Source organism: Strix uralensis, chromosome 11, assembly GCF_047716275.1.
Source record: "Strix uralensis isolate ZFMK-TIS-50842 chromosome 11, bStrUra1, whole genome shotgun sequence".
Classification (NCBI taxonomy): domain Eukaryota; kingdom Metazoa; phylum Chordata; class Aves; order Strigiformes; family Strigidae; genus Strix; species Strix uralensis.
Window position 1 is genome coordinate 4976897 of NC_133982.1, and position 280046 is coordinate 5256942.

General features: G+C 40.2%; 3 protein-coding genes across 18 annotated transcripts; 2 read left to right on the forward strand and 1 right to left on the reverse strand.

Annotated features, from left to right (window-relative positions):
• Positions 1-28692: 28692 nt before the first annotated feature.
• HMG20A (high mobility group 20A) lies at positions 28693-107018 on the reverse strand. 13 transcript variants are annotated; one of them, XM_074881119.1, is made up of 12 exons: positions 106778-106907; positions 104476-104594; positions 83370-83444; positions 81572-81664; positions 79324-79471; positions 77767-77982; positions 74802-74934; positions 74387-74418; positions 69309-69384; positions 68233-68448; positions 67453-67596; positions 62306-65113 (listed from the first exon to the last, which is right to left on the reverse strand). In XM_074881119.1, exons 4-11 carry the CDS (start codon positions 81658-81660, stop codon positions 67460-67462), a joined length of 1047 nt encoding a protein of 348 aa, XP_074737220.1. In that variant the 5' UTR covers positions 81661-81664; positions 83370-83444; positions 104476-104594; positions 106778-106907; the 3' UTR covers positions 62306-65113; positions 67453-67459. The 13 variants fall into 13 exon arrangements, 12 of the variants coding, with proteins under 12 accessions (XP_074737220.1, XP_074737228.1, XP_074737218.1 ...); XM_074881127.1 differs by lacking the exons at positions 83370-83444; positions 106778-106907 and adding an exon at positions 106960-107018 and having other exon boundaries at positions 81572-81668; XM_074881117.1 differs by lacking the exon at positions 83370-83444.
• Positions 107019-107330: 312 nt separating this feature from the next.
• PEAK1 (pseudopodium enriched atypical kinase 1) lies at positions 107331-230525 on the forward strand. 4 transcript variants are annotated; one of them, XM_074879893.1, is made up of 8 exons: positions 107331-107515; positions 160341-160511; positions 180414-180558; positions 189935-193213; positions 201370-201486; positions 203388-203584; positions 212438-213186; positions 223109-230525. In XM_074879893.1, exons 4-8 carry the CDS (start codon positions 190047-190049, stop codon positions 224264-224266), a joined length of 5388 nt encoding a protein of 1795 aa, XP_074735994.1. In that variant the 5' UTR covers positions 107331-107515; positions 160341-160511; positions 180414-180558; positions 189935-190046; the 3' UTR covers positions 224267-230525. The 4 variants fall into 4 exon arrangements, with proteins under 4 accessions (XP_074735994.1, XP_074735992.1, XP_074735996.1 ...); XM_074879891.1 differs by lacking the exon at positions 180414-180558; XM_074879894.1 differs by lacking the exons at positions 107331-107515; positions 180414-180558 and adding an exon at positions 137273-137300.
• An 18969-nt stretch (positions 230526-249494) lies between these two features.
• TSPAN3 (tetraspanin 3) lies at positions 249495-275375 on the forward strand. The gene is made up of 7 exons (XM_074880158.1): positions 249495-249665; positions 262777-262968; positions 264025-264099; positions 267830-267931; positions 269075-269227; positions 269540-269623; positions 274445-275375. The coding sequence occupies exons 1-7, from the start codon at positions 249603-249605 to the stop codon at positions 274535-274537; spliced, it is 762 nt and encodes a 253-aa protein (XP_074736259.1). The 5' UTR covers positions 249495-249602; the 3' UTR covers positions 274538-275375.
• Positions 275376-280046: the final 4671 nt, after the last annotated feature.

The following is a 280046-nucleotide window of genomic DNA, read 5'->3' on the forward strand; positions in this document are numbered from 1 at the left end:
CAGACACAGTTCAGCCTCACGCTGGAGAAAAAAAAGGGAGGTGCTAAAGGCCAGAGTGTCTCCTTTTTTCCTTGACAGCTCTGAAGCACCAAACATACCACAGCATCTGGCTAAGCAGCCTGGCTCACGCTGTCGCTCCCTTGCCAAGGAGACTGACTGACAGATTAGATCAGACACACAGATGATGGGCTGGGACATCTTGAAGCCCCATCTCAAGCTGCCTGCCGACTTCTGTTGGCAGCGTTAATCTCCAGTGACAGAGGGACCCCCACATGCATAAACCAGATGTGCAGCACTAAGTAGGGCACCATGTCATATATGCTAAGGGGAGCACAAGGGACTTCTAAGGTGCCTTGGTGCATGCTAGGGCAGAACAGCCCAGTGAGAAACTCTGCCACTGATGTGAAGAAAGGCTGAAATTGCTGTTGTGAAGAGGGAAGTAGAATAGAGAAGTTCCAGGATACGGATGGGAGGGTTGAAGCCTCCCTCAAGACAGCCTGTACGTAACTCTTCACAAAGCTTCCTATCAGTAGGAGATCTATAAAGCATTTTTCCTGTCACTAGGAGATCTCTGAAATCTCTAAAACGAATGCCAACGAGCAGTGACAAAATTAAGCCTTGATCACAGAGGGTCATGTTCCGCACCGGCTGTGCTGCACACGCAGTGATCCATCAGCCGTGTCGTTCACTGGCTGGCTGCAGGGACAGCCTCTGCTTCTCCTGCTTCTTCCATGTTCCAGTGTGACCTCTGCCTGATCTCCACTTCAAATGCTCCATCTCCAGCCCCTCTGTCTTCCCTGGCGGCACATATACCCTCTGCTTCCCCCACAAAGCTATGAATCATGATAGAATAATAAGCTCATTTATGAGCTGCACACAAGCCCAAAGGACCAAAGAGCGGAATAAATCGCTACAAAGCTCTCTAAGCCGATTTATTCATTCAACAGTTTTTTGCTTTGACTCTAGCCTCCTCTAACCGGTGTCCAAACAATGTGGTAGTACAACAGGACAAACAGCAACCTTCTTTCAGGAGGTTCATTACTTTTGTCTTTTCAAGATCAAGAGATGAACTGACTTGTAAAGGATTTGAATCCCAGCGCAACAGCTGAATGCATCACTGCTCCGACCAATTCTCAGGCTTGCAGTAAGGCCTGCAGCAGTGTGTAATATGTAAATGAACTACTAACACAGGCTTACAGCACGCAGCTCCGCAGGAGGAAAGATACTGCCTAACCTCCAGGGTCCTCTTGTCCTCAGGATGGTGGACGAGGATTTAATCATGGGCCTCTCTCAGGCTAGGGAGACTTCTGAAGTTGCACACAGCTGTTTGCTGACTGATACAAAAGGACTTTGCCCTTCTTTCACACTAAGGATCACAACACTATGCAGATACCAGTCCTCCCAGGCATAGCTGCATCCATACAATAGCTCAGAGTCACTCACTATATATTACAAATAGGAAACTGGGCAAGGCAGGTTGAAAACACTGATCTGAGTTTGCCTTTCAAGGTAGGTACAGAGCTGGGCTAGAAATCTTCAGATTCCTCCTGCCTGTCCCTCACCATCCCACTTCCCTTTTGCCTTTCCCCCATCCTTCATGCCAAAAGCTCAAGTTTGCATGTTGGTTTTTGCCAGGCCTGTCTGTTCTTCGGGTTTACCCATTCCTGTGCTTTCTCACCTCAGCCTCACAAAGATGCTGGTAGGAAAGTTGTATTCCTGTATCTTTTTCATCACAGGTCAGATGCAGAGAATTAGAACACATGGTCACGCAGAATTTTACCCACAGAAATCCAGGCAAGTATCCAAGCCTGGAGTTTCTCTTCTTCAACCTCACAACAGAAAGTGGGATCTAGTATAGTGCACATGATCGAGCAACTGGAGATCCCAGATCTGCTGCTATATCTGCCCCAAATTATCTGAGGGGCTCAGGTAACAAGGTTTTCTCATCTACAAGAAATGCATAGCAATTGCCCTTTAAGCTCTTGTTACTTGCATTACAGCACATCCTAAGGGGTCATATCTCAGGCCCACACGTACAGGCAGATTTTTTTAGGAGGGCGACAAAAACTGTACAATCATTCAATAACTCAGCCTAGTGGAACATTCATCCTGGAACACAGGAGAGGGTCAGGGTCCCATAGCAGACTACACTGATACTCCCAAAGCCTCTCTGTGACTGTTAGGTGCTATACAGACATGGAAGATTAGTCTCTTATAGATGCTGTGGGTAGGAACGATGAAGGAAAAAGAAGCAGAGCACAGCTAAAAAAGAAGGCACAAGATGGCATCTATTAGCAAGCATTCTATTTAGTGACTATCTGTAAACCAGGCAGTATGAGTAAGAGATATTAATGGATCTCTGACAGGCCCCTGCTATTATTGTTTCACAGGGGCAAAACAGTAAAAAGGAAGTCTTAAGAATGAGCAGGTTGAGTTCCTTGACTCATTACTCCCTGTAAAGTCCTAAAAGCACCATAGTGAGACAGAAAGCACCATATCAAGCTGCAAGCAGTATTTCCCTGATCCGGGGACGGGGGGGGGGGCGGGGTTTAGCCTTTGGGAGGTAGTTGGCTACTTTCACTGATGTCCGCTCTGCCAAATCCACAAGATTTTCCAAAATCACTCTGCAGAACAGTTGGCTTTCCAACTATGTTGCCCTCATGCTGAGAGTATCCCTTATTTATCTCCGTGGGGATGAAAGGAGCTGGGAGGAAGGCATTCAGTTCTTGTTCAAATGAATCCCTCTTTGCTTTCAAAACAGCCCAGGAATCTCTCAGCTGGCATTTTTGTTCATGACTAAACAGTGGTGGAGGGTGTAATACGTGGCTTAAAGGAACAGCTCACTATGAACACATAAACAAACTGCCAGGCTCACGTTGCCTTTGCTTTGCAGCAGGACTCAGAGACATCGGGCTTTGAAGGGCTTTTACAACCCCCTTTCCTTTACATAATTAAAAAGTGATTATTTTTGCAACACAGGATGGAATCATGTTCAACAGCCTGATGACAGCAAGGAGCTAAAGTAGGGGAGGGGGAGGCACACTTTGCAACTAAAGGATAAATGGCCTTCAAAAATTGTGGAGGAGGAACAGAAATTGCAAGGAAAGGAGAGGCTGGAAGTGAAAGGAGGAGGTATTTGATTCCTGTAGGGGTGTAAATTTCGGCAAAGTGCTTGCTTCAAGATCAGGGTTGAGGTCCATTTAGCAGAGCAGTGGGGGAGAATCTGAGAACCATATTAGTAAAGACAATGAATTCTTCCCTGTGCCCTCAGTGCAGGCTCGACTCAGCACCCATTGCAGTTATTGGAAATCTTCCAAATGATTGTACTGACCCTTAAAGGGGTGGACTAGGAACCATTAGCAGGAGACATCCAGGACTGAACAAAATTTGAAGTCTCTGAAGGTATCCCACATGAACTGGAATCTCTTCAGCTCCGTGGGGAACTGGCCAAAGTCTTCTGCTGGAGTGCGAGTGAAGCTGCCAAACAAGATAGGAAACAGTTGGAAAAAGGAAGGCTGACCTCATTGATTGCATGGTTTGTCCATTTGTCTTTAGGAAGGATAATGCCGTATCTTTCTTGCAAAGATGAGGATGAAGAACAATTTGCTTGGCAGTTCAGGGGAGCAGTGGTGGAGGCAGTGATGATGTATCACGTTTGCCCCATGCTGCAACACAGCCAGGCACATGTTAACTCAGCGCCATGCTAATTAAGACTTGACAATGCCTGAGCAGCTCACAAAACAGGCAGAACCCACTTGTGCTGCCTGTGGAGAGCTACCCCAGCAGTACCGCTACTTGCATGCGAAGCAGCCAATTTAAGTTTGGTCTTGTCTACCTTCAATAATGGCAGTCTCACTGTACTTACAGAAAGTTGTTTGGTTGGTGTTTTTTTTTTTTTTTTAAAAAAAAAGCCATTCTGGCACTGATTTCAAAGGCAGGCAGTCGGTTTGGTGCTTTGAAGAATCCCTTGGATTCAAAAATCAAGAACCTACATCCTGAATGCTTTGCGACACTTTTCTTAAGAGGCTACAAAGTGCTTTTGAATAAGGGACTCAGTCTCTTGAAGGCATTTTGCTACCATAGAGGTGCTACTGTGGCTTGTACAGCTGAACAGCTTCAAACTGGTTCCAAATAACCATAATGCAGAGGCTGATCCAAAACTGTATTCATTTTTTCCTCATTTTCACAGGCAAAATAACCACTTAAATTTGGCCTTGCATCAATAAATTGCCCCAGATAATAGGATAGATGAAAAGAAGAGCTGACTAGCAGGAAAATATAATAAAAAGGTGCTTGACTGCATGAGTCAGTACTGGCCTCTGTGTCAGTGGCACAATTAGTCCTCCCCTTGCAGGCCACATGGTTTGGTGTTGTATTTGACAGACAAATCAATCCTCCCCTTTTTCTAAGCACTGTCTAATGAATAAATCAGCAAGGTCACTGGTGTTGCTGCTTCGCCCTTTTCCTGCCAGCCAGCTGGAGCTGGACCTGCTGCCTGGCTCCATCTGCTGTGCTTCCAACAGGATCCAAGTGTCCTGGGGAGCGAGACGAAGCAGTTAAAACACACGACTGGGCAGCAAAAGTCCCTGGGTTTACTCCTGACTAATGTGTTGTCTTGGGCAAGTCACACCACCAACCCTTTAGGCCAAACAATGCATTCACTTAGCACATCTTATCTGCTGAACCAGCTGTGGAGCAAGAGAAGGAAATCAAGGAATACTGCAGAAAGGAAAAAGTACCAAAGGACTTCAGGTCACTGCTGGCTTTGCATTGGTCTAGTTCACCACTGCCATGTGCAATGAAGGTGGAAAACCTGGCACATCCAACGAGGAGTCCTTCAAGGAGGACAGCCCAGCTCCGCAGCGGTTGAGGCAGACTGTTTTATTGCATGCCGAAGCAGAGTGGGAGTTTCCATGCATCAGCCACCACGCACCAGACGAGGGGGCAGGAGGACATGCTGCAGCCAGCCCTTTCCCAGCCTGCCTCAGTCCATACCCTGCTTGCTTGCCCACAGCCTCCAGCACAGCAGGACCAGAGCTTTGCTTGAGAGCCCTAGATTGTTATGCCAAGGCACTATAAACAAATTGCTATAGTGATCTGGTCTTGTGCATGCAAAGGGGCCCTGAGCTAGTTAATGCAATAATAACAACAATAGCAGTAATTTACTCAGCACCAAGTATGTATTAAGTGTTTTCAAAACACACAGGAAGATGAGGCTGCTGTCCCAAAGCACTCATTCTAAATGGAGAGAAAGGGGAGATGGAAAAACAAACATGAGAGGACCAAGTGAGACTGTCAGCATGTCTGAGACCTGCCAGATGAAGCTTATTGCAGACCTGTTGCAAAACTGCCACCTGACCCTAGAGAAAGTTGAGCTGTGCTTGCTTTTGTTGCTTTACCCAAAGCTATTCCCATGGAGGATTTGCCCAGAACTCCACACAAGGCCTCCACCCCCTCCACCACACCCCCAACTATAGAACTTCCCACCTCTCATCTAGTTGTTTCACTCCCACATCTGCCTCCACTTCACTGAGCACCCCTAAAATCGAGGCAGACCAGTGAATAACACGACCTAAACGCTTTTTAGGGGCCCATAGAAAGCACTTCCTTTGGCCTGAGCCGAAGCCTGGTATAAGGAATGAATGTATCTCTTTTGAGAAAAAGAGATGCCTTCTCAAAAAAAGAGTCAGCCAAGAAGGCAGAGGCGAGTGCTGAAGGAAAAGGGATGACACAGTGCTCACTAGGCCTGAAGTCAACTGAGGAGAGTCTCCCCGCTTCTGACCCTATGGACAGCATTCTTTGAGAGAACAGCACATATTCCCCCCTGCAAGCCATGGGCAGCACTCAGTCATACATAGGAGAAGAATGACTGAGCTAGAAAATGACTGAGGACTCCATGTGACAAGACTCCTACCCTCAAAAGGAGGCATTTTCTCACCTCATACCCTTTCCTTCACTGCCCTTCTAACATTGCAGTCAGTTCCCCAGCCCTACCTTCAGCACCCTGCCCAGTGCTGGCTGTCCTCCTTTCTGACCTACTGTCACCCTCCCTTTTCCCTGCCAAGCTGACAGGCTGCTCTCCAGGACCCAGGGAGCTTTGCCCCTTTGCTAGACTGTGAGGTCTCTGGAAAAGGGGCCTGCCTTCCCTTTGTTAGCTCTGAGGGCCTGTGATACACGGGAGCCAGTGGGTGCTCACTCTCCCTAGTTCTCACTCACACATCTGCATGATTTGTGGATGCGATGGCACACAAGCACTTAGGAAAGCTGCAAGAAAGAAACTTGTGCAGGGATAACCCAGCAGCCTGGCACAGCAGGAGTACCCTGAATACAGCCAGACATGAGCAAAAGAAGAAAGCAGAGCAGAAGGGAGAGCAGAGGCAGGAGGAGGGGATAGTATGGACTTGCAGGAGGAATCAGAGGAGTCAAGTGGTGCACCTCAATGCGAGGCAAGCAGTCCAGCAGGAGGAAAACAAGAGGCTGATGAAGCCTTTGGGAAGATGACTGCAAATCAGTCTCTTCTCCTTGATATTACAATGAGTTACCTACCACTAACTATGTTCCTGAAACGGGCCAGGAAACCCTGGTCCTGAGAGAGTATTACAGCCTGGAGAAGCATGTGTGTCTTCACCACACCAACCTTGCCCACCAAGGGGACAGGAGATACTCCTAGGAAAAACACCAGAACAAATCCTTTGCCTTAGCTGGGCTAGCCAGAACATGTCTCTAACATCCTACCTGAGGTGTTGATTGGAAGTTCCACTTAGATATTAAGCAACAAGAGGAACACTGCAATGCCTTTCTTGTCATACAGCACACTTAAACCACTTCTGCTCGAGCCTAAAAGCTATCAGGGCAGTTGACTGCCCCTGACCAGCTGTTAGCCACCACACCAAGGAAAGGCCCAGCCACCCAAGCGGCAGAAGAAGAGAGGATCCCCATACAGTAATGAAAGATGACTAACTGTTAGGCCATTGGTACAGATATTAATTACTAATACAGCTTTCTGCCATGCAGGCATTCTAGTAATTGTATGAACAACAAGTTCAAGTGCCTCGTTCCATCAAATTGATGGAATAAGAAGCAAACGTTCCTCTGAGCGAGTATGAATCACCAAAATGCAGCCACCCCTAGGGTGGGATGCAACTGTGTGCAGTGACAGCACCTAATCTATTAAGGCAGAAATGAGCGTGGCTGTACCAGCCAAAACAGAAGACAGAAGTGAAACAAGGCAGAGAGTGTCAAAATTCCTCCCTGTCACAGCTTTCCTAAAATCAGAGGGGAGAAACCAGAAGCAGATCTCTTGTTATTAACCCTGCAGCTGGCCCTGATGCACAGTGACCCTCTGTCGCGAACACCCTCATTAGTGACTCCAAGGGCTAAAGACACCTCAGAGGCTCACATCTCATCTTGAAAACACCCCCACTACTGATCATTTGCACCTTCCTCGCTGGCATAAATGTGGTAGTGGTTGAGGATGTTGTAAGGACAGAGCCAAGCACTGGGAGGAAGATGAAGAGCCTGTTGGATTTTGTACAAGGCATAGCTCCACGCACTGCAACTTGTAGCACGTCCTCAATCACATCTCCCTCCCACACCACAGAAAACAAAAGCGCTGTGGGAGGAGATGTCTGGCTGCTACTGGCTTGGCTTGGCCTCCCTTCTCTGCCTTCCTCCTTACCCCCAGGATGGAGGAGTTAACCATATGCTGACTTCAGTATGCCAAGATGCACAAAAGCTGCTGCCTTTTTTCCTGTTGGTCTGTTTGAACATGCAACACTTCATCTCTCCCTTCTCCCCTTCACCGTCTTGTATAATAATAGTCTGTATATACAGGTACTCAGTAGACAGTAAGGCTGTAAATCTAGCTCTAAGAGAGTAAATTCAGCTTTCTAAAAAACACACATTCATTGTCAGCGAGTACAGGAACCTGGGGTTTTGCAGACAGCAAGGTTATTAAATGCTGTTGTCAGAACAGCTTTATTTGACTGCATCAGCTTTTGTAGATATAAGTGAAATGGAGTTTAGTCCTGCTTGGGATTGCCACCAGCACTGTGCAGCCTGGGAGCACAGGCAACAGCCACTGCCTTCCAGGACACTCTTGCTTGCTCATATACAGACCACACGGCACATCAACACCAAGCCAATAACACACCACCAACGCAGCAAAACCGGGCCCTATGTCCATGAGTGAGGCTAAGCTTTATAGTGCTTTTTGTCTATATCTTACTTGAAAGACAGAATTCCTCCAAGTTTAAGCTCTCAAGGGAGCATCAGGAAACAGCAGGGTCCAGCTCTCCCATAAACACAGACAAGCCTGGAAGCAGAAAGGTGGCCATGAGCCAGGCTGGGCAGCAACATGATATAGCCCCACAGCACCTGAGCCAGGCAGACAAAAATGGGTCCTACTAACAGATCATCAGGCAAAAGCAAAGTAACAAACCAGGTCTGAGGTCAATCCAGGAAATTCAAACAATTCTCAATTCAGGAAAGGACTGAAGCCCAGGTTTTAAATGGTGCTCCAGGACTGATGGGCAGTGGGGGTGGATAGAGGTCACAGGTGAGGGTGGTCAGGGCAGTTAAAGCCTATTAGTGCACTCACTGCCCTAACAGAGAAATGCTGTGTTCTAGGGGTCAACTCTGCTGTCCCTTTTCATGAGGAAGACTTTTCTGAAGGGAACAGGGCTGCCTGAAGTTGTTCCTTCCTTCTGGACCTGCTGTCAAAGAGTATTGAGCTGAAGAAAATGAGGAAGCTGCAAGAGATAGCAGACACTGAAGGGAGAAGGGAAGGTGACAGAAGGGAAGTAAAGGGAAATGAAGAGAAAGAGAAGGCAGAGGACAAATTATAATCACTTGGAGAGAGGCAAGAAATCCTTCATGCTCACATGAGTCCCTCATGCCAGTCCCTTCAAGTCCCATTGAGATCACTAGCCAGCACTGCCATGACTTGAAAGCAACTTTCCTCTTTGGTGCAGACAGGACAGGCAGCTGCCTGGAGCCCACTCCACACATGTTGCCCATTGACCCCACTTCCTACTTCAGAGAAGTGACAACTTTCAGCAGGCAGCGTAGTGGGAGAATCTATCTTGGGACCACAGAGGCAACATCTCCTCGGCTGAGAATCCCAGGAAGAGATTTTGCTGCAGGACATTGAGAGAGGTGACACAGATCCCACAAGGATTCTGAGTAGAGGCTCTGTTACAATGACCAGCTCTTGCTGCAGACAGTTGAAATTTATTCCTAGCAGCTTCCAGGGTACTTTGAAGGAGATCTTCTTGTTTCAAACACTAACCTAGAAAAAAATTGGCCTTTTTTTGTCCTGGAGCATTCAAAACAAAGCCAACTTCCCCATGTCCCAGAAGACCATCACTTCACCTGCTGATGCACATGCTTAGAGTCCATTTTGGGTTCCCTCTGGAAAAAGGATTTATCTTGCAGAAGCATCCCAGGATCGGTTTCTATCCCAGTGGAAGCCCTACAAAGCCACATCACTGCTTAGTCATATGGTTATCCAGCACCATGAGACTGACTGTCAGGTCCTCCCAAGCTACAGAAGCCAAGAAGTTACATTAGAGATCCAAGTGCAAGAGGACAGTGTAAGACAGCAACACGAACCACTGGACTGAGACAAGTGAGAGAGAATCAGGCTCTGCATATGGAGGTGTCACAACTTTTTAGGATCTCTATAAAGCAATAGAGCTAAAAGCAATAGAGCTGGGCCCAAATGTGGAGAGCACGAGGAAGAAAACAAGGGACAGAGCAAACCACAAGCAACATGGGCAGCCCTTTGTAGTTCACACAGGTGACCACTAGATAGCTCCCTGGCTGAACAGGGCATATTCAGCAAAATTCCTATCTTTCTGTTTTTATGAAGTTTCAAAAGCTGCTTGAGGGAGTATCTAATGTGAATCAAGCATTGAAAGCAACTTGGCAAATCTCTGCTTTAATATAGAGCCTCACTGTAATTAATATCAGATTGTAGAGCTCTGGGATGTACTGCCAGGAGGTCAGTGGAGTGTCTCTGGCATTTTCCTGAGGACCTTTAGGCTGAACAGTAAGGAAATGCATGGGGCAAGCACAGCAGCTTTATGGCTTCAAAAGGACACTGCCTCTCTCTGTAACAGTTTACAGAAGTAGGGTTCAGTCCATGCTCCTCATGTCCCTGGCAGTCCAGGGACTAATTTTGGATCAGATTAGCAGGCCCACTGTCAGAAATCTGAAACTAATTTTGCAGCAATCTGCACCTCACTTACGAAACCTCTCAAGGTGCACAAATAAAAAACGTGAAGATTTTGGCGGAAGACAGCCTCAGTGCATCCTCCTGCTGCATCAGCTCTATTATTAGTACAGGCTATTAGCCCTCTGTCCCATGCATCCCAGATATGCAGAGAGACCTACACACCCATGGGGCCACGTAGAGCAAGGTTTGGCTATTGCAAAGCTGCACCTTCAAAAGCTGAACTACAAAACTTCAGCTTAATGGTTTTTCATTGTTAGTATCCAAGTATGCCCAGCACCTAATGATCTCCCAAGCAACTGTCCATGAAAAAGGCCTGTAACAAACCAACAGCCTCCTGAGCTCTCCAGAGAAGCTGCAATGTCAAGCCCCGAGTTCACAGTTGTCATATTTCTCCAGCTGCCCAAAGGCAAAGGGGGGAGCTCCTCCTTAGGGTACAGTAGCGATCCGAAGGAAAAGCAAAGAGTGACCCTACAATGAATTAAGGACAGAGGGGACTAGACGTGGCAGGACAGATGTGGGTGTCCCCAGCAGCCCTGCAGACTGCGTGGGGCACACACCAGCGTGCAGGGGTATTTCTGGGACCCCAGATGGTTTCTCTGCACCAGCACTGGGCGGGGGAGCGGCAAAGGGCTGCACAGAGCTGGGGCACAGAGCTGCCGCTGCTCGGGAGGCACTACCTGCAGGGCTGCCTCTCCCTGCCTTGGCACCTGGGGGCTGCAGCCTGGAGGCAAAAGGGGAGCCTGGTTTGGGGGCACAGCCTGCACCAAAGTCCTCTCTACTTTAAGAGCTCTTCCAGAGCACAGCTTGGGTGGGAAGAGGATCTAAAGGACCCAAGAGAGCTTCACAGCCACTTCTCTCCAGCAGAACTGGCTTAATTTCTGTCTCTCCAGGCTTATCACAGGCTTTAAATGCCCACACTTAAGTGATTTGTCAAAACAGGGTGCAGGCACCCCAGGTCTTTGCACCCAGAGCATCTCTCTAGAGTGCAGCAGCTCTCTGTGCTGACTCCCGAGGGTAGCTGTCCCCAGGCGCTCGCTGCCCTGCCAGCCACCAGCACTGCCAGGCCGAGGGACCTGGAGAGAGCAAGGTCCCCCACAAAACTGCACACTAAGAGGTAGACAAGTCTTCAGCCACCCAGAGCAAGCCCACCCCAAAAGTATCATGGGACAGGGAAGCAGGGACATCCCCAAGGCATAAGCCTTTCCTATGGGAACCAATCTGAGCACAGAATGCTGAGCAAGGTGCTTTCACGTGTCCTGTGTAACTGCAGGTTACGTTCACCCTAGCCAACGGTTGCCTTAAATCGACAGAAAATAGCATGGTGAGAAGCAGGCAGCAAAACAATGAGAAGAGGATGAGGAGAGACCAGGAAATAGATATTTCTAGCTTCTAAATAAATCTGACAGGGAATATTCGTCTTAAATCAGGGTTGCCACAAAGCCAGTTGGAAATCTGCCTGGCCAGTTTTCCTGTCACCTTGCCAGTTGCTGGGGAGACAGCTGAATTTGCCGAGACTATTTTTTTAATGTCCAAGAACAGGATTTGCTGCACATGCCCAGACACTTTGTACATGCCCAACTGCCCTGACTACCTTGGACTTGCTCATCTTAAACTGCTCTCACAACAGACCCACATGGGTGGTACATCATTTCCCAAACCTATCTAAGTGGAGTCAAGAGAGCTGTGCAAGTAAAGCATGCACACAGTGCACACTGGACTCCTTCTGGCCCAGGATTTAGCATAAAATGCCCCATCATCTACACAGACAGTTCTCAGTCCAAGTCTGGACACATTTTTGTTGTGGGTGTAAGTAAAGATTAGATGGCATATACTGCTTCCACTCAGCAGTCCAAATGGCTCCCATCTTGGTAGCCTTCCAAAGCCTTTTCATAGTTTCCCTTAAGAGACACATTGTCCTACAGTTGGCCACAAAAAGCTCCCACAGCATCTCAGCAGACAGGACTATGCAAAAAGCCCTGAATACATACAGCAAGAGAGCAGACAGGGAAGACTCGGGGATGTAGGTCGAATTTGCAGGCTTGAGGCTGTCACCACAGACATCTTGACCCAACCTGGGTATTTCCCAGGCCAAGTGTGATGGAGACACAAGCACTAGCCTGTGTCTCTCCTCAGAGAATTTTTAACCTACGTCAAGTCAATCTTCTAATCATACATTAAACCTTGAGAAAGCAAGGCAATTGCAGCTTTAAGCCACACGAATGGGACTACCAGCACTTAGAGCTGACCTCAGACAGCTAACCTGGGAGGAAAATTATTTTAACTGGTCAGAAACCCACCTTTCTGGGAGAGCAATGCAATTTTTACAAGGCGCTCCACTCCAGCTCCATTCTGCCACTGTGGAAGCCAACATTATAAGCCAGCTTCAGTGGGAGCAAATCAAGGCAACCTTAACATCTCCAAAAATCCAAGCTGATTTTCCTACCTTTTTCTCTCTGCAGTTTGAGTGTCCTGAACACAGCCCCACCTTCCCACTGTCACCATGTTATACTCCCCAAACACATGCACAGCTCACTGAAAACAAGGGTTAAGAAGAAAACAGCAGTTTTCTGCCTGGCATTCACATTGTTGGATTCTAGCCTGGAAATAAAGGAATATAGAAAAACACTTGTAAAAATATAAACACAATGTGCTCAAATCATGCTTCCATTGACTTTGAACAGTGTTATGCCTGGAGTGAAATGGCTCTGCTGGGCTTAAGCTTGTCCTCAGAAACACGTTCTGGGTTCTCAGCAATGCCATGGGAACTACATGGGTATCTCCAAGGGAAGAATTTGGCCAACTATACTTAACTATTCAAAATTTCAGGGTTATTTGCAGAATATGGGCCAGAGTCCCATAAAAGCAAAACAATCTGAAGAAAAAGATATTCCAGAATGACTGTGAAATAGCAAACTGCACCCTCTGCTCTCATCAAAGCACATCAATTTACAAAGTGATCAGCACGGGTATTGATTCAGACAAGGAAGAGGCAATATTTACCTAAGCACCTGCGCTTATGGTGTGTTAGACTTACCAAACAGCCTGCTACCCCAGCATTCATATACTGTGGGAGAGAATTCTCTATCATTGCAGCCTTAAAAGAGCCATGAAGCAGTACATAGCATACGCAAAATTGTGCTTTTTGGCAGCAGGGGAATAAGTCATTCTGTGTTAGAGCCAGAGCCTTCTGCTTTGGGTCACGTTGACTCAAATGAGCTGCTAAAACCCATTCTCACGTGTTCTCCTCCCTCTTGTTGCTGTACTCTTCCCTAAAAATCCCTGCGCCTGGGACTTTAGCAGGAATTTCTTTCCCAACCTTCTCATAAGGAGGAAAAAGCACAGAGCTTAGCAAAGAAAGCGCAAGAACCATACACTCCTCTTCCCACACTCTTGTCATTTTTCTCCCACAGTCCCCACCTGCTGAATTCAGCCTGGGTGTTGTGAACAGCAGAGGAGGAAGAGCAGTGGTTCATGTTCATCCTGGAAAGTCCCCAGCCCTCCACTCATGTGCTCTTCAGTTCAATCCACTCTTCCTAACCAAATCCCCCTATTCCCATTTCCCAACCCTAGAACTAGTTGTTCAGCAGCTGACTTCAGGCATAAAAGAGTAGTAGATGTAAGGAATGCCACTGGGACTCTCAGCAGAGGAATCTGCAATATCAGGAATCAGTTTAAAAGGCCTGAACCATCTCCCAAAGCAGATATTGATGGGTCCAGAACATGGTTTCCTGGGGTGTATTTAATAGCATTTTCCAGGAAAACGTTGTTGCTATCATGTATGCTTGCCAGCTCCAGTATACTGCATTCACTGCAAACATAGGGAGGCATATTCAACTTAAAATATCATTAACCCAGAATAGGGCTTACTTCTGCAACAGGGCTCTTACTTCTGTGGTGAATGACATTTCCTCACCATTGAGAAAGCAAATCTAAACCCCAAAGAGTTCTCATCCCCAGGCAAGCAGGTCCCAAAAAATGCTCACTGCCTAATGAAGATTATTAGGACCTTTTATGTGTCACTAGGTAATGGTTGTAGGTTGATACCAGAAAATGCACACAGGTAATCCATGACCAGCACCCTCAGAAATGTACCTGTGATGGCAGGGGAGGAAACCCAGAAAAGAAGATACCAAAAGCAGCTTTAAAGTGTTCCCCTTCTAATTTCTTTTCCTTTTGTCAGCTTCTAGAGCAGAAAGGACTTCATCCTGAGCAACAAGCAGCACCTCTTCCTGCTCTTCTCACACATGAGATCAGTGGCACATTTCAGATTCAGTCCTACCCCAATTTTGTCACCATTTCAGGAATTGCACAGACATGTTACAGGACATCCCTAAAGCCACCTAATTCACCACTCTCCTACAACAGAGCTGGCTCTATGCCACACAGCCACACACCAGCAGAACAGGGCAGAATCACCTTGGCTGCAGCTTGCACTCCTTGATACATCCCAGGCAGAGAGCTAGCATGTAGACCATGCAGCACTTTGACTTAGACTTCATCCCCCCCTCTTAGCACACAGTTTTTCTTTCCTGCCAGCCCTCAGCTAAAATGACAAGGCCATATCAGCAAGTGGGACAGCTGGACCCGATATAGTGGCACAGAACTGGTACCATACCAGTATCAAGAGCTAGTAATTTAGGTACCATTTGGTAGCAGGTATATCTGGAATCACAGTACGGCTCTGGCAGCACTACAGTGCCCATTGCTTCCAGGCACCATTTGTAGTAGTAATGCAATTCACATAATGATAAGCTTACTGCAGGTGGAGCTGCCAGCACCCTCAGCAGGTAGAGCTAGGAGACACTTCTCATTCCCAGTCCATTTCAACACACTTTTGAAAAACTACTTCACAATCTAATGTTTTCCCAGAGCTGAAAAGTGGTTTGAATCATCTCAGAAAAAATCACTTCAGCTGCTTGTGAGTTACAGAATGATGAAAAGCACACTTTGGGGGGAAAAAAAAAAAACAACACAACTAAACCCAAAAGCCTTCTAGCCAGAAAGCATGGCTGGTGCTCGAAACCTAGCACATGGAGTCTCAATGAGGAGTCTGTGCTTTCCTAAATTGGAAGAAGTTTGGCTTTGATTTAACAAAGTTATGAGTGTATGAAAATTGCATACTTAGCATGCAATGTAGTAGAAGCCTTTGTGTAGTCTTAACTCTGCATTAGCATATTCTTATTCATTTAATTAAGTGTTGCAAATTGTTTTTCCGTTAATTATTTCAGTTATGGACATTATTATTTTCCCTTTTGGAAGACAGAATCTATTTCAGGAGGGTTAATAATCCTGCTAACTCTCCTTTCCTAAACTGTTCATTGCTGCTGATAAGGTTCCACCTGCTTTTGTTAGACTGTAGGCTTCTAGCTCATTTATAATTGGATACATCCTGTACCAAATATCTCTAGAAGTGCTGATATGATATCCCAGATGGTAATATTCTCTCTTTCCTCTGCGTGTAATTTCACGAAAAGGCCCACTGACAGCTAGTGTTTAAAGAAAATTTCTGTATGCAGACATGGTAGGTGATCAGATCTGTTTTATATTAGGGATGGGTAAAATCCATCCAGATGAAAAAGAAGCAAAGAAGAGTGTATCAGATGGCACCTGGGAGTCCTGGACTTTATTCCCAGCACCGCCACAGATCTGTTACGGAACAGTTAAAGTGCTCCACCTCAGCCTTCCTCATCTAAAACGGGCTTATTATTGACTGTACCTGCCTGGCAGGTGTCTAGTGGGTATTAGTTAATATTTGGAAACACTTTGAGATCCTCTGAGGGAAGGTACAATATAAATGCAAAGTAGTTGCACTGCTACTCTATTAACTGTTGACAGCCTGCTCTGCTCCTGCTTGAACTGTCTGCCCACATATCTGAACCAACGATGAATGCAAAGAATTAAGATGAGTAACAGTCCCAATCAAAAAGCCATCCAGAGGGGAGTCTCCATGAATTTTCTAAGAAGTCTATCTCCCACCTCCTTGCTATTAGTACACAAAAGCAAACCTCTTTATGCAATAAAGGACTGCTCGGCAAAGCATAAAGAGCCGAAGGCATAATCAGGACTAAACACGCATTAAATTCTTTTCCCATAACTTATTCAAACATTTCACATCTGCAAAACTGAGCTGGGAATCTCAGAAGGAGGGTCTCCCCCTCTGTCACATGGTACCATTCTAAACGTCTTCAGGGAAAAAAAAAACAATGAGGACAATATTTTTCAACCTGCAGCTCAGCAATTGGTCTCCTCCTTCTGTAAAATCATCTGCATACCATATACAAAAGCAACAAGGGACAGGACAGTAAAGTAATAATTTTTCAAAAGGTCTATAGGCTGTCCCTGCATTGAGAAAGAATAACAGACACTGGACTACAAGATCTAATGTGTTTTAACCTCAAAGCATCACATAAACATTAAGCTCATGAACCTGATCTCTAGGATGTGATATTATTCTTTTCGTTCTGTAAGATAGACTCTAAAAGATTGAGGAGTGCCTCCCAAAATTCATTTGGCCTCAAACCAGGCAAAAAAGGAAACAGCTGGACACTGTTCGTGGTGCATGACTGCAAAGGCAGCTTTGCACACAATGCTGAAATCCACTCCAAGCACCTTAAAACTGTACTGCCCCTCTTCAGCCTCCTTTCATCTCTCTTCACCCAACGGTGTTTATCTTTCTCTTAAACTCACACACATCCCGAAGTAAATTATAAGGCCAGGGCACTAGGCAGGGTCAAAGGCTAGCATATGAATTTACTGTACTGTCTTCACTCTCCCAGAAGCCTTTCCTGAGTCCTAATAAAGATCTCTGAAACAAGATGCTAATGCTGGATTATCCGGGTAATCTCCCAGAGTCACTTCCCTGGTTTGCCTGGTTATAAATAATGAATTAGGCTTTTACTTATTATTTCTTCTGCCCTTTGGGGTCGCTGCGAGTCTTGGGAAGGAATACAAATTTAAGGATATTAGATCCATTTATTAATATCAATTTCTGCCAATCCTGCATGAGAGATGTTCCTTGCCCAGTGCATGCTATTGATACAATGAAGTGGCTGGGATGTTAATGGCATGGATCTAATAGCTAAGAACTGGCCCTGCCTTACTCACCATTCCCATAAATTGAATTTTAAAAAGGCAGATGGGTGCTTCATAAGTGGAAACAGAATCATGTGCCAGCTTTCATTTCTCTTCCATTCCTGAGCACTGGTGAAATTAAAGTCTCCCCACTGGCTTTGTCCACATAAGCCTGTCATTACAATTTAGTCCCAGTCTTAGGAGTCCCTGCTATTCCCATGCTGGATTTCTAAAGCAGCCTGGCCAATGCATCTTAACCACTTCACTGCTGCCTTCCACTGCATCATGCATTCAGCAGCAGCAACCACAGGGGCTTGCAAAGCTCTTCAAGCTGAGAGCGCCAGATCTGTACCACAGCCCCTCCTCTTTCTCCCTCTTGCCTTATTCCATCTGCTCTTTGACATAAAAGCAATTAATTCCAGTCACAAATATGAGTATGCCTGCAGCACTGACCCGGCTGAGAGTCCCCAGCTGAGCCATACTCAAGGGGCTGGAATTAAGTTCAGCCACAGTTTGAGTGCTGGTAGACTCCTTAGTCCAGACAGCATGCTTTTACAAGCAGGCTCCTCAGCCTGCCCAGGGGTCTTCTGCCAGCAACAGCAAGAGCCAAGTGCAACAACGTGCTGATGAGTGCCAATATTTTTACCAAAAACTCAGATAAAATTACTGCCTCTTGGTTTCTATGTACCAATTGTGATCATAGATAGCCATATGAGCACTCCTGGTAGGCTTCAGTGTGCAGTTCACCCAATTACCTTAAAAAGTCTCATACAAAGTCCCCTCACTAAAAGGATCAGTTACCAACCATCAGCTGAAGGACAGGGAGTAGAAGGCAAGTAAGCTTGATCATACAGATGTTTCTGAGACACCAGGCCTGCTCAGAGGTGGGCTGGGCAGGACAGGGCAGTATCACTGCTGACCACTCTACACCATCTCTTCTACTAGTCAGTAACTCTGTGACTTTAGCAAGCCTTGCATGAGCAAGGCCCTAGCATACAGCACAACCAGTCTCCATCTTCACTGTAGTGATCCCCCTCCAGCTCTTTAGCACCAGGCTCAAAGGCAAGGCCAGAGCCATCACACGCATGTGTAAGGCACAGAGGTCACTCCCTTGGCTGAGGATCTTGAGCTGAGACAGAATTTGAGTGTTAATCAGGGTTTGTTTGATGTTTTAATCCAGTCAACTCTTGAACTCCAGACACATCCTCAATAAAGTCCAGCCATTGTCCCTACCTTTACAGATGCTCCTGAGGGCATCCTTGTGAATACCAACTTTCTCTGTAACCCCCATGCTACATCTCCCTCCTGCAACGCCAAAGTTTGCCCAGTGAACGCAGCAGCTCTGTAATTGCTGTGGCTCCTACACATAGTTCACCACCGTTATCTCCCCAAGCCCCAGCTTGTGGTCATGTTGCAAAAATATTTGGAAATCTCAGCCAAAATGCACATTTCCTGTTGCAAAGAGTTTCTCTAGGTTTCAAAATATTTCTCAAATCTTTTTCACTTTGACGTCATTTCATCTACACCTTTGAAACATGGATCTCCTTTCTGTAAGCATAAACACAGCTCTTTAAAGACCTTTTATGCTTAAAATGCATCTTTTCAATATCAACCACATATCTGAAACAAAATAGGGAGTGTATGAATCACTGGCACTGAAGATTGTTGGCACAGCTAAAGGGACTAGGACTTGTCCTGATTGATATTGCCCATGTAATGGGCAATCACTACTGGAGATCTTCCCCTGGTGCACATTTCAGGGCCCTCAGCATTTGCAGATCCATTCACATTTACTCATGGAGACTCTGGAAGTCATGCTTGTCTCAGCAGCAGCAGATATTAGTGACTTCCTCTCTTAAAAAGTGTTAAGTGTTATCTCATGAGGAAAGGCCAGTCTGCCACTGTGCTTGAATTAGGACTTGACACTCCTTTTTCTCCCTTGAAGCACAGACCATTTGTTCCCCTTCTCTCTCAGGTGGCGTAATTGAGTCCCTTGGGGAATGTTGTTAATTGAATGGGAAGTGAGACTGTCTGAGGCAGCAAAAAAGGCAGATGGTTATGACTGAGGGATAAGTCAGATGTGGCTTTAAGTTCTGCTGCCAACTGAAAGCCCATCCCTTGGAGATTAGGGATTTCAGTGATGGTCTCAGTGTGAAGGTCACAAGAGTAGATACTCTCTCCTTCTACATGCCTTTGCGATGACCACAGAGAAATTGTCTGATCACCACACCTGAGGTATAATACTCTAGGACTGTCTGGAGACATGCTCATCACCCTACCTGAAGGTTTCCTTGCAGTGCTGATGTATATGGGATTTTGTCCCTTTGACTTTGTTATGAGATGGTTATGTTGCAGCCAATGGAATCCTACAGCAAGCTTGGGAAGAAGCAGAGAGTATGAGCAGTGTGGGAGATATGGAGGGGAGAGCACTGTGCTATTCATAGCTCATATCCCAGAAGAAAGGAAAGTCTTCAGATCAGTTCTATATTTCACTGACAGCCAATGCAAACATTTTAAAGCTGGTGTTGATCTGCCAGAGCTGGGAAGGAGTAAAAACACACACACACAATTGCTGCTGCTTCTGCTGAATTTTGTATGCAATGGGGTAATCTCAGAGGCCTATGAACAATGTATTAGAACAGCCTATCCCACAGCTTAGAAATGCACGAGCAAGCAGCTGGCTGCCCATCCACTTGGGAAAACAGGAGCAGGCTGAGCCTTGCCATGCTTTTGAGGCAATTAAAAACAAAACAGGCAGAGAGAGAGATTGAGAGACAGAAAGAGGGAAGGAATTTCCTCATTGCACAGAGGGTTCGGTTTTAAGCCCACACAACACAGTGTCTGACATCGTTCTTTGTGGATCACTTAATATCCCACCAGACACAGCATCTGACATCAGCCTCTGCGGATCAGTCTGTTGCAATACCAGACTTGCTGCCTTCTCACAATCGCAGAGATAAGTACCTGAAAGATCCCAGCCCAGTCCTGGTGGGATGGGCTAAATGGCAGCTGACACACCCCTAATATCACCTGTCTGGAGACAGCTCTCAGGTGCAGAGAAAAACCCTGACTTCAGCACTTTCACAAGGGATGTTTAACTGCATCTTGACTGGTCAAGCTCCTCCTGGAGTAACTACACTCAGCTTACACCCAGCCTCACTGCTTCAAACTGGCTGCAACAGAGGCAGCTGCCGCTGTGATCTGGAGAGCGAGGCAGGCTGTGCAGCCCCACAGCCGCTGCCAGCTCACACCTCCCCGTGCCAGCTGAAGCTAGTGGGATGAGGGAAAGAATTTTCTCCCTCCTCTGCCCTCCAGCTACATTGTTCATGCCCTGCCCAAAAGTGAGTATAATGCAAATTTTCAGGCATGGTTGCAGACTGTGGATGAAGTGATCTGGAGCCCCTTGCAATGCAAGATATCTGTTCATCGTTGTAATACTGTTTCGTGCACACCTCTCACAAGCAGAGGTGAGATTTTAAACAAGGACAGACGAAAAGCAAGTTTAGATGCAGAGGATAAGACTGAGGCAGTAGAGATTAAAGCAGCCAAAGGAAAGCTGAAAGTCGTACTGTGGCATCCCATTGCTTTCTACCCCTGACAGACCTGGCTTTTAAACACCACTCCTGCATCGCTTTGTGCAGTGACTGCTCCATGAAATTATTTACCAAGGCAATCAAAGAAGAAAAAAAAAAAAAAAGATCCAGGAAGTTACTCAGATTACAAGTCTGCACAATTAAAACCTTGATATTTATGGCACTGTAAGACAGAGACACATTAATAAATAATACTTTGCTCTTCTCCAGCACTTTTCCTCTAATGATCTCCAAGCAACTTACAAGTTTTTGCTAGCTGAGCTTCACCAAACCCCTGTGAGGTAAGGATGAGATAAATTGAGCCCCTTTGCTCCCAGCCAAAGTTAAGATCTCTGGGAGGGAAGCAATGTAATACGGCAAAGCAACATTGCCAAATGCATGCGAGCACGAAAATAAGCTAAGTGCATGATTTTTAACTGTTGAGCAATACCTAAAACATCAACTCAAGCTGAGTCTTCACCATGCTGGGCACTACCTGACACACACTAATGATATTCCTTGAGCCAAGGACATGAGACGTGTGAAGCATAAAAGAATATGGGGTCAGGGCAGGTAGGAAGCCACATAAGAAGCGTCTCGCATACATTCTACTCATTGCAGTGCTCTAATCACCACGCAGCATGCCCTGGCTGTTTGAGGCTGGCACTCTATTGCAGGAAGAATATTGTCTGAAGAACACCTGAATTATCAGGGTCTGGGCTTCCCTCAGGAAGGAACTACAGCAGCATCTTTGGCATCCAGGGCCCAGACACAACAGAGGCACAGGGTAGCAGATGGCAGCAGGACTGGTTGGCAGCCAGCTGGCTGGGTTACACAGAGCTGTTTGGGAAGCTGATCAAGGCCTTCAGACCATGGGAATGTCGCCCAGGTGAGCACTGCAAAGCTGAGCAGATTCACATCTAACCAGAGAAGCCTGTAGCTGAAGTGGATGTAGGCTCTAGCCCCTCCATCACTCCAGAGTCCCTCCTTCCACTCCTTTATCCTGGTAGAGTGTGAGATTATCTCATACACTCTGAAAAGGAACAAGTCCTTCTTCCTCCTGGGAGCAGAGAAAGCTGCCAGGTTAGGACATGGGGACCCCAGAGGCTAGAGTGCCTTCAGGCCACAATTCAGTAGCAGATCCCTGTGGGTCTGACACTAACACCATTACCTGCATTAGCTCTTGGGAGCTGAAGAAACCTTCTCAGAGTCTTTTGCCCTCAAAGCTCAAGAGATTCACCTTTGCTTATTCTTTTCAAAGCTGGGTCCTATGTGCACTGACTAATGATGGCAAGATTTAGTGCAGACCAGACTCTGCTGCAGTCAGTACAAAGCCTGATGCTTGCCCCACATGAGGAGGTGTGCAAAAGCAGAGAGATCTTTGTGACCTTTTGCACAGGTTGGCTTCTCCAAGCTCAAACCTGCAGGGCAAGCACAGTGGAGGGGTACTGCACAACTGCTAGGTGGTCTTGCTGCTCACTTTTTGGCCTACTTCCAAAGCCAGCTGATTTACCACACTGTCAAGAAGAGAAATTAGATGCCTTGCTTAAAGGTTTATATTTATTCTAATAAAAAACCCCGCAACCTACCCAGTAACTGCTAGAAATATGTGTAAACCAGTTAAACACACTTTATAAAACCTTACAACAATAATACACTTTTACTGAAACAATCACAGGAGCAATTTCACCCGTACTTACTGTCCAGTCATCTGAGCACAAACAGCCCTGAGATTTATGTGTGAGTAGAAACATAATTTCTATTATCTCCGACATTAAACTTGGCAATGGAAAATCCCATGCCTGGAGTGCAAAATCAATTTCAATAACCAGAATAGCAAGAAGTCAAAGGCAGGACTTGGAAAGGACATGAGTTTCTCAAATAGCCAGCCAGCTTTCTTTATAATGGGGATGCCATTGGGATAGGATGGGATGGGCAATTGGATATTCTGGCTAGATTTTCTCTCTCAGCATGAAATATTGCTGTAGCTACATGAGGCTGGTTCTGGACCACAGTAGTGGCTCTCAAACTTTGTTTTCCCTGTCAAACCCCACACTTGGGGCATATGTGACAGAAGAGAAATGACCAAACTACAGGATTTAAGACTGCTTTTCACTGCATCCAGACCTGAAATACAGCTAGTCCAGAATGCTGCCTCTGAGGCAGGATCAGGTGCATCAGAACAAGATGTGCTAAATCCTACAAGGGGTAATCTGCCCCTCAACCCAATCCTCACTGCAGCAAAAGCACCTGTGTGAGAGGTTTCCTGGATAACAGATTAGGGATACAGGTAGAGCTGATCCTGTCTTGGAGAAAGCAGATGAGTTAGGTAACCTGCCAAGATCCATTCCAGGCTGATTTGGTGCAATTACAAGACATTGCCTTAAACCTGACACACAAGACTTTAAATCTTTCCACTGTTGATGTTTTAGGGTGACAGAGGGGAGTGTTGCCATAACTGTTTGCCAGCAAAATACCAGCTCCCCATGTAAGCTCACCCCGAACAGCAATATTCTACTTTGGAGGCAAAACTCAGGTTTTTTGAGCTCCATAGTTTTCTAAAGTTATAATGCCGTTCCTAGAAGTTATCAGCTGCAGATGGGGAAAGCTGCAAGCATGAGTTCAGAAGCGATGCTTTCATACACTTGTACTCATGCATTCTCTTCTAGGACCTGTTTATTGAGGACTATTTTACAGAAAGCTTTGACAGCACTGCTGAACCATGTACTTAGATCCTCATATGCATCCTTGTGCAGACAGAGCCTCACAGCCTTTGCTTCCCAGGGAGTCATGTCAGGTTTTAATCCATTACTCCAGTCTCTGGGAATAAAGCCAGGCTGGTACTAGGACAACTTTGCCCTGTAAAGGCAAATCTTTCACCCTTCATTATAAACAGGTTCCCCCCTACCCCCACTGTGAATTCAAGATTCAAATCCAAAAGCAGCTATTTCAACATTTATCAGAAAAGACAGACAAGGGATAGACACAAAACCCTTCTAAAAGAGGCACTAAAAAAATTAAATGCCATCTTCAGTGCAAGAATATTCAGAAGTCACAAAGAGCTGAGCCTCTGCCATGAACTACAATCAAGCAGAAATGAACCCAAGGCATGAACCGCTCTTCTAGCTCCCCTCACTCATGTCTGTATGATAACCAACAGCCAGTGCTGCAGAAAAGGAGAGAGACTCCTGAGTGATCCTTCCTAATAGATTCGTCTTTTATCATGTTTTCATGACCTTTGTAAAAGGCAATTTAAATTCTAATTGTCCTGTGAGCACCACAGGAATCAATTAGTGACAAGAGATGTTAATTGTGCAGACTGGGAGGAGGCATTGCTAGGCTGCTCAGCTCCAACACGGGGTTAAGAGCCCAGGGGAATGCTGGGATGGTTGGGGCTTTAATCAGTCCTCCTTTTTTAATAGTTTCCATGTTGTGCTGCAGTTGTCAAGGTCCATTAGTCTTCTGGAGCACTGAATGAAGCAGTGGCATCCTCTCCATTCCTGCACTCCGCAAGCACACACACAAAGGATCAGAACGAACTGCCATTGAGAAAGCAAATCCTAAAACCTCTTTCTCTTTTTGTTCTTGCTTCCCGCTCCCTACAGACCCTGCACAGAAATCAGGCCTTGGGCACTGGCTATTACAAAGCAAATGCTTAATGTTGGTGGGCTGTAGCGGAGGTGAGCCTGGTCCTGTCATCTCAAGATACAGCTTGAGCTGTCTACCGAAAGCAAACGCTCCTATTCTTATACCAGGGCACAGTGCTTCTCTCATGAAGACCCTGGCACTGCTCAGACTGTCCTTTGAAATGCCAGACAAAGGTCAGGCTGAATGCCCAGTATTTAGACTACACAGGCACGGCTGGAGAAAATCTGTCTGAGCCAGAATGAGAATATGTAGCCCAATAGACTGTCCAGCCCATCCTGGCACAGATACTTCTCAATAAAAGAGGACTTGGCACAAGTAATCAGGTGCACTCTGAGATACATTATTTGTTACCTATTTCTCGTCAGGTGAGAGTGGTCCTACCCTGCCAACCATCAACCTTAGAAGCTGCCTTGGGCAGGGGCTGTGCCTGCCCCCGTAGAATCTGGGAATTCACACTTCAAAATCTCACTCCCCAACTCTAAGGCTAAGGCCTTCACAAAGACAGGAGAAAGGCATGCATCCTTCCTTGTAAATGAATATCTGATATAAAGAAAAACTGCAGGATAAAAGATAAACTGGTGTTAGATTTGTCTTTCAAGTCTGTATTTGCACTCTCTCTCATTCTCACAGTCATATATTAGCTCCGGAAACTGAACTGGATCATACCAGAGAGCTGGATTTAACCCCAGATCCGATGCACAGGACTGCAGGCTCAGTCCAGCTGCGTTCCTTCTAAGCCTCTACCTTCAGCCGTCTGCTCCTTCTGTCAAAGCTCTTGGTATTTCTAGGCTCAAACCCCACTGCCATGGCAAATTTCTGGATTTCTGCTGCACCCCGGTCATAGATGTTACACCTCTTCCCCCTCCTCCCAAAATATTTAGCCACACCCCTTCCCCCATCCCATGGCACTGACCTTCCTTTAACCAGCCAGACTGTTGTTCAAACTGGGGACTGTCCAAAGGCTGGGGCAGCTTTTTCCTGCCAATATCACCCTCTTTCCAGATGATGGCTGGTATTTCTCTGACTCCTTAACTCACTCTTTGCTGGTCATCTGAATAACTCACTGCCTTGAGGATCCCACATTCAAGCTTTCTTGCCTGCAAATCCAAGAGGGGGTTAGCACAGCTCCCGTCACACCCAGCACAACCAACCTATGCTACCCACAGCACATTGCTGCAGCACATCACAGCACGCTCTCCAGGTCCCCACAGGGTTCTCAGTGTCCCAGGTAGGCCAGCAATCATGACTGGTGAAGGATCTTAGTGACTCAGAGTCAAAGGACTTTATATTTGGTGCTTCAACCTTCCACAACACATCTGGCCAAAGGCCCAAAGTCATCCCAGCCATACGTAGCTGGGCTGCCAGTGAGGCTGCTAAGAGCTGAATTACTTTTCATCTCTACATCTACAGAAAAAGCTTGAAGGTGCTTTGGTCAGGAAGGAAGAATCCACTCCACCAGTAGCACCAATTCCACTTCTCCCCCGCCTTAAGCCAGTAAGAGAGTAAAACTACCTCCAGTGCCTTCACCTCCATAGCAAAATCTCACCAACCACCTTCTCCTGGAACTGTTTACTCTCAGGTTTGAGATTCTTCTTACCTGAGAGATCAGCCTCTTCCCCAAAGTGTGCCTGCTCCCAGTGCTTCACTAGGATGTTTAATTACTTCTGATTCTGCCTGAAGCAGAGTAAATGCTCTTTCTCAGCAAATGCTTTTCTTGGGAATGCTCTCCCCATGGACACAGAATAATTATTATTATTTTTTTTAAATCTGTGCCACATTCTCTAGCAGCCTCTGGAATAAGAGATAGGGTCCATTTTTGTAAAGAGCACTGAACACAATGGGAATGTCCTGTATGACACCACCATCATATATCCTAGCCAGATTATTGTCATTTTTCAAACTGAGCTTTAGGCACTCAACCCAGAAGAAAGGAGGAGAGAGAGGACCTCAGAGTCTGTGAAAGTCTCAGGGCTTCTGCTCCCTGGTGGTGGCATCAGAACCAACACAGATCCTTCCCTGTTACTCATGAGCATGAAGCTAAGTGTAGCTTTAGCTACCTGTAATTTGGAAGAAATAGTTAACCTACTTACATAGGACAATGCCTCCATACAGATTCGTGTCTGATGGCAAAACTGCTATGCAGCAATTCCTCCCTTAATGCTCTCAGAACAAATGTTATTAATGGTTCAGCTCACGGTTTCCAGAGATCCTATTATTTTTATTGCAAATCCCACATGCAGGAAGTTTTCTGAGGGCAGAAAGCCTCAAGCATACTGGCAGGACGCTAGATGGAGGATGGCCCAGCCCAGAAAAGTTGCTTAGGGACTAAGTAAGCCAGAGAAAACATGTGGTGTGGCCAAGTTTGAGACTCAAGCCAGAAGGGCAGCAAGAAGCCTGGCATTAGCATTGCACTGAAATTTCTGAGACATCTCCTTCCCTCTGCAGGAAACCCAGAGCTTCACACCAGCACAATGAACTTCTGTGGCACAAATGGGAAGAAAAACTGGCAGGTGTGAAGTGCAATCCCCATGTGAGGTTCCTCCCATCCCTTGCCAGATAGTCCTTTCCAGCTGCCACATCCATTTGCCTGAGCAGTGGAACAAAGCCAGTTTCACTCCCACCATCTTTATGAAATAGAATTAGCAGTTTCTCTACTCGTCCTCGGCCCAGTGCATCTACAAAGTCTTTTTTGAATTTCCATTAAAAATAATAATGCATTTCGCTCTGCTTCACAAGGCCCATTGCTCACCTGCCCACATCTCTTTCAGACTCTACTAGTCTTCCTTTCTTCCACCAGCATAATCATTTTATGCTTTCATCTTTTCCTTCCATTGTTTGGGTGAGTGTGGACACATTTTTATTGCTGAGATTTACAAAACAGCTTAGTCAACCGTTACATAGCAGACCTGATACGGCTCTAGAATTAGGAAGGAATGACTGTGTTATTTAGTCCCCACACCACACACGTGGCTCTGTGCTTACAGTCTCACACCTGACGGGAGGTTCACTACTAGAGCCCCACACTGCAGAGCCCAGGTCTGGTATGCAAAGTGCTATACAGACTCCTAGTGAGTTTGTTCTGGTACATCGGTTCCTCTGCAAGGTTTGATGTCCTCATACAAAATTAGTGTACAGTAAACCCAATCCTTTAAAACTAAACAGGATACAAATGCCTTCTGAAGGACCATGGCAGGAAAGAGTAAAATGGTCTCATATGTCAAGAGATTCCCTGAGGCATCAGTTCCCCATGCCTAGAGACCAGCTGAGAAGAGAAACTCCCTCTGGAGGCTGCTAATGCCTTCCTCTGCTTTCTGAAAAGGATGAGAAAGACAGGCTTGCTCTTTCTTCCTTTTCCACTTTATTCATTCACCAGCATCTGCATTGCGTGCTAACACAGTCTGCACTATCCCTGAACATTCAAGGGAAGGCAGGAGGAGCTCCAGTCAAGCCTACGGTCTCGGCGAAGGCTGCATTCACAGCTAGTCACTCAGAGCGACAGAAAAGCCTCATGCATAAGCTGCTCTCATATAGGAGCTGATGTAAAGAGCTGCCAGAGGAAACCTTCGTCTTGGCATAGTAACTTCTAACACTTCCATAAATCCAAGGAATTAGTCTGCATATATTGTAATATCTAACCTGCTAATAATATGTATAATGCACATGATGTGTACATGTAAGAGATATATACACAGGTGCTGTTAACACAAAAGATGATATAGTGTATCATACATATAAACATCATATATCTAATTACTAGACATTACTCCAGACATATCTGCTTTTGCCTATGCCTTTAGCATTCCCTGAATATGCCTTAGAGGTCCTGATTTTCCTAATCCTAAATGTAATCTTTAACCTTCATTTTAACCCCTGCAAAATTGCTGCCGTGAATGCCTCCTGTGATGCTGTTACTTATTCACAGTTAAAGACAGCATTATTTCATCAGCCCATCTACCTCTTGCTCTCCTGATTCTCTCTATTCACAAGCAGCTCTACTTCTTTCCTTTTTCTGTTCACCTGGAATAGCCTGTAATGGCTCCCCCATGGATCCTCACTACCCACCTGTCTCGGTCCAAGCATTATGGTTGGAATCAGGTGCCTCACTGAGAGCGGTGACTGGTGGTTTTCATCAGCTGAACTGTGCTCAAGGCAGGTGCTAAAGTTTCACCAACTTTTGCCTTTTTTTCTCCTCTGCTCCTACAAGAGAGATCCTATAAAAAAGGAGAGAGGTCCAAGCATGGGTACCTTCAAAAACACACCAGGTCCTACACCTCAGCAACCAAACATCTCTTTGACCAGACGCATTAGAAGGAAAGAAAGAGAGTGAAAAAGAAGTAGCAGTTATGAAAACTGGGCTACAAAGAGAGGCCAGCAAGATAGGAACTTCATTTGCCAAGTAGGAATTTAAACCGATTAGCTTCTAGTAGCATGGAGTGTTGACACCAATTTGACTCAAAAGCTGCTATTATTTTTCAAAGGCATTTTCTCCAGCTGTCAGAAAACACAGCCACATTCAAAAGCTACAAGACAACATACCAACTTTCAAACAACTGAGCTGCAGCCAAGTTCCCATGATGTCACCTGGCACTGACCACATCAGAACTGGGTCGTCAGAGCACAACCACTTGCCCTTCCAGTAACAGGTCTTGCACACCCAATCTGGCACCAGTCACGTTCACAGGCATTGCGAACTTTCCCAGCTCCAGTCTGGCACTCAGCATGTGACTTATGAAGTCATGGCACTGAGTACTACCAGCCACTGAGTCCAGTAGCAAAAATGCTTCTTGCATCAGATCTTTGTAGCACCAGCCATGCCCATACCAAGTCCATGCAGCCCTAAGGTAGCATATATAACTGAGCCTCCTGCTGAAAAAAAAAAAAAGAAAATTTGGATCTCTCAGCACCAACTCGGACCATTTCTGTCTGGGACTGACAATGGAGACTGCCACAAAGCAGCCAGTGGAACAGACCCAAATATGTGAGAAAGCCATGCGAACAGACCAAATCCTACTGGACCAAGCACTGGCCACTATTACACTCTCCCAGCTCTCGCTGATGGCAAAGAGAAGGTTACATTAACTTGACCATGACAGATGGTTTAGGATTTGAGGGCTGGTATTGCATTTCTGAAAGGCTGTTTCTGACAGTCACTGTCCAACCTGTTCAAAGGCCATCAGCTTGCATAACAGAGAAAGAGTTCAGACAAGCCCCATGATGCCCAGATACTGTTTGCTGCCCACATTGTCATATTTTCCTTTCAAAACCTCAGTTTCAGGAAACAAAGGGAAAAGCAAGAGAAGGAAATGTGGTGGCCACCATTTTAGCTCTCCATGACCCACATGATAGCTCATAGGGCAAACATGAGTCTCCACAGCTTGATATGAACAGTATAACTCCACAGCTGAGGAGCATGTCTGACTCGCATCCTTGTTGGACTGAAAACAAATACAGAGAATTCCCTATCCTCTTCTGCCCGGCTCAATGATGCAGTGAGTTAAGGAATAAGAGGCAACGGCGACAAGTTCCTGCCCAGCACAGCAGGTGCGTCCCCTCTGTGACTACCCCACCTTCCCAGGTGCCCTTGCATAACAGGCCATACCTGGCTCTGCAAGTGGAACCAAACAATAATGAGGGTGATGGTTCATCTAGCTTGGAGGTGTTGCTGAGGTTAATTTGGCCTACGCCCTGCTTCAAAACTGCTTCCATAAAGAAAAAAAGATGAGTTGTCATAGGAGACTCCCTTCTGAAGGGAACAGAAGGCCAAATAAGCTGACTGGACCCACTTCTTAGGGTAGACTGCTGCCTCCCTGGGGCCCAGGTTAAAGATGTGAAGAGAAAGCTTCCTAATATGGTACAGCCCTCAGATTATTACCCATTATTGATTTTTCATGTAGGCAGCGATGAAGTTGCAACAAAAAATCCGAGGGCAATCAAGAGAGACTTCAGGGCCTTGAGACAACTAGTTAAGGGATCAGGAGCACAATCAGTTTTCTCGTCCATCCTTTCAGTTGCAGGAAATGATGAGGGAAGAAACAAGAAGAGCCAGCAGATCAGTAGCTGTCTTTGAGCCTGGTGTCACTGTCAGAATTTTGGGTCTTTTCATCATGGGTCGGTTTACACAACACCAGCCCTGCTGGCAACAGACAGGGTACACCTGTCTCAAAGGGGGAAAAGGATCTTTGTGCAGGAGTTAGCAGGGCTCACTGAAAGAGCTTTAAACTACATTTGAAGGGAGAGAGGGATAAAATGAGTCTTACTAGAGATAAGCCTGTTTGAGGGATGGTGTGCTAGAGAGGTCCTTTGGTACGCTGTCTCAGTGGAGGTAGGGGGTGGAGGCCATGTTGCAGCAAAGACGCAAGGGTTACTGATGTGTTAGAAACCATGGAAACACCTGAGAATGGTCACATAGGAATTAGGGTTTCTCATCCCCAAAAGGTGGCAGGATCAACGGCCCAACTGAAGAGCATCTACACCAATGCACGCAGCATGGGTAAAAACCAGGAGGAGCTGGAAGCTGTTATGCAGCAGGAAAACTGATACAGTTGCCATCACGGACACATGGTGGGATGACTTGCACAACTGGAGTGCTGCAATGGATGGCTATAAACTTTTCAGAAGGGACAGGCAAGGAAGGAGAGGCAGTGGGGTAGCCCTGCACGTTAGTGTTTTGATTGTCTAGAGCTTAGTGACGGTGATGAGAGGGTTGAGTGTTTATGGGTAAGAATCAGGGGAAAGGCCAACAAGGCAGATACGGTGAGAGTCTGTTATAGACCACCAAACCAGGATGAAGAGGCAGATGAAATATTCTATAAGCAGTTTGGAGAAGTCTCACAATCACTAGCCCTTCTTCTTGTGGGGGACTTCAACTTATCAGATATCTGCTGGAAATATAATACAGCAGAGAGGAAACAGTCTAGAAAGTTCCTGGAGTGTGTGGAAGAGACTTTCCTGATACAGTTATTGAGTGAGCCAACTAGGGAAGGCACACCCCTGGACCTGTTGTTTGTGAACAGAGAAGGACTTGTGGGTGATGTGATGGTTGGAGGTCTGTCTTGCGCATAGTGATCACAAAACAATAGTTTTCAATTCTCAGAAAAGGAGGGGGTTCAGCAGAACTCCTACCTTGGACTTCCAGAGGGCAGACTTTGGCCTGATTAGGGACCTGGTTGACAGAGTCCCTTGGGAGGAAGTCCTGAAGGGCAAAGGGGTCCAGGAAGGCTGGGCATTCTTCAAGAAGGAAATCTTAGACACAGGAGCAGGCTGTCCCCATGTGTGGAAAGACCAGCCATCAGGGAAGACAGGCCTGGCTGAACAGAGAGCTTTGGCTGGAACTCAGAAAAAAAAGGAGTTCATGAGAGAGTTTATGAGAGAGTTTGGAAGAAGGTTATGGAGCTGGTCAGCTTGAGTACCACCATATAGCACATACAGGACAACCAGGCGATCAAGCCCAGTCAGCATGGGTTTATGAAAGGCAGGTCCTGCTTGACTGACCTGATCTCCTTCTATGACAAGGTGACCTGTTTAGCGGATGAGGGAAAAGGCTGTGGTTGTTGTCTACTTAAACTTTGACACTATTTCCCACAGCATTCTCTGGGACAAACTGGGTGCTCGTGGCTGGGATAGGCACACTCTTCGCTGGGTAAAGAACTGGCTGGATGGCTGGGCCCAAAGAGTTGTGGTGAACGGAGTTAAACCCAGTTGGCGGCCAGTCACAAGTGGTGTTCCCAGGACTCAGTACTGGGGCCAGTTCTGTTTAATATCTTTCTCAATGAACTGGGCAAAGGGATCGAGTGCACCCTCAGTCAGTCTGCAGATGACACCAAGTTGGGTGGGAGGCTCCTCAGAGGGGTCTAGGCAGGCTGGAGCGATGGGCTGAGACCAACTCTATGAGGTTCAACAAGGCTGAGTGCCAGGTCCTGCACTTGGGTCACAACAACCCCACGCCAAAGGCTTTGGGGAAGAAGGGCTGGAAAACTGCCCAGCAGAACAGGACCTGGGGGTGTTGGTTGACAGGTGGCTGAGTATGAGCCAGCATTGTGCCCAGGTGGCCAAGAAGGCCATCCACATTCTGGCTTGTATCATCAATAGTGGCCAACAGGACTAGGGAAGGGATTGTTCCCCTTTACTCCATGCTGGTGAGGCCACACCTTGAATACTGTGTTCAGTTTTGGGCCCCTCACTACAAGACAGACATCAAGGCACTGGAGTGCATCTGAAGAAGAGCAACAAATCTGGTGAAGGGGCTGGAGCACAAGTCCTGTGAGGGGCAGCTGAGGGAAGTGGGGGTGTTTAACCTGGAGAAAAGGAAACTCAGGGGAAACCTTATTGGTCTCTACAACTACCTGAAAGGAGGTTGTAGCAAGGTGGGTGTCAGTCTCTTCTAAGTAACACGCAATAGGACAAGAGGAAATGGCCTCAAGTTGCAGCAGGGGAGGTTTAGATTGGATATTAGGAAAAATTTCTTCACCAAAAGGGTTGACAAGCATTGGAACAGGCTGCCCAGGGAAGTGGTGGAGTCAACATCCCTGGAGATATTTAAAAGACATGTAGACGTGGCACTTAGGGACATGGTTAGTGGTGGACTTTGCAGTGCTAGGCTAATGGTTGGACTTGGTCTTAAAGGTCTTTTCCAACCTAAACAATTCTATGACCCTATGAAAAGGAAAAAATAAGATATAGGCCAGCACGCTACATAAAGTCTCTCTGACATAAAGGGAAGGTTGCGGCTGTGTCCTCTGCATCAGGCCATAGTAAAGTAAACACAAAATGGCAGCAGTTTCTAGCAGAGCTCTAGAAGAGATGTTAATGTCTCCCAGTAAGGCAGACGCAGCTCCACCAAAGCATTCTGATGGCTTCACACAGGAGAGAGTCTAGTAGAGCTGGGCAAAGACCTGAACTTGGCAACATCTGAAACGGCCTTTCCAGAAGCTGAGACACCCAACCTTTTTCTGGAAACTCTGGAAACCAAACTGCAAGGAAATTAAAGCAGAGGGTGTTGACATGACCTCCAACAGCAGCTGGCCTTAATGCTTCTTTTACTTGTACATATATACACACAAATGTGAGAGCAGAGGAGCCTTCTGGGTTGCTGTCCCTCCAGTAAGTGGTACATTCTCAATAACGTTCCTAAAACCGACATTCTTTTGCCAGTCTGACAAGGAACCCCACATTTTGCTAGGGACGCACGAGGCCTTGCTGTTTGGGAGGGGAAAAGTGATGGGGCACACAACCCTAGCTTAACCAACTACTTAGAGAGGCACTCAGGGCTGTGTCCCAGGGTGGTGAATACAGCAGACATCTCTATTAGCAAGTCTGTAGCCTTCTGACATTGTGCTGTCATGGTGGAGAAAACTGTTACAGTAATGAGGGATGTAATTAAAATGTAGCTTGTACATGTGTGGGGAAAAACTTACTTGCAGACTGAGAACATGGGAAAATGAGATGTGACTTGAAGCTAATGGAAGGAAACAGCTCACTGAGGAAACAGAAGATTGTTTTAACAGCAACAGCCACTGGGTGGTAGAGTCTGCTACCAAGAGATGTGGTCAAGAAGGCAGTGCTGCAAGGAGCCAGCAGTGGTTTAGGTAGAGTAGTAACCGTGCTAATGCAGGGAAGCCCTAAAAAGCCTGGAGGTCAGTTATATCCCAGTGGTCCCCCTCTGCCTCTCTCCCAGTTTATACAAAAGCAAAGCAGAAAGAGCGTGTGCTTGGTCAAAAGGAACACATGGGGTTACACTGAAACCCCTAATTAAGCTGACGCAAGATGGGTAACACCAAAATCAGTTCCAAGATCAATATTTCTATTCATTTACAAGCATAACAAGGTTAGAGAGGTGAGCAGAGTAAATAATTAACTCATTTACAGGCTTTTTTTAAAAACAGAAAGAGTCATTTTAATCTCCTGGGTACTTAGCTATGCAGTTGACATTAATCACAACTACAGCAATTATTTGAAGTATTTGATTAATCAATCGAGAGGACAAACAGAGCTAGGCCAAACTACCCTTGCTGCATAGCTCTAATGGTCAATCAGTCAATGCATAGGTGTTGGCTTTCAGAAATGTGACATGTTTCCTGCTGGGTATAACATAACAAGTCCTCTGGCTGGATGGATATAACAACGAGATGGATATAACACTTCAAATGGGGAAGATGGAGCCCATGATGCTTTCAAACTAAACTAAAGAGCATTTATTAATGCTAGACTTGCTGAATTGTGATTCTGATCACTTGTGGCTCTCCAGCTACTAAAGCGCAATCACATGCTTGCACAGACCTGATACTACACATGAAAAATGCCATTACATGACAGTGCCAACATTGGCAGAGGGCTAAAACTCCTAACCCTGTCCTTCTCATCTATAATATGAGCAGTTATTTCAATGAAGGAAGAATAATGAACTTAGAAGATGGTCTGAACTTTATTATTATTTAAAAAATCAGGTTAGAAAAGCTCAGGTGTACATAGCAATTTTTTCTTGCTATTTTTCCTTCTAATAATCATGCCATAGTGGAATTCCAGTTTACAACTCCTACTACTGGTAGCAGCGATCTTCAGTTTTGTTCGATTAAGTTTGCAGAGTCTTGGAAAACTACCCAAATCAAATTTCAGCACCTTTTTGAGAATGCTCACACCTACCAGCAGACAGCTGGTAAAGTGCTGTATTAAAGAACATTCTCATCTGGTTTTGCTCTGGATTAGGCTGCTGCTTTCAAAAATGCAAATGTTAACTCCCAGAACAAACTTGGCTTGATGATACTAAGCTTATGTGTAAACTGAAATGCAGCAGACTTTCATTACAAGAGCTCAACCATTTAAAAGGATGAAAATTACAAGAAGGGGCACATTTTTTAAAACAAATATTGGAACACTCAACCTGTATTTTATTGATTATGTTTTCCCCATCTAACACTTCTACTGCTGCATACAAATGAAACTAACATTTCTTTTAATACAAAAACTGGAAATTATCAAAAATCTTTTGGACTAGAACTCTTGCAGGAAATCCATCTGCTTTATGGTCATGGTAACGCAAAGTTCTGATGTGTGGCAACTGATTGCACTCCCTTCTGAGCACGACCCAGGTGAAAAGCAGGCTTTCCTGTGTGTGCACAGGACACCAGACTGCCACACAAGGGAGAAGCACACTCCCAAACCTTTCTATGTAGATCCCTCACATGCAAAGCCAGGAGATTCCCACTCCAGTGTAGAGGACACCCTGCACAAAGAGAAGCAGTGTCTAGAATATGTCAGCACATGTGCTTTCAGTAATATCAACCACTCCAAGTTTTTAGTCTGCTCTTCAAGCAGCATATTTCTTACATCTGGCATGCAAAATACTGTAATGGTGAAGAACGTCCCATTTTGATTTAAATGAATGCATTTATTTCCAAATGGGAGACCGCAAGTTAAACAAACACATTTCTCTCTTTGCACATGAAAGCATTGTTTTGTCACAGATGTACAGTATAATACATTTATTTTCTCAATTGTTTTGTATTTGTAAGGCACTGCCAGTTATTTGGATAGGTTTGTAAGGATGAAGCAAATTGCTCTGTGGGGCTCTATTCAGGGAACATAATATTCCCACAAAAGCACCATAATTCTGCATGCAGCAACACAAACTACCACGACATTGCGGCAGCTGGCAGGGTGGATAGAGTTAGCATTATCAAAACCAGCATGACAACTCTACTCCAAAACCCCCTTACATGCATAAATTAATGATGAATGTACATTGATTAGCCCCCACCCAGATTCCAAGGAACTCTGCCATATAACTTTGAACCTCACCACATTTATTTTGTCAGTTCACAATGCCTGGGGACCACTTCAGATTTTTCTTGAATTGCACTGGCCTTGCCCAAGTCTCATAAGCCCTGCTTGCATAAGCACACTGGGGAAGATTAGGGACTGTGCTACAGCCCCTAAGCCATGGGGATCAGCCAAGAACAGAGAATGGTATTAGTAATGTGCCAGGCAGTGCATTTTGGGAGGTCTGCCACACAGAAAGCTGGGAGGAAGAAGATCCTGGCAGGGATCACATCTATGTTTCAAAAATTAGATATAAATTCATCTGTACCTAATCCTTCTGACCAAATAGCTCCCTTCTCCAGGCATGCAGCACGGCATAACAAGATGTCACAGAAACACTTCACGTGACACTTTTTCATCACAACTACAATAGGCTGGAACTACGCACAGACTCAGTGGACATTGCTGCCCCAATATTCTCAGGCTTCTCCATCCATCTGCCAGCTTCCTACACAGGTCCCTCTAACCAGTTCTCACCTGGCACACTGCAGCTTCCTGAAACTTGACCACAAAGGCCTTCCTACCCATCTTTAAGTCCTTCTGGTTACACAGAAATGGGTTTAAAAAAAAAAGAATAAAGAAAATGTGTTCTTAGTGCAGGCTGACTAAGCCAAGTTAGTTACCTCAGGTTAAAGCAGGAGTGAAGACAAGGCAGCTTGTCCTGGAGGCTCGAGTAGAACATAACGTGGTAATTCACATTTCAAGTCAGCTCTTCTACTGTGATACTGAAACTGAGTGCAATGCCTTTAGCATACATAGGTAGATAGGTAGGTTCATACTGAGTATATAAGACAATGATAATGATACATAGGCAGACTGAACATCTAGATCTGCTAGGAAAGCCTCCTGTTTGGCTGCTACCTCTCCAAAATGTCCCTGCAGTTTCCTATGTCAGTTGATTTGACCTTTAACTAAAGGCACATCTTCACTTAGTGACTAGTTTCTGTGGGTCACCTGTGGAGCTGCTTCAGTCAGGCTTCACTTTGCATACTAATGACTCCTCTCAGCCTATGAATATGCTTTTGGGTGCTGCTTCTGTTATCATATACAAGCTCAGCTTGAGCAAACCCTGTGCAGCCTAGTTTATATGAGCAGGTGCACTGAAATTGAGCAAGAGAGGAAAATCTGTGTCAGCAGGAATATCAAGAGAGGAGCAGTGGAGGGGGGCCTTAAAGAAACAACCACCACCTGCTTTACACACATCGTCTCCTACAGACACAAGAGCTGGAAGTTCTGTGAAGAGGTCTAACAATCAAGACACTAACTTTAAGGTCAGGTATCAACTGGAATTCTTTATCCAGCTACAGAGAAGCTTTTTGGGATCTCATGGTTCTTCTAAGCCCATCTGTCCATCACCTGTTTGTATGCAGCATCATTTGCAGCTTTTCTTGATGCAGTAACAGCTCATGACCTCAGAAAATTTACTACTTATAGCACTGACAGATAATAAAAACAGTGCGGAAGGGAATTTGGGCTGAAAAGAATCTCAGCTTTCTACATTTTTTGCAGGATTAATTTAGTTTTGATCAGTCAGCTCTACTTGTGGAAGCCAGGAAAGAGCTGACTCAGTAAACACACTGAGTGGTGAACACACACAGCAACCTAATGACGGCAATGGTGATTTTGTGGTAACTTGTGTACCACTGCTGAACATCACTGGAAAAGAAGAATAAGGACGAGTCCTGCAATATATTGCTGTGCTCCCTACTAGACCAGTTGAAATCTTGCTGGCAGAGTCCTGAGGGAGGTCTTGAGAGTCTGCCTTTGGTGGAGTTAGGGGGCGGCAAAAAAAGGCAGTGTCACTGTAACAGAGCATAGATAGCTCTTTCAAAACACTTTTCAGCTGAGTTCTCTAAGCTCTTTGCAAAGGTGAGTCAGACCATTATCCTTGTTTTGCACATCTCCATGTGATTTACCCAAAGTGACTTACCAAAAATGAGCCACCCCTCGAGATGTCCAGCCCATCTTTTCCAATTCACAGCCTGTCATTCATCAAGCTACAGCAACAGATCCCCTGGAAGGCAGCAGTCCCTGACCACTGAGATGACATGAAGAGCACAGGGGCTGGGATGATTTTCCTGCTGCTGGTTGTTACCCGAGTAAATTTGAGAGAGGCTGTTCTCACAAACAGCTGTCAGAGGCAAAAGTAGAGGGACAGGAAGGCACATGTGGCAGCATCCCTGCTGGGACAGGAAGGCAGCACTGCTGCAGAGCCAGAACTATCCACTGCACAGGTGGGCTGATCCCACTGCCAGTCACAGCAAAGAGACTAATTACATAGAAATAACTCCTATAGGAGAAAACAGATTATCTGTGCATTTGCTAGCAAGGTGGATGAGGGTGTTGCAGAATCAGGTCAGGTGAAGGTATTCACCAAATTCAGCCACACTTAGACACTGGGCTGGTGGGGAGCAAGGGAGAAGAGGGAGCCAGTGTGGCTGGATGGAAGTACAAAAGCAGGTGAAATAGATTTACAAGACGATCTGAAGTAGTAACTTCTCAGAATAAGGCAGCAATTGCAATGAAATACACCAATATCATATGGCAATCAATACAGATTGAAAATGTGTCAGTTTTACAAAACACCTCCCCATTTCAAAGTGGATCATTAAGAAAAAAAAAAAGTGAAACTATTCACTGCAGTTAACACACTTGAAACCGAAACTTTTTCTGTTTCTGAAGTTATTACATGACTTCATGTCTGAAATGAGCAAATGGAAAAGAAAACATCATTCATACAGCATTGAACTCAGCACCATTGTTTTTCTCCAGGTGACCGCTAAGGGTCTCTCTTGCTTAATATGGGCCACAGTGGAGATTTTTCTCCCTCTGTCACGATGTTTTGTCATCCAAATTCATCCCTTCCCCCATCCATACTACCTAACCATCCCACAGGACACCAAACCACTAACACCTCACATCATCTCCTTCACCAGTTTCAAACCGAGTGGTTAATGACACATCTTTTGGGGTTTTCACGTGCATGCAATGCCACATGCAACCTTTCCTGGGCAAGCAGAACACAGACGGAGCCACAGCAATGAACACTATCCATGATCTCTCTGCATAGTCACAATATCTGTACATGCCTCAGAAGTGTAACCGTGGGCCAAACACGCCTCATTCTAGAGGCAAACACATCCTTGCTTCTCAGAGGCTGCAAGCATCAGTGTGATACCAGATTTCATGGTATGGATTCTAGCCTCGCACGTCTAGATGTGTGGACAGCAAACAAGAAAGCCAGTGGTTACAAAACATGAACTATAAGTAACTAGTAGGTAATTATGGAGGGATGTGTCTGTGTGGCTCAGCTCCAACATCAACAGAGGGAAGAGCTCTGCCTATTGAGTCAGCAGCAGCATTTCCTTCCAGCCCTTGGGTTTTCCCGACAGGTCTCCCCTGTGACTTACTGCCCAGACCCACAGTGGCTGAGCTCATAAAAGCTGCTGAGCTCACACCCCCAGGGAATGGGGCTCCAGTCCCCCCTCACCAGGAGAAGTTTCCTGGCCACAACTGTGGTCCAAGGACACAGTGCCTCATCAGCCTCTCTATTACAGCAACTGAACAGAATACTAATGACATCCCAGTCCCAGCCATATCATGGAAGCTTCAGAAACACCATGCCATCATCAGACAAGGGCTGCTCAAGTCACACAAGAGTTTTATAGTGCCCCAGCCCTTTGATTATCCCTGAGTCCCAAACTGTCTATAGCCCGAGTTCACCCCCATGTAGGAGTGAAGTCAGCACCTCCTCTGCAGGACAAGAATTTGGTCAATGGGAGATTAAATGAGAGGAAGATGTTTCTTAATCAGAGACCAGATACATCTAGAAACCACAGAAGTATGCCAGACCTTCACATTATCACAAGGTGAATGAATACGCAGTTGGGCATTTTCTATTGTGTCTCTTCAGCAGGCAAGGGTATCTGAACTCTTCCATACTTATTTCATGTCTGCTATTTGAATGGACAAATGAAATGGACATTTCATTCATTTTCCTGTTTGTCCTACTGCTTCCTTCTATTTCTGTTTTTCTTCCTTTTCTATTCCTTTCTCAGTCCCACACTCTGTTTCTACTACTGTCCCCATCCCCACCAACAGAGCTAAACAGTGAACACACACTGGTCTGTCTATTCCATGTAATTCCCCGCTATAATTTTCTCTCAGCACATTTGTTAGCCCAATAAATTAGTCACTAAAAGGTTTCCAATGACAAGCAGGACTTGGACCTCTGAAAACCTCACCTCACCGGCTCAGGAGCCAGATCACATGAACAAGTTAAAGCAGCTGGTTTGATGGGGAACAGAGAGTATTTGCCAGTGCTCTGCAGTAAAGCATCTGCTCAGCTGGCCATGGACTTTTCTGTGCTACTGCAGCAGCACCTTTACATCTCTAACAGAGCTAGAGCACCAGCAGAGTAATTCACCAGGTCTGCAGGACATCTGAAGACATTTCTGAAGACCAGATAAGAGGAAGATGAAAAGTTCAGCTTCAGAACTGCATGCATCTCAAACAATAAACGTTTTGAGTGATCAGCATTTCTAGGCAGTGAAACAAATGAGTGTTTCCATTCCCAGGGGAAGTGGGAAGCTAGCAAACTCCACTCCTCTATTCCGTAGCATACAGGAAATCTGAGTGATTGGTGGCAGCAGAATGGGGAAATGCACGTTCAGCTTATATTTCCAATGTAAATGACTTGCCACCTCACCCCTCTGCTTCCTCTTCCTTCACACACTCCCCACACTGCGGCTGGTATCTGTAGTATGTGTGGAACAGGAAGAAAAGAAAAAAGGACAATCCTTGTTAGACTGTTTTCCCCCCAACCCAATTTAAACGAGCAAAGATAACAGGCAAAAACAAAGGTCAAAGAGCTGTTCAGGGCTGAGCTCTTTTTGCCCACACACCCAGTGTGGTGGCATACGGATGGACTAAGGAATCCTGCAGCGCTGCTCCCAGACCCCACTAAAAGACAGCTATCTGTGTCAGGTGCAGACAGCTAGCCCCTGCTCTTGCAGAATTTCACCTTGCATTACAAAGGTCAAAGTGGTAAGGAAAGAGGCTTTTTAAAATGCTGTGCACTGTTTGAGGGGCCTGTCCAATTCACAGGGACGCTGAGACGCAGCAATTGCCAAGGCAAGAGAACAAACCCAGAGGAACGCAGCGAACATCCGCTTGCAGGAGGCATGCCCCTGTCCTTTCCCAGGCAGCTCAGTGAGAGGTGCTTATTTTTACAAAGCAGGCTCTGAGATCTTAAAGAACCGATGTTGTCGCGGTGCCCTAAACCAATGAGTATGTGACCTACTCGTTCCCACTCTGTCCCTTGACCTTTTCCCATAGCATTTTCCAAAAGCATCACATGAAAAATAGCCCTTCTCAGGTCTCCAGAGGCTTTGGAGACAGCATCAAAGCTCTGTGCTTATAAACAATTCCAGCTAGGCCAAAATGCCATTCCAGCATCAGGGGTCCCGGGATTTGTAAGCCTGTCACAAGGAATTGGAGGGAGAGGGGGCAGGGGAGAAGCAGCATATGTTGCCAAGGGAAGCTGCCAGGCAGCTAGGGTGCGAGCTGAGCTCCACGAACACCCTGTAGGCTGAGATAGGGTTTAGCCACACACCTCAGAGGCTACACAGGATCTCTTTTTGCCTCCTTCCTTATTACAGAGAGCTTGCAAGCTCTCTGAGTGTGGAAGTCATTTACTGCATTGATCCTTCAGCCTAATCCTCCTGTTCTCTCCCTCCTCCTCTCACCTTGCACATCCACTAACGCTCCAGCATCCATCCTGGAGGTGAATTTACAGTCCAGATGGAGACAGGGAACTCAACAGACTGCAGAGGGACAGTCCTTGAACATTAGGGCTAGTTATTTGTTGACTCTTCAGGATTTGAAGACAAAATAGCAGCTGGCCAATGAATACCTACAGGAATCCCTGTCAGCTCCCTCTGGTGTCTCACACCATCCCTGGCACACTCCTGCCTTTTGCTAAAGGGCTGAGAAAGCTTCAACTGTTTCCAGTTTTTGTGTTTCTGCATATCTCCAGATCTAGTTTCTCTTGGCAATGGCTGCACACACTCCTTGAGCACCTTCTAAAAAGCGAATGCTGCAGAAGGCACTCCATAATTAAGACTTTTCCTCAACCACCATTTTCTTCCTCTCGCTCCAACCCATTCTTCATTTTCGCTGTATTTGTTCCTTTGTCCTCCTGGCTGTATTCTCCTATTCCTACCGCAGGCTACAGGCAAGGCCTTCAGTTGGGCAATCCACAGCAAAGGCTGTTTGAAGACTAATTACAGTTCAGGGATCATATTCCCTTGTTTCAGTGTACTACTGTTACCATTAGGAGAGAGAGACAGGCAGAAAAAAAGGAGATAAGCCACTAACAACCACCTCCTAGCAATCTCCTAGCATGCCATGACCTCCCCCCAATTGTGCATGGAGCTTCACAGTCACTCAGATTGGTGTGCTGACCCTGCGGGTTGAAGGCACCCCCAAGCGTGGTCTGACACTGCTGCAGCCATCCCAACAGAGCCCTCGAGTGCACCAGCCTTCCCAAGCCCTTCACAGTTCCCTGTTCCCAAGCCGTGCTGTGTCCCTTCTGTCCTTGTCTTCAGGGCATTGTCCTGTCATTTGGCATTGCTTGCCTCCTGCCATCCCCACTCTGCCTGCCTCCTGCTGGGCTCCTCCTCTCCCCAGCCTCGTCAAAGGGTGCAGCCACATACCACCTTCCCTCCAGCTCCACCACTCTAGTCTGGGTCACGTACTCCACAGTACAGCCCAGCAGCCAAGGAAAAACATTTTTGTGTCTGAATATGTGGAATGGTGCTAGTTGCAGCCAGGCAGGTTTGTGTTTGGCTAGCTCTTATGTGGTAATAGGGACATTGCACTCTTGCAGGGCAATAATTTCAGTCCCAACAAGGAAACTGGATAATTACAGAGAAAAGCAGCAGGCGCTTCAATCATTCCTACTCTGTCAGGTCTTTTAAAATGTCATTGAACAGAAATGGTGGGATAATGAAGGCCTTGACTCACTTTCAAAGCACCTGACAGGACAGCCAAGAGGAAGCAACAAGGTTAGGAGGGCTACATCATCCTTCCTGGTTCCTGGGGACTGACCCTAGAGGATGAGAGATCTGGGACAGGATGGTATGATCACAGGATGGCATAAAATAGAAATATAGTCATCTGAATTCTTTTGCTGTAGATGTCTCCAATTTAAGAACAAACCTCCTGACTTTACCTTGGTTGATCTTGTTCATTTTGTATTTTACTTGTGGCTCTTCTTCACCATTTTCCCTTTTATATAGCATCAGAAAAGCATTAACTCATGACTTTGTTCCATTCCACTGACATAACTGCTTAAATATCCTTCCTGATGTTTTGACATATATCACTTGGACAGACACTTAGAAATTTAAACCATGGAAGCTGGAGGACATTTTAAAAAATTAGAAAATATGTGGACAACTCTTCTGTTATTTTAACAATATGAAGACTCAACACTTCTGGAACTCTGCCAGCAAATGCAGGAAAATATGTGCTTACAGTGCACAAATATAAAACTGAGCACACTGATTTTTAGACATAAACCACACTTTACTACACATTGTGCACACATGCTATAACCCCCACCTTCACAAACACATTTATAGCACATAAGGAAGGCACAGGTTATTTTCAGTGCAAAGTACCTCTTGTTTCTATAGACAAGAGCATGTGTACTGAGGATGTATACATACATTGAGCGTGCAAACAAAACACCCATTCATTCTATGTAACAAAGATCTAGATCTACAAAATCAAGAATTGCACCTGTATATCAGTTCAGAATAAATTTGACATTAGCAAATGTACAATTGCTGTGAAAGGAAATAATATATCTGATGCACTCAAAAAACCCACCCTTAATTGTTCAGTCCAGAAAACAGGAAAAAGAACAATCAAATGAAATGACAATATGTATGCACTGTACATGTACAAAACGTACACTGGTGAAAGCACACCACCATAAACAAACGCAGTATTCCCAAAAGACTTATCCATACACTAATGTTGTGCTCAAACGCACACAGGCAGATCCTTAACCATATGTTCACCTGCACAAATATACATCAGAAGAACAAAAGCCCACTGAGCATAAAGGAGCCCAAAATGCACACTTTAGAAATGAGAAACACACTCCACAAATACCCAAATACACAACCCATGCATAAATGTTTTATATGCGCTCCATAGAAATTAATTCATACGTCTTAAATGAAGGCTGCATGTCATAAGCCTAATGTACTGGGGGTTGCTTTTCACCCTGTAGTTCAGAGCACAGCACACAGAGCAGTGGGTTGCAGCTGGCCCCACATAGGTTCAGTATTGATAGTTTATAAAACATGCGTAGAATTTAGTCTTCTGCCACAGCACACACCTGCATTGCTGGGTGGAATTCCCCAGAGCTAGCCTATAACTGTCAGGACTGCCATGCTGCTACACCAGCCAAGAGACATTTGGAGATTCATTTGCAATTCTCCCATTCTTTCCCCCTGACTAGGGGACCCAGGATTGAAGCTTATGTGGGGGCAAACTACTGCAACCTTCACACAGGCATCTTAATCACCACTGTGCCCTCCCACGTTACTACCTATACAACTACAGTGGAGGGCATCACTCACAAATTCCACTGTAGCTCAAGTCACAATGTGAGCAATGAAGCATTTGCAGGAGGTGGAGGATAAAGGCATTTTACTCCCCTATATTGCCCAGATACGACCTCTGATAATTTTACAGTCAGATGATCAAGTATCTAAACAGAAACAAATGCATCTAATCAAACACATCAGTGGGCAATGCCAGACCAACCAGCCAGGCATGACTCCAGTATTAATCAAAAGCATGAGGCAGAATACCCTGCCGCATGCCTGAGCCCCTTAAGGCCTAGAGACAGTCTTCCACTTCAGAAAGATTTGCATACAGTTTTGTGAGGAAGCACCTTATTCACATCAGTTTCTGTCCACTACAGGCTAAATGAGATATCCCAGTGATCCCCTGGGGGCCAGCTAGAGCACTAGACTCAGCTTCAGCTGCTTCACGTTCCAGACCCACTTCAGCTACATACACACAAAGAAATCCTGTGGCAGATGATTAGTTTCATCTATTGCAGACTGTTTAAAAGTGCCTGACCTAAACGCATCATAAGGCTTAGAAACAGCCAGGCACATCCACAGCATGTTTGCTCCTGCTTCCAGAAATGTACATTTCTCTCTGCTGTGATGAAATCTAGACTCGCTCAGATACAGCTGTCCAAGTTAAGTGACACAAAGTGCCATCCTCATCTCTCCCTTGGTCGTTCATCAGGGAAATCAGAATCAACACTGCTCCTTTAGCTCTGCTCTGCCAAAAGTTACAGTCTCTTTAAGACAGGCTCTATAAATGCTATAAACTTGCACGGTACCATGTATGGAGAAGGATCTCTTCCTGCTATCACAGACCAGTCTAACGGTAGAGCGAGGGGGGAGACATCACTCAGGTTCTGCCTCATCCCCTCCCAAGCACCTCTGACCAAGCAAAGGATGTGGAAATCTAGAAAAATGGGGAGTCATCTTTCTTCTCCAGGTACCTATGTGGTGAGCAGAGCTAACCAAAAGAAAAAACAAAACAAAAACCAGGAGAGACTAATGAATAAAAATAACAGACTCTCTGCTTTTCTCCTTGTAATTTCCCCACCCTAGACAGCTGTAATGTGGAAAGTATTGAAATTTAAATCACACCTCAGCCTAACCTCAGCTGACAGGCTGCCGATGCAATAATCTCAGCCTGGCTATCTTCTTTCAGGGAGAACGACAAACCAACTAAAGGAAAGTGATAAATTTTCAATTTTATTTTAAAATATACCAGATGGGAGATTTTATTGGAGTCATAAATATGTCAAAAGCAATGTTAGCATATGATTGGAGATTGGCCCCACCAAGGGAGCAGCTCTCCCTGTTTAGAAGTGCCATCAGATTCTTAATAAGAAGCTCCAGTTAGACTGCAGCAAAACAGTCTGTACATTAAAGCAATTGAATGTCTATTTGCCAGATATCTTTTTCTCTTCTCTGTCTGCCCCCAGGTTACAAAATGCAGGAGAAATGAAGGTGCTGAGGTCAGACTTAAGCATCACCAATTTGGGTTCTCGTTTTGTTGTCAAAACATGGCTCAAGTGTATTTGATTTCTCACCAGTATTTGAAAACTGAATTTCATGTCAGTCAATGAAGCTTCCTTTGATTTCCTAGAATCCCAACCAGTAGATGTCAACTAAATTAAGCTTCAGATTTAAACTAAATCAAATTCAAGCCATGGGTCAACCTCAAATTCCAGAAATAGTGCTTGGCCTCCGTCCCAAAGTTTCATGTGAGCTAAAACCAGTTCTAAATCCCACCAGCCATTTCCAGAAATACGAGTTGCCTTTTGTAGCCTCTACACCTCTCCTCCTTCTACCACTGGTGCTGTGACAGATCACAGTAGTCTAACAGGAAGAAGCCTGATATTTATGCCTTTTCATCATTTCAAAGGTTTTACAGACTGGCTCTACCAGTTATGTCTTCGAGCATGTTTCCAGCCTTCCAGTTCAGTCAGGAAATCCTCATATTCTCATACCATTAAATTCAAATTAATCAACTGTACCACCATTGATTCCCATCACCACAGAATCTAGCTCATTGAACCTTTGACACTAAAAACTGGATGCAGAGCAAGTGAAAAATAACAATAATCTGTTATTTTATAGTTTTTCATATAAATGCTTTGCAGATTTAATCATATAGCCAAGAAACTGTAAAAAGTGTTACAGAATTAATAAGAGATCTGATACATAACATATTACAGAGTAATATGCTGCAGTTATAGCTAATCTAACACAGTAACAGCACAGCAGAGGGGAAGGCAAGAAAGAGGCATAAGCAAAAAGTGACTTTGCATATGTTAGAGGTCTATGGTCTTTTTAGACTTCACTTGTTCCTCAAAGGAATGCTAGATGCTATTTCAGCACTCTCTCTAACAGATTGATCATTTGCTGTAGAAGGCTTTTAAAAAACTTTCTGAACATAAAACACCATCAGATACATTTATCACAAAATATCATCCTCCTACCCACAGCCTCCAGTCCTGGACATGCCATTCATTGGTCATGAGCAGCAGATGCATCAAGACAAGGCGAAGCTTTTAGCAGCTTTTTAATCTGAAGGAGCAGATTGAAATAGAGGAATCATACCCATCAGTCTTAAGCTTAAAATATTTTGACTTAATGTACTACACAGTAAGGTTGGCATTCCTCTGGCTTCTGCAGTTTTCGATGGGGACTTGGACAATTCATCACTGATTGGCGCAAGGTCAAGAGAATCTGGCAAAGTACAAAAAAGCTGGGAAAGAATTCAGCTTGCAATAAAATGCATTTGACAAAACAGAAACCCATGCTGTGGATATGAAAGAACATGGCCTGGCTCTAATCTTCCACCCTCAGGAAGACTCACTGAGAAAGCAGAAGTGACCAGTTCCAAGCACACTTGAAACTATCATTTCCTAAAATTCTGTCTAACAAGCCTCAGCACTGACAATACTGGCAGCATATGGACAAAAGTGAATTCAGGAACACTGCTGCCTTCACAGGTTAAAAGGCCTGCTAGGCCATTTCCACTATGGAACCCATGCAACTATTTTGGGCACTAATGTCTATAAGGGTGCTGTAATGGCCTGTTGTACCACAGTATGGTAAAGCTGTAACCTCTCCAGGACCAAGACTGCAGCTTACTGTATGTCTGTACAATATCTAACACAATGGAGCTCCAGTTCTAATAGCAGCCTGTGTTATTGCACTACAACAATGGGAGATGATAACTTAGGTAATGAAAATAACGCATCAGGAATATCTATGGCATAATTACACAGTTTATTCAAAGCACCTCATCAAATTGTTCAGCAACTTAAACACAGACATAGAGGCAGATACTCCTAGATTAAGAAGCAAATTATGATTAGGGCAGGTATAATTGCCTTGGAAACTCCCCCCATTTTCAGTCAGGCCAAGGACTGGCTAGTAACATGTTCAGGCAAGCACATATTTCTCCTTCTGAAAGATAAGCCCCAAATGCTTGATTAAGAGCAGTCTGAAAACACAGGAATCCGTGAGCACTGCATCTCTGATCCCAGGAGAAACTGACCTTAGGCAGCTTGGTAAGCTTCACACTTACACTTACACATGTCTTTAGGGCATTCTCCAGTTAATGTGTTACACTAATAAAGTCTATTTAATTATTTGAATAAATCTTACTATTTAATAAATCACTTAAAGAAGTGAACTCTTTTAGGTATTGACTAGTTAACCTACCTGGCAAACAAGTAATATCCAGGCAAGTAAGAGCATTACTTCTCCAGGTTCCTCAGTTCCAAATCCCTCCAGTACTGGGTAAACCTGCTGCCTCACTAGAAAGCTGTCCCATTCTATCACTGCAGCACACACTAACTACAAAGGTCTCAGAAGGCTACACTACTCTCGGTTTTGGCAGCCGTATGCCATCAGCCCCCAGAGAAGACCCTACTATAATCTCAAGAGCATATAATGCTGCCATCCAACATTGCAGTATCCCATTCGGTACAGGATGACCTCCTTTCCAGCACATCCTGAACACCCCTCCAGTGTTGTCAGATGTCATGCACGCTCACTTGTGCTCTTGCTATGTGTCTGTCTGCCTTCAGGAAAAACCCAAGCATCAATTCAGATGTAGAGCTGGAGGCCTGACAACACACATTCACCTTTTTCACGAATTCGCAGCACCAGGAACAACCCACAGGGGTGGGCAACCAGTAAAAAATGGTCTGTAACCAGGTCAGTCCTGCTAGGACCCTTCTTTTTTGTTTCCCTGATCCTCTCTTCCCTCCCTAGCACCAAGCCAGAACCTGGACACATGAGCAGACACAGGCTTCCCACTGATGCAGCAGCTACTTATAAATTATACAACAAATTAAAATTACTTTATCACAGTGATAACACCATCATCTGCAGTGTTTATGGGTTAATAAATTGTGTCCATGAATGAATATGTGCTGACTCATTAACTAAGCTGCAAGTGAGAGCTGTTCATCTCTTCTGCAATACCCTGAAAACCAGTGTCCCTCCTCTGCCAGGGAATTCATTTTTATTTTCACTGCTCTGGAGAAGGGAACAGGAGGGGGGAGGAGGGAATTATTTCCTCTTGCTTGCTTCCCGCATTAGTAAAGCCCTGGAGGTTATTTAAATGGTAACTTCAAAGGAGGTATATGATCGCTCTGTTTACTGCTGTAGGAGTCTCATTTTACACTCAGATTTAAAAGCCTCTCTGACTCAGAGGCAAACAGCATCACTTACAGGCTTTGGAGCTTCACAGATACAGCCAGCTCAGGTGCAAGGGACCAGGAGGAAGGAGAGAGACAGAGAAAAGATTATTTTTTTAATTTTTTTTTTTTTTTAAACCACGGAATGTTGGACAGGAAGAATTTTCATGGATATAACTTACTGGGCTCTGCAGGGAGTGATAGGGAATGATTTCCCATGAATAGTGAGCCTAAATGCTCCAAGTAGGGAGTAAGAGGCTGTTTGGTTGTTAGGACAGTAAGGGAAAGGAATTATGAAGAGCTGCTCTGAAGCACAGGGACAGTTACAGAGGGAAGAAAATCAGAGATTCTCATGTACCGAGCCTCCTGCACACTTATCCAACATGTCTTTTCACCAAGTCTTGAGGCTAGTAAGTATTAGCTGCAATGCATTCATTCCATCACCCTCTCCTCCCAGGGATGGCTGTGGGTCAGGCAATGAGTTACCTTGGCAAGGCTTGTTAAGTAGATTCACTAATACAGAAGGAAGTTTTTTTTTTAAAAAAAATGCTCCTGGCACTTGGAGCATAAACTGCATTTGTGATGACTCTTTGTTCTCCTAAGCACTGATTTCTCAGTCTGACATTACAGGTGGATTTGGAAGGGAGATAAGGTTTAGAGAGAAGGTAATTCCCCCTGCCACCCTCCAGATTAGACCCAGACAGTACAATGAGCAGCCCATGTCACATCATGGCAGTACAGGCTCCTTAACAACAGCCTAGACCCCTTCCCACTGTTTTCATGGCTGCATCTAGTTTTGGTCACTGAGAACCTACCACACATGTGAAATTTAATTGGTTAGTTTTAAGAATAATGTTTATAAGTGTGGTTTGGTTTTTTTTTTTTCCTGGAAGCAGAGCTCTACTAGGAAAAGCTCCTCTCCTCCATCCCTGCTTGAGAAACTAAGCACATGGAAGATGCAGGCAAGATCAAAGAAACCATCTCCCTAGAGAACCTCAGGGTAGGATTTGTAAATGCAAGTGCTTCTGCAATTGGGCATATGGACTTGCCCCTAAAACTCAAGCTGGTCAAACCCGAGAACTATGAATTTTCAACAAAATCTATGCATTTTTTCCCATGGGCATAACTAAAATGAATCTTCTGACAGAAACCCATTTTGACAAATTTTCTGACACATTCTCCCTAATACTGCCTACAGCAGGAAGCAGCAAGATTACATGGTAGAAATATCACCTTGTGGGAGAAATAAGCTCCAGGTAGTGCCAGCACTTACATATGGTTGAATATAACTGCTCCAAGCATATTTCAACTTCTGTCTCCATCAGGCTTGCAAATTATTGCATATATATTCATCTGATACAAAGAAAGTGGGCTCTGATACAAAAAAAGTGGGCTTTTAAAAGGATTTTTTTTTCTCCTCGGGAAAAAAAAAAAGGTTGTTTTAATTAGAATCTACTGGCTAAAAGCCTTTTTTTGGAGCAATTGCATCAATTCTGTTCCATTAGCCACTATATGAACCTGGATTAGGAAATAACTTGATACATTGCTGAAAAAAGAAAGTAAATGAGAACAGTATAACAAAGCCCTCTGCCTAGAAGCAATCAAGTATCCAAGAGGATTGTGAGGGGGGTTGTGAAGAATGCATACCCTTATTTGTGTGTTTCATTCTTTTTTGAATAATTGCAGTGTATATGAAAGCACAGGACTGACAGCAATAGCTAATGCTCTCAGAAGAGGTCATGAACCATGCCGAGCAAGTCTAGATAGAGAAGGCAGATATCTCTGCAAGTTCTACTGAAAACCCTCCATCCTAAGACAGTCCTCCCTGTAGTTACAAAGCACTCCAGATGCCAAACAAGCATGTGACTGATGTGTTTGGTCTCTCCCAAGTTCATAAAACCCCTTCTGTACTGAGAACAAGTACCCAAATAATCTTAGACTCTGAAGGTAAAACTGTATTATCAGTTCCACCTGTACCCCCCATCACTTCAGTCAACACATTCAAAGGTGCACAGGAGATCAAAATTCTGCTCAAATCCTAGATTTTTAAAGCTTGCATGTGACAATGGCTGGGTCTTCAAAGTGTTCTGAAAGAAACTAACTGAAGGGTATGGACATATTAAACAACAAGGCACCGTTTTTGCAAAATCTTTACGTCAGAGAGTTTATTCAGACAGATGGGCGGGCTGTCCTCTGTGTAAGGCTCTGTTCTAGAAGCTCAGAGATGAAAAACAAAATGTAAATTCAACAAGTGAATATTCATAAGATGAAAACTTCACAAGACTATTTTATATTTAGAAGTCTTTGCTTGAGAACATACCTTCCGAAACCAGACATTTAAACTAACGAACAAGCCATCCAGACTGACACTAGCTCTGAACCTTCTCATCACAGAAGCCCAGCAATGTCTCCGGGGAGATCTGGAGCTGACAGGAACCCTTCCCTCATGGGCAGCAACTGAGCCAGCTCTAGATCTACCGGTGAAGCCTAAATCTGATCTGTTTTATTCTCTTTTCTCCTCTTCTCCCAACTTCACACCGGCTTAATAAAACAAGATTTCTCACCTGTGACTTCTCCATGTGTAGAAGAGAAAAGGTGGGAAAAGGTCATTTTGACTGACGGGTTTTCTTCTGCTCACATCCTCCAGAATGATGACCAGCTCCTAATCACCATGCCAGCTTCCTGGCAGTGCCACTCTTTCCTGAGCTGAAACAGCACTCAGTATTCATCCCTCTCCAGTTAAACCCCTTGTAGCAGTCTGTCATCTGTCCTAAATCTTCAAAACAAGCAGTGGAAACACAATTCACCCAGAGCAAGGAGCAAGACTGAAATTCAGAAGAGACTAAGTAGTCCAGTGAAGAGAAGATACAGGTTGTGGAGAGTAGTGAATTTAGGATCATGAGAAACAAGTTTTTTGTAATGGTATTATTTACTATGCACTCTCTGTAGACAACAAACCTAAACAGGGCTCATTAGTATGCTAAAAATCAGTTTCTAAACTGATACAGTTAAATTACATAAGACTATGGATACTGATTTTAATACTGGATCATTTCATTTTATTAATGCATCCACACCAAAATTAAGTATTTTGGCATAAATATATGTCCAGGCAGACTACATCTGTATGCTTAAAGATGGTTAAAAATCACACTTTCATTATATTAATAATTTCTAGCTAGGTGAACAAGCCCAGTCAAAAGGTTGTTTCTGGCTCCCACATTCAGTCATGTCATTCATTCTCTTTTATCCACTGTACCTTCCTGATTCATTTTCTGACTACTATGCCATGCAAACAAAAAAGGACTGTCTTCAGAAGACAACACAAGACCTTTGTCACCTCCTTGTATAGATACCATTTCTGTTTGCGTTCTTAAAGGCCAGAGCTTGAGAAAGAATAATGAAAGCAAGATTCAACTGCATTATTTGTGCTATTGTAGGCAGCACATCTCAAACAGAAAAGAGTTATCACAAATCTGCCTTAAATAACAATAAAAAACCTGACAGAAATTATTATTTCTAATCCCTAATCCTCTTAACCATATCCAAAACTATTATTGGAGGTTAACAGAACAATGCCTAGAGATTCCTATTCAGATCACAGTGATATTTCCTGGACGCTGCTGACACACAGGCTAAGACACAGCCCCCTTTTCAGGCAGCTCTCAGTCTAAATGGATGATGTTTACTCTTTTCATTTGCACAATGAAGCACTGAAGCAGAGAAAAAGAAATGACCTGCCCAAGAACTCTCTCTACATCAGTTCTTTTATCATCCTCATCACTGAAGTATCTGAGTATCTTTTGCTAGTATGTTGACCAGACCACAAGACAGAAATAGCATCTGTCACACACAGAAAGTCTATCTCAGAGCCTAGAAACTAAACCTAGATTATCTGGATCCAGGCTCAGTCCTCCCACCTCACCCTGAGGAGACCTTCCTCTCAACAGATCTGTGATGTGAAAAAGCATTGGGCCTGAATAGTCAAATAGTAGATTCGGGGAATTTATTACTAGAGAACTTCCAAATTGAATTGAAATTTCCTGTCATTAAGAAAAAGTAGCAACTGTGTTTCTTTAAGTGACAGGACTGACATTTTTGTGATTTGAAACTCATTGCTAGGATTTTAAAGTGTTGATATTTTATCATCAAATTGGAACCCAGCTGACAAGTATCAACAACACGAGAAGCTCAGCAGAGAAACAGTGACCCCCATTATTTGTGAAAGAGCACTGCTATTTTAGCTGAAGAATTGTATGCTTTTTCAGCCTTGTAATGCAATGCGGGAGTTCCTCTTTGATTTTTCTTAGGAGAAACCCCATGTACATTCCTCTGTGAAGCTGTATTGCAGGATTGGAGATACTGGATAAGTCTAGGAAAAGCCGCAGAGCCAGTTTCAGCTTCCCTACAGATTGATAATCCATAACCACATATATAATGGCTGAAGACTGCAGATGAAGTCCTGGCTCCAGGAAATTCAGTGACCAAATTTTCATTAATTTCAAGGGGGCCAAAACTTTTCTCTGAAGATTTGGCTCTACAGAACAGTTGATCTAATTGTGAAATACCTACTACTAGCTCAAAAGTGTCAAAACCACATGACAACAAACTGAACTGAGACAAACAAACCTGATGCTTCATATTAGTTCAGGGCATAGATGTGCTCCAGAAGAGTTTCTGATGAAGTTACTGCTGTCTGTCCTCTACAACCAGCATGAACACCACATAATGTATTCAGGCTAGCTCAACAGAAGTGACATAGTGTGACTCAAACACATACTGCCTAGTAATTTAGCAACCTCCAAATGGTTTTTAACATTCATGAAACTGTTGTCTGTGGTCTTATCATGAGGCAGTTGTAAGACCACCTATGTAAGATGACTGAACAAGTCAGCTTTGTGTCCTAAGGCATGGATGCTGATCTACATGATTCTCCCTCACAGAACAGCTGTATCTGAGAAAAGTCTTTATAGCAGTCTCTCACACTACAGTCAGTCAATTTTAAGTTGATTTTTGTTCTTCATCTTTGATTTTCTCTCTGTCTTTGTTCTGCTGGTGCTTCAGTGTTAGAGGAAACCATTTCTTTAACATTATCACTGTCTTGGGCTGTAATTCACCGCAGGTTCTGCTACAACATCATTGAACTCAACTACTGACTAATCTTTTTGTTAAAAACTGACTTCAGAATCCACCATTATTCTTATGCTTCTCTGCACTGCCAAGAGCATTTGACACATCTTTTCTTGTATGGGACTGAATTGGGATAAGACAAGATAGGAAAAGCAAACACAGAGTAGGATAAGCCTTGGTAGATGGCAGCCTACAGCATAGTTTAACTAAAAATTGAATGCCTAGACAGCAACTAGGTGTGAAATACCATGTGACACTGAGTAGTGCTGGTTGGTACCAAAGCAAAATTGCATCTGTGTAACAGTCACTCTTAAAGAGGATCTTGGGATTCCTTCTGCCATCACTTATATGAGAAAAGGAAGTTTATACAATGTCAAAAGGATTCAGAGAGATGGAAAAAGCACCAAGTGAATGACTCCATGCAAGCCAGAGAGCAAAGTCCAGCAGTGATGAGTCACAGGGGAGGTCAGGACTGAAGGTGAGAAGGGACAAAGATTAAGTCGGAGTTGGGATATATTGAGAAAGATGTAGAGACCAAATCCTGCCTGCAGTTATGCCCATGAAAACCTGAAGAAATCAAAGGGCTGCATTAGTCCAAGACGGACTACCAGATTTGGAAACAGACCAGATGCAGTACATATAGATCTATTTCCTTAAAGGGTGATAACCCTCAAACTCAAAGCAGCACTACCAGAAAGAGAGATGCAAGAGATGTGATGAGAAAATATAAACACGGGAATAAGGCAAGCATGTCCAGACATCATTGCCAAGCTCAGCAGGTATGTTACAGAGTATACCTAACATTTCATCTGGCTTCAAATTGCTCCTTTTGCAGGCGATAAAATTACTGCACAAATCCCAGAGAATAAACTGAGTTAACACCCCATTAAATACAACAGACTTTCAATTCACGGTAAGGACGTGCCCAGATTAAGCTACCCCTGTACAAACTGGCCCATGGGTAATATACATCAGTTCTGCTGACTTATGGTATAAAAAAAAAAGAAAGAAAGAAAAAGAAAAAGAAAAAAAAAGAAAAACACCAAGGTGCTTGGGAGTGAATTCCATTAGGAGGAATTCCTACAAGGTAAGAAAGGATATGTTCTTTGAAGCATGCTTAAACAGCACAACATATTCTTCCATAAACATTCTTTCTACGGTTGAATGCATACCCCAAGGGAGAAAGCCAGGCATTTGTTATTTTGTATGTTTTCTTTTATCAGTACCATGATCTTGCCCCTCATCCCCCTCCCCCCTAGATTAAGCAGTCTTGATTTTATACTTTCAGTTTGTTTTGTCAGAATCTGGCTTGGAAACTGGTACCAGAGAAAATGGCACTGTTGCTGGGCTGATTTGTTGCCCCCATTTCACAGAAGACAAGATAATTTAGAACACTTACTTCCATAGTGTTGCCTTTTCTAAACACTTCAGTTGCAGTAGTTGTGGGCCCCTTCTAAATCCACTACTCCTCCAGTGACATTGAGAAAAAAAACTTTATAGGAAAAATCTCTGCTGGCAGAGGCACTGACTCGATTTTATCTGGTTTTAAGCTGAAACAGCTTAGCATAAAGGAAGAGGGCAAGAGAGGGAAAGGCAGGCAGGTCAGGAAAACATACAGATAAGGGCAACAGCATGAAGTCAGGAGTTAGATGTGGCTTGTCACATATTTACTGACACTAGATGCTGAAAAGGGGATGGTTCTCTATAGTCTGTGCTCCCACATCATTTCCATGTACAATTTCATGAAATAGTGACCCAAAATGCAAGCAAGATAACTCCAGAAAGGAGTTCCTGCTTCTTCTATCCTCTCTGATCCTCCACTTCCTTTGCACAAACCCTAGCGCTTGCCAGACTCGTGAGCTCAGCCAATTCACAAAATACAGAAAGCTTTCAGCAAGAAAAAAGCTGGGTAGTTTTCTACTATTTTGATGAGTTAGTGAAGCTCACAGTTGGGCAGGGATGCTCTTGGCTGGAGTAAGATCATAGCGAAGCAGCTACCACCATGCTGTATATGCTCTAGCTCCAGAGAGCTGGCAGTGCTGTTTAAGTGTGAAGCTGTTGCGGGCTCCCAGAATGAAAACCAGCTCTGCAAAGACACAGTACTATGTAAATACCAACAGTTGCAAAGCTTCCATTACATGGATTTATGTATTCACAGCTCCTGCTAGTTAGGAAGCTAGAGAAGAAGTCAGCTGTGCTGCTTTTACATATCAGCCAACACACAGAATCAGCTTTAGCCAACTAGAAACCTTTATCACAGCCATTCCATGCTGTCAGAACAAGAACTTCAAAGACATGCAAACTGAGTTCATGTTTTATTTGCCGTACCAGCATTTCCTTGTAACACAAGAATGCTTGCTGTACCACTTCCACCCTGACCAGCCCTCAAAGCATGGTAGGAAAAAGAATAATATATCTGCATGAAACAAAGAAATAAAATAATTAAAAAAAAACCCCACCAAACAAAACAAAACACAAAAACCCCAAGAAACTACCATCTGCTTAGAACAAAACCGGAGAACTCAGAAAAGCAGAAGCTCCCTGGCTCTGGCTCCCACTAACACTAGCTTTTTCACTCTCACTTTGAGATACCAAGATTTATCATTAGAGGGCACTGCTTCTCCCAGTAGAAAATGGGTTCTTTTCCTCATGTGAATAGATACTTCAGACATCTGGAAATGCACATTTACCTCATAAATGTGAAGTCCTGAAACTAGGATGCAGCTGGAATTCTGTTTTCACATTTGCTACTTTTTCTGCTCAAAACCACTTCAAGAATGTATGGAATATGCAGGTCTGAATCTAAACTTACTAAGGCTAAAAGCTTAACCATTTCTGCACTGGCAGTAGGTGAACAGTAACCTCAGGAATAAATGAAAATTCTATTCCTGTATCCTTATTCCTGCTGTCCTTATCCTACAAGATTTTAATGGGGTGAGGGTAGGTGGTAATTCTTATTCACCTTTTTCAGAAAAAAAATGGGTCGTAAACAGAATTTGACTCTGTGCATTTACATATGCCAGGGCCACTCATTAATAAGGCAAGTAAGCAGAAGAAATATTACACCCTTCCCTCCTGCATATCAAGTTCATAGCATATGCTTGAAAGCCACATGCTGGTATACAGCCACATTTCTTCTAAAGGAGCAGATGCTCTACTTCTATAGAAGTGTTTTAAAAGAACTGAAATCTTTTGAGGACAAAGTCAACACCCTCCATAATCCATGCTTAAAGACAAGGAAAACAGCATGTGTACTGCTGTTTCCAAGCATATACAACACTCATGCTAAAAAAGCCACAGTCCTTTCCGGGAAAGGTGTTAGATTAATTTTCCAGAGCTTTTCACACTCCTGGACTCAGCCATCCTGCTGGCTTGCATTCTGATAAACTTCCTGCATCTCTTCCTCCCCCGTCCAAACAGTTTACTTCTCTTCCTCCAATATTAAAGAAACACAAACAACTTGGGCAGGAATTTGAAGTGTCATAGAGGAAAAGAAACTTCCTCTGAGAAGAATTAGAATACTAATACAGTTGTTAACATCCATTTTGAAGGGCAAGTGGTTGAAACAGTATGTTTATATGCCTAAAATTTCAGCTTGGGATTGCTCTGCAAGTGTCCTGGGCTTAAGCAACATTATTTCAAATAAATTAGATGAGGGAATTCTTTCTTAACTAACACTGGAACAGATTTAATAAAACTAAAACTGCCAATGTGAGATTGAAAGAGAAATCCCATGGTACCATTATTCCAGAAAGAAAACTAGACCTCTTTCTGATTCCCAGACAGCCAGGTATTTGGTGGTCGTGAGTATCATTCTTCTACTCAATTCAAGGAAGCCAGATGGATATCTAGCAGCCAAGGATTTGGACAGCCAGAACTCTTTATACATACATATTTAGAATCCAAATTTATGAACAAAAAGATCAGATGGACTTCAACGCATGGACGTTCTTCTGGGGAAAAGTGACAATGCCTTTCACCTTCCAGAGCATGCTTGACCAAAGCTACACACCTGTAAACAGTAGTATTTAACAACTTTAGGAGATGAACCATTTCATCAACAGGAAAAGAGAAAGCAAAGGATCTTAGAATCTTCTTATATCTTAGAATAACTTACATCAATTCAATAATATATACACAATTATGATTTAATATCAACAAAACCAAATTTTTCAACCACGCTGTACTAGCATAAGCGCAGGGACAGCTATGGGGCCAGGGTAAATCAGCACCAGAATCCTCTTGCCAGGTCTGAGCAGATATGCACATAAGGAATGAATTCTAACAAATTGCTTAAATATTTACACTTACAATATTCAAATTAAACATATGCATGTTAGTAAGTCTGGAAGACTATCCTGCTTATGTTCTTCATAATTCCCTTTACTTACTTCCCCTAAAGCTTATACTTTATAAACAGTAGCACTTGTGACCAGCTGGAAACTTCTCCATTTATCAGCAAGAGAATCAAAGCTTTCTGTTTATTAAACTCAGAGAGCTTCTCAAGTCTTTAATCAAAACTTTTCTTTCCACATGCTGCAAGCAAACTGCCTAACAAATTAGCAAAATGTACCGATACCTACACTTTCTTGGAGAACCTTGTATTTCCACCATTTCTAATGTCACCATTTTTCATTTCAATAACAATTAGAAATGTCACCATTTCTAATTTCAGAATCCCACTGTACTATTTATCGTGTTAAAAAGAATATGTTATATTCCCCTAAAACATGAAAGCTAGGACAGTTTCGGTACATAATACAGTTTCTGGTATCAGTGAATTATTTACATATTCTTATAGAGGAGGATGGAGGCTTAATTTCTGATGATATAAACCTGGATATAAAGACAGAGCATGAAGGAGATGAAGAAAAAGAAGCATTCTAAATAGAACAATGTGCATGGTTAGCAACATGCAGTGGCTTCAAATCCCATTGATGGGTTAACTGGGCACACTGTTTCTAGTACCTTCTTAAATGTATTCTCATTAAATAAGTATTTCCAGATATTTTTCAAAGAACACATGCTTCCTCAGGACTGTTTTAAGATGTGCTTCATTTTTTTTTATATATTTCTGATCTATAGCACTGATGTGGCAAGTAATTTGGGAAGTCAATTTTTATAAATTTAAGTCTAGTCAACTCAGTGGAACCACTCACAAGTAGAAAGTTGACCTCATGCTTAAGCACTTCAGGATCAGGACCTAAAACCCTAGTTTAACTGTTTTCACATGATGCAATTCTCCACTCAACTGAACAAGCAATCCCCCTTCTACATAGTTTATCTACCTCTCCATCTCCCTGCAGGTCTTTAAGTGTTACTTCAGCACTTCACAAAGTAATTAACAGAACTGATGGCATTTCAGTACTAAGTTTCCCTTATTAGTATATGCATGCAAAGAAAATCTGGATAGTTTAAAATAAACATTGATTTTTCAAACCTACAGAGCTGTCTGAACACTGTGTTGTGGCTACAAATAGACACAGACACAATAAACCTGTGTTGCATGTGTCCCCATACTGGGGTGAAACATTAAGTCAAAGACAGAAAATGAGAGAATAGCAGATCACTCATCACATCTCCCTCACAATGTACCTTTAAAATAGCGCTCACACAGTAGCCATAGTTCAGTGAAATCTGCCATCAGCATCACACCTCTCTTCTCTAAGGTGTTTCTCTAAGTTAGAAAACTTCATAGAGTAGGAAGCCGTGCATTTTCATGTCTAGCATGATTCATACAGCCACCTTTTCCTCTTGCTGCCCTCCCAAACTGTGCTTGGAAATATCCTAGATGCATTTGCTTGTCATTACTTTGGCACAAATACTCACAACCTTGCACTGCACAGGTCTCCATATAGCAGTAATAATACAGATTTAAGCTTCAAACCTTCACAAACCCCAGTTTTTATATCTTCAAATACACAAACTATCAGTGTCTACATGTTAAATGATAAAAACCAAAAACCCACAGCATAAGAATTACAGGTTTATTAGTATAACCCATAAATCAGTTTATAGAAGTGTTATTCCTTGTATTACGTAATGGATGTGGATACTTTACCACATACCAAAATGGTACAAGACATAAAAAATCCAGAGATTTCATAATTAAGATGGCAAATTATGAATATATTCAAAAAAGTTAAAGAACCCCTCAATACTGTGAGCAATGAGGAAGAAAGAAGCAGCAAACTATTCATGGTTCACAAGGAGAAAAATTCTATGGCAGAAGTAGAGGATAGACCTGAGTGTACTCCTGACTCTGAAGGATACAACTGTATTGAAGCAAAAGATTAAAAAAAAAAAGAGACCTAATCTCAGATTCCAAATACATTAACAACAGGAACCTGCCTGAGGAAAGAGGAAGTGATCTCTTCCTCTTAAAAGAGCCCAAAGCCCTCAAATCCCCCTAACTGCCCTTAGATGATTATTAATCAACAGTCCAACTGACCAGCAGCAGAGTAAACGGGGTAACAAACAGGAAAAAACAGCAGAAATATTACACTACACTGTCTTAAATTGAGCATGATTGACCACCATCTCCTCCTGATGCTATGTAAAGCACTACAGGTTAGAAAGGAACTAGATCTTTGTCTTGTAATAAACTTATTGCTGCTTTGCTCTTAATTTTTTCCTCCAGGTGTGCACCTGTTTTGCTATTACCTTCTCCAACTCTGGACTAGCCAGCATCACACAGTAGCTATTCTCCTACAGGAGATTTACCTATATTCATTCTATTTTTTATATCTTTATCATTTCATAATTGGCTTTACAAAATCTCGAAAGCATTGTAAATCTCAATGTGCAGTCCGTCCCAGATAGCTGAGAGTATCTGAACCAAGTCTGTTGGTACACAGAGAGACAAGGCATTAATTTGGCAATCAAAGTAATGAGATGTGACCACAAAAGTGACATAAAGACATGGTTGCTTACAGCACTGTGACCTCAGAAAGAGCACCAGTGGAGGCACAAATCATCCAAACTCCTCCACAGAGGATCTACACCCAAAGTATAAATTTCACGAGGCTACAGTTTGGCTCCATACTCAGCAAGCAGAAGGGAAGATATATTATAAAAATCTAGTAGGGGAAAAGAAAATCAAGAGGGGGGGGCAATAAGTATAACACAGAAGGGTCTTATAGGAAGAGAAAATAAATAATGGTGGTGGGAAATCAGGAAGGACAAAGGAAGACAAGGATGTCAAAAAGGGCCGAGAGACAGACATGACATTTTTGAAGTTACTCAAGGTAGGGAACAAAGATGACAGGAAGGGTCCTGATAACAATTAGCTATAACCAAAGATCTCTGAAGTTTTAATCACCATAAATAAAAACTACTTCCTTGAGCTTTTTCAGAGGGAGATACACTTACAATGGAGAGAGGGAAGGAGCAAATTGTTTCCTGTCGAAGGTTAACATGGAGTTGCCAAAATCTCTCAGATGAGAGAGCAATGCTAGTAATAATTCTTTCATGAAAATACAGTTAAAATTGAATCAGAATGGATTCAATGTTGAACAATTTTAATGAAGCAAGTGTCAAACAAGCACATCAACTTCTTAAAAACAAAGGAACTCCAAAGTTTAATTACAAAAACATTGTACAGAAAACTTGGCATCTCAACAATTCCAAACACATTAATCCAGCAAATGGATTCCGTTTTCATATATTTCTTTTAACATTTCTGTAAGTGACAAAAGCATTTTATCCCACTCTTCTTGACACCCACTTCATTTTTTACATTTTTTTAATCAGCCAACACTGAAAAATGTAAACTGAAGTGACACTCAGAAAACACTGGAAAGACAAAATCCATTTTTATAGGGTTAATCAATGTAACTAAGAAGCTTCTTAATGAGACAAAACATCATCTGTCACATTGCTAAGCAAGAATTTAGCCTTCTCTCAGATGCTTTAAGATGGGTACACCACCTCCTCTCCTTCCTTGTGGGAAAAAGCAAGAGATTTGTCAGCCCCCAGCTAATAATATCACCTTAAACTTCCTATCCCATAACACTTGCATGCTACTCAAAAGAATGATGTATTAGCAGTACGCCACAAGCTGAGAGCTGCATCAAACTTATGTAAGCAGGAGTAGCCTGCAGCCAGCCATACCTTATTTACGGTATGTGTACGTCACAGCCTGGAATTGCATCCTACTATCATATTACATAGCAATTTCCGGAGTCTTTACGGGATACAACTCCAGGTATTAGGTAAGATGCCATAGACTGAACTTTAGAATTTTGTAAATCAACTTTTGGCTATGCAGTGCATTTTGGCCGCTTCAGTAAAAGTCAAATATCATCAATTCTAAAAAACAAGATACACACAGGAAATGAAGTTGCTTCTTCTGGAGACATTATTAACCTGTAGAATTTTTTCCCCGCACAATACTTGTTACAGAATCCACTAAAAAAGTTCATGCCAACATCAGTTGGTCTCATCCATGCTAAGGAAAATGGAGGTCAATGCAGCAAATAGAGGTTCTTTTTTGTGAAGTCTTGAAAATGAGACCGAAGACAAGAGAAAGGAGTTTCCTCCCCGAAGGAAGACTTGAATTTACATGAAAATCCTTGCTGCCTGGCTACAGCAATAAGCCCATGCGTAAGCAGATACCCAACATACAAGGTGCTGACCTGGAGATGGCTTCAGGCAACGATGAAGTCCATGTGTACACCGTGGGAAAAGAAGAAACTGCTTTTTAATCTTCAAATACTTGTGTTAGAGATACGTTAAAGTGATGCTGACTGCAATTCACTCCAGTAATGAAAGCAATCTCCAATTCATAACAGGGAAATCTTAAAGATTTCTTAAGGAGGAGCAAGAAGATTGTCATGTGGAAGAAAGAGCATTTCAACCACTACCATAAAGCCCAGAGGTGTCCGACAAGCACTCAACCAAAGTCTGAATTAACAATTTGACAGGAAACAAAGGGCAGCAAATGATTTGCATAAGTTAGTGCAGACAGTAGGTGCCTTCATCTTTGACAGGAGATGCAGTGTAGCTCAGCAAGATTACAGACTCTAGCATGCAGTTTTACTTGATATAAGTGAAAGGCCATTTAGGTCACATTGGAACATAATATGTTGAATGCTATAGGCTCCACAGGCTGTACTTTAACTGTACAAAAGGTGAAAGCACTTACAGGCTGTAATGTAGAATTCTGTGGGCTGCTATGTGGATCTAGCTGCTAATAACCTTCTCTGTCCTAATAATTCATGCAAAAATACGTGTGCTGCTTTCAGGCATATTGCTTCCCAGCACTGTGATTTCAGGAAGGCAGAAAAAAGGCAATCCCCCTGCCCATTTCTCTTTTTATAGAATACCACTCTCACCATGAGATCATTCTCTCTAAAACAAGGCAGTAACATTAAATTAGACTGAGCAACATATCAGAGGAAGGACAAGCTTTGTGGTTTTAGTCTAAAATGGAGATTCCGATTTTCCCTGCTGAGAACAACTAACGTCTCATTTTCTATCTTGATTAGCACTGACCTTTGCGGTAGTAAAATGCTCCATCAAACATTTTCAAAAGATAACAGGAGATCTTCACAGAAGAGCAGGATGCTATGTGAAAGAGAGGTGCTTGAAGAGAGGGGGGAGAGAGGAAGTGTGTCTCGTAGTAGAATCAAGTCAAAGCATCAACCACAGCCAGTCTCTAGCAGGGAGCAAGCTCACATTGTAGAAATTGCAGGCCAACACAAAAGAAAACAGGATTCTGCTTAAGAAAAGCTTATATAAACATAGAAGGCAGGGTAGGACAAGACAGTGCACCAAGGAAGACTGCTTGTTCTAGAAGAGAACACAAGCGCTGCTATCCAGTACTGCAAGTATCAGATAACAAGATCAAAAGAACAAAACTAAAGTGGAAGAAGGTAATCCCACAAGATAAACATGAACACAAAATAAAAGACACTAGAAGACATTAGGCAATAGAACACATCAAAGTTATTACTACAACACATAGGCTGACTTCATTTTACGAACTGCGAGATTTCATCTCCACAGTGAGCCAGTCCACAGAAAGTAGGCACCCTCACACCCAGCAAAATTAATAAGAAACTGAAGATTGCACAAAAGTTGCATGCTCTTAAATGTTTACACAGAGGACAGTTCCAAATGTTTAGTGGGTGGTGTCCGTGGCTTCTTAAGACCTTTTAATGCATTGATCTATTTGTCTCACTGACAAACCACAAAGGCAGGGACCAGGACAAACCTGCAATTCTGCCTCCCACCCCTAGTCTTTCCCTCATGGCTTCTTATTCCACACTGGCCAAAAGAATTTTGTAAAGCATCCCTGGGTCACGAGACCTGTAGACAAAACAGAAGAATAAGTGTTAGAAGACTACGATCTGCCAGGATTAAATAGGCACCATGACATTATTGTTTGCATGATTCATCTGAAAACACAGTATTAAGAAGTATAGCAAAGAAGCCTACAGAGACAGAACTGTAACTGAATTCCTGTTTCCATCCAAAGAACAGTGCTAAATAATGAAAAGCTTCCTCTTCTCCCCCATATACTGCTTGAAGTTCTCTTTACCATACAGTACACAAAAACTAAAACATTCACTAGTATAGTCAAATAGTCACTAAACACAATGTACCAAACCAAAACCCACCTCAGTTCTGTGAATTACAGTGGTTGACAAGAGTATCATAATAAATAGTTTTCTACAAACTTGATTTTAATGTGTCTCAACAGGATTATTTGGTTGAAAGACATTACATTTAGGAGAACTAATATACTTCATAGGCATGTTAACAAAGGGACAATGATGATGACAGTTTACTGATACAGTTTATCAGATGCCAGCTGAACCTTTCTATCTGTTGAGGGAAGCTCTACATTCTCCTAGGTTTGGCTCCAATAAAGCCCAACCTTCTACCTTCTAAGATTTTGTCAGAAAATATAATCATTGCCAAGTGAACATCAGTGTAGTTACTAGTCCTATGAATTACTTGATCATTATATCCAGTTACAGGCATGCCTTTATATAATGAAACTAGGTGATTGTTAATCATGTTTTTAACTGCCTCACATTGTTTTGCTGCTAAAAAGGGGGAAGGTATTGGTAGGAGGGGGAAGAAGGGAATGGAGTCCTATTTTTCAACTATAAAGAGAAAGAAAGAATTCTAAAGCAAGAATTATTTTTTCCAAACCTATTACAACTGAATCCAGTTTATTCAAGTAAAAGGTATTTGCATTTTTAACAACACAGAAATTGTCCATCATTTAGGAAATATGAATCTGTCTGACATGAGAACCAAAGTCTTGATTTTAGTAGCCTTGAGATAAGATTTTTCTGGCAAGGTGCTTAAAGGACAAACATGTGTTTCAGGGCCTGGCACGCCCTTCTAATAACTGATTGATGAGAAACTGCTTTTCCTCTTAGACTTTCTGTAAAACCTCCCCATCCCCTGATTCTCTTTTTGAGCTTGAGTGCTAATCGAAAACAGTATACGAAAATGAGGAGGTTGATGAGCTACTGAAAAATCCCAGACCTGGATCGACAAGCTGTTCCCTTCATAAATAGCAGCAGTAAAGGCACTTCTTTATTCTGCTGGGAGCTCAGTCATCTCTTAGAACTATAGTCCGTTCCATCTGGCTACCCTCTGGAAGGACAATGATCTTTTAGCTTAAGCCACACTATAATGGGGAACTGTAATTAACTGTTCTACACAGTATCACAAAAGGTCAGAATCAGAAAGGATGAAAAGCCTGTCTTCATATTGCAGATGGCACAACATTTGCATTTCTAAACACTATTCAACACATGTACAGTAGATCTCTACTCAATAAATGCCTAAAGAATGCAGGTATGTACCCAGTTAAAACAGAAGTAGGCAAACTCCTAATGGCTGTCTAGTGCTGTGCATTATGGGGAAAGTGGGAGAGTAAGCAGTGTGGGAAATGCAAAGCAGCATAGTAATGCAGAAAGACTGAGTAGAAAAACAAATCAGCGAAGAAATACCAGTTCCCTATTACAGTCTTCTAAGCTGTTAAACAGAAGCAAAGATGCAGAATCATGAGCTGAGTAATAATCTATGCACAAACCACACGATCATTAGAGTCTCAGCAAATGCGACATGTAGCCTGAACCACACATCAGCACTTCATTTACACGTGAACCTTCATAACCAGAAGAGCCTGACTACAGGTGCTACGGAGCAGGTAGTTGCAGGATATTTTCAGTTTATAAGAGTTGAGTTCACCTGTAACCTCTTGAGACAAATAATATTCCTCTGTGACCATCCGATTCTACAATTAATGCAGAATTTTTCAGATTTACTTCACTCAAGAAAGGAACCTTCTTCTAAATTAGTCACCCTGTTACTAAAATGTAAATAATTTATCTTTTTACACCATTCTGTCAGTATTCTTATTCACCTTACACAAGTAGGACAGACAATTATTTATGTCTTTATACAAAAGATCTTGGAGCTAAGAGAAATTTCAGAACCCTTTCATGCTGTTGGATATTTTCAACCCCTTTGACTTTGCTTACGTCAGCCTGCTCCTGTGACTTCGAGGAAGAAAACTTTTTTGATTGTACAACATGGTGACCAGCACAAGAATCACTGTCAGAACAAGTGCCAGAGGTACAGAGTAGATGCCAAACAACAGCAGCCTAAGAGCAAACGCTTACCCAGTCACTAGCGTTCAAGTCTGTTTACCACATCTCGGACTGTGGCTATGAGGTTCTCGTTCTCCTGTGGGTTAGCCATAATAATACTGTGCAGCCTATTCATGTAGGAATCAATAGTTTCCATTGTGGGTGTTTCCCCGCTACCTAGAGTTAACACAGGAAAAAGAGCCACAGAATATTTAGATGACAGCAATTCCAAAAAGTTAAGACTATGCTAAGGCAATTTGTGCCAACATGCAAACTGCTATAAGAGGTGATTTGCCATGCACCACCTCTTGTGACAGATTCTGTAAAACGATGTTCTCCTAACTCCACGAAGTGAGTAGTTCCAAGAATATCAGGACTAATGAAGCACGGTTTTCCTGGATTTGGGTCTCATAGTTGACTATAACAAACTCTTTCAACTGGGCATTCATAGTATCTAAATGGCAGTACAGATGCAGCTTTTCTTTTCATCAGGGAACTTGCAGGTCCTGTCTTTCCTATTTAGAAACATTTTCACAAACCAAGTGGAGAGCAAGGACTGAATACATGTCTCACTTTATTAGGAAGAGTAAAAGCAGTAAGGAAAAAAAAGCCATGTTGAAATAAAGCAGTGACACTAAACCTTACCCTGCACGCATTTGAAGATTTCATTACCTAATACAACAAAAGCTCAGAAACAGCCAAGATCACAGAACTACAACAGCAGGCCACGTGCTGGAAATTCACAACATCGCATAAACATTAGAAGTTAAATTTAATATGTCAGACAGTCATAAAGAAAAATAAGTGTCTTACCTGGTAGTGGGACTCCAGCAAAGCTGGTTGTGAGTGCTTGGCGTAAGGTCTCTAGATGCTGTTGCAGCACTGTGTTGCGGCTCCGCTCTTGTATCACATCCACCTCCAATTTCTCCACCGCAGTACGCATACTCTCAACATGTTTCTGCAGAGCAGCATTTCTCTCCTCAAACTCCATGTTGGATTTACGCAGCTGCCGCAGCTCAGCTTCACGTGCTGTGAATATCAACCCATTCCCATGTAGTCAAAAAACTATAAAAACCACCATATCTGTGATTGGTGGGCAATGAAGCAGAATGTTCTAGAGTGCTCAACTGATTATTACAAATAGCTTTGGTTTATAGATGAAAAAGCATCATATCATGGAGCACTGACAGTGCCTAGAGTAGTACTTAGACTTAATTTCTAGAGAGATAGACAAATTAAAAGATATTCAAAGCATCAGAATGGAAGTGAACAGGGGAACTGATTAGGAAGGAAGATGGCAAGACAGATTTCAAATGCATTCAGTATGACATAGCTTAGCAGCAGTGGCGAGAGACCTACAGACAAGACATTAGTTACAAAAAGACATTTCTATTGATCATCAGGAAAAGTATCTGAATCTGAAGTCTGTTCAGTCAAGAAAGTCTCCAAGAAATCTGGTAAAAAATCCTAAACTCTTGGGACATGCAGCTATGAAAAACAAACAGAATAACAGAAAATGTATCAGTGGAATCTTTCCAGGGGAAGAAAAAACAAAATAATGCTAACTAGCTTGAATCATCATCATGCTATATCTTAGGTATTTCTTAATCGTGCAAAACAGCAGACCCATCTTGGACTGGCTGGAATAACAGGCATTAAACATCAGAAACATTCTCCAAAAAGGATAGTTTTGGAAGACAAAGCCAGGAAAAACTGCTGTTGCAGCCGCTGTGTTTGTACAGAGGTAAGGTAATATCGGAAACACTGATCAGCTATACCCAAGTCATTACTTGAGCTGACATGGGTGAGTGCAAGGACTCTTCAGCTGGATAAAACCTGCCAAAAACTTTGGAAAAGCAGAGAGGGGGCCATGCAAAAGTTTAACTTACCTTTACTATGATTCAGAAACTCTTCTGTGAAAATTGGAATATCAAAAACAGATCTCTCCTTAGTATCTGCTTCTTTCTACAAAAGAAAGAGTAACACATAGCTAAATAGTGCTTGTTTTCAGGAATTCCTGAAATTATTTTGATCAACAGAAAGAGAAGGGAGCCCAAAAACTGAGATAAAGAGCTGGGTGGATGGAAGACACTTCCAGCTCCTACCAAGAAAGGCCAAAGGGTAGGTGTCTCAGCTTTTAAAGATACAGGTTTAATAAAGCCAAATATGATTATCAAGAAATACCATATAACATACTAAAATATACCCTTTCACCCTAATGACATTACATATCAGAATAATTCAGTTTTAAAACTATCTGAATTCATTTATATTTTCCACTGGAAAGCATTTCACCATCAACTGACACATTCTGAAATAGTCTATACAGGACTATCAACAAACAGGCAATAAAGTGAGCAAAACACACAGTAAGTTTCATGGTTCATTCCCTTTCACTACAACAGCCAGGAGAAAGAACAGCTAAAGGAAAAACAAGCAACTTTTCCACAGTGTACTAATTCCACGTGCCTGTTCCAAACTGGGAGACATGTGCATTTTGGCTCCGAAAAAGATAGGAGCTGCACAATGCTTCAAGCAAGTCACATCTTTGAAAGATTTAGATGCATGCTGCCACTATTGAAAAGAAAGTATATAGACACAATTTGTAAGAGTCTATGGGGAAAACCTGTTTATAGAATATCCTGGAAGGATAAAGGTGAATATGTCTTGGCATATTTTGCTGTTAGAAAGCAGTCGTTCACCCTGGCTATGGCAGGTATGCATTAATGGCTTCAAGGAACCGGACTGTTGTCTCCTGCATACTGCAAAACCGAACACTGCAACATTTTTTCACTTTAAGACACAAAATAAGTTCGTCATCTTAAGATAAAGCCTGTAGTCAAGGGTTTCCTGTCAACTTTCAGATCTCTTCACCTAATTGCTGATAATGTTGGTAAATTCAACAATGTGAACTTGAGACTATTAAAATCTAAGAGAGAATTGCAGGTGCAGAAGATTTGATGCCACTTTATGGTTTGTGAGAATAATAGGCTTTCTTTAAAAAAACCTTTTCAATCAGGAAATGCTCTATAACTTAGTCAAAAAACCTAAAAAACTTAATTTGACTTAAAGAGAAAAACCTACCATAATATATTTCAGTCACCATTTCTGCACATCAAAATCAACGGGAATTAATGCTTGCTTTAAAGCCTGCATTGCTATTGACAAAGCCAATGCAGATTTGGTTTGATAAACTGCAGCAACTACAATCAACCTGTTACTTAATATAGAAACAAAGTTAAGCATGAGAGAATGTCTGTGGAGAACAAAAGCTTTTCAAACCTCTCAAACACCACGATTGATAATGTACCACAAACTCATCCTCCAAAATTATGCAGTGTCAAACATGATTTGGTGCCCAGCAGAAGACCTAAATGTTTAACGACTGATAAAGGAAATTCTGGCAACTGAGCTCAGAGTATCATATTGGTGTCTGGCACATAAAGGGGCTAGAGGGGCTGAGCTGAATGCCATTTGGCAGTCAGTCAAGATAGACAAGACTAGATGGAACTTCAGATACTCTGTCGTTACCTGAGGAGACTGTCAATTGATTGTTTTTAAAATAAAAGACAAGCTGAGTTTTATTGTCTCTGTAGAACTACAGCTGGGAAACTGTATTTCCTGAGTGAGAACTCAAAGTTCACTTGGCCCGAATCAACTGAAGATGCACTAGAAGCAGGTGGAACTGAAGGGAGGGGGAACAAACCTTCCCAGCTCTGACCCACACAGTAGGGTGTCACTAGGGGTTCATGATTACACGTGCTCTTTGTGACGTTTTGATACTTGCTACTATAGGGAAAAAGTCTCAAGAATATGTATTTAGAAATGAGAAGTCACTTACAGAAGCGTGCATAATGCATTCATTTTGCCTCAACCCTCCCCAGATGGCTAGGAATTCATTTCACCCCAAAACCTAGGATCTCAACATAAGCGTGCACTAAGAAACACTGGCAGTTATGAAGCTTGGTTAAAACACTTGCGGGACATCCATCTTAGATGTTCTAATTCACGCTTACTATTGTTACCTGCGTGCAAAGAGGCACTGGCTTGGATCATCCCTGACTCCTAGAGAATAGATGGTGGAGGAGAGGGTACTGTGAAGAGGAGAGGGTATTCTATTTGCAGCCCTATGATACAGGCTCTTCAGGTAAAACCAAAAAAGATTAGCTGAAAACTGTTCAGCTTCTGAAAGGCAACCAAGAAATTCTACTAAATTGGAGAGTGATAATGAAAACCAGCAGCACTCTTCCATGAGAGGATACATTACCCAGCACATAAAAGATCCTCTTGACAGAGGATCAGTAGTTAAGCCACTGATGTTCACTCAGAATTAAAATCATAAGATTCTGATTACCTCCTATTGAAAAAGCCCGGTCTGTTCAGGTTGCATATCATTTTGTCATCCCTCAAATCAAAAGAGAACCAAAATTATTGTTTCTATCATTTGCCTTAAATAAGATTGAGGTGCTTCTGGAGTGTCAACAAATAATAGCATTCTCATCTGGTTATTAAAACTGAAGTTGCTCTTTGGAGGTTCCAGAACAAATCAGACTTGAAGTTATTAGAAAGATGGTGCAATACAGTAAAGAGAAAACCGAGATTCAGGGCAGGGTTTAAGCTCATCCTTCCTTGTATGGTCAGGTGCAGACAATGTAAGGAACAGATATAATAAATTTACGACTTCATAAAAAGAAAGTTCTCAGAATACACGGTTTTCTTCTTGTGTTTATACTACAGCAGCCATTTCCCTATCTTCAAAGGTTGCACATACTACCAGGCAATGCCCAATCTCCCTGCCATATATGTATAAATCTTTGAAATCTTGCTAGTAAGATGTTATGTACCTGACTGCATGAAGCTAGACCTACTCTGAATCAAACAGCTTGAGGAAAGAAGCAATAACAGAACAGTGGAGAACAATTAACAATGGTTTGGTCACTACTGATGACAATTAACTGTTCTAGTGTATGTTGCTGTATGTCATATTTATGAAACTAGGATTTGGAGGAAGAAAAATGTTCTATTTTGTGCCCACAGATGAGCTCACTGAGACAGTGTCTCCGTGTTTTTCATGGCTATATCTGCCTATTAAAAGTTTCCTCTCACCTTCCCAAGCCTCATCCTTTTGTTATTTTTTTATTATAATTAGTATTTGAATTGTTCATTGCAACACTTTTTGGAAGTCATCTCTATATATAATATTTAAAATCAGTTCTTCAACACTGATTCACAGCAACTAAATCATGAACACCTAAGTAGAGCAAGGGGAGAAGGTTTCTTTGACCTTATGTTCTTATATTCTCTCAAGAAGTAATTTAATGAGATCATACCTACTAATCACAAACACAATAATAATAGTCAATGTGGATAAGAGAAAGCAGCAAGGCAACAAAAGCTTTAGTCTTGCTTCCAAGTAACAGCTTGAGTATACACTTCTAAAAGCAATCTAAACCTTCTTGACTCCCTTGCAGCAAAGATGTGAAAGCATATCAGGTGATAAGCATGTGGAATTTTATAATATAAAGGTGAAAAATGCTAAGAAAAGATGCCTGCCTAACATGTTGCCAGCTCAACTATGTAATAATTATCTGATGAAGCTCAAAAGCTCTACAGGGTATGGAGGACTCCTTTTTAACTGCATTTAATGACATGAGATTTCAGCAACAGTAGCTTGAGTTAGAAGGATGACTAGTAAGACACTGAATTTGTAGTTTGCCACCTGTGTAATTTAAAAGTTATGTGAACCTCAGTCAACCTAGACCTTGAAGCCTTCAGTAATGTGTTTTGGTACAATTAAAGACAAACTCAGATTCAGTGACTAAAGAATCAGAAATCCTGGGGAGCATGTACTTACAAAGATTAATCTTACTGCAAGTACTTCCTTTAAGAGTTAATGAAAAGGCATATTGAAAACATGCTACCAAAGCATTTTCCTGGAAGTGAAACTTATTTTCCTTAAAGTAGACAAGACTGGTAGTTGCCTCTCAGCAGCATGCAGCCTTGTCACTATTGTAATGAACACATTAAAAAGCAACTCGATTGCTTTCCCAAGGCAAAAAAACCTCAAAGAGAAACAGATCTTTCAGAAAGGCCTATTGCTTACAAGTGAAGAGGCTGGGTATAAACAAGATTTTTCATTGCTTTTTGTTTGCAATTTATTGGTAGCCATGAAAGAAGCTCTGTGGCCCTAGGTAATACAACTGGAGAAAGTTTCAGCACTTCAAGGGGAGAGTCAGGATGCACAAGATTTGTGGTATGTCTCAACCAAGACACAGGCATCTTATCTCCAGACATTATTACCTTTTCCAATACTTACATATTCAAGGGGTGGGGGGTGGGGTGGGGTGGGGTGTTGTCAGAAGGAGATTTAAGCCCCAGAGGTCTCCCAATGATTTGGTTACTTCACCCATTTTCTGCTCAAGCAAGTCACAAGCATTCACGTTGCTGCAGAAAATCAGTACCTCAAAATAGCAACCTAAAGGTGCTAACTTGCAAAGTTCATCTAGGTCTCAAGCTATTTGCACATTTTAACTCGGTATCTACTTACCAAATAATAATTAAAATTCTCTGCTTCGATAAATTGCAAACTAAAAATTGTACAAGTTGAACCTCTAACACACCAGATACTTAAAGGCTCTATTATACTGACTTGCACCCATTGATTTACTTAAAACATAAATCTGTTTTGTAATGTGAAGCGTACCCTACACTCACACTTTATCTCAGATCATTTGTACCTGCCCAAGACTTGATAAATTTAGTTTTCACCATACTAATGTGAGCATAAGCGTACTCACTTGTTCCTAACTTTTGATCAAAAACTGCATAGGAAGGGGAAGAACCCATACTCTGAACCTCCGATTAGGGTCTTCATCTGGCATAAACTGGTTTTTATTGATTTCACTAGAAACTTTTATCATCTGAAAATCTACTCACTGATGTACAAGGGTAGAATGAAGAGGTTTACCTCATGATCATGGGCTGGCTGTCTTGCTCCATCTGAAAAAGAAAAAACAAACAAGAAATCCCCCAAAATACACAAGATTTGAGAAAACAAGAACCAAAGAATTAAAGCAGTTACACAACCATAATTACACAACAGTTATAGACAGAAAACTCGTGCAGCTTTCCTAATAAGCCACATAGAAGCTGTGTCTAACTTTAATGCTTTTAATGCACATCCTCCGATACAATCTAGATACAGTTAAATTTACATAAATCTAATCACTTTACACATAGCTGATGCAAATGCCATAGAAAGAAGACATTCACTTTTTAACAAGCCTTTAAATCAAAGGCTTTAAAATGAGTGTCAGGCTACATGACTACCTGGGAATCTTCTGTTGTTCTAGGAAGGCACATATTTTTGTCCCATTCAATACCTTGTCTGTGTGATTTGCCTTTTTGTCTGTCCTGTGCTTTCCTGCTAAAGACTTTGTAGGCTTCAGTCTTCTGATACTGCTCCAGCTCCCGCATATAACGCTCCTTATCTCTATCTGCTTCATCAAGGTATCGCTGAAACAAAAAAGTCCAAGAGTTTCAGGGAGTTTCCTCCCCTTCAGGAGGAAGGGAAGAAAAACAACTTGTCAGTTGAAGTGCTGATCCATTTCACCTATGCAAACAGGAAAGGAGTGAAGAAACAATGAGAATGTATGTGAGATGCAAAGACACAAGATTTCTGGATAAAATTTTTCTGGTGTCCCGTTTTCTCTTTTTAAATTTTTTTTTTTTTTAAGTAATTCAAATCACTTCTGTTAACTCTTCTTTGCTAGACTTGCTACTAAGCTATGCAACTCAGCTGAATATTACCTACACATTATAGACCTAGTACTTAAGGCTTGCCTTTCTGTGGCTGGGATTAAATGCCACCAAACAAGAACGCCTGGACAGATCATGCTTTAATGTTCAGGTCTGTAACAGTGGGGTTGCAATACACTCTTGTTTTCATGCCCCACAGACAAAAAGCACTACCATTCTACAACCACACACTCTGCCCATCTGAGAGGTGAACTCAGGAACACATCATGGCTATTGGAAAAGAGCAGCATAAAGATAAAAGAGCCTAGGCTATATCAATTTAAGCTATCTGCATTTAGGTTAAATCTTTTTTTTTTTTCTGGTCTGAAGCTATTTCACACATCTGCATAACAGAATAAGCTTAACTAGAGAATTCTTTAGGGGAACTCATGAACTGAAAAACATTTAAGGAGTGGTTGCAACACTAATGGGATCCCTTCAAGAAAAAAGTTGCCTTCCCAATTTTTTCCCCCAACTTGAAAATTCAATGGAAGTAAGTATTAAATCATCGTGAACCTTAGACACCTGGTGTGTCTTTTATTTTCATTAAGTCATCATGACAATACATGTAACTGTTACAAATTCCATGCATTTGCAACACTTAATGTTCTGGATTGAGGTGCAAATTTGGTGATGGTGGGTTTGCATTGCTTTTGGACATGGTATTCTTCTGTAAGACATGAATTCTTCTTTTCCATCTCCAGCAATGTGCTGCTGAAAAAGCGCAGTTAAAAACAACACAAGTTCTTCCTCCTTAACTTGTGTTCTGGATGGATTGTTTTGAATCAGTAAGAATGAGTTCTGCTGCATTACCTGTATGTAGATGTCCTAGGTTTTCTAGCATGGATCTATACATCTCATTAGATATTTCCCCATACAGGGGAATAACAAGAAGAATGGTTATTAGGATGCTTGCTTTATGACTTTAGTAATGCTCTTTTTCTGGGGGAGACTCAGTGTTTGGTCAGTCCAGTCAGGTCAACTGACCTGTCCTTATGCTTACCAAATAGGAAGGGAAGTAGCAAGACCACATGGCTGAAACAGGGGAAATGCAAGACTTTCCCTTCAACTTTTCTATCAGACAGCCAGTTTGCTAATTGCTGGAGATCAGCCCCAAGAGCAGAATGTCAAACATGCTTTTCCCCTGGATGATGGGACACTAACCCACAGTCAGTACTCAGCAGTCTTTCCCTGACTCACTATAGGTTAGAGACTCTCAGCTTTACTTAAAAAAGGACAGATTCCCTGGGGATTTAAAAAACAGCACACAGAATAGAGATTTGACCTCAATCTCCTTTTTCTTAGGTTAAAAATCTGTCTCAGACATGGTGAGAATATGTTAAGGGCAGGGGGTAGAGGGGCAGAATGTCTTATTGTCTTCTACCCCTCTCCCAGCAGACAGCAACACCATTCTCACTACAGATGTATTACCAAATGAACCGCTTTGCCTTGACACACATTTTCCATGATGGTTAAAACACTATGCCTATGCACCATTTTACAATATCTCTGTATAATTTGTATTCTACACGCTTAGTAAAAAAGTAACAAAAGGAACTCTTGTTTTTTGCATCATCCCATTTTTCATCCAGTCATCATAAAAACTTTTAAGTGTTATTTTGTCCTGAAAGTATTTTCAAAACCTTAAATGTCCTGATAAATTCATATGATAGCATCAAATTGCACTGTGATTTAACTACTGCTTTGGTGTAATCTCCACTTGGCAGTCAGCATGAATGGCAAGACACTCGTAGCAATAACAAGGTCCGCTCCAGGAGGAGTTAAAAGAACCAGACCCAACACTGACTTGGGCTTCAGTCATGTATCACAGTGCAGGAGGCCACAGTAGTCCCAATTAGAAGACATCACATTCTGACTGAAAAGTGGGAAAAAAACCTTTTCCTGAGGTAATGTGTGTAGAAACTCAAATACGTAACTCTCACTGTCCCATCCATCACACAGATTTCAACTTTCTTTCTAGGGCTAGCAATAATTCAAAACATTGTCTAAAAGTTTATTCATGTTAACCATCTCCTTCAGTAACCTTTCAGGTCTGCTTGTCTTGCTCTAAGACACCAGATGTTTATATACATTGATGAGTTTGTAAAACAAACAGATCTGCAAAACCCTTCAAAGCAGCTCTGAAATCCTGCCAAGTGCTCCTCAGTCACAGTGAGTAAATGCCTGCCTCATCCTTCCAATGGCTTTGGCCTTGGAAACTGGTAGGTCTCAGCTGTATCTGAGGTAGGTACAACTGAGTTACATCCAGATGAATCGCATAAGCCATGGGATGTCTCACTAGAGCAACCCCGCTCTTCTGAATTCTTGCACTATCTAGAGGATACAGTTCTCCTTGAGTCACACCTGGATGAGATGCTATGGCCCTACCAAGGTTCATAACTTGAACTCTGGAGGACCTGTGCTTCTTATTTGAAATATATTCCTAAACACAACTTTAATCAAAAGCCTATCTTAACTTCCTCACTACACAACAATATTCCCATTTAACAGTAATCATAATCCAACAAGGAAAAGGGAGTTTAATGGTACCCGTTTCTCCTCAGGAGGCAGTTTACTCCATTCATTGCCCAGCATCCTGGTGATCTCTGGGAAAGGGACTTCAGGCCTCTTCGCTCGAAGCTGCTCCCTACGCTCATTCATGAATCGCACATACCCTGTGAGGGGGGATTTGGGGGCATTGGTGTCCCTAAGGGGTTTCTTCCTCTTTCTCCCTTTGGCCCAGCCTCCTCGTTTAGTTCTTTGCTGCTGCAAAATGAAAATGGAAGAAAATTCAGATTGAAGGAAAAGAATTACCACCTCTGGAAGGAATAAATATTCATGTCTCAAACATTTTCATCAGGAGTATGTTGCTGCAATACATCCTCTCCATGGATGTAAATTTCAAACCTTACTTTAGAGTAATCCTGACTTTTGTCTAAGCAAAGCCTAGGAAGTCTCCCTGTGAAAAGTTGTTTGTAGTATCTCCTGGTCCACAGGGACAATAAAATATTTGCATCAACTTCTGATTGTAAAACCATGAGAATTGATCACCCATGAAATTATCATCCTAGATAATTGAGGTGGAAATGGTTTTTTGTTTGTGGTTTGATTTTTTTTTTTTAATTATTCTCACCTTCACATACCCTCCTTCCCAGTCATTTGCCTCAATATGGAGGGATCTTGTGTATTAGTTAACAACTGTTAACCAGTTATTTTGCCCCTTCCAAATCTTTCGCCTTCGTGCATTATGTGCCCAAAATGTGGGTGAAAGGACACTATACAGGCTTTTCTAGTCTAATCTATTCTATAGGCTTTCCTTCCCACTAGTCACCTCCAATAGAGAGATGAACAAACTCCAAAGGAGGGAACATTGTAAGATTTGCCTGTGGCACACTGTGAGCTCACAGGAATAATGTTAATCACCACTCATCCTCTTGGTTTCATACTAATATAGCAATCTCTGGAAAACACTGTTTTCTTGTGCTATGTACACACAACTATTTCAGTACCTCTAATCTCTCCCCAGATCAACATGTTTCTGCCATCATGTTAGTTTTAGTTTGCTTCCTGGAATTTTACTGCTTCCTTAATTAAACAAGGACCTCACAGCTGAAGACAAACTACACGGAGGAATATCAAACCCACTTTCTTGCCAAATTTCAGTTCCTTCATGATTTAACCATCAAAAATCAGTATGGGATGGTACACAAGGTATAGTCTAAAGCACTAAGCACAATGCTTTCAAAGACATCAATTACTCCCAGAAGAGTACAATAGTCTCCCTTTCCTGATCACAAGAGAAAATTAGCTGTGGCAGTTGAACATTCACTTTACAGAAAAAGACTGAATGCAGCACCAGTCTGTGGACGCTGCTGGCTAAGCTAGAGACACGCTTGCTGTTCTCTGTACGTTATGACTGCCAGCTTTCCTTGGCTATCTGTGTGCAGTTGTGCAACAGGAGAAAACTAGAGAGAATCAAAAGATGAAAATGGCAAATGGATGAAAATTTGTGAACCTATCCAAAGAAATCTGAGTAGGTAAGACAAACTATAATGACAAGACTCCATGCTTTTGCTTCATTGAGAAGTCACTATTATTTCATCTCACCTCCTCCTCAGGCTTCTGCTCAGTATTTTCAGCAGTATTAGAGGACTCATTTTGCAGCTGCTGAACCTGTGACAAATCCTCCACCAAATCTGGGTTATTCACAGACTGTGAAGTTCCACCACTGAATGAACTCTCAGAATGAGCTAATCTGAAAAAGCACATAACAGCAAAAGAAAAAATTTAATCAACATATTGCTAAATCACCATATTGCTAAATCACTTCCTCCCTAATCTTCTAAAACATGCAAAAATGTTGCAAATATATTCAGTTCTTACACTAGCAAGAAAAAGATTTTAAAGAGTCATTTTTGAAGAAGTGGCTGTTCCATCCAAGCAACTGCTGTAACTACCATACTTACTATGGACTTTCAAAGACAGTTTGATTTTTAAAGTGTTACTTTGTTTCATTTTTAGTGAAGCTTTTGATTATACAAACAACTGTCAAGCAAGTAAACGTTTGGATCAGAAATCAGAAAGCATGAATCTACACTTCTTCAAAAATACTGTAGGGACTCTGAAATTCATCTTCAACCAATACACACCCTTCTGGATGCATTTAAGATATTTCTCCACAAATACACTTAAAGGTTTGTGGTTGTGTATGATTTGGATTGAGTTTCATTCAACATAATCTCCTGTTGATACATGTGGGTATATAAATCACAAACATGACTAGCTCCCAACAGGCTCCTGAATGGCCACTATTTAATTTTTCTGCAAGAGCTGGATCAATCAACCTTACTCTAAGAAAGGGAAAGCTGTCTAGAGGCAAAAAAAAAAGCATGCAGAAATATTTCTGAAGGAAGGTAGACAGAGAGGAGCACATATTTTGGGGCAACAACCCCATAGTCATTCTCACCACTGCACTCAGTGGGAAAATCAATATAAAATTTTAGGACTTATCTCAGATTCTAATCCCTTCTTGAGCCAGACCAAAGATTACTTGGCCTTGCCCAGTCATATTCATGAAAATTACTGTAACAGCAGCATATGCTTCAGATCTACTTTGTTCATTTACTCAGATCTACAGCTACTTACACGCATGCCAAATTTTAAATATTTAAAATAATTGTTCACATTAATGTAGAATACAGCTATAGAAAACTGATATAATTAACAGAATTGTTAGTTGAATGCGTACAGGAAAATCTGTCTTTAAATAGAGAACAGCATATTTTCATTACTCACTATAATCAGCAATTGTGGCATAATTATTGGTAAAGACACAAGGGCTGGAGAGAGCCATGCCTGACTTTCAGATACCAGATTGAGTTCATATTACTAACAATTAGAGAGGGAGAAAGGGAACAAAGCGTACACACTCCTGTAAGTTAACGACATTTGGTATGTGTCAAAAAGAAAATGGAACAATACAGCTTCCTAGAATCACTGTTATGGTTTGAAGAACATTTCAGCTTTCCTATCCGTTAGCCCTTAGCAGAGAAGCTTTCTAAACTACACATACAGGAAAAACTTCAAAGTGATATAGCCATTTGCAGTGAAAGCTGATGAAAGCTCATTCAATACCTCTTAAACACAAACCTCATTTGAACATGTACCTCATTTAGCACCAGCAAGTTTTAAGTCCCAGATATGTACATCCAAATTCAGACCTGCTGGAAGTAAACGTGTCCATATTCATTTTTACAGTGCTTTACCTGCCTGCAAAGTCTGAATGTTATTGCTTGGTGCATTACAAAACAGAAAAGAAACTTCAAGTATCAAAACACAGCAAGAATCCAGTGTATTCCTAAAAGACAACTTCTTTTGTCATTGTGATTTTAAGAGAGGCCATTGTTTCAGTCTGTAAAAGCAAAGGCAGTCTGACAAAAGTGAAAGGCATCAGTTTCTCAGTGATTTTCTGAGATGAGCAATGAATAGTATATCTTTAATAGAAATAATTCATTTAGCAGGGACCACTATAGCCAACAGATACATCCTCCCTCTCCGCCCCCATCATGCTGTCTAAATCTCTCTTAAAGACTAAAATTCTACGGAAGCAAACACTTAAAGACAAGAGATGTAAAAGAAAAGTTTGTGACTATTTGCATCAGTTCAGAAGAGCCCTGGTTTCTCCTAAATAGAGTCCTGCAATGATCTATCAAGGCCAAGGGTGTGTTGTAGGATTTAATTTTGCTGGTTTTGTTTTTTTTTTTAATTACGTAGAATGCCTTCTTCCCACTAAAACAGATTCCCTGTCTAGAGACAGTATCTATCAGCTGAAGGTTAAAAAGAAGTAGTTGCTTACCCAGTTACATTAATTTCACTACCTTCCTTAGATCCATCTTCATCTGTAAAAAGCGGAGGAAGGTTGGAGCCAGCCACCAAGTTCTCCATACCTCTGGCTGAAGAAAAGAAAGCAAAAAGGGTAAGTTAATTAACTCATTGTTTCCCTTCAGCAGCACTTCAGTTTAAACATTACAACATACCACAAATTTTTTCACCCAGTAAACCAACTGGCCAGTGAGTCATAGCTGGCTGGCCCCAGGACAGATCCTATAGGCAGCTGTGCTCAAGGTCAGAGAATAAAGATCAGAAAGGACGCGTCAGTTCAGAGTTCCCCTCTTAACTGAGCCCTGTGTCAATGCCACAGTAATGCTGGAAATCACTGTAGCACTCTATTTTACCCCTTGAGAAAAATTTTCATTCATCATACACAGCACACAGGTATGCAGATCCCACTCTTCCAATGCACCTTCCTGTTCAGCCTCAACCATGCAGCCTCAGCACAGATGTTTCTGTGTTGACCCCAAAAGAAAACTAAGTTCCCCTTAAGTTTCAAATTAAGACTGTAGGTGATAATTCCTTGTCCACATTTTCACAATAGATCTAGGCACATAGTTGCGTGTTATTGCTAAGAGAACACAGCAATGTTTGCTAGATTGTTTTAAGCTTCAACTCCCATAGAACAGTTACAGAAGCAAGCAGTTTAAGGCACAATATACTTCTCATTGAATACAGTTTCCAAGTTAGAATTAGTTTCTTTTGTATCCTTGTAGCCTGCGATGGGAATTTGATGTGAGATAAGAAATCCAATGAATAGTTAAAATCATTCATCCCTTTTCTTACTAAAATATAGAACTGTTGTATCATAGGGAAAAAACATCCCAAAATGAAAAGCCTTAACCACCTCACTCTAGGATTATGGGTTGCAGTTTCAACCCATTTTCAAGGGCCATACTAGTTACCTTTCTCTTGTTTCAGTTTAGAAGTCACCGTTGATGAGCTAGCAGATATTCAGCTTGAGTATTGCTATCCCTTTCAGCTAGTATACTTAGGCTTTAAGCTTGGAGGGACTGGTGTGCATTATAATCTTGTGCTGCTTTCTCCTGGATTGGTATGCTTTCCACTCAGCATTGAAATCAAAGTCATCTGAGACACAAAATCCTGCTCCATGTTTTTAATATTGTATGTGTTTTCCCATACCCCACCCCAGTTGCACAGGCAAAGGTTTTCTACAAAGGTAATGACACCATTTCTTACACCTTATATCACTTCCAGATCCCTATTGCAAGTACTACATCTGACATGGCACAGAACCTGTGTCAACAAACCAGTGAATACAGCAGGCACCCAAAGGGAAGCACTGTGCTCCCACTCAAAGGATTTTGGATGAGACATTTATTCCACAGCTATATTTGGTTAAAATTGGTCAAAGGATTCAAAAGACTATTCTCAGGAACCAAGAGTGTAATCATACATCTCATATTCTGTTTTGAGATCGTGAACTCTGCTCTATTCATTTCATGTCTCCCTTTGAAAACATATGAATATCTGCTCCCTTTAGCAACAGCTCTACACCTTCATAAGTTACTACAGATGTTAGTGATAAATGAGTCTCTGGTAAGCATCCAACTTGCTCAGTTAAGCAAATGTGCAGTTAATGCTCACAGTAGATCAGTTGAGTGATTCCATGAAACAGGCATTGTGTCAATCTAATTTCCACCATTAAGTTCATTTAAGTTTCCAAAGACTATTCTTCCTATACAGAATGAGAGAGCAAGAAAAAAAAAGAGTAGTTATCTCATTTTTCAGATTACATGCACCTTTTTCTCTTCTGCTTTTCCAACTGCTGAGATCCTTAGATCATCCTGAAGAATCCCATAATTTTGATTCCTCATCTAGAAAATAATGAAAGTTAAGCAGACTGCTTCTAGGTGGTACATTGACTTCTAGCAGAGACATCCTTTACACATGTATAGGAAAGACTCAACCAGGAATAAAGAAATCTAATTCCTGCTCTACTATCGTAAACCATGAACTGAGTACCATTTTGAGGTCTCAGCCCCAACAGAGATGTGGGCAAAGCTGGAGACTCCAGCAAAGGGCTGCCAAGACAGTCAGGGGCCTAGAGGCACCTGACCTGATAAGGGACACTGAGGAAACCAGGCTTGCTCAGTCTGACAGAGGCCAAGGGCAAATCTAATTCATGCTGAAAGCTACCTGGTCGAAGTAGCAGAGGTGATTGAACCAAACTCAGCAGTTATATTGGCTCTGCACATTCAGATTGGACACCAGGAGGGTAGCACAACACCTGAACAGGCTGCCAGAGATGGCAGTGGAGTCTATCCTTGTAGATTTTAAATGCTCAGTTACACAAAGCTGTAACTGACCTAAACTAGTGTTGGCAACAGTCCTGCTTTGAGGGGGAGGCTGGACTAAGATGACCTCCAGATGTCCCTTCCAAGCAACATCTGCAGTTCTCTGAACTGGAACTCTACATTATGCTTTCTTTCAAATACTAGCATCTCTGACATAAAAAGGAAGAAACCTCAAATAATACAATGCTTTTAGGAAAAGTGGCAAGATACTCTGGTGGAACACATGGGATTTTAATTCTTGAAGACGGAAGCGCAAACAGTACTTCCTCAGAAATAGAAAAGAATCTACATTGAGGCTAGGGCTTTATGTATTAGAAGAAAATCTGAAAATTCAACTGATTTGAAGAATGAGCCCTTCACTGATGCCCAGAAAGCTGTTTAAGCACAGCTACTAAATATACAACATAAATTGCTTCTTACAGTTGTCAAATAAGAAAGGAGTGAAGTTTTGCTTTATGTCACACAATCTTTTAGTTTTGTCAGAAGTCTTAAATTATCATCTTCAAAAAAGAAAGCTAAAGCAATTAGACTAAAACGTTGTGAATCTATTTTTATGTATATGAAAAGCTTTATACATGTCTGAAAAAATAAAATAGCTTGCTTTGTTGTCAAGGCACCTCCAGCAGCCCTCTCGGGGTCAAGGACCTCTTCTCAGCCTCATCACATCAATCTACTGGCACTTAGCACTCCCACACATGTCTTAAAACAATACATATCCTCTGCATCTGAACATACCATTACCAAGTGTTGCTGTCCCTCATGCCCACTGTGACCTTCCCACCAGGTCCCGCTATGTCTGTTCACATCTGGACCTAGTCAGCAGCAGCAGAGTCTAAGCTTTCTTTCAAACTGTGGGGAGGCAGCCGGACATCAACCTTAACAACATATAAACAGAACACAAACACAGGAAGCTGGGACAACACACACTTCATTCTTGAATTTCTTTTTTATTTAACCCATATGCTTCAGATACTAACTCTTTCAGTTGATACTGAGCCACGTCCTAAATAAAATTTAACATCAGTGAATTTATAATGGCTTCTAATCTATTCCAGAAAGCCAGAAAACAAGACAGTTCCCCAAAAGCTCACTGAGAACAGATGGGAACCTACACAAGTCTTACAGTCACATTTCTCATGAATAACTGTCCCATGCCTCTGCTCTAAAACTACTATCCCCTAGTTTCAGCCCCACCATAGAGCTAGGTGTTCATTTCAGGGATGTGACAAAATGGGCAAAACGAAAACCTGAAGACAAGAACAGTAATGGGGAAGGGAATTGCCGCTTCTCAAACTTAAGCCTTTACAGAATTCACAGGACTTGAAAAGGACAGTCGGCAAGCCCCATCTAGATTTGTTCTGAATATTTGTGCAGCTTCGTCAATTTAAAGTCTGGCTAAAGTGCCTAGCGAGACACACCTAAATTAAAGGCACAAGAAAATATACTTAGTTTTTTAACAGCTAACACTTATATCCTATTTTCATTTTTTAACTATATCTACCCAAATGCAAAAGTAAAACTGAAATTGATGTTAAACTCTAAACCTTTACAAGCACTACAATTCAATGCAAGTAAGCACCACCTCCAAATAAAACTAATTCAAACTAGAGCAGCTCTGAGTTCACTGTACTGCTGCACTACAAGTTGTATCGGCTCACGGAAGCAATCAGCTAAGTGGGAATACGTAAGGACTGATTTAGTTATTAACAGCAACATTTATTAAAGTGCTTGAAGAACCGTGATTTATTTTCAGATATATCAGTTCTGGAAGATCCAGCACATACTCAATTCTATTTCTTTTACAACTTTTGCAGGGTGGAGCAAAGACTCCAGCCAAACCAAAACTGTAATGCTCAATCTTACCAACACTTGGGAGTTTCACAGAGATTCTGCTTTTATTTTAAGCACAATATTGCTCAACCAGAAATGTCTTCTCAGAATGCCACCAGCAGACATCTCTCCCACTCCACTACTGATAAGCCGATACAGTCAGCAAGACTTTTTCTGACTATCTTAGTTCCAAACACTCCAGGCTCTCCTATGCACTGATTTTACTCCCAAGTGCAGACTCCACAGGAACTTGAGATTTAGTTGTTTGTTTTCCCCTTGTATTTCCTACATCCAGCATAAACAGTGGTCAGTTGTGAAACAGCAGTAACAACCTAACCTACAGAGGCTGGGAGAGCTTTTGGATGTCTGGTTTGGGGTGCACGACCAACCACTATTTAAAAAGGATAAAAAAAACAAAAGAAAAAAAGCAAGTACAAGGACCAAGGAGGAAGAGTGCAAGCTTAACCTTCAGACAACAAAGCAGCATTATGTGTGCAAAAAACCACGACAAGACCAAGAAAAACACCAGTGAAGAACAAGTTTCTTAACATTCCATGCTCTCAATGTTTAAACATTGATAAGGTTTCCAAAGATCCATTAGTCACATATACTGACATTAGTTAAACCTCTTTACAAGCCTGAAGAAGATTCTACATTATCCTAAACCATCAAAAATCCGGCTTAATTTATCTTTTTCTCTCCCTTCCTCCCTTCCCTTATCTCTCAGAGAAAACAAAGGCTTCACGGTGCAGAAAATCTACAACAGTATTCTGTAACTTTCAGTTCAAGTTTTCTACCTGGACATTTCAGTCGCATTCAATGTGAGATAATACTACGGTGTACCAACACGGTTTGACAGTATTACTTGGGAAATTAAAGGATTTATACAGCATAAAGATTTAAGTGCTACTACACATATTAACATACAGGGAAGAATCAAACACTAGTTAATCAGATACCTTTCAAAAACAGAAGTATAGTTTAAATAAACGTTATTAATTTCTTCTCACATTAGCTTTTGTAGGCCATGTCATATAATTGTGATGTTATTTTAGTAGGAAAGATAAGAGCTGAGTTGTATTTTGAGTAAGCTGAAAGTTACCATATGATCTAATTTCTAGTCACATCTGTACAGTAGAAAGGAAAAGTTAAAAGAAGGTAGTTTTAAAATCAGGGTGAGAACAAATCCATGGTAGAGGCTGACTTTCCCATAACATCATTACTATGGTTGCACCGTTAACAATGCTATTACAGGGCAGCAGACCTAAACACACAGGTGATGCATCATCTAAAGCCCAAGGTTTTTTAAGAGCCTTTTACACATGCAATAAACAAAGGGTAAAATTTGTCACAGCCAACTTTTTCTTCAAAGAATCTGATCATTTTACTCAAACAGCAGAGAGACTATTTAAAATGTGCAATCAAACCATTTTATCTAGCAGACCACCTCAGTTTAGCACATCTGCATTCTTATTTTTCCAAGGAGATGACTAGAGTCAGAGTAGAACCTGTTCATGGCCAGCCTGTTACAACAATGCAGACTACAAGCAGCCATTCTTCTCTTACACTGTGTACTGTTGTCTCATGGCTCACCTGAGATGAAGTAACAGTCTCTTCCAGACCCAAAGCAGTTACCGTACACTCTCCAAAATGTTCATTGCTTCCACAAAATGTAACTTGCTTTGCTTGTGTAAAGTGATTCACAACATACGTGAAATGAGACTGGACTCACAGTGTCTGCACAAGTCTGGTCATGCACTAAGTCACTGCCAATTGCAGACTGACTTCTTACTCATCCCAAGGCCACATGGAGACTTAAGATGGCTCTGAACACTGGAAAAGGATGAAAAAGAGTCCTTGGCAATGCTACATTTTCAATGACTGCATCGTATCAGATGATGTTAAGCAAAAACCAAATAATAAAAGTCAAGAATTATTATTTAGCCATCCAATTAAAAGGTATGGTTATGAATGCATATTTACTACAGTTAATCATATTTAAATATGAAGTCAGCATCAGAAATCCAATTTACATCCTGATTATAAAACACTGCAGGAGTTCCAATTACCTCATTGCCAGCTCTAGTTTTAGAAATGTTACTGCTGAGTGGAGGCTTTTTCCCCCATACTTCCTATTCCTGAAGTCTCTCATCCTTCTTTGCCAGAACAAATAGCTCCAAACTTTACCACTCAGAGGATAACAGTTTAAAAAAATAACCTTCTGCTACGTCACAGAAGAACCACAGTATTCCTTATCTAAGCATCAGAATTCAAGCACTTCATACTGCAAATACCTTAAATTCAGATGATTTACTGAGAGAAAAATCCGTAGGATCATCACTTCCTCTGTCTGTTCACATGCAGCCAGAATATCAGAAAACTGAAGCAAGTACATCTCCAATTAAAACTACACTGCTTCTGGAGCTGTCAGAGGAAATTCAGATTCTCTCTTGACAGCAGCATTTGCATCCATCAAGCTGGAGCAGAAGCATATTATCCAGCATTCTTGACTGCAAAAATCAGATTTCACTTTTTCCCTATAAGTAACTCATTAAACAAAGGTCTTTGTGACTTTAGGAAAATTGCAAGCCAAACTTAATGGGATGAAGGTTTTTCTGTCAGACCAGAACATATATACCAGAGAACAGGCAACTGCTTTTATTTTTACTTCTTGCCAGTAAAAACAAAGAAACACTAGAGACCAAAATAAAGACTTGTAGGAAAAATTTCCAGAGTTCCACTGCATTTCCAAGCCACTTAAGGAAAGAAGGGAGAGATGTAAAGCTTAGTTTCATGCTTAGTTTATTTGGATCTTTGTGGCAAATGCTAGCAAAGCTATTAATACTCAAACCTTAGTAACAGCTGCCAAACATCTGCAAAAATGTATTTTTAAAAAACACAAGTGTTCAATTCTATATTCTACTCTTATTTATATAAATGCATTAGGATGGAGCATATACAAGACATCTCATGTATATAAAATCCTCCTGTTCCCTGGAATGTAAGCTCTTATTCACACAGGAAAGGTACATACCCAACCCTGCAGACAAAAGCAAGAACAGCTCCACACTGAAATCTCTCTCCCTTCAAATACATGAAAGAAATTTTGCATAAGCAATAAACAAGCTTTTTAGATCACTCAAGGAAAAACGAAACCCCACAATGAGATGACTACAATTAGTTGTGCCATCCACCCCTAGATAACTAAAATCAGTAACTGTGGTGCAGGTACCAGAGGGAAGGTTTTACTATCCAGCCCTTCATTACAGGTATTGAGCACCTATGGATTAGGATAGTTCATTTCATTCTGAATTAACATTCTTAATGATGGTATCAGTTGCCATTTAACATGATACCATTAACATATAGAACTCCGCAAAATTAATGTTAATCTTCATGTTATAGATCTCACATAAGAAAATACAAACCACTCAGATCACAAAAAATAAGTATTGAAATAAATCTTGAGAAGTTTTAATTTTAATTAATCACTCTAAGGTATGGCACTGGCTTTTGAAATTTTTCCATGAAAACCTCCTCTGAACTTCCAGTTACTATAGGCAATTTAGTCTACCTCTTCACCTGCTCTGTCATTTGAAAATTTCTCCAGGATCAGAGGACATCATATTTCACAAGACAAAGTTTTCCAATAGCTATTTTTACATGAACATGGCAAAAGGGTTACCCCATAAAAAAACCCACCGCCAACAACTATGTAACAGACAAACCACAGCTGAAGCACAGACACTTCTCTGAAACCACAGTGATTATAAATCATCCAAGACTTTACCAGATCCTGATAGCTTCCCCATCACTAAGTAAACTGCTACTTTCTTTCAAAATCAAAGTTCAGTTCCTCTGATCATTTATGTCAGTAAGACTCAATCATTTCACTGTTTGTGGAATGCAGCCATAAAAGTGCCATGAGCAAAGCAGTTTATTAAAAAATGTAAATGAACAGACTGAAGTTTTTCATGGTGTTTGTCCAGCTCTAACATTTACCAGCATCACACAAGTAAAACAAAAAACAGTATTAATTAATGCTTGAGGACTGCTTTGATTTAAAATACCAAGCAAGTATTCTGAACTAAAGATAACTCTGAATGTCAGGGAAATCCTGATTGTGACTGGCCAGTGAAATGAAAGGTTACATATTTGAAAATAAAATAACTGAAGAGTGGATACACCTGCCAAGATTGAAAAGTTGTTTTAAAGCTATTTTAGCACTTTTGCTCACTCTCAAAGCCTTACTCATCACAGAAGTTGTCAGAGAAGTACAGTATATACTCCTAGCTCACTTAGATTCTGGGAGAGGAAACTCTTGCTGCTGTCAGAGGAATACAGACTGGAATTTCTCATGCACATATCCACCGAAACAAGTCATTACTGACCATTTTACAGAATATGGGGTTGAATACTTTGGATGTGAGAATATACTGAAAAAGCAATTGAGTATGTACTTGAATGACTCACCACAGGCTTCATGACCCAACACAAAAGAATCTACTCTGACCTCAAGAGCCACAAAGACAGCATGGAACTGGATATTTTAAATGCACTGATATGGGTACAGGGACAAAGGTTAGAGGAAATCAAGTGTGGGAAGAGTCAGTGATTCTCACACAAAACAGGCGACTAATTCTGCCCTTTTTCAGAAAAGGCCCATCTTTAGAAAAAATATGACACTCCAGCTTCCATACATTTTTGTTCTCATTTTCTTGCTGTTGTCTTACACTATTCCAACATAAAACAAATTAGTTTGATCAAAAACCTGTCATTTAGAAGAAATCACAATTTTTAGATAGCCTTGGTTGTGCAAAATACAGGTATATAAACATTTACTCTGATCTGCTATTTCTTACCCTTTAGAAGATCAACAGAACTGATAGTAGCAAATTCTTTCTAATAGCAACGGTGAAGATCTGGATTGGACTGTTTGTTTCTAATCTGTTCTTGAAGCTCTCTGGTAATAGATTAATATGTATCAGAAATGAAAGTTTGGATGTATGCATGAAGCACACCAAAATCCCTTTTCAGCCAAGGCTCTTCTAGCAGTCTTTAATTTGAGACTGTTTCACACACATCATATCATTGACATCATAGGATCAAAATTGTATAGACCTCAGAAACAGACTTATGGAAAAATGAATAAGGAAAACCAGCACAAAAGAACAGACATGAGGTTCAAGCAAGTATCAAGATATCGGTGGACACTGCTTACAAAACCTTGTCTGGATCCATGAAAAGAAAAGAAACAGAAATATAAGTGACAGCATGATCCTGGCAAAGCATCGTCTCTCCTGGAGCAGCAGACAGATCCTTTGACCAGTGCTAGCAAGACTTTAAAGTTGTCTGAGGCCCCCAATGAAATGTGTAAAGATAAATACTATTGGGAAAGACTATACCCAAAACATGAATAAAAAATTTCAGGGATATTTGAAAAGACTGAAACTATATGCTCTTACTAGGCACATACCAGCACTCCCCTCTCACCACCACAAGGGAAAGCACACAGAAATTTTAAAATCATACAAGAACCCAGATACTTCCATGGCTCCATAAAAGAACTAGCTTCTACAAACAGGAGAATGCAGACAAGTTAGAATAAAGCTTCCAAAGGCAACAGGAAATTATGCTGTTTAGCATCATGAATGGAAAACCAGGGAAAAAAACAATGTTTTTGAGTAGCCTGACTGCTCTCTGGTTTTAAGCACTAAATCAGACATCCAGAGATGTGCGTGAGGTATGTGAAGAGGCAGGTAGAGAGCACATGTCTGGAACACTTATGGCATACATAATGAAAATACTTAATTTTGCAGCTGAAGTCGAACTGAAAAGAAAGAAGCCATGCCAGCAGCATGCCTAAATATCCAAGGCTGAGCGCTCAAAACAACAGGTAAACATTTGTAGTATTTCATCTGTTCCCCAAGCCACTTCCAGTAGTCCAAACAAATTGCCATGAGGACAGCGGCTAACTTCTTTCCACTGTCTTCCTTGCCAATGCTGCAATCTCTTCCTTGTGCCTATCCTGTCATATCATAGGCAAGATGTCAAAAGAAGCCAGGGGAAAACAGTGACCAAGAGCAGAGCATCGCTGACTAGACCTTGGAGTCAAACAGCATACAAGAACCTGGGAAAAGTGTGGCTAAGACCTATAACAATGTGCTCTTCCAACCTCTCTTCCACAGCTGCTTCTCAGATGCTGGAAACAAGGAACCAGAGATGGGAGACTGCACAAGCTCTTCAAAATAGAGTTGATCTACATACACAATAAATTTAGTCCTAAAAGAGAATTTAAATCTTTTCAAATAGCCTGAAGACTGAACAGACGCAAAGATCAAGGTCCTGCATGTAACACAGTCTCAAATACTTAAGTCTGAAAGGATTCCTAATTCATGTTTAGTTATAAATGTTCTGAAAGATATTTGGCACTCAGGTTTGAGTATTTACTGTATTTAGCAGACAGCAAAGATTTATACTGCTTTTACATTTCCTTTTGATGATTTAATTTCTATATATATTTGTTAAGTAAATATGGTTCCTCTGAGCTAAAGCATAAATATTATCCCAACACCCCTATATATGGGTAAAGATGCATAGCTGGTTTTATGAAGGTCATATAGGAAATCTCTAAGAGCTAAGAATACAACCAAACTTCAGAAACAGTCTTTAAAATTCTACCAGTCTTAACTCTTATTTTGGACATCTCAACTGTTAGTCCTTAGTTTCTACAAGTCGTCGTGAGAATCTGACTTGAATACACATTATGCAATTCTTACTGCAAAGAGAAATAAGAACTAAAGTCTGCATGATCCTTGACAAAAGGTCAGTAACACTCTGGTTTACACAGCATTACATAGTGGGAAAATGGAAAAATATTTGTATTTTCAGAAGGGCTACAAAATAGATTTCACCTCAGTATAACCTCATAATCCAAAGTTCATTGCCTTGATCAGAAACAAAGCAAACTGGTGGAAAACAAGAGTTTAGGCAATACTCTGCCTTTTTTGATTTGTGGACCCTAAACATTTTACAACGAAGTGCAAGCACAATGCTGCAAATTCAGGAAACTCACTTTCCTTGGTTACCTTTTGCAGCCTGTTAAAAGCAAGTACACTGGTTACCTGAGGATCCATTACCACATTTAATCCTAAAAGTTCTCAGGAGCTTTTCAGTTAGACAACTATCTTTTCAGTCACTAGCACTCCCTTTTCATTTATAAAAAGGTCCTCTGAAAAGGCACTCATCTGTATTTTGCTACTCCCACATCTCCCAGAACAAAGGCAAAAAACCATGACATTGCTTTTTAATCATTATATTTTTAAAAGCAGAAAGCATTCAGCTTCTGTGAAAACTTAAACAATCATATTTGAGCTTACGGACTTCCTGACATAAAACATTTATTACAGTAACGAAAGCTTGGCTTTCCTGGTCTATAACAGTCTCCCAAAAAGCTAATTCCCGCCCTGGAACTGTTTCCTGACCTCTAGAAAGGGTCAACTATGTATAACTGTAGTCAAAATATGCCCATGGCATTCCAAAGGTCCATGGTAAGCTCACTAAAAAGAATCCAGCAGGTTCAGTTCACATCTCAACTGATCTTTGTTTTTCATTATAAAATAGCCACTCCAGAAGAACTTAAGTAACTCTTAAGTAAATCTGTAAGTAACCCTGCCATAAGTAGCACACACAGATTCTTCAGCAATGAGTACACAGTTTTCAAAACAGGCTAGTCACCATCCTGCCAGCAATGAGTAAACCTCCAAGAGCAGGTTGTAATGTGTAAATAGAGAGTCCTGAGACCATAGAGGACTATTGCACCAGACACTACTTAATATCTCCCATCTGCAGCATAATATGCCTATATCTTGGAGTTTAGCATGTAAAAGACAAATAAAAGGCGAAGCCTATTATTTGAAACTATACTAAGTAATCAAGCTCATTAGGAAAGACTGTTCAAAATTTCAGCTTGTAAAAATTGTATTTTTTGGACAAGTATATTTCATTTACAGCTAACAGTTCAGTTAACAAGAAGCAGAAACATTCATCCACTTAATAATGATCTTTTCCTCTACTCAAGTATCCATGTCTTCATCACCATGAACTTGTCTGTATTCCTATCCAAAATGTCTCAGTAACATCACCTGATAATCACACATTTTATACGTAAATATCTTCTAACCGTAGAAAAAATCTGCAGATTCCAACTAGTTTTGCTGACTAAGATCCACCCAACAAAGCATTAATGAGCAAGGAATGTGTCTAGTCACCACGTTTTCTTTGTTGGCTGTTTCTGCCCAGTTGTGGAGGAAGAGAAAGGAAACAATATGAGAAAAGTTCATGTTTTCTGCTAGACTGAATGAATCGCACTTCCAAAAATCAAGAAAATACATCTCTTGTATCATTCACATTTAAAGACTCGAAGACTGCTTTAGACTAGACTGCCTCAAAGCTTCTGGTCAAACAGAAGTAAACCAGCAAACACCCTCACTGCTTTTTTGTATGTGTGTGTTAGGAAGGCTACCAACAGCTGAAGAAATAAGCACTGTTTATCCTCAGGACAGAGGTGGTGATGAATAGAAGACAGGACATAAAAGCAGCTGAAAAGATTCCTTACAATGACCACAGGAATAGAGAAGAGGAGCATCAGACAACACTTCTCCCAGTCCTGACAAATCTTGAGGGGCAGAAAGGACAAGACAATTCTCTCTACCACCAGAACAGAGATGGTAAGTTTTTACTTTATTCATCTATTAAATACAGAAATCCATCGAGAACAACCTTAGCATGGAATCCAGGACCTGCTCTCCAATTACTGAAGCTACAGCTGGACTTCCAATCTTATACTGCTCCTACAAAAAGATTCCCTCACCCTTTGTATTAAGCTCAGATTTACTCTCAACACTGAATACAATAAGCAGTATTTACTCCAAACCATTTCAACAAATTGTAAAAACAAATGTAAGTTGTCATTTCAGAGAGGAGTTGTGTTAGCCTCACTACACAGAATCAAACTTTCAGTGATTTCAAGTAGATTTAATTCAGTAGCAGGTTTAAGTAGGTTTTTTTCTTTTCTTCAAATGAAAAGCTTCGCTCAGGGCTGCTGTGCTTGCCACTCAACTAATTAGTCCTCTTCTTCAATATATTCTGTCCTTCAAGTGGAGGAGACAACATAATGAACTGCATACACTTTCACAAGATTACAGGGACAGAAAACCGAGGGACCAAGAAGATACTGTAACATCAAGCTCTTCATTGGGTATAAGCAAAAGATAAGTTCTCATTTCTAGCCTTAGAGAGGATATACTATTATTTGCTTGACAATAGCTGTTTAAATCTGAAAAGAAATGGAGTCTCTACTATATCAAAAATTGAAGGGACAGTTTGTGCCAAAGTTAGATTAAGGTTCAAAAGTAACACTCATGCCACTAGTAGCATGCAACCATCTTCACAGAGATATGCAAGCCCTACCCAAACAATCAAGTATTTCCTCCTTACTACAAGTATGGCAGTTCAGACTTAAGAGTGACTGCTGCCACGAGTGAGGATGGGAGCTATTATGTTCAAAGGTAGGTCTATCTGCATGAGAGAAAGTTCACAAAAATCAGACGCAGAGACAAGTGAAAAAGTTTCTTGAGAACTCACTGGAAGAAAGAAGTCAGGGAATATTCATGTCTCTTGATTCCTTCAAGAATCAGCTGCTTGACCATACTGTAACCTCAAAGTGGTCATTTAATTCTAAAATGAAGGCTAGAGACATGTTAGTTTCAGTTAGTGATTGCAGAGACACCACTTACAGAGACAAATTTGTTTTTACAATAAGAACTGGCAGCTGATGACTTACTTTCTCACTGGCTTTAAAAATTAGATCTTACAAACCTCTCTGCATGCTCTCATCAATACAATTTATTTCAACTCCATCAGCTTCTTCCCACATGGCACCATCTCCTTATGGGTTCAACAAGCCTCCCATAGTCTGAATTTCTCAATAGCAGTTAGAAATCATGGTTTGTCACTGTAGTATTTAACACCAATACACTTGCAACCCCTCCTACATGTTCAACATCCAAAAAGCAACTGATTTCTCAACTATTTCACTAATTTCTCATTTCTTCTCTATTTCTTCAAATAAATTGCCATTCTAATTCCTTGTCAGCTTTTGCTGATGTACTGTCTAGCTTCTTTGGGGTGATTACTTTGCCTTTCATTTATCTTTTAAGCACTAAGTTATTTAGCAGTAGAAAGCCACAGCAAACACCAGGTAACTTGTCTCACTGATCTGCAAAAACCTCCAATTGCTCAAATTTCTGTATTTTTAATTACAATGGTATACAAATACATCCGCAGTAGTGAGATACTAGCAAGCAAGTTCAGAACCAGAGATGCTTACAAGTCTCAAAAATGGAGGTATGACAGATATATTTCCTATTATAAACCGACAACTCATTTGAGTAAAATTTATCTGCGTACAACAGACTAGTGTACCTTTTCCATGATAACTTTCAGTTAATATATTACTGCAAAGCTGCATTATCACAATCCTGCCTCATCACTTACCCTGAGTCTTCTATTGGTCAGTCACTGATCCACATTCACACAAGCTGGAAGGAAAAAAACCCAACCATGCAATAGAGCTATAGACCAGTAAGTTCCTACCTTTACATAGCATTGTTTAAAGGTCTCCATAAAAAGTCAATTATACACATTTATCTGACAAACATTACTGACCTCAGACTTGAGAATAAACAATTATGCATCAATAAAGAAAAAACATTTCTCTAAACATAATTCCCAGAAGTCTGTAATATAAAGACACTGAGATAAAAGCTCAAGTTCAATTTTTTTTAAAGTTTCTAGCCTTTACTATGCATTTGAAATCTCCTGTCTTCCCACTCTTCCTCGCTATAAAAATTTAAACCCTTTGTGTGTGTTTATCTGTATATCAGTACTTACAATACTCTTCCACGTAACAGCAATGAAAGAACATAAACTTTAGGAACATGCTGGAAAGTTTCTTGTAATCTGTTATTTCCTGCATGCTTTGCAAACCCTTCTGATAAATGTATTTTCTGTAATTCACTTGGGAAATACTTGGTTGAAATGGCATTGGAACAAAAATGTATGTTTTTACAACTGGCAATACAATTATGCAAGGAACTTAGCTAAAAAACCCCAAACATTTAAAGCATTTTCCTATAGAGAAAATGCAAGTAAGCCATATATGATGGAGTTCACATTTTCTCATGCTTGTAATGAATTTTAATATTGTCTTCACCTTATAGAAACTTAGCAGAAAAGGTTTCTCAAGTAAGGAAAATATCTTTGATATTAGGATGATTTTCATATCACTACTCAAAACAGTTCACATAAAGTGAATTGCAGTTATTAATTCTAGTAACATGCAGCTATTAATTCTATATCTTTTTATATCCAAATGTAAACAGATGAACAATCAAACCAAATCTTATGTCAAGACAAAACCCACTTTGATTAGTCTAATAAAAATACTTGGAAGATTTTTGTACTTTCAAGAAAGTTTCCTGGACTAAACCAGCTTATTTCCTGTCCGTAAAGCTGTAGTATACTCACATACACAGGCTAGAGGGGATGATTGTGATCACCCAGACTGACCCATGTAGCACTGGCCACCTACCCTTTGTTAAAAAAAGAACAAAGGGGAATTCAAATCTATATAATGGTCTTGTTTTAAAGACTGACACTAAGAGAAGCATCACTGCATCAGCTATCCCACACCGTAGTTATGCACACAGTAAATTTGCACGACTTTATATTGTAGCAGTCACTTAGACTCTGTTACATTTTCACAGGCTAGACCCTATCAGCTAAAAACTTGTAACAACAAATTCTGATTAAGTTGTTATTTGATAAATGTATCCTTTCAAGAAGTTAAAGGCAGCACCTGCATTCATTTTTAGGACTGAAAATATGTCTTTAACTCCTTTTCAGACTGATTGTGTGCTAGCAACCCCTTCTGAATTCCAAAAGTAGCTGTAGCAGCATCAGCTGCAGAAGACATGTATTACTACCTCACCCGTTAAGACTCCTCTGTTCTCATACCTAAGGCTTAGCTACTCAGAGCTTCACTAAATGCTAATGTTCACAGCTGGATTATCCAGTCACCTCCAACATTTCTTCATGTCACTGCTTCCAAGGAGGCCTTTCCCAGCCCATACTTGTCCTGAGCTATACTAGTTTAAATGTGACCAAATATAAAGTCTGGTTTGCTTGAGTACAGTCTCTAAAAACAAAAACCTAAACCAGGTTGGTTAGTAAACCACAACTACTGAAAAAGCAGTTGTCACATTACCTCTCCCCAAGTAACCAAGAAGTTTCAAATTGATGTCATTTTGTTCAAAGACATCAAATTTCAGAAAGCAGGCTGAAACAGGCACTATTTATGACTTTCAATTGACATTTTAAAAGCCAGGGATCAAACTAATACAATTCAGAAGCTTTTTTCTGCCTTGTTCCTATACTCAGAGCTTAAAAACATATGATTTGTGTTCCCACGTTTCCATTAAGTGTTTGGTGTTAGTGAAAGTTTACAGAATCCTGATAATGTCACACAATGATTTATACATTACTGTCAACTGATGAAGCAGAACAGGAAACTAGCAAAATACTGGCAGCATAAATTGAGCATTAGACAAATATAATTTTCCAGCCTCTTTCTCAAGCTTAGCATATTTTGCTACAACCTAGATTTAAGGATAGGTTACCGAGTAGCAGCTTGGTGACGCAGAGAGGGGAAGGTCTGGATCCCTTCTCCTTTCTCACCTGGTTATGACACGCTCCACAGCTTACTGGACTTGTCACAGAGTTTCTCAAACTCCCCAACTCTTCCCTTTGGGAGAATGGCAGGGAAGCGGGGAAGCTGGGTATCTTCCCCCAGCTCAGATACATAGCTGAAAGGACACAGAGGCCTCAAATAAATATCAGAGCTTATTAAAAAAAGAATGTGTATGGAAACTCCCACTTCCACGGGTGGTAAACCATCATATTAAGCTCCATGAGCCACACCAAATCACTGAAGATAACTTTTTTGACTCATTCTGCTAGTAGCCACTTGTAGTTGTCAGATGACATGGTCATCTGCTCGCAATGAAGATAAGCCAAGTGCTAGAAGGTGCAGACAATAGCTCTCCACTGCCTAAGGCTATAGCTTTATGGCAGCCTAAGCCTATTAAACTACTAACTACTCATATAGCATCATCTTCAGCCTGGCACCTCTTCACTGGACAAGTCAGTGCTTCAGCATGCTAAAGAAACAGAATAGCTTAGTTCATTTATCAAAGTAGTTTATGCCAGATTAAAGGGTGAAATGGCTCAGGAAAGGATCCAACAAGCATTGCAGCTGGCAGAAGAAAAAGGGATGCAAGTAGCACCGCAGAGTTAGTGACTTACATTTCTATCACCCTATAGCCTGAAATTCAGCTCTCACTATAATTCTAGTGGTGTCAGAAATTAAGAACGTTTGAAACTATTCCAGTAACTGAGGGTCCCAAAAGAGTCATAATTGGGAGGAACGATGATTACCAGAAAAAATTAGGATTATCTCAAGATGACTTGACATTTTCAGGTAGGGTTTTTTTTCCAGTCTAAACCTAAACATTTATTCTCCTGATGAAAGCTGAGAATCTTTCCTGTAAGTCTGGAAAAAGAACTTGAATTCCACAAATTCTGATTCACTTGTTCTAACGAGGGATACTTATTACGCTGGCTCGTCATATCTTATATGTATTGCAGCAAATATACTTTCTTATCGTAAACTCAGCAGAAGAGTAGTTGAAGTCTACTCTGTCATGCTTTCCACATAATGAAACAGTGAGGATTTAGTCAAATACCGGTTCTCTCAATTTCATTGCATCAGTAGCATGAGTCATGTGCGATGCCAGCTAAAGCATACTGCAGTAAATTGCACCCCAAGCCAAAACTCGGCTCCAGAGGACTTTAGCATGGTTACCGATGACATTAACTGCCTAGATGTCAGGACTGAAAAAACCTGCTATGCCATGTTTTTTAATGCAACTACACTGCTGACCAGGCACACACAAAACCCATTTTTTTCCCATGGTTACTATTCGATTTTGCATTGGCACAGTTTAAACTCCAACAGAAACAATGAATCTTCTAATGTTACACTGCCTCCGCTAAGTTTTCCAAATTTCTCCCACTTCATCACTGCTTTGGTACTCTGTTTTGAATCACAAATCTCCAGCTCCTGTTTTAGAGCGCTCCTTTGTTGAGACAATCACAATCATTCAGATCCAAGCAGCAAGAACTAACATAAAACCTGCTCATTAGGAAATATATCCTGAAAGTGAAAGAAAAGCATTCTAATACGCCTCTGTAGTTCAGGACTTTTGGAGACTGAAGATTTGATCATCTGCTCTAGAAACTCTATAGAACTTGTAATTAATGAGATATTCCAACAAGATGCTTGTGTATTTGAAGATATGGTAGCTTTAAATGGAATATCTTTATTCAATCTTAAATTTTTTATCCTTTGGGTATCAGAAGATGTCTTTGTCAATGCGCTGGATAAGTGAAATAGCAAACAAGGAAGATTATGCTTAGTCTTAAAGTCAGCTGTGGAGAAGTGGGACATGAGAGGAGCACTGTACCAAGGGAGAAGGTTTAGAATGCCAGTAAAAAAATGCAAACAAACCCTTAGAATTACAACATAACCCAAGCTTTTTTCTTACCTTTGTGTGCCATTTATCCTGCACTGGGAACATTCCCCTCCGCCCCCCAGTCTTCTTGGCAGAAATGTGATGTTAGCGAACTCCAGATTTAAAAGTGTGAAAGAAGATTCACAGTTTACTGTTTTCAGTACTTTGCTTGGTGTTGATCTGTTTTCTCTGATGTTCAGTCTCATACTATTACCAGAACTTGTTTTGCCACAGCTCTCCGCTGTTTTTCCAGCTATGGAGACTGACACTTGCCATATATTGTCAGGCACACCATATTTTGAACACTAACTCCATTACATAAGAAATTCACCCTTCAGTTGATATGATTCAACATATAATTATGGCCCAAGAGTCATGAGCCTGAGATTCTTTCTTAGCCTATTCTTACACAAGTGACAAAGACAGGCCATTCTTAAAAAAAAGTTAATTTGCAATACTGATGTTTTGTCAATTACTAGTTTTCAGCAAACAGCACTCCAAAGTTAGAAAACAGCACACGATCTTATGTCCAAGGCTTTGAAACAGCAACCAAGAGAATTCCAAGAAAAACAGTTTCTTCTTAAGTAACAAGCACAAGAAATTCACAAAAAACTAATTCATGTTATTCCACTTACCTGAAATAAAAGGAACTACAGAATAGACATAGCTAAGTCAGACCTGCTTTAACCACCCTTTGGTTAAGACTGTCTGAGAACCCATCCAACTAAAGCAAGCAACTGTACTGCAGGCTTATGTACATATTTACATCCCACCGTAATAATACAAAATATTCCTTAGTCATCCATTAAGGTTGTTTTTTAAAAATCCCCAAATCTCACTCATTCCCTGCAGTTGCTGTGACATCTATCACATCCAGGGGACAAACCAGGTAACAGTTGCACCATCTGAGTAGCTAGTTACCCAGCGCAGTTTAACTTAACATCACAGGGGATTGTCCTATTCCACAAACCGCGCATCTGTTTCTCTTCAGCCAGAAGTGGTGTACAAAAACGCAGCAAGCTGTTCAGAGGGCTAAAGTGGAAGTCCAGCAATGCTCCTTCCTGACAGTAACATCCCCTGACCTGCTGCATAATCAGATAAGCATCAGGATAAAGAAAAGGAACATAACTGGCCTTTGAGCAACTGTTTACTGTATCAGCATGGGTCCAGAGCAGCTAAGGTTGAGTACCCCCTCGATTTCATAGATCATACAGTTTTATCTTATGGTTAAACCATGGGCCTTACCACTTCCCCATCTTATTGCTCACGGTCTTCTTCACAACCGGTCACGCTCGCCGCCCTCACACATACACTAGCATTCATGCAAACTGTTTGTTTTTCAACTTGTCCAAGTCCTTGAACTAGTTTACCAGCTAGATAAAAAAGTTTTCATCTCAAACGCTTCAAAACAGTTTGTCAAAACCAGACATGACTGCTAGCATCAGAGGACAACAGCAGTGAAGACTCACTGGCTCAAGCTCCTTTAGAATTGCACCACCAAGCAGAAAGCACAAGTCATATATACACCACCACTTAAAGTCCTAGTAAGTTCTATAGATGACAAATATTTTGAAGGGCAATTAATAATGCTTTGTTGAGAGTTTCTTTTGGCTGCAAACAATCCCTCAGACACCACTGTATAAAGCTATGAATTTATCTTTTCATATTTGAACACAACAATAAAACAAAAGCAGACTTTCCCCTGGTAATTCACTAAATTGCCAAGAAATCCTGTGTTCTGCACTAGTTAACGGAAGAAGAAAAAGGAAAAAGCATTCAAAAATAAATTCCGTCAGTCTTAAGTCTCTTGATTTCAATTAATAACTGACACTTCCACTATCTTCATTCTCTTATGTGCTTCACACATGTTTATCACCAGTAACAAAACTTTACGCCACTCAGTCTTTTGACTAAACAACTCTTCCCATTTCCATGCTATAGCAATGTTTTGAACTACAGGCTAAGGGTGTCAGCTGCTCACCTCATTACTTATCCCAGCCACAACACCCAAAAGACACATCCCAAAGTCTTAAGATTCTGTTTTACCTGGAGAAACAGCATGAGCAATCCAAGCCATAAGAATGTCAGAAACAGTGAAGTATAAGATTTATTTTGTTATTCATCGTATGCCATGTAAGATGTATGGTCCCAAAGACTGAAATCAGTCAGCCAAAGTCAGCTATTGCCCTAGTTTCCTGCAAAGGACAGCAGGATCATTTGTTTCTATGATCAAAATTGTTAGTAAGCCTCTTTGAAGACAACTTTGCACAACTTCCATTTAACATATTTACTATTAAAAAGAATAATCTAGTCAGTAGCGTTCATAATGTCATTTCTGAAAGACAAGTTTTCTTCAAAGTGCATCAGCATTTGCGAGAGTAAGGTCAATGAACAGGGAAGATTTCCTAATAAATTTAGAACATGGAAGTATTCAGTTGTTCCACCACAATTGGTTTTGTTTCCCTGTAACACAGAATGAAGATTTCTCCCAGATAAACACAGCCATTCAAAACTAGCTCTAGCTGCAATTCACCAAAAGCTGTCCTTATCCAACTGTTATTAATTAGCCCTTCAGAAACAGAATGTCAGTCTCAGGTTTGTCCCTAATAGATAAGTATAAACAATGCCAATTATTGCTTCAATAAGAATTAACCTTCTGTGGGATTAACTTGCATACAAAAAGCTTTTACAGATACATCCCAACAATCCCATTATGGAAGAAATTATTACAAGACTAGTCTGTTTTAAATTGCTTACCATCTGACCTATCCCACTGGGAATAACACTGGCAGTGCATGTACAAGCCCAGATCCAGCTGTTTTGCCCTCAGAACTCAGTGACCAGCATCAGACTACACAGAGTAAGAACTAATGGCTGTCATCTCAGCTAAGGGCTGCACTACTAACGCCACTGGAGCAGGAACAAGCCAGTTCTGTAGTCAGACAATACAACATGGCCAGCACTGCAGATCTTGCCAGTGGAGGCTGAGCTACATTACTAATAAAAGTTTCAGTCACCCTTGCACTGTATATTTCAAATAGACACCAACTAGCCTTAGCAGCTTTCATGAACAAATCCACTGGGGAAAATAACAGTGGTTTCTGAAAACAAACTGTTCTTAGTAAATTCATACCTAGTGAATACTGAGTGTTGAAGTGTTTTTATTCACAACTCTTCATGTCTTAAAAAGAACTGAAGTTTAACAATTCCCATGAACACAAGAAATATTCCCTCTTTCTTTCCAAGGGAAATCATGGAAGTGAAAAACAAAAAAGCTTAAAAGAATGCAGAAAGCAGCCTAGTTTGGGGAGCTCTCCAAAGCCAATCAAATTATAGACAGAAAGACATTTTATTAGGGTACATGAGCAACTAGCAAAAAGAAAAAAAAAAAGACACCCGTTCTTCATTCACCTACTGTCCTTGAAATAGTACATGCACTTCCCTTGAGCTACCCTTCTCTCTCACAGATCATTATCAGAAGAGTATCCCCATTATTCTAAGTGCAGCCTCTTCACTTGTGCTCTAACATCTAACAGTTTCTCACAGCACATGCCACAACACTCAAAAAAAACAGCACAGCTCTGCACGCACTTCAGTAACCGTGAATGAGAGTACTTCAGTTTTTCAACCACAGCCTGGAGAGGGCAGGAGGTACAGTAAGAATTCAGAAACCTGTATCAGCTTGTGAAACATGCTCTAAATTTGCCTGCAACCTTTGTCCTAGTCAGTGGTAAGCTTGAGGAAAATCTCATCCCAGAACTGGCCCTAAAACAAATCCTATTTAATCAAAGAGAAACACTTACTCTAAAAGGCTGAGCTTGCTTTGGCAGGTGAGGGGGTATACCTTGATAATTTGTCACACCTTGATACTAAGTGACCCTTTATTCAAATACATTGTGAACAGATACACTCATAAAGAAAGCTTACAAAGTTCATTTGAACACATTAGTTTACAGCTTTCTAAATTCCTGTGCTCTGATACCAAGAATAACTTTGTGATGCGGGTACAAAGCAAAAACACAGCTCACAGGCACTGCTTTCATTCAGAAGTCTAGGAGGAGCGAGGAAATCAGCACGTCTCCTCAGTTCTCTGCACAGTCCCTGACCATCGGACACAGAAAGCCTGGACTTGTTGAGGGAAGATGTCCTGCAAGAACAGAAGATGGGAGACAGTAAGAATCTCTCTCCGCTTGGTTGCTTTATTGCAAAGTACTAGAATTTGTTATAGTCATCTCCTAACAGTCAGGTACACACAGAAGAGTTGAACCCTATTCTCAGGTGCTAAAGAAACATGATTCTTTTCTCCCTTCTCCAAGCCACAAAAGGTGAATCTGTGGTGTTACCCTCTGTGTACCACATCATGAACAACCAAAGGAAAAAAATATTCAATTTGCAATGAAGACAGAGAGGTCAGATCACACAATCTACACTTCTCCTATTTTGAAAACTGCTAGTATCCTACACAAAACCTAACTTAAGAATTTTAAGACTAATCAGAATACTCCATTTTTGCCACCATTTCTAAGGCTTGATCTCCTTACAATTAGTAATCTCAACTTCTGTATTGAGACATGCCAGGTTTCTAAGAACAGTAAAACAAATTTAATCACTTTCCCTCAATTTCCTCTGAAGTGACTCTAAAGTTACAGTATTTGCCAGTGACTGGTATAGTTCTAGAAATGCGAGTATCTCATCCCTTCTAACAAGCATATAACGTTAAGTGTGTCAGAAAAAAAAAATAAAACAGCATTTCCCTAATATCTTCAAATACCAGATAGTTAGTGTCCCTACACATGTGGCCTGGATTTAAAAAAACCCCAACATGTCATGAAAATAAATTCTTTGTTTTCAACAGCTGATTATGTTTTAAGAATGATCACTTCAGAATAACAGACATAAACTTGCTAGAGCATGGTTCCCCCAAATTATTGTGCCCACATCTGTCACTACGTGGCCTTAGCCAAGCTTAGTCCACCTACACAAAAGAATTATGTTTTCAAAGATCTAACAAGACTTTACCTGCTGAAAAAGGCATTAACTGTAAACCAGTAAGAAAGTTTCCCCTACAGTGGCACTAGCACTGACATTACCCAGCTTCTATTTGCTTAGAACAGTCCTAACCAGATTTTGAAACTTAAATGTCCTAGAACAGTGGTCTCTAAAGCAGGTCACACATGCAAGACAATTCACTGAGGTGTGGGAAGAAAACATTTTTTGCCACATTAATAAATAATATTTTAAAATATTGTTTATTTCATTTTTATCTTATCCTAATTTCCATTTTTGAGTATGATTTATAATATATCAGTACAGTAATACCTGTACATAGTTGATAAATCAATAAATATGCATATATTGGGGTGCACGCTAAAAAGGTTTTCTGACTGATAGGCACACACAGCCAAAAAAAAATGGGAGGTCACTTCTCTAGAAAGCAGAAGCTCCCTTTCTCTGTGAACAGAATTTTCCTTTTTTCCAGTGAGTAAAAAAAGAGTATTTACATTTGTCTTGCCTACCCTCAATTTTCCTAGATGCTACTAAATTCACAAGTTAGACCAATCTTACTCACTCACAAGATAGTTCTGGGGTTCTTGCCTTAGAATATCTCCAACAGCCAGCTCCATGTCTAGGAGCCCCTAGCTCCCTTCAAAGGGTCCAACACCACGACAACACTAAAGAGCTTTACTTTGCTCCAGGAAGCGAGGACCAGGCCGGTTTAACTCTAGTGCTGGTATTTCAGGGGACTCGAATGAATGGCGCCTCACAAGGCACGTGGCTCCAGTGTTTTCAATTCTAGGGTTGGGGCTTTTTTAGCAACCTCAACAATAAGAAACTGAAGTTCCTCAGGAACAGGCAATGAATGTGAAAACTTCTTACTGGCGACAAATGACCTGCTCGACCCTAAGTGGACATAATGAAAAAATAAATAAACAGAACTAAGGAGTCATTAAATATTATTCTCTCTTATCTCTTTGCAGAAACCGAGGGAAGGGATAAGGGCTATAAGGAAGAACACAGAAAGCCAAGTGCCTAGACCCTCACCCAGCTCTTCCCCCTCACCCAAGGCGAGCCCTGGTGCTTCCCCCCAGCCCCCCTCACCAGCGGGCCACAGCAAACAGGCAGCCCACCGGCAAGCGCGGGGCGGGCGGGAGGCCGGCAGCGAAGCCCGTCAGGCCTGGCCCCGGGCCGCCAGCAGCGCCGCTGGGGGGCCGCTCCCCGCCTCACCACTGCCCACCGCGGCGGGAGAGGGGCGACTACCGACCCCCTTCCCCTGTCCCGGGCAAGGAAAGGAGAGGAGAGGGGGCCGCGGCCGCGGCCCTCCCTACTGACCTGCCGGTGGCGGCTCTCCGCAAGGCCGGGGGTCTCCCGCCGGAGCCCGCTCCCCTCAGCCCGCGCAGTCGCCGTCGCCTCCTTCACGCGCACGGTCGCGTTACCGCCCCCCAGCCCACGCGAATCTCTCCGCCCCCGCCTCCCGCCCCCGGGCGTCCCTCTCGCCTTCCCCGAGAGAACACCTCAGGAGAAGCACCGGCCGGGCTAGGAAAGCACCCGCCGCCACCACCCGCCACCTCGCCCAGCAGCCCGGCACGGGAATGGAAACAACACACCGGGACTACTTTCTCTACACAAGCGGAAGCGCACTATCTCGCTGCGCGCGCAGAAACACGGCGAAAAGATTTTAAAGGGCCGAGCGGAGCGCGCAGTACGCTGGGAGTGGTAGTCCGCGCACGCCGGCCCCGCCCACCGCGCCCCCTCGCCTCTCCCCGGCCAATGGGCGGCCGCGCTGCACGTGATGGGCGGGCGGGGGGGCGTCTCCCCTCCGCTGGGGCGCGCGCGAAGGGCGGTGCGCGGGGGCGGGGCGGGGCCGGGCCGGGCCGGGCCGGCGGCGCCCGGAGTTAGTTGTTGCGCGCGGGCGCGGCGGTCGCAGCCCCGTCCCGGGAGTCGGTTCCTCTGCGGGGCCCGGCGGCTGCGGGGGCCGGCCCTTACCGAGCCTCCTCCGTACAGCTACCGCCGTCTTCTTCTCGCCGCCTGCCTACGGGAGGCGCCGCGCGGCCGGGGAGCCCCTGCCAGGTGAGGGGCCGGTCCGGGTCCAGGGGCGGCGGGGGGGGGGGGGGCGTGAGGGGAGGCCGGGGGGCGGCGGCGGCCCTGCGCCGGCAGCTCGTGTTTCCTCAGCGAGGCCCCGGGCGGGGGGAGCGAGGAGGGGCCCCGGCGCGCTTCGGCGGGGCACGGGGGGAGCGGCGGGCGCAGCCGCTGCCTGCTCACTTCTCCTGGGGGGGTCCCGCCGGCGCCCCCTGCCCCGGCCCCAGCGGGCGGCGCTGGTCCTTGCTGCGCCCGGAGGGTCCGCCTGGCGCCGGCAGCCGCCCCGGGGCCCCCGCGGGGCCGTGCGGCGCCCTCGCTCCCAGCCGCGGCGCTGGGCCCCCGGGTCGCCGCCGACAGCCCCCGGGGCCTGTGGCGGCGAAGGGGGATTCCTGCTGCCTACACCTCGGCTGGAAGTTTTGCGGCGCGATCCTGCGCTCCATATATCGTGTCTGAGCCTGCTCGGGAGCGCTGCGCGGCTTCGCAGCGGACACCTTCTAGGAATTTCACGATGATAAAGCCGCTGTAGGTGCCAGGTGGATGCTGTCCCTGTCGGGACTCTGTCCTTACTCTGTTATTACTGCGAATTCCTCACATAAAAGGCTTTACGTGTTAGTGTGTACGTGTGTAGCTACATTCCATCCTCCTTTCATGCTTTTGGTGCTTGACGGTTGTTTTGGAGTTTTAGGTGGGTCGGTCTGTTTGCCTGTTTTATTGCGGGTGAAGCTGAAACTAGACTGTAAAGGCTGGGATTTGCGTTGGGACAGCAAGTGAAACGATGTAATAAATACGTTGCAGTGGTTAGCTACTTATCAGGCAGCCGATATCTAACACGGAATGGCCAGGCTGCTCTTGGGTGAGCACAAGGAGAAGGAGGAGGGGTAGCGTTGCCTGGTGGATCTCTGACCTCGAATTTAGTAGGGGTCCTTTCTCGGAGAACATAATTTCTGTTTGCTTTAGGTCTTTGCTGTTTTATTTTGTAGAGCTTGGCTTTCATTCTTCCTTAATCACTTCATAAGGGGATCCAAAGTTTTTCCCCTTGCTAGTCACGGCTTGAAGGCTGTTCAGTGTCTGCTAAAGCACTTCATTCTCAGATATTTGGGGCAAAAACAACACACAAGATATATGGGCAGGAAGGAAAGGACACACAGTTGTTTTAGGAGCCAAGACTTCATGGAATTCCAATAATTAAGTTCTATAGTTAGAAAGTTTACATAAACTTGTATAAAATTGCCAGCTGAGCAGCTACGTTTGTTACAAATTAGATACATTTAATTCTAAGTGACTTTTGTTTGACTTACAACCTCATCTACACAGTTTGATTCCAGTGGGGTAGCAGAGCAGGAAATACTTGTGGATGTTTTATTTGGTCGTTTTGACTAGTTAGAACTCTTAATCTAGTTTTACACTGGCTTAAAAGGTTTTGTCTGTAAAGTAGCTAAGATGATTTATCCAGATGAAACATCTTCCTGGCAGAGCTACTGCTCCAGTGTGTTTTCAGGAAAACCTCATTTTGTTCTCTGAAATGTAGAAGTATGCAAGAAGTGAATTACCAATTTTTCCATGAGTAACTTTCCATGGTTAATCTTATGTATTCATTTCATGATGGATTTACCTTATTGTTAGGATATCTCACTTAGATAACTTAACTCACAGACTTCCTAAATTACTTTCTTGGCTTGTTCTGTTTGGCTGGAATGCCTGTTCCTCACCTGGACAGCAGTGGCAGGTAGGGTGTGATTCCCGAGCCTGGGCAGGAGGTACCAGCTGCAGAGCCGGGGGCCAGCAGGCTTTCCTGCCTCGCCTTTCTGCTAGTGGGCACTTGCATCCAGCTACACGCGCGTGGAAACAAGAAGCTGATGAGAGTGAGCTTCACTCATGGACACAACATTTGCATTTCTTTCTACTTCAGAACATACATTAGCCATGTAAATAAATATACAGTTATTTTGAAACAACAGCATTCCCTATGTATCGGTAAGTCTTATGGTTGCTTCAGAGAAAGAGAGAGTGAAGAGACAAAATACCATTTCAACTTCTTAGGTAATTTGTGTTTCTGACTCTTCAGCTCTTTAGAAAATCTACTTGCAAGCATATTTACCAAAATATGTATTCTTTTCTATTTACTTTTCAAATAAAGGAATTGGTTGGAATCAATCATTTAAGAAAAATAAAGGGGGGAATGGTTCCTAAATGTTTTCTTGCCTAAACAGGGTAGTAAAATATTAAGATAACTATTGTAAGTTATTGATGAGGGTCACAGACATTGGTAATCACTGAACCTTCTGTATTGTGCTAGGTGAAATATGTCCGTGAAAAGCTTACTATAAGTTAACAAGTTGTAACATGTTTTCTTTTCTGTACCTTGATCCCGAATTTACACTTCTATGTCTCTACTTCCCTTTTCCTTTTCCTGTTTAGTCTTTGCTCTTAGGTTTCCCCTCTTCCTAGAGCTGCCCTCTAGGGCATTAGGAATTAGACCCTCCTATCCCTGCTAGTTGCCCATGTTTTCTTTCCCCTTTTTTCTGAAGGGATCTGCAGCTTTACTCCTTGTCTCTGCTTTTCTTTTCCTAGTTGTTTTCTGATGAGATTGGATTTCAGGTGGTGTTAACTCAGTAGTCCTTTCTCTTTTTTGGTACGTATGGCTGTTAGCCCTTTTTTTCCCCAGCCCTTGAAAAGAGAGCCCCAAAGGTCTAAACCGGGGGTTGTGAGGTGCGGATCAGAGACGGGCTCTGTCTTCTGCCAGCTTCCACCCTGGTCCTGCTTCCTGTGCTGCAGCCACGCTGCTCCCTCCCATGTAGTCAGTGTGTCACAGCTGAGATGCAGCTGGGGGCACAACAGTGAGATGCAGGTGCCGTGGGTATAATGATGAGATAGTGCTGCACTTGTGAAGAGGACTGTGAACTTTGTGGAGTACGTGTGACATGACAAGGGATCGTAAAGAAAACACCTGACACGGGGAAACTGAAAATAAAACTTTATCTTTCTGCTATTAATATGTGATAACTCCAGATGCTTTTAACCTACTTAGAATATAAAAATCATAATCTGTAAAATATGTTTCAGTTTATTAGTTGGAGCAGAGTTCAAAGAAATAATATCAAGTTATTTGCAAGCCATATGTAGCGTTTACTGGCTGTTAGTGGCAGCCAAAAATCACCAGTGAGGCAAAATCTGTGCTATAGGTATGTAGAGTAACATGGATTTTGGAGGAGGAGATGTGTGGCCCCTGTCCCACAACCAAGGGAAAGAGGCTTCAGGTTCTCCATGCTAATACCCAAAAGGGTTGATGGAGCATGGTGCTGCGTTCTGTGATTGCGTTACCTGTGATAAGCTGGTACAGAGACCTTGTCTGTAGAGTTTTGATCGGTATTACCAGTTCTGCCACCCTTCTGTGCTCCCACACATGACCACTATTTAAGGACTAAGCATTGCACTGGGATTTACATTGGCCTAAGGCTGAAATACTTTCATTGTTTCATATGTAAGCGCACAATAATGTAGAATTCCCATTACCATACAGTTTTAAATTTAGAGTGGAAAAATACAGACTGCAAACTGGAATCAGACTTGCTAGTTGACTTTCACTGTTTTAAAGTAGAGTGAAGTGGAACGAGTAAACAGTATACACTGAGAGGAATATGAGAGCTTTAGTATTTCTGCAGTGTTGGTGACAAGGATAAATTACTTGGGTTTACTTCGTAACAATTCTAATTAGTTATCCAATATTTGAACCGCAGTTTCAATAAGTTGTGGTTTAGTATTGTAGGCTCTGTGTTTCCTTTTGGGTTTTCCAAATCATAAGCAGAAATTATCAACCATGTGAGAAATTTTCAGTCTTCCTTTTTCCTAAGATAGATAAGTGGCTGAGTCACTAAAGCAATTTCTTTCCCCATATCTCCTTAAGTGGACTGAGTTGATTTGAGATTGCCTGACTGTTGAAAATGTGGATAGAGGAAAACTACGCAGTGGGTGTAGCTCTGAGGTCACTTTCTTTAGATTGATTTTCTAATAGAACCCCACCAGCTATTACAAAAGTTACCATGTTAACCCACTGAGTTATGAAACAGCTTTACCACAAATGTTTTTGGGTTTGTCTGTTCAGATGACACCAAGAACAACAGAATTTCAGAACCCCTCTGGAGCCTAGTTCACCATTTTGCTCCTCCTTGTAATCACATACTGCTGTGCAGCACGAGTACAAAATCAGTTTTAAGCTGTGCCACTTGGAGAAGTATTTTGTAATCAATCTGTAACTGTTTGGGGTTTTTTTAAAATCATTAATTTTGGGGAAAATTGTCACCCTGGCTAGTTTCCTTTTTGTGTGAGTATGTGGAAAAAATCTCCAAATAGTAGGTCCCTTATTAGGCTCACTACCCATAACTGCTGTGTATGGGCCTGGCCTTAACTGAGCTGCTTTTGTATGAATTATAGTAGCAGTAACACAAAAGATGACAATGATGTTTATTGAACATCTGCACTTTGATCACCAAATAGTTATGTTTATGTTTAAAAGATGTGTAAATATGGTGTGTAGAAAGTACTTAAGAGCATTAATTTGTTGTCTGTACCTCAAAATGCCTTCAGAATTCATGGTTCTTCTTGCTTAGGAGTCGTCTTCTTAGCTGCTATCCTCTAGAGCAGAGGATGTTTAATTTCCCCATAAAATTAAATCCTCAACATGGGAAAAAATTATTTTATCCTTTTAAAGTGCAAAAAATTATAAATATTGCCTAGGAAAGACGTTTTAAAATCCTTCAGTTTGTAGGCTTTATCCCACATTTTACTTAAGAGTAATAGTTCAGTTAAAAAACCTTACATGCACTTAAACATAAATGCTGAAAAATGCTCAACAGTCTTAATGCAGTCACTGTTGACTGCAGGAGACATTCTTAGCGAAGTTTTTGAAATCACAGTAAACAAATGGATAAAAATCATGCCAGGCTAAACATTGTAGGCTTCTAGCAATAGTTGTTTTAGTAACATCTTGTCTGAGACACCAGTTCAGTGTGGTGCTAAAAAGTAAGATCGCTGACTTCATAAAGTTAGTGCTATTTCAGAAAACATTGCTACTAGCACATGATTTGCCAAATGCAACCTCATTGATGTTTAAGCACATTTGGATTATTATATTATTTGATAGAGGTGCTATAGGAAACTATCTAGTGATACAGTCACAGTTTGACCTTACATGTTTTTGTAAAACCATTAAATAAGTGCAGATCTCCATCCTAAAATGTTCTTTCTTGGATGCATGCCTGTATTTATACAGGCCTCTCTACAAAGCTCACCAGTGGAGGAAAACAGTATATAATACAAAAGATGTAAATTCTGCATGTGTATATTTACATCCAGTCTTCCAGCTCTGAGGCTCTTACTGTCAAAAAAACCTTCATAAGCATTTAAAGGACATTTAAATGTACGTTATAAACATGAACAAATATAGATATCCTTCTACATTGACTTCATGTATATTCCCTTTTACTATAAATTTCTGTACATATCACAGATGCTCTTGCTGTTGTCTCAGCTGCCAAATAGCCTCTTACTGAGTATCATTGTTTTGCTTTTATACTTGTTGGTGTCCTTTCTGTGGGTATTTTAATGCAGCAAGAGGAAGGAAGAATAGTTTAAAAAGTATATCATCTCCCCCCAAATTGGCCAGTAAATTCAGAAACATGCATGTCTGAAGGTAATAGAGACACTTAAAAATCCTATAGCTCTTGAGCTGAAACTGTCCTTGGGTAACTATTAGTCTTTTAGCACCTTTTTTCCTCAGGCAAGTTTTGCCTTTCTCTCTATCTTGTATTAGCCTAATAGTCTTCTGCAGAGTAACCCCGAGCCTGTTTGGAACCCCGCTGAAATCACTGATTCTCTCTGTAAAGGCTCAGAATTACATCAATATTGCTTTAATAAACTTTGACATTTAATGCAAATATATACAAGCTCAGAGAGAATAAATATAGGAGTTTTCCATGGAGGAATAAGTTACATTGCGTAATTGTTTTTCATTTGCTCTAAGACTTGCTAATTGTCTTTCTAGATGGAGTAGTTTTGCTTAAAAACAGGTTGCACAATATTCTCTAGTCTCAGACTTTAAGTCAGTAACTATATGGTTAAGAAGTGTGACTCCTACTGTTTGGAATGATCTTTGGAGAAGACAGTTTATTTAATGACTTTTGTACTGTAAACTCTAGGCATTCTCGGTTTTTAGAAGCTGGGAGATAGCTCATAGTAAAGATGTAGAGAATGTGGGGCACATGAAAACTCTTCAGTATGATCAGTTCTATGTGCTTTGATCGTGCAACCATTTGCAGTCTGTTGTAGTCATTGGAGCAACTCGCTGAACTTGGTGTTAAATATACATCCTAGGCATAAACGTTGACTATTTTAGAGCTTTATCCCTGTAAAACTGTATTTTCATACTGTGGCTTTTTTTTTTTTTAAGTGGTTGTTTGAAGGGATGGAATATCAGATTATTAGCAAGGAAGTCTCAAACCTGCTCTGCTGCTAATGAAGCTGTCAGTAACGTATCTTTTGATCGTAACAACAAAATTTTGGAAGTATTATGGCAGGCCTTCTTAAAATGAGGCAGACTCCTATTTAGAGGTCACTATCTCTGGCTAGAAAAGATTGCTTGGGAAGTGCAGAAAAAGAAGGCATGTTACGACAAAGCTTGCTGAAGCTTGAAGTGCTCCTGTGCCTATGAATTTTGCCTAGTATTTCTTGTATCCCTGTTAGAGAAAATGTCAGTACAAGCAGAGCTTAACATACATTGAATTTACCCTGTGATCTGTATTGGTTCTGGCTGCGGTATCGTAATTGTCATCTTGCTCGGTGAACCTGTTGGCAGGCAGGGTGCTGGGTCATGGTTCCTTACAAGTTAACCCACTTATCTTCTCAGAGTAGGAACGAATCTCTTCCAAAGGTGATTCTTTAAGGACAGTTGTTCAGAAAGTGGTACATCAGAAAGAATGTTGCACTCTGGTATATAAAGTACCTGTTTTTAGCAGTTCATAGATACTGTTAGTAACAGTTGCCATGAAAAACCTCCTGCGACAGCTTTGCAGGTTTAAGGTGAGATTGCAAAGCGGTTAGACCAAGATTCCTCAGCTGCATTGGAGATTTAGTCATGGTGAGTTCTCCTGTGTTCTGTGTAATTATCTCTGTTTTTCTGCTTGTTGGAATGTGAGAAGTGTTTGATTGTTTTGCTTGTTTGTGCAGTTGCTTTCAAAGAGAGGAGCTGAATCGGGTTCCTTTCTGATTGGTATTGCCACTCAGCATCAGCATGGTATTCAGTAAATACATTATTCAAATACAATATTGCAAATCATACTAGATTGTATAATATTGTAAATAGTAAGAAGTGGTGCATTTAAAAAAAAAAAAAAAAAAAAAAAGCCTGGTTCTCAAACTCCCCCCCCCACCCCCCTTTTTTTTTTACTAGCCTGAAATTTTAATTTGTAGTGCATAACAGTGATAACATTGCAGGCTTTTTTCCTACTCTGTCCTATGCAGATTGACTTTATTGCTTATGGTTGTACATTATCTTTGTTTATCAGTGTAAATCAACAGAGCTATTCCTGAACAATGGAGATAGCAATGGACAGACCTTTTGAAGCCAAATTGGCAGACTGAGAAACAGTGTTGTATAGAAACATGTTGAAAAAGATAACCAGCACGGGTTATCAGGGGGTTCTGCTCAACCCCCTACAGAGGAGATTATGGAAAAGGCTGTGTAATAGTATTTTCTAAAATATTACTAGGCAACTGCTGGGGCACTTGATGGAAGGTTCATGCATACACTAATAATTCATACGGGAAATAACAGTAAGCAGATGAAATACCAAAGCAACAGCATTTAAATGTAAGTGGGAATTAGATTCTTAAGATTTCAAATGTTACATAATTGGGTTTTTTTCCCTAGAGTTGAATACCTGCAATTCTTTGCATATTAAGTCATGGTCTGCCTACACAGAAAGCTGATTTTGGGTGTCTTCATATATAAGTTGTTAAACATCCAAACAAAATGAAATCTGTAGAACACAGAAGGAAATATGAATCCATATAATGAATACTGTTGTCTTCAGTGGCAAGCACTGCTTACTGAGAGGGGATTATAAGTTCAGCCAGTAGTCCCTGAAATTGTATTATGTGGATAACACACTGAAATTTTTTTGTATTGTGCTGGCTAAAAGAGTTGGTGTAGTTTTTCCATCAAACAACAATCACCAAAAAAAGGTTGAAAATATATTGGAAGAAGCAGCCGCCAATGTTGGTTCATAGTTGCAGTGATTGTGCTGGATGCAAATAGCTGAACTGCGGATAAAAAGATTATTGAACAAGTGAAACAATTGAAAACTAGTATCAGTTTCTAAACAAATGTATGCTCTGCTTTTCCGAAACTCATAGTATTGTTATGGTTGTAGTGTATACGTTACAGAGGAGCATTCATCAGCACAGCCTCCTATCAAAGGCAGTTTCTCTACAGCAGAATGGCATTTTGGATTTGTCTCTTGTAGGAGATGCTTGTCCATTCAAACTTGTATTTCAAGTGATACGGAAACAGTTTTGATTATAATTTTAAATCTTTCTTTCTTTCCTTTTAGTGAACATGAGGCAATAAAGGGTTTCTTGTAATTTTTGTCTTTCTCCTGCCGGTTTACAAAATGTCTGTAACTTAGGTATTTTAAATCTGTAGATCCCAGCTACTTTTAACTTAGTTGATTTTGCCACATGGTTCAAGGTTTCTTTTCCATCACTGTTCTTCCTTGAGCTCTCCCAGAAGTTTCAGGGGTAATTGTTCTGCAGGGAAGATAGGTGTATATTAGATAAATGTATGTTCATTGGATGATCCACAGTACAATCTCTGCCCTGCCTGCATAATCTGCTTAACAGCTCTGAAAAATTACTTCCAGTGGACAGTTAAAAGCCTGGACAACTCCTGTATCCTTCTAGGACTAATCAGTACAGGGCTTGCTGTCTCGTAGGTGCCTTTGCAGTCATCGGTCTGCACGTCTAACGGTTTTTCTTGAACATGCTTGATTTTTTTCTCGGCAGTAGTTTTATGATCTAGTTTAGAAGGGAGAGCAGTCACACCACAAGAAGGAAACTCTGTTCATTACTTAGATGAATTTGTATTCTGAGGACTTAAAAAGTACAAGGAGAATGGACAATCATATCTTCACAAAGCACCTTTCTGGGGCTGATAAGGAACACATGCTATACATCACATTAACTCACCATTTTCATATCCTTGGATATACATAACAGTGTTATTTAAGAACAGAAAATATGCAGAGAGTAGAAGGGATAGAATTCTTGAAATTGAGTGGTACCTGAAAAATTAGAAACCCAGTCTTTAGTATAAGGGAATAAAAACATGGAAATATAAGTCTGCTGCCTTTTTCCATGAAAGAGAAAAGTGAAGACTTCTCATTATTAAGACAACTATCTTTCTGAAAGCTGCTTTGCTAATTGGTGCAACCCTAATGTGTCTGCACTGGATATGCTAGGACCTGTGATAAGCATTTCCTTTTAGAAAAGCTGTACACAACGTGGAAATAGAGGGAACATCATCTCTTCTGCCTCTTTAAAATGTGTTGGAATAAATGTGTCTTTTTGAAAGGTTTTTTTGCATATTTTTCAGATGAGCAACTCTCTTGAGCTTTGTGCTTTTTATTACATAACATTTATGTTTTTAAAGTTCTGAGCATGACCTCAGGTTTTTATTTTGATTTTAGTGAAGTATTTGCTGCTTGTGGCCATATAAAACCTGAGAGATTTTTCTGTCTTCTAGCTCTAAGACCTGTAGTCCCTCACAGTTCATATGGGAGCCTTAAATGTGTAGTCTTTCAAGTAGAAAATATTTTCTTTAGTACTTTTAGAATTCAAAATCATTGCAATTTGCTCTGTATAAAATTATAACTTTCTGAGAAAATATTGGCACAAACTGTGGAAGCTGTTAGTTTTGGGAACTTTTGTTCAAATTACTCATTTTCTCTGCTTTTATTTCTTCTTTTGCTTCATAGTTAGAGGCTAGTGGACAAAGCAAACAGCACAGAAGGGCCTACTTTGGAATCTGGCAAAAAGGCAATGACTTAGAAAGAGAATATGCCTTCTGAGGGGAAAAAATGTCCTTGAACTGAAGAAACGATTTTAGGAGCTGTGGCTTATTTTGTTGTTTGGCTCTGCAAACTAGTCAGTTTTGGCACTTTCATGCACCAACTCCGCTAATTCATATCTTGCATGTATTCATATAATTCTAGTTTTCTAGAAAAGAGTTATTAACAGATCCATTTTAGTATTTGCGAAAGTTAAGGTATATAATTTCTGTTGATAGTTGAAGAGGACTGTGTGACTGTAAATATCTTTGGCCATGAAGAGTTTGGACAGACATGTTCATTCTACACCACGTTGCTCTGAAACCCACGGGTTAGGAAAAGATTTATATCTCAAAATCAACTTTTTAGTGTTAGTGGGAAGAAATATGTTCTGCAAACTTTAATTCAAAAAGGAGACATTTTTTATTATTTTCACAGAACTGAGCTCAAATTTGTCTGGACATGTATATGTATATCTTACAGACATATCTGTGTCGAAATGGCTATTAATGCTGGTTTAGGAAGTAGTGTTAAATCTCTAGATATACTCATATTTCAGGAAGAGTCCATTTTTATCTGCAGAGTAGCACTGTAGAAGGTAACAGTGACTTAAAAACTCAGAGCAGCATATGAACCCAGCATTTCACTGTCTGGGGGGTGTGACTAAAGTTGCCATCTCTTTCCAGAAATTTGGTCTGACTTTGGTTTTCTAAATTTTTTTTCTTTAAAGTGCTGGTTGAGGAAACATTTAATGAGCATCCCAGCTGACTGTGTGTTGGAAGCAGATAGGCAGCAGTGAAATGGCTTTTTCAGTCATCTCCAATCAAAACCCAGAACTCCATAATTCACTGATTTAACAAATAAGAGAACTAAAAGCTTGCCTGAAGTCAGTTATTCCAGAGTTTAAAAGAGCACTCAGAACACTCTCATAGTTTTACTTTGCTAACTCACCCTTTGAAAGCAACTATGGTAAATATTTATTTAGTTGCCATAATACAGTATGGGTATTTCTTTTGACCTCAGCAGTTAGGCTGAGTTAGGCTACTGCTTTGAAGAGCTTTAAGTCTTTAGTTCAAGTGGTAGAGATTTATGGCTTTATATCACAAAGTGTATTTCTACAGGCTTATCCTGGCACTGTTATATTTTGGTTTTGAAACTCTGTTGTATTGTCATCTTTCTTGTATAACTTGCTGTCAAAGTACATGCCAGGTCATGGGTTATGGTCTGTTCAGAGCAACCGTAGGTTTTGCTAGTTAAATATTTCTCTCTGGGTTGGAAGAGCTACACTGCATATCGGAAGCTTGCAGTCAAACCTACTGATGAGTATTTACTTTTCTCATGGCTGAATACTTAAAGTTAGCATGTGATTTGGGAGAAATCTTTGAAATTAATTTCTGTATTGTTCAGCAACAAGAAAAACTTGGAAATTGGGATGATGATTAGTTTGTTGCTTAGTTTTCAGATTGTTTTAATCAGAAATTTCAATTTTAAGATAGGAGAAGAGCACATAGAGTAAATAGGGTTTTGCTGTTTTTAGAGCATTGAAGATCCTGCCTTTAAACTCCAAGTCATAGACTGCATAAATATGTTTGAAGTAAGGACGCCTCATTTTTGTGTTTCATTGTTCACCTAAAGATCACTTTTTCCATCATTTGTGAGGAGGGATCAAACAGGCTGTGTGCAAAACGGCAAAATGCCTTCAAGTCTCTTGGTGTTGTCAGGTCATGATTAAAGCTTGATAAGATGAGAATGATTGGCAGAATGACATGCACCCATATTTTTTTAACTCTTCTGTAAAATATACTAAAATCTAAAATAGGGCATAGTGTTCTCAACAGAATGCTGACTGTGGCAAAAACTTTGACAATGCAAACATTGTCACTCGTGGAGCTGAAACGGTTGGAAACAACAAAAAGGCAAAGTGGGAATACATTAAGTTGTCTGAAACATTTAGTAGCAATGATCTGCATTAAAATAACTTGATAAAATTAACTGATGCTTTTTGTCACTTCTTTTGCATAGCACTTTTCATATGTGCACCACAGTCTTGCAGCAAGAAAATGAGGCTCTGCACTGAGGTTCTGAAGCGGGCTGATCTGGCTAATACTTTATTGCAAGGATTTATTTCTTAATCTGAGTTGGAGAATTTGAAGTACAGGCTGGTTTTTAGCAGGCTGATTTAGATTTTGTTTGATTTAAGAATATACAGAATAGGACTGCTGTAATTAGAGCTTGGTGGTAGCTTTTGGCAAGTCCTGAATCATTTGTGCAGTAGTATTGTATGGAGAGAACACGATGGATTTTGAGGGAGGGGAAATCAGAACAATGTGCTGATTTGCTTGTGTGGGCTAATATGACTCATTTAGAATGAACTCTTAAGTTTTTTTAGGAAAAACTGACAGGCTAACCTCAGGTTTCAAATCAATTTAAATTGTCTAGCAAGCTGTAAGTCTCCCTTCAATCCACAAGGCCCTAGCAATTCTCCATGGTTTTGGGTCAGCAGTTTACAAACACTGCCTGGGCCAGTGATCTGTGAAATCAATCTTTGAGTCTTCCTGATGCTGCCTTTGAACAGTTTCATTGATGGCAAAGTAGAAATGACTGTCAGGCCTCAGGATTGGATTATAAAAATTCTAAAACTTAAAACATACAGAATACGAAATGTTGGTTAAAACACTTGGAAAGTTTCTCTACTCTTTGAATGGAAAACTTTGGACCAGAAATTTTCTGAAGGTGTGTTGCAAGATACTGAACAGGATCGTTTTGATAATGTGGTGATAATGCATAAATATATTGAAGACATTTTGCCCATCTTAGAAATTGAAAGTACTTATACGAAGCAGCCTGCTGGCTGGCTAGTTGCATGATAAAACTGACAATTTGTGGATTCAGAAATACTTAACTGCTTTTATTCTGTGAATGCATAAGATGGATTATATACAACACTTCCTAGTTAGTGAGAAGTCAGTGGTTTTAAAGATTTAAGTCCGATGTAGTAATGGTTACACCTGCCACATGGTCTGCTCCTCTTGTTGAAAACGTTTGTTTAAAATGGCACTGTGATGTTTTCCTCGCATCTAGTGTCTTACCTATGCTAGTAAAATGTGCTTTCTGTTGTTGCTTCAAACATCTGTGACAACTGACTTATTGTTGCTACCCTGTGCCAAATTGTGTTTCATATTAAGTAATTTTTTTCAAAAACAGTTTTTTTGGGAGAAGTTTCTTATGTACTGACTCCAGCTATCGTGCTTCAGTCTGGCAGTGTGTTTGGATATCCCTGTGAAGGGCCCATATCTTTCTGATGAATCTACCATCTTTTGCCCTTATATTTTCTTTCAACACAGCATTACATGCTCTCTTTAAAATATCTATAGAATATTGTGTGTTCCGTATTGTAGGATTCACTGCATTGTAGGTGAAAACTTAGTGTTGTGGAAATCTTAGTCCTGCCTATGTGTGCTGAAAAATTGATGCAACCCGTTAAAAAATTTGATAGTGTTGGCTTTTACTAATGACAAATCAACTGATGCTTTCAGGTCTAGGAAGGCATATAGGGTGCCTCCCTTAAAACTTAAGCTGTATGTAAGAATAAGAACAGCTGTTTGAAATGTCACAGCAGTCTGGGAACTGGCCATACAAGGAGCACTCTCCTTACAAAGATAGGTCTGTCTGATTCATATGTTGCATATGTGTTAAAGTTCATGGGGCTCTTTGTCTAGATGTTACGTGCATTTAATCTTTTAGGTGTTAGAAAGCTGCTCTACATATTATTAGAATGGTAGAAAGGAAGTGGAAAAGAGGGAAAACAGACTTACTGAATATTTCAGCGGTTGTTTGCCAAATCACATTTTGGGATTCATTTCTATTTTAAATACTACAGTGGCTGCCAAAGCTGGCAAACCGTGATCCCCTTTGGAAGGGGGAGGAGACTTCATTACTTCTCTGCGGAGGAGGGACATCACTTCTTTTTCCTGTTGCTTTGTTTTTCCTTTTGTAGTGAACAAAGAAATTCTGGGGGACAAAAGTAGAAAAAGCCATTTTTTCAAAGTTTTTATAGAAATTTTACAAAACAATGGGTTTGATTTACACTTTAAATGTGGTTTCCTGTCTTCTCTCGCATCATTTGCATACCTTTAAAAATAGTTTGGTTTAACTTTATAGGAATGTGTCCTTTCCTCAGCGCTGGTCAGGGTATTGTTTCTTTGATTATTTCCAAGTGCATATAAGCAAGAAGTGATCAAATTTAATCACCAAACAATTGGCCAGATTTGCAAAAAGGAAAGCTGATTAGAATCACCAAAAAAACCCCAGGCTGCACATAGAATAATGTGTATGCTTAAATAACTAAAGCCTACAGTTTAGAAGAGAAGGTGGCTGACCAGCAAAAAGGAGCAAGGAGGTGGGGGGGGGACACCAAAAAAACCTGGGAGCCAAAAAATATATGGCTTTTCTTCCTGCCTTTGTCATGGCTCACTTGTAGCCTTGGAAACTGAGACAAAGAGGTTAAGAAACTTGCTCACTCTTAAAATGGAGATAAGATAAAATGTACAGCTTATTTTAGTCTCGCATATTGCTCTGCAAAGTGCTCTAAGTGAACTGTGTTGTTTTTTAAATAGTATAGTCTATAAGATGAACTTGTTTATTTAGGACTTGAGACAATGAAGCCACGTTTAGTTGTGTTACTGTGCCTAGCTGCTAGACTGATCCTTTGTTGTAATCCATCAGTCTTTCCGGGTTATTTCATCCTCTCTTCTATCAGGAGGGTGTTGGGTGTTTTGGTCAAACTAGACAATTCTCGAACTTTCATCAGGATGCAAAGTATCTCCAGCACATAAGCACACTGACGAGTCAGAGTACAGAGGAGGTGGTTGGCTGTATGCTTTTCAAACAAGCTCTTGTTTTTCCTCAAGGAGTATAAACCAGGAATTCACGACTGTGGGATCAAAACATTGGAAAGTGTTTTTGGCAAACTGATCAAATGTGAAACAGTTAGGAGCTCTTATTTTTTAAGTCTGAAAGTGACATTTTTAAGTTTAGTTAAGTTCTGTACTTAGGGCTTTTGTTTTATAGGCTCTTTGGTTGTTCATGTGTTGTTTATATTAATGCAGCTCATTTGTAGGCAATGCAGACACTTTTAGAAATTGTAAGACTGTGGAGACATTTAATGGCTAAGGATAAATTGCACAGCTGTGGACACTATTTATACTTTCCTATATAGAAAAGAGCCTGTATCATGAAACAAGCATAGCTCAATGTTGTGTTTCACGGTTTTTTTAATCTTGGTGAGCACTTGCCAGCTTTTAGTTCTACAGGTTAAAAAGTGTTAGCATGCCCATATCCTAAGAAGAAAAAGATCATGCATTACCCATTAAGAAAATAAGAGAACACTGTATATTTAAGAAAGGAGAGAGAAGGTAGATGGGCTGAAGTAAAATATTTAAAAATCTTAGCAAGGAATTCTGGAAACGCTGCGTAAGATTTCTAGGCTGAGAGCATAGTTCCTAAATATGTAAAGGGGACTGTAAGAATTTAAATATGATCAAAAATAGCCAGGATTTGCTAGAATACAAAGTGAACAGTAACTCATGCAACAAGTGAGTTTACAGATTAAGGATCTGAAGCCTCTGCAATGCAATACATCCCTTCCAGAAGAAGGAAATGCCCAAGCCCACAACTTTTTTAAAAGAGCAATTTAAAGCAATTTCCAGCTTTCTAAAATATGTAAGGAAAAATAATTATAATTTTAATAATTATATCTCAACCAAAGGATCCAGAAAGGGAGCAAGCTGTTTGTTCTTGGTAGATGTGTTAATGATGGGAATCTTTTAGAAGTCAACTTTAAAGGACAAAAGGACAAACACAATTATAGGATGTGTAAAATGGAAATTAGGCAGTGAGACAGAAATGGAATTGCTTCAAAGATGAGAGGCTAGGATAAATTAAAAACTACCAGATACTATCTTCGAAATACTGGAATCTAATATCTTTGGCAATTACTTTGAAAAAAGTTCGCTGAGAGAAACCATAGGAAATTGCAGACACTGTATAGTTCTGTGCTCCTAGTTTGTATATCTTACACACAGATTGTGGATATTTTCAAGTTGACCTCCTATTTTATATCTCAAAAATTCCATAAAATTACTTTGTTATTTAAAATATCTCTGAATGCTTCCACATCCTCTAGAGATTGAGTTGCAACATTGTCGTTTGTTCCCTTTTCCCCCTTAGTGCTCTAAAATCCACAAGCTTGTTCTGTCTGAGATTGCTGTCTCTTATGGGAACCAGGGGATAGGTTTAGTGGGTGAATTATGAAGTAATTTGATCAAGGGCTCAGAAGATACAATCTTTCCTCTCTTTTATTCCCTTGTAATGTCAACACTGTGGTTTTTAAAAAATAATAATTTGCACGTATGCTCTGAAATTCCAACTTTGGCTCTGACTTGTCCTAAGCTGTTACCACTTTGTTGGGGTTGATCTGATACGGGTTACTATTTGACAGCTCTTGTCCCTCTAAGAAACTAATTTCCAAATTATATATTACAAAAGTTTGATCAAAAGATAAAGCTTGAACTAATAAGATGAATAACTTACTGACATCAAAGGGAAAATGGAATGGGGCAAAGCTGAGACCCTGGAGCACTGATGTGTTCCCAGAATCTTTCTTGTGGATGACTATTGCGGACCACTGTGTGTGTGTGTGATTACCATTATTATTTCTAAAAATGAGGCCGTTCACTACCAAAAAATAAAATCCGGTTAATAACTATTTTTCAGAATATTTAATACCTTTATACTTTTATTTTTGATTCAGATATTTATGAAGTTCTTAGACCTGCTGGCCACAACCCTTCAATGCGGTTCTGCTGTCTGTCGGTGCAGACTGATAAGTTCTTTCCAGATGAAGTTGGAACCCATGAAGGGGATATTGTCCCTTACCTTTCAGTCATCCCTCAACTCCAGGTTACTGCTCCTGCATTCGAGATGCAGAACAGAGCTGCAACACCTCTTAGTTGATTTCAGTACAGCGTGAAGCAGATGAGTTTACATCACTGTTAGGGTTTTAAACATCTTAAACCTAACTTGCTTTACTTTGCACTGAAATGAGCTTGCACAGTCATTCACCATATTCTCGCTGACAGACAGTAGCTTGATAAATCACTTCATATGACAAGAGCAAGTTTTTACTTCTTGACTGATGTCTTCAGCCCACCCTCGAATGATGTATTTTTTCCATTCTTCAGATGACTGGTAATGTGAAAAAACAATACATGGATGCAGTAAAAAGTTGTGAGTGAACAGCAACTGGCTGCCTCCTCCCTTTGACAGTGTACCTCTACTGCATAAACCAGAAATGTACTTCTGTGGTAGCTTTCTGCAGTTGTTTGTTTTGAGAAGAATCGCTTTAGTGTGTTGCCATTATCTGAATGAGACCTTTTAAGAGAGATTTCTCTTAAGCATTTAGATGGGTTTATACATGTATGCTGTTTTATTGCATATTTAGCTTTTTCCACTTTGTGCATTTTAGTCCAAGAATGTTGCGTTCAAGGAGATCATGGAAGATTGTTAGCTGGCTCAGCAGCCTGATGGGGCCCTGCTGTGGAAAACCTGCATCTTCTAGATTCTTTTTAAATTGCACAGTGTTAAGTGATTTGTGATTCCAGTCTGAAAAGCCCTACCATTACCTTAGAATTCTTGAAAGTGAGACAAACTTAATGTTGTTCTTGTTGCTGCCATGTCAGAGAACCACTGTACGAAATGTGCTGCAAACTTAGCTCCTGACTTCACAGCAACAGCTATTTAAACCTTACTGTCCATCAGACACTTCCACAAAGGCTGCTACATCGTGTCTCAGTACAGTAGCAGTTTGCTTCTGCTTCCTGGGATGATAGGAGAAATAAGGTTCATAAATGGCACAATACAAGCTAATTAAATGTTCTTTAAATGTCTTTTATTACACAAACTGTTAGCATTACCCTGGTGACTATGTACAAATACATCAATAGGATAATCCAGCTGTAGTTGCAAGGTTCTCTGTCTTATCACATTGCAGTCTGGGCAGCTCTGGCATGCAAAAACTTTTGATGATGAGCTCATTAGTGTTTCTCGATTTACTTGCTGTGAAGCAGTAAGTGCGAATAGTTGTTTCAGACTTGTAGGTTTTTGAGACAGCCTTATTTTTTTATCAAATGTATTGAAAATAGCTAACTTTCTGAAAAGATTGTAATATGAAGTGTGCAAGAGCTAAAAGCCTGCACCAAGTGACAGAATTTAACAAAACGTGGAACTTAATAGCAAAGGAAGGGATATCACCTCATATTCTACTGGTTTCCCAACAGTAATGAAACTGTGTGTGATGTAGCACTAGTTAAATGCAGACTGCAATGTTTCAAATGCAACAATAGTATGGGCAGTCAGGCTTTTACATTCAAAACAGACCTCTTCATCAAAGGAACAAAAGGTTTTACAGATGGCTTTGTATAGCCTTGGCTTCTAACAATACCTGATCAATCTCTGTGAAGACAAAATAACTCAAATAGATTTGGGGGACAAATAAGTTCTTCGTAAAAGTATTTCTTTCATAAGTTTTTTTATGAAATTAAGGAAAATAGAAATATAGTTCTAAAGAGTTTTTTAATAGGAATTTTTAAAAGGAATTTGAATTAAGAAAGGATATAACTAATGATATGAAAGTGTAATTAAATATTTATGATACTGTCAAATCATACTTCCCATGTGCTTACACAAAGCCAAACATATTTTTTGTGTTCCTCTTGTGTATTTCTATTCTGAGATTTGGGGTCATGGGTAAATTAATGAGTCTTATGTGCATCCAAGCTCTTAAACCCTCTTGCCTTCTTCCTGTTGTGCAATCAGTTTTCCCAGGAGTTTGTCAGTCACAGTGGAGTAATGTGCATTTGCTCCCTGAACAACCTGCACTAACCAGAACTCTTGGGGTATTTTATGATTCCCTTCTGGAAGGTGCCTGTAGTGTGATTATCCATGATCCATCAGTATTCCTTGGAATCTCTTTTATCCAAGGTAGACAGCATTGCAAGAATCATTCTGAAGAATACATCATGTGGAGAAAACATACTTTTCTCTAGAGGGATTGTGTAGGAGTTAAATACCATCTCAACTTCATGACTTTTGTAGGGAAAAAATGTTAAAGCTGCATATCTGAAGGAATAGAAACTATACTTTGATTATTATAGTAATACTTGGCTTTAAGCAGCCAGACTGGCTAAATCTAGATTAGGAACCAAACCCTTCACTGGTGCTTGATAATCCTAATGCACTGGTGTTCTGTGATACTGTGGTGGTTTTCACTTGGGAATGAAAACCCCCTCTGAAATCTGACCAGCCATTTAATCCATGTTTAAAAAGAATAAATTATATTGGGAGTTATAAACAGATTAAGAAGAGCTTGAGTGTGTTATAGTCTGAAGAATCCTACAGTTATCATAAAAATCAATGTTGCAAGATGGCAGTAAAACTTCCTTACTGCCTTGATGCTGAGCTTCTACAAGCAGACAAGAAATCAAAGAGAATGAGGAGGAGGAGGATTGTTTTATGACATGCAACTGTTGCCAGTGAGATTCTTGGTTGCCATCAGAAAAGCAATTTCACTTAATGGCTATGATAAGCTACAAATTCAGACATACACAAATGTTGCATTAAAATAGCATATCATCAGGTCCTGTGCACCTCTCATCTTTTATCCCAAATAGCTGTTTAGCTATCCAGAGCTTTGGAAGCAAGAAAACAGGTCCTTTCAAGGTTATAGCTCGTCATGCTTGGATAATGCAATTCAGAAAAGCCTAAACACAACAAATCAAAATCTGTGAAATGATGCATGGCTTCATGCTTCTGTAATTTTGAAAAAGTACATATAGATTTCCATTCTTCCATTCCAAAGAGCCCTTGAAGTATGTCAGGTATTTATAGCTTTGGATGTCTCACTTGTACATGCGGGAGTTAATGACTCACACCTTTTCCAAACAATTGAAGTGCTTCCTGAACAGTAGAGAAAACATGCCTTCCTCTGCTCAAGTACTGATTCACATTTGTTTGTTGTCGTGTGGCAAACACCATTTGGCATGTTTACTCCCAGGTCTTAATTACCCTGCAGCAGTACTTTTCTCTTTATAGATCTTATTTCCTTTCCTTCTCTCAGCTGTAGCATGAAACAGCACCTAAATTAATGCAAAAATAATAGCCTAGTTCTTCCTTCCATCTTTCCTCCTCTCCCCAGCTGCATGCTTCTGCTTCTTCCACTGTCACCAGCACCTGTGGGTCCTCCAGTGATCTTGATTCAACTCGTTAAAGCAACAGAAAATTAATCCAGTGAAGAAATGACAGTTTTAGCAATAGGTTTGCAATTCAGATTGGCTCTTTGGGGAGGGTCATCAGCATCAGAACCAGCACCAAGGAGGGAGTCAGATTGGCACCAGGAACATACTAAGGGGGAGGGACCTATGCAATATCCCTATATTGAATATAATGAAATAACAGTAAACTGTTAATTCTGCTCAACCATTGCTTTTGTTAAAGATTTATATTGCCTTTCATTTCTGAAAGAGCTTATCTGTGTCAGGTGAACACAGGACTGAAGCATGTGAGAAGGTAACAGAAGATGCTTCAGGGCCGGAAGAGAAGGAAATGGTGCTATCAGTTCTGGCTGCTAGCCATGTAATCCTTTAATTGTTACCTGAATCTGCACCCTCGGTCTCTGGTTTTGACAGACATGTTGCATAAGCCATCATAAAGAGTTGCCCTACTCCTCATTCCCCTCATCTCTTGGTTTTGTGCTGTGCTAGCACAGGTACTTGTACAGCTGTGTCAAGAAATGGATCCCAGAAAAACTGGGAACAAGCTGAGTGATGCTTATTTAGCTGACTTACTGTTTGCTCAAATCAGTTCAACCTGCAGCCATGCAGAATGTTGTCAGCATCACCGAGAATGAGTTGTGTTATACATTTTTTTCATCTCCTTAGCCATATTGGCGTTCCCATCTGCTTATCATGAATTTGTTGCCCCCTCATTTGTGCTGAAAACAGATTCATAGGGCAACGCTGGAAAGCAGGCCATGGAAACGTTGTGGGCTTAGTACCTGCGATGGGGAGTGTGTCATGGACCCAAGGGAGAAGCAAATCTGCAGAATGGCAGCAGCAGGATTTGGGAGAGCTGGCTGGGGAGATGACAGTGTTCCAAGATGAGTTTGTCACAAAAGAAACTATTATTTACCCATACTTTCAGATTATTTGTGTAGCTTTCTGATGCTTTTATTTGAATTAAAAGAAAATGTTGGAGACATAGTAATTTGTTGTTTAAAAATGCAATGAAACATTTATAGCATTTGTGACAAAATCTCGGATGTGGTTAAAATAAAGTTATTTTCAGTCCTTGGGCTTAGTGAAACAGCATGCTTTGAATTTTAAGTCCTATGTACTGTTGTAAATGTTATCTGTCCTTTGCGGAAGAATTCCTAGCGTGCTAGATCAGATCTCTCCCAAGATGGTCCACTTTGCACGGGTTCTGTTACCCAATCAGTCTTCATTCTGTTCATTCCTCTGCCCTTTATTAATGCCTCTTCCTGCTTTTCATCCTCCTTCTGTATATATTTGAATGCAGCCCATTTCCCTAAACGTAGCTTTTCTATTTAAATGTACCAGTGGTACTTACTCATTATTCTCCCACACCCAAACAACTCGGATTTGTTTCCCCTTTTGATAATTTTTGCTGTTGGCCAATTACATTTATGTCTGTCTTCTGCTTCAGGAATTCCACAAGTTAAATATTTTAACAGGCAATCAATACTATAGGCAGTTTTGCAAAACAATCTAGCAAAAACACTGTTAGGAAACTAGCAATCTTCCTCTGCTCAAAATAAACTAATATACAAACCCAAAATTTCCCCACCACATCCTGCTCAAATGTCTATCTTCATACACAAATAAAAATACTTGAAATATTATGAGATTCCTGTGGGTTCTTTAAATGAAATGACCTTCTCTTGCTATCCCAGGTTTAAAAGAAAATAATAATTCAAAACCCAAAATGCTTTTCCTAAACTAACTAGACCACACAGGTTGCAGTATGCATATTGTAAGGACAGTGAAGGGTTGTGCTGTAATAGAGCTTATTAGAGAAATCTGGAGCAAAGCCATCTATAGACTAGACAGATTAGAAGCATGACAACTGGACGCTGTTTCTTTCTGTCATCCTTCTTTACAGCATTTGAAAAAGAAATTGAACTGATAGCCCTCATACCTCAAAGCTGTGCCTTAAGGGAGCCATTACGTTCACTCCTCTTAGCACAGAGGCTAAATTTATTTTCTAATCAAGTGTTAATGCAAGAAAAAACATCTGCTTTTTAATGCTGGAAAACGTGAGCCGAATTTGTCTTCTGAGTATATTGCAAGTGGTGTTGCAGTTCTGGAAAAATAGTTTTTGTTTAGGCTTTTGGGCTTTAAAACAATGCTCCCCACCATTCAAAATTTTAGAAGTTTCATCTTTATGGAATTACGAATATAACTGAAAATATTTGGGTGTATTTTTATGAACTGAGAAAACTGCTTGTTGGAGTACCTTCTCACTTGTACTCTTCTACTGCATATAACCAAGTGAAACTTGTCAAACTGTAATCCCTATCTTCAAAATGGGTCTTTCTCCTAGGCTGCATTGGCCCTCAGTATTTGGAATGATTCATTTTTCACAAGTATCATTGTAACTTGTTGCAGTTGCTGGTTTTGCATTATTAATGAAAATCAGAATAAAAAAGCCTGTCTGCTTACCAACAGATTCTCATCGAAGGAGTTTTGTCTCAAAAACATTTTGGCAGGAGTATTTAGCTATTTCATTCTGATCCGCCAAATATATTCACTACATATTAACAAATAAATTTGACTATGACAATAAATATCTATTGACATAATGCATTGCAGCAGTTGTATTTTGGTAACTTTCAATTCTTTTTCTTTCCTTCTTGAGTTGTTACATATGCATAAAATACAAATGGGTTGTCCTATATCCATATATTGATAACTTTAGTTACCACCTCCCTCCAGATGCTAGATTTTCCATTTTTCCCACAAGTTTAGCTTAGCTAACATGGGAGATGGACTTGGTGAATTTGTTATCCTATTGACTCAGTCCAAATTCAGCGTCACATAAAACATGACCAGCCTGAAATTCTCTCTCTTTTGTAGTGACGGCATCCTTTTTGTGAGTGTCAAAGAAAAGTACAAAATTTCTCCCCAAAAGAAAATAGTTTCTTTAGGAACTAGCTGCTGCTGTTTTTATTTTGCTCAGAGAACTACTCAAATCTGATCTTCCAAACCAAAAGCCAACTATTAACGTGTATTCAAGAGGCAAGCTTTGCCAGGGTAGGAAAATGACTTCCATTTTTCTAATCAAGCAAAACTGAAGTGACAAATTTAAAACAGTGTGACTTATATGGGGGTGGGGATTAATGAGGTGATTCTGTGATAATTTATTGAACATGTGATCTGTAAATTAAACAATTATTCTTCTACAGATTGTTTGTATTCTAAATAAACTGGGATGATTCAAAACATACCCCAACTTCTTGCAAGAGCTTGGAATAATTCTCGCAAGAAACCTGTCCTTGGACCAACCTGCCTAATGAACTTGATGGTGTTCAATATCTACATGCCAAATGTAAATAAATATTTTATCATTATGGATCAGTTACCTGATAGATTATACAGTAATGGATCTGATAGCTGTTCAGATGGAGCTTTTATGATGTTGATTATCCTTTTGGGACTTATAGGGAAATGGAAGTTCTTGAGGTCACTGGAAAATTTTATGTGTTAGGGTGGAAAGATAAGACTGAAAACACAAATCTATTTGTTCATGTTTGGAAAAGGTGGAGAGAAGTTTTTGCAGTGAAAAATCTCAGTTTTATGACCAAAGTGATTCACAAAAGTGAGTTAATTTTCCTGAGCTACTTTACACTTTTTTTTTTCCCCTAAAGAGTTCAAATATATGTAGTTGAACCTTTTAACTTTGAATTGTTTAGCATGGTGGTATTGCTTGGCATAAGCACAAAACTAAAAAATGCTGTGGAATATCTAATTTCCTTTAAAAGAAGTTTTTACTCCTCTGTGTGGGGCAAACAACATGTTCTTTGAAAACTGGGATTTTTTTTTTTTTAAACATCTCTGAGTAGAGAGCTTAATTTCCAATATGCTTGCCCTTTTGTTCCTCATTTCCCTGTTTTAGTCTGTTCCCACTGCCACCATGCCCTTCTGTCGCACCCATTGCATCCTACGATGGCCTTGTTACCTCACCCAAAGATGAGACGGCAGGGTTGTGGCTAGGCTGGAGCTGTACATGTAAGGCTTGTTTGGCTGGCCAGTCGATTACTGAACTCTATCAAGCCTTTCTCAGCAGTGCACTACCTTGGTTCTTTCTGCCTTTATTAGCTGGTACTTTTTGCAAAATTTACAGATTTTAAGATGCATTTGTAGTCCTAACTCTCCTTTTATTTGCTTGGCAGTTGTTAAGGGAGGACACATAGCAACAAACTTCATTTTCTTAGAATACAAATATGGACATGTGATTTATAGGAAATTAGTACAATGGAGTAAGTCTTAGAATTTTTTGACAATATTTTGTTATACCATGCCCAATTCAAGTTTTTACCTAACAATTATCATAATATTTGGAAGAGTGGTTTCTCTAAACGTGTTTCTATGGTCAGAAATAACTTGCAAAAAAAGATGAAATGACATTCTTGGAAATTAGATTTGCCTCTTCTGTATAATCTTGAAGTGGAACAATATTAAAAGCATGAAGCTGTTTACAAGTGAACATCCCAGAGGTACTTAACTGTGATTCAGCAGATGCAGTTTCTTGATTGTGTTAAGCTGATCTTAGGCAGTACTGCCAAAGAAAGGGGTCTCAGCAGTATTAGCACTTGTGCAGATGTGACCAGAGTCGAATTCCTAATCTGGCTGGAAATTTTCCTGTGTGGGGGATTAGTTTCCAGCCAGATTAGGAGCCACATCTATCTAGCTGATTACACAACCCACAAGCACTTTCATCAGCAACAGCTGGGAACATGCAGCCAAAGTAGTGGAGGGATAGTCCCTTAGACCAAAATTGCAGATTTTTATCTTCTTACACAGATTGTAAATCTGCACCTTAAGAAATGTTTTGTTAACATGCTGATGGGCTCAGAAAGGCTCAGCTGCTAGTGACTGTTGAAAGAGAAAAACAAAGATCCAAAAGCTTGTTGCTTTAAGCATATTTGAGTGTGCAGTAATAGATCATTTTGAAAGTAAATTTATTACTGAATAAGTTCGGGTGTTTTGGAGCAGAAAACCCTGTAAACATGTTTTGTACCTTTGCAAGCTAAAAAAGGCTCTGCCGTTCGTAATGTTTTATACACTGCTGTATTTATACTACATAAATTTCACCCAATTTTTAGCCTCAGATAGAAAGTTTGATACAGATGTCAAGACTTTTAAGATACTAGGAATGAGAGATGTCAGTATAACACAGCTGAAATATGGTGGATTAAACTAATTTTGCTTTCAGGCTGTCTTTTTTTTTTTTTTTTTGTTAGATAATTATACCTTAAGACCTAATATGTCATTCTAGATTCTTCACTTCCATTTCAATTGATTTTTCAGGTTTATCTTGGAGGACTTTACTTAGAGGGCATGGGGGGCAAGAGGTGATGAGATGCTGATCATAGCGGCACCATTCTGAGAGCTATAAGGCTATTTCCTGGTTTGTATATTTTCAAGATCAGTTTTTAAAAATTGTATTGGTTTCTGTTCCTCATGCCTTAGGAAGGTGGTGCTTAGGCTGGATTGGTACAGTATGGTTTTGGCTCAGCTGATTCCACTACTTGGCATTTCATCTTGCCATGGCATACTTGGGGCTCAGCATTCACTTGCTGTATTAAATAATTGAGATTATAAAAGTAGTGAGTACTTGCTCCATCAAACAAATAGTATGTTTTGGGGCGGACCAGTATGCATATTGCTGTGGCTGATAAAAAATGTTTAAGTTTCTACAAAGATAGACAAGGATCATTGGAAGATTGCGTCCTTTTGTTTCTTGTTTAAGTCTTTACTTACTGTTCCTTGTGCAATGAACTTTTATAGTTTCAGTGTGCAAAACATGGTCTTCTCCTGTTAAATGTCATTCAGTGTTTTTCACTGGAAATGTTAAACCTACAACAGGTAATTAATCTTTCCTTAGTAATACTGGTTTTATTCTCCAACCCTTTAAGATATCTCATGGGTCTTGAGTAGATGATAAAGCTGTGATAGTGAATAGTTTGCTTTCAGTGAACCTAATGGTGAAATAGGTTTTGCCCTCTGAAGTCCAGTATGTTTTTTCCCCATAGTTGCTCTTCAGTATGATTTCTTTTTTCCTTGATTGTGATACACTTTTAGTCAAAAGTCTCCTCTGGGCCATGGCCATCTACAGTCTTCACTGCCATCAACTGCTGTCCTCCTCATCCTGCAGGTCACACTTCAGGTAGCACATTTTAGGTAATATCAAACACACAGAAAGTCCAGCCTTTGTTTAGGTAGGAGCTTGAACACAGTAATTACACATTTGTTTTTAGCCTCCAGTGAGCGTTTTCACTAGGAATACCAGTAATGAAAGGAACTGCCTAGCAGGCAGATCAAAACTGAGCATCTTTCATAGATCAAATACTTTTTTAGTTTTTGTATATTACTGGAATAACCACTCAAGTTAAGGTTTAAGCATTGACTGTTTGAGCACTCCGGAAGAGTATGTGGTTTTGGGCTGCATGGAAAGGCAGAGGATGCTAGCCGTGTGCTTTTTCATCCTTCAAAAATACCTGTACAGGATTTCCCTATGAGCTTGTCCAAATACATATCCACAGAGAAATAAGATGCTGCTCTGTGGAGTGGTGAGAATTTAAACAAAACATGGGTAGCTTATGAAAAATCTCCTCTGGAGAGGGTTTTATGTTTCAGTAAGATCTTTAGGTTGTTGATTTCTGCAGTGCTTCTGATTCTTACTCTGAAAGTGTGAAGAGAATTATGTTGAATTGTGACAGTGTACCCCAGTTTTGAAAGGATGTCCTATTTAAGGAAACATTCATAGAGCTTAATAAAGTATTACTTAGCTTTAAGGTTTATTTGTGTAGATTTGAATTCAGGAAATTGCACTGTGATGCAAAAACTGGAGCAGCTAAAAGGAAAGGAGATTAATATACTAAGACTTGGAAGGGGAAGCTGGAGCTTGGAGGATTTTGTTGGGCACTGATTTTCATATTTAACTAAGAAACTTTCTGTAAACCTTTCTTTTTCTTTTTTCCTTTGGAGCAAAATAAGGATTCAGGATCAAAAAGATGTTATTGATACATATAAGCTGAAGATGTTTCTAATCTTTGTGCAGAAATTTTTCTGCTTATTCAGATCTGGGCATGCTTCACTCGGGCATTTCTTTCCAGGGACTCATTAAAATGAATGCACAAGTAGTATCAGATCATTTTTATTCAGCTACGTTATTAACAAAATAGAAAGTTGGAGTGATTAAGCCATGAAACTGTAACTGTCCCTCAGGAACACCTCAGCAATTGTGCCTCAGAGTGTTTCCGATTTGATTTCAATGCTTTCTTCCACAGAGGAAAGAGGTAGCGGTACAAAGATGAGCTTGTGCATGTCTACAGATAGAAAGACTGGCATTTGCAGAAGAGTCTACATTATGTGATATGTTTAAAACTGAGAACTTAACGTTGGAATTTTTTTCATAAAGATGGTATATATTTAATTTTATTGCTGTAGACAGTAACTGCAAATCATAAAAAAAATAGAAAAATGTGAAAGCTTTGTAGGATTTTGTGCCATGAATTATATCACAAAATACCATACAAAATTCCAGTAGAAAACATTAGGTATCTCATGTATCACTTTCTCTTACTATTAAGAAAAGTGTAGCATTACAACTTTGTTATGTTTTTTACTGGGGGGGGAAAAAATCTCTTTGAACAGAAGAATGAGTTATAAAGGAATAAAACTATAGAAAATTAATCTATAGTGATGAGATAACTTAAGATCCTCAAGGAGTATATACCTTCCCCTGTTTGTTTTTTTTTTTTTTAAAAAGGCACACAAAAAGCCCCACCACAACACAAAAAAGCCCCACAGTTTTGGAAAGAAAAATAAAGATTGTCAATAACTTAATGAAGAAAATAGCTAATGAAATGTTAGTGTTTAAAAATACTAGCCTAAAAGTCAGTTGAAAAAGTCATTTGTACATGTAATCTTTCTCACCTGTCTACAAGAAAGCATGGGTCTCCTCAGGGGTAACTTATAGCCTGTATTCTGTATGCACCTTGTAAGTTAATGTCTCTGTGCTGTAACTTCAGGACAACAAATGTGCATGAACTCTATTTTCCACTGCAGTTGAACTGGGGCGTTCTCATGGCAGTTCATCAGGGCGGCTGAAAGCACCATGACCTTTCTAATTTATACAGCAGCATCTTAGCAGCCTTTGAAATACCTGAGCTGAGAAGTTGTGTCTTTTGTGTGTGGTCTGTAATCAAAATGTTCACACCTGTTATGAATGAGAAAGTTGTTCTAAAACTTTCAGTGTCTGAGTTGGGGAGGGGGGTACATGTGAAAAATAAGGTTCGTAACTGCACCAAATCCCTTCTGAGTAATATGCAGGCTGGGAAGGTGAAACACTAGATACTCTGGTGCATACTTGTACTCCATTCTATGTAAATATATATGGTATGTGTATTTATGACTACATACAGCACAAAATAGCTGGTGCGTATGGCACATTAATTACTGCGTTAGGAGGTGCCTGACAGGACTGTGTTGTCTTTAAGATTTTTAAATCAGAAGTTTTATAGAGAGATGTGCAAATAAAAATTACTGAGTGAGACTTCGAGGTAAAAAACACCAAAACTTTTAGAAATCTTGATTTAGAAAATTCAGAATAGCATTCACATGCACAAGTAATCTTTAAAGAGTTAACACAGATCATCTCTGACTTGCAGATAGCAGATCTTTAAAGATAACAATCTGTGGAAAAAACAAATGGGTAAAGGCAGCTCATCTTAGTGGTCTAATTAAAAAAGAGCATTTCTAGGCTAAATCTTTGATAATTATAATTCCAAGAAAAGCAACAATATTTTTCACTCATTCAAACTTCATTGCCATTAAATAATACTCCTTGGTTTTCTACTGTTCCTCTTTTAGAAGAGTGTGTTTCTTTTGGCAGGTAAGTACACTAGAAAGCTCAGGATCATTTGGTTATTTTGGAGGAGCTGGAGCTGTTTGAGAAGATAGGAATTTCTGTTTAGAATGGAAAACTGATCCTAATGATCTCTTTGGAGACAGAATGGTCTTTCAAATTCTTTTACTTCTGGATATTAGAAAAGTACTTCTGTGGAAAAAAGGTTTGTATGTTGAAACTGAAATATGATGTGAGCTGAATACGTGTCCAGATAAATTCCACTAGTTACTGTTTTCACTGTACTACTTCTGATTAAAAGTAACCTTAAAGATTTCTTAGTGTTCACAAAACCAAGGTTTGTTAATCTGGCAATACTTTCTTTTCTTACAGTATCTATACTTCATCCACTGTACACCCTAATTTTGTATGTTCATCTATCCATGAGGAGAGTAACAGGGTGACTATCCCGGGTAAGCACTAGGCAGTACACTTAGGAGACTGGCTTCCAGTTACCGCGAGTCTCTGACACACTGCAAATCATCCAAAGCTATTTGGGGCCGGAGGGCACTTAAGAAGCAACATTTTTGATGAACAAATTTAAGTGTAGCTTCTAGTTTAACAACAATGAGGAATGGAGGTTAGTAACTTCTTAAAAATAGGAATAATGTTTAATTAGCCAGAATTGTGTAGTCAGGGAGTGATATTTATGGGCTGAGACATTCAGTTGTGTTGGACTGACAAGTTGATATATACAAATTTTTATTTTGAAGCATTTAAGTTTTTATACATAATTAACTTGATACAACTTCATAAAAGCTAGAGGAAAAACTGTATTTTTTAACAGGACATCTTTTTATTTTTCCTTCCATAATGAACGTACACTGCTAATATTTAATCTTCAACATGTCCCAGATCATGGACTGAAATAATCAGATCACCTTTATTCTGAGATGTTTTTCTTAACTGCCTGGAATTAATTGGTCTGAGTTCAACTAGGTTAAAGTGAATATACTATAGCTGCAAAAGAAAATTTGGAAAAATACTGCCAATTCATTAATCTTTGTGTCCTGATTCTGATATGCAGTACAAAACCTCCATAAAATCTATGTGTGTACAGGAAGATAACCATTATTCTTTTGATAATCTCTATCAGTACTATTTTAAAGAATTTATAGTTATCCATTCCTTGTTTTATTTCATGTTTCTTCTGTTTTATAACTGACATTTTTTTTCATTGTAGTCCAAAAATATTATCAAATAGCCTGATCAGTTGAACACTTGTGTTATGACATGCTGTTTAAAAGCCTTAAGTGGAAGGTAAATGTTAGTGTGATAAAAGAGAACTTTAAGAAAGAACAAGTGTCATACACATTAGCTTTGAAAAGGCAGTGTAGTGCTGTGTTTCACTGCTTGTAATATAAACTGATGTAAGTAAAGGGGTATTTTATAAAAAGGAAATTGCAATTAAGGAAATAGCATGTTCCTTAATTACTGCCATTTCAGAATGATTGACAGTAAAATGGCGTTCTGTGTCCTGCTCTTTAGAGGAGTATAACAGGCATGAGCTCTAAGGAACATCTGGTTTTTAAGCATTTTTATCCTATACCATATAGTAATTCTGCCCATTGATTTTTGTAGGTGGAAAGGAGACTTTGCCAGTTACATAGATAGGAAGGGAAGGTACAACAGTTACTATACAATGCCTGGAAAAAAATCCCCATCCAAGACCTATGGAATTAGGAGCATATGATTAATCAAAATGGAGTGTGAAATGAGGTGGAGCGCCTACAGCTCCCTAGCTCCTGTTCCTACGCCTGCTTAACAAAGCCAGTGAAAGAACACAGGAGCTCCCTCTTTTCCCACAGAGTATGTCTGGGTGTTCCCACCAGCTGCTCTAGCATTTAGATTATCTCATTTAGGGGACTTCAAAACAGAAGAAAGAGGATCATAAACAAGTATGGGATCAGATCGAAGTAGAGATCTAACTAGATAACTTTACTCCATAGGCAAACCCTCATTACTATTGAGTGTTTGCGCAGAATGAAAAGCAGTTTTATAGAAGTAAGGTGGCAGGAGACACCAAGAAAACTAAGCAACTTGTATCAGGGTTGCTTTTAGACATATACTGCAGTTCTGGCCATAACAAGTAGCTATTACTGCATAATAATAATTCCTTTCCAGATACTCTGTCACCAATGACTGTATTGCCTGTTGTAACTAATACCTGGTGGGAATATGGATCCCCTGTATGGCCACGTACAGAACCTGAGTGCTTAGTCCCAGGATGAGTCTATAGGCTATCTTTTCCCCTCTCATGGTTTTCTATATTGTACTGTCAAAGTGAGTATTTGATGGTGAATGTGAATTCTGTCTCTGGGCATCCTTGACATTTGTAGACTACTGGTATCTTACTCTCTGCACAACCAGACTGGACCTACATGTTGTCTAATTAAAATAGCAGATTTTAAAGATCTTTAGTGTCTGCCATATTGAATGATTTTCAAACCTTTTTGATCTAATTTTCAGCAGTGCAACTTCCTTAAGGTTCCTGATGTTTTGTCTCTAAGAATATGGGCTCTTCAAGGTGGATAATTCTTTGGATGACAAGTTATTCCACAGACCATTTCAAGAGTATTTATTGACTGATAGATCCTAATGGCTTCTGAAATGCTGCATCTTGATTTGGTCTGGAAATCTGAGTAGATAACAAATGCTGTTTGTTTGTCTTTTGGGATAAGATTAATGAGCCTTGTAAATTACTAAGGACTATCCTCTCATCATCCAGACCTGATTTCTCTGAATAGGTGCTGCATGCTAAAAGCTACTCATTAGTAGGTGAACTGATAGCTGAATGTATTTATTATTGATGACTTGGTGGGAATTTCCCTGTCTGAAAAAGGGTGGTAGGCTGACAGAAATACTTTGCATGGAAAGGTGATGTTAAAAGATTAGCCATTTTGTGCATTTATTTCTGAAGATGCGTGTGTTTGGATTCATGCCGTGGGGTTCCCAGCATGAAAAATTATCGCTGGGAAGTAGATTGAATCTTGTCTTGCACCCCTCTCACTGTTCTTACAGACCCATGAGATTTTTATTATAACTGATATAATCTGAAGCACGTTCCTGTAAAAGTAGTACCATTTTATTTAGCTTTTCTTCAACAATATATTGTAATTTCTATCACTGTTTTACCACACCAAAATGGGCTGTTAAGCAAAGCTAAAGCAATGAAGCAGAAGAGAGTCCTGGATTTCAGCATGGCTACTGTAGTATCCTAGATGTTATCAAAACTAGCTTCAAAGCATTACTGCCAGCTATAAGGCACAGAAAGCAGGCATTACTCTGACTGAACTCGTAATCCTTGAAGTTTGAATCTGCTCTTAAAGATCTATTGAGACAAAATTTCATTATTATGTATCCCATTAAGAGAATATATTACTAGTATATGTAGGATAACTTTTCTGCTAATGTACAGATTTAAAATGTTTTATGAAAATAAATCAATACCTTAAAATGAAACCCAAACCTCAGAAGGCCAATTTTCTTTAAGACATGGCTCGTTCAGGAGGATTAATGGCTCCTGGTGGTATATCTCCACTTAAGCCTGTCTAAATCTGGATTGCCACAACCTTATTGTGTGACATGTCCTGCCTGTATCGCTCCCACCCCACTGCCATGTGCCCACTCCCTCTGGCTCCTCATGGTGGCACTTGCACAGTTGCCAGCTGGATCAGCTCCCCGAACTGGCTCACCGTGGGAACATGCGAGTATCCCTGTACCTGCACCAGAAGGGGCAGAAGCTCAGAAGCCAGCAACAAGGGTAGGGCTGTGCCAGCCCGGGTTTAGATTGATTTAAGATGTTGTAGATACACACCCTTTTGAAACGTCACTCATTTGGAATATATTATCTTCAAGTTTCCGCTGAGCCTGAAAGTTTCTAGTTGAAATGGATTTTAGATTAAGCAGAGAATTTGCAAAACAATAGGAGAGAGAAATTGTAGCATGAGTCATAAGCATGGGACCTTCCACCACTGTATGGTTAGAACTGCTGAAATCCTGTGGATTAGTTAACAGAATCACTGTAGTTTCCAGCATGTCATCAGCTACTATGTCCATTGTACTTTCAGTTTGTTGGAATAAAAGAACCAGTTTAGTCATCAAAACTTAGTGTTAGTATAAAACTCTGTAGTTTATGACCACTTTTTTGAACAACATAGCTTAGATGATATCTTAAATTAAATGCTGATGTTTGTTAAATGTTTATTGGGTTTATATGTTGTTTATTTCTCATAACATCTGTGACATGCTAGGCTCATCCCAAAACACAAAAAAGTGTATATTACTTTGGAAATTCACAAAGTAATGACTGATGGAGGAAAGAGAGGACAATACAATGTATCGAGGCGTTTGTATTAAATGCCAAGTTAATAAGTGGAGTAATTGTAATAGAACATTGGCTGGGGTACATGATTTGCAGTTCACCTGCACTGGCTAGAGGGAACTGCCAGGTTAAAACAGTGAGGACTATAAATGGTCTATTCAGAGGTCACTGAAAATCCAGATGGTTTAACTGAGTGTGTAATAATAAAAAAAAATTGAAAAAAGTGGTATGTGGAATCAGTCATAACTCTGACAGAGCTACACTTAGAATAAAATCAGAATCGGGAGAAACAAACTTCTTTTTAGCTGACTGTTGAAGTATATCCCAATCTTTTTATTTCAGTTTGAAACATGAGCTTTCTTAGTCACCATAGCACAACAATAATTACTGTAAAATGGAGTTAAATCTTTATTTTTGCAGTTGTTTGTCTTAACTGCTTTGACATTTAGTGACAGAATCATAGGAAAACAAATACTGCTTAGAGGCAGTTAAAGTGGCAGTCAGTATCTAATAGATGTGGGGCACTTTGGTCTTTCTCTGGTTTTCCTTATCTACCATATTTATCACTGAGAAGCTCAGAAGTCTTCTGCAAAGCTTCTACAAGATTTTGATGATGTCAAAATGTCTCGGAGTAATTTTTAACATTGAACTTTAGATGAGACTGTAAAGGCTTTCTGCCTAGCTTTTATTGTTAAATCGTTTTCTATGCCTTCAGTAACTCATATCTGCTACCAATCAGCATGCAAAGCTCTGTGGCAGTTGGCCACACAGACTTTCTCAGAAGCAGGGATCTATGGAAATGTTAGCCTTCCGAGCCAGCCTGACCTTCTGAACTGGCTGCTGAGGATTGGGAAGGGTTTTCTTACAGTTTGGCTTCCAGGCAGCTAGCTGTCCCCATCAGCCTGCCTGGTGGGCTGCAGCAGTCGTTGGAAACTTTGAAAACCTTCCATTCACAGGACTTGATGCCCGCTGGTGCGTAACGGCATCAGATGACAAGTTCGTTGCTAGCTATAACAACTGCCAGGATGTTTCTTAGGTCTTCTGTAACTCATCAAGCAGGCAGTTTGGCGTCCTTGAGAACATACTTGCAAACTCCAAAGCATATTGTCTTCAGAAACGAAATACTGAATTCCACACCCGTCCCCCTCCTCTTCCAAAACCACTTTTTATTCTAAAATAAGACATTTTCTTAAACTATTCTGTTTAACCAAATTGGTATTTTTTTCATGAATTTTCTGAATAATGCCATTCAGCAATGGCATTATTCACAAAAGATACTTCTTCTTTTTGTACATTTGAGAGGATAATGTAGCCAAACTTGGAATTTAACAAAATCTGGAAATGTTTCTCTGCATTGAGTAGTAAATCATTAGTTTGGGCAAGTTTACATGGCACCGTTCTGAAGACTTTGATATCAAATAGTATATCTGCGTTGGCAAAGTGAAATGCATTTAAATTTCCTATGGAACTTAGAATTTTTGTAACTTGTGGAGTGCTTAAAAGCTCTCATCTCAGTATTTAACCATTTAAATACTTCTGCTCTGAATCTGCTCCCTACTCATCATTGCCATATCTCTCCCTCAGTCTTCTGTTGCTCTTTCCCATCTCTTAATGTTTCTTTAGTTTATCGTGTGTGGAGAACAGAAAGCAAATTAAAGCTAGGATGACATCTATGGTGGCGTTGCAGCCCAGTAAAATCTGACTTCCCATCCTTTTCTGGTCATTCGTTTCCACTTCTGTTCTGCCTCCTGCCTTGTGCCAGCACACGTGTTTGTGCAGCCGCGTGGTGAACCGAATCAGGGAAATGATTCAACTGCCAAAAAAGACCCAACTGCCAGCATAAAGTGATGTTGACTTGGTGGTTAGGCTGGCATAGGAACAAACAGCTGGGGGAGAAAAGGTAGGAATTATTTAAGTTTGTTCTTCTGCTGAAAAAATTATAACTGAGCCACAGCCTAAAAATTAAGGTTTTGCCTAAAAATAAGTGATACGTAAATTCGGGGGGGGAAAAAAAACAATGAACATGAGCAGATTTAATTTAAAATGATTGCCACTTACTAGTGTATACTCTTGTGTTTGTTTCCAATCCTTGTGTTGATTTAGCCCAGGTCAGTTCCTCACTAAGTTAAATTAAATCAATAAAATATCCTTGAGTAGATAATGTGTACCCATACGAGCAGTGCTGATGAGGCTTAGGAAAACTACTTGATTGCTGAAATTTTACGACAAGGTTTTCAGATGCAATTTCTGTAAGCCAGCAGGTTTGCAGGTTGCAGCCTCCTTCAGGAGCACGGTAGAAGCTGATACTTGAAATGCAGGTGTGTCAGGCACTGGCTGAACTCGGTGCAGCCCATGTATACTGGGATCAGCCAGCTGAACCCAACTAGCAGGTTTGCAGTGTTCGTATTTATGAGCACACCGCACCATTGACTCACCTTTGGGTCTGTCGGGGCAAATGAGAAGGATTCTTTACGGATCAAGTATTCACTATCAGTTTTTCCACTTAATTTTCATTTTTCTCTAATGGTAGAGACAAACTTGCACCTACACAGTTGTTTGTGTGCTACTGTATGGCTTGTAGATAATAGTGACAGAGTTAAAATAGATAAAGCAATTTGGGAAGTATTCCCAAAGTGAAGTTATCTGTAAGGACGTAATCCGATCTAGCCATTTGCTGCTGCTAAGGAAGTTCCTGAGCACTCTGCCCTTCCCCTTCCTCCCCACCCACGTTGGTGCTACCACCTCAGATCTTTGTCAGCTGATTTAACTCACTAACTCGGCAGAACGTGAACCTGGCAAAGGTAGCTAGCTTTCTGCTGCGTTGGTGAGTTGATGGGCACAGAAGAGGAAGCAGAACCACGTGGCTGACAGCAAAGGCAGGGAAAGGAGTGAATCCTCAGTCTTTCATCTGTGATGACAGTGTTGTGTAACTTCACTCTTAATGGTAGAGGTAACGCAGATAGGAGCACTGCTTATACCAGTAACGCTGTGTATGTGTAAGGTATCTAACTATAGACCTTTTGTTGCAAAGGCTGCCTTCTGTGATATCACCTCTAATACTGAAACAAAGCTAAGATTTTGTCAGTCCTAAAGGTACTGGAATTAGGTGATTTTTACATGGTAATTAATGGTAATAATTAGGAAAAAGGTATTAAAGAGTATATAACACTAAGGAAGAAGCCAATTAAGGTTGCAGTCAACTTTTCTGAAGTGAGAAGGCAAGCCAAAATGTGTACTGTTATGTTGGCAAACTCTTTGAAGTCCAGAAAACCAGTGAAACCCAAAACAAAGATGCTCAATTTGAGTTTTTGTTGACTAACAGGATAGAGGAAAAGTGGTTATTACAGAGTATATCTTTTACCTTCATTCTGCATGTCAGATAATTCAATTTCCTGTTCAGTATGCTGCTTTAGCATAAGAGAGGAAGAAATCTCCTCCTAGGTACTGTCATCTGCTGTGAAGGAGAGCAAGACAGCTTCTGAATTACAGGCCTGCCCTCTGGAAGCGGGGAGGTTAGACAGCGTACCCCCTCTGGGTGGCAGGGGCTGTTTGGTGCACAGCTTCTTCAGGGCGCTGTTGGCTTTGACCTGTGCCCAAACTGCTGCACAGCAGATGATGGTAGTGTGGTAAACATATGGCCATGTGGTAAACCAGATCAAGAAACCAGTTCAGGTTTAAAATCTTCATAAAACAAATGAAAGAATATTTATGACATGGCTTTTTCCATTGTTTGGCATCTTTTACTGCCCTGTGGTCTCCGTGCATCTGCCTCTCCTTGCTTACAGCCAGTAAGTTAGTGCTCAGATCTCAGCCCAAGAGCTCCTGCCTTGATTTCAAATGATCAGAATATAATTCCAATTTGTGTCTTCCTCCCCTTTGTTTTTCCCTGTCAGTTTTTCCTGAAGTACACTGTGCATAGCCAAGCTGAAACACGACTGTAAGCTAGCACACAGTTCATAACTCAGAGGAAAAAATACTTTCTCTTTAGCTTACAAAACAATAGCTTAAGAACTTTTTGCTAAAGGGAGGAAAGACCTAATGCATGTACTTGATACTTTTTGCAATTGAATTTTACTGTGAAAATGAACCTTTAATTTAAGTGTAACTTCTGAAACTCACAAATAAATGTTTGTGATGAGCAATGAAGTATAGACATCAGACAATTTTAGCTTCGTCACTGTACTCCTAAGGTGGTGTTTTTCTGGGGAGCATGTTGTGACAGCATTAGTTATTATGGCTTCTGTCTTCTGCCTTTATTCTGTAACACACAGATGTAAGCTATATTAAACCTGCAAGCCCTGTTACAGCCAACAATTTTCCATTGTTTTTTGTTCTGCTGGTTTCCTACAAGAGAGGTTCTCACACTGTAGTCGGCAAAAATATATTAAACAGTTTCTTTTTAAATGCAAAGTTTCGAGTATATGCAACAGTCTGTGTGAAACTACTCAGTCTGCATGAAACCCAGTGGCCTGTTAGATCATTTTACAAACAAAGTTTAGGAAACAATCCTATCCAGGTCAAGTTCCCTCTCAGCCCTCTGGCAGAGAGGAAAATGCTGACAAGTATGATGCTTTTATTCACAGTGATATCTTGTAGAGGAAAAAACTTCAATATGCATACAGAGATTTTTAACTCTTAAGTACCGTCTTCCTCAAAGGTCATGGAATAATCAGTTTGTGTCCCTTACATAAGGAAAATTGTCTCAAATTCTTAAATTACAAAGGGAAAGAGGATTCCTCAGTATACATTTCTAAATATTTTTACTTGTTAAGTAGCTATTTTCACAACAGTTTGTGCTTTCCTTTATACATAAATTTTGTGTAATGCTCAAAATTCTGTGTGCAAACAGGTCTGAGCCTAAAAGGAAATAATGGAAATTACTTTCAGCCATACTTCTCGGCACCCAGCAAGCATGTATCTTAGAAAGATAAAGTGAAGGGAGATTGCATGAAACCAATCAGAGCTGTTAAGCTGCAGCAATACAAAGCCATTGGTATTTTAAATAAAAGGTTAAAATAAATTCCTGTGGGTTAGTGCTGGACTATTTGAAATTCCCCTAAGTTTAAAAGAAAAAAGGAGACGGAATTTTAACCAGCTCATTTGATAGAAAATGACCTGCAGATGGGGTTTGAGAGAATAATAGGTGGCAGATTACAGTGGGAAAATTGTGGCAGAGCAGCAGCTCAGACTTTGATACATTTATGCAGAGTGGGCAGCAGAGAGATGTGAAGAATTCCCCACTGCATACGTTGTGGAGCACCAGCATAATACACTCGTTTTATTTCCACTGACTGCTAATGTACTGTAGCTGTTCATAGCAGCAATATGTTTATGAAGTCATATGCTGAAAAGATTTAAAATATTGGAAGTGTTACACAGAGTGCAAATATCAGTGGGTTTTCTACCATTTATGTGCATATTTTCATTGCACAGTCATATGTGGAAACCCTAGTGTTTCTTCCAGTCTGGTCCTGCTTTGTTCTAGGGCAAATACCCCTTCCCTAGTTCCCAGTGTCATGAAATGTATTTAGTAAATACCAAATTTTTTCAACACTTGATGTAGCCTATGGAAAATGCAAAAATAGATATTTTTTTTTTCAGACCTTCATAATTCTGCCAAATTAGAGCGATTTTATGAAGATGGCAAAAATTTTACAGCCACCAGAATTCAATTATATAGTGACTTCCTAAGCAGGAAGGCTCGGTAGCACTGGAATCTTTTTTTCCTTTCCTCTGCCTTACTGCAAGTTTACAACAAAAAAATTGGGACTGCTTGGGCAGTGTACAAAAATTGAAATGTTTTCATGAATGACACATGCAGGCATATTTTTTATTAAATAATGGAAACCAACATTTTTAATGCAACTTATAGCATTTATCAGCACATTTTTGATATGAAGAAATATACTCTAAAATTCTGTGGGCTTCTACAGCCCAGGGATGCAATAATATGGAATACGTTTCATGTGTGTCTCCTGTGGGATTTGTCTTTTTTTTTTTTTTTAATAGACCCTTTGGTACTTGAGATACTGGATGTTAGAAGTGCATGTTTTTTTCAAAGATGTTAATAGATTACATTTTGTAGTAGCAAATGAACAATATTAGTCTCTAGAACTACCAAGACTCTTGCACTTACACTTGAACTTGTGTAGAAGCTTACAAGAGAGGAAAACTGAATATGTGTGTGCAGAGCCTGCTGTGGGTATATTTTGAAGCATTTTCTTAAAACAAGATGTTTACCCCAGGGGGACTGTACTTGTAGTGACCTTACTTGACCCCAGCTGGAACTCATTAAATACTCCTTTAGTGAAGAACAGTTGCAAGAAGCTGTTCCCTCCTGTACCACTAGCGCACCATCAGGTGGTAGTTAGCTGAGAAAAGCAACTTTGCCTGTAACAGTTACTCCGTAGTGTTTCAGTGTGGGTAATAGTGACCTGATAGCCCAAGTCCGAGGGGAGCCGTTTTTTAGAGACTGACGAGTGTACTAGATCAAAATGCATCCTCCAAAGTTTTGGGAATAGTTTGTACTTTTGGAAGTGAATATTAAATATCCCAGTTGGCTTTTAATACTGGAAAAGAAAAGTAAGTTCCAGGTATTACAGTTACAGCTTTAAAAGTATAAGATTACTAGTAATCATTCTTCATCCTCCTTTACCACCACCTACTGTCCATTTATTTGCAAGATGTTTCACTGCCATTATTTCTTTTCTTGCTAAATAGAAATACAGTTAGAATACAGTCTCGTTAGTGTACTGCCTCTAGCATGGCTGTCTCTTTATAGATGGGATAGAAAGTTATAAAAAGCAGTGAAGTGCTCATTTGAGGGGGAAACAGAGCACACAAATTATTTCAGCATTATTTCCGCTCTGTAAAGCATGAAGGCACAGAGAAGTAATCTGATTTCTACTACAAATCTTAAAGGTTTTCACCCTATTTTAAATCATCTAATAATGCTTGAACAGTTCTGTTGCTTGCAAATATGCAGCATCACAGTGAACCTTCATTTATTTTCTATGTTTTTTTCCCCAAAAAACATTTTCTCTACCTTTAAACATGCCTCTCAGTTCTTGCTACTGTAGAATTCTTTCACCCTCTTCCCAAAAGCATCTCAATAGGACGTGTAGTCTCACTTGAAAAGAATGCAAAAGAGGAATGCAGGGTGGAGAGTTGGAGGTATGGAGCAGCACCCAGTCAGAATGATTACATATATCAGGACACTTCAAACTGGAAGATAGGTTAAGGGAGGCCTGCAAAAAAAAAAATCACAAATCATAATGTCATAGGAAAAAGTAAATAGGGGGTGATACAAAGGAACAAGTTTCTTATCTGTGGGTCTGTTTTTTTCCAACAAGAACCTGGCAGCTCAAAACAAATGCACAAAGGTACTTCACACAAAGCTGTTCGCTGTGGAATGTCCTTTCACAGGATGTTGTGGATACAAAATTGTAAATGGGTTCAAAAGGTAATTGGATAAATTTATGAAGGAAAATTCCATGCAAGACTATCAAGTACAAAGATGCCATTTCTTATACAAGAAGACTCTAAGCTGTAAATTGCTGGAGAGTGGGAGAGGGCTTGGAGAAAGTGTTGCTGTTAATGCCTTTATGCTCTGGGCTGCTGCCAGAAGCAGACTAATGGACAAGCTGGGCTTTTGGTCTGATCTGCTCAGCTGCTGTCATCCTGTAAACCATTTTTGTCCTACCTAGGGCTTTCCTTGGGGTATTTATGATCCTTCTGATCTTCTTTTCAACACCTTTTGTATTTGGCAACTTTTGCTTAATCTCCAGTTTACCTCTGTTATTTCAAATGTCATCAGCTGAATAGCATCATCCCTTCTTATATGAAGTCTATTATGGTCAGTTAATATTTACTGTAAGTTAATAATTTATCCTCTGCAGATGGAGCACTCTTACTTTTCCATGACAATCAACTCTTCTGTTCCTAAATTTGCGTTCAGGAGTAAAATGTTTGAAAAAGCAACTTGTTACTTCAGCTTTTCCAATTTGGAGTTTTATTCTGAACTAACATATAATAAATGCTCCTCTAGGAAATGATTTTAAGAGATTTTTCTGTAGCTTTGGTAACTGTTTTATTGAAGTATAACATTCATTGAGGTCACCCTGGATGATTCCTTGAGCTATTTGAGCCACGTTACTTTGGCCCTGTGGTCTGCACCAACCTGCCAAATTGCTCCTGTCCAGCAGCAGTTCTTATTTTTGATTCAGGTTCCCCCCTTATTGCTGTTACCTAGTTCCTCCTTTCTGTGTATTGCCAGTGAAATGTTTCTCATCATGGGTTTTTAGCTATGCATGTTATCACTCCTTTCACTTCCTTACTTCTTTTAACTTTGTCTCTTTTTTTTTTTTTTTGACTGAAGATTTCAAATAAACGTTTTTCTCTGGCAAGAGAGTATAGAATTAAAGCTTCTCAGGTTCTCCCTTTTCGTATGAGTTCCTATATCAACACAAGTGTGTAACTCTTAAGCTTGATGTTAAACTTCAGTATCATCCTTTTAATATGCTTTTTTTTTGAGAAAATGTTCTGCCCTATTTAGAAGCACCAAGTGATGCTGCAGCTAAGCTTAGCGTGGGTCAAGTAAGCCTTACTGCGTATTGTCTGCTGTCCTTGCACGTTTCCGTATTGCACAGGACCTATTGTTTCCAGCTTGCAGCTGTTCTATAGAGCTCAATCTGTGTAGCTGCCAAAACCGCTTCATGGCCAATCTGTCTCTAGTAAGAGAGTTTAAAGAAATTATCTTCCCTTTCTTCAGTGGTTTGAAAGATGGAGATGCTTCAGACTGTGATGCAAAATTTCCCCGGTGTGTTCAATTCCTGTGCTATGGTGAAGTGGTTAAACAGTGGGTTTTAAACAGTGCAATGCGATGTTGTGCATGCTGACAAAATAAGACAACAGGACAGTGCAGGTCACAGGCAAGAGAATTTCGGTTGATTTTGGGGAAAAAACTTGAACCACTGAACACTTGCTGAATTTTGTGTCATTTAAATGGCTAGCACTTAATATTTCAGAAATAGTAAGTGCTACTTTCTGCAGTTCCCTATTACAACTCTAGTTTATTTCCATCAGTATTTTCAAACTGCAGTCAGAACAAGAAAAAGTTCCTTAAAATACTTGAGGGGAGAGAAATCGCAAAGCCTTTCCTGATGTCCTCAGACCTTTGCTGCGGGGTGTTACTCTCATTCCAAGTGCTTTTTGCCTTAAGGTGGCTTTTCAGTAAATACTACTAGTTTTGTAAAATTTGTCAGGGTTCAATTAGATTTTCTATTCAAAGCACTGTAAATTTTGACCTGTCTTCAGGCTCTGCTTATAATGTTGACTGACCCACAGGTCTGGTCATTTTAACTGAACTGATGTTCATTTTCTGGCATCTTACTAATTCAACCAGGAGTATTTGTTGCATTTCTTTGTCTTCTGGCTATTTTGTCCAATTCAGTTTGCTCTCTGCTGTAGTTTTCTCACTTTAGGTTTACATTATTATATTAGTGCCTTTCTCATTCTGAGGTCAAATGGTACTTCAGTGAGAAGTCAGAATGTGAGGATTGGCTCATGTCACAAACTTAATTTAACCATCATTTATGTTCTTGGAAGCACTCAATTTTTTATCCATTTCATTTATCTTAATACCTTCTTCTAAGTAAAACTTTGACAAATTGTCGCAATACATGGAAGATACTTTAGCATAGTCTTTTGAAAATAATTTTCCTAAAGATCAGTGTGAATTCTTGTCCAGAACAGACTTAAAATAATGGTGCTATGAAATGTCAAAGCTGGTAAAACTATTAAAAAGGAATTTTGACTAATGGCCCGTGTATGTGGCTTAACATTTAAGTAAAGATTGCACTTCTGACTTCAGTTATTAGAAAAATTCAGCTAGAGCATTTCTCTACAGCTTCCTGCTGACTTAAGTTTTCTTTGTCTGGCTATAGCTGTGGGAAGAGCTCAGTGCAACACATCTCTGGAATTTTCCAGCTTTGTTCGGGGTGCTGTTCGCGCTCCGCTTGCAGCCACGAGCCCTCTCTCCGGGGGCATGCTGGCTTTCTGGGCTCAAGTGGTGTTTTGTGTTAAAGCCGAGTCAGTTTTCTGGGCTAAATACTTCCGTGGAAGCCCACACTGAGAAAGGTAGTTTCCATGTAAGTGAATCAGGGAACTGTGTGTTGACAAGTCAGGGAGATGGCAGGCTTGAAAAAACAAGATTCCATTCTGACAGAGCCATCGAGGTCATTCCTAAAAATATGTAATTCACAATTGCTTTTTGGGTTTTGTTTTTTGTTGTTTTGTTTATTTTTACTTCCTGGTTTACTAACAAATCATGTACTATTTGTAATCCAGTATCAATCTCAATTTTTTTTTTTTTGCTTTTCAGTTTTTTCACCATATGAATTGTTAGTGATTTTTTTGTTTGTTTGTTGCCATCCAGAATTTTTACAGGAATTTTATAACCAACTAGTGAATGCTCTGACAGTCTAAGGGTCAGTCAAAATACATACCAGTTTCCTGCCCCATTACTTCACATCCTACATGCTGGTGATGTACTCGCATGTCTGCCATTTAGTTCAAGGGACACACAGGAACAACAGAGATGGGTTCCCTGGCTTAGGGAAAGGAAAGGACAAACTGCATAATGAATCACCGGTACCTACACATACAGCATCGCTGACAGGCAGTCCCTACAAGTCAAATGGGTTGCAGAGTGCTGCATTAGCCTGCTGTCCTTTTGGAAGTGATACACCCAAGGTGGTGGTATGATTCATATTGTGTTTATTTTGGTACTCAAATTGCAGCTGTAGGAAAGTTCTTTCAAGTACACTGATGTTGAGGACTTGGTTTGCTTGTGTATGCGGTATTAACCTATTCAGCAGGCTTAAATCAGACTCTTCCTCTTCTCTCAGGAAATGAATTCATTTTATATGTACAGATTTCATAAGGAGAATGCCATGAATGCATTCAATCTGCCAGTTCCTCTTCGTATCACAATTCAGTAAGATTTTCTGATAACCTTTGTTGTACATCCATGAGTGTTTCTTCCTGTGGGGAGGGTGTGTGAAGCTGACAGCTACAGTCTGAGGCAGCATGTTAATGGTAGGCTTGTTTGAGATGCAGCCCTGGAGTTCTATCAGGAAATACACTGCCATTTCACATCTTTGTTGAATTGAAACCAGGGAATCAACATTATGTATTCAAGAGCAAGAAAAATGGCATTTGCAGCAGGGTGTAATTTTATTTTTATGGTCCCAAGCATTCGTTTGTTTGCAATTTTGGCTTTTAATGTATTCACGATATCTTGAAAGAGGGGTATATGTGGAGGTGGGATTTTTTAACATTGCGGGTTTTGTTGTTGTTTCTAGCTTATATAAATGTATATATTCTGTAAAGATCAAAGGTGACCTGAAAAGAGGGTTTGTAAGAGATTTTTCATCCAAATGATATTTTTTGGAATACAAACGATGGGGAAAAAAAGAAGAGAAATTTTAAGATGGTTCTCTCAAACTTTGGTTTTGTTCAAAGTTCTTACTTTCACAAGACATCTTATTTTTAGCAGAATTGCTAATAACGCAGTGAAGTATGTGGTAACAAAAGTAATGGTAAGTATTTTAACAAAAATCTCTCCCACTTGATGACACACACACACTCTGTGGTTATTTCATTCATTCTCCTGAGAGATTCCTGGACACTTTTCAAGAGCAGATAAGCTTTTTTATAATGCTATTTAAAAATATATATGGATTTTCTTTTAAATCTTTTCAGGTGTACTTTATTTTTAAATTTTTATTTGCATATAAAATTTATAAAGTTAGATTATGACAGTACTGTTTCTAGTGCTTCTGAAACCACCTTTAAAGTCTGCCTTGGATGATCTGTCAACTCAAATTATTAAACTTGCATCTTTTTTGTAGACCCTGTGCAATTACAATATCTTTAATTTGTCTACTTTTTATGGTAAAGTTCAAGGGAAAAGACAAGCCAATTTGTTCATGACAATATTGAAATACTGCTTAATACATTTATTTAAAAGCAAAAAAAATTCTGTTATGATTGAAAGGCTGGGAAGAAAATGTGAAATCCCACTGTATGAAGCTATAGAAGTCTTGTCAAAGTCCGAGTACTTGAGAAACTTCAAATGATCTTGCTTATTTAAACAAGGAATTAAGAATGCGCTCAGGGAAAATGTGGGCTATAAGTTGTATAAAACAGAATCAGAAAGTCATGAGAGATGACAACAAGGTGCATGTCTCACATATGATTTATAGAGTTAAATGCAAATCATATGCATATGTGGAGAAAGTTATTTCAGGTAACTCTGGGGAAATTTTTAAAAGTCCAGTTAATTTCTCAGATTCTTCAAATTTACATATGAACATTATTTGATGGCAGTTTAATGTCTACACTTGTTTGTTACCATTTAAATAGCAACTACATGGGAAGAGCAAAGTATTTATTTGCAAGGGGGAAAGAAAGAAAATGTTCATAATATTCTAAACCACATAGTAGTAGTAGTGTTCCTCAAGTACTAAAACCAGCAGTATTTTGTGTTCATACCTAACGTGCATTTTCTTCATTAAAAAAATGTTTTATGAGATGACTTAGAGAAACCTCGAAGAAAAGTCTTTCTCTGTTAATCGCCCAAAAGTTAAGGTTGCGCTATTCTCGTGCAAGTAGGCAAATGCTTCTGTAGAAATGCTTTGGGGGAGAGAAATATAAGAACAAACTAAAGCCACAAGGATTTTTGCCATTTTTCATCAGTGATGATGTGCCCTGCCATATGCTACAGGCAGAGGTTATCCCATCGTGATGAAGTGCACGGTGGTAATATGTATATCTGTCCATGTAAGTGAACAAATATGTTTTAGGAGGATTATATAGAAAGATTTAAGCTTAAGAAGCAGCAGCACACACAGGCTCGTAAAGCTAAGGAGAGAACTGCAAAGTGTGTTGGGCGCTTTTTTTACTGATGAATGGCTCTTGCCTGGCATGACTGGTATGTGTACAAACAATACTGCTATGTTAACCCACTGCTAAAAGATGTAGTGGAGAGAAACAATTTCATGCGTGTAGACGTGTGTATACCCATAATGTTCAGGATTTATGGTGAGGGGTGAGTACAGGATATTGCAGTGGCAGATCCTGAGGTACTTCTAATAAAAAGAAAGTCTGAAGTCCATAACTTGTAATAATTGTATCACGTATAAAGAAAATCACTTAAACTCTGCTACTATCCTAATAGTAGCTAATATCTGCTACTCTGCTACTACTAACACTCCTCTTTCTCTTAGCACTCCCCTTGCTTATCTTTTGCTGACAAGATGCTGTAAGGAAATACTTCTCTGCATTTCTTTCACTTCTGTCAATCATTGATAATGATGATCTTGAAACTACTCTGCAGTGGCAACTCGCGGTACTTCAGTAAATTGTGGCTTTTGTCAGATAAATTGCATTGGTAAAAATTTTCTTGATCCCTAAAACCTTCATTTATCTTCCCATTAAAAGTATATATATTCTCCAACTTCCATTCTTCCCTTTTAATCTGTAAAGCACAGCATATGATGTGGTTTCTTTGTTGATTTTACAGATAATTTTTAGCCTGTCAAAGACCTTCTGTCTCAACAACTTTGAAACAAAGATTTTTAAATAGATGATAAAGTGCAGCTGCCAGATTAACAGACATAAGAAACTGGAAGGGGAGGATCTCACAGATGGTTCTAATAAAACTGGGCAAACAGCAAAGGAGTGTGGTGGGGGTGGGTGGGGGAGTGGATTGAAATTCAAATCGTAATCCCAGTGCAAGTCTTGGGTTTAGTTTGTGAAAGAAAGTTGCATAAACAGCCATTTGAGGGTTTGGGGTTGGGTGGGGTTTTTATTGTTGCTTTCAATTTTTCCTGTTGCTATAGTACTGCTGATTTTTCCTTCTTCCTGTATCCCTATGTCCATATTGCTTCCTGAGGCTTGTATTGCTGGGCCAGGAGTCCTCCTCTAGAAAGCCACATTCAGATATTTGTAAGATTTTTGTGAACGTGAAATACCAGTAAAAGCCTAGATTTTCCGTAAATGTTGAGATAGGAAATTCTTCTTGTTGTTACAGCAAAGAACAGTAAAAGCAATGCAGTACACTTCTGTTGCTTTACTGACAGGTGCTGCCCCTGGTCCTGTGTTCTGTCCCATAGCCTCTGCACAGGCTGTACAGCTCTTTGTGAATTTAGTAAGTTCCTTTTGGCTAAGATTGGAACTCTTCTCCAAGCTTTAATACGCCATGTGTTCCTTTAATCTATAAGAAGTTTGTACTACATGATTCATTCATAAGGATGGATGACTAGTAGTACCTTCTGTCTTCTTTCTGCTTTCTACTCTTATTAAATAATATTAGGTCTGTAATATTAGGCCAAAAATTAATGAATAAACATTGCAGTAGGAAGGATGCAGCTGAGGGAGGGCCTGGATAGTCCCTGGTGGTCTCAGAATTCAATCACTAGTTCTTCTTGATGTGACAGTTTGGGGTTTCTTGGTGGGAAAATGAGCGTAGTTGTGTTGGTTTTAACCATTTCAATTCAGACTTGCTCATACCTTGAGCTTGGTTTTTCATTGTGGTAGCTCATGGCAAGGTATTTTATTTGGTGAAAGAATGTATGTTCCCAGTGAATATACCCACGATGGCACTTCCAGGTTCAATTGATGGGTTTGTGTTCTAGAAAGCCAGTTGAATTAGAGTGAATTGTTTCCAACTTTTTAGGATGGCTACTACAGCTGCAAGATGCAGTCTTTTCTTTTCCATTTAGGGTCAGCTGGATGTGGTCACACCATGGTAGGTAGATGTATAGTCAGAGTTCAGTTTTAACCTGCACCTGGACTATCAGACTACAAGAAAGACAAGCTGGTAGCTCTTCTGAGCAGAGAACTGTATTTTCACCACGTTTCCAGAACCAAAGCAATTAATGCCTTTATTTTTTTTTCCCTCTTGCTAATCTTTCCTTTCTTCGAAGAAAGGAATATTGTTCTGGGACCACACAGACTTTCAACCTACACAGTAGCCCTTTGGGATGTGTTTTCATGTTGCAGTGTCAAAAGCTTTGCAAATCAGTAGTTCAGGAGTGGCAAATCCTTCAAATGCATGAGTAACAGATACTTGTTTTTAAGAGTCCTTAAGCATGAGCAAGTCATTAAGTACTTCATTTCTCTCCATGAATCAGTTCTATTTAAATAGTATATTCATGTTATATTTAATATTTTTAAAAGTAAAAAAAGTTTTGACTTTAAAACTCCCTTTTTCAGAGTCTCTTCTCCTGTACATCTATGAATTTGTATTAAAAACATAAGTATATCTGGAAAGGAAAGGACATTCCCTGTACTGCTTCATTCCCTTTGTCGGTCTCCTTTGAGTGAATGGAGTCTGTCTACAGCATTTCTTCACCCAAGGAGACAATTTTGAAGTGAAGAAGTTATTACACTGTGAAAACAGAATGCATCCCTCTTTATCACCTGGTCAACGGTTAGGTAATGCCACTTTAAAATGCCATCACCCGAGCAGCCTGTCTGTGTGTACAGTAATAAATAACAGCAATATCCCCTCACGCTTCAGGGGGAGCTCTGGAAATTCTGGTCTTCAGATGGGTATTTTCTGTGCCAGGTGACTCGCAGCCTCTTTGGCAAAGCTGTCACGCATCCATTGTGTGCGGGAAGCCTGTGAAATTTCATTGAAGGAAATCCCACAGTTTATTGAAATGCTTTGGGGGTTGATATTGACCCAGTGATGTTGTGTTGTGTTTTGCTGGTACAGTCAATTTGGAAATAGTCTATTCCCCTCTCTTTACTGAATGATGCAAAAAGGATAACCTAACATGCATATTCATAATTACGTATTTTTACAGGTTTTTGTGTCCCAAGATACCAACATGCTGATACATTAAACAGCATAAATCTTGCCAGAATCCTACTAGCTTGGCAAATCTGATAGCTAGCTGAAAGCGAAGAGTAGTTCTTATGATAAAAATTGGGCAATGTACAGAATGCTGAAGTATCACCATTCATTCACAGCCCATGAAGAGTTCACTTGCTGTCAACATTAACAGGAAAAAAATTTCCCAAATCATGCCTTTGCTTCCTTGGGGACTTTCTTCAGTTTTTGCCTCCTTACATAGTCAGCAATCATAACTTGTATGGTGGTTTTTGAAATGTAGACTTCCTGTTACTAATCTTGTAATTAGGTGCCCTTTTATTCATGGGCTGTCACTCAGATTGACAGGACAGATAGCTCCCAGCCTTGGCAGTTGCTAGAAACTAGGGGATGTTTTGCAGAAATGGCTTGTGATTCATTTGTTTAGCATTCCTCGCTCTTTGTTTGGTGAGGACAGCTTGTATGGGACTGAGTCACATGGCAGCTCTTTTCATACTGAGTTTCTACTGCCTGCAGCCTCTGTGGAAAGCCAAGGGGAAAAAAGGAGAGGGGGATTTATCTACATCTTCACTTACTCCATCCATGTCAATTGTCTAATAAGAGCAGCAGCTTAAAAGGAAGGATTTCATGTCATCTTTATCAATTAGCTTAAAATGTTGTAAATTAATCTACAGTACCAAGCACTGAAACATAAGTAAATAGAGAGTGGTCAGGGTTTGTGCCAGGATTTGATTCTTTGTGAGTGGTAAATTGCATTTTTTTAAGTCAGTGTGCTGTTTGGGAGTACAATAACAACTTTATATATGATATTCATACCACTTGTTGACTTAGCTACCTTTTAATATGTAATATGCTTATGTTGGAGATGAAATGTTTTCTGTGGCACCTATAAAATATAATGAAACAGCAGCTTTAAAAAACACCTAAATGTTCCTCACGAGCCACAGGAACACCTGATTTATATAAAGCAGTGGTAGTGAATCTGTGCCATCTCCAGCTGTGCCAGAGCTGTTGGAGGGCGATTCTGCAAGGCAAGGCAAATGGCAAGCAAAGCCCTTTGCTACTGCTGTGCAAAGTCTGCAGAATTTTAGGACAGAGGTGAAAATGTCTGTATGCAACTGAAATTAGAAAATGGATGTAAATGTTGGTGTTTTACTATAGTACTCCACCTTATCTATATTTAAAGTAGCGGCACAGGTCAAAATGTAACCGCATTTGGTTTTCTTAATATTTTGTTAGTTTTGCTTTTAGTTTAGGTAAGTTCCTGGGATAACAGTCCTGGGAATTGTGAGGATGTTACATACATTAGTTGCCCTCGGTGAATTTTAGTATTGCCAAACATTAAGTACTATTTCTACTGTTATTCTATCTATCTTAAGTTAGACACAGCTATGGCTATGGCAGTGTTTTTCTTGGTGTTTCCTATAGAGATGTACCCAGAGGTACCTACAATTTGAGAACCTGTGCTGCAGGCTGGTGGAGCTGTGGCCACCTCAAGCACTAAAGGAGGAGAAATCCAGGCTCCTCCTCCTTTAGCCAGCTTCTTTAATTGAGCCTGCTGCCTTAATCCACATAGTTCCCAGTCCTTGCTCTTCTAGCCAGAAGAAAAAAAACTCTGGAAGGGGTTAAAATTTTACACAAACACATTGCTTGATTGAGAAACTTTAAATATGTGTTCAATGTAGCTGTTCCATGCCATGAAGCATTTGCCGATTTCTTTGTTCTTCAGGGCTGTTTTTTAATTAATTCAAAGAACTCGGTAATATGCAAAAAGTTTTGCTGCTGAGTGAGGTTCTCAAACAACTAAGGACTGTGGTATTCTCTCACTACTCCTTCTGGAGGCTTTGCAGGGCTCTGTTCTCCTACACCATATTTCTGGCTAATCCCATCTGCAAAAGGGAATTGGTTGGTACATCTCAGACAGGTTGGGAGGAGAACATTAAATTTTCTCTGCCTGGAGTAAACTCTCAACTTCTCTCTAATATCTCCATTTAGAAGGATGAACCACAAGTTGAAGTTTAAGACTAAATTAGTGGCTATTCCTTTATCTGTCTTCAGTAGGAGGTTATTCATCCCTCTCATTAATTACATTTTTAGGCACATAATGTGTGGTTTTGGTTATGATGGCTCTTGCTCATCTCACCTGTTGCTGCTCATCTGCAAAGCTATTTCAGTATCTTCCTTTCAAATGTTCTAAAAAACTGTTTTTGTAGTGATAACTGTTGTCAAGGCATTTTGCTTCTGCTGCTCAGCAGTTGATGGTTTGAGCTTGTCGTGCTCATCGGTGCTGTCTTGCTATTGTACAGTCTGTGTATGCTCACCAGACTGTAATTTCTTTTCACTGAAGTTATAAAGTGCTTTGTTCCATGCTATCTGTGGCTTTCATAATACAGATAATTTCTTTGGGCATTTGAGTTTACTTTCTTTCCACCAACTTTGCCGTCCACAAATGTGTTCATATTTGAAGTCACCATAGCAGAATACGGGGAGGGGGGCAGCAGGGGGAAGGGGGGAAAAAAACACCCAGAAACAAAACCCCAAAAGAACCAGCAAGTACTGTCTCCTTGAGTAACTCAAAAGACCTCTGGGAGTGTCAGAGGCACGGCCTGAACACGGTCAGAAAACCAACAAATAACTTCTGGGCTGCTCTAGTAGGGGATGAGCATGCCTGTAAATGTGTCTGACTGTGATTAAGGTGAGGGTTATTTAACTTACTCGAACGAAGGTGTAACCATCGTGAACTGCTTATATGCAAACATAAGTGCTGTTAAAGCTGTGTGCTTCCATTCTGTTCAAAGATGCAATATCTGTAGCTAGTTTTCTTCACATTTTTCCTAGCTTGTTCTTCATATTTTGTTTGGAAATTGGAATTAAAAATAAGGAAACTGCTAAGATGGCCTTTTCCTTTTACTAGGAGAAGTTCTCAATTATACTGGCTAGCTTCTGCAGTTCTTCAGTGCGTGTGCTTTTATTGCAAAGCTAGTAGTGTGACTATACGGCAGATAAAATTAAAAGGAGAGTGCAGCAGTATGCTCCTGGGGTTTAGAAAAGAAATTTGAATGCTAAGGAGGAGGAAAAGTCTGGTGTGCAGCTATGTAGCCAGAATTCTGAAAAGAATTCAGGTGTCTTTTTATGTGGGTCTTGTAGCATTTAAGTGATAAGGAGATCACTGAAGAAGGAAAATTACATTTGAAATTTGTTTGAAACATCATTGTCTCTCTTTTACAGAAAATGTTGCTGTCCTGACCAGTAATCATGAAGAGAAGGGGATGAAGCGAATTTGTCTGGAGAAGTAGGAAGTTTTGAAATTTTCAGCAGGATTTATTGCCAGTAGCTGCAGAAGGTTTTGCAAAGCCAACTGTTGGTGTTAGAATGGATGAAATTCCTCAAACTTAAGCGGTAACTAATTTTTCAGACATCTTTTTATTTCCCTAGTACAGTATCCTAAGATAATTTGTGTGGATTATAGAGGATATTGTTTTAATACTACCAGAGTTTAAGAGTTTAAACAGAGTAATCTTATAAGAGCCAAACATTGGATGAATCTGTAATTTTGTGAGTTTCATTTATTAACAAGGAGTTGGAGTTTTACTATCTGATGGTTTACTTGACAGTTGAAATTTCTTCCTGAGGGTTCATCCCATCTCTTCATCATTGAAAAACTAAATCAGATTTGGCTGTTACTCTATTAGTGACTGTCTTCCTAGCAAAACTGCAATTTGGAACAAGCTGTAGAAGCATCTCTGTACCTGGTTTTAGTTTTATGGTAAGTAATTTGTGTGACTTCTGAAACTTAAGAAAAGACACATTTACGTAGTACACTATGATTCTCTTTTTCCATTTTCTTTTCTTTGCTCTTCTTACTCACTTATCCTGTTCTCTGCCCTTCATCCGTTTGTAATCAGGTATGAAACATCTAAAATACTTTTATCTTATACTTGAAACCTGTACTATGTCTTGACCAGGTCAGTGTACTAGTCAGGAATACAAAACTGTGCTACTTCTGAAGTGGGAGCAGAAGGACCCTAGCTTCTCCTACCTATCCATTTGTAGGCTTTGTCCCTTTGTAAAAGTGGGTGAAGTGTAGCCAATCAGTAAAAACAGAAGGGGGGGAGGAATTACCACACCTTTAGTAGACCAGGATGATGTTTCGATGTCTTTTGAGAGAAGAGAGTAAAAGGTCTTCATGCACTTCTCAAAGCCTCGCTGAACAAGAGAATTTTCCTTAGTTTGGTTACACTGATGGAAAACAGTAAAATCGCTACATGTCTTCCATTTGGCATGCATAACAAAAGGGTATGTATGTGTTTTTGATAGCTACAATTTCAAAAATGTTAGGAATTCAGATTTTCAGACATTTATAATTGTTCCTCCTACCCTCTGTTCTTGAGAGGGAGAGGGAACAACTCTGACAGCATATATGTGACTTTTGGTAGAAAAATTAGTACTACACTTAACGAACCTTACAAGTATAGCTGTTCTCCTTTACCAGTCCAGGTAAGGTATTTCTTCCACCCATGTACCATAGCCTGTTTTAAAACTTTAATGGGAGAAGTGTTAGTGCCCTAGAATAATTCTATCCTAATTTCTGTGAGGGTAAAGGCAGGCTTTTAGAAAATGTTCAGCATTAACATAACTGTTGCTATCTGAAATCAAGATTAAGGCTCCTTAGGTCACATGAAAGCACAGTCAGACCAGCTCTGAGGAGCCTCCCAGCAACTTGGCCAATGCATCAGCTGGTCAATAGACTGGTGGGGTTTTTCTCTAATTGTTTTCCTATCTTTACCAGTTGTCTGGTTTGTTGCCAGAGTTGCTTGTATATTGTCTTTATTGCTGCTGCTGTATTGGCAAGAAGGGAGGGCTTGCAGATTCCATTCATCTGCACTGGTAACAAATGAAGCTCAGAAAGGACTTAAAAGAAAAATGTTTTTCTTCTTTTAAGTTTTCAAATTTACTGTGCTCATAATGTTTTGTCTCTGTTCTTCTCCTTACCTCTTCGAATGTGTGCACATATAGATCTCTTAATTCATTGATGTGTCTAAAGAGAAGAGGAGAGAATCACAGTTCCAGTTCTCATGTGTTCATTTTGCAAAAGCTGTGGAGCTGGGGCACTTCAGTGCGCTTTCACATTTCTGTGAGACACTTTAGAGCCCAGAAATATTAGCAGCATGAGTTAAAAAGCAATACTAACCACAAACTCATTTTTACTAAGGAAAATGTACCACCTTGGCATGTCTTAATTCAGCAGATTAGGAAAAGATACAAATAGTTTAGAACCATCATCATTTTAGAGGAAGGAGTCTTAGAGGACTGGAAAGTGATGTTTTGTTTGTACATTGCCCTCTGGCAGAGCAACTTTTTCTTTATGCATCCAGCCTTTGTCAAAACAGCACTAACTGAGAATCTCCCAGGGACAATGGCTTCAGCTGAGGAAACAGGTTCCTGCAATTGTTGCTGTATTGAAATTACTATTATTTAGCTGATAAAAGTGACAATCAGAGGCCCTGGAACAGGAATAACAATGCTATGTGATAGATTTCTCTCCTGCCACAGGAAGATTTTCATAGGCTGAACATCAAGAGGTTTGTGTAGTTCTCGGAAGTGCTGGACGAGCCGAGCGGGAGGAGGCCCAGCAAGAGCCAGGGGTTGCTGTTTTGGGCAGATCTCCCTGCTGGAGATGCTCCGGAGTGGCCTAGGTGGGAACGGCTTGAGGATGCCAGGGGAACAGATCCTTTCTGGCTCTGACAACAGCTGGAGGATGTTGCATGGGAGGTGCTCTTGGCTCGGGGATTTTAAATGGGAGGGGTTTCTCTCAGCTTGAGAACACATTTTTTCCGCTTGACTCACTGAGTGAAATCTAAATGAATGATAAAATTTCTAAAAGTAACATTGAATTGGTCAGAATAATAAAAAATGCATTTATCATCAGGAAGGAAGAGCAAAATAAGGGGCAAGATTCAACGAAGAGGAAGTCACCACCTTCTCAATAACAATGGAAGGTTGTAGGCAGCTGAACACACCTTTGTTCAACAGCCTGCCTAGTTCTCCAGCCACACAGTAATTTACAATCAGAGAGAATTTTTCTGAAACTATTATCAGCCTCCTCTCCCACATGCAGTACCCACACACGTTTCTGTAGGGACACTTTCCACTGAAAAGACATTACACTACGAACGTTGTTTGTGTAGGTGAACTCATCATATAGAATGCAAGCCTATATGTGCATGAAAGGAAACTGCCCACTAATTCCTGCAGAACCCATTTTTTTCCAGGAACAACACCAGCCTTTGTTTCTTCTCTTTGGCTTGGCACACAGAGCAAAGAAGGGACATAAAATACTGGCACTGAAGCGGAGCCTGGTGTGACTGATGTATACTGTAGATAAAGCTAGGTACCTGCAGAAGACAGGGAGGGGCTACTGGGGTAAATGTATGTTTAAGATAATAACAATTAAAATTATCTTGTAATGATTTTCTATTTCTACACTGTATTTCCTTTGTTCGCTCCTGAGCAGTTTGCCAAACTTCAGCTGCTGTATCAATTACTTTGTACTTAACAGTTTGAAAAAGCGTTGGGAGCAGAGGCACGATGCTCTGTGTGCTTCTTGTCCAGAGCAGGCCAGCTGCCTTCCCCATCAGTGCTGCAGGAATCGCAGAATTACATCGCTAAACCAGGGAAGGGCTAGGGGAGCATTTTAACTTCAGTTACACATGAACAAAAGAAAGATTCAAAACCCAAGATTTTTAGCTCTGTCTCAAAAGTAGCTAAAAAATACTAAAATCGGGATATGTTTGGGTTCAGAGGGTTAAGAAGAGACTTTGTTCTTCCCCTGAGACCTGGCTTGCTAGCTTCTTGGGTCCAGCCAGGCCTTTCGGTTGAGGTTTAAATGTCTGAAGGTGATGATTCAAAATGGAAACATTGACAGAGTAAGCAGCAGTAACATAAAAATATTTATTAAATGTCCCTATATGCCGTTCTTTCCAAAGAGCAAATGTCATTTTTCATGAGCTTGCATTAGTCTCCATTTTCACTTATGCTTATCTGTGAAATCTGTCCCATCACAGGTATGTTAAAAATACTGTCCTTGTCAGTTCATCTGATAAAAGGAGACTGATGCTTGTGTTTGTTAAATTCATGCTGGTATGATGGCTGTCCCTGGAAACTTCAAATAAGCAGGACAGGCAAAATGGAAAAATCATCTCATAAATTTGTAAAGCTCCAAGCCAGCACTGCTCTTTATTTTGAACAGACTCCTGTATTTTACATCAAAACAACTCTGCTGCTGGGTATCGGATCTTCTAGCTCTTTTTGTGATGGGATGGCAGATTGCTTACTGCAGGAGCAGTGAATTTTCAGTGATGGCGAGATAAGAGACCTTGCTTACACGGTGAGGTCTCCAGTTTTCATTTGTTCAATATTTGTAACAGATTCACCCTCCCTTAATTTCCATCATGTGAAACTAGTGTATTTTACTTTGTCATTTCATTTATCAGCTGTTCAGGTGGTGATAATTAGATTGTATTTTTCATGCTGGGTCCTTTCATTCTTCTCTAGCCTGTTATTATGTGATGTGGTCTTGGCAAGAAACACATTCCTATTCTTAAAAAAAAAAAAAAAAACTGAACACATCTCAGATCCTGCTAATTAAGAAAATTATCAACTTCTAGAGTTGAAAAAGATAATCAGCACTTGAGCCTGCTGCAAACAAGAATCTTGTATTAACAAGAAGAACTTTCTTACTGAGTTGGAAAAGATTATGTATGTAGTTCCCATAAAAAGAATTTTTTTTAAGTGCTGTCCAGATACTGAAGAGTTATAGCCTATGGTATTGGTGCTATTTTTTTGCTACAACCTGTAAATCAAAGTTGTTACATCAGCTCCGTACTCTCCCTATTAGGAAGTGGCATGTAGGTGATTATGTAAATACCATACTTCTGGCCTGTCTGTTAACATTAAGAGTGGAATGAGGGAATGAGAGAACAGAAAGCAGCCACATATAAAAATATACCTGAGAAAGAGAGCTAAGCTAGCAGCGCCACATGCTATGGTAGGAGAGGATGTCGTCTTACAGCACAGCCATTTCCTAACGCAGTCCCCTAGGCATGTGTGCCAGACGTGCGTGGAGCGCGGGGGGTCCCGCCGGCCCCGGTTCTGGCAGTCACGTTCCCCCCGTACACTACAGCACCCACCCCATGCAGTGGGGTGCTTCAGCAACATCTCTTATCTCACCTTTCAACACAAAATAATCAGAATGTTGCAGGCCCATCAGATTCAAAGCTTTTCTTAGCAATTTATGCGGAATGCAACTTTTTCTTTCAGACATGGATTTCTTTAACCCTCCAAGTATAACTCTGAAAATGCTTTCAGAAACAATCGCTTATAATGCATAGTCTTTTTTCCTTTGTTCTTACAAAGCAGGATTTTTTCAGCCCAACCATCACTACCTTAAATATGAACATTAGCATACATCTATTCTAAGCAAAAATGCTTCCTAGTTGAATAGGTAGGGGTTTTAACAGACTTCAAAATCATTCCAAAAATACCTGGCTTGCTTTCTTTTTCAGCCGTGTCTTATACGTCATTCTTTATATGAGTTAACCTATTTTTTTGCCAAGCTTTTATTTTTATTTCATTACTTTCCATTTCTGGTAATAAAAATTCTCCAAAGAAAAACTGCAGGTTACACTTTAACTCGCACTGTTATGATGATGCTTTGTGATTTGCGTTACAGTGGCATTCCAAAGATATTTAACAAAATTCAGACTTTTCCTACTGAAGGAGTATGTTAGGCAGTGTGCAAACATAATTGGGATGGTTTATTTTTCAATACTAGATAAGAAGGTGCAAGGACAAATAAATCACAAAATGAAAAGAATCCCTATTCCAGATTCTTTACATTCTTGCCTCCCCACCCAGATTTTTTGAGAACACTGCAAGTATGCTACTGAGATGCATGAAGATTTTCATCTTTATAGCCCTACCCAAGATCTAACCATTATTGATCAGTTATCTTTCTCATTGCACCATGTCTTTGCCAACATATTCTGTGGTGTATTGCTGTTTTTACAAACATGTCCACCTGGTTAAAATATTTCAAATTTTTCACAGTAGATTTTTTGAATTAGTAATTAGAAATGAAAGTTGCAGGAGCTACCACTTGATAAAAAGCAGTGATAAAATGTTTTCCCCTGATCAGCGCAGCACTAACTAACTGTATAACCAGTCAGAGGGATTGAATCTTTCTAAAAATTCATATTTTCAGGGAAAGAACTGCTGAAAATAGAATTGGGGAAGACAACTTTCTCTTGTTTGTACTTACTTCCTCTTTTGGATTTTTTTTTTGCTGCAGATACAATTCAGGTGCCCAACAATATAAAAATGTATTTCATTACAAGCAGAAGGGGGGATGCATTAGCAGTTTTGCCTTCCAAACATCTCAGACTTCTTGAGCACTGTATGTGCCATCCTCTTTTGTAATAGTTTCAGAGTACATGCATCAGCAGTCAAATCAGTATATTTGACTTGTGGCATAGTACTATTTGGTTTCAATGCCCATATACAGCTTACTCAGGAAGAAACACAAACCCACAAATTTAAAGATGGCATACCGTGAGAAATAAATGTGCATTAGTACAATAATGCCTATCAGAACATTTTGGGGTTTATTTTATTACATCAATGTTGTGGCTTCGGTGTATTTAAATTTAGAGCTTAAACTGAGTGGATTTACAGGTATTAAATTAATCAGAATTTATGACTTTGACTTCTTAATGGAAAAGACATTTTTTCTGCAGCTAAAGAAAGACAGCACCAAGCTTACTGAAGGAAGAATAATCTTTGCCTAATTGTATGACTGTGTCTTAACTGATTTTCAAGATTTTAGCTGATAATATCCATTAAGCTTGATTTCAGTGATGGATGCAAAAGTTATCTGAGTGGTAGTGACACGCTTGAGTCTTGCATCAGTCAGTATTTGGTTAATTATCCAAGTATCACTGCAAAGAGAGCAGGCTCCAGCTGGCTGTAATTAGGGCTGAATTGTTCCATGCCTTCAAGACAATTTTTACATTCATGGAATCGGCAGCTTTCTGTTGTCCTCATTTCCTGTAGCATAAAAGTCCTTGTATCTCAAAGAACTAAAGAGGGGCAAATAGTGAGAGAGACTGTGTGGAAAAATCTTATTAACATCCTTAAAGGTCTGACTGGGAAATATACATGGCAAATTAAAAAAAAAATAAAAATATCAGGAGTCATAGCCTAAAAGTGTTTTTTCAGTTGATTAGAAGAAAAGGTGGATCTTTAGAAAGCACAGTGGGTTCTATAAAATCTGAAATCTGTGCTCTGTAAATCTTGGTCTTAATGAGAGACCACCAGCCTGTGTAGGAAGAAACTTGGATAGCAAATCAGGAGTGCATGTGACATAAAACAGTCAATGAAGATTCAGTAATTCAGTAGCCATGGGATACAGCACTAAAAGTGCGATATATCACATCCAATTTGTTGAAGTAAGTCTCCCTTTTTTTGTCCTTATGCCGCTGAATTACTAGCACTGCAGTACTGGCATCTGCTCTTCTGGATGTCCTAGCTTCAGGAAACACGCCTCATCTTGCTTTCTCTCTTCACTACTCAGGTCATCGTGACCTGTGCTCTGTGCAGCCTGTTGTTATCAGCCTTTATTTCAAGTCATGATCAAGACTAGTAAGTTTTCAAATTATTACTCTCTTTGGGGAAGAAATGGCCTTTTGTTTAGTTTGCATGTAAAATTACACATTGGTATTTCAGTAGCATCCAGTGTGGAAGTTATATGCCAGGAACTGTGCAAAAAAAAAAAAAAAAGGCAATTAACATGATTCTTTGAAGAGCATCTGTAAATAGATAATACAGGTCTGTAGCCCCACGTGAAGATACACACTAGTATGTACTTTAGAACAGGTAAAACAAGGTCATATCTTCTGTGATTTACCTAAGCCACTCGCTGTTCCCAAGGAAAACATTTGGCCCTGGGGAATCTGTTGGACAGAACAATGGTGCTAAGGTGGCCCTCGAAGCAGAGGTTGGGACAGGCTGCTCCCCAGACTGCTCCCCTAATTTGAAATGACTGAAGTACTCTACGGGAAGGAGGAATACTTGAGCAGAATGGAATGTTTTTATGTAACATGGTAAGTCAGGCAGTGTGAGCCCAAGAGCTTCAGAACAGTATCTGTCTGTAGGCCATGATGCCTACACAAAACTTGCTGCTCTTCATCTGCTGAAGTCTCTGTGGAAAACTACTTCTTGGGGTGCAGAGGGTAACGGCTCCAACAGCGACCTCACTGCTGCTCCCAGCCACACAGTGTTGTCCCCTCTGTGGCTGAATGTTTGGTGCTTATTGCTTATCTCCATGAGCCCATTCAAGGTGCTCACCTGACAGAAAAGGACTCTTCCTCCCCATCCACAGGTTGATTTGCTGCAGTTTGAAAGCTGAGTCTGTTCTGAGGTGTCACAAGAGCAGCAGAGCCAGTACAAGAGAAGGGGTGAGGGTACCTGAAGGCGAACATCTCCCAACTCAGTTTACAGATGTCTAATAAGCATAAAGGCCTAAAGGAAGTTAACAAAACCAGCAGTTGATACAGAAAGATTACAAGTTAAATTCCTCCTTCTTTATTAAATGCAAATTAAATATTTTCATAGGTAGTAACAGCATATGTCTCACAGATTACCTTCATATCTGTCTGTATTTTCAGATCCAGATCTACTCAGACAGGCATCTCCAGCAGTGGCTGTGCAGATGTCTCTGAGCTGCATTTCGAAAATGTTTTTGCGGTGTGGTCATGTAACTGTTATGACTCAACTTTCTGCATGTGAGCGATCATTCTTCAGTGCCATGGCATTGTTCACTAGACAAACATAGGTACTTTGTGCATAAGAGCACTTTTAGTGTTGCAAATCTGAAGTGTAGAATATACACACACACACACAAATTTATTTTGTGTGCTGAAATAAACTTTTTCAATTTTCTCTTCTGTACTTGATTACATTATTAATAGAGAATTAATACATGTTTTGCTATTTGGACAAGAATGGTTTATTTACTGAGCTGCTGCTGTGAAAGTTTATATTCTCTAAGCATAGAATTTAGAATCACAGATTTTGTTTGTTGACTGAAAGTAAGTCTCAATCCTTAGTATCTAGAAAATTTCCTTGAAACTTTACTATGATGACTATGGAAAAACAGCTGAACAGGCAAGTAACTGATATCCAAATCTGTATGTACATAACTGTTTCAGCTCTAGCTATACACTAATGAATCACTTATACACGGTTTGATATTACTTAAGTCAATCTAGTAACTAGCTGCAAGCAAAGGGAATGGATGAACTATGTCGTGTGTCGTCATCCCCCCATTATAGAGTCATATGATCGTTTAGGTTGGAAAAGACCTTTAAGATCGAGTCCATCCATTAACCTAGCACTGCAAATTCCACCACTAAACCATGTCCCTGAGTGCCACGTCTGCATGTCTTTTAAATATCTCCAGGGATGGTGATTCAACCACTTCCCTGGGCAGCCTGTTCCAATGCTTGACAACCCTTTCAGTGAAGAAATTTTTCCTAATATCCAATCTAAACCTCCCCTGCTGCAACTTGAGGCTGTTTCTTCTTGTCCTATTGCTGTTACTCGGGAAAAGACACAGACACCCACCTTGCTACAACCTTCTTTCAGGTAGTTGTAGAGGGCGATGAGGTCTTCTCTCGGCCTCCTTTTCTCCAGGCTAAACAACCCCAGTTCCCTCAATCGCTCCTCACAGGACTTGTGCTCCAGACCCTGCACCAGCTCCGTTGCCCTTCTCTGGACACGCTCGAGTCATTCAATGGCCTTTTTGGAGTGAGAGGCCCAAAACTGAACCCAGTCATCGAGGTGCGGCCTCATCAGCGCCGAGTACAGGGGCAAGATCCCTTCCCTGTCCCTGCTGGCCACTATTGATATGACACAAGCTAGGATGCCATTGGCCTTCATGGCCACCTGGGCACAATGCTGGCTCATATTCAGCCGCCTGTCAACCAACACCCCCAGGAACTTTTCTGCTGGGCAGCTTTCCAGCCGCTCTTCCCTAAAGCCTTTGCTGTGGGGTTGTTGTGACCCAACTGCAGGACCCGACACTCAGCCTTGTTGAACCTCATACAGTTGGCCTCAGCCCATTGCTCCAGCCTACGCAGACCCCTCTGTAGAGCCTCCCTACCCTCCAGGAGATCAACACTCCCACCCAATGTGGTGTCATCTGCAAACTGACTGAGGGTGCACTCGATCCCCTTGCCCAGATCATTCCCACAGGCCAACCCTTCTCATTCCCTTTAGCCTGGGCTAGCACTTAGCCAAAGGAAAGGGGAGCGGGGGCTGTAATTAAATTCCTTCCCTCCCCACTTAAGTTCCCTTTCTTCAGTGTTGGTTTCCAGCAGGGGAATTTGCTGTAGGGTCCCATAAGCACCAATACTGGAGCACAGCTGCACAGTGGCTGATAACATTAAACACATAAAATGGGACTATAACAGGTTTCATTGTGTTTGTAGACCACATAGCCACAGTCTCCATTTAGCATGTTTATTTTTCAGTGGTTTTCAGCAGTCTAAAGATGATATGTTTTCCAAGCACATTAAAAGAGTATTCAATTGTTATGACAAAATGTTAAAGGTACAACTTGCAACAAAATCCAGGAGCTCCTCAAAATTTGCCTCTACCTTGTGGTTCATGAGGTGATTAATCCTACGGTGACCCTGCATTCCCAACTGCCTCACCTCATGCAGAAGTTTAAGCATGTATCTCGCAGTTTGTGGTACAAAGATCAATATAACTTCCAGCATGAGGGATAATGTTTCATAATTGTTCATAGCTGGACACTGACTGCAATAACTGCTAACCTCTTTCTGCTGCAGTGTGGCTTTTGTGATGAAACGTGATTGGAGTACACTGGAATGTTTAATGCATCATTTTAACAGTACTCTCAAACCCCAGTATCTTGGTATGTTATTATCTCAGACTCTGCAGTTGTTGTTTCTTATTTAAATGTCCTATCTCACTTGAGATTTAATGTAATTAGAACCAGCCTGTGGAAAAATCTTTTTCTATTATGTCTTAGCTATTGTTCCAGTCAAGATGGTAAAGCAAATCAAACAGGATATAATGAAAATGATAAAAACATTTGCAAGAGGCAGTTTTCCTGAGGGAAGTAAAAGACAGCACCACTTTTCATTTTGCTTCATATTTTTAAACATGGTATGTGCCTGGAATAACTCCACAGAGACTTGTCCAATACACCTGAGAGCAGAGTCAGGTACAGCTGACAGCAATCTGACTTGATTGATACCAGAGGGAACCAACAGTACCACAGCAATAAGCCTCTTCTGCTATTAGTGTTGCTTCACTGCCCCGTTCAGCTAACACTAGGTGTGCTTGCCAGCTAAGGTATGTGTGAAGGAGTTGGGTCTGTGTCACTAAGCATCTCCTTAGGTTATCGGTGTTTTCCTCTAGCTATAGTAGCTTGAATGGGGAGGTACGTCTGGAGTGTAGTATCTGAAAAGATACTGCAGAGACAGTCATACCCAAAGCTATAGTGTAATGTGTTTCTCGGGCAAGAAGTGATGTTCCTGGTACAAAGGGGCAGGTAAAAGAATGCCAAAGGCAGAGAGTTAGTTATCTTGGGCTGGCTTGGGGGCAGGATCACGGCAAGGCAGTCTAAGCTGCTCCCTCGCTGCTGTCTCTGCTTAGGTGGATTCTGAGGCATTCCAGTGTTGTTATTCTACATCTTTTGGCTTTTCTATTAGGTTCATAATTCTGTCAAAGCTGTTTTGCAATATCTTTTTCTTTTTTGTGCACAAGCCACTTGTGAAGAGGCTTTTGTGTTGCCAGCATGTATTACAGTAATCTATATTAATTCACAGTAATATTGATAAACTTTAAGTCAGAGAGGCTTAATCAAGCGGCTGCATGCCATAGAATATAGTTAGAAATGCAGTGCTTTCAAGGGGTTTCCAGTCTTGCTATTTTAGCTCACAACAGCTGTGTATCGATGGATCGCGTTTCCGAGTCGCACAATGCCTCGCCGTGGCAGAGCAGCCATATTTATCTGGTGCTGTGACGTTAGGTTCGTCTTTGACAATGGGGTTTTGAAAATGCAGAGGAGTACAGCCAACTAAATCTGTCTTCATACAAATGTCAGAAGCAACAGATCAATCTCATTCTTCAAAAGCTAGTGACATAGAAATTCAAATGATCAAAATTCAAATTCAAGTAATTCAGATGATCAAAAACTCATTAGTACCTGCAAACTATTTTAAAACTTCAGTTGTAATTAAAAAAAAAAAAAAATTTACCTGAAAAAATTATATTGTTCATAAGTTTCTGGGTTTGGTGCTGTCTAATTTATAGAGCACTTCTGCACAAGTTTGTCTTTTCTGTTGCCTTGAACTCTTTGGAAATGAGGAAACAGTAATTTCTTCCTCTCCCCTTCCCCCCATTCCTTCTTTGTAAAGAAATGATTAAATGCTTAGAGTACAAATGCTGCACATGAATATTTATAAGAACTTTTATAACATTTAGCAAGGCAATGTTTCATGGCTGTCTCTTTCTGAATGCACATAATAAAGTACCCATAATTTCTCTGAAGCTGCACTTGCTCTTTATTAATTTGATTGCAGATTGGTAGGAACTGTAGGCTCCTCGGGGCTGTAGGGCTGCTGTTGTTAGTGATGACAAAACACATTGCTGTGTTCCCTACTTTTCTCTTAAAATGCTTGAGTTTAACATTTAGTAAGAATACATTTTTCGTGCATCTTTTACATTTCAGTTACAGAAAATTGCTAGGTAGAAATCTTGTTACGTGCATTGGATAAATACCTGATTGCCTGCATTTATACTTTGGTCCTGGAAGAAACAGAGGTAAATGTTTTCTGCTTGAAATACTAACACTGTAGAACAATTGAATGGCCCTGGAGTACACTCTGCAAACCACTTGCAGGATCCTCCTGTTAATACAAAAAATGTTTTAGTCTCCGCTTCTACCTCTGCATATTGTCTCTTGGTAACAGTGCATCCTGGGAACACCTAGTGGTGTACATAATGCCTCAAAGTGTAATGCACCCATTTCGAAAAAGCAGATGGAAACTAGTAGCTGTTAATAGCTGTATTTATCCCATCGACAGAATTTTGACCAGATAAAGCACATGAGTAGTCTAATGAGAGGAGAAGGAAGACTTTAGAAGTGGGCAAAAGGGAGGGCAGAATAGAGTTTGTTGACGTATCAAAGCTGAAGATGATTTTAGAACTGTGTTTGGAAGTTCCATGCTCATAAGGTTATGTATTATAACCTCTCCCCTCCTCTTTATTTTAAAGAAATTGCTATAAATTGCATGTGCTCATGTCCACAAAGTACTATATTAATGGAAGATTTACAGTGCTTATTTAAAAGCTGGATTGTATTTTCTGTATTGGAAGTTCTTTATTGGAACTTTATAAATGATGTGTAGGTCTGTATGAATGCACGTATTTCAGTAAATACTCCACAAAAAAGAACCTCTTTCAACCACCCATGCCAGCTGAAGTCCTATGGCAAACAGCCGTCACTGCTCATGTTCACCATGGGCTAACATTTTGCTTTGAACATTTCAGGTGGTGTGGTGGTGAAATGTTCCCAGTGTGAGTGCTGGTGCAGCAGCGGGCATGGTTCCCAAAAGCACTGCTGTGGGCAAAGCTGTATAATCTCACATGGAGTCAGCTACAACAGGTAGCCAGAAGTGTCTGGCTGGGGTTTAGGATCTCAGTGCTAGCTATGTTCTGGTAGGCTGGTTTCTATAGAGATATGTTTTAAACATTCAGTGGGTTTACATCTTCCACTGGGATAAGCTGGCTGTCTCATTTTTCCTGGGATTCATCACTAGTATAGTTTTTCTTTTACCATATCTTCTCAGTGTTAAGTTCTCTTTCATCTGGTCACACTGAGTTTAGCTTCCTGCCTGTGATGTGTATGTCTTACATAGATCTCAGTCTGAAGATCTCAGAAATATACCACCATATTTCATACTTGTGAATGTCTTCCTTTTTGTGCGTTTATAAATATGTATAATATATACTTCTCTGCCACTACAGTATACAAACTATACAGGTGTGTTTCTAAAGAAGGCACTATTTATGTGACTTCAACTCCTAAACTACTACTACACTTTCAGAGAGTGATTTCAATCTTTCCCAAATGTTATGGGCACAGCAATTTTTAGAATAATTTTCAAGATTAGAAAAGGAGAACTGAAAGAAACAATATCAACAAGCAGTTTATATTCCAATTAAAGCTGTATACTTGCAGTATGACATTTATTCCCATATATTACAATAATAATATTGAAGGAAAATACTACTCTCAGTTGTGTTTTATTTGTGCAAAACTTTTAAGCCAGCCACCTGATGCATAACCTTTGAACGTGTAAGATTCACAACTTGGTTACCACCGTAAGAAAAGTATGTACTTACCTGAGATCTGTTTGAGTATGTTTAGCAGCAGTAGTAATGCTGCAGCGTGGTATAACGATCCCATGTTTGCATCTACAAGAAAACAAAGGTATTGTGGACATTGTTGTGGGATAACTTATCATATCCATTCAAATGTCTTAAAAAAATTGGACAATAATAACTACACGAGTTTTTTGAATCACATTCTTCATAGGGAAGATTGAAATTGGACTTTTAAAAAACGGTTTGACAGCTCTTCCTAATTTCTTTCTTAACGTTTTATTTTTAGAGTGTAAAAATAAAGTGTGTGCCAGGAAATGAATAGGCATACCAAGCAGTAAGATTCCAGAGACCTTTTGAGATTTTCATTTGTCTATGGATCCTGGCGTATTAAAGGTTTGCAGAGATTTGAGGCAGAATTTATTTTATTACTTTTACATAGCCTCAAACTAGTTCTTCCATCACACCCTATAAAATAAAAACCCTCACTCGAGTAGTGAACTTGCTGCTGGAGTTTCATATCTCACTTAAAACTAGTTACTGCAGAAGGCTCTGTGGCTAAAAGGGCATTGGGCAGTCTGAGGAATCTGCTTTTTTCCTTCTTTACCTCAGCACTGCAGACATTAAAGATGATGCTGCCTAATTTCAGCAAGCAGCCACCTCATTATCTCTGTGAAGTCTCTCTTCTGCTCTCTTCCTTTCCAGTTCTTATTTCTCCAAGTTTTAGCATGCAATTAAGAGTGCAGTGGCTGAAGAGTGAAAACTGAATTTTTCCCAATGCTGTTACTTATAAAATGTAATACATCGCCCACACATCCCAAGGCAGTGATTGAAGATCTCGTCTAATTTGTCTTACTTGAGATTTAAGCAAAATCATCTGCTGAGTGTTTCAGACTATCTGTGTGCATTACAATTCATCCAGGCTTCTCCAAAAAGAAAAATGTGAAAGAAGGACATGGTTAATGTACCAGTCTTTTATGTCTAGAGAACAAATTTAACATAGGACATTAGAGATATAGGCCTAGAGTCTATCTTCTGACTACACAATGCTAATTAGCATTATGAAACCATCCTTTTGTTAATCATGTTGAATTATATCAGACTTGGAAGAATTCTCTGCTGGAACAGAAGTACAGTATGTTGGTACTGAATTGCATTTGGCAAACCGCAGCGGGGTTGGCAGCGGAATAGCAGTCAACTGGAGCAAAGCAGCAGCACCACGAGAATGGTGCGAGTGTGACTGGCTGTGCACCTGCTTCCTGGCACAGCCAGAGCACCGCCTCTATCGCAGTGGGGTCTGCGGACACGGCCCGGCTTTAGAAGGCAAGATCTTGCTTTGGCAGAACTAGAGGTGAACGTCAATGAGAGGGTGTATGAAGCAGCTCTTTATAACCAGTGCATTCTGAGAAATGCTCTTAGCTTTTTTTGTGTCTTTCTGCTTTTCTCTTTAGACTTCCTCTCCCTGCAATACCATATGAAAGTAAGGAAATTATTTTGCTCTCTACAGAAAAAAGGAGAACAGATACTCTTACGTAGCAAAAATTTTTGTATAAATATGTATTCTGAGAACCTGCACAGTGCAGAGCACATCTGCTTCAGTTTCTCGGCACAGTTGTGTGAAGCGACGCAGAGGCCAAGTCCTACAACTGCATACAGACATGATAAGCAGCTGATAAATATCCTATTATTGAATTTCATAATTTTTTTTTTTTAACATACTGCATTCTGGTATCTGAACATAGTTCTCCTGCCTTCATTGAGTTTGACATATTGCAATTTCTATCAAAATTAAGGTTTTGGGATCACTGTTAACATACTGTGTTTTAACAAGAGGCTTTTTAAAACAGCTGACTTAAAAAACCTGACACTTTTCAGAGTGATTTTTATATGAAAAATTATTTGAGTAGAGGGTACTTAAAACATCCACAGAAGGTGAAGTTACTAGTGATTAATGTTTTGGTTATGCCAAAAAATATTTCTGCAAATTTCTGTGGAAATCTGAAATATTAAACCTTGAATCTTTATGCAAATTACTCAGATTGTTTTTTCTGCTGAATAGCTGCCTGATACTATTCCAAACCAAAAGGTTTGTGCTTTAAAATAGCTTTAAAAAAAATTAATTATTTGCAAGACCACGTGTCCCTCCTTCCTCGTGCCTCCATATGTCTTCTTTCCAGATGCCGAATTTTAGTGAGCTATGAATAGGTATCTTCATTAACGAGTATACAAAAGGCTACATTTACTTTTAAATATAGTATGTTTTAATTGAATTTCATATTTTGCTTTGTTGTTAAGAAACTAAAATGGTGCAAGTGCAGTATATATTATGTGGATTAGACCTGGCTATAGGTGATAGGTCTGAAACTGATTGGAAGTAGGAGGTGGTTACCACGTTGGCATGGGATGCTATGTATTAATCTTTGTCCTAAAATTAGTCAAGTGTTTTTTTATGAGAAGTCTGAAAGAAAATGTAAATACGGAGAGCAGGAAATCTGAACGCAGAGATACTCACTGATTACACTGAAAAAAGGCTCGAGCAAATCATTTGTATTTATGATGTGCAATTATAAACTAGGAATAAAGAGTCTAGGCCAGGCTTGCCTGGCTTGGCTGAGAGAAGTGAAGGTCCTCAAAGGCTTGTGGAAGTCACGATCACCCTGTTATCATGAGTTCTGGATAACAGTCTGGACTTAAAAGGACAGTGCCTGGGCTCCACATGCAGGGGAATCTATTTCAAGAGTCGGAAGGGTTTGTTTCCATTGTGTTTGTCACCGATGTGAGGCTCCAGGAATGCTGTGTTGTCTTTTGGAGAGCAACAGTCCGAGGGCGCTAATAACAATTCACAAGAGTCACTAGTGAGTAAAGGTTTGAGCAGCTTGTTTTACAGAGAAGAGCTCAATTACTTCATTTTGGTATTTAAAAAAGGGCAAAGTAGAACCAGTAGTACTTAAGTGTGGGGGCAAAAGAAATGAGTAACACTGTGTTGCATAACTGTTGCAATTACCATCACAGTTCACCATTTGACTAACAGTTGGGATCCCATATACTGTTTATATAACCGTAACATATGCCACCATGTGTTATTCAGCCCAGTTCGAGCCCATAACCTTGAAATCTGCTGTACAGATATTTTTTTCTGTATAAATTGCAAGATTAAGTCCTACAGAGAGCATGTAGTCTCTTCTATGGACCGTACTTGGGAGACCTGGCATACACATCCCCTTGTGCACAGTGTTGATGAAGCAGTATTGGGGAAGCACAATTTAGATTCCTGAGCAATTTTCCTCAGTCAGTGGAGTATTGACATTGTCGACGGAGCCCCAGACCTCAGCAGGGAGTAGCAGGAAGAGTATTGCTACTGCCTTGCAACTTGATGCTGCTTACGTGGACAGAGGAGTAGGTCTTGGTCTCCCAGCTTCTCTTAGACTGGTTCTTAGTATTGTTAACAATTTAATTCCAAATGGCATAGTGTTTCATATGGCAGGAATAAAACCTCCCTCAAGACCCTCCAAGAGGGCAGGTAATAGTAGCCTTTCATATTTTACTCAGGTTGGCAGTGACAGAATGTAATTGCCCTGGGCTTAGTGTGGTTTCCATGAAATCCATTCCTGCACAATGGTGGACTCACAGCGGTCCTGTGTGCTAATAAAGTACACTGTCACAAAAACTTTGTCTGAAAGGTAAAAAATTCAGATGAGTGTGATTCTGCTTTTACCTTCAGATCCCGGTAGATTAGTATTGAGTCATCTCAGCAGTACAAGACTAGAAAATTCACATTGTGTTTTTTCTGGATAGAAAAAGCTTTGTATTTTTAGGATTCTGTCAAGCACAAGTACGAAAATTTATGTTTGGCAATCAACTCCTTTAGGAAAACATTTATATCTGTAAAGGAGAACTAAAGAAAAAGAATTTGAGTGCCATTTCTGCAAACAAATGTTTGTGTTGATTTTCTTTCTCTTTCCTTTGCTAGAGCTTGTTTACAGTGCTTCAGTTCTGTTGTTTCATACTGTGTCCTGACCCATGAATGAGCACTGGCCAGGTTTCAAGCTTGTGATTTTCAAGTATGATCAGCAGCCTCTTAATTAGTGTCTGAGCGCTCTGACAGCATGGCTGTTCATAGGTGGCAGGAACAGCTTCAGGCTGGGCTCGCAGGAACACGTGAAGCAGAAGGGGCTGTGGGAGCAGTGGGGCGTTTGCCAGGCTCCACTCTGGATGCAGTTGCTCTTTGTGATAAGCCACCTCTGGTTTTTAGGGGGCTGGATGCTCCTGCTGCCCACAAGGCAGATTGGTTCTTAGGGCAGGTTTTGCCTGCGTGAAGTCAGCCTTCTCAGAAGCAGTAAGCGATTCCTTCTTTTCCTTTCCTTGTCTTACAGCATTGGCTAAAAATTATAGTGACTTACATACCTGATAGGTTTAAACATCTATCTGTGAAAATGAAGGCCATTTTTTCTCTCATGAAGTAACTTGAGCAAATTCCCTAGCTGCAGAAAACAGTCACTGAATATAAAGATAAAAAACTAATACAGAATTTCTATTACACTTCCTTCCTGATTCTGTCCTTGATTATATTTAATGATGCCTTCACTGCATAGCTCTTTCATGTATGGATTATTTTTAAGTACGGAATCAGATTTTGTGGACTAAAATAAATTACTCTGGTTTGTTTGGTTTGGTTTTTCTCCCCTGCCCTACATCATGTCTTTTTTGGTAGCCTAAAAAGATGATTACTGACTGTTAGATCCTAGTGTTTTGCTGTTAGTCCTTTTCTGTCACCATGGAAGGATACAGCTGCATCACGGAGCCCTTTCCAGGGTGCCTGGAACACTGGTGTGTTGTGGACTTGAAGATTCTCCAGGGGCTGTGATACTGCTAACTTGATAATCGGGCAAAAGAATATGAAGACTACTGGGTTGTTCTCAGTGGTCTGCAACACAATGTTTTAAATGAAGTAAGGTATTGACTTCTTGGCTTTGGGGTCTGTTTCCACACTGCTGTTACAAGCATACCTGGGTTTTCTATTTGGTGAATCATTTTTAAGGTAGGTAGTTGTAGCTGATACCATTATGGCAAATCCCCTTTGGTACCAAATGGTAAAAAGAAGCAGGAGGGTCTATATTAGCAGCAGCCTTGTTTTGTCTGCACAGCTGAGTTCTCTGAGAACCTGTGCACGCAGTTACACAATAGCATCTTTTCCTCCCTCTGACTGATGTGCTTTGCAAGGAGCATCGTATAGTGGAAATCTGTGCGAAAACTACAGAAAACACAATCCTGGTGTTTGGGGGGGTGTTATCCTAAAAGGACAGTCAGACACAACACTTAGTCATCAGAATAAGTAAAAAAATCAATTCTTGTTTACTGTGAATGCTAAAAGCATATGATTTCAGTATCTGCTAATTCTTTTTCTGAATTTCACCTATGATGGTGCTTTTTATCCCCAACAGCATTGTCTTCAGTGGTGGCTTCCCATTGTACAGGGATGGAGTGTAGGCAAAACATAAGGAGTACCTAAAGAATATCTCTTGTAAAATGTTGTTGTTTTCTCTTTTAACTTCAACACTAGTAGACAATAATATCTTTAACCTTCTGACTTACAGCTCATCACTCATTTCATTGCTGTGGCTTATGGCTGCAGATTAAAATTTCTGGCATTCATCATGCCTGGTAAAGTAGCTTATTGGGATGAATAAATGACATACTAATTAGAAGAGTAGCCTGAATGAGAATAAGCTGCTTGAACTAGCTTTGATGGCCAAAAAATTACCTGTAGCTAGTTTCTCAAGATTATCAAAGAGAACCTCAAATTAGAATGTCTGTCTTTGATCATAGATGCAAGGAACAAGGCAAAACGACTGCACCAAGTGGAAGGCAGTGGGCGGAGGTGGCTGCCGTGGAACGGGAAACTGAAGCAGTTTTTACAAAGATTCAAGCCCTTTCTAAGCACCTGCTCCATCAAGTACTGAATGAGATATCAGTATGTGACTTATTTATGTTTTCCACTATAAACTAGTAATGTATGTGTCTTCAAAAGTTAAATTGTTTAGGTTAGTTGTATGACAACATTCAAACAGTACTAATCTTTTGTAAGACTTGCAGTTGGCTTCCTTACCTTAGCAATTACCATCATCTTACTTATGCATTGCTATGGATTTGTATGGATTGTTGTACGTTGCAAGACACGTGCTAGTGAACACAGTCACCTGGCCCAAGCAGCTTATAGCCTGAGGTCTCAGTTGCTCAATATCAAGCCCAATTGTGTAGTCATAAAAAGTAGACAAGAACACAAAGAATTTTTTTAGGGCTGAGGTATAAGCCTGGCACCAGAGTGACAAAACGAAGCGTGGGAGGAGAAGAGAAAGGCCTTACCACTGGGAGATAATGGATATTAGCATTATTTCACCATTTAGTTATTTTGCCATATTAAACTATAAAAACACTGAAAGTAAAGAGTAGGATCTGATAAAAAGGAAAATGCAGAATCATGTTGTTATTGAAGAGATTAATTTTGAGAAGGATTTTGCCAAAGGAAGGCTTATATAGGTAAAATCCCAAACAAAAGGGACATGCCGTACAGAGGTGGAAGGGGTACGTAGTGCGGGTTGACTGGAAGAGTATAGACCAGGAATCTTTAAGACAACATCTTGTATTCTGTGGTTCTTTGGTGCATCAGATCTGGTGAAGTGGGAGAATGGGATCTGTGAGCACGAAGAGACTTGACAGCTGGTGCTGGGTTTCATGAGCCAGGCCTTGCGTGCTGCCGGTGCTCGGGCACCTGGACTCCCGCAGCGGGCCTGTCCCTCACGCTGCCCAAACTTCCTAAATGGACAATAAGGGAATAATCTGCTAATGAGTGCATTTTCTTCTCAACTCAAATAGTTAATGTTCTGTTTAAGCACTGGAATTGGAAACTTTGCGTTTACCCCACCTAATACAACTGTCAGTGTCTTATCCTATGTACAAATGTCTAATTGTTTTTTCTGAATCCAGCTGACCTCTTGATCTCAGTGCCAGCTTGTTTCAGGAAGCATTTTATATAGAATCATTTTCTTTCTACTGATTTAAATATGCTGCACTGGGTTTCTTGCTCTTTTTTTGAGACAAACACTAAGTGGGAACACCCAGTCTACCTTCTTTATGTGACGGATCATTTAATATATTATTTTATTTGTCTCAATTCTGAACTAAACTATCCTAAATCTTTTTGTTTCACTTCATATGGAAAGCTTTTCATCCCTTAAAGTATTTTTGTGGTTGTTTTATGCTGCATTTCTTCCTGAGATGTCATAAATAGAACTGAACACAATACTCAGTAAATCATGTCATTGATTTTCTTACACTGAAAGCACGTAATCTGCTGGTTGCCTTGTGTTTTCTCTTGCACCATTTGTGTGTCTTGCAGTTAGTAATTTGTGGGAACTTCTTAAAAACTTAAAATAAAATTGTGCTGATTCTCTTTTGCTCATCATTTCATTGTTTGGTAGGAAGAAGAGCGAGTTTCCTTCGCAGAAGTCATGACAAAAGGCATGTCCCCCTCACACCGTGCTTAGCTCCTTGCTGAACAGATGCCCGGTTCCAACAAGGGACCACGTAATTCTGTGTGTAGCTCAGCCACCCCGTTCTCAAGTTTCTCCACAGTTCTTGGCTTTACACAGCCCAGCCCTACTGTGCTGTTGCTTTTAATTTATCAGTTATTTTTAATATCTCATTTTTTATAATGGCTGATAGTGTTTTATTTTTAAACTTAATTCTCTCAAGTCTTTATTTAATAACTCATAAGGCTCTTGCAGAGGGGGATGAGACTGATGGAGAGTACTCATCTGGCTTCTCAGCAGTGTGTTCTATCTTCTCTGTTGTAGGTGACCTCTTATACTGGCTGCAATCCACTAATTCTCTCATAAGTTACCTGCTCCCAATACTGCAGTGGTTTGTTTATCTTTGGCTACTTTTTAGTAAGATCCTTCATATCCTTTCTTAATACTATTTTGTAGTTTATTACACACAAGTTACTTTGCTAAACTGAAATTGATATATTGGTTTTTGCTGCATCAGGGCTTCAGCATAAAGATCTTTGGAGCAGAGGTTGCAGTAGTCCAAGGGAGAAGTTTTAAGTAAATTGAAGCTGCAGAATTGATGGATTCAATAATGCAGTGATGATATACACTGTTTTCTTACTCAAGCAGTGCTCAGCAGAAGGATAACCACAACCCTTACTGGGGTTTGTAACTATGGAAGCAGAATAATGGTTTTCAGGTATTTCATTTTTGTTTGTTGTGAATACATTCTGGAGAGGTTTGGTAAAGTTTATTCTTCTAGATGTTTTCATGTGCTTAAACAACGGGCAAAAAAAGATCAAAGGGCAGGATTTCAAGTGAGCCTGGGAAAGGTAAATCAAAGATAATTAGATTGGTCAAGGTATAGTCATACCGGTGCATTTTTAATATGCTGTGAAGGGCTTAATTCTCATAATTTTGCTTAAATAGAGTTGGGACAAACTTAAATGCACTGAAATTGATTCTTTTTTTTTAATTATCGTTATCATGCTTGTTGCTGTTTTAGCTGATGTGCTTACCCTTAATTTGCTGCTAGATCTTGGAACGTTGTAAACAGGCCTTTTTAGGAAGCAAGGTAAACTAACTATGTGTAAGTCTGGCATATCTTACTGGGGTTTTCTTTTAAAAAAGTAAAAAATGAAACCTAAACTTTTGTGCAAGTAAAAAGTATCCCTAAAGAATATACTGTGCAACACTGAATGATCATTGTAATCCAATCATATATATATGTATGTCTGAATGGTCTTTATAAATTTAAGTTTTGTTAATGCTAAATGATGATTTTTTCAAAAAGGGAAAACAATATTTTTAATAGTTTTCTCCAGTTAAGAATCTCTTATTATTTGAACTCATAAGAGTTCATATTCAAATACATTCCTTGGCTGGTCTACTGGGCCTCAACACCAAATGTGAGAGCTTGTCCTTCTTATTGTTTTTTGTGTTCTCAGTGTGATGATGCAGAATGTAATCGGATTACCTGGGCAGATCCTGAGGATATTTCGTGCCTTTTCCCTGCTCTGTGGCATTTATCTGTTTGGGTTAGGTAAATTGTAAAGAAATGCCTGTTTTCTTGTGAAGCATTACAGATTGTCTAGCCCTAGGCAGGTTTTTGCTCCAGTTCGTTGGTTATTTCTATCATGGTTTAATCTTACAAGTTTTAGGTAGAAAAAAGATATTCAAGGGTTTCCTTCACTTAGTTTTATGAAATATTTATGTAATGTAAACTCTCTTTAAAAGAGAGAAAATATAGTTTGAGAGGTTAAAAACAGAAATAGTTTGAAGCTGCTTTCCTGATTGTTTCATACTGTCTTGCAGTAAGTTTGTAACTAGGGGGTTATTTTTCACTAGTTTGGATAGAAGTGATTCTGTTGTCCTCTCCATCCATCATACCCCCTGCATCTCAGCAGTGTAGTACCATGGTGCTGAAGAGTGGTTCTGAAGTAAATTGGCAACTTTTTAGTCTAGGTCATTGCCTCCTCAATATCCACTGCAGATTTGTTGCATTTTCTGCAGAACTGTCATTTTATGGCCTTGGACAGTTACCAGGGCAGTCAGTTCTGACCGGAAAGAGAAAAAAGAAAGAAAAAAAAAAAACAAACAAAAACCTACAACTATCTCCAACAAGATAGAACTTTTCTTTTTTAACAGAAATGATAATGCTGAGCACTTAAGGACATTTCCATCTCTGCTATCTGCCATACTCACAGTTCTGGGTTGTTACAACAATGATCCAATATTTAGTGAATATTAGTTCACTTTGGGAATAAAATTGTGGCAGTCCATAATGCCATTTGCCTTATTTAGTTTCATATTTTTTCCTGACATACCTCATGTGAAGTAAGTGAAGTAAGACTGAACTTAGCATCACACTTAAGAGTCAGGGCCTATTTCTTGATCTTTCACCAAAGTCACTGTTCCTCTCTACAGAAATCTGTATTATAAAATGCTCGTTCACCTTTGTGAAGTGCTGTGAGATCCGTGACTGCACTACTCACATTTTTTAATATTGATACTTTAGATTTCATTTCCAAACTCTGCTGTGGGACTATAGAGTATCTTTTCTTTTTTTCTTGATTTACATTTCACTAATAAGTGCTGCAAGATTGCTCCAAGCACAGTGCTTCTGGGTACTGAACGTAACCAAGTGTGTTTCTCAACGTGCCTTCAAACTGGGACTGTAACTCCTGGCTGTGAAGCTCTTCTCTCTGCGTTGTATTTCATGTATGTAACAGATGTTGCGGTTAGCGTCACTTGGGGTTTTGCTTTCCTTTTAAGTTGGACAAATGATGTCAAATTGAAGAAGAAATTTTTTTTATGGCATGAAGGACAAAAAAACCCCACCTAATTAGCATATGTCACATTTGTTTGTGGTCCCAGTTATCTGTGCTGGATGCTTCAGTGGCCCTGAGTCAGTCAGTCTCAACACTCTGGGAGATAGAGTGTTTCTACAGCCCATTGCCACCCAAGCAGGACTGTATGTGTGAAGTTGGAGTGTTTCAGTTTTTCCAAAAAGTCTCTTAAAATGATTACAATTATATTAAAGTTTAAAAGAAACAGAAATCAGATACTGGCAAAGAATAACCATCACTTTATTCTTGTTATGTTAGACTTATACTAGTGTTTATGATGACCAGCGACTGTCCAGACCCTTATGGGTGGTTCAGACAAAACCAGAAAGCCGGAGTGGTTTCATGGTGTTTGGGCACTCCTGTACAGGAAGCCTAGGATGGATTCCCATTGCTGATTTCTTCAGTCCGAGGACATGCCTGTCAATGGTGAGAGGTTCATGGGTTGTTCAGTAGCAATTCATTGGACTGTTGCCTGGTAAGAAGGCTGATCAGTGCCATTTTTTCTGCAGCATAAAAATTTCAGGCCCATTTTCATGGATAGCAATGCTAGAGCTAAATGCCTTTTCCCTGGAGGAGGACAAACAAAAGGAAATCTGTACCAAGTATCTAGTGTTCTAAGAAGAGATCAAAGAGTGATAGTGTTACAATTACCAATGATGAAATGCACACTTGTGCGCATTGCTCAGTACTATAGCAGGCATTCATTTAAGGGGAGTTTTTTTGCAGCATACAGCATTGAAAACACATGTCTAATAGGTGCATTCATTTTAATATGCTCATTCATTGAGCAGGCCTGATTAATTAGTGCGTGTCACCATCTGGTACTTACTGAGACTATTCATTTTTAAAATGTTGAAATTGTAGGGAATGTTGCACACCAATTAAGTTCCTTTTAATTGGATTATGTTAGTATAAAGTATTACTGGAGAAGGCCTTCATTGTGATTCAGCCAGCATCCATCTAAAGGAGACCCGCCAGCCTGAAATTACTTAGAACAAAGGGAAAATGCCTGAAATGCGTGTTTATTACTATCTTTGTGCACTCCCCAAAGATGATGTCAACAAATAAGAGCCACAAAAATACTTCTGCATTTCAATGCAAAGTTCAGCTCCCCGACATGAGGAGATCTCAGCTGATTACTTCATTTTTGCACTGCAACTCTGAATCTGTCATCGTCTCCCTCTGACCTGGAAGATGAAATATGCTTTTGTGTCTGTTTGTTTGATGGCAACTTAACAGGGTCAGACTGAGCCCTCCTGTGTGCAGTTGTGTATCTGCTGAAATGAGGACTATTATTGTCATTTACACAGAGTGATTCGGCCTTTAAAGCTGATAAACCATCTGAGCTGACTCAACCATTTAGTGAAGTATCACGATCTGCTGGCTGCAGCACCACAGTAGAAGCAGAACTTGTCTGTCTGTACTTGTTCCTGTCACTGACTCACTTGGTGAATTTTAGTTACTTAACGTCACTGCACTGCAGTGTTTCCGTGTATAAATTGTGAATAGGTAAGTTTACCAACTTACACAAAAAGGCTTTGAGATTAAATGCACAGTGGTGATACCACGTATTTACTGTTAATGCTTTCTTTAGAAGCCTAATGCTGGTTTGTAGTTAACATCTGAGGTTGTTATTGCCTTGATTTTTGTGGAGATTGAGTATTTTCAAGTAACTTCTGTCATCTGAACTACTCATTTCAGAAGATCCAAGAGTTGTGCAGAGTAGACATTCCCTCCCATTCCTCAGCAGTTACATGGGCTGTCAGGGAAGCAGGGAAGTTATGGAAGAAAAGATATGTAATTGCTAGCAGCTTAAGAGATCTGATGTGTGACTGCCTGGATCTCTTGCTGACCTTGTTTTGGAGAGTAGGGTAAAAATCTAGAAATGAACAATGGCAGGATATTTTTTTCTTGTTGTATTTGTGTACGTTTTCATTACTTTCACTGGACTCTGCTGCCCCCTACCAAGTTGCAGCCGCTGTTAGCAGCAATGGAAGCAATAGCCTGAACATGTGAGGAATGTTTTACATTTTTTTAATACTGAAAGAAAATTTCATTTCTGTTATCACTCATAATCACTCTCACGATAATTATCACTCATAATAGGGTATCTGTAGTTGAAACAGTCAATGTATTTTCTTTAAAGGGAGAGGAAAACATCAGAAAAATCACTATTAGTTGTACAGCAGTGAGGAAACTGCCTGAATTTTTTTTAGAATGCAGATACTTCTTTAGACGTATAAAGGTCACTATGAATTTAATTTGTAATAGAATAGGAGTGCTTCTGATTTCAAAGTATGGAAGTAGCACAATGTTGGAATTCTTTTGGTTGTTATCTTAAGATATATTTCCTCTTGTTTGAAGGTGCGTGTTTCCTTTGTTCTAGCTGCAGGCAGTGTCAAAGCATGCTCCGGGGACTGTCATCCTGCAGGAGCCCAAGCCCACTGGAAACCCAGATGTAGTTCATAAACCAGAGAAGTCAGTGGCTCTTGTCCATTCCACAGACTGTGTCAAAAATCGTATTAGAGAGTGTGGTTGTGTTTAAACCATTTCTGTTAGGTGTTGAAGAGCAAAAGATCTAAAATATCTATGCATGTCTTAGGTATTTTCTGTGGACAAGCTGTGTGTCTGCATTTACACGGACACATCAACATGTATTTTATTTTTAAGCTGAATTGCTGCAGGTGGTACTCCTGGGACGTGGGGTGTATGTTTGCACAGAGCTATGACCATGCTGTAGTTTTTACTCTGACTGGAGTGCTGTGTTGTGGTTCTGCTATGTTTCTGGTAGTTTGCATTCATATGTTGAGTGTAGTGCTCATTTGGGTTAGAGGAAAACTGACTAGTATCAGTGTATCAGAGTGAGTGCAGCCTGTGGTAAAACGTAAAACTGTGGGCATATGAAGGTGTGCAGTGGAGTGCTTTCCCATGTGTACCCCAACGTTCTTGGCAGAAAATGCTTAGCCTGGAAGGCCATAAAGCTGTCTGGTTTGTGATAGGATTCTAGAGCAAGTGCAGTTTACGCAGTTTCAGAGAAATAATATCACCCAGTTAAATCTTAAAAACCACACGCGTATGCACTAACCCTTTTGTTTAAATTATTTGGTCAGAGGTTTTATGTAATGGAGAAATATATTTTCCAAGAAAACATTTAGTTTAGATTCCCATTAGTGTAACTTTACTCCTTTTATTTGTTAAATACATGAAAAGGAGCTAACCAGAGTATAAAACTCTAGTGTGTGCGCGCTCTCTCTCTCTCTGATTTTAGGAGAATTATTTCTTAATGCAATTTTTCTGCTTACAATATATGGGCTTGCAAAGTGTTTAAACAACAAATCTTGGCAGAGATCAAAAACACACAAAGACATTTTACTCTGTATATAGAAAACAAAGGCTGAAAGTTTGGGCAGATCTCTATCTGGCAGACATTCTATCTCTTAGGTCATACAGAGAAAGCTTTTGGCACTGACTGTTTGGCAAAAAGCTTTGTCTGGAAACATATTTAGTCAGCGTATGAAATATGATAGCCCTGGTACCATGAATGTGTCTGAAGATACTCTAATAGAGTTAGACTTCAGCCCCATCTGGTGTTGGAACAGGATTGTTATATTAGAGTTTTCCAGCATACTACAGCCCTTTGCCAAAACACAGAGCAGTACGTGAGGAGACTGACAAATTCATACAAGTGTCAGTTTTACTAATGGTTTCTATTGTTTGCTGCACGGATGAAAACCAGTTGTGCCTGTGGTGAATTCCAGCATAGCAGTCCTGCTGCTGAGTTACTAACCATGGGCTCTAGAGAGCTGCATCTTTAACTGAATGGCTTTATTAATACCATTTCAGTGTACCTCTGTGATCAGCAAGTATACTTCCACCTGAAACCTGTAAGAATATAAAATTATTGATTTTCAGTGCCTGTGGTTGCAGAAGTTGTGGTGGACATACAGATTTTTTTACCTCAGTAAAATGTCTCCAATAATTTAAGTTATGTAACAGTGATGAAGAGACCAGACTTGTGGATTTGGCTTAGAAGGCTTAAGATCTTCAGGCAGTAATTCATGAAACTCTCAAATCGTGGATACTCCGATGATGACTGTAAAGCCCAGGAGATTCATGTTTGGTTTTTACTTAGGGCTGATCATTTAAGGAAATAAAAAGGTTTACTCTGAAAGAGATTTTTCAATTGTTATTTTTGGAGGGGTTAGGTAGAAAAGCAACATGTGAAACAAAACAGGGACTAAAAATCCATAGCTTTGTTTTGAGTCAAGAAGAATGGTTTATTGCCACTATTGTAAGCTAAAGCAGAAGGAACAGTGACTTTCTGGAAAGGTTTCCCCAGCATTTTTATCTGACTTTTCCAGGATAACAGTCCAGCCTGTCCTTTCAACCAAAATACCTGTCCAGTTATACTTTGATGAAAAAAATGCTAAAATGGCAGAGTTTGGAATTGCTTGAACATATTTTGTCACTTAAGCTGAGCTCATTCACATTCAAAGCTGAAACAAATTACCTCAATTGCATTTAGGAGAGTAAACATACTCTTACTTTCCTGTCTCATGTTTAAGTAGTTATGTTGAAAGCAATGTGTGCTAATCTTCGGTTTTATATCCTCTTCCTAGCATTTGTTTTATTGGGCAAAATTAAAGGTCAATGGTCCTGAACTAGTCAAGAGAATTACTCTAAATTCTCAGTCATTGCCATTACTCTCTCTTTCTCTGCTTTCAGTAATACAGGGCTTAGCTGCCAAAGTTTTTATTCTTTATGTATGAGAAGAATGATAGTTGCAACTTTTTTTGCATTTCAGTTACACAGGTTTGTAAATTTAGGTAAAAAGAGCTAAGACATCAGCAAAAGGCTACTTATTCCAAGTTGTTCATAGAATGGAAAATGTAAGTATAATGATCAACCCGGTTTTTCCCCATTCTTATCCTCATTCTTTTTTGTGTTTCAGAATGATCACTGCTCAAAACAGTAGCCATACTAAGTGAACGGAGTGGAAACATATGGATGACATTCTTACCATGCACTGAACAGCACAGCATCAAGCGCAAAGCTCTGGGAAAATGTCTGCTTGCAACACTTTCACTGAACACGTCTGGAAACCTGGTGAATGTAAGAACTGCTTCAAGCCCAAAAGCTTGCATCAGTTACCCCCAGTATCGGAAAAAAAAAACCTCTCACACGGAAATCTGAAATCCAATGCAAACCAAAGTAACAGCCATCGTGGGAGAAATACAGGAAACTTCCGACCACCTGTGGCAAAGAAACCCACTATAGCTGTGAAACCCACCATGATGGTAGTAGATGGGCAGGGTGTATGTGGTGAAATCAGCACACCGGATCATTGTGAGAATAAATCAGTGCCTGCAGGTTGGAACCGAAACAAAGCTGTCTTGAACAAAAAACCACTGAACAATAATAATGAAGATGAAATTGAAGGTTATAGCCATGTTCATAGGCCTTATGGCAACAATGATGGTGTAGGTAAGATACCAAATAACAATAATAATGGACTGACAGAAGTTTTGAAGGAGATTGCGGGTTTGGATGCCACACCTCAGCTAACTGGAAATGAAATGAACTCAAGAGAAACTTTCCTGGGAAGAATAAATAATTGTTATAAGAGGTCATTAGAAAGAAAGATCCCTCCAAGCTGCATGATGGGTGGAATGAAGGATTCACACAGTAAGCATGTTATTCTGAGTGGAAGCACTGAAGTAATAAGTAATGAAGGTGGACGTTTCTGTTATCCGGAGTTCTCTAGCGGAGATGAGAGTGAGGATGACGCGTTTTTTGGCAGCATGCAAGAAGAGCATGAGAGCTGGGATGAAAGTGATGAAGAGTTGCTAGCGATGGAAATTCGTATGAGGGGCCAACCTCGCTTTGCTAATTTTAGAGCTAACACCCTATCTCCTGTTCAGTTCTGTGTTGACAAAAAATGGAATACTGTACCCCTTAGAAACAAGTCTCTCCAGCGGATCTGTGCAGTAGATTATGATGACAGTTACGATGAAATTTTAAATGGTTATGGGGAAGAGACTGTGATTCTTTATGGGCAAGAGAGCATGCAGAGCATGGCATCTTCTGATTCTACATCTCCTGATTCGTCTTTGACAGAAGAGTCTCGCTCTGGAACAACTAGCAGTTCTTCACAGAAGCTCTGTAATGGAGGGTTATCTCCTAGTACTCCTCAGGACCTCAAATTGATTGAACCAGAATATGAAAGTCTTTGTGATAATCAACAAGTGAAGGATGTGTCAAAAACTCCCAGAAATGTTCCAAAAAGTCTGGAAACTCACAAGGCAGTCCTTGCGCTTCGGTTAGAAGAGAAGGATGGCAAAATTGCTGTGCAGACCGATAAGCAAGAGAATAAAAGTTCTTCAGATGTTGCTGGTCAAGCTGTAACTATTAATTTGGTGCCTGTGGAAGAGCAAGCTAAACCTTACAGGGTGGTGAATATGGAACAACCAGTTTGCAAGCCATATACCATAGTAGATGTATCAGCTGCCATGACCAATGAATGTAAGGAGAACCAGACTGAAACCTCAGAAACCAAAAATACATCATCTAACCCGAGCTCACCAGTAACTCCCGGCACGCCTGTTACATCCTCTGCAGCATCACCTGTACGAGTAAATGCTAATCTGAAAAAATCCAGTGCAATCAGATATCAAGAAGTGTGGACTTCTAGTACTAGCCCAAGACAGAAGATACCAAAGGTGGAGTTAATTGCTAACAGCTCTGGACCTTCTGTTCCTCCCAGGAAGACAAGCCACAAGTCAGCTCCTACTTCACCTACAGCTACAAACATTTCTTCAAAAACTATCCCAGTTAAGTCTCCCAATTTATCTGAGATAAAATTCAACAGCTACAATAATGCTGGCATGCCACCTTTTCCTATTATCATTCATGATGAGCCCACTTACGCTAAGAGTTCCAAAAATGCTATTAAAGTTCCTATCGTAATCAATCCAAATGCATATGATAACCTGGCTATCTATAAAAGTTTTCTAGGGACCAGCGGAGAGCTATCCATCAAAGATAAAACTACTAGTGTAATAAGCCACACATATGAAGAAATAGAAACAGAAAGCAAAATGACTGAAGCCATAGGAAGTAAACCCACTGAATGTTCCCAAGCGAAGGGGGTGACTAATAGCTCTGAATGCAGGCTGGGTTCTGTGGCTCAAAAGGTCCAAGAGTTTAATAGCTGTCTCAGTAAAAGTCAGATATCACCACAGAGAAGTCATAGTTCTGACCACAGCTCCCCATCGAGAGTTCAAAAGACAACACAAGAGCCTGCAGCAAAAATAGACATAACACCAGAGGCTTCTGTTGGCGGCAGCAGCAGTGGTAGAGAGAACGCAAGCACGGTGCTTTCACAGATTGTGGCTTCTATCCAGCCTCCGCAGTCTCCTCCAGAAACGCCTCAGTCTGGGCCCAAGTCTTGTAGCGTAGAGGAACTGTATTCCTTACCCCCTGATGCAGATGCTACTAAAAACACCCTGGTACGACCCAAATCTCTGTTTACATCCCAGTCTGAAATAGAGTCATCCAAGACGGTGGAAAACACTGCCGTTAAAATGCAGAAAGACTCACTTTCACAGCCAGTTACCACTCACTCTCCAAAGCCAGTGAGAGCCACGCCAAATACCACAAGTCCCAAAACAGAGCAAGCGCCGCCGTTTCCTCCTCCACGGTCCACTTCGTCACCCTATCATGCAAGTAACTTGTTGCAAAGACATTTCAGCAATTGGACCAAACCAAACAGTCCCACCAGGTCGACAGAGGCTGAGTCAATCCTTCATTCAGAAGGTCGGCGAGCTGCTGATGCGAAACCCAAACGCTGGATATCATTTAAGAGCTTCTTCCGCCGCAGGAAAACCGATGATGAGGAAGACAAAGAGAAAGAAAAAGAGAAAGGAAAATTGGTGGGTCTTGATGGAACTGTCATACATATGCTCCCCCCTCCTCCAGTTCAACGTCATCACTGGTTCAGTGAGGCCAAGTCAGACTCCAGTGAGAAGCCGTCGATTGTTTTCATGTATAGATGTGAACCGGCACAACCTGAACCAAAGGCTGATCTTCAGAACAAGAGTGGAGTGGAGTCTGCCATCGCAGATGCACTAGCAAAAGACAAAGGAGAAACCCAGGAAAAGTCTCCAGAGAGCTCTGAACAGAAAATAGCGAGTCATTCATCACCAGCTCCGATTCCCAAGAAAATCCCCAGGTATTATAATCAGCTTATCTTTTTTAGTCACTTAGTTGTGAACTATCCTGTACGTACTGCTGAAAAGGGGAGAAATTAAGGAGTTTTATTACATTAAGTGTAATTTTTTCAAAGTATATTTGCTTTAGGTAACTTAAAGCATATTTTTAAAACCTTTGTGTTATATTGGATATCAGAAAAGACTAAAAAAAAATTACTAGAAACAGTACCTGATATTTGGAGTTTGCATTGCAGGTTCACTAATATGTCGTAATAGACAAGTTACATTGAATCAGATACATTTTCTGGAATTTCTAGTTTATGCTATACATGACTAAAGAATTTCTCCACAGAAACAGAAGGAAACTATCGAAAAGTATAATAGAAATTAAAAGATCTGTGACTGATAAAAGGTGGTATGCTAACTTTGTCTCACATACCTAAGAATACAAAGGATGCTGATTAACTTGGTGCTACACTGCAACATCACTGCAGCACTCCCAAAATAAACCATGTAAAAAAGTAAAAATAGAATTAGATTATCTATAAAATAATCTATCTTTAGCGATGAATATACTTTGTCCCCTAACAGTATTGGATTCTGTAGAGCTGGTCACTCCATTTCTGCCTGACAATTTTGTTCAGTGATTTCATTTTTAATTTTTTAAAATCAGAGTTTACTAAAATGATTCATTGTTTCAATTTCTGTGAAAGTATTTGGCCGGTAGTTCATGGTAGTTGAACATTTTAGGTCTGTCTCTTGGTTTAAAGGTTACACGTGCTTTCTTGGTTGTCTCTGAACACAAAGAACCATGTTTAGTTCCAGATAGGCATTGTTTTCAACATACCACTGAGTTCCTACAGCTCATGACAGTGCATAACCTAAGAGGGCTGCAGACATTCGTTGCAGTTGGTCACGTGGGCATAGTATGCATTTCAGTGAGTACAGACCACAGCGCTGGATGTATTAGAATATGTCTTCCAATGTTGTTATACAAACCAATTCCAAAATAGCTTCAAACTTGCATTATTTAGTTCATTATAACAATAATCTAGTGGTAGGAAATGAAAAATTTTGTAATGTTTGAGCTATGTGTGAGCCTCAAAAAAATGTATCATGGCAGTGTTCTTTGTTTTTCTTTCTCCATTGTCTATACAAGAAAGTTGCAGTGATTTTTAGTTAAATGGTTTTAAAGTTGACTTAAACTAACAGAAATCTGTGTGAGCATAGTTTGAGTTTACCATAAACTGATTGCTGTTTGTCTTAAAGTAAAATAACTATGTCTTAAACTAACCAAGAGTGACCATTTGCATCAAATGTAATTAAATCACTTTTATATCTTATCTTGGGAACACTGATACAGCATTTTCATGAAGCTCAGGACTACTTTTCAGACTGTTTGCCTTTTGTCAGATGTGGACAGCTTTGGGTTTTGTAATGTAAGGTGGTGATAGGGTTTGTCATAGTATGATATAAAGCTGGTTTCTGTAGATTTCCATTCAAACTAATTGCCCCAAATACAAGATAGGATGGTCTCCAAAACCTTAGTGTACTATCTGTTTCTGGAGAGGTGGATGAATTGCAATCTCAGGGTCAGGAATTTTATTTCGAAAAAGAACAAAGTACATGAAAAATAAAAAATAGTATTTAAAAAAAAGTCCCAGTACCAATTGTGGGTGTGAGTTTCAGAAACATTAAGCACTTTCACAAAGTATTAAAGTCAGTAGGAGCTGTAAGCACTCAGCATCTCTGTAAGATGTACAGTACCACAATAATACAGGGGTGGGGGCAGTGACAAAAGGGGGTGTCCCTGCATTTACAGTGCATATTGCAGTTTAAGGCTGAAGACAGTGGGGAATGTACCCAGGGCTAGAATAACCCTTGATACGAGTCTAGTCTCTCTAGACTTACCCTAAATGAAATGGGGAGAAGTAGGCAGCTTTAGAGAGCAAGTTAAAGAACTGGAGAAGTCTGTGCTCTCCACCCCCTTTTAGAGGAACCCATTTGTTCTGTTATCTCTTGGGGAACCTAGAGAAAATTAGGTTGTACCAACATTATTTGGGTTTTTAGCAGCATTGCCATCATCAGCAGATTCACTTGATCCCACCTCCTTAGTGCCCCACTCTGGTGCTGGCAAAGCAGTTCATGTGGTCGCCTGCGGTGAACCAGACTGGGGAAGTGATCCAAGTGTAAAACAACTTTGCAGTTAATTTTCAGCCAGATCAATTCGCTGATCTGACAGGGGGACCAGTCAGGAAGGAGCAGCTGCTTATCTCGGTGGTAAAAGGGCAATTAATGGCTGCAGTCATAGGTGGCACTTGTTCTTAGACTACCCTAGAGATGGTGCTATTAAAATGTTTTTGATTTTTGCACTGTTACTGGAATACCTTCTGCCATTACTGTTGAAGGCAATTGGTTATTCTGTTCTGTCTCATTCACTTATTCCAAAAAGTATGTTTACTCTTTATTTTTCTGCAAGTCATGATGATATCAGCTAAAACTATATCTTGCAATTTTCCTTGGTGAAAATTGGCATTTTCCAAATGTTAGAATTGGAATTTCTTCTTTCTAACAATATTGTTCTATGGTTTCTACAAATTTCAAAGAAAATACACTGAGGTGCTGAGAAACACATTGTGGGAACACTGGACAGTGGATATCTTTATCCTTCAGGAGTTACATTTAGTTACCTTGATGCAATTTGATGCCTTAAGTTATTTTGGTTTTTACTCAGTTTTTGTTAAAGAGACGAAGTGAAACCTTATAATGCCAAAAAATGAAGTGGGTTTTTTTTGTTTGTTTAAGGATTTTAGCTTTTGTTTTTAATATCTCAGTAGGTGAGAATCAGGATTGTCAACTTCCATTTTTGCACAAGCAGGAGACATAACAGACAAGAGGCTATATTTGTTTTGTGTTAACTCTTCAGGTATTAGTAAGAGATTAGTGTTAATTCAGGCTAAAATATGTGCATGGAAAAGATGTTTAAAAACTTCAGTTAAGCTTGCAAAGACTTAACTTTCCTAACTCAAAATGCCAGCGACAGTAAGCTCACTGAAAAACCAAACTGATGACCTGGAAAATAAACAAGTTTTTAAAATGTCAGATTACTTGGCGGGGAGGGTGGTGTCTGGAAATCAAATTAAATTAAGCTAGAATATTTCCTTACTTTGCAATGGATTACAAAGCTGCTAAAGATGATAACATAACTACAAAACAGGGCTGAAAGTATTTAGTTATCACTAGAAAGGTCAGTTTTTCCCTTTGAACAGCACTTGCAAAATACTCAGTTCTTTGCAAAGCTGAAAACTATCTCTGTTATACAAAAGAACTTGCTTTTGTTTTATCCATGTGATTGTTTCTTTCTGTTTGATGCCAGGATGGTGGTTCAAAAGGAGCTAGCAAATACTCACGTATTAAATTTACCAAAAATTTGTAGATAACTTTTTGCTAAAAAGCAGCACTCACATCAGCTTTTATCATTAACTGGAATGAAAATCAGGTGTTCTTAGAACACCTGTAGTTCATGATGCAGCAGTTGTTCTCAGGCAAAACCTAAAATTGACCTCTAAAAAGAGAACATGATGATATTTTTGGCCCAAGTCACTGTAATTGATGAAGGTGGTACAGCACAGTGTGGAGTCCACTCAGAAGTTTAAAAAAGATATTCTTCAAAGGCTTTGTTATCTAGTGGATCAAACTGTGGCTGTTGGAGTTTCAGAAGATAAAGGTTTCTCTTCTTCATTGAAAGATCACTGCTTATACCCAGTAGCAGCTTTTTAAATTGAGACGTTTCCTGAAAGAAAACTGCAGCACGGCCTTCTGATTCTTCCTTTCCTATCTTCATAAACCACATCAGAGCTGAACTACAACCTCATTCAGCACTGTTTTAGATGGCAGTGCCTTTGTAAATCAAGGTACAACTGATTTGTGCACAGCTATTTCCATTTCAGTTATGTATTAAACTGAATAGTTTCCTTTCATAGCTACAAGTCAGCCATAACTTTCCTTTATAGGATCTTTGGGCCAGTCTTGGATGAACTAAAGATAAAACTGTATGTTTACTGAAATACTTCCTTCAAGTAGTGAGGTCTAGATATTCATTCCATTCTGCTTTAGATAAGATAGCATTGCTTCATAGCTAAAATTGGGATTACCAATCTAATTCCTAAAATGATGTTAGTCAAAGGGATTTGAGTTCATAGTGGACAGATATGAGTTCCATTGTTCACACCTACAGAACATCACTATCCTGTTGTATCTTGCTTCCAAAAGGAGTGAAATTCTTACACATATTTTAAAGTTTTGTTTTGAACGTTTTTCTTAAAAGCCATGCTTCTCCATTGCAGTTACACACTACATCATCAACTGGTGTTCTTTTAAGGCTATTTTTTGTTAAAATAGCCCCTCAGCATTTCACTGGACACTTTCATGGGCTCTGTACTTACCAGAGGACATAGATATCAAAGCTTTTGGAAATGTCTTGTTATCCTTTAAATCTTACCCCAGTGCCATACTCATAGTACAAATAGTTCACCTTGAGTAACTTCCAGCCAGATTGTTGCTCCTTAAATTAACATAAATGTCAGTGACAGATGAGAATCTTTTAGAAAACTGGCCAAAAACTTGCACAGTTCTGTCCTGCCATGGAAGTGCTTCAGTAGTGTAAGTGATCCTCAAATGCTTTTTGTTGTGCTGATTGCCTTGAGGTTGCTGATGACTGTTCAACACTGTTTGCTTTAAGTTACAGTAAGCCAAATGTGACCTCAAAAATCTGAGTTAGGCATTGAATTTCCACAATACAGGCAATGGAGAAAGACAATTCCAGTGAGGTGAGTTAGAGCACCAAGACTTAAAAGGCCCCGAATGGGTTATTTCTTCAACGGGTTTTTTTAGTATTTTCTGTTATGCCACTAACTGTTATTTAAGGAAAAAAATAGAGGTGACTCTGGGGCTAGGGGTGTGCCACAGTGCACATCGTCTGTGGCGTGGACCTCGAGAACCTGGACAGTGTAGGGAATGGAGCTTACATGTAGGCTTTCTTGATTCTGTGGGACAGGAGCCATGAAATTACTCGGAGTGCTCTGTATATCTAGAGGGATAAGAATGCTCTAACAGGTTACGCAGTAAAAACAACTGGAATCATTGTTCCTCAAAAATGTAGTCATATATTAAGATCAGGATCACATCCAGAGACAGGCAGGAATAACCACCACTGCCACATTCCACCTTCTCATTGTCATTGATCCAATCCTGCAGATTCCACAGCTGCTTCAGGAACTACTTGAGAAGAGAACAAAATCTTTTAAATCACAGGAGGGCTCTGTTTAAAACAAAGTCCTTCCCAGTTTAAAGGACCTCTTGTGTAAGTCTTAAGGTGAGGTTCTCACCTGAATCCAAAACCTTTTAAGCGTAGCTTGCGTAAATTGGTGAGGAGAATTCAAGCTGAAAAGAAAATTCTTGCTTGAGCAAGTCTATTGAAATGGGAGAAATCCTCACCTTGAAAAGTTCAGGTGGAACTATCAACTTCCCCTTCTCCCCAAATCTATCTTGATTTGCTTTTTTCTAGATATCAGCAAGGTTTACTTACCTTAACAATGTCCAACAGTGCTTTTAAGAGCATTAACCATCTGTCTTACCCTGTTTCATCAATGAAAAACTTTTGTGAGATTTTTCTCTAGAACATCTCTATGCTAACAGAATTGGAAATGATACATGTTCATTAAGCAAGAAGTTTGGTAACATTTTATGTGAAGATTTGTAAACACCAAGGGCTGTTAAAGAACAAAGTAGAAGGGATTTTACCATTTATTACTTTATAAATCTAGTTTAAGAAATGGTACATCGTGTATAATTGTCCTTAACTCCTCTAATACAGTCTGTAAAATGGAAAGACTGAGAACTTAAGATGGATAAAGAAAAATGTCTTTTTTATAATGCACAGTCTATCTGTGGAACTCATTGCCATTAAGTTTCGCTGACACTAAAGAGCTTAGCAGGATGTCTTTACTGGATTATCAAATGTATTCCCTTTATCCATGCAAGCATCACATTATACAAGATTTTAAAAGAAAAAGGAATATAAATTTTTATGCTTCAGGACTAAGCCAACTTCTAAATAATAAGAATTAGTAATAAACTTTATAGCTTAGTTATTTCAGATTGTCATTTGAGAAGTTTCTTTCACTTTCCTCTTAAGTGATTATTTGTGGCTAATGGTGATAATAAGGAACTGAACTGCATGAGCCCCACTGCAATGGGTTTTCTGTACCCATAATCTACTCTGAAACCTGGGCATTGATCATCTTTGCTCAGTGTTTTGCAGAAATAAAGTGGTCTGTGTTCTGAGTAGAAGTTCCTGTGTAAGGTGGCCTTTGACCGCCCTCAAGCCATTAACCTCTCTGCATTTTTCCTCAAGGATTATTCGGTCAATTTAGGCTTTATATTAGCTTTATTAGCTTAAAAGTGTAGGGCCTGAGGGGATCTCAAAGGGATCTCTTTGAAACTAAATATATCTACAAGTTACACAGATATTTATTTTTTTGTGTAAAACTAAGTCATCTTCCTTGTTGGACTCTCTTCTCAAACTGTATGACTACCACTGATTATTGCTTTGCTGATGTCCACTCAGGGAGATCAGAGTCTCAGCTGGGTCTAAGGCCACATCCAGCTTCTCTCTGAGTTTCTGTCACTGATTTCCACCACTTGGATTTATGTGCTGTCTTACACAGAACTGTACTCCCTCAGCTTGACCTCTAGATCTGACCCTAATTCAGGAATGCTCTCTCAGAATCACTTCTTGTAAGTGACTTACAATCGTTTCCACTTTATCTCCCTCATATTCATTGCTGTTTATTAATCACTCTGAGAAGGCATGCTCTGAATAGAGGAAAATACAGGTCACACAATAGCTGATTCCACTGTCCTTACAAAAATGAACACTGCACAGGCTGCTCTCTGGATTCTTACTGTTCCCAAAAGACCGAGGCAAGTTAGACCGCATCATCTTTTGGCTATCCTCCAAAAACTGTGAAGAAGAGCCTGAGGGAAGGAGTTAGGGGCATTCGTCCCTGCAGGAAAAACACTTTTTAAACAATTTTGAGTTTGTGCACATATGAATGACAAGTATGTGAATTCAGTGGGATGTTATCTGAAGGACAGTCATTTTTATGGCAAGTTTTTTTGCTGCACATAATCTCAGCTTCTTAGGAAAACAAACGTGTTCTCTGTGTGCAAAGAGCTGCTCCCTCCATTAACTGAGTAGTTGTTTCAGCCACATGTGCCCGAGGAGCAGTTCTCAGGTAGTTCATTTCTTATGAAGTTTGTTTTTGAAATAAAAAAGTGGAAAGAATAAGGCTTGGACAGAGGAGGCTGCGCCCACTATGGTAAAAGCTAAATCTGTGCTCTTATGCAAGGCATCAAAGAATCCATCCTGGCAAAATATGTATAAATATCCCAAATAAGGAGATAGCTTTAAGTATCACTTGCTATCAACAAGTAGATACAAAGTTACCAGGCTTTAATGGTTCTAATTTCAGAGCTGTTTATCAGCTGCTCTACTTTTCTCAAAAACTAGTTGTTTTAACTCTTTAGACTATTTCATGAAGCAAAAGCAACTGGGAATTTGGTTCTTGTAGCTTACAGAGTGAGGATGTTTTCGCCTTTTGTTCCTTCTGTGTTCTGTCGGGTTGGCATTTTGCTCGTTGAGTCACTGCACTGCGTACATATGCTTGATCTCTCCGTCTTCACTGTTAAGATACAGGGAGCATTTCCTCACAGATTTCATGGCCTGACATCTAATTGCTGTGCTTTCAAATGTATTAGATTCAGACTCTAAAACTGGTTGGAGTACAGATTTGAGATATTCACTTACTTTTAACAGTAGGTCAGTCTAAGTTCCTAAAACTCCTCTTGAAATTTGAACCTGCTTTTCCTTAACTAATTAACATGACTAAGACCATAGTTGTCATACCAAAACAGTGATGTAGTAGACAGTGAACTGTTTTTCATCCACGAAGGCACTGGAAGAGTTAAGAAGGCAGGGCTGTAACTGACTGGTTGCCTGGGGCGCTTTGGCAAGTCCCTGGGACCAACCCCCTAAGGTAAACATTAAGGTGCAGTAGGTGTATCACTCTGTGCAGAGTTCAGCCCTGTTGCTTACAGCTTGCACAACTTGTAGCACATCAGAACACTGTGGAATCAATGGCTCGCCAGAGTTTCAAGACATGATTAAAAGACTCAAGAAGGCCCTGAAAGAATTTCCTTTAATGGGGAATTGTGTGAGTGAGTACAGTGGGTGAGTTGGTATTTTTTTCTTTCTTCCCTTCTAGCTGTTGGTTTACTTTGGCAAAATGCTTCTGAGCTGAGGTTTAGTGTATGAGCTTGCATGTGTCTGGTTTGGAGAATGAGTCTGTCCTGTACCTCACCAGTCGATACTAAAAAATTACTTTGAGATATGATAATTCCTGGTTTGTGGCAATGACAGACTGTAAAGCTGTTAGAACCTATTTCTTCTTAAAGAAAACATTCTTATTGAGGAATGCAGGTATGTATATGATTTACAGCAACTACAAGTCTTTAGTTTAATTTCTCATCATCTTGAGAGCCTTGTTACTGCTTTAATTTTATGTATGCTTTACTCTGAAATTAGGTTAACTTTTTAATGTTAATATATTTATGACACATGGAATGTTCTTCACACCATTCCTATGCATGGTACTAAAAATGAACAAAAAATTTTATGCTGATTAAAGATTACATCTTTTTGAACTTATGCCATTTTTTCTCTTTTACTAACAAGTTCTAATGAGTTTTGTTTGTATCGGCCTGCAGTTAAAATTCATGAGTCTGAGTAGAAACAGCATGTGCGTGCTGCACCGTATATGGGGTCTTGTGTTATGCAAAGTATTGGCATGTTTTAATCTTTGTAGTCTGGGATTGCTAGGAGATTGTGTATCATGATTTTCAGTATTTTGGCTTTGGCATAGAGAGACACATGCCTATAATTTATGTTAACTCTTTGAGGATATAATCTCTCCACTACAAGGATTTGTATTACAGAAACTCAGCTGCTCTATTTGAAAATGCATAATTTTTGTTTCTGTTCATCAGAAGTTATATTAGGTTTTAAATCTTTACCACAAAAATTAAGTATCTGTACAAATATATGATGTGATCATCTTCTGAAGGAAGTGCATTACTCCTATCCCTTTTGGAAGTCACAAGTACTTAAAATTCCTGCTGTTCTATTTGATCAGGCTGTAATAATGAGAACTAGTGAACAGGACATGGGCTCTTGAGATTTGGCCTATAATGAGTATTTGTTTCTGTGAGTGAGAGAGCATAAAGGCACAGAAATATTTTTGCTCTGACATGTTTTAATGTGGCATATTATTGATAATTGCTGCTACATTTTCAGTAGGATTTGGGGTTTTTTTAATAAACCCGAATATTTTTTAATATATATATATAAAATAATTTTTAAATCATACTGCAATAAATATATCCATGGAAAATGATTGAATCCATGATTTTCACAGTTTTGTGCTGTAAGTCATCACAGTTTGATTAAAACTTCATAGTTAATACCAAGCACAGAAGAATGTCTTTATGGCCTTCTGCAACTGGCCTAATGCAGGTGGATTTTAATCCTGGAGAATTTTATATGGGAAATAGATTACTGGCTTAGATGAGCTGCTAGTCTGTTTCCCAAAGTGTCAGTTCCCACAACCCTACTAGTATATGAAAATGTATCATTAAAGTTTTATTCATTTATTAAGACTTAACAGCCCCCTTGCTATGCCCGGGTATTGTTGATTAAAGCAAAATTGTTCTGATTGGCAAAAAGCACCTTAAACTCTGCTGCTGTCCTATGAGTCCTCCATGTTTTATGCAGAATCATCCCCGCATATATATGCATACATACATTCCCTGTAGTCAGCTGTAAAATATTTTATTATCCCTTTTGTATGAAAGGCATGAACTACTACATGTTACTATTTCAGTCAAAAGTTGTTGTTTCTCATTAAGGAAAATAAATATTGCAGAGATTTCTTACAAAAAGGAGGGTGAAAGGAGCTTATTTCTTTACCAGTTCATTCCCTTTCCTGAAGGTATTTAATGCCTAATCTGGTATTTTGCCAGTAGGATCTAGTACCCAGCTTTGGTCTCCAGGTGATTTTGTTTTATTTGTTTCAGTCAAGTGCCCGATGATACGACACTGGAGGATTTGTCCCCTCGTGTTCCTAGAGCTGTGTTTGTGAAGCAGGACAATGGTGGCAGTGCCTCGGTCATCCCAGTATCATCTGTCCGTGTCCCACAAGGGGAGGAAGAAAAGGAAGAAGCTTCAAATTCTCCTGACTTAAATCCCTGCAGTGCTACATACAGCAATTTAGGTAAGTGTATTCTCATAGAAGAAAATTTAAATTAGATAAGATTTTGGATCCCTTTCCAGGCTGTGAAGAACCTGAACGACTGAATGTCCTGAAGGTACTGCACAGTCTATTCAACTATCACTGAATTCCTGACCCATATTAAAAAGATACATAGATGCAAGGCTTCTCTGGAAGATAAGCGAGCCAGACAAATAAGCATTTCCCAATATATAGTATCAATATTATCAGCCTAATTTTCTAAAGCATTTTGATTTGAAGTGCTGCGAATTTAGGATACCTACAGCCAGATTTTCTAGAAGAACGAAAATCCCATCTTTATTTATGTTCAAGAATATCTGAATGCATGTTTTTAAGTAACGCTCCAATCCTGTAAGCACACCAACATACTAAGCATTTGGACAAGAGTAAACTGACTGCATTGAGATGGCTCACAAATACAGAGGTTTGACATGTCCACACAGGTTTGAGGGATCAAGGACTAAATTTTAAACCCTCAGGTGCATACATTTCTTAGACATTTAATGATATTGTTGCATTTTTTGGCTTAAAGGTGAATCAGTTGTGAACTTATTAGCATGTTCTGCTAATGAAACATTAATTAGGTATTGATTATAAAGCATAAAGAGGAGAAACATCCTGCCCAAGAGTGAAACTAACATCTACCAAGGAATTATAACTTCAAGGAGGAAAACTAAAATTTTTTTTTATGGTGGAATTATTCAGAGATCTAATGAATTATTTTCAGTTCACTGAGGTATATGTATGTATCTGTATCTACATATTTTCTGTATTTAGGACATAGCTACATTACAAATAGAATCCAGGCAGTAGATCTAGCTACATCAAAATATTTATAGCATGGCTAGCCCATGTTCCTAACCAGACTGACATATAAAAGGATCAAGCTACGGTATCATTTAATGTATGAAATATCACTTACTCCTCATGGTGAGATAGCTATTTTTCAGCCAGAGTGCTCAAGCAGTCAAGGGATTACTTGTATTTCATAGCCAAAGTAATGATATTGTGAATCTTCTGTTTAAACCTTTACTCAATTTAGCTCAATTTTCTTATGTAAGATATTACACCTGATGGCAGCTGCTTCATCATACAGTTAGATGCGCTGCTGAGATCTATGGATCTCTGTCCTTTCCACAGCATCTCACAAACTGGGAGTAGTAAACTCATGGGAAACATAATGAAATACCATTGAACACTGGAACAGGTTGCCCAGAGAAGTGGAGTCTCCATCTGTGGAGATATACAAAACCTGCTGGACATGGTCCTGGACAACCTGCTCCAGCTGACCCTGCCAGAGCAGGGAAGGTTGGACTTGATCGTCTCAGGAGGTCCCTTCCAACCTCAATGCTTCTGTGATTGTGCAATCACTTCCCTCAGTCATTGTTTTTGTCAGTGTTGTTCCTGTGTGTGAATGCTCCTTTGTAAAACCGTATAAAACTGAACCCCTTAGCATTTTATTCAAAATCTTCTCGTCATCCTTGGGTCATTTTCAGATTTGTTGTCACCAAAGTAAATTTTAGGTATGAAAGAGTTAAATTAACTTTTAGGCTTGACTTGGTCTGGTTTGGCAAGCTTGCTGCTTGTTGTTAAAAGCAATGCTACCCTAAATGGCACTCAGTTCTCTGGCTGCTGCTCAAACTTTTTTCTGGTTTATTCGAGCTACCTCACTTTCTAATTCAGATAGCCATCAAGAGATGACTAGGTTGGGATATAGAACAATTCCTACTTGTTTTCACATCTTAAATCACCTAAGCACCAAAATCATATATTTTGTAGAATTAACAATTACTGATGTGCGTGAATGAAAGGCTAAACACGAGACTATATAATTGTTACATCACATTTGACTCCTGCTTCAACTGCAGTTGTATCTACAGTTACATTTTACAGCTACATACTATAGTTTGTACTTTGTAAAATATATCATGTAAACATCACAATCTGCAGCATAATGCACAATGTTAACTTTTTTAAAATAATCTAATACACTTTCTGGTTTTTTGTTGAAAAGCAGATAATACTATGTCCTTACTTTGATAAATGTCTAATCTCCAGTTGTGACATGTCACATGAAATTTTATGAAGAGAAATAATGGCAAGCTTTGGTAAATTTCCATCTGTAGTCAGCAGTAGTTTATAATCAGGTACTGTTCTCAAATATATTTGGTTTTGGCCTTCTGCTCCCACAGGAGTTGTCCCATCATCAGTTTACAGTCCTGCCCACAAAAACTGCAAGTGTGCCAGTAAGTATTTGTCAGGGTCTAAGTTGCACATGCAACATTTGAGAATAGCTCATCTATAAAATAGGGGCTGTATCTGTTAGTTGATCTAACATGTGAAATCATACATCTAGGAATTTAAAAACAAAAAATGCAGGCAAACAAGATGGAGGATTCCCCTCTGGAAATCAGATACAACATAAAAGACTTGGGGTTTTTAGGAATCCTGAGGTCCCACCATGATGATAGGCTAAAAGAGTGCAGTATGTTCCTGGGTGTATAAACAGCAGGAAACTTCAGCAGGAGTTGAGAGGTTATGTGTATCTCATTTTCACCCTGCAACTGCCATGGCCACAGTCAAGCCCTGATGATCACAGTTTAAGAAGAACATTTTAAAAAAATTGTACAGGCTCTAAAGAAGGGCTTTGAAAATGCCTATTTTGACAGGCACGTTATAGTGACTAATTCAAGAAGCTGAATCTGTTTAGCTTATCAAAGAAGCAGAGTCTGACTTGATCAGGGTGTGGATGCTCATGTGTTGTTCATGCAGAACTGTGATGAGGGATACCTTTGGTATCAACTATCAAAAGATTTAACAAAATTCAGTGGCTGCCAGATGAATCTAGATGCAGAAACAAATGTTCAAATGTGTAAGGTAAGGCCTGGATGTTTTTTTTTTAAGGTGTGACCTTATTCTAACAGAATTTAATTCAGGTAAGCCCTGTAGTTTATGATAAGGAAGACAATAGAGTAGATTATTAAAATCCTTGCCTTTACAAATATTTAAATTTTTCTATTGTTGTCTGAATTTGTTGGGAAAATTGACTTGATTGAATTTGTATTGCTCTAAGTAAATTAAGACAGTCTCAATATACTCAGGATTGTATTTCTATCATTTAAAAAAGAATTGGTTATTTTAGTATGAGCTATTTTCTCCTTACACCCAAAGAAAAGGTGAAAAAAGGAGGCTAAGTTTCTAGGTTTTGTGATTGCTGACACTGGAATAAATCCCAGATCACAGCATCTGCCATGGAGTATCGCCTCAGTAAGCTAGATCAGGGCAGTGTGCTTTAGCCAGGCTGTAAATAAGGTAATGATATCGTTGTTGACTAAAACCGACAGTTCAGTGACAAACAGTGATTATAGTATCAGTCTGATACATTTTTGTATCTTATATAATTAGTACAGGTAATATCTTTAACATGGTGTAATGGAGGATGGGTAGCAAGACCTGACAAGTCACCAAGGCAGACAACCTGATGCATCTGAAGTTTTTATTTATTTAGCACCTGCAGCCCATCTCACTATATTTCTGTGCACAGTCTCAAACTACTGGTGAGAAACTGGAGGTGCATCATGAGTGTTACTTAACCAGTGTTAGCTTTCCTTTCTGTTACATGTATGATCATTCTGGTAAGATTTTTATCTATTAAACTAACAGTAAATGTGTAAACAGCTGAGTAGAATACAGGACTAACAATCATGTTCGTGTAAACCTGTACTGAATAATTTTATAGAATAGTGTTGTACACGTACTGCGTTTGTTGGAATTGGGGCTGTGAAGCATGCTGGTTGCTTTTGCAGTGGCTGCAAGATACATTTATGCATTTGTGGGTTTTTTCATGGTTTGGTTATTTTTATCAGTCAGGGTAAGAGTTTTATTAAGGAGTCATGTATTTTGTACTGGTATTAAAGCTCAGTATAATTGATCTGCTACTTAAACAGAGAAATCTTTTCCAGGCTCTGTATTATAATAAAAATGCAGATTGCAAAGGATGATCAATATCCAAGTACAAGGGGGGAAAAAAGTACTAGGACAAGGATAGAGAAGGGGAATTTGTATAGTGGAGGTGGCCAACCTATGGACTTAGTGAATACTTTAATCAGCCTTTATAACTTTGTAATGTGAAATGGAGATGTACAGACATGAGAATTACTGGGGCATCTGACTCCATTCCTGGCTGTGGGGAGAAACAGATCAGCAGAGGGTGGACTGCTCCGAGATCCAGCTAGGTGATCAGCCCAGCCCTGTCTTACAGCGGGTTTCCTGCAGACACGTAAAAACAGCTCGAAATTCCTCTTTCTCGCTGGTCTCCACTGTAGAGAGTCCACAGTTTTGATTTTAGATCTGTTGGGGTTTTGATGGATGTGGTCTTGGAAGATTGGTCGCCCATGTTGTACATGCATTATTATTAATTTTTGCTGTTCTTAGCAATGCAAAACATGGAATTCTTGTCAAACTGATGTGATAAGTTGGAGAATGGCAGAGGTGAGAGTCATTTTGGCCATTTTAGCCCTCTGGGTCCTGTTCATTCATCTAAATCCCTGCACTAGGGGATTAGGGATTAAGGAGTACTATAATGGTCACTGAAATTGAGAACAGAGTTAATGGTCATGACAAAAGCCTAGTTACTGCTGTTTTCAGCTCTTGTTTTCAAACTCGCATCTTCCCACAAGGGATGTTATCTTTGGATAAGAGATGGTAATGGCATATAATCAGAAAAATGCTTTCAAGAATAAAGGAGAATGTAGGATAGATTACCATGTCAAGAGTAAAATTAGTTTGGAGAAAGTACAGAAGCAGCCTGCTCTCACTGGTGTATTGGAGCAATATATGTCTCAGGAATAGTTCTGTTCAAGGAAGGATGGAAGCATGCAGTGTGTCACCCACTTGACTTGCCTAATTCACAATTAGTTGCTTTGCCAATTAAAGAAGTGTTTTCCTTCACAGTTCTGACATACTGCTGATCTGGTCTAAGCAAAAAAGAAAGATGCGTGGATTATGAAGAAATATAAGCAATAATTTTGCATGTCATTGCAAAAAACATGCTTATGGAATATAAATTTGAATTAAATCTGAGCTCAGTGTGTCACATTTGATAGTTTCATGAGCTAACATAAACATGTTGCAGTGCAAAGTGTGATGGTAAATCAGTTACCTGGAAAAAATAAAATTTACATGCTTTTTTTAGGGCTGATTTAGAGTTTCAGACCTCTGCATGGTGTCTGGAGACTTAAGTACTAATAATTAAGTAGTGTAGTGAGATTCTATAATGGAACTGTATTGAACTGTAGAATTCCTTAAAGCTCTCTGGAAAGCTGCTGTCTATAAAGAGTTAATTTTTTTCTGTCTTTGAACAGTCTGGAAGCCACTTCAAAGATCTCTAAGTGGTAGCCTAGTATTGTGCCTGTTCCTCCTTTACATCTGCTTCCCAAGAGTATAGCTCAGGCTGAACCTTTTAATGTTGGAGAGTCTGTGCAGTAGGTAAGAAAATGGTGGGTTTTAAGCAGGCAAGGGGAGAAGGAAATGATAAGCAAGAAAAAGAAGCAAATGCCAAAGAACATTTTTGTGCCTTTGACAGGGACAAAATTTAAGACAACCTTTTTCTTGCTAGACAATTAAAAAAAATGTGGGACATGCAGTATTACACCATGCTTGGGGACAGCTGAGCTGGAAAGACTGGCCCAATGGCCATGAAATAAATGTACACAGTGTTAAGAACTTGACATAAAAACAGTCCAGATATGAAGCTTTTCAAACGTAATACAGATGGATAGATTTCAGTATGGAAAATTTGTTCTTGTGGGGAGAAACTATACTGTGACATGACATGTTTTACAAACTCATTTTCCTCAGCTGAGAATACTTGAAAAAGTAACTACATAATGACTTGTACATGCAGTTCTCTGGATCCTGCCACCCCCACCAGACATCTGCAAAGACAACTTCTGGTTATGAAAACCTTCTTCAATTATGTTTTGATGTCACACTTCCAATAGCTATGAAAAGCAGCGAAAGTCACTGGTTGCAGTCACAACACTCTTCTGTATGAATGGCTTTTGGAGGGCAGGGCCATTAAAGCAGACAGAAAATAGAAGAATCAAGAAGAAATGCTGTTATAAATCTCACCTTTCTTGGAGAGCGCTTCTGCTGCTACTGCTTGAGATATGCATCTTGTGCTAATTTGTTTTCTTGCTGTTTCCCTCCAGCATCTGTGCAGTCCTTGGATTAGCAAGTCACACAAGCAGTGCATGTTAGAAAACTGCCTCCTGAAATAGTAGCCTTTCTCAAAACCCCGGCAGTTAGGCTATTCTAGCGTAGTGGGGAAGAGGGTAAGAATGAGAAAACAGGCAAGTGATCTTTAACACACAATGTTGCTGGGGAAAAAGTACATAGGTCACAGATTTTGTAAGAGTAAGCGATTGTGGAAGATGACACGTTTGGATGAGTAAGAAAATTGGATACGAAGTAGAAATGAACTTGTCTCAGGATTATGCAAACGACTGTGGCATCTGGATGCGTGTGTCTGGCATGCAGATGTCAATTCTGCTTTTCACTCTAAATCATGCTACTCTTTGTCTCTGCAAAAGGTACCTGATAGAATTCCTCTACTGCTCAACTGGCACCAGTGTTACATGCTGCAGCATATCAAATGGTGAGAGGAAGAGCTGCTACTGTAGAGCACACTTGCTGCAATACCAAGATCAGAAAGGAGCAGTAGAGGGTCCCCTGAGTGTTAAATTGTTTTAGGCAACCTTGATAACGATTTGAGAGAGATATGCAGGGATTCTCCAATATTTCTAGCCTTTGAGCATTTTTGTTTTGTGGTAGCTAAAAAGTGATGACCCAGGGGAGTTAGTCCTGTACAATCTTCCCTAACAATCAGGCATGTACAGAGCTAAGAGAATTTCCTGCTCAAAATTCAGGTTTTTAAACACTGGAATATCCAGGCTTATCACAAAATCCATAAGGATCTTCTGAGGGTTTCTTGAGCTTAAACAAAAGATAGAGATATAACTTTCATTTGTGATGTCGTCTCCTTGGAATGACTGAAAAGAGAATGATTGTTAAGAAGAGCCAAGGCTATTCTGTTTGTAGATACATCTAAAAATACAGTTCTCTGATCTTCTGAAATTAGGAGTCCTTTTCAGCATTCTAACCCAGCGTTCCAGGTTTTTGTGCATTCAGGCTAAGAGGATCTTAGATTCTGTAGTATTCATAAAAACTGTAACAACGTATCTTAAAGCGTAAAGGAAGCTATCTTTTTTCTTTTCATAGACTGCAAAGTCATTTATTATTAATTATGGACCAAAGTTATGTAATTTCAATCTGAATCTGAGATCCCCCAGTTTGGTTCAGTGTTCCAGTTCAGTCCTCTCTTTACAAGGATTCAGCACATACTATAAATATTCAAATAGTCGTAGTGTCTTTCTACTTGCTGTTCCCTTCTTAAGTGCTCAGCTGCAATTATACAGAGCATCCAGTTCATGTTTGCTGTGTTGCAACTATAAAAATTGGCTTCCTACCTTACCATGCTGGTCAATGAACCTCGCAGGAGTAGTAGAAAACTTAGAAAATAATTTCTCTGAAAATAGTAGTTGATTATTAAGAGTGGAAAAATCTCATTTTGATATGAGGAACAACTGTTTAATTGTCCCAGAGCAGCAAGTTGGTCATTTGTATTGTCTGTGTATTGTTTTTTACTCTCTCTTATATTATTGTCATTTATTTATTCTTCATTTCCAAGGACTCTGGCAGTTATAAAACATAATTGTCCTCTCTAAAAGCTATCCAAAACACATGACAGGAAGTTTATCATCCTAGAAGCACACAAATGTTTGAAACCAGTCAGTCAGTGGAAATCCCGTGCTTTCATGCATGTAACCTGCTGTTTGGAATCTCTCGACTGAGTCTAGGTCAGATTATCTATGAACATAATATTGCCAACAAGGTTACCTATGGCAAGTGAGTAAGGGAAATGCACTAGAGAAAGGGGCGGGGGGGGGGAGTTTTACATTGCAGCTTAAAAAATATTTCTGTTTTTGTAATCTCAAAATATGATCATACTCTTACTGAAAGCAGTGGCAACACATTTGTCAGCTTGAGCGAAAGTAGATTTAACTTCCTTGATGTCACCTCATGAATCTAGTAGGGCACTTTCCAATGTGACTGCCTAAGTATCTAAATTACGTTATTTGTGTCTGAAGTTTTCTGGTTTCCATTCTGAAGTAATGCTTTCAGGCTCTTTAGCACATTTCAAATCCAAGCGATGCCAAGTGCTTTACAGACTACTATGAGGATATATAGAAAAAGATCAGCTCACCTGCCAGTGAAATGCCCCTCTCAGAGAAATAGTATTCAAAGCCACTTAGCAACATCCACCCATAGTTTTTGCACATTCGAATAGGCAGTAAGGAATAATATTATAGTCAGTTGACTGCAGAAGGAATTATGGGAGACTGGGTATAATTACTGAAACAGGAATTTGGCTGGAGTGCCAAAGCTGATGTTCGGGTTTTGCTTGTGCTTTCTGTCATTAATCCCCTGTGATGTAAAATGCCAGCATTGCTAGCACTGAAACTGATTTTAATATATAGGCCAAGGTCAAATAAAGACTGGCTGTGTCTGACAATACATATGTGATGCTGATTTGGTCATTTTGCTTTCGAATTAGCTCTTTTCAGATAAGTATTTAGGTTTGCTTCAAATATTGGGGGGGTCCTAGTCAGGTTTGGGAGGTTTTTTGCCTTAAACTTCTTTGCAGAGTGCAAGTATGAGCAGCAGATGCAAAGTACTTTAATCTTCTATTACTATTATCTTTTTATTACGCAGGACAGTCCAGAGCAGCCATGATACCCCCAAAACAGCCAAGGCAACCAAAGGGAGCTTTGGATGATGCCATTGCCTTTGGAGGACTAGTAGACCAGGAGACAATGAACAACTTACAGCCAACACCACCTCCACTGCCAAAGAAAACCATTTTGAGAGCTAACACAGAGCCGACTCCCAGAGATCTCCAGAAGCAGGCTCTGGAGAACAACCTGTGCATTGTGGCCAATCCTACCTACGATATTGACACCAACTGGGAAGCAAGCAGCGCCTGCTCTTCGGTCAGCCTGGAGCTCAAGGTACTGGACAATGAGTCAGGAGATTCCTTGGACAGGCCTACAGAAAAACTAAGGGCAACAACCTCAGCAACTAACAGTGTTTCCAGCCTAACCACTATCAGTATTAAGGAGCGGTGTTCCAATAGCATGGAGTCTCTAACAGGGAGACGCATCTCGCAGACTAAGCAGGGCAAAGGTGTCCAGAAGCCACAAAGGCAAGCACTTTATCGAGGAATTGAAAACCGAGAAGAGGTGGTAGGTAAAATCCGAAGCCTTCACGCTGATTCACTGAAGAAGCTGGCACTTAAATGTGAAGATTTGTTCATGGCTGGACAAAAAGACCAGTTGCGATTCGGGGTGGACAGCTGGTCAGATTTCAGGCTAACCAGTGACAAGCCATGCTGTGAGGCAGGCGATGCGGTTTACTACCCAGCTTCTTACGCAAAAGATCCTCTCAACAATTACGCAGTCAAGGTAAGAGGGGCTTGAAAAACGGTAACCGTGACAATCAGTGTCAAAACATAACAACAATAACCACAATCTGCCACATGCCCAGTACTGATAAGTCCTACAAATAGAAGTGTGTGCTGCTTGCAGTAGAACTGTGTGAAAAGTAAGATTCCCAGGAATACAGGCTCTTCCTTCTATCAAGAACCATGTATGGCATTGGTATCTGCTGTTTAAGTTTCATCTGTTTTTATTGCAGCTCCAGAATTATTAAAATCAACACAACTTTTTATTTAATTAATGAAATATTGAAGGAAGAGATGTATTATTTTAACTGTGTGGGCAGTTTTTTGGAAACTTCCATTAACAAAATCCTTAGGTCATCTGCATGCAGATGATTCTAAATCATCACTCTTAGGAAAGATTTCAAAGTTTTCCATGTTCAGAGTCATGTAATTTTAAATGTAAAATCTAGGCTAATATATCTTTATGTTCCCATACAAGGTCTTATATTTTCATCAGCATTCATTACTGCCTTTCAAAAGCTCTGTTTAGCCATCAGTGTTGCCTTATGACCTATACTTAAAAAAAGTAGAACTTGTCAGTGTTAGTTTTGTGGCCTTTTTCTAAAGAAACAATTGATTTGTGTCTAGTTTATTCTCCAGCTAACACATAAAAGAAATAAGATTTACTAGATTTACTGCTAATGTACTAATGACTAGTTGGCAGCTATCTCATTAAATGTTGTTACTTTATGGACTTTTGTATAGGTAATTCTTTCTGACTGCTGTATCTCCACGGTTCTGAATGCTTATCTGGTAGGATGATAGTGAGACAGCTGAGACTCATAGCCCTGCCAGGCTTCCTGTGTGACCTTGAGCAAATCATTGAACTTCTGACGACTCCTTGTTGAAACTGAGATAAAACATTTATTACCCAACACAGGTGTGGGAGACTTAATCGATTATTCCTTATAGAGCATGTTGACATTCTCAGGAGGGTGGTGCAAAATGTTGTTACCACTCCTGCATGATTGTTTACAAGAAAGATACAAAAAAATAAAAGGTAAGATTGGTGCAACTGATAGGTTCTTCTGAAACTTGAAAAGGCATCTTTTTACGGCAGATCAGTGGGCATAACCATTTATATTTCTTTAGTTATCAAGAACCTCTTTTTGAAAAGATGTGAAATGAAATATGGATACCTTGTGGATGCCACATGCAGTGGTATGAAACAGCCAAGAACCAGACCATGAATATAGCTGGCAATCTACGCTGGTTGCAGAATCAACAGTCTGGCATTACTCAGTTTGGGGGGTTTTTTTAGTTTTAATACAATGATGCAAAAATGGTTGCGTCTAGGACCCGAAGTGGTATTTTTCTATACAGGCAGGTTTATCACTAAGGGAATTGTTCTTTGCACAGTATAGATGTGCCCTTAAAGTACTCCCTGACAGGCAAGACCTATGTAGTTGTTTTCTTATCTGCTGTCCTCCAAAATAAGTTTGTCTTGTAGAAAGCCAGTGAGCAGAACAGCAATGTAGCATGGTCAAATATGTGCTTTTTTTTTTGCTCTCATAATTCTGATGTATTAAAAATAGTTCTCAGACTAACAAAATTTATTGCAGTGTAATAGGTGTGATGGTCTTGAGAGTGAGTTGAAGTATCCACAAAATATCCTTGAGCTGGAGGTCACCATGAGTAGTTCTGTTAGGATGAGAGGAAAAGTTACTCTTGAAAATACTCTCCCTAGCACTTAACGTGATACAGGAAGATACTCTCACTACAAATGTTCTTTGCTTTCTTTATAAGCCAAGCAGGGCCAGCATAAAGGACTACTGCTGTCCTTTTGTTTTCTCTTTTACGTATCTTAAGTATTATGCGTTCAGCTAAGCTGGGTTTTCTTCAGTTGTGTGTTTCTTTGGTGTATATTTTTATTACTTCATTCTCTATGCTAATACATTGAATTTATATAGCGTTGTTTAAGCTGTGGTTACTGGACTTCTTTCCTCTAAAATCAGTTCTGGTACATTTCAACTTTGTCTTAACATTTGCCCCAAGTTGAACTTTGACTTATAAGTCATGAGTCCAGGATCAGATCTGTACAAAATCTCCTAACAACAGATTGCTATTACATTACGCAGAGATTTGGGGAATTTAGCTTCAACAAATATATCAGTTTTACTATAATGAGTATTTTTTGTGTGAGCCAAATTACAGAGTCATCTACCTCCAACAAATAAGCTATGTATTCCTGCCATTTTAAATCCCTTGTCCCCAAAACAGGACAGCAAAAATAGTGAGATTAAAATTACTGGTGTGCCTAGTGAATCCAAAATATAGTCTTCCTGTTATTTTTGATCAAGTCTTAGAAATAGACTTTGAAAGTGTATATGGAGCCACATCTTCGGACAGTGTAAATTTATGTAGCTCTTTTGAGTTTTGTAGAACTCTCTAAGCAACACTGGCTTAATTCAGACACTTCTTGAGTTCTATGATGTTAATATTACATTTGAGAAAAAATGTGATAATGGGTTTAATTATTATTTTCTTTGTAGAAAACAAGAGATTCACCCCCAAATGGTGATAAGAGTCTTAATGCATGTCAAAAACAAAAATTACATTTTAATATTATAGCTCCAAAAGTAGAATTCCAAAACTTAAAATTAAGTTTTAACCATTTGACTACCGCTGAATTAAATTTAGAAGAATGAATCTTTTGTCCAGATGAATGTACTCATGCACCTTTACAATCTGGTGGTATCACCAGCAAAAGATGCTTTGCTAAATTTGGTGGGGAATGAGCTCAACTTGTTCTGTTGGTGTGGATATTAGAGGAAACATTGTTTATAGGGGTGTGTTGTTTCAAAGGATTGTATTGTGCTTTTTGCTTCACTCTCACCTGATCTGCTAGTAAACATCCTGTGCAAAAAAAGTTGCAGGAAGCCATGTGGAAATTGTTTTGACTGAAACATTATAACTAAAAACAGTAAATAAGTGGTGATCAGAAAACTACTTTTCCAAATGGAAAAAACAAGTTCCCTTACAAGAAAGGTTTCCATAAAATTTCAGTCCCTGAGGTATTTTTCCTTCACTAAGTGGAGTACCACCTTCTAAGTAGTTGGTAGATCTGGGACAGTATGGATAAACATTCCCCTGAAACCACAGTCTTATCAGTAATTCCAAATATGTAGTGGAAAGGTTACACTAAAGTAAAAGCAGCAGAGAGCACCAGGTTTTTGTACAAAGAGAATTGGACGAGTTCAATTCTTAGTATTCCTTCACAGACTGAAGTAAGGCAGTGATATGACATGGATCTTTTTTATTTAAAAAAAATAAAATTATTACTCAGAATGAATAATAATTAGATAATTACTGTGTCAGTGATGTAAACTACTTCCACTTTCAGTATTAAACTCTCAAGGAAATTACTGTACAATATCATAGACACATAGCAATCATGATTCAGAGTCCACACGGAGCACTATAGACATAAAACCCCAGCAGGGTTATGGCCTGCAGCATGTGTGTTCTGGCTACGGGCACATGGTGCAATGCAGTTCAGGTAGGATAACAGGAATTGCAAAGGTGCAAACAGCTCAAAAGGAGCAGTCACAATTTATTGCTTTTATTGCTGCAGGGCAGCAGAAGTTCTAGCAGTAAAAGCTTAGGCTTCCTGCTAAGGTTCCTGTCCCAAGTATAAAATAGAGCAATGCACAAGTAAATAGTATTCGGCTGAGTCTGGCTGACAAGTTTCCTAGTTGCAGCTGACAATTATTTTCTAGTTATGTTTAGTTTGTCACAGTAAGCTAAGGTAGTTTTTTGGTAACTGTTTTCTAGTGGAGCTTCTTGGCAGAAGTGTTATTAAAGGGCATCCCAGAACTTCATGCTTCAGATCAAAATAAAGCTATATATGTTAAACTTTTAGCCCATTCCCAGTTCAGTCACAGCAGCATAGAATTCTGTATTTTGGCACATTGTTAAAAAGTCAAAGCTCTATTCCAAGGCCAGATCAAGAAAATGAGGTCAATCAGAGATCAAACTGGCCTCCTTGAAAAACGAGGTTGTGCCAAGAACAAGCTATCAATTTGGGATTAGCAAAATTTCATTCTACACAGAATTTCATTTGCAGTTGTCCCTCTGTGCAATACAACCAAGTAGCACAGATGGTGCAGTCTTTGCGATCTTCTGTGTTTCTCATTTTCAGCACTTGTAAATTCATTTTCTACAATATTCATCGTACTTTAAGTTCACTGACGCCCTGTAAAACGCATAGGACAGAGTAGAAATGAGATTCCCTGCTGGTAAAGTGGAAGTCAGCTGATGGCACAGTAGGCTACTGGACTCATAAAGGAAAAATAAGAGCTAATGCAGAACAGTTTTTAGAAGCTCTGAAACATTAAAATCTTGCTTCTGAGGGATGGGGGCAGGGGGAGAAAATTGAAATGCTAAGATATAAAGAAACCTGTCCTGTCCCTATAAACGTGATAGAAGTTTAGTTCATATGGATGCACTAAAGAAAAACTACATGATGACAGGGCATTCCAGTGAAAAGGAAGATGGAAACTTTCCATTCCTTCCTACTCATATCTCTCTTTTTTCTCATTGCTTTCTTGCATCATATGGAAGAGCTTTTTCCCAGCAATGCTTCATCTTTTGAACAACCAGCTCTTTATCAGCATTAGTAATAAGACTTGCCAAGCCCTTATCAACACCTTTCTTTCAGCTGTAATCACATACCGTATCTTCATAGCTCAGCTGATTGTATTTCATTAAAGCAAATTGTAAATGACTGATTGATCCCACTTTCTGTTGGTGTTGTAGTCAAAGTATTTTCACCTTTTTCTTCTGTGCCCAAAAACAGGAATTCAACATACTATATGTGTAAAAGGCAACAGGATTTCCTTTTTTTTTTTTTTTTGTAGACTAGATGACTGGAACAGAGAAAAGCTTTAAATATCATGCAAAGAAAACTGGACCGTATATTGACTCACAGTTTTGACATAGCATTAACTGTCACAAACAGAAAAGCAGCTCTGTATCCACTCCTTTAGCAATTTATCACAAGCAGTGTAAAACACCTGCTAATGAGGCCATCCAATTTCATAATTTGTTCCCTAAATCTTTTCAAATGTAAATATAGACTTTGGTTGCATAACTTACTATAACTCAAACATTTTGAAAACTTTAAATATTGGTCATTCAGATGATAGTTTTAGGTGATAGTGGAGTTATTCCAATACAAAACGCTAGGGTGAGCATTATTACCCATTAAAAGTATTAAACACTAGCATTCACTACTCTACTGCAAAATGGTAATATAAAATAGAGTTCTGGGTAGAAGCTGCAACTCAGAAAATGTAAAATATTGTAAGTTTGTCCATAATTAAAATTTACACTCTATGAACTGTCTTTGAACAGATCAGTAAGAAAACTTAGTTTGTCTCCACTGCTTACAGCACATCTTCCCCATTCTAGTAAGATACTGTTAAATCAGAATCTGAACTCCGCAATCCAAAACCCCGGGACTTCTTTGGACTCATGCAGCTGTATTTCACAGCAAAAGTCTGAAGAGCAGCCAGACGCTTACAGGAATATATACTACTGCAGGTCTGTCTTTTAGAAACTCTTTAATGAATTTAATGAATTTAGTCGGGTGTCCAATTTGTTGTCATACTCCAGTTTCCGGGTGCTGCTTCTAGACAGTCTAGCTTTCCATTCCCCTTGTCAATGACAGTTTTAGTGTTTGTGTAGTCAGCAATTTAATCAGCCTTAAATAACCCAGCTGCTTCTTGCACTTCTCACTTCAGGTTGTTTGTAAACAAAAAGTGAGAAGCAGAAAATGCATGTCTAATCAGATCTCAGCCCTCTTGTCTTTGTACATATTGCATGCATGTTCATGTACCCATATAACTTCCCTGTATTAAACAAGAGAAGTTAAAGTGTCCAAAAGTCATCACTGTTGGGCATTTGTGGGATTAGAGGGCTTTTCTTCTTTTTTGGTTATCTTACAGCAGAATAAGGAGGGAAAAGCTGTTTTCATGAATGCAGTCATCCTAGTATTGATTTTAATCATAATACTATTTAGTCTTTAATTTCTCTTTTGTTAATATAAAGAGAGGAGTCTGAAACAAAAACTTGTGTTTAAAACCGACATTGGGGAAAGTTTGGCTCTGTTGTGGATTCAGACTTTAGAGTGGACACTGCTCTGAAGGTTTTCGTGAACCACAGTAACAATCAAGTTCATAATGTGACTTGTTCACCCTGGGAAGTGTTAAAAGGATCATTATATATAAAGCTCTGTTCTTCTTGATGCTGGAGAGATCTTAAACTTGGAATACTGTATTCGTCATAGGGTACCACTCTTCAGAAAGATGTAATAAATGAGGAGAATCTAGAAAAGAGCAATAAGAATCAGAGGGTTAGGAATAAAGATAAGAGGAATGAGGGTTGGTTATTTTCAAAAAGAAAATATTTTCCCAAGTGTAAAGGTGTAATGTTTAAAGGATGGGAATTAATATTTTTTAATATCAGCTAGAAGAAGGGCTATGGCTTTAAACTGAAGTAAAATAGACTTAGGATTGAATAGCAGGAAGAAAGAGAAAGGAGAAGATCGAGAAGGACAACTCTCTCTTGGGGTGTTTTTAGTAGGTTGGAAAGGCAGTTCTTAGGAATGGTTCAGCTGGCAACATACAGATCAGATTTGCCTTGCAGGCCAGTTCTGCTGGATCAGAGGAAAAGGGAATGGGTGCAAAGGCAGCGTACTCTGCCCTAATAGCTGAATGCCTTTTGGTGCAGATGTGCGTGGCCAGTCATTTGTACATTAGAAGGAAGCATTACCACATCCACAGAAGCCTACGAAAGTGTGCTTTTGTACTATCACAATTCTAGGATTGACAATATTTTCTAAAAGGAGTGAACCAAGGCTGATTTTGAGAGGTGCAAAATCTATCTCCTATTATTTTAGCTTAAATTCCAGTAATAAATGAGAGCCCTTTTCTGAAGTAAGTAGAAAAAAGAGGCTGCCTAGGAGTAAAATCAGAAACTACCCTTGTAAAGAGTCCCTCCCCATCTTTCCTGTAGGCCCCTTTTACTTCTCCAGGCTGGACAACCCCAACTCTCTCAGCCTGTCCCCATAAGGGAGGGGAGAAGCTCCAGCCCCTGATCATCTTCGTGGCCTCCTCTGGATCTGCTTGAGCAGGTCCATGTCCTTCTTATATTGGAGGGCCCAGAGCTGGACCCAGCACTGCAGGGGGGGTCTCATGAGAGTGGAGTAGAGGGGGAGAATCCCCTCCCCATACCTGCTGGCCACACTTCTCTGGATGCAGCCCAGGTTACCTTTGGCTTTCCGGGCTGTGAGTACACGTTGCTGGCTCACAGTCAGTTTTCCATCCACAAATCCTCCCCAAGTCCTTCTCCTTGGGGCTGCTCTCAATCCACTCATGGCCCAGCCTGGATTTGTGCTTGGGATTGCCCCGACCCATGGGCAGGACCTTGCCCTTGGCCTTGCTGAACTCCATGAGGTTTGCACGTCCCACCTCTCCAGCCTGTCCAGGTCCCTCTGGATGGATCCCTTCCCTCCAGCGTGTGACCGCACCACACAGCTCGGTGTCGTTGTTGAACTTGCTGAGGGTGCACTCGATCCCACTGTCCATGTCGCCAACAAAGATGTTAAACAGCGCCGGTCCCAACCCCGACCCCTGAGGATGCCACTTGTCACTCCTCTCCACTTGGACATCGAGCCACTGACCACAACTCTTTGAGTGCGACCATCCAGCCAATTCCTTATCCACCAAGTGCTGCATCCATCAAATCCATGTCTCTCCAATTTAAATTGAGACAAAAATGTCATGTGGGACAGTGTCAAATGCTTTGCACACGTCCAGGTAGATGACATCAGTTGCTCTTCCCTCGTCCACTAGCGTTGGATAAGGTTATTTCCTTAACAGCTGTTCTCCCCATCAGATTTGACACGCGCTGGTAGGGTCTATACACCACTTTTCTAGTTCTGTCTTCTGTGCAGTATTAAGTATTTAATAAATCTGGGGACTTCAGTCTCCAAGACAATCAGCTGACATTTTCTTTTCATATATAATTCAAAGGCTAATGCTGTGTTTTTACTGTATTTGTTTAAAATTTTGTAACTCTTGAGAGAAGGGGGGGACAACTTTCCATGATAACTCACTTCACCTCTAACAGCATGAAATACAGTTGAAAATTTAAATTGGCAAGAGCCACTGTACAAAGAGGATAACTACCAACATTTCCAGAAAATTATGAGGTTTGTCTCTTAAAATTAACTAGAAACTGCATTTTTCAAATTTGTTTTGTTTGTGCATGGCAGTTATAAACAGGCAGTTTAAGCTGCCTACATAATATGTAGGGAAATTTAAATGCTTGTGAAGTATGGAAATATGCACAGTATCAAAGACAGGAAGACAATCCAAATACTGTTACTACCTGTGTCTACTTCCATATGATTATCTGACAATGCACGTTTCCAATCCCATTAAACTATATGTTTCTTAACCCCACAAGCACATAAAAGCTGAAAAACTTTTTTTTTTTTTTTTGGTAGTGAAAGCTAAGTTTATAACTTACCCTACATAAGTTCCTGAGAAGGGGAAAACTGAGGAATGGGGAGAAAAGTCACCTTATGCTTATATTTAGGGCTAGTGTGAGATCTGGGCTCCTTGGTGGTTGTAACTGTGTAGAACTAGTGCTGACTTTTACTAAGCTTATTTATCTGGCTTTCCTTGGTTTTCAGAGATGAGCTCAGGGAAGCTGTAATTTCATGTGAAGAGAGATGTCTTCCTATTTTGTCTTCCTCTGAGCTCTGCAGTTAAGACCTGTTGGTGCATTATACCAACTGAATACTTGGGCTCTAACCTTGTAAAGATTAAAACATACACTTAACCTTACACACTTTGGACAATCTCACTGAAGTCAGTAGAACTAAGGTTAATATGCAAAGGTCAACATGCCAGAGTCTTTGTAGGGCTGTAATTTTAATCAGTAAATGCCTTAGAACAGAGGCCCTGATAGAGGTTGTCCAGTGACTGTTATAAGGGGTTGGAGCTGCCAGTTGTTATGGCAGTGCAAACAATTAATAAGGCTAATTATTATGGTGATAATGTATATATCAACAAGATATTTCTGGACAGAAATTAAATACAGCTGTACATGGCAAAATAAAAACATATACTTAGGATCTTAACAAATAATTTAAAGCAATTAAGGTACCATGTTCTAATGAATTTCCGTTCATCACCTGAGCCACAGCAAGTATGCTTGCCAGCAGCCCTGCCATGCACATGTACACCCCTTGCTGCAGACATGATGTGTTGGCTTGACACAGCTGCAGCGAAGAGATTTCAGTTTCCAATTACAGTGGGCAAGGAGCATGCAACCAGTCACTTAACTCAGCTGACAGGTGGTAACTTGTTATGCCATGCTAACGCAGTCATCTGCAATCCTGTGATCATATCCTCAAATATTCTATGGGTGTTTCTTTGTATTTCCTATTGCTATTGATTATTTTTAGCTTGTTCAAGCTTCACACAAAGCTGAGAGAACACAAAATAAAATCATATGGATAAATAAGTAACTGTAAAGTAAGCTTCACTGTGCATTTACCATATATATCAGCTGCTCTTCTGACCAAAAGCGTGACCTGCCTGAACTCTATTTTCCATTGAATAATGTATGCAGAGGGAGAGCTGCTGGCACATATTGGTCTGCAGCTGCTTACTATCCAATGGAAACTGTTCGTGTGCCTTAAGATGTGCCTTCACTGTTCATGTGCCAAGGTCAGTTCAGTGACCTCTTCAGTGCTTGTGTTTAGGATTACTGTGGCTACCCATCAACAAAGTACAAATTTAAAAAAATAAAAGGATATCAAATTTAGAAATTTAAAAGTTTTATCTGTTCTGTTTATTTCCTTCCCCCAGATTTGTAAGAGCAAAGCTAAGGAATCCCAGCAGTATTATCACAGCCTATCTATCCGGCAGAGTCTGGCTATCAACTTTAACATCCAACAGGACTGTGGCCATTTCCTTGCTGAAGTACCAGTTCGTCTCCTTCCATGGGAGGATGCCAATGCACCAGAGGTGGAAGAAGAAGAGCAGGAAGAAGAGGAGAAGGAGCCTGAGCAAAAGAACAGAGATGCTCCTTCCAACACAGAGGCTTCACAGAAAGACAGCTCAAGCAACCAGGGGACCATCAGCAAGCCACGCAGCCGTGTTGTGGTCATCACGCGGGAGGTCCCATACCTAACTGTGGCCGACTTTGTGCGAGAATCTGCGCCCCGCCATGCAAAAAGCCCAGATTTATATGAGAGGCAGGTCTGTCTACTGCTTTTACAGCTGTGTTTGGGCCTGGAGCACCTGAAACCCTATCATATCACACACTGTGATCTGCGGTTAGAGAACCTGCTGCTGGTTCATTCCAGGCCAGGAGGCAGCCCTCTGAGCTCTGAGTCCATGGAACCCAGTCCTAACACTGCCTGCCCAGCCAGACTAATAGTAAGCAATTTCTCCCAGGCCAAGCAGAAGAGTCATATGGTGGATCCTGAGGTCCTACGGGATCAGTCCCGCCTGGCTCCAGAAATCATCACTGCAACACAGTACAAAAAGTGTGATGAGTTCCAGACTGGCATCCTCATCTACGAAATGCTGCACTTACCCAACCCCTTTGATGAGAATCCAGAGCTGAAGGAGAAGGAGTATACTCGTGCTGATCTCCCCAAGATTCCTTGCCGTTCCCTCTACTCTCAAGGGCTTCAGCAACTTGCCAGCTGCCTGCTGAATCCCAACCCTTCAGAGAGGATCCTGATATCAGAAGCCAAGGGAATCCTTCAGTGTTTGCTTTGGGGTCCACGTGAGGACTTGTTCCATGCTCTAAGTACATCTTCCAACCCCTCACGGAGAGATGCTGTACTTCAGAACTGGCTGGATATAAAAAGGACGCTGCTGATGATCAAGTTTGCAGAGAAGTCCTTGGACAGGGACTGTGGAGTTATTCTGGAAGACTGGCTTTGTTGTCAGTATCTGGCTTTTGCCACTATAGACTCACTTCACCGCATTGTGAGAATCATGCAGCAGCACTAGTTTGTAGAGCCTGTTGCTTTTCATGAAGCACCCCACACCTACACCCCAGCCCTCACTCCAGCCTGCCCTAGGGCTCACACTTTGTATAAGTGTTAAAAAATAGCCTAGATGTCAAAGCCAGCAACTCTGAGCAAATAGGTTCCAACTGGAGAAATTGCATCCTGTACCAAATATGACAGAAACTTTACTTTTTTGCCAGGCCTGTTGGGGATTGATTATATATACATGACTCCATTTAGTTCAGACAGTATGTAACTTGATTAGTATCTGGCTGAAAAGGAGAGCAAACTTTGATACCACTATTTCTACCACTGCAGTAAACAAATTGCCCTCCTCTTCTGGGTAGTTTCTGTCATTTCCGTATGTAGCATTGGTTAATGAATAGCAGTGACTATAAGCAGAGATGGATTAGTTGTAAATGTGAGATGAATGATCCACCACGCCACAAAACACTCATTTGCTTCCATTCCACATACCACACTAAATTTTCTCTCAGCTTAGTCCCTCACAAGCAGGCTGAACTCCTTTTTCCTTTGGTCTCAACCAAACAGATTCTGTTTTTTCTCTTATGCTTTACACCTTCTTTTTTTTCCTCCCCAGATGTGGTTATCCTGCTGACTGCGACAAGTGTCAGTGGGCAGTAAGCATCTGTGTTCAGTCCTCTTCCCTCCTTCTCTGACTCACTGCCTACCCATATAACCACGGATCCATGATTTCAACAATGCTGCCTTAATCAGACCATTACCCTTAGCTTAAGACCTCTGCGTTAAAAAGCAGAATATGCGTGCTTTGTCTATCCCATTTCCTACATGACATTCACCAGTCTGGACTGTTGATGTACTGTAGCTATAATCACATTTATACAAGAACAATACAACACATGGTGGGCAATTGAAATTCCCCTTCCATTGCAAAGGCACTAAAGCCTGACTTGAAATGGATGGGATGTACATAACCTTCTCTGACAATCACTGCTATGAATCGGGGATGAAAATAACAGCCACCTCTTCTGTTTTATTTTGGTCTGCTCTTGTCACTTGTGCCATATTGCAAAGTGGGACAGAAATTGGCTCTGCTGGTGTCTTGGCAGGAGATAGAAATGTTTAGAGCTTGTCTGTGTGTAGCTAACAGGCCACATGGAGACACTTTTACTGCAGACACAGTTCTCTGAAGGGTAAAAACAAGGGGGCAAAAACACTGTTGTTTAATTATTGAGGGAGCTGTTAAGTTTGGCAGCCACAACTAACAGTATCATGATCCATTTTTCCCACAGCGGTGTTTGGCTGCGTATCTCGTCTGTCGTAACTAGTGTTTTCTAATGTTGCTATAGACAACACCCTAAAAATGGAATGTTGTCAGAATAGCTCTGAGCATTGCAGACAGAGTTTAGGACTAGAACAGGAATTAGTGAGTATTAAAGAGGCGGAATTTTTAAAAACTCAACCTGAAGGAGCTTTCCACTTTTAGAGGCCGCTGCTGACTTCCTTCCCTGACTTCATGGCTGTTTCCTATGGAACCTCTGCAGTTGTACCCAACGGTATCTTTGCTCAGTATTGCTAGGCTCTGAATTGTTTCCTGAATTGAATTGCTCTGAAGAATTGATCTGGATGCAGGGGAAAAAGTGATACCGAATGTTCTGACCTGGGTGATGGAAAGCAGACAGCCCTAGTTATGAGCCTGTGCTTCTCTCCTATGGATGTATGTGCAATTCTTGTATGTATTTTTTAAAGCTGTACGTTACAGTGTTCACTTTACAAACCAGCCTTTACCTGATGCTAGATCTGCAGCCCCTTCCTTTACTTTCCTGGCACATAAATGCACAGATACCCGTGTGTTCTTTTTATGGATTGATGTTTCATTTTAATTGTTAAAACTGTGAGGAATCAATTCACTTCAGCCTTGAAACAAATAGCCACTTTATACAGCATATGCATGCTTGGACCAGATGCATGGAAACTGAACAAACAGTCCTGCAGGCTTAAAGTCAGCGAAACTAGCTCTGGATCCACACCGTACATTTGGAGGGGTTGAAATGTCTATCTTGTTCTTCTCTGGCATCTATCAGAGCTAAGCTGAATTGTGTGTGGAAGCCTACATCGATTGTGCCGTAGTATAGACTGTCTTTGTGACCTTTCTAAAGATTTTTTTGAAACTTCTGATTATTGTTCTTTTGTTTGATTCACCTGTATCAGTGAAGGATCAGGCAAGGATAAGGATCATATATTTTAATGTGATTTTTTTTTTTTTCTTTCTCTTTTGGCAAAAAGGTTAGGATGGCGGCATTGATGCAGAAAAAGAGGACAGTGCATTAAAAGCCCAAGTGCAATGTATGTAGTTGAGGTACTTCCACTACATCAGGAAAGAAAGTTTCTATACTACTGCTGAGCAGCTCGTAGAAGAACCTTTACAAAGAATCACACACACGTTCAATGCAGCCCTGCTTTATCTGGACACAGGAGGGCAATGCTCTCATAGCTTAAATACACCAAGCATGACAAGACACTCGCTTACTATCTACTAGCTATTAGTCACAATGTGTTGAGCTATGAGTAGGGCTTCTTGTTCTCTGTGGTCTGGTTTTGTGTTTGTTTTGTAGTGCATGTGCGCACATAACTTCTCACCCAACTCATATAGGCCGTACAAGCAACTCTTGGACCACTTGCCATTGCAGTGGGCTCGTTCCTTGAAGCTGGTAGGTGTTTCCGTGTTTAAGGACACATGTTCTCAGTGTCACTTTCACGTCAACACGCACATGCAGAGTTGAATTTTGAATGTTTTACAACATACGTATTTAATGCAGCTGGTCCGAAGCCTTTGTATCTCTTGCTATCTAATTTCAGTTTGTACCTTTTGTGATGAACCAATACTCATTTTAGCTCTGCAGTATAATCAAGCATGGATAGATGTTCACTACCCATCTCCTTCTTGTGCAGCACTGGGTAAACTTTAGCAATTTGTGATGTTGTGTGTTTTTTTTTTTTTTCTTTAAAAAAGAAAGAATGGTCAAAGTAGTCGAACACAATCAGGCCTGAGCTATCCTTGGAGAGCTTGAGGCTGACTTTGCAGATACGCCCATAACCGATGATTGTAACTGTGTTTGTGGTAGTTCTCCATTCTGGGAACAGATTGTGCCACATAAATATACGAGAATGTATGCATTAAACTGATTGTAAACAAATCCTAAGAATGCTACAGCATAATTGCTAAGCAAAAGGAAAAAAACCCGCTCTGTTTGTAACTGGGATCCTGTGTATGACAGGAACAAAAGCCCTGGCTGTGCATGTTATAACTTACTTGAATACGTGCACAGATCTTGAATTTTCTTTTAGCAATGTCGCACTTTCAGTTGAGCTCATGAAATAGGAAGAGCTGCAAATCTAAGATAACAGTATTGCCTGTAAATATATATTTTTCTATGAATAAAAGCTGTCATTCAAATATTTTTAACATGAACTCTAAAGATTTTTCCACTGGAAACTAATTTCTGGAAAAATCAAACACTTGTTTGAAGAATTATGATGAGTGGTTTCTGATCCTATTAGAGCCATTAAAAACCTCTCTAACGTTACAGAGAGAGCACAGTGATTGGATTCACAATGTTTAGTGCCTTGTCAAAAACCTAAAATGTAGCTGGTCAGTTGGTGGAAATCTTACTCTTTCATAATAGCCCTAGAAATGATACTGCCCATATTAGGATGCAAACAACTTTACAAAACTAAATGCTGTACTTCATATGATACTGAGTTGATCTATTCAATGAGATTTGGTTTTGGAGTTTATGTGAACAAGTTCCTTTAAGTTGCTTGAGGTACAGCATAAACCTGCAGTAACAAAATCGTGGGCTTTCAAATTTGGGATCTGCACAGGGAGAGTAATAGTGGATAACAAGTCAATTGGTCTAGACTGACCACAGGATCAGAAGAAGCCTATTGCTTTGACAATCTACTGCAGACACTCAGCTTCTAGGACGTGAGGAATCTGATTCGTCTGGAAGAAGCAGTGAAGGTAAGATGTGCTGCTCCTGCTGTAGGTAGTGGATGTGCTGCACACCATACCCTGGTGTGAAATGGAAAACGCTGTTAAAACAGGAGTTCTAAAAAACTACTCCTGAGATGTTATGAGAAATGGTTTTGGTTTGTATTTCTCAAATGGGAATTACTTATTCACTAATTATCTTTCAAACCTCAGATCTGATCCAGTCAATACGCATAACCAGGTGAATATAAAAAGAACCTACTAGTGAAAACTTGTCTACAAATTTTCAGAAATGAAGGAATCCAGAATTTTATTTTGGAGCCTCTGAAATGTCCAAATATAGAAGCCTGGTCTCACTTCAATATTCAGACACAATGAAATCAATAACGCAAGGTAGGATATCATGTTGCTGGCCCACAGACAAGAATGCATGTAGCATTTACAGAAATGTTCCACCTTAAATCTGTTACGCTCCACACATCCAGGCAGCACCCCCAGGGTGTGAATGGATCATCTTGACATTTTAACACAGGGGAATTCCCACATATTGGAAAGAAAAATACATTATTTAAATAAATCACATGTGTGTTAGGGTTCAGCTACTTGGAGAATCTATTCAGCAGCTTCACTCTGTAGGTCCTTAACTTTAGCATGTAAAAATAGTATTTGCTGCTGAAATAAAAGGTATCTGTTTCTCAATTCTTGTGCTGAGATGCCCCACCTAATTTTCTTTTGTTTGTAATAGCAATTAAATTCATATGTAAATATAAATTAAATAGTCTTGGTTTTATTTAAATCAATTGTAACTTTTCTGAGGGATACAATGGAAACTGAATCAGACCCTTTAATGCACTTTCCTTTCCTCCTCTCTCCAAATAGGAATTCAGCTGTTTCTCTGCAGAAGCAGTACATGACCATTATTCCCTGCATGACTAGGTCATCTATTTCACTCTGATTTTGCAGAGGTAGTGTTGGTTCTGCTCAAACTCCTGTAAAACCTAGAGCACAATCCGAGCCCTTCAGCCCATGTAGAGAGAGATGTGATGATGATTTAGTCATGCAGTAAGATAACATCAAAGAAGAGCAGAATTGAATTTTAAATACCTCTATAAAAATACACCTGTGGAAATATTCTGTAAACAACCACCTGGATTCCAAACACTTCAAGGGAGGAATACACAAAAAATACTTTTCAAAAGAAATACTGGGGAGAAATTTCTTTAGGGCACCCTAAAAGGAGGAGCAAGTCTTTCCCACTGCGATGTTGCAGAGAATTTCTAGTAGATGTTTGTTTGGATTTTATTATTCACCTGGATGCAGTATTAGAAGGATGGTAACTTTGAATAGGTGTAGAATGTAATTTAAATAATTTCCTGTAAGTCTCCTTGCATTGGTACTCCACTCAGCATTTAGTTGGAAACCACAGAATGCTTTCAGATCAGAGTTGCCAGTGAGAAATGAAATACTGAACTTACCTGTACATAAGCATTTTTCCACTCTACAGAATTTGAGCATTTGGTTTGTACTTCGGACTATATTTTTTTTTTCCATAAATCCAAGGGGAAGATTTCAGGGATTTAGAAGAGTTTGGAACTTTTTTTATATGGAGGAAATATTTGTTCATATATATATACATACATATATATATGTGTGTGTGGGCATGTTGTAATATATATATGTATGTATATAAATTTTTGTATCCCAAAAGTATTCTTTGCCCCTTTTTGCTTGAAAATATATATATTATATATTGTATATATAATATATATTTAAGAGTGTGTAAATTTGAATATAGTCATTTCATAAATAACACCTCTTCAAAAACGACTTGAAACTACTGTTTCTTTGTCCTTTGGCTTGGTGGTATTAGAAGGTTTTGCAGTTGAAATCCTTGGGTTTTTTTCTTTTAAAACTTAATTATGCTGAGCATTTAAGAATATGTTATTGTTTTTAATAAAAGGGGGAAATTTATTTTTCAATTAGGGATTCCAAAATCAATGGACTTTTATAAACGGAATTTCTTTAAATCCCTTGAATAAGGGATATTTTTTTTTTCAACTCCATTCTTGTGGGTAATTTGTATTTGGAATTCCTGGTTGCATTGCTTTATCTGGTGCTTCATATTGATATTTACACGTTTTTATATAAGTAAGTATATAAAATTCAAGCCTTCCTTTGTGATCAGGGGCAGTTACACTCTGGTTTGCTGTGGTACTTTGCTGTGTACTCTGTGGCATTCATGTTACTGTGTAAATAAACTAGTTTTATTACACTCAAAATCAAACTTGCTGTTGTCTCATTCTTCTCTCTTCCTAGGCAATTAGATGAAAATGTGTATTTCTGAGGAAAATGCATGTGGCAAGTCCAGCAAAAGATTGTCCTACAAGAATAGCTGGCTAGTTTGCAGCAGCAGCTGGTGTGCAAGTGTGGCAGATACAAACTTCGGTTGAAGAGTCTGATGCTCTGCACCTCCAGACATGGCGCCACATTGGCCGGGCATCCCAGCTGCCGGAATTGCCAGTGCTTGGGACATTGTGCCACCTCCCGCCTCTGGCATTTTCCCCAGAAGTCTCACCATGGCTGGCACTATTTCAGCTCTATCTGGACAAGTGGCAGTGGCAGGCCAAAAATAAACTGGCCACCAGCAGCTGCTGTTGACTGAACCAGTGTCTGTCTTGTAAGGCCTTCTTGGAGAGAAGTGACTTGACACGTGAATGAACTGGAGACAGCCACATGTCCACACTGGGGCAGCCATTATCACTGAAGGAGCTGAGCCGAAGGTAGCAATTTCCCTAGTGTGGACAGGGCTTACATGACCTGCTCTGAAGGAATAAAATGACTTTTAAGTCAAATGTCTATATGCTGAGACAAAGCAGGATGCCTCTGAGGCAGTCGTGTGCGGTGGAATTCATTTTGTGTCTGATCTGTTACCTTGAAGCATACAGCCTGATGGAGGGTCTGTGAAAAACAGGTGGGATAATATGCATCTTCCATGATCATGCAGACACACTTCAGTGGCAGTGAGATCAAACAGCTCAATTTCGTACCCAGATTTGATAGGCAGCAATGGTGGCTGCAGATGCTAATTTATTAGCACAGAGCAGATGACACCATATACTTCGGAGCAATGCTGTGCTTCTGCGTGACAATCACACTGCTCACAAATACTTTAAAAAAAAAAAACTCAAACAAAAAAAGCACCCTGAGGGCTTTATTCTTCCACAGTTACAGTGGCTTTGCACAGGTATGCTATCAATTTCAATGTGATCAGAATTAGTGTAACTACTACAGGCCTTTCACATTTATTCCTTAGACACTGTTTCAAAGCCTTTCAAAACCAGTTTAAGCTATTGTCCTCATCCTTTTTAAAAATACAAAGCTAACTGACTCCAGAGGTATCAGTAAATACGCAACACGTTTAACAGCCTGACAGATATTTTGTCTTTGCTAGCGTAATCCCTGTTCACTTCAACAAAGTGCCATGGATTTAGCTAAACAGAGTTAGATTATTCCATTTGGCAGTGGCAATCACCACTCTGTAGGGAAAAGATATGCAAAAATAGACTGAAACCTTGTCAAGACATGATAATTATACTAGTTCAACTAAAATCTGTTTGAAATTAACTTAGTTATGTCAGTGCAAACTCTCTTGTGGGTGTCCTTAAGCGGTCACAGTCTGGCATTCTCATTTCAGCTTGTGCCAGACATGAATGCAAGCAAAGCCAACAGATGCCTGGTTTCGACTGATGCAAGAATGTATCAGGTTTTTCACCAACTCAGAAATTCACCTTATGGTATACAGGCCCTAAGGATCTATGTTCCTCTACATGATAAACCTTTACTTTCTAGAAAATATCCATGCATCACTTGAGTTCTGCAAGCTACTGCTTTTGCCCAAGTTAGTGAGTTTCTGTGCTGCCATATATGAATCACACCATCCTCCTTACCCAGCAGTGGTTTTAACTGGAGTCAGACAGAAGCAGCTAGCTCCCAAGGCAAACTGCTCAAGTTAAACATTTACCACATCTATCCTGCAGAGAAAAGCTGTAGTTTCCTTTCAACTCTGAGCTAAGACTCCTAGTTCTCTGGAGAAAGATACGCATTAAAACACCACATTGGCCCTTCAAATCTACCACACTTCACTCGGTGGTGCTGCTGCTATCTCAGGAGGCAACACTGGATCCTGGTGCTTAGCCCACCCACCCACTTGGAAGATGGAGGCTGGCTTCTTGCTATCAGCTCAACGCTTTCAAATGAGCACAAAAGTCTTTGGCAAACAGACACTGTGGGAACCACTGGGAGGGCAGCTTGGAGACTCTAAAGCAGATTTGCATATATCAGATCTGAGAACTCAAAATTATATCTATTGAACGTGCATTTTCTATTAGCATCTCCTGCTCTCACTCCCTTGTTTTGCAGTCATTAAGGTGTTATTTTTGTCACATTGCAGCAGACTCAGGACATGAACAGAAGCAGACACTGGAAGTAACTGACAGTCATTTAAGGTAAAGCCACAAAACCCCCTACTACATCTTATACTCCAAAAGGTAAAGGAAGGGGAATGGGGGGGTTATTGTAAAGGTATTTACCAATGTCTGTTCTTTTTGGTATCAGCCAGTAGCCCCTGTCCAACAAGCATGTAGAAAGCTGCCTTCTCAAGCTGTTGTGTGTTTTTTTCCAGGTGCTGGGATGTGCCATGTCACTGGTATCACCCAAAGCACCTGGCTTGGCACCCTGGGGTGGGGGAGAGCCCCTACCCCCCTGCGCAGTACCATGCTGCCATTTAGAGACAGAACAGCCCCAGGGATAGCACCTGTGTGCAGGGGGGCAGGGGGCAGTTACAGATCTAATGTCAGATGCTAGGTTTTGCCTGATTTCATTGGAGTCTTAATGGTCCAGATTAAGTGCAGTGAACAGCAGAAGATTAACCTTAAAAACATGAAATCCCTGCAGTTTATCTATAAGAAGCAAGCTATTAACTTTGCACCTCTCCAAAGTGCAAAAGAACATAAATGTTCCTCTAAAGAAAATGGAGAATTAAATCAAGATAATAAAATTCTCCTGGTTCCTACATGGGTACTAAATTTAAATCAAGTTACTGTTGGAAATGGGCCAGTAGTCTGCCCACGTACAGCCACTACCTCAATCATCAAAAGAAAAAGAAGACCCCATAACCTGCAAGACAGTCATGCAGCCTCTCTTGTCCAGGAAAGAAAGTCTTCCAAACTTTTTCCATTTATTTTACTGCAAAAGAGGTTTATGCTCTTTCATATTAATACTTCATCTTATGTATTTGTGTTTGCACAGGAATTACTGCTAAAGCTGCGATCAGAGGACACAAGGGTGTGCTTTGGCTTCAAACAAGAAGGAACAACAGGATGTCAGATGATGTTGTGGGATACCGCATGACAAATTTTTTAATGGCATTAGTTTATAAATGTTTTAATACCATCCGCTGCTTCATAAAACCCAGACCCAGAGCTTTGCCATCACTAACGCTTTTGCAGCAGTGAACCACTCATTTCCCTATGGCATGAAGCATTTCTCCCTGTGCGTATCACCACCTTGAAGGCTTCAACATGTCCTTCTATAGAAACTTCAGCACACAATCCTACTCTCTTCATTGCTGTGAGTGAGACATTTTTTGTCTGTATGTTTTTGAAGTGATGTGGCTCAAACTGAACGACTCGGAGTAAGGGTATCAGTATTCTGTAGAATGTATTTCATCTCCGGCCTACCAGCACTCTATTTCCTTGTTCTGGGCAGACATCTTCATGCATAGAGCCTTGACTTTTGAAAATTATGGATGTTCACATCAGACTATTTAGTCTATTTTTTTGTTAGGAATTAGTCCATGTTCATCCAACTCAAAATTTCCTTTTCTGTTTTTGTCTGCTTTTTCAAATAATTCAAATCCATTTGGAGTCTTCTACAAGCTTCTGCAATTTATGCTAATCTTGAACAGATTTTAATTTGTGATTAATCACTTCTTCTTCCAAATCAGCAGTCAGAAACGTTGAACTAAGACTAGTTCTTGGACACAGTTGTCTGTCTTCCCTAAAGAATTTTTACTTGTTATAGAATTTTTGTTCTCTATCCACAATTGGAAGGGTTTTCTTTTTCTCCACTCACCAAAAGTAAAATAAAAATACAATGTGAGTTTTGTCCTGATCCTAAAGCACTTTACAAGAAGGGCACAATTCCTGTGTCACAGATTCAGCAACTGATGCACAGCATGGCAAAGGAACGTGTTCAAGGACACAGCAAGCCATTTGAGGGGAAAAGTATGCAAGAATCCAGGGCCCATTCAATTAAACCATCTCCTACAGTATTTCTACTTACATGTTATTGACCACTCACTCACAACTGTCTGCTATGGCTTGGGAGCCTCCATCAATTAAATCTATCACAGAATGATTTTTATGTAAATACAAATTCATTTTGTTAATTTTAATAATATTTGCTCAAACAAGAAAGTAACAAGCTTACACAGCCTTTAAAAAGAAAGGAATCCAATACTATACCACTGGAGTAGCAGATCAAGCTCCTCTGACATCCATTTCAGGTCCAATATGCATCTAGAATGAGTCCTCTGCCACTTCATCATCCTCTTCTGTCTCCCAGCACGGTGTCAATATCTCTGCTTTGCAGGAGACAACTCTGCCTCGGAGCAACTCTCCCGCTTGGACCAGCCCTGCTCCTGGCATTGCTGAGCAGCCTTTCTTACAAGGAGGGCATGGGGAATGAGCTTCATTAACATGAATAGGAGTCCAGTGGTCCACTGCCTTGGCACACCATCAGAAATGTGTGTATCAGTCTGTGGGTTTCTTAAGTCCCAAATCTGCTACATTATTATGCTGATGACTTCAGGCAGTCTCTACTGCAAGCTTCAAAGGCCCTCATGTGATGAGCACACACAGTTCATATTACTGCCCAAAAAGAGCGCAGTCTCTTCTGAGACGGTGTATGATACCTTTCATCACCATATTAGCGTAAAATACACTGCATGGAGCTGCAATGAGAGCGCTGGGAACTTAGGCAGAGAGTAAGGGCATATTGGACATGTCAGGACGCTGTGTAAACCTTTTTGCTATTGGGCAACTTGCAAAACAGCAAACTGTCAAGGCTCTTTCTTCTGCTTTAGTCAAAAGGCAGACTCCTTAGCAGCTTGGGATCCCTCATACTGTGCTGGGTATCGTTCCAACACCAATGTACTGGAAAAATGCCATCTGCTGAGCAGCAGACCATGGGCTCCATTCAGCCTGATCACTCAGGCATTGGGAGCAGTCACAGTGGAGGCAGCTGGAAAACAGCCAGTCCAAGTCTCCTCTGGAGCTACTGGCTGCCCACAAGGGCTGTCATTACAGCAGTATTGCAAATTTGCCGAGAAAAGGTAGTGGACAATAAAAAATAAAATACTTCAGGTGCATTCTCAAGATGGTATTTGTAAGAAAACAAGAGAGATGCAACACGGTCTCTTCAAAGTCCCTGTCAGCCTCTGTCAAGCACTGCCACATCTGGCAGCTCTCAGTCTCTGGAGAACTGGGGACCTTGTGACATAAGTCAGCTGGGGATGATCAGAGAACCGGCCAGTGAGACTGACTGGTGACTTTCCCACGAGCTGGTATGAAGCAATTGCAGAGCTGCTCTACACTGCTCCATGTACAACCTGGATTTAGCTGCACATCAGAAGTTTTCTTGCCAGCTCTGACTCCTGCCCTGGCCCAGGACTCTGCCAGGTAGTGCATTTTTCCCAGACGACACACTGGACAACAAGGGGAGTGGCTTGCCCATAAAAAGGCTACTGGGCAGGCAAATGGTGTCTACCTGCAATCAGAAAGAGAAGGTTGCAAATGATGCAGCCAGAGTTCAGTGGAGCTATACAAGCTTACAGCACGAAGCATCTAATGTATAAATCCCATTAGCATGTTTTAATAAGTCTAAGAGGAAATTATGTTAGATTCACCATAGACCTCATTCTTTTTTGGAATTCTGTCAATACTCTCCCTACTGGGCTGAGCCTATCACCCATGGCTGACACCACTGGCTGTGCATCTTAGAGGCTTGTGCCAGTAACAGTCACTGGCAAAAATAACTTTTCCATAATATTTTCTTTAATGTTGTGTGTCTTTGTAAGGCTCTTTTCTCTTTTCCCTCTTTCTATTTTTTCTCCTTTGATTCTTTTCCAAATTTTCCCTGTTAGTTATTAACTAAATGCCAACTCACTGTGTATTTGGTAATCAGATTATCTGCTAATACCTGCCTAAAGCAGTCAACATTGATTAAAAGAAAGGGTGGCCATTATGTTATTTTTAATACAAATGATTTAAGTCCTGAGGCTAAGATTGAATTAAAGGAAAGATCAAATTAATGAGGTACTGAATTAAATTAGAAACATCTGATTGCAATATTTCCTACATCTCCAAACTGCCAAAAGAAGACAGTAATATGTCTATGAATTTACATTTTCCCATGAAAAAGTACAAAGAACAGTTTGTTTTAACCGCATCTGGGAAGTGGGCCTTATCATGGATATAGTTAGATAAGCACTCAAAATCTTGAATTTTGAAAGGGGATAGAATGTAATAGCAAAAGATTCTATCTGAATACTAGCCATGAGGTCACTGCTAATTTCTTATTTCACACAATGTAGGCTAGATTTCCGAAGTGCTATCTGTTCACCCACGCCCTCCCACATACACATGTGTACACAATTGCTACGATAGAGAGTTGGAGACGTGGGTGCACACAATCCCTGAAAGCAAAGCTGTGTGCCACATTTTGGATGCAGGCAAATTTAATACAGTCATCCAGTTATTAAGATTGCTTTTTAATAATTTTATTTTTTTCCACACTTCCCAAAGTGTCTTAATGAGGGGTTTGATGTGAAAACACTTCACTAGTTTCTAATTTGGATGCATTTATCAGTTCTAAATAGCTCAGGGCATGAAGATTTCAAGCTTGCTCTCTGCAGGGAGCAATCAGTGGGCTCAGGACACTGCCTGACTGAACTGAGCTCCTCGGTTTTAAAAGTGCTCTTTCTAATCTGACTTCTTATCCTACTGATCATCAGCAATCCCATTGCTATTCCTGCCTTGAATCTGACTTCATCACAGAAGTGCTGGTGTTGCACTGCATTTCTGTCATTTTAGTGAAATTCTAAACTGCTTTTGAGAAATGCTTTAACTGACTTCGATTGATTGTTTATTATCTCCCGATCATAAATGCTAATTACATAGCTGAGAAGATTGGTTTGTCTTTATTGCCATACGTTCACATAGAAATGTAGAAAATTAAATTTTTTATGATTTCAATGAATTTCTTTAGTACTTTGATCCAGTGAGTGAAGAGAAAAGATTACTCCTTCCAGTGTGGTTAAATGTGAGAACCTGCTTTACAAAAGCAATAAGCAAAGCAAGAGAACAATCTTGGCATCCTGAAGTTGTGACCTAATTCTATCCTTCACTGTACTTCTTCCTCTCTCCAAAACATCGTAAGTTCAAAATAGCTGCCCTTATATAGGGCAATTCTTCTCTCTACTCAGATAGGTCATTTAAAGAATAAAGGCCATAACTACACATAACCCTCTGAAACACAAAACAGCCATAGTGCTTACTGGGGCAGAGCATGGCTGGGCTCTGGAATGCTTTACATCTCTGGAAAAGGCCTTCCTTGTGGTAAATGCAGCTGTGTTTTACATCAAAGACAGAATGAGTTTTCCCTGTTGATTTGAATAATCAATTGCAATTAGAGTCAGGAAAAATGCCCAAGTTCAGTGTGCAACTCACTGGATTCGGAGAATCCCCCTGCATATGGCAGATCTCTGGCTTGGCAGGAGTTTGCACGCCCAAGGAGGCTCCATTTTGGATGTAGATGTATGTTTGACAAAGGTGCATCTTTTGTCTGTGGAGATCTGAAAGTAAATTAAGATAGCTCCACTGAAGGCCACAGAATTATGCTGATTCAAAACATCTCAGAGCCCAGTTTATGGCATGCAGATGAAAGATATGAAAGGAGCGGCTGTAACGTATTCTTACGTATGCACTGAGTGTGTCAGATGGTAAAACAGCATAGCCATGAGCCTAGGAACCCCTAGACAGTTAAACGGCTTAACTATAAAACCTCATGAGTTAGAAGCTCTTAATAAAAAGCTATCCTGTGGTGGGACCCACGGTTGGAGGTACCAAGGTTCAGTGGCTGGCCACCCTGCAACCATGTGCCTCAGCAACTATTCCACACAAAGTGAGGTGAGCAAAGGATGTGCAGTGAGCAGGATGCTTGCTGTGAACAGAAAACTTCACGTGCCCCACATCAATATTGCCTTGTCCCAGTGTTCTGGTTGTTCAGAATAGGAAAAGGTAAGAAATGCAACCTGACCAGGCTGGCACTGCGCTCCTTACAGGGTTGGTAAACTGCATCTGTCCTCAACACTGACCTGCCACTTTCCATTAGGTGTGGGTAAAAGGAGGTGCTTATTACCCTCCAGAAAAGAGCAACAGGATTCCTGTCCCTCCGTACCGCTCGGGTTATTGGGAGCATCAGTACTCCAACTGTCAACAAGAGAAAAGAGACCAAAGGTTTATCGGACAAATCCAGCATGGTCAGGACTGTCCTTGTAAGTAGGGAGGGACTGTGTTATTACAGTTAGGAATTTCCAAATTTGATCTTTTGCCTCTGTTTTCACTGGGTTTTATTGTTGCTTTCTTAACCAAAATTAATCAATAACAGTTGTATAGCACATGTTCTCCCTATTGCTTATTTATAAATATATTTTAAAAGCCTACACTAATATATGCCATGTCTTTCACTACAGAGAAGTTCCCAAGGGATTAAACCAACAAAAAATGAAGATGAAAATATGAGCTTTCACATGATGAAATATAGATTTCCTCAATGGTTTACAGAGCTACTGGTTTCTGTATTTACAGTGGGGTTCATCCCTTATCAAATTTAATCTCAGTATAAAGCTATATTTTAACATTCAGCAAGTTCTCTACCCTCCCAAAATTTCCTCACAGCCTCCTTGCAGGCTTCACAGCCCTGCAGGTTGACATATATGTCATGCTAGGATGTTTCATCAGAAAGCAAAAGACTTTGGACACTGTGGGAGGAAGATTTTATACAACACAGTATCATTGGCAAATGCTTGATCCTCATCCTTCCCATACTGCTAAAATAGATACACCTGTCTGCTTCAGCAGAACAAGTCATCAGATAAACTGCTGGCACTCTACTGTTTCTCACCTACAATACTGACTGATTTTTATAACCAGCTCAGTCCACTCTGTCAAATTATCAGAAACTTTTCTATAATGAATTAAGAAAGCTGCTACATGAAAAAAATGAAACGAGCCTTAGTAACAGCATTTCATTCCTGCAGCATTTGTGTGATTACCGCTGGAGGAAGAACTTCATATGCTGTATCTAGACATAGACACATGATATTTTTGCTAAGTCCATGGGCTATTCTACCAAAACAAAGGAGATGTATTTTCTCCAGTGGTAAGGAAACTCATGTAAGTGATTCAGAGATCCACAGCTGCTGAGGTGATTGCCTGAGATGTGTGGGATACAGAGGATTTATGAGTTAAAAACATGATATTCCAGTCAATTACCTTGGGTTTAAGATGAAATAGAACTGTACTGAAATCAGTGGTACTATGGTGTAATGCATTGGAGAATTAAGCTCCGAATCTTTTTACCTGCTCTTTGCTTACAGGAAAACTAAAACTTCTTGGACTCTCTTTCTGTGATAAGACTGCTCAAAGTCCATGTATCCATGAATAGTTAAGGCACCCAAGGATGATGCTTACAAATGGATCACCCAGTTGAGTGGTTTTGTGGAAGTAAACACCAGCAAAAACCGCCCTACACCATCCACACCCTACAGCAAATTGTTGATCTAGACAGATTTCTCCTGTGTGTTCTGTAGCAAAGTGAATGTGGCATTATATGGGACAGCTACAAAACAGAGGACAGACTGGAACAGTGGGCAGCAGAAGTGAAAGGCACAGACTGAACTGCTGCCTCAGGCAGGCAGGAAGACTAGGTGCCAGATAATGATCGATGTGCTTGCTGACTACTACAAGACTGGGACTAACCAGTGAGCTTTGCCTGTGGAGCCCTTCCCGGGTAAAAGGAAAGCACGCCTATGTAGTAAGACATGAGGAGGCCACAAGCACCAGCGAATCCTCCTGCTCCTCAGCACAAATAACAATGGTAACAGCCAAAGACTGGAAAAAGGAATAAAAACATATTTCTGCATTTGTGAGGAAGCTGTATCTGGCAGTGAGAACACAAGGAGCAGGTCTGCTGGGGGATATCAACTGACTCACTGTCTGCGATGTGCAAGGTACATAAATCCCTGCTTTGGGATCCTGCTGTGCAGAAGTCACCAGATGGTGCTGTACATACAGACTTGGAAGTTATCTTAATGTGGCAACATGTATGGTCTTTGAGGAAATACACTGTTCTTGTTATTTCTGTGAAACCCTTCCTTTAAAGTTTAATTTGCATCTTACTCTTTCCATCTCAAATCACGTTTTGGTTAAGCTGTTTATTCAGAACAGTCTTGGCGTTGGAATTTTTGAAAAGGAATTTATAAGCATGACATTTGCAGCCAGGTCTGCAGAAAGTATGGGAAATATGGGAGAAATGCATAAGCTGCACTGAGAAAATATTTCGTCATATAATTTTTATATCACTTATTTTTCCTGCAATGGGAAATACATATGCAAAGCCTGAAAATCTTCTGCCTCACAGTGGATATGTGACATCAGTCCATAAAACCGGTACGAGGTAATAAAAGAAATCTTGTGAGGATGTGGTGAGGATTAAATAGTACTAGTAAAATAGTGGGCTCTTCAGATTAAAATAACTACAGCATAGCAAAGCATTCTTATCTGTTATCAACATAATGCCAGTTGTATCCATCTCCTACTCATCTTCCCTCTAAAATGCTATAACCATCCTGCTTCAATGAAACAATGATTTTAAGACAATCAGCAGAAATATTCAGAATGTGGATTCCTCTTTTTCTCTTTCATCACCCTTTAAGAAAGGATTCATCTCATTAAAACGGGTATGAGAATTTACACCAGCTTTGAGTAGCGGGACGCAGCTCGAGCACGGCGGTGAGCGTCCCCCGAAGCGCTGCGCAGTGTCCGGCAGATGGCGGCCAACGGCGCCCCGGGGAGCCGGGGGACCCCGGGCTGAACGCTGCCGCGACACTCCGGGAGGGCACTGACCGGGGGGTTTATCTTCCACCCGTTATGAACGAAACTCATTTATCGTGTTCTTTGCAGAGAGAACAAAGCCACATGAGACTTTCACAATGTTGCACTCAACCGGTGTGTAACATGCTAAAAATATAGTAGCACTTGTCGTTTTCATAAAATTTATAATCATTTGAACCATTTATTTCCCCAAATGAAGGCTATCGCTATAGGGCCCTTTGCATAAATCAAGAAGGCCATTAAAAATAGTTTCAGAAGGAGAGCAATTTGTTATGAAATGAAGGTCAATCTCATTAGATCACTGTAGCAGGTATCCTAATAACATCCTGGCAGAAACGAGGTATCTCATTACAGAAGTTGTATTTTGTTTGAAATATTAGGTCGTCATTAAGTGATCTCTGAAATACAAGTAATATTGGCTGTCGTACATTATTCCCCTGACAAACTGGCCTACGCAGAGGTGCTAAAACAATGGTGAGGGTACTGCACAAAGCATAATATTTTCTGGTTTTTTTAGCTGGATTCACCTACTTGATACCTGTTTGCTTTGTTGCTACTTGTGGATACTGAGCCACAGTTGGCTTGCTAAAATTATAGAGAGTGCTGATTTCAGACTGCAACTCAACAGACTACAACTGGTAAGGAAGGTGTTTAATTTTCCTTGTAACAGTTGAGGAGGACTAAGTATCTGCCAGCTGGGAAACACCAAAATTTAGAAGGGAAAAGAGACATTTACGGAGTACAGATGTAAACATTGCTTTTATAAATACATGAGGAGTTACTTTCCCTTTAATTATCCTCACCCATTTGGAAAGTACCAAGTGTTTCTTTCCAGACCTTTCACTCTACTGGAACCACAGCTGAATCTATGGACGTGTTTAAACACTTCTCTGGAGCTATGTCACGGCACTTAACACCTGGCAGGATTATGCTGAGCATCTGCTCCAAGCCAGTCAATAAAAACCATAAAGATATCACCCTCATCACTCCTAACAGGACAGGCAGAATATCCATGGGAGGGAGCTCAACAGCTACAGGAGTCCTGCTTTCCAGAAACTCCAGACCTCCTAGGTATCAACTAAAGACTCACAAAACACCGGTGAGGTACAACAGCAGCCTCGGGAAATTGTGAGGAAATCAGAAAAAGAGGTTACATGAATTTCCTAGTACCATAAAGTTAATCCAGGCAAGGTTCTCCATCCATGGAGCATGTGCTTTAACTGCAATACCCTCTTTCCTCTCAGTATAATAGGTTTAACCATTAGTAAACTGCAAAGATTGTTGTTAAAAGGTGTGTGTACAAACCCAGATGCTAAATCCTGGAGTAGCTCGTAGCAGATGGCACCAAGAGAACAGTTTGGTAGTGCTGTTTTGTAGAAGCAAAGGCAGCCCTGCTAACTCATTGGTGACTATAGCTTGGTTTTTTTAGGGAGTTTGGGATTTCCTTTAAAAGATTCATCAGTTTTCCAAACAAGTTAGAGAAATACCAGTTACAAGAATGAAATATTTTAATGGAATTTTCTTCAAAAGCACTTCAGCTGCAGATTATGTAATGAACTCTGACAACGGTACTTAGCGGCTGGGGCAGGGAGGCCCCACAACACCTTACAGAGACACCCCAAGGCCCTGTGTCCCCCAAGCCATGCCCCCATGTAACCAGACTGAAGCCAGACCCATCATGTAATGGGGACGCAGGGACATGCATGTTGGATGAGGTGCCCATGCAGTGCTTATACAGGCCAAAGTGTAAGGAAGCCTATTTATTTTACTTGTCTTTCTGCCTGTCACTGACTTACTGTTTTATCTTTACATCAGCTTTAAAATGCTATGTTTTCTTTGTGAAACACTTTCTTAGTAGGTAAAACACAAACTTAAATAGCTAGGGTGAGAGAGTTGTGAATTGACAGGGTGGATGCTGTAAAAGGGAAAAGGCAATACAGACATACAAAATATGCGCAAGGGACAGGCATGGCACAGTACAAAGCGCACAAAAGCTTTGTGCTTTTTGAACAAAAACCAAACAGCAAGTAGTGATGGTTTACACAGTATCTGTTTACAGCATGGTAAATTCATACTAGTGGAAATGGTTTGAAAGACTGCATGTCTTTCGTCATTCATGAGAGATGTGGCTTTAGTTAATAGCAATAACTGCACTGGAAATCTTTAAGAAATCATGCACACCTTTGGCTGAGAGCTGCAGGGGACAGTAACAGTCTAGATTCAGGAGAGCTCATCTGGCCAAACACCTAAGCTGCTCATTTAGGGTCCTCTATGTTTAATGGATTGAGATGTGTCCCTCCAGGATGTGATCCATTTTATCTTAAACACCTTCTTTAGGATGGGATGAACCATCCTTTCACTTTCTATTGATTACAGAGGCAACCTGGGGGAAGTACCTTACATTGCCTGTCAAGACTAGACAGAAACTGGTGAATATCAGGTAAGGTGAAACACATTCCAGGTTCTTGGAGGGTGAAGTCTGAGGAGCATTTCTGCCAAAAGCAAATAAATAACCCACACTTGCCCACTGTTCATTTCTGCCTATGCATGGCCCTGACAGGTGGGTTGGTGCACATTCTCTTGGGGACCATCCAGTGAACAGACTGGGGAAAAATCCAGGTTAAAAATACAACTTTTTTCCCCTGAGTTATTTTTTACCGTAATCTGCTCCCTCCTCTTGGTTTCCATGGTTACACAAATACTTATACTGGTACCTTTGTTACTGCTGTGTGAAGAAGGGTTAGGGAGAATGGAGAATCCAGCGGAAGGCTGCTGAAGCCGACACTGCTGCAGAAAGGGAAATCTCATCAAACTAGGCTCTGAGATTTCACAAACCTTTCCTTTACAGCAGGTCTGATTTAAGAAGTTCCCATCCCCCAAGCTCTTCCTCAGCAGTGCCCAGCTATTCATGAATAAAAAAGCATCACCCTCTCTTCAAATAGTTGCACTGGCCCAGCTGGAAAGGGAGTGGGGCAGTGCAAGGACAGGAGTGTATGCCTGCAGGTGTGAAGACAGAAGGGCTTTGTTAGCAGGCTCTGCTGCCACAGGAAAAGTAATGTTACACTGAAGCCATTTTCCAGGATATAGATCCTGAAAAACGAGACGATTGGGGCTGGCAGAGAGCTCACACAGAAAACGAAATCACGGGGGAGTGAGAAGGAAGAAGGTGCTATTTGTAGTTGTAAAAGACTCCAAAGAACAGAATGGACAGTGCCATGATTTCTCCCTTTTTCTCACAGCATCAAATGGATTCAGTTATTCTCCAGCATCAGAGTGGACTTGGAGGCCAACCTACACCTAGTTCTTAATAAAAACAGTGTTAATGTACCTCTGGGGAAGCTGCCAATAGCAGTGACATGTTTCTAAAAGGAATTTTCTCCTATCTTGCTTTTGAACTATTATATCAGTCCTTTGGATCTATATGCAGAATTGGCTGTATATAGAGGCTTCTAGCTTTAAATTGGTTTTCTGTGATGCTTCTCAAATCTGAAAGGTCTCCCTCCAGCATGCCAACACTTACCATGACACCACAATGACTGGTATCAAATGTGTGTTAGAATAAATCAGATTAGAGCACACAAACATCCTGCATGCCATCCAAAGTATTTGAACAAGGACATATCATTATGTAATTAGTTCATTAAAATTGTATTTAAATGCAGTGTATATGTATGTCATTACTGAAAATTGTATTTCATGTGGGTTGTCGGATGATAGATGCTATAAAGAAAAGATAATAAATATTCTCAACCTTTTTTTTTTTCCACTTCCCTCAGTTGTGAACATTGTTCCTGGTTCCTTCTACATCCCTTCTGTGGCAATAAAATGGACCTTGCTTCCAACATTTGATCATTACCTGAAAGCTCACAGTGTGAGTCCATCAAAAAGTGAAAAAATGCATGGAGTGACTCCTGTGAGATCATTTACTACCAGTGAAGGGCAATTAATGGATTGAAAGTCATGACTGGCATTACTGGGAACTACAAAATCACACGGGTGGGAATCAAAGTGGTAAGAGATCTCTCCTGCTCCAAAACATGATAGACTGATTTTCACCATTGCTCCCCTCCCTACTTAACACTGACAGTCACAGTTTCCACCTCTAGTCACTGGTTTACAATACTCTTTGCTGGTTTTGGCTGGGATAGAGTTGCTTTTCTTCACAGTAGCTAGTACAGGGCTATGTTTTGGATTTGTGCTGGAAACAGTGTTGGTAACATGGGGATGTTTTCGTTACTGCTGAGCAGGGCTTACACAGAGTCAAGGCCTTTTCAGCTTCTCACCCCACCCCACCAGCGAGGAGCTGGGAGGGGACAGAGCCGGGACAGCTGACCCCACCTGACCCAACAGATGTCCCAGACACTCTTCAATGTTCATGGACCTTTCCAGGCTATTACACACTTTGAAGAAGCTTACAATTACCTCCTCAGGAGCTGGTGAAGAGCATGAGATTATTCTTTACTACCTAATTCATTCAAATGGAATTAACTCATTTCTATTACATTTACTACAATGTTTGTCCCAAAAGCAAGAATACAGTTTTACTTTTCTAATGCATACCTGCAAATGGAAAATATCACTGCTGTGGAATTGTCCACAGGCCTGTCTAGATGAGCAATTTGTAACAGTCTAGACTCAACTGCATCAATGCAAAATGCACTGTGCCCACAGAGTTTAACTCCCAGTTTTATATAAAAGAATAGAGAGTTGAATCAGGCATAATTAAACTGAAGGGCAAGCTACATCATAATTGTATCTGCTTGCACACTTGTTTCTGCACTTCCAAGTCTGCAAAACAACTTCTCAAGCCACTTACCTTAACCAGCCATTCAGCCAACCTGTCCGGTCTGTACCACCATGGCATCTTTGATTAAATGCTAGAGTGAGCTTCTGCAAGTGCACAAATTATGCAGTTAGTATCTTGCTAGGACACTTACATTCTGTATTTGAGAATTTTGGGCCACCCTTGCGCTGCACTCATCCTTAGTCTTTGATCCTCTCACTCTCTTGAAAGAAGTGGAAGTGCAGGATATCCCTGTATACATTTCTGGTGCACATTTCTGAAAATATTGCCATGATGATAGCTCAAGCTGAATGTTGTGAAATGCTGAATAAACATTCTTTGAAGAATTTCAAAGAGGCTTAAACTGTATTAAAGACAAAAGCACATCTCGGCAGTCAAGCTACCTGTCCACATGAAGAAAGGTGGAGAAGATCTAAGCAGTAAAGCTGTGCTGGAGACAGTTCAGTTCAATTCAGTCAAGCCAGCTATTGAAATTGCAGCCAGTTTTCAAACTACTTGTTACAACCTGCTTCGAGCATGCCTTGCTCCCCGCTCTGCTGGTAACTGCATTGCCTACCCGGAGTTCAGCGAGGCATCCCTCTTCCTCTACCTGCACAGGCAGAGACCTAGAATTTCCTGTCTATGTCCCCATGTAGAGAGGAGGGGCAATTTCTGATGGCATCTTACTATCTGTCCCACCTTTCCCCTAAATGTCACTTGACTGGCATGCCATGCTTGGCATCTTATAGATGCCAGCACAGGCCCACACCTTATTCCAGAGAGAGTCAGTGGATTTGAAGTTATAGAGACTAGTGATACCCAAAAGTTTTGCATGTGTTCTCCAAAGAACCAAGAGTATTTCGCTGCACAAGAGCCTGACAACACTGTTACCCACTATCAGCCAGCTTTCTCTGCATGAGAGCAGCGAGACAGCACTGCAAAGAATGCCAGGCACCGTTACATGTACTTTTCTTCAGGAGCCATGCTTAGAGGAACACTTGGCATTTTTCTTTTTCCTGGTGCTTGATGTTGCCATCTCAGGCAGTGTGAGTCCAGCCCACACAACCCCTCTGCCAATTCAAAAGACTGACTGCAGTCTCTCCATTCCTCCTCTCTCCCCAGCGCTCTTTGCCATCCTCCCCACGAGCCCCTTTTGTTCCCTGCACACGTAACACTGCAAACCCATCGCAGGCCCTTGTGTAACCACACTTGTCTCTTTTCCAAGCATGAAGACCTAGCCCTTTCTTGTATGCTCTTCATCATTCTCAGTTATCAAAGCTAGATGCAAAAAAGAAACCAAAGAGTGTTTACTGAACACCAGTTCCTATGAATCTGTATCAAAATAGGTATTGTGTTGTGAAAGTAGAGAAAATCCATACAGAAAATCAGAGCAGGCTGTTATGTTTGTTAAGTTCAACACTGAAATTGCATAACAGCATTGTTGTACTAAAATTTTTGTAAGAGTTTTTAAATATCATTAATCCGTCTTCTATCAAACTCTTCTTAGAAAGCCTTTTTTTCCTATCAACTCTTAATGGCATTTTTGATAGTATGATCTATATACGCTTTAAAAAATACCATATGTCACAGAATTGTAATATATAAAGCACAGACAGCACATTAAAAAGCAAAAATTACGAGACAATCACACTCTAAATGCCATAAATTCAATGCAAAGCCGTACTAATAATGCAACCAACTTTGAGCATATCTTCTGGGTATATAAATTAATTTTTAGTGACAGAAAATGGTCTGATAACGCTTGCAAGATTGGGAAGTTTCATCCATGAGCATATAAGGACTTGAAAAGAAAGCTGAAAAAAGACTTGGTATCTCCATGGTATCCAGGAACTGGTTCTGGATATAACTTCCCAAAATTGTAGGCGGTAAAAAACCTAACTTTGCTACCATGGAAACAGAACAGTGGAATATAACTGATTGTTAGTTTTCTGCTTTTACAGGACTGATCCCTAAAATGCCTTCAATAACATGGGTAGTTTCATTTTCACCCAAGAAGTAAATCTGCTATAAAAGGAACAAGGAGAAGCTATTGAGCAAGCTCACCAAGCAGGGGAGAGCAGCTCAGGAACACGAGATATTTCTAGGAAGAGTGGAGGATTAGAGAGGAGAAAGAGAATAAAAGAAAGATCAAGAAGAAAGATACCATGATGCCAGAAGAAATAGGGGAGGAGGGGTTTGGTTGGACTAGCAAGACAGCAAACAGGGCCTTCACAATTAAGGGCTAGATCCTGGCCATGCTACCTTATGAATAAATAGGGCAGCAAATAAGGGATAAATACCGTTACCTTGCCCTTGCTTCCAGAGCATACATGCAGTTTCAGCAAAAGCACAGCTTGTCGAAACCATGCACATCTTCCCATCATTTCTTAAGTTACTTTTCCTTTGTTCTTCACTGGCAAATCCCACCCTCTTTGGATGCGTCCAAAATGTTCTAACTATTACCAACACTTGCACTTTCCTCACAGTATGTTGGGTTGTGCCATGTTCTTTTACTTCACTGGAAGGGTTCCTTCTTCCCACTAGACAAATGTCCTCATTGTAAAATGCATTTGCTCTCCCTGCCTGCCATGCTGATTGTACAAATAACGTAGTCACGGGTAGCCAGGTTCAGTTTCTCCTTTAAAATCCATCAGTGCACCAAGAGATCTCCCCACAGTCCAACACCGTGCACCTTTATACCCTTTGCTGGTAGTGAGTTAGCAAGGCAACCCAGCTAGCAAGATCCTCATTGCTGTCGTTTCAGGTGTCTCATAGGCAGCTGCTCTTTTGTGGACTTGCCTCAGCTCTTGCCCCCAGCACTCCTGCCCTTCACCCTTCAGCCTCCTGAAGGCACAGTCTTACCATCAAACCACTCCTCAGACGGCAGTTGAGTGGAGTTTCTTTTTCCCTCATGATCTAAAGCTCTACTGTGAGATGACATTCGCTGTGGTATGGGGGATCTCTAAGGACAAGAGGAGTGCTGACCTCTCCAGGCTAAGCTGCCATCGAGGCAGACGAACGGCGTCCCTCTCCTGAGGGAGGGGAAGGAATAGCCGCCACAGCGCGCGCGGCCTCGCTGTCACCCCTCAGCGCCGCGGGCCCGGGCCGCGCGCCGAGCGCCACCGCGGGCACGCGGCGGCTCCTTTAAGGGGGAGCGGTTCGCCATCTTAGGTTCCTCCGCCCCCTCCTGCCACGTGACGCAAACGGCCGCCATCTTAGGCTCCCCGCGCCGTCGTCTCGGCTTGTCTGGGTCACGTGGGGCGGGGCCGGCGGCGGAACGGAGCTGAGGGGAGCGGAGCGGAGCCGCGCGGCTGGAGACTGAGGGGCGGCAGTGGCAGGCGCCATGGGGCAATGCGGCATCACCTCCTCCAAAACCGTCCTGGTCTTCCTTAACCTTATCTTCTGGGTGAGCGCGGGGGCGGCTGGGGAGGGTCGGGGGTCTTCGGCCGTGGGGCTGCCTCTCCCTCAGCGGTGCGTAGGGGGGGCCCGAGCCGGCTGTGGCGCGGGGCCCAGCCCTGAGGGCGCTGCGGGCCGGGCCCGGCCCGGGCCGCCTCGCCGTTATCGGTCCTCGCTCACGTACAACAGTAGTTGGGAGCACCCCCGCGCCGCCTCGCCGGTTCAGTTCGTATTTAAACGGTTTCTGTTTAACGGGTGTCTTGTGCTCCTTCGCGGGGCCCCGTGTTTTAGCGGTGAGCGCAGTCCCTTCCCTCCCAGTCCACCCCCCCAGAGTCCGGAGGTGGATGAAGCTGAATCTGTTGCCTCAGTAGCCTGGCAATAAAGGTTTAACGAGCATTAGAGATCTTGAGGCAGAGACGCTTGTGTAATTGAATACAGCTTGAGTTGCATTTTTGAGATTTTCAGGTCTCTGATGGTCTAGTTTTTGTAGAGCTGTTACGGCCATCTAGTTTTAGGCCTTTTACTTTAAGGACGTTTGTCCCAAATACTTAGTGGTAAGTATAGAGCACCGTTTTCTTCCTCCTGTTATTAACGCAAAGTTAAGATATATGTAAAACTTCATAGTCCAAAAGCAAATCTTACGTTTTCCTTCTTCCAGCAACCACAGTTGCATCGTAGTATTTATGCATCGCTTAAACCTCCCACAACTACAGTCGTGCTGACAGACAAAAGCTTACCCGGGTTGGTGGAACAGTAGGTTGCTCTAAACGACCTTTCTCAGGATGGGCATACAGGCTGTAGCTTGGCATTTATAGTCACTGTAATAATTGGCTTGTCAGAATAACATAACTCTAAATAAATGAAATCAAATTAAAGAATATTCTGTAGACTTCTAAGAATTACTTTTCTGCATTTAGCTACTGCATTTCTCAACATCTAATCCCAGCTCCAGGAACAGAAGATGTGTTGTCCCAGCTGTTCAAAGATTTCAGCTTTGAAAAAGTAATAGTGGGTAATGAGATATTAGAACATTAAAATGTGGCTATATATAGCTACATCATTTAATATTGAAAGTCATATGAAATCTAACAAGTGTTATAGGATAAATGATCTTGTCTAAATTTTTATAAGGGAATGCCTTTCATGGGTGCCTAAAAATGAATCGTGGTCAGGGAAAATGCATATCTGTGCAGTCTCACCAGCACTTGTGTATACAGCTGTTCAGAGGGATGAGCAGTAAATGTGAGGCATATTTGACTTTAGTGCATATTAGAAGTCTATAATTTTGACTGAAGTGTATAGGCTCCATTCTTTATCTTTGAAGTTTAAGGTGGTTACATCAACCTTTTTAGTGGAGCCGTTTGTTTGGAATCTACTTAGTTGGGTGTGGCTTTTTGTTACATGCATAGTTGCAAATGGCATTTAAAAAGCTATTTAATAGCTGCTACGTCATACTTAAAGTTTTTGACTGGAGGTGTGGTTGTGAGTTGTGTTCTTGAAGGCATTTTGTAGTAGATTTTTCTCTAGTTGCTGATACAAATTAGGTTCTGTTTTGAATAAATGAACATGAGTTCTGTATGCAATTTCTCCCCACCCCAGAAGCTTAGTGATAGTTTTCATGTTTTATGTATTTGAAAGGTATTGTTTGTTATTTGCTCATTTAGTAATTTAATGCATATTGAAGTTTGCAGTTACTCAGCTTAAACAGTGGTGGGTACAAAGTTATTTTGTGTAATTGTGAACCTAGTACTTCACAATTTTTGATAACTTTTTTTCAAAGACAAACTTGTCTTAATTTAAAATGGACAGATAGTATTTAGATAGGATGTACTTTATGTCAAATTAAAAATGTCACCAATCTGGTATTCTGTAAACTGTCTCCAGCCTAAGAAGTCAACTTGTGGTGATAGCTTTTTGGTGGATCGGTAACTGGGTTGCTTGTGCTGGAACACAAGCTGCATGTGGAATGAGGCAGGCTTTCTAAAAGTGAGAATTACAAAAGTCAGTGGTTTTCTTCTCTTTAGCAAGGTATAGGCTAAAAATAGGAAAGAACAAAAGTAGTACATCTTCATTTTTAAATGGCATAAGAGAAAGAAGAATTCCAACTCTTGATCTAGCACGTTTCATTTGTTGACTGAGCTGTGTGCGTTAACGTTTGGTGCCCATCTAGTTGACAGTGTAATTGCTTCTGTGCTGTTACAGAAATCTTTTGCATGTCATTCGTATGTAGTTCCAATTTTGATAATTAGATCATTCAGATTTCCACTGAGACTTGACGATAGAAAACTGCCTATAATTGGTTGAGTAACTATGAAACCTCCTTTAATTGCTTTTATAAATGTAATGTGTCTCTGTAGGGTAGTGTATATAAATCTTATATATTATCATCATCATCTTGCACAACCTGGTCTAGGGGAAGGTATCCCTGCCCATGGCAGGAGGGTTGGAACTAGATGCCTTCCAACCCAAACCATTCTATGATTCTATGATCTTCACGGTCATCTGTAGTAATAGCAAGTTGCTTCTGCGTAGTTTGCTATCGAAACTTATGCAACAGTAGCTGATCAAAGTGAATTAGAATTTCCCCGACACCCCACACCTGCCATGGGTCTCATATTTGTGGGAGGACATGAATGTTCAGAGTGCTTTGGTAGCTGTGTTGCGAATGTGAGATGTTCAGAAAATTATCACTTCTGCTGCCGAAGAAAAAGCAGAGATGTTTTTGTTATACTCTGTAGTCTAGGATGTAACTTACTTTTTTAAGAACTTCTTTCAAGCCTTCTATAAAAGGCAGATGTGGCTGGCTGACAGGTCATAGCCATACCCACCCACTCATTCATTATCTATGACTGCTGACTTTAATAACCCAAACTCCACTCGGTTTGCCAGTGATTGTACAAGTTCATCTCCTTTTGAAAAGTCTTGTGCTACTTACTGAATTTTCTATTTGGCACTATAAAAAAGTCATCTTGTTTCTGTGTAGTCTTGTGTGAACTTTTTTCACATCCTGTTAAATTCTTACATTAACTGTACATTCCTACACGTTAATTACTACAGGATTTTTTTTAAAAGAAAATGGGCTAGTTTATCATATAGAAAGCTGCATGGGCTTCTTGCACCTCTCAAAGTTTTTGGTGTGGTACTTTGACAGTTTAGCTGAGGTGTTTGCAGGGATGTCGGACATCGGGTACATCCTAGTGTAGACACACGTATTGCATTAAAAACACAATACTGCAGGAAAACAAAATCATGAGGAACGGTCATCAAGAGTAGCATAAGATGTTGCATGAAACATTTGAATTTTGGATAATTCAGCGAAGAGTGCTTAAGCTCAAAGGTACTTTACAAAGAAATGCATTGATAGGAAGCATAAATTAAAGCTTGCAGTTAATAGAAAGATCAGAGGAATACGGAGTACAGATCAGATTAATGTATTTACTAGTGTTTTGTTGTTATTAATTAGTTTTGGAGTATATATGATAAATAGCAAAGGAAGAACAGTGCTTCAGTTGACCTTTATTTTGTGTTAAGTTTGCACAAGATCTATTTGGTCAACTAGTGACTTCAGTTTCATTTAGATGATGCTAAGTCTTTTTCTTTAAGGAAAGGTATTACATAGGAAATAATTGTGATGTAAAGGACAATACATCTTAGAAATAAAATAACGAAACTTTTGGTACTTATATTCTCAGAAATACTTTTGGTGGAGTGGAAATCCCAACGTTGATCAATCTGTCAAGACTTAGGATGCGATATGTGGAGTTTTTTTCAGTGGAGAAAGATTATAATGACTGGTATGACAGGAAGACATTAAGCTGTAGTCTTTAAAAAATACATAGTTGATAATCAGAAGATATTTTTTGATGAAGATGAAATGTTGAATATGACCAATTACAAGTAAAAGATGATCATAAAGTATTTGAGAATAGCATGTTTTTCATAAAAACCTTTTGTTACAGTACAAGTCTGCATAGATTTGAAAGAGGAAGAAATAAATCTACCTGGAACAAATATGTAAAGACTACCGTAAAATGTGTTTATTTTGTGAACTCTTAATTTAAGGCTTCATCGGGTGATATGCATAATTCAGTTGAAAGCAGTTTGAAGAAATGAGATGAAGACAAAAGTGCTAGGGAAATGTGTTTACAATATAGGATAGAAGGATAAAATACTTGGAGATGCTTGTAGTCTTGCTTCAGAATAGGGAGTCTGTCTATTTTATATTTCCGAAGAATATATGTGCTCTGACAGCCTGCTCTGCTAAAACGGTACCTAATGTCCTGCGCTTGCTTTGAGGTTTTTTTTCACCTGTGTCCTCCTCCTTGAGAAAAGGAATTAACTCTGCTTCTGCAATGCTTTCAATTCAGTAGTTGTGAACTAACTTTTTAAGTTGCTCTTGCAATTATTTAACTGACTTGAAATCATTAATTTTACAGTTCATTTGACTAAGCTATTATAAAACATTCTTTGGTATGATTGTTTAGAGAAGTCTCAAGGTTTCAGTTCTGTCCAGCAAGAATGCTTTCTACAGTTCTGTGCTCACTTTGCAACATATACATGCTCACCACAGTACAGTAACCATAGTATTACAAATTATGTAGTATTATCTTAGAGGAACTATCTGTGCTATCTTTTAAAAGGAGCTGTAGCTATCAGTGTGTATGTAGTGTGTTTTGGGTTTCTGGTAGAAGAGAAGAAAGAAAATGGAGCAAAGGGAAAATTCATTGAAATTTGGCAGTAGAAAGAATAAGTAGAAAGTAGAGCTCACTTCCCCTTACATGTAGGAATAAGCCAAGTAATTTTTCTGTTTTACTGGGAGCTTGAGAATTGTTTCTGATCTGGACTTTAAAAGCTGGGGTAATGAAGAAACTTCTTGAGAGTTTTTTGGTGATCAAAGACTATAATTGACAGATGATCCCAAAGGCTACCTGTTGGGGATTACTTGACTGAAGCCTTTTTTGTCTTGGAGGACAGTCACTTGTGGATGTGCAAGTTGAATGTTTTGTGCTTCTGCTGCTATGGTAGTGGAGTGTAATTGCAGGATTGTGTAATGGTTTGGAATCCCATGCATTAATGAAATTAATTTTTTATTTTAAAAATTAATATTTAAGACTCAGTGTTGTGCCTTCTCTGATTGATTTTTCTTAGAATATTTGGATATGAATTTTCAGGTAGCAAACGTGGGCCAGGCCCTCCCTGATTTAGGTAAGGTTTCAATTTGCTTTTAAGTAACATAGTAGTATCGTTTAAGTTTCTTTACAAGGTGAGTTTCAAGTATTTGCCTGAGATTTTTCAGGATTTTTTTTGCATCTGGTCTCGTGCTTAAAAATAGAACAGAAGCAAAAACAACTTGCAAAGCTAAATGTGTTATCTTTTGAGTAGTATGTGGAATTTGAAATATCTCTTTACCTGGCAAAATTTTGTAGCATGGAGTAATCATTATTGTTCTTGTGCAGGGCAAGGAATCTGAAAACAGTGGGGCGCCAGGTCAAGTTACAACCCTGATGACCAAATAGGTGTAAAAGAATGGCTATATTGTTGACATCTCTTCTAGTTTGAAAAAAAAAAAAATAGTCTGCTGGTGCACTGCCTTTGCAATCAGTGATACTTAAAATAGGTAATGCCAAATGCAAAAGCTGCCTTTTGCTTTAGCTGCAAAAGCATTTGAATTTGAGATTTTTATGCATAGTGTTACAGAATTGAATTTGGCTAGTATAGACAAAGCAGTCTGGCTTACTTGAATTTTACATGGCATGTTTTATAAGCCTTTAAAATATTTCTGTGTTACAAAGTTGAATGAAATTGCTGGTTTTCTTCTAAAGGATTTTTTAAGGCAGTGTTCCAGTTAAGATATTATTGATGAGAACAAAGTAGAATAGTGTCAGGAAACCATTGGGTTCTAAGGTGGATGGGGACCAATTCAAGCAAGTAGTGAAAATAACGTCAAATATGGGTGTGTATTTGTTTTGGAGGGGAGTGGAGAAGGAGATATGGAGTAGTGAAGTGCTGAAAAGAGTGTCAGACAAAGATATAGCAGAGATACCCTGTAGGGCCTTTGAAGTTAAAACTGGGAAACTAGAGTTTCAAAGACAGAAAGCTAAAAAGAAAAACTTTAGCTGATCAGGAAAACTTTTTATCTGATGTGGTTTGAGCCCAGAGGGCAACTGAGTGCCTCTCAGCAGTTCACTCACCCCTTCCCTGCCCAGCTGGGAAGGAGAAAATGAATCAAAAGGCTCAGAAATGTAAGGACAGGGAGGGATAGCTCAGCCATTATGGACATCGGCAAAAGGCAGGCTTGTTAGGGGAAGAAAAAGGACATCACTTTAATTCAAGACATTAACAACAATGACGCTTAACAGACAGAAAGGGACAGTGAGAAGCGTTACCATATCTTAAAAACACCTCCCCTCACCCCTCCCTTCGGCTCAGCTTTGTTCCTGGTATCTCTACGTTCTGCCCCAGGGGCAGGGGATGGGGGAGTACAGTCAGTCTGCTGCTTCTTCCTGCAAGGTGGTGGGAGGAAAGCACTCTTTCGCATTCTTCCCCCAGCTCCAGGTGGCATCCCTCTCACGGGAGACAGTCCTCCACAAACTGTCTCTGCCGTGAGTCCCCCCCACGGGATGCATTCTTCTCGAGATGTTCCAGCGTGGGTCACCTCCACGTGTTGCAGTCTTCCCAGTGCTAGACTACAACAGCGGGGGCTGCTGCTTCCCACAGAGTCCTGGGGCTCTCCACAGACGGATCTCTGCTCCTCTAGTGACCTCCATGGGTGGCAGGGGGGTGGCCCTGCCGTCTCTCCACGGGATATGGGGGGGAGGGGGTCCTCTACTCCAGTTCACCTCCCCCTCTTCCTCAGCCTTCTTTCCACTGACCTCAGTGTTCACATAAGTGTCCTTGTAATGCCTCCTCACAAGTCCCCCCAACCCCCTCTCAGGTTCGCCTTCTGAAATACGTTATCACAGACACAGCCGCCATCACTAACTGTCTTGGCCTTGCACAGACGTGGATCTGACTTGGAGTCGGGGGAGCTTTGAGAAGTTTCTCACAGAGGCCACCGCTGTAACCCCCTCCCGCACTACCGAAAACCCTGCCACACAAAGTGCACTCCAGTGCACCTCCCCCTCTTCCTCCACTACACAAACCCCAGTAATCAGGCTGTGTTGGAGAGAACTGAAAATGTCAGAGCAATACAGTAGAAGTCAAATAATGGAGTACTGTAAAAAAACGCTTTTTAAGATACTGCTCTGAGAAGCCCAAAAAATGGGTGTCAAACTACAATACCAGTGTCCCTACTTAATGGGTAGGAAATGGTCAGGTGCTGGTATGTGTGGGGGAGTAACTGTTACAAAGAATGAAACTGGTGTAACTGTAAACCCTCAAAAATCTCACCTGAATTGTATGGGGATTTTTTTTAAGAAAAGAAAAAGGATGTTTGCAGACTAGAAGAGGCAGTAAGTGAGATCAAAGATATGCTGAAGTTTAACATAAGGAGGGCAATGCATAGGTTGGGATCCTTGGACAAGATCCAGGCAGAAAAGGTGAGGGACTGTTAGTGTGGAAGACTTTTTTTCTTTCTTTTTTTGCTTCTTTCTATCAAAGACAATGTAGATGGTCTATTGCAGTATGCCATAGGTGTACTTTACAATCCCAGTCTTGAAAGATGTTTTAGTAGTGGAATGAACAATAATTGGGTTTAGGGTGGTATCTGTATTAATACCAAAATTTACCAGTCAGCAATGGTAAAGTTGGCAGTAGTAGGAATTTATAAGTAGGTGTACTTACCAAAAAGGTAAAATATTCCTTTATCTAACTGGACATCAGGTGTATGTGTTTTCTCCTGACATATACTTCACTACCTCCTTCATTTTCTTGTTCAGAGAGTATGTGTTTTTCTTCAAACAGTGAATGAAATGAAGATTCTTAAGGGACAAATACTTTTCTTTGGCCTAATTAATTAAGAGTACCAAAAGAAATTCAGAAACTTTTTGTGTGTGTTCTGTTGTGGTCCCAAAGTGAAGAAAATTCAGTAGCAAAGTAAACAGCAAAAGTAACATGAAGAACAATGCTTTGGAAAGATACAAAATCATTGGACAAGTTTTCATTGGATCTGTTAAGAGCAACATTAGTAGGGTAGTATAAGGAAACAGTAGTTGTAAATGGAGTTGCAGTGTCCATGGTTGATAAATAAATGATCAACAAAACAACTAGTTTAAATATCTTAGCAGTTGTCATCTTAGCTAGCCAAAATTTTAGCTTTCAAACTGCTGCAGTGTGTGAGCGTTACCGAAAACATGAAAACAGTTCTTGGTGTGTTTGCAGCATACTTATTAAAAAACAAACAAAAACTGCAAACAAAAAACCCCACCCACCATCACAACAACAAAACAAACCTGAAACTCTTTCAGGGTGCATCTAGACAGTGTGTAGCCTTGAATACACCTCAATGCGTGTGAAAGGTGAAAGCTGACTTTGTGAAAATAGGTATGGGCTTAAGAGGCTGTTTTATACCAGCCCAAAGATGGGGGGAAGTTTACTCACTATAAGAACCCCAGATTGTAAATATGCTTTCCTATAATGCTTTGAGTGATGTTTGTCATTGCATGTGTCATTAGATTTTTCCCGTTCTCCCTCCAGTTCTTTGTATACTTCTTTGGCTTTTAATAACTCCTTAGAGGCCCATGCTAAAGCAATAATATCAAGCTTTTTCTGAACTACAAGAGGTCTCTGTATCTTTTAAATTTTCCTCTGATGAAAAAGATGTCTGATTGTTCAAGCCTTTTGCAACAAACTGGCTTCATTGACTATACTTGCCTTGTCAGTCTTTTTAAAGGTTAATTCATCCTGAAATAGGAGTATGCCACTTCAGGTTCAGTACTACAAGTCAGATGCAAACAACTCTGAAAGGATGTGTGAATGCTGAATAACCAGTCATCTCCCTAGAGCATGCATGTGACCTGGCACACATTCTGAAGCTGCTGCCATCTCTATTCAGAGCCTTGAGCAGATCAAGTTCTAGAATTCTGCCTTCAAGCCCTGTTTATCAAAGACTTGTTTGAACTGTGTGCAGTTCATGTATTTGGCTTCCATTTAATGATAGGAAATGCATGATTGTAAATATGGTAGCTTTTTAGTCAAATATCTTTTGACTTGAGTGAGTTCAGACTTCTGCAGATTTACTGTTTACTCTGCAGGATAGTAAGCACTGAGATTTGGATTTTTTTAATTATCCTTGTTTCTTTACTTGCGATACGTCAGTTTCTCTAGATGATTCCCTTTTTGAGAAGTAAATTATTTAAGTGCATGGTACTGTTTTGGGGTTTAATTTTGTTTTTTTCTTTTTAAAAGCATGCTTTATTCTTGGGTTCTACTTTATTCTTGGATTGCAACAGGTAATGTCCGTTTAACTGGTGCAGCACTGATCAATGTAGATTGCATACTTTGTGTAGGTAAGACTAGCTCTTTGTCTTTATCTGTTGTTACAATATTTATGCTTTATTTACATTAACATACCACATGATACTGTGGAGGTAAAACAAAATGCATTGTGCTGAGGTCCAGATGTGGATGTTGAAACTACTGAGTTGTGGGGAGGGAGGAAGGACCTCAGGCTAGTCTGGTCCCATCAGCTGAACACCTGTCAGCAGTTAGCACAGTAGATGCACTCATCTTCTGGTCTAGTTTCATCCAAAATGAGTCCTGTTACGTACTCCTAAGACTATCCGCTGATGCAAACCAGGAGGTAGTAAGTGAAAATCATCAGAAGATGAGCAAAAAGGATTGCTTGAAAAGCACATTCCAAATCCCAGCTAAAATGCTGATTTAGAGACCTCACCCCTTCCTGGTTTAGAGACAGGCTGAAGAAAACACTAAGCATCCTGTGGTTGTGATATGAAAGGAAAAGGGAAGGCACATGAAACTTGTGTTCCTATAAACTAACTGGGTAGTGTTGTTGTTTTCATTGTTCTGTGATAGACTAGGTATTGTACCTGTTCAAAAATAGTGTTAGACTGTGATACACAGGAAAGGAGTTTTAATCTTCATAGCTTTAAAACTTGTGAAAGCTCCAGAAGGCACCTTTGCTTTCAGGACTTTCTGGGGTTTTTTTCCCCCTGAAGATTACTTGAAGTGTTTCTGAGGAATGGAGCGCAGTAATTTTTAAGGGTATGGTCAACTTCCTCATTACTCTAGTGTAAGGTTTATAGACATATGAATGCACACTGCTGTTGCCAAAATTCTGTAGCTTCTTCCAGAGAAACACCAGTTCCACAACATTCTTCCAAAGCGAAACCTAAGGTCAAGTGCTGTCGTGGCTGACTAGTCATTATGGAAAGGATTTAGTGAAGTCTTCAGATGAGGATGCTTTAATCTGAGAAGTCTTAGAAAAATCTGCCTTTCCAATAGTAATTACAAAATATTATTTTTTTTACAAGTCACTTAGTTTCTGAGACAATATTTATACTTGTCAAACTCATCTTGTCTGGCATGATATTGGAAGAGCAGAGTTTTGTAAAATGTGTATGCTTCTTGAAGCAGGGAAGGAAAGCTAATATCTGTAGACAATTTTTTTTAAAGATTACCCTTGTTTATTTCAAATATTCTTTAAATATATGTGCTCATGCAGTTTATGAACCAGATTTTTTCTTAGTGAAGAAGGAAGCCGCTTAAATTTCACACGACAGAGAAGGATAAAGGGGTTCACAAATGGTTCTGATTTCAATTTTGTGGTCTATTTTCTGTGCCTGATGCCAGCCACAGCTGTGTTTTTTCATCTGCCACCTTGCAATATACCATATTTCTAACAGGCATTTTAGTTCTTAGAAATGGGAGATTACATCACTGTCCTGTCATTCACATGCTTCATTGCTAGGCAACAGTTAATGTAATTCCATTGTTCAGTGACACTACTTTGAATCTTTGCTTTGTGTACAGAAATTGTATGTCTGCATTTTGCCATGTTGTACCTAACATGGCAGGATTTGTGTAGTTGGATTAACATTTCAACATCTTTTGTGCAAAGGGGCGATTTTGTAATGGCTTGTTCACTTCAGATTTTCTTGTCTGGAGAAGATGTCTTGCTGTTGGTCTTTGTTACTGAATTTTCGGTTTCATTACCATTGTATCTCTATGGCACCTTTTATTGGATGAATGTGAGCCTCCTGGATGCTTTTAAGATTCCTGTGGAGTACACACTTACCTCCACTGCAGAAAGAGAGGCAGAGAGGTGAAATGCATTGCTCAAATCCACACAGAACGGATGGTGCTTTTGAGCTGGCTCTTAATACTACTTTCTGTGACGTAGTGTTTCTATAACAAAGTGCTGCAGGGGATATTCCATATGTAAAGTATTATTCTAGTAGTATTTATGCAGTATTGTTTTATAGGAAGTAGTTGCAGTAGTACTGTGGTACACCTAGTACATTGTAGCAAATAGTGCTGATATACTGGGTATCAGTTGTCCTGTGGCTTGTCTTGTTCTGTGCCACACTGAACAGGTTGCCCAGGGAGGCTGCGGAGTCTCCATCCTTAGATTTTCAAGACTTCGGACAAAGCCTTGAGCAACCTGGTCTGAATTAATTGTTGACTCTGCTTTTAGCAGGAAATCGGATTAAATTATCTCCTGAGGTCCCTCCTGGCCTGAATTATTAATTGATTCTTTGATTCTACAATAGCATGACCCAGTCTTGTAGTATTATAGCTACAGGAACCAGCTATATGTGTGTCTGTCAGCTTTTTGCAACGCAGGCATGGGGGTAGTTACAAGGCCACTGAGTGGGAAAGGAGGGCTGGAGGCAGCCCGCAGTGTTCTTTCTCAGATCAGAGCTGAAGTGTGCAATATTCCAGTTAACTCTTGTGCCCAGAGTATGGATTGGATTGTAATGGGGATGCTACCCTTAACATGCAAATTAAATTCCCCAGGTCTTAGCTTAGTCATTGCAGCTTCTGAGTGGATTGGTTTAGCTTAGCCTTGTATTGGGACACCAAAAAAGTGTCATGAAATATTCAAATTATATTGTCCATCATTGCAAGTGCTTCATTTTGATGTATAGCAGGACTGTGTCATTCTGCAGCAAGTGTGAAGACAGTTGTGAAAGACATTTGTAAAGCAAAAATTGATAAGAGCCTTTGAAATAAATGTATGTTAGCTGGCTCCTCGAGCAAGAGCTGTCTGTCCTTCACTAAATCTGCTCAGCTTAAAGTTAATGAAGGTATTGATGTGTTGGGATCCCTGTAACTGTAAGAGAGGTAAGGTCATACCAGATTGATTTAAGTGCTTTGTCTTAGTGTTTTAAATCTATATAGTGTCAGATCCATCCTACAGGTCTTATTTGCAGTAACTTTAAGTTACTTTGTTTGTTTAATGGACCATTTTTGTACAACAATGCTTCTGAGAACATCTCAAAAGTTTTGTGGTATGTGTCTCTAGGTATTTGGTTCTGTCTTTTAATAATTGGTGGTTTATATCTGTTCCTACCTGCTTTGTTGGTTAGAATCAGATTTTCCGGTGCTGTGAATACTTCAGAAAGGCTGTTATTTCTAGCAGTTCATCTTTTCCCTAGCAAAGGTTGAAGTTTGCAATGTGTGTATCTATTCTGTCTAACGTTAAATCATAGGTAGTAATGAGTGAAATAGAAGACTAAGTATTAGGTAATGGCAGATTAAAGGACTGCATACATGTTCTGGAAAGCTGTTGAATAGCAAATAATTTGCTGCTTGGACGAGCTGGAATCCTGTTCTCAAAAGCATGAGTTTGTAAGTGCTAGACTGTGTAGAAGGTTTTAGTTTACAGCATAGGAAGGAAGTGTTTGAGAACAGGGAGGAAGATTTTGGTGTTCATAGCAGGGTTACCCTCAATTCTTGACTACATGCCTCAGAAGACTCCCATAGTGTAGTCAAAGCTAAATCTGCCTAGATTAAATGCAGCTTGAAAACTACTGGCTAGACTCCGTTTGAGTTGTTCCTAATAAACATATGCTGTGACCTTTCGAAGATGTCTAAATTTTTAAAAATCTGAATTCTGAGGAAGACTACGGTGTTCAATAAAATAATTGTTGTAAAGTAGTCTTGCTGAAAGGAGGGTTTGGTGTTCAAAGCAATTTACCATGCTGTTGTATGTATTGTAGGCAGCAGCAGGCATACTGTGCTACGTGGGAGCCTATGTGTTCATCACATATGATGACTATGATCACTTCTTTGAAGATGTCTACACACTAATTCCAGCAGTTATTATCATAGCTGTGGGAACACTTCTTTTTATTATTGGACTTATTGGGTGCTGTGCAACAATTCGAGAAAGTCGCTGTGGACTTGCTACGGTAAGTTGCAGAGTTTTTATATGATGATGTTTGGCTGTTGTATATTTGGCTGCATTCCCTTTTAATAAACTTCTGAAATATTTTCTAAAGTTTGTTCTAATCTTATTTTTTGGCCTTATATGTTTTCCCCTTATTTTGTTGTGAACATCTCATTTCAATTTTCTGTTCTAAATAATGGTGCTAAATTAGCCGGTTCTGGCAGCAGGTAGGCTCCTCAGTTTTACCTTTTTTAGAACTGTGGTCATCTTGTTTAAAAAATGTAAAACCATATCATTAAGTCATAACAGTTTTTAAATCTCATTTTTATCTGTTCTGGTTGAAAAGCTGAAATTGGATAGAGAGAAAGGTGAGCTAGGGGCCTTCTTGTTTTAAGTATCTTGCATCAAGGTTGACTGAGGGTTGTTATGATGCTTCAGTATTTTTCTGTATGGCTTAATTTGGACACTGTAGTATTTTGTATCATGTGTTTCCAAGCATTTTAACTGTAATTTCAGCTTGAGAATTAGGTAGGAGAGAAGAGAGGCCAGCATTTAAACTGTCTCCACAGGGTTTTTGGTGGGTTTTTTTTGTTGTATACAGTGTAGACTTTTTAACAGTTTATTTTAAAAGTGCTCTTAAATATACCAAGGCAAATGCATAGCTTGCTGTGTCTGTCAGTTGTTACAGGGCTTAATCTGAAGAAATGTGCCCTTAGTCCATCTACCACTCTTAGTTACAGCCTGGGTAGTTTCTTTGATGTGACATTCCTATTTATCTAACAGAAAGAAGATTGAAAGAAACACTTGATTAAAGCACTCTGGCATGGTGTTTTCAGTCCTAATGCACTTGACTGGCTGGGCAGCTGCTTATTACTTGGTGAAGCTCTGAACACTGAAGCTTCTTGAATGAAGTTAATACTGAGCTCATTTGGTCAACTTAAATGTCTGCTTTTAAGTTATCTGTAAAATCAAAACCTCACCTGAAAAATTACTTTAAATAGCAAAATCTGTATGGTGACTTTCAGAGACTAAATGGGTAAACCTCTTTGCACAAACACTCTTGATTTGTATTTTACAGTTTGTGATCATCCTGCTCTTGGTTTTTATCACTGAAGTTGTGGTCGTGGTTCTTGGCTACATCTACAGAGCAAAGGTAATAACTTCTCAATTTCAGTAAATGTTTTGTTGTAAACTGTGACCAAAATACTGAGGTCTAGTCTTTACTGTATTTGGTTCTGTAGAACTGTTAATGGGTATTAAAGGGAATAAAACCAAACCTCTAAGTGGGTTAATTTGAGGTATCAATATCTTAAATTTTTAGAACATCAGTATTCTTCAAAGCAAAGCAAAAAGTTTTCTTAGAGGCAAAAAACTAGCTGGAATATATCATTAACAGTTGAAGAGTAGAGGGGAGTCAAGGTAATCTGTACCATTCCATTTTCCAGATGGTCTTCAAATTTATTTACGCTTTGACTTTGTGAATGATTTAGGTTGCACAATATTTGAACATAGGGCATATTGTTTTGATATGTAGTAACTTAAATGTCATCTTGTGTTTTGGTATACAAACTAACACTGCATAATAATAAAATCAAATAGATTGAATGTGTTAATGTATACTGTCTAGATTTATACAGGTTGTTGACAAGGGTTATGGCTAAAGAAACTGTGACTTCTCCCACTGTTTGTTTAATGGAAGTTAAGAAACAGGACCAGAAAAATTAAATTAATTGTGTTTCTACCAGCATAAGATGTGGCAGAAATATACCATGTGGTATTAGAGATACCATAATGTAGCTTGAAGAAATGAAATTTCTAACTTGCACAGTTTCAATGGCTTTTATTATGTCTACATCTAAATTTTGCCAAAAAATTAGCAGAAAAGGCATTTTTAGCTGTGATGTGTAGTATGATCACATTATAGGACTCTCCAGTGATATCTTAATAGGAAGCTGAACTGTAACACCATTTACCTTTCTTTGGTCTTCTGTGTGTATATAAACAGCCCAGGTCTTACTAGCTCAGTATTCTCTCCTGCTATCCTGGAAGAAATGGTGAGACAACTATTAAGTAAAAAACTTTTACAACAGAAGGCTCCCTTGAGTAAGCAGCTAACGAGAGGACCTTGAACTATGCATGATAAATCTGGCTTAATAGTTACAATAGGTTGCTTCAACAGAAAATGCTCTATTGGTAATGCTTAAATTCATCTTTTTCTCATGGTCTACATTTGATTTCTGGCATCTTGGCCATGCACTGAGAAGATTATGTGGGACTCTTGAAGCTTGTAGTGGAAGTAGTCTGCAACTGAGGAGAGCAGTACAGTTCCTAGAGAATGGGGAACATGTTGAGTTCTTACATGTTAACTTGAATGGTTGCCTTCTGCTCCAGTACTTGCAGAAGTGTAGTGTATTACAGTATAGTTATTCAGGAATTACCGTGGATCTGAGCAGGTCTAAGCTGTGGTCATCCTACTCTCTTCTGTGTTCCCATCTTAAAGTGGCTTATTCTTTTCCGGTTGACAGCATTCAGAGCAGATAAAAGCAGATGCATAGATCTTTCTTCCCTAGCCCATCTGAAATCAAACACTTGAAAATTGGATTGGTCCCAGCTGCATGTCTCTCATTTCTGTCTTGCTACCATACAGTTTCACAGCTGTAGGTAATGCAGGGTCAGAGCTTGGGGGAAGAGGGAAGGTAGGCTCTTTTTGATGGTGGCATCATCTTACAGTAAGACATTTGTGGGAGTCAGTATTCAAAAACTAAATCTTAAGTCTTTTGAAGGGACAGACAGATTTTGTTGCTAAAAATGACAGTTTTCTACTATCCTGCAGTACTTAGCATCTTAAGCTATTGTTTCCAAGTGCAGCAGAAGTGTCAGAAATAAATTTATTAACAGTGAGCTGGGAGGTGAAATCTGCTTAGATTTCTGATTATTTTTACCAGGATAAATAAGGCAGCTCTGTGCTTTTCTAATTTTGTTCTCGTGTTTCTGACATGGCATGTATAGATCTGTGGGGTTTTTGGTTTTGTGTGTTGTTTGTTTTTTTAAAAAAGGCACCTGAATTGTGTTAGAATTACTTCAGTGTTAACTGCAGAAACTTCCAAACAAAGCTTTACAAACAAAAGTAAAGATTGAAGTCGTAGCAGTTGTGCATCAAAACTGTTGGTACCAAGTGAGACTGAGGATAATGTCTCAAGAAAGTGGTATTGTGCCCTTTTAAGATAGAATAACTGATCTTGACATCGCTTAATTTTCCAACATGCCTGTAAACCTGCGTGTGTGGATCCAGTTCAGACTCCTAGTCCTTCAGAACAATGTGAAGCGTGCCTAGGGCATATTGCAATAGACTGACCTGCTGCAGAATCTGCTAGCATTGGTCCTTGTCAGTGAAAGTAAGGCTTTTTGTAAATGGCAGTAGGGATTAAACAGGCTGTCAGTTGGTTGAGGACTTAGTGGCTTTTTTCCCCTGGGTGGAGTAGTTCACTCTCTTCATTTTTCATAAAACCTGCCAGTTAGCTGGAGCTAGTGACTTCTGTTTGCATTGTATGTAATTTGCATGGCTTTCGGGTGTAATGTTGCCCTAATTGAGCCATAAGCCAAATGATATACAAGCAAGCACTGAAATAAATTATTTAAAAACCTATATGACAAATTGAACAGCTGTTTTGTTATATGAATCAGAGTTGTAAATCACATTAGTTAAATCATCAAACAATTGATTTTAAACTAGTATGAGACAAGTTGCCTGTGCAGGCTAAATTGACTTTTATTCATATCTGTCTTGATACTGATTTACTTGTAAAGATAGCCAGCATTCTCGGGTGGGGGGGGAGTGAAGCTTGTGCTCTTGCTGTGGAATATTCTTCTTTAAAGAAGTTAAGGGAGTGATGTGTTAGCAAGACCTTCCTACTGTAACTTGGAAGTCTAAAGAATATGTATGTTTAGTTATTGCTCAGCCCTAAGATTACATTCCTTGCATGTAATTCCTGTTGAATGTGATAGTTCTGAATTGATTTTTTTCCTCTAATGTTACTATTGTACAAATGTTTAGTTACACCAGACTTTTTGTGCATTTAAGTAACAGTTTACAGTGAAACATACTACTTAAAAGGTTCTAGTAAGATTTCCTCCAAAATGGGCATTATAAGATGCCTTTTGGGGGACAAGTGATGATTCTTGGGTGGCATCCATTTCTAACACATGTACTTGACAGCATCTTTAGCAGCTTGACTCATCTGCAGTAGCTTTAGGAGCTATTCCAGTAGCTGTTGCTATGTACAGTGTACTGCCATCAGCATTTCTCAAAGTAGGGAGGCACACAGGGACTGGGACTGAACAGAGACCTTTGTCACTTGTAGGGTAGAAAAGTCAGCCAAAAGACCTCATCTTTGAGAATTTACCTGTGCCTCAAGCAGAATGGGAAGAGCAGGTGGTATGACTTACTCATATCCTTGTGGTCCCAAATAGAACGAGTTAGCCCAGATGGTTATACTGGTTTTGGCTTGGAACTTTGAAGGAGTAGGAGGAAGTGGAAAGGTGAATGCAAGCCCTTATGGAGAGCCCTTAACTTCATGGAATGTCTGCCACAGTGTCATAATAAAAGCAATTCCCTTTGAGATACATTGCAAAGCTACTTTGTCTAAAATCTCATGGAAGATAGCTGCTTGGTTTTTTTCTTGTCCATTAGCTGCAAGGTAGCAGCACCTTTGCAAAAGTCATTAGAAGTTTAAGGAGCTGTACCACCAAAGTATACTAATTTCAGATGTTAGGGGGTTGCCTTGGTTTTCTGAATTGCTGTAAGTAGGGGTGAAATTATTTTACCTAGACCTGTACTGCTTCTGTTGGTGTGCTAATGCAGATGCTTTCCTCATACTTCGCAGGTGGAGGATGAAGTTGATCACAGCATTCGGAAAGTATACAATGGATACAATGGGACAAATCCTGATGCAGCCAGTCGTGCTATTGACTATGTACAGAGGCAGGTGAGACTGTAAGGCAGTCCTTTCTGTCCTTAAAACCCAGATGCTGTGTTCCACTCCTACTTGTGTAGCATATCTTTCTCCATTCTGACAAATCGAGGAAAGAGCTGGTTGGTCAATAAATAGCTTAACTCGGTTAAAATGAGTAGAATTATGGCATTGTTGATAGGGCGATGCGTTCTGTGTGATTGGCTATCTGTGAATCAGTGTTTGGATTCAAATATTGAGTACTTAAGTATTTTTCTGCAATGTTCCATTGGAAAATGTTCTCACATCTGCACATATTTATCTAGAACATGCTGAGGGAAAAAAGTGTTCTTGATTCTAGCTGAAAGCTAGTGTTGCAAGTTTCTGGATTTGAAGCTAAAAGAACCGATCAGACTTAAGGAATATTCAGGAGCTTTCAACACTCTTACAATTGCATCAACTTAAAAAGTCATCTAACATTTACATATTAAAAGTCTCATGTATTTAAGTCGGTGATACTACTAATTCATACCTTGCTTAAAATTCTTCCTAAAAGGGAGAAAGGCAAGAAGTTGGTAAATTGACACTTAGGGCAGTACCTCTGTTTGAGGCTGCACTGTACACAATAAAGCTCTGAGGACTGCGGTAGAGTATAAGCTCTCAGCAGAATGGAACTGTGTGTATTTAATTGGTTCATTCCTGAAGGCTTTCTACGTGGCCACACAGGCATATGACTATATAAAATGAACTTTAATTCTGCACCACAGTTCTGTGAGAAGAGCAAACTGGTTCGTGCCAGGACTACGTCCAGAAAGCAAAGGTTTTTTCAAGCATCTGTTGTGAGCTTTAAGGATAGAGGTGTTCTAAGCCAAAAATAAAGCTTTTGTCTTGTTTGGGAGGCGTGAGGAAAAAGTGGGTTGTCAAATGTTCCCCAAGAACTTGAATTTCAAGTCTGCATTTTGTAAGGAGTATCTTAAATGTTTTCAGGCTTATAGGCCCGTTTACAATATGCTCAGTCTATGATTTGCTTAAGTAAATGTCAAATAATTTGTGCTACTCAGGTAACTAAGGTAGCCTAATCTTAATACACTTGTGTTCTTGGTATTGCAATTAGAATTGCTATTTCATCTCACTTCTTGACTGATAAACACATTGACTCTTTACCTGCATGTTTTTCAGCTGCGCTGCTGTGGAATCCATAACTATTCAGACTGGGAGAATACTGTCTGGTTCAAACAAACTAAAAATAACAGCGTGCCGCTTAGCTGTTGCAAAGCAGCCCTCAGCAATTGTACTGGCAGTTTGACCCACCCAATGGACCTTTATTCTGAGGTAAGACAGCCAAAGACAGACCAAAGACACCCAGAGACAGACAAAAGACAGCTACTTATGTAGCTCTGTGCTTTTGCTGACAAATCATTTTGGTTTTAGTGGGAGCATGAAGTCTTGGGGGTATTTGCTTTAACAGGAAATAAACATGGTTTTTAGAGGAAAAAACTCCTTTTTTTCATCTGTGATACACTAAGTAATGACTTTTTTTTAGTATTTGGATTATCTTTCTGCCCTGTTTGATGCTTTTGGGGTGGTTTTGGTGTGCCTAAATGTGGTTGCCAGATGGATATATAAGAAGTCTGCTTGTTTCAGGGGTGTGAGGCTCTGGTTGTAAAGAAGCTTCAGGAGATCATGATGTATGTCATCTGGGCAGCACTAGCATTTGCTGCTATTCAGGTAAGAGAATATTCCTTAGCTGTAACTTTTTTCTCAAATGAAATTCTAAACTGCTGTCCAGGTTATTACAGCTAAGCACAGGATGATGACAGCTTTAGTCCCTGTTCGATTGGTTTGGGGGATAAATGCACATCAGTCAAAAGGATCTAAATGCTTTAACACAGAACTTCTCAACCATGTGGAGTCTAAAAGCTACTGCTATGTGCATGTATACTCTATTAGATTTGAAGATAACTGAACAGTCAATGTTACATGCAGTAATCTACTGGAATGTAAATGGGAAACTTCTGCAAGTATGGAAGTATCACGAATGTGCTCTGATAGCATTTAACACGTGAAGAATTTGCATAGTATTTGATTTCCAACTTTAAAGCAGATAGCTAGTACTTCATGCCATTTTAGAGGTACATCAGCTTAACTGTGCTTCATGGCATGCAAATAATGTCAGGACCACCCAGGAGGTACACCAGGGTTTTTGATAACATACTTGGCTCTTTTTCAGCTGAGCTTTGCATTGTGTCTTGCAGATTTCTTGGTTTCTGGACTTAAGTAAAAAAAGAGGTTCTAAACTGGAGAGCCTACCTACTTAAAATTGAGAACAGGCTGTCTCCCACATGAACCTTAATTGTTAGTTACCCTGGTCATAAAAAGTAACTGAGGAAATAGACTGATGTGTATCTCAGTATTTATTTAGATCTTTTAAAAAAGACTAGGACTGTCTTTTAAACATGTCTGTAGAATTGGAAGTTTGAATGTGCATCAATTTGGCAGGCTTAGTACATTAATCAAATGTGGTGCAAATGTTATGGCCTCTGAGAAGTGTAGTACATATGCTGAATCCCAAGAGATGTGAAAACTAGTTTCAAAGTTACTTCTGTGCCCTTAATAGCATTTTATTTCAGAAAACATTACATTGTACCTGTTGAGTCAGGCAGTTTAGGTACTTCTGTTTTCAAAAGCAGCTTTTGAGCTGGATTGTATGTTTGAAGGTAAATCTTTTGCAAACAGCCTTGTGAAAATACGGTTAAATTTCTATTTCAATGCTACAAGGATATTACTCATAGGTAACCCTGTATACAGTAATGTTGTTGAACTGTCCAGAACCAGGTTACTTCAGCTATGGAACTTTAAATTTGGTGAGATCTGTGCTTGGTCTTTTGAAGGAAGGTATTTTTTTAATTGCCATTCTTAAAACTTTAACTGTTAAATCAATATTTAGTCTGGTTGAACACTGAAATATGTGTAATGTAAATGAAGGTATTTACTGCAACTATGATTACTGTGGCAGCTTTTTTTATGTAGGGGAAAAAAAGTATGTTATGAGGCTGGGTGAGCTGAATCCCAAGAGGAGACATTATTTCTAGCTTTGGAGTTTGCAGGTTGGTTAACGAGTCCACCCCAAAATGCAGCACAGTTATAATCCTCTTTGGGATTGGGCCAGACTTTCTGACATGTGCTTGCTATGGAAATGTGGCTGCTTGCATCCTTCTGTTATTCCTGGCTCATCAATTCTAGGCAAACATGTTAGTTGTATTATCCCTTCTGCAGTGGGTGCTCTTTGATTTGTCTCCACATGTCAGTAATCCAGCTATTGGCAGAAAGTACATATTGTATAAACAGCTTGTCAAGAAAATAAGAACATCAGAGAAGTTTCTTTGCTAATGCTGCAGTATAGCATCTTGAAATCTTTTTCTTTAAAGTTAAAACAAGCTATGTGATACCTGTTCAGAAAATGAATAGAAAATAGAGAATACAGGGTGTTTGGAATACCCTTGAAATTTCTGTCTAGTAATATGCACTGAGTGGTAATCACATTTAGTCTATCAGAGGTCATACTCTTGTATCTTTGCTTCACAGTTCAAATGGTTGTAAAGTCACATGTTTTAAAAAGACATTAGTTTTTCTCAAGTTGATTCTAAACAGTATTCAAACTGTTATTTATCTCCTGCAATCTATGTCTTAAGTTGTGACATCCCCTTATTTGTAACACAGAATTTAAGAATGTACTTAGCCTCATTCTCTGCAAAAGAGCCTGTGTGATAATTGATGTGGAGGTAAGAATGGAAACTTCAACAGATGACCTGTAACTGAGGTCGTGTCTTGTAAACTTAAGAGGAGTGATTATGTTTTCCTTACCTTTTGGTGATTTTTTACTACCTTTCCTATACTCACTGCAGAGTCCGCTCTGAACTGATTGTTACTTTGTATGTTATGCAGTAAGGTGTCCAAAGTTCATTACCTCTAACAGCTTACATGGAACAAATGTACCCTTCAGTAGTCTTTAAAGTGAAAAGACTGAGAAACGGAGAATTTTTGCAAGGCTTGGAATTTGTAGAAAGCTTAGTCTTTTCTGCATAGAAGTAATTTTTGGTATATTCATGTTTCAGTTACCATGGGGATCTTCCCGTGTGCAATAATTCCCTAGTCTCAACCACAGTGACAGCACAGAACTATTAATAAATAGGAGGCAAACTGAAGGTAGCAAAGGCATTGCAGTGGAATAAAGTGCTACTTGATTAGCTGCTGAGTTCATTCTTAAAGTATAGCTCTTGTAGTTAGTGATCATTTACAAGGTACTGAGCTTGGCATGTGTATACAGCCAGTGAGCTTTTTTGTACCAAAAAAAAAGGCAAACGGGTTTGACGAAAGCAAATAAAATATAGTTACTGCTAGCAGGCAAATTTAAAAATAAAAAAAAAACACACAAAAAAAAAAACCAAATCAAACCTGACTGTGGGAGATGTGTCTAAACTTTTCTGAAAGTTGGAAGAGGGGGGTGTACGGATCCTTCTTCAACACAGACTGACAAAGTATTTTTGTTCACAATGTTAAGCTATAACTGAAGAGAAACAATCAGATGCCTTACAAAAAGTTTGATGTGCTAGCATAATTTAAAAAATGACATACTTAATTTCTGTAGAGAAAGTTGAAATATGGGGATTACCTCTGTCTTTACAGTGAATTCTAGAAATATGCTCAGTGGCCTCCTAAAGGATATAAATGGCTTAACCAGTAACCCAAAAGTTGATTACATGAGTTCTTATTACAGTACCTGATTGTTTTGGATTTTACACAACTACATAAATTTAATGTCAAGTGAGTCATTGACCAGGATTATCTTTGTGAATAACTGTATATGTGATGGAACTACTTTTATTTATTTGAAATACATGGCTAGAATTAATTACAGCAAATGACTACAGGACGTGTTTTTCTGCAGCACACTTGTAATTTTATCCTTGATTTGAACAGGGAAAATAATGAAGTTTCTGTACTTGCAGGCTGTGAGCCTTCTTCAGAGTTTTGTAGCTACTGGCAACTACCATAAATGCTCCATCTCACAAGTTTAACTTAAGGGTTTTTTAATTGTGGATATTAATTCTTCACTTAGAAGGGTTCTGTCCATGAAGAGGAATTCTCTCATGTAACTCTGTTTTTCTGACATTAATATAACATATATTTGGGAGTTAATACGTGAACTGGAACCCAAGTACTGATGGAAAGTGAGGAAATGTGCTGTTCTTACCAAGAGCCTGAAGTGGCATACTCTAGGTTACTCTCCATGTGTTTTTTTGAACCTGAGCTGGTTTCTGCTATAGATCCAAAGCAGATAATGCACTCCAGACAAAGAATATTCTTAATCTTTATAGCTTGTTCCTTTCTAGGAAATGAAAAATTCATACTAGAATTTCATCATGCCTCTTTTTAATCACTGCTTATTTAAGCTTAGGATTTTTAAAACATTCTCTCTTAAGTCTTTCAGCAGACTTGGGTACTATGTTGCATGTACCATCATTTAGTTTTAAAACTTGTCACACATGTGATGTTTGCATCAGACTTTATTTAAAAAAGTGAGTAATTCTCCTTTTGTCCCAGTGCTGTGTTTTCACTGGGGTTTTGCTGTATCAGGAAGAAGGTTTACACTTGGTTGTCTGCTCACCCATTTCATTCTTGTTTGCTTTCTGTTCAAGAGGGTTTTCAGGGTTCTTTTTTGGTTTTTTAGAAACATGTTTACCTTCTGGGTAATGCTTTATCATCCAGAGCTATGACCGGAGCCTCATTAAATATTTGCATCTGTGAATAAGCTTCTATGCATGTGACCAAATCAATACAGTCTCTTACTGTACTAGAAGCCACCTGATTTTTTTGAGTAGGTGCAGTTTTATTCTACCTTCAGTAAACATGCAACTTCTGTAAAATAGCATGCCCTACATCCCTGATGACATTCATCTGATTTAAGTCTTGTAAATACAGACAAGGTGATCAAACCTTAAATTCCTGGCAAACTTGCCAGCACAGTCATGGTACTGAACTTTAACAGCAAGAAAATGCTAAATGTGAATAATTCACATTGGACTTAAGCTTTCTACTATGACATGTTAACAGAGGCTGAGCATTTGAAAGAGATCAGCGGTGAAATATTAAAAAAACTCTAAAGTTTTGCTGGTTTTCATCATGGAAATTATACGCTAATGAATTTGAATTTCACTTTGAATTTTCATACTAGATACAATATTTAAATCTGTACCTTTCATGAAATTAGTAATTTCTTCCATTTGAATTGTTGAGGCAGAATGCAAGTAGCTGACCAAAAAAAACTTCTGTTAAAGATGTCCAAGACAATCTTGCAAGAAAATAAGTCGAGTTTGTAGCCCTTGCTTTTTGCAGCAGGAAATGAAGCTTTTTCAAGAACAATGCATTTGTTGCCCTTTACCTTATGGACAATTAGTCTTGCGAAGCATGCTGACGATGTGCTGAGGTTAAATCTCTTGAAGTTCCTTCTTTTGTACTCAGCTTGTTTTCTTTTTTTTCCCTCCATAGCTTCTGGGCATGTTGTGTGCCTGTATAGTACTATGTAGGAGGAGTCGGGATCCTGCCTACGAACTGCTCATCACTGGTGGAACCTATGCCTAGAAGAGAATGCGAACACACAGTTCAATCTTATCTCACTCATGTGGAAGGTGAATGGGCCAGGTCTACTGCAATAGCTTTCTTGCCCTAAGCTTAGTCAAAGCTCACCTTTCATAGATGAGGACAGCTGTACTGTACACTGGTGATGGGCAAAACAACTCAGCTTTACACACACCTGTGACTTTCACTGTTTTAGCCAGCTATTCATGTACCTAAATGTTTTAGTATACTAGTAAACTTTCTAATTTCAGAACCATTTGCAAGTTGAGTGTAATTTGGTTGATATGAAAGTCAAAGGATGTGTGCCTACTTTGGTAGATTACCTCTAAGCATTAACAGGCTGATTCTTGCATATAGAGAGAGGATTTCTTAAACCTTCACTACATGAAACTCTTTTGGCCAAAGTTGTACAAAGGAAGCCAGCTGTATTTAATTTGAGAAAAATATTTTACTCTTGCCCCTCACCAGTGTCACTTTTTAAAAACACTTAAGTGAAGTCCAGTACACTTTATATATAAAACTGTAAAAGAAAGACTAACCAAAATTTTAGGATCATGTGACTGCAGTTTTGACCTTCAGAGATCAATTCTTTCAAATGCTAGTGGTTTAAAATACAAGCTGGCTTTTCAGGAGTATAATGTATGCACTACTGTTCTATAATGAAATATTTCTTTTTTCTATGAAGAGCGATTTTATGTGTTGAGTGAACTGTTAGACTGTAGATCTTATATTGGTTTGGAAACAATGTAGCCATGTAGAGTAGCAAAGTACTATGTGAAAGTGATCTCAACTGTAAATAGTAAACCTGATTAAATAAATCTCTGTATATCCTCCCTATAAACATGTCTTGTTTTCTGTTTTAAGATTCCAGTGTATTTGTTCAGAGTCCTGGTGTGGTAGAAGCATAAGCTTTAGTATGAAAACACCAGTTTTAAGTGGCTTCATTTAAATGGATCTGTATTTAAGGTTTGGTAGAAGCTTGATTGTATCATATTTGTTCCTTTTTATTTGAAAGAATACTAGAGAAACACAGCACAACAATCTTGTTTGAACTTGGTGGAAAGTTAACATCGTGTGAATACAATTAAGGAAGAATCTATTGCCTCTCAACAGCGGGGGGATGAATAGCTGCTCTATAACTGCTGTATGTTAATTATGCATTAATGTGTCTTATGTTATTCAGATGCTTAGTCACTGCTCTGCTTTCTCTGGCTTCAGTTGTCTCCTTCTTTGCAGAAGCCAAGAATGTTCAGGATTTCTACCAGTTGCTTATGTGCTTTATCATGCAAAGTGGACATGCTCAGCCAAACTGACATCAACATAATATTCTCAAATACCTGAAGAAACATCACTCAAGAAAAGATAATTCTAGTATGTGTAGCCTGTTGTTAAGGCAAATATATTCTGTGGGGGATTTAAGTTTCTTACAATTGTTACACTGCTGTAGAAATATACTTTTGGAATCCTGTATTAATTTCTAAAGGTGGGTTTCAGATGATATGCCCCTGGCTTAACCTGAAAGGCCTCCTGGGACTCTGGTATTAAATGTCCTGGATGTGGTAGCAAGCCTCCTTACAACCTACTATTAGAAGCGTTCATGAATTTAAGGATTATCTGCATTGTGTTATATTGCATATTGTACGTATGCTTGGTAAAATCCCAGACTAATAAGATCAAGACAACCCTGGCTTGTAAGAATCAGACCAGGGCGGTTTCAAAGCAGACTTCTGTGTTGCACAAAACAAAGCTAAGGATGCTTCAAAAAGTAGTCAGGCTCTTACTAGCTACAAGGCAGAAAAGCTCCACAGTCAAGAGCTTTAACATACCTCTTTGAAGTGAGGATAGTTATGGAGAGATCACAGTGCATGTACTTATTAATCTTGCTGGAAGATACGGGATTGTAGTAGAGATGATTTGACAATATAACACCAAGTACTTGCTTGTAGATCAGGGAAGTATCTGCTTGCCTTTAGCAAATGTAGAGAATTCATGCTGGAATATGGAAACCTTTTCTGAATCTAATCAATAAATATTTTACAGCTTTGTTTTGTCATAAAACACAGTCTGAACAAAGCCCAACTGAACTTTTAGCTGTTGAATTAGTTGTTTTTAGGAACCAGTGGCCTTCTTTCATTACATGATTTGTTGGTAGATCTTGCATGTGTGGATAGAGTTATGGTGTTGTGTTTTTAAAAAAAAAAAAAACAAACCTAAACTTGCAAGGGTCTAGTACATTGTATTTTTTATGTCTCACTGAAGTTGGGAACAAGTGGTATCTCTTCAGTATTCGGACATGAATACAGCTGTAATACAAGCAGGCTGGTTTTACTACTTACAGTCTTTGAATGATCCTGTATTGTAAATGTGCTTGGGTTGCTGTCTGCTAATTGGTGCAAACAGTGGGATTCATACTCAAGTGAGGAGGCATACCCAAGTTCTCATACTCAAGTGAGGAGGCATACCCAAGTTCTCATACTCAAGTGAGGAGGCATACCCAAGTTCTCATACTCAAGTGAGGAGGCATACCCAAGTTCTCATACTCAAGTGAGGAGGCATACCCAAGTTCTCATACTCAAGTGAGGAGGCATACCCAAGTTCTCATACTCAAGTGAGGAGGCATACCCAAGTTCTCATACTCAAGTGAGGAGGCATACCCAAGTTCTCATACTCAAGTGAGGAGGCATACCCAAGTTCTCATACTCAAGTGAGGAGGCATACCCAAGTTCTCATACTCAAGTGAGGAGGCATACCCAAGTTCTCATACTCAAGTGAGGAGGCATACCCAAGTTCTCATACTCAAGTGAGGAGGCATACCCAAGTTCTCATACTCAAGTGAGGAGGCATACCCAAGTTCTCATACTCAAGTGAGGAGGCATACCCAAGTTCTCATACTCAAGTGAGGAGGCATACCCAAGTTCTCATACTCAAGTGAGGAGGCATACCCAAGTTCTCATACTCAAGTGAGGAGGCATACCCAAGTTCTCATACTCAAGTGAGGAGGCATACCCAAGTTCTCATACTCAAGTGAGGAGGCATACCCAAGTTCTCATACTCAAGTGAGGAGGCATACCCAAGTTCTCATACTCAAGTGAGGAGGCATACCCAAGTTCTCATACTCAAGTGAGGAGGCATACCCAAGTTCTCATACTCAAGTGAGGAGGCATACCCAAGTTCTCATACTCAAGTGAGGAGGCATACCCAAGTTCTCATACTCAAGTGAGGAGGCATACCCAAGTTCTCATACTCAAGTGAGGAGGCATACCCAAGTTCTCATACTCAAGTGAGGAGGCATACCCAAGTTCTCATACTCAAGTGAGGAGGCATACCCAAGTTCTCATACTCAAGTGAGGAGGCATACCCAAGTTCTCATACTCAAGTGAGGAGGCATACCCAAGTTCTCATACTCAAGTGAGGAGGCATACCCAAGTTCTCATACTCAAGTGAGGAGGCATACCCAAGTTCTCATACTCAAGTGAGGAGGCATACCCAAGTTCTCATACTCAAGTGAGGAGGCATACCCAAGTTCTCATACTCAAGTGAGGAGGCATACCCAAGTTCTCATACTCAAGTGAGGAGGCATACCCAAGTTCTCATACTCAAGTGAGGAGGCATACCCAAGTTCTCATACTCAAGTGAGGAGGCATACCCAAGTTCTCATACTCAAGTGAGGAGGCATACCCAAGTTCTCATACTCAAGTGAGGAGGCATACCCAAGTTCTCATACTCAAGTGAGGAGGCATACCCAAGTTCTCATACTCAAGTGAGGAGGCATACCCAAGTTCTCATACTCAAGTGAGGAGGCATACCCAAGTTCTCATGTAGGGGTTGAGATAATACTGGTTTCTGCTACCATACTTTCTGCTGTCACTTCCAGTTATGTAGACTTCCTGAATTCTGAAGGTGATTAGAAGCCAGACAGCTTAAATATCTGCTACTGGTTCAGTATAGTTTAGCTTGGTTAATGTTGAATATTGCCATACTACTAAAAGCCTTGGGTTGGCTGTAAATCTGTTTTGCTTAGAATTCCAGAACTGGAAACTGATCTGGCAGGCTTCTGAAATTCAGTCTTTGGTTCCAGTATAGCTCTGGAGAAGAATTTCTTAATCCTGAAGCCCTATAGAAAAGGAGACAGTTTGATACTAAAGCCAGATGACAAATGAGGCTTACATAGCTGTAGTTCATTTATCTGTGTCCTGTTAAAAGCTTTAAACAATGAAAGCAAAGTAGGTGGTTCTGCTTGTCAAGGGGGTCCTGTTACTGTGCATTATAGATGTAAAACTGCAGGTGTAGTTTGCACCTATTTGTGGAAGTGCTGTTCTGTGGACCTATTTCAATAGAAATTGTGGCTTATTTAGCATTTAACTTTGCCTATAGGACAGCACTATATTTGGGTGAATATACAGAGAAGCTACTCCTTTGTAAATATATTAAAGCACTAGTATTAAAATGTGTCTTGATATGCTGAGCTGCTTGCTGTCCCTGTGAGCAATGTTTCTTGCTTTTATCGAAAGCCCCTTGATTTTTCCTACAACTAAAGTATATACATTTCCAAAAGCCTGTGTTGTGTCTGAGAAGAGCTTCTACTTGTCTGGCTAAATTCCCACATATGCTGGACTCAGGCTGCCTGCTACTGTTAATAAAACTCTGCTCTTGGCAAACTATTCATGTACTAAGAAAAATAACAGTAGAAGACTAGATTTCTGTCCTGAGAGTGAGAGTGCTATTACAGACTGTTTTTCTTCTAGCGAGCTGGTGAAGCCATATGCCTTTCTGTTTCACTCCTTGCCGAACAGTTTAAGCAAGGTTTGCATCCTACCTTTTTTTTCCCCACCTGAGTCAGAAGGTTTGCATTGCAATGAGATTTTGTTTTTTGTTTAGTGTTTTTTGCTGTTGAGCAAGGAACCATGTTAGTATTAAAGAACAGTGGAAAATTCTGATCAGCGTGGGCCTGTCTATCACGTTTAGTTACCTGTATTGGGAGTCATTCCTTTTAAATGAAGTTATACCATAATGAAACTCAAGCTTCTGTAAACATCCAAAGCAGTATTTTCCAGTGGGGACTTTGTTGTTATAATGAACAGAATAAACCAAGAAAAAACTAAAAACTCAGGTGTAAGCAAGATGGAAGAGTTTTTCTTTAGTACGTTTTTAGTTGGTAGTTGTTTTTCTGACTGTTACTGTTGAACCCTATTTAGCATAGGACTTTAATTTGCACTGTAGTATAAAGTTACCTCCACTAGCTAGTTCGAGATAAGCTCAGGTGTCAAAGGCAATTGAGCCATGACAATATGCAGTTTAGTAGGGACTACTTAGTGAGAAAAATACCATAAATCAGCCTGTGCTTAACCAATGCTATGAGTATCACAGGTCCATTGCTTCCAGTACCAACTAGTTTGGTTTGCTCAATAATGCCACAGTTTGCAGTGTAGACTATGCAAGCCATGTGTTAATTTGACTTGCCCAGTGTCTCTGATTTGTGCTGTGATCCTTTATCTTTCTCATTGCCCCTTTT

Excerpts from the sequence above, each read along its gene's own strand:
- TSPAN3 (XM_074880158.1), top strand. The coding sequence starts at position 249,603 with ATGGGGCAATGCGGCATCACCTCCTCCAAAACCGTCCTGGTCTTCCTT. Across the intron at positions 267,932-269,074 it reads TTGACTATGTACAGAGGCAG|CTGCGCTGCTGTGGAATCCA; the intron begins GTGAGACTGTAA and ends CATGTTTTTCAG. Across the intron at positions 269,624-274,444 it reads TAGCATTTGCTGCTATTCAG|CTTCTGGGCATGTTGTGTGC; the intron begins GTAAGAGAATAT and ends TTCCCTCCATAG.
- PEAK1 (XM_074879893.1), top strand. The coding sequence starts at position 190,047 with ATGTCTGCTTGCAACACTTTCACTGAACACGTCTGGAAACCTGGTGAA. Across the intron at positions 193,214-201,369 it reads ATTCCCAAGAAAATCCCCAG|CACATCAGAACACTGTGGAA; the intron begins GTATTATAATCA and ends CACAACTTGTAG. Across the intron at positions 201,487-203,387 it reads TGTGTGAGTGAGTACAGTGG|TCAAGTGCCCGATGATACGA; the intron begins GTGAGTTGGTAT and ends TATTTGTTTCAG.
- HMG20A (XM_074881116.1), bottom strand. The coding sequence starts at position 87,509 with ATGACCAGACTTGTGCAGACACT. Across the intron at positions 74,935-77,766 it reads TGCCTCCTGAGGAGAAACGG|CGATACCTTGATGAAGCAGA; the intron begins GTACCATTAAAC and ends TTTTTGTTTCAG. Across the intron at positions 68,449-69,308 it reads GTTTCTGAATCATAGTAAAG|CACGTGAAGCTGAGCTGCGG; the intron begins GTAAGTTAAACT and ends TGATATTCACAG.